The sequence below is a fragment of the Xenopus laevis genome, chromosome 9_10L, assembly GCF_017654675.1.
Source record: "Xenopus laevis strain J_2021 chromosome 9_10L, Xenopus_laevis_v10.1, whole genome shotgun sequence".
NCBI lineage: Eukaryota > Metazoa > Chordata > Amphibia > Anura > Pipidae > Xenopus > Xenopus laevis.
Genome location: NC_054387.1, coordinates 39,176,299 through 39,464,656, shown reverse-complemented (window position 1 = coordinate 39,464,656; position 288,358 = coordinate 39,176,299). Strand labels below are relative to the sequence as shown.

Genomic DNA, 288,358 nt, shown 5'->3' with positions numbered 1-288,358 from the left:
ACAGGCCTGAAGCTGCCTGGCCTATGCAACACTATTCAACACAAGCCCTGTTCATTGCTTATATTGAAAAAAGGCGATATAGAGATAAAGATATCATTGCTGGCGCTCAACATTGCAGCTAGTGCCATGACATTTTCTAAGCTGGCATTAAAAAAAACACTTATCTGCTGCCTATTGTCCTTTTTTAATATACACTGGCAGACACTGCATTTACCTGTTGGGCAGATTTCAATGCAAAATCAGGGTTAAATAAATGGTTCTGCTGAAATGGGCCCTGCAGTCGGAGCTAAGTCATGCAGCGATTTCCATTCTTCTGGATCAAAAGGCAATTGCAGTGGGTGACACAACGCCTGTCTATCATTGAGATTAAGAGGGCAACAGATATTTGCCCATTTTAGCCACCAATGGGCCAAATGGTGCTCTTTCTATTTTTTGGGAAGGGAAATCACGTAACTTTTTTGCCACAAAACAAGGAAGTAAAATAGTTTTTTCCACTTTTTCCCTTCCTGTCCTTAATTTGCATATGCAAATTTGGATTCAGAATTGGTTCAGTATTCAGCTGAATCTTTCATGAAGGATTTGGTCGTATCCCAAATAGTGTATACTGTGCGATCGTAGTCTAAGGGTAGGATCCGTCGCAATGCCAGCATCGCATCCGACAGTGATGTGGCATCGGATCAACGCTGTGACGCCATGCAACAATTCTGTCTCTTACCTTATTTCTGTCGCATGCGTTTTGTCGCAGCGCATCGGATCGTGCGTGCCGAAAACGTCCATGTAGTCCTACCCAAAGTCATTCTGTTGTCCAGGTCCGGACTGAGAATTAAACTAGGCCCTGGCATTTCAGGTACACAGAGGCCCAATCAGCCCCCACCAGCCCACTAAATACTGACTTTCTATGGCATCTTATAGCAGCCCCTCTGGCAGCAACAGATTGCCAGTCCGGGCCTGCTGTTGTCTAATAATGGCTTTTTTTGGATGAATTATATGGTGTTCTGGCAATAGCTAGTAGACAGAGTGAGGATTTTAAGATGTTTTGTCCAAACAAAATATGTCAGGTTTAATAATTCTGTTGGGGAGGAATTGCATTTGCTGACGTAATGCACAAAATATTGCATAAGGCAGTGAACTCTAGCCAAAACCCTCCAGCTGCGAAATTGGAGGTTGCTTGTTGCATTGTGGATATGAATGGTATAGAGCAGGGATCCCCAACCTTTTGAACCCGTGAGCAACATTCGGAAGTAAATGGAGTTGGGGAGCAACGCTAGCATGAAAAATGTTCTAGAGGTGCCATATAAGTGCTGTGATTGGCCATTTGGCAGCCCCTATGTGGATTGTCAACCTACATTGAGGCTCTGTTTGGCAGTGCAACTGGTTTTTATACAACAAAACTTGCCTCCAAGCCTGGAATTCAAAAATAAGCTCCTGGTTTTAGGCCACTGGGAGCAACATCCAAGGGGTTGGTGAGCAACATGTTGCTCACGAGTTACTGGTTGGGGATCACTGGTATACAGAGATAGAGCAGCACTCTATGGGGCAAATTTACTTATCTTCGAAGTTGCGCCAGCGCTGGCTTCGCCACACTTCGCCAGGGCGCCACTAATTCACTACAATCCGAAGTTGCACTCAGGGAGGCGAAAGGTAGCGAAGTTGCACTAGCGTTAATTCGTCAAGCAAATCGAAGTTACGCTAGCGATGCCTAATTTGCATACGGCGCCAAGTTAAAGTACAATGGACTTATATGTAGCAGCAAATACATTATACTACACAAGCCTGGGAAAGCTTCATTAGATAAAATAGAGTTATTATATTGCCCTATACATGTGCCCACTGTATAGTTTTGGTGCCATATGTTAGGAAATGTAGGGGGGGAAGAGGGTACCCCCAAAAAATTTACGATCTTTTTCAGCCTATCACCCTCAAAAAAGTAAAAGACACCACCGTTTTTTGGGACTTAGAAAAAATGTAAACTTTTTTTGAAGCAATCCCTATCTACTCTATTGCACTTCGCCTGGTCTGAGGTGGCGAAGGCAAGTCTGGCAGAAGAGGTAACGTTCACTAAAATGCGCAAGTTAGTGAATTAATGTAGATACGTCCCTTCGTCAGAGCGCAACTTCGCCTGGCGTAAGGGTGCGAAGTAGCGCTAGAGTAAGTCCACTTCGCTAGCGAATTTACGTTAGTAAATCGGCTAAGTAACGAAATGACGTCACGCTGGTGAATTTTGGCTAGCGTTAGCCATTTGGCCCTTTAGTAAATTTGCCCCATTGTTTCCATGAAGTCCACCAAGTTTAGCCATTAGGGGGTTTACTCTTTCGAAGCAACAAGCCTTTGTCGATTAAGTCCTTCACTGTCGATGCCGACTAATATTTTCTTAAACCTACTTATGTCTTTTGTCATTTTCACAATGTGCAAACGTTTACCCATGACCCTTTTTTTAAGACTTGAATTTTGCCACCAAGGCAAATTTTAATCCTAATAACATTCAAATTTTGTAATGGAGGCAAATGTTTAGCCCTTAGGAGTGGCAAATGGTTCTCCTGCTATAAAGTATTTCTAATTTGAATTGTCATTTTTAACCAAACCAAGATATTTGATGTTTTTTGTCTTTCTTATTTGCATCTTTAGTCAGATAACAGGTTCTCTGGAGGCCTCTTAGAGACCCAGCATCCTTATTGTCATAATGACTGTCACATAGCTATTTCCTAAACTGTCAAACATTGTGGTAGAGTCAAGTGAAGGCACGCCAAGTTCAATGCTGCCCAGCAAAGCATAAGTGCTATTTGGCTATCTGTGAAAATAATCGGCAATGTTTTTGCGTTAACAAATGTGTAATTTCTATTTAGGTAAATAATTACCCTCTGGCTCCAACAACCCAAGTCAATAACAAATCAGCTTACCACTGAAGACCCATTATAAATCTCTCTTGTTGCTAGAGGTGAAAGGGTGGTGATAGACATCAGGAACAGCAAGTAACAAGTGAGAACTTTATTGGCTGGGATGATTTATAACACCGGCTTTCCAGATTGCTTCAATTGCATCTAGACCTAGAAAACTCTTAGGGCGTTTTCAATAGTTGACGAAAGGATGTTTTTTCTGCCATCAGCCATGTTATACCACTATGTGAATATTTTCTTAAAGGGAGACTGTCAAAGGAAAAAATTTTTTTTTTCAATATGAATCAGTTAATAGTGCTGCTCCAGCAGAATTCTGCACTGAAATCCATTTCTCAAAACAGATTTTTTTATATTCAATTTTGAAATCTGACATGGGGCTAGACATTTTGTCAATTTCCCAGCTGCCCCTGGTCATGTGACTTGTGCCTGCACTTTAAAAGAGAAATGCTTTCTGGCAGGCTGCTGTTTTTCCTTCTCAATGTAACTGAATGTGTCTCAGGGAGTCATGGGTTTTTACTATTGAGTGTTGTTCTTAGATCTACCAGGCAGCTGTTATCTTGTGTTAGGGAGCTGTTATCTGGCGACCTTCCCATTGTTCTTTTGTTTGGCTGCTGGGGGGAAAAGGGAGGGGGTGATATCACTCCAAATTGCAGTACAGCAGTAAAGAGTGACTGAAGTTTATCAGAGCACAAGTCACATGACTTGGGGCAGCTGGGAAATTGACAATATGTCTAGCCCCATGTCAGATTTCAAAATTGAATATAAAAAAATCTGTTTGCTCTTTTGAGAAATGTATTTCAGTGCAGAATTCTGCTGGAGCAGCACTATTAACTGATTCATTTTGAAAAAATTTTTTTTCCCATGACAGTATCCCTTTAAACAAAGTAGCCAAGGCATTCTGCCCATATTTAGTAGTAACATATGTTTTTGACCATACTGCCTAGCCATCATGGCACGTGTAGTTCCTTGGGGATCCAGTTTTGACAGATAGCCCTGTGATCCTAACACAGTCTGTACTTATTTATCAAAGCAAAGTGAATCCTTGAAGAAGTTGAAGGCTGGCTGGGGAGCATCATCAAGGGAGCCACCAAAACTTCAAAGCCCTCGTCCCAACAAAATTAATTTCAATAATCTGTACCCAAACTATTGTGGTTCATCTGAAAGATCGTCATACATGTAGCAACATTAGCTGCTGACAGCACCACAAGCTGCCAAACAGGTTTCAATCCAATTGGGCAAGGACTGCACTAGGCTGTTGATACAGTCCTCTCCCATCTAATCTGCACAGGCCTGTAATTGATGGGCCACACAATCAAATCAGCCCAAAATGGACCAGCACTTGGCTCTCCGGTTTTGCCCAGCACCCCAGCTAAACATTGGGCTACTGAAAATGACACAAAAAAACAAAGTCTCAGCTTATTGTGCGTTTGTGCATTTATTTGTATGATTTGGAGCTACTGGGCTCAGCTGATGCGTTATGGGCAAATTTATCAAGGGTCGAATTTAGAGTTCATGGGAGTTTTTTTAAACTCCCATGAACTTGAAATTCGACCAACTGCAATATATATATATATATATATATATATATATATATATATATATATATATATATATATATATATATATATAAAAAACGAATTTTGCAAACTCGAATCGACCCGCAAACTCAAATACAATTCAAATTGAATTTGATTCAAGTTTTTGATGTCCTCCATAGGCTAAAACTACAATTCGGCAGGTTTAAGGTAGCAAATAGTGAAATTCAAAGGGCTAGTACATGATAAATTTCAAAAATTGAATTTGATTTTTTTTTTTTAAAAAAACTTGAATCGAATTTGAACTATTCCCTAGGCGGATTTCACTTTAAAAAAAAACTCGAAAATTCGGATTTGAAATTTGAAAATCCGAATTTTCACTTCGACCCTTGATAAATCTGCCCCTAAGTGTTGAACAGCATCATACCTGTGGCAGTCCATCCTGGCAGTGGATGCTGGGAGCAGTAGTCCAATATCTGGTGGTCTGAAAGTTTGGTGGATGCAATAAGATATTCCCTTGTTCTTTACTTTATAAAGAATTAATAGAATATCAACAGAATATAAACCCATTTTACAGCCTGCACACATTCTACTTTGGCTCTACTTTTCTTTATTATTCCTCAACATGGATAATCCTCCCCATCATTCCTCTTCTTAGCAACCTGATATCTCAATCTAAGGCTGGCAACCTGCTTCCCACAAGTGGCATCCAGAGGGGCCTTTATAAAGCGTGCCAGCTACTAGATGAAACATTGCTTTTTTTTTTCTTTATTAATCTCTTTGGTTCAGGTTCCCATTGGTCTAAACTATTTGGCTGTGCTCAGCAGTACGTTGGGCAGCTATTGATGTTCTTCTCGTGTGTTTAATATATTTCCTAATCCGACTGGTTACTGACAAATAAAAGAGTTATCTGTCCCCGATATGCTGAAGAATCTGATTTTCTGCTCCACTTTAATGAACAGCACATCACACATTAAAGGGAAAACTATCACTGAACTGCATGCAGATCCTGTGTGAGTATATTGTGGCATGCTTAAATATATAAACCTTTTTTTCTACTGAACTGAAGATTTATATTTTTGTCTGTGTACTTTTATCGTTTGGAATTAACGTGGCCATATAAAAAGTGATAAGTGTTTGAATTTGTTCAGGTTTTATCAGAGGGACATGGGTGCTCTGTGTGACTGGACAATAAAAGTAGGTCCGTCTCTACCTTTATCCTTACCACTCCTATATGATCAAATGGGGACCACTTCCTACAACATCCTAGAAATCCATCTGGGACAAAGCTAAAAACATGGGGGGGGAATTACAAAAATGTCTGCGATGGAAAATGTTTTATGTGCACTGGCCAATTTACCACCACCTATACCGACTATTTTTTTTTTTTAAAAAAAAAAGTAGTTTAAAAGTGGGCATGGCTATTTTTGTGTCGTTTGTGCAAATTAGTTATACCTATGATATTTTTGCAGACATTTTTTTCCACCATAATGAAAATGTTGGGGAAATGTTGGTTGATTTGACTTAAATTTTCCCAGCGCAATAATGACAGTATTTTACCATATGTACAACATTAAAATTTGGCAGCATTACAACAAATCCATAAGGATAGGACTACAAGAACGATTCCGGCGCGATCCAACGCGCTGCGACATAACGCATGCGAATTGTCGCATGCCACAAAAATGAATTGTTGCATGGTGTTGCTGCGTCTGTATCTGACAGTCGTGTCGCATCGGATCAACGCTGCAACACCATGCGACAATTCTATTACTTACCTTATTATTGTCGCAGCGCGTCGGATTGCGACAAAAACGCTCATGGAGCCATACCCTAAGGGCTAAACTCTGCAAGTGCTTTTCTCCAATGATGTTGGATTAACAATATTCATCTGACAAATCTGGTGTAGTCACATGGGTCAAATTTTAATTGGACTGAAATTTGGGATCTGATGTGTAATCTACATGGAAAATTTTCCATGCGATGCAACACGGCTGTCAGATGAGAACGCTGCATGCTGTGTCTTCATCTAACGAGATAAAATCTGACAGGGTCTGACTGAATTCTTTTTTTTTACATTGAAATACACTGAATATCGCATTTAGATACATAAACAAACAACGCCTTCTGACTTTATATGATCCTACTTTAGCTTATAGCGATAGAGAGAGCAGATCTCATAGGATCCTTCAAAATCTCGTGCTGCTGTGTGGTGTTGCATGGCAAGAACAGATATAATCTTATCCAAATTGTCAATATAGTTTTACCCTAAAAATATAAAATACCTTCTGTGATTTTGTCGTGCTTTCAACATTTCATCACGCTCAGAGCTGTGTACTTACAGACACTTTTGTGAATTCCCACTTTTGTGTTCAGAATATTTTTTCTGTAAAATAAAGCAGCTCAATAACTTAAAGTCTAGTCCATATAGGAGTTACAAATATTCAAAAATAAAACTTCAAGTGACAAAAAAAGTCCCCATGCATGCCTCCCAACATTCTAAAATCAGAAAGAGGAATAAACATTTCTGGCACACATAGAGTGGTGAAATGTGTTGGCCACCCCCATTTTGTGACCACACACATGTCGTGGCCTCGCCCATTTTGTGGCCACATGCCTAAATATCACATCCATTTTACAAAATTTGGCAGGTTATGGAAAACATTTCTGGGGGTTTTAGAGTCCTGTTTTATGTATTACAATTATGCTAATGAAGATGCATTTCCCTTTAAACTGTTACAGTTTCCCTAAGAGACCTGCTTATCTTCAATAGTTACAAATGTATCTTTGCTTGTCTTAAAACAGTTACTAATGAATCTAAGTGCAGGCGCTAAGTATTCTGGGCTCTCTGCCAAATTGCCTCTTGTTAAATTAAGTTTTAGAAACATTGGAGGATCATCAGCTTTGGGCAAATTTGCCCATGGGCAGTTACCTATAGCAACCAATCAGTGATTAGCTTTTTAAAGCCAGCTGCAAGTAGAACAATGAATGCAGCAATCTGATTGGTTGCCTTGAGTTACTGCCCATGGGCAAATCTGCCCATTGTTCATAAATGACCCCCATTGTATTTTTTTTCTGGTATCAGTGCAGACGGGACATTTCACTAACAATCCAAGACTGCAGGCTGAGCTGTCAAAATCGTGACTGTCCCATGAAAAACAGGACAGTTGGGAGGTATGTCCATATGTAATAAAAGGCACTAAGTTTGGCCAGGAGCATTAACCCATAATAACATGTTTGCTTTTAAAATGCTGACCACTAAATGCTAACTTCTAATTGGTGGCTATAGGTTACGACTCCTGGGCAAACGTAATGCCTTTTATTACATAACCCCTCTAGGTCCGCTAATGTCTTGGCTTCCAATGCAGTTGGGGTACAGGCCCGGACTGGCAATCTGTGGGTTCTGGCAAATGCCAGAGGGGCTGCTATAAGTTGCCATAGAAAGTCACTATTTAGTGGGCTTGTAGTGGCTGTTTGGGCCTCTGTGTGGGTTTATTGGGCCTCTGTGTACCTGAAATGCCAGGGCCTATTTTAATTCTCAGTCCGGACCTGGTTGGGATAATTACCTGACACTGGGGTACAAGTGACTGAAAATGCAGCCATTTACTATAAGCTATGGCAAGATTTTTTTTTATCTGTTTTGTCACCCGCAGGGCCGCAGAAGAACGATATCCCCGCGAAGCCCCCACCCATGTGCCATTGCCCTTAGGGGTTTATAGCTTAGTTTTCCAAACTGACATTATAATAGCTTTTTTGAGAAACTTTTCCTCTTTCCCCCGTCCTTTGGTTGCTAAAGTAAAGTTTAGAAGATCATAGTAAGAGAAAGGTCACTGGGTTAATACTACATTGTGATTAACGGCCGCATTGTGAACAGTGATCTTCCTTTTATGGAATACAACCCTGTAATAAAATAATCTACGAATTATCTTCTGCTGCCTGAGTTCTTATCTCCCCTTCCAGTTCTGTATTTGTCTACAGAGTTTATTTGTTTTATGGATATGCCATGAATCTTCGGTGACAAGACAAGCGTATATCCTCTAGATTGATGCATGTTTGCAGCTATATTATCCTCGCAATGTGCGCCTCACAGAGATAGGAACGTAACAAGAAGAAAAGCTAATAACAGACAATCATAATTTGCTGTAAACCGTACCTCATGTTCACTGACAAATATCAGAGCTTTACTCGATTTATCATACTATATGTTTCTCTTGTGTTTGTACGTTAAATTAACTGGATTTCGCATAATGTGATGCTGCCTTCTTAAGTCATATGTGCACTTTGGGCCTGAAATAGACTGAGCTCAATCATACTACTGTTATTTGTATACTTTGGGCCTAGAAGGATCTGTGCTCAACCATACTTCTGCCATTCTGGGCCTGTGAGGATTGAGCCCTCAACCGTACTAAAGCCAATTGAACACTTCTGGGTCTAGAAAGGACTGAGCTCAACCATGTTACTGCCATTAGTACACATTGGGACTGAACCCTCAGCCATACTACTGCTATTTGTACAGTTTGGGCCTATAGGGACTGTGCCCTCAACCATAATACTGCCATTTGTATGCTTTGGGCCTGAGCTCAACTATACTTATGCTGTTTGTACACTTTGGGCCTGAGCCGTCAACCATCCTATGGCCATTATTACACTTTGGTCCTAGGAGGGATTGAGCTTTGTTATACTACTGCCATTTGTAAACTTTGGACCTAGGAGGGTCAGGTCCTATGATGTGGAAGCAGAACCTCTAGAACTTAGGAACGTAGGTTAAGCTGCTCCTTGAAGGGCATATGCAGTTTCAAGGGGCCTATCGGCTCCCAGCAGGAGTAGTCCGGACCAAGGAGGAAGCTTAAGGGTTAAGTCCAAGTTCACAGTACAGACAAGGGTTCAGGAACAAAGCGTAGTCAAATCCAGGCAGAAGTTCAGAAGGCAGGCAGAAAGTAGCAAAGTTGAGGTTCAGGTAGGGTCAGGAATCAGTAAAACAGGAATTATCAAACACCTACAAATCCTACGATCGGGCATTGAACCGGCATCTTGGGAGTCCTTTTATGTTGAATTTGGCGCCGGCTTGCGTGACGTCATCACGTGGTAGCTATAAGCGCTACCATCTTGTCTTCGCCACCGAAGAGGGAAGATGCGCCGTCGGGCCCTTATGACAGGCAGCTGGTTGTAGGAGTGACACAGTACTCTATGGGGCATTTTTATTAAGGGTCGAAGTGAAAATTCGAATATGAATTTTCGAAAAAAGATTTTGGTCAAAACTCTCAAATTCGAATTGTGAATTATCCAAACTCCAAACAAATTCGAATTTCATATTCCAGTCCATATCTCCAAACAGCAGATCCTTCTGAGGAGTCCGGACTTTTACCTTGGAATGTGATGTGCTTTTCATGCTGAACTGTTTGTGAGTAGGCAATTGGCGTTCTGTGATTGCTTTTAAAATATTTATTAAACAGAATTATACTATTATTATTTTGTCTCTTATCTCCACTTTATGCATGGAGTAATGAATCAACTGCGGAACACAAAACAAATATGACATGCAAGCTGAACATTGACGGTTTGCAAGTACATGCCCAAAAGAGAAGCCTGATTCGTGTGTGCACCTTGGGTGGATACAATTAACTTTTTTTTTTCTGAACACCTTTTAACCCTATTGTGGCTGGATTGCCTTTATCAGACAACATAAACCAGTATTGCCCTATGTGCGCTTCCTTCTCTTTTCTCTTTTAGATACTTTGCAGCACTGACCAACTTTGTTTGAGAGTTGGAATTAAGGAAGCAGCGGAGATATTTAGTGAAGTGGAGCGGTATTGATAAAAGCCTCTCCCAGTGCTTTTAATTGCCTTAGTTCGAATTTCATACTCTGGCCATTTAAGATCTCAAATTCAACTATTCTCCTCCTAAAACTTGTCGAATTACTATATAAATCAACGGGAGAGGTCTAGGGATCAATTTGGTGATGTTTGCAGCCTTCCTGACAGTTTTTTTTTTTAATTCGAATTGAGTTTTTGGAATCCAAATAGAATTCGATTCTGGTTTTTTCGTCCAAACTGAGAAAATTCGATTTTATTAATAAATTTGGATTGGTCGAATTTCGAATTTAAGGGAGTTTTGAAAAACTCACATGAATTCAAAATTCGACCCTTGATAAATGTGCCCCTATATGTCACAATGGTAATTGAAGTAAACAGTCAACTGTAGCTACCTAGAACAATTCATTTAGTGAAACCTCAATTTTACATCCACATATTTTAAGTTTTCCCTCATTTTACATTGGTGTTTCGTTGTCCCACCTATATACTGTATTATGCATAATACATTTCCCTGATTTTACATTTTCCTGGATTTTACACCATTTTTTTCTGGTCCCCTGAAAACTTAAAATGGGGGTTATACTATAGTCCTGCGCGGAACCAATTTCTAAGACCCGGACCCGACCCCGCGACCTGAACCGCAATACGCATATTTACCCCCTTTGATCCACTACCCGCAACTGCCTTATCCGCAACCCGCCGACCACCATCAAACAGGAAGTGATGGTGCTGCAAACCAGAAATGACATCAAAAGTGGGCGGGGACAGAAAAACGTTTTGTAAAACTTTAAAAGGAGTAAAATATAGACAATATTACATAAGATAAGAAATTTAGATGAGACCCGCAACCCGACCCGTGACCCGCAAACCTGCGGGTAAACCCGCACCTGAAAGTCCTCCCCTCATTTCGCAGGGTGCCCGCTTTTTTTGTGGGTAACCTGCGGGTACCCGAACCGCTGCAGAACTCTAGGTTATACTGTATATGATCTACAGTAGAGTTGGTAAGTAGTCGATGTGCAAAGTCTAGAGCAACACTTGATCCATGGACCACTTACACAGGCATCAGATTACTACTGAAAATGTGTATTTGTAATAAATCATAAACTGCCTTATTAACATGAACAAACTGCGGCATAACAACAGGTCTTCTCAGCAAGATGCTTTCAGGCACAATTGGAACCGGAAAGACATCCAAGATGAGAATTGCAGCTGAAGCATCAGAAAACAGCATGAAGCAAAACCTTCCTTACAGCATCCAAGTTCCAACAGGAAACCTCTTAATATGTTTCTAGTGTTGTATTAATCACTGAACAGTGGCTGACGGATTACGCTGACAAGGATACTCCGATCATAGAAGTGTTGCTACTTCAGTCCATAAATGGGCAGTCCCAGAAAATGTGAATTAGAGTGCCTTGTACACCACAGTGTCTCCAGCGGGTAGACAAACAATTTGGGAAATGTTTGAGCTTGTAATGGGTATGGGTACCAGAACATGAGTAGTTTATAAATACTTTCCTTTTGTCTTACACGTTGTCCCTGATGGATTCCCAGGCTGTCTCAAAAAGTGGATGTTGTAGGATAGAGTCTCATTGCTGATACAGGAGTGGTGTAAGGATAAAGGTAATTACAAGGTTCTATTAGCAGTTTGTAGATGAACCTAGTTTTTCTGTCGAGTCATACAGAGCACCTATGTGGAGTGAAGATTCTGAAATCTGTCCAAGCCCCGACAAATTCACAATCTTTATCGCTTTTTGTATGGCCATGTCGAGTATACAGCCGAAAAAAAGGTTTATATATTCAAGCATGCTTTAAAATACTCACACAGGAGCTGCATGTAGTTCAGTGATAGTTTTCCCTTTAATGTGTGATGTGCTCATTAAAGTGGAGCTGAAAATCAGAATCTTCAGCATATCGGAAACAGATAACTCTTTTATTTGTCAGTAACCAGTCGGATTAGGAAAAATATTAAACACAAGAAGAACATCAATAGCTGCCCAACATACTGCTGAGTCTGAACCAAGAACATTTTAAGCATAAAGCAAGTATAAACCTGTGGAATCACTCACCAAAATAGAGACGTGGCCCAGGTGCTCCAGCCCCAGGCCCTCAGCTCAGGGGAGCGGACAATCTGTATACATACTGCTGAGCACAGCCAAATAGTTACTTTAAACCAATGCTGCATCCAAGCAAACAAAATGCACACATTAGGGTTATTAAAAAGGCAATGCTTCGACTTGATTTGACTAAGAATTATAATATACCTAACCTAATTCATTGGATTTGTTGTAGGAAAAGTTATAGACTGTTGCCAAACAAAGACCTTCTTGTTTTAGTCACTGCTGAACTCCTGTAATAAAAGGTGCAAAGTATGATATTGGTCTAGTAACCCATAGCAACTAATCAGCAGTAGAGTTTACTAATTAGTTGTTGTTGGAAACATACATTTGGTTTGTTGTTGTGGGCTACTAGACATAACAGAATTTGGTGCCTCTTTTTATACATGATCCTGCAAGAGAGATCAACACTGTCCACTACAAGCCTTGTGTGTCCATGTGCCTGTGGCTATTTTTTCTTAATTTAAAATGGCTCACGAGAGATGAAAAAGGGGTGTGTATGGGAATGGGAGAGGGGGCAGTAGCCACCGCTGCTTTTAACCTGATCGTATGTACCTATTCTGAATGCTTGCATTGAACTTTGCCTGCCTCAGAGCCACCCTTGCCCATTTTGGCTCCTTCATTGGTTTCTATGGTTACCTCTCTTGCCTCTACTGCCTGCAGTCAGGATTACCAATCCAGGTGGTCACCCAGGGCCTATGGTTTCCAGGTGGCCCAGCGATGTGGAGATGAGGCCAAGCTGGGGCAGGCGCTACCCAGTTGTATCTGCCCCTGCCTTTGCTGTTGAATAAAGAGTCTTTTTATCAGTACCAGTTGTATCTGTCTTGCCTATTCCCTAGTACCAGCTTCCTCCCCAGTTTCTGCACCCAGTTATATGGTCAGTGACCTTGACACCAAATTGTTAATTCTTGCATGTGATTTTAACTGCGATTAAAGGTGGCCATACATGGGCAAATTTACACTTCTGATATCGGTCCTTTAGACCGATTTGGCAGCTTATCCTTACATGCCCATGTATGAGGCGATCCAACAGGCCTCCCCGATCAGTATTTGGCCAAAAATCAGCCAAATATTGATTGGGAAAGTTTGATTTTCCCTGGCGATCGAGGACCTCATCAGCTAGTTGATGCAGTCCTCGTCCTGTCGGTGCCCATTGCCATTGTTGTAATCCAATCGTTTGGTCCTAGGGCTGAATGATCAGATTAGCCCAATATCGCCCTGCCTTTGGTGGGTATATATATATATATATATATATATATATATATATATATATATATATATATATATATATATATATATATATATATATCAGGGAAAGATCAGCTTGTTTGGCAACCTTGCCAAACGATAGGATCTTATAGTGTATGGCCACCTTTAGTCTTTGGATGGGTGCTCAGTGGGGCTGATGACTTTTGCTTCACACTAACACCACCAATTGAAAAGCAACATAGTCAATTGTCTTAGAAAAATAATTAGACATACAATCCTTCAGTTGTCCCCAACTTTAGTTGTCCCCAATTTCTTTTTGTGCAAAGAATAGAAAGGGGACCCAGCCAAGCAATTGGAGCATATGAGTGTATGGTGGCAGATTCAATTGGCTATATGTTTGGTGTCATATGGATGCTGTGCCTCCAAGCACAATATGTACAACAGCCCCATGACTTAAAAACAAGTATATTCATCCTCTGGTCTTTAGATGCTCTTTAATTGCGCAGTGCTTCCATCTGATACATATGAATAAAATATGATTATTTTCGCCCTTTTGCACAGATCTTCAGTTCTACAGTTGTGGTTTCTTTTGTATTACATTAAGTAGCACATGAAATGGGGTATAGAATAGCTGAAAATATGGCCTTCCATATCCAGTCCTGATTTAGTTTCATCTTAACCAGCCTTACAGAATACTTATGTTCTGCCCTGGTAGGACACTGGATAGGTGCCAGCCATGGAGAGTAATTGGCACTAATGAATAAATGAGGCATAGCATTTGCATGTAGAGTAAGCTGGGTGCGGAGCAGACTGTGTGATGGGGAAGAATTTATGCCAGGGTTTAAACAATACTATAGTCAGAGTGGGGCACATTTCCTTTTTTAAAGGCAAACGAGGAGGATTGTGTTCTTTGCAGTTGAAGTTAAATGCTTTGCTTTCAGAAGAAAGCGGCTGTTGTTTAGGAAATTGTTGCATCTTTGAGATTATTGTCAGAATGCACAAAATGAATGTTTGATTGGGATAGGGGTGAAAGATCTATAATCTTACTCTAGCTAGCTAGGATTTTTTTAAACATTGCCGATTCCTAAGTCATCCCCTAGTGCTGCAAAAAGGCAGCCTAAATGATCCACTTAAAGCTGCAATCAAAGAGCTTGTTGTGTGTGTTTCACCATTTACCATTCTTTATCTTTCCTGGCAAAAAGGAATATGCACAGCAACATGCTGGGAATATTAGCCCATTAGTTTATTTAGAAGTATAAATACACAATACACCGTACTACTGCCAGCGATATGATGGTACAGAGACAGATGCAAACCAGTCATTCCATGTTCTTTGCTTTCTTGTGAGTCAGTCATAACAGCCAAAATATTGTCTGTTTTAAGTATTCACATTCACATTGCTATAAATTTTCAGTTAAATATATGGTTTTGCTACACACTGAGCTATATTTTACTGCTCATGTTTATATGATGCTACCATGCTGCATGATCTTCCGAGGTAAAATAAAATCTCAGCCAACCTCACACTCCTATTAAAAAGGGATACCAGTGGCCAGTAGCAATGCTTGGCTTTACAGAACAACTGTTGCTTTTATTATCCTTACAATTTAAACTAGTGGGAACATAAACTTCAAATATCCTTATAAATTACAGTAGAGAGCACACCAACCCTTATAATAAATGAGTGATATTCAGAGTTACCTGTATAACTGCACAGAACCCCTCAGTGACTTCTAATATCCTTATAATTTATAGTAGGGGGTACATTATCTCTTATAATACACAAATGATACTCTGAGTTCCCTCTATAACTCAGCCTGCAACCTTTTGCCTTTATATGGTCACATAACTCCTCTTCTTATATCCTTATAATTTACAGTATGGGTTACATTATCCCTTATAATATATGAGTGATACTCCCGAATTCCTTGTATAACTAAGCCTGCAGCCTTGTGCCTTTATATGGTCACAGAACCCCTGTGACTTTTAATATCCTTATTATTTACAGTAGGGGGGTACATTATACCTTATAATACATGAGTTATATTATTCCCTGTATAACTTAGCCTTGATGACACGTTGTGACAGTTCAGCGCAAGTCCGCTGGGCCGGAGAGGGAAATCGTGGATGCGGACACATGCGTACTTCATTACTGCGGGGCTGATGGGATCCCCCCGGGGAGGGGAGCTGGTTCCCGTGGGGGTAATGGGACAGGCAGGGGCTTTGGCCTGCGCGGACCTCATTTATGTCACTGACCTCCAGTATGTGGGCTCCGGAACTGGTCCAGAAGGGAACTCTGCGCAAAGTGAAGGAGATCGCACAACCAGGGCAACGATGTGACATGCTGCGTCTGGCGATATGGTGACCCCACTGGCTGCCGCACACTCGCTACCTACAAACTGCACTAAGAGTTGACTCTGCTCTGGACCTTGCGCCACCCTGGGCATCGTTAAGCTAAGAACCATTGCTGCTGCACTACTGCAAATCTCTGCACCTAGCAACACTAACCCTTTTCGATTATACCCAGCCATGCCAATCATAAGTGTTAGCCTTATAGGACCTTCCTAGTCTGACCTAGACTGAGTGACGTCTAGGCTAGGAGGTGGAGCTACTGCTACTGAGTTAGTTTTAACTCGTCATCTAGGACCTAGTGTAGAGGTGGAGCTGCAGCTAGCCTTATAGGTGCTTCCTAGTCCGACCTAGACTGAGTGACGTCTAGGCTAGGAGTTGGAGTGCGACTGAGTTGGTTTTAACGCGTCATCTAGGACCTAGTCTAGGGGTGGAGCTACTGAGTTGATCAATCAAGGCAGTTCCAGTCTATCTACAAAACAAAATTCAAGAAAAATTTTGCCACAGCGCACTGAAAATGACAACACCAAGAAACGCAAGATAGCAAGTGAGTGTAGAAAATTTCAGACACGGTGGGAAAATGAATACTTCTTTATGGAAGTCAAGGGGAAGTGTGTGTGTTTGATTTGTAATGAGAGTGTCGCAGTGATGAAGGAGTACTATGTAAAACGACACTACGAAACCAAACATCAGACCTACATGTCCTACACTGGTGTGGAACAAGAACAGAAGGTTAAGCATATGACAACTATCTTGCTAGCTCAACAACAGTATTTTTCTTCTGCCCGAAAAACTCAAGAAAATGCCACAATAGCCAGCTATGAGGTGGCTCAACTTATTGCCCAGCATGGGAAGGCATTTTCAGACGGTGAATTCATAAAACAGTGCCTCACTAAAGCTGTAGGAATAATATGCCCAGAAAAAAGTCAAAAATTCGACAACATCAAGAAACACAGTTGTGTGGCGAATTGAAGATTGGTCAGCCAACATAAAACATCAACTGTCAGACAAAACGTGTGCTTTTGATTTCTACTCCATTGCAAGTGATGAGAGCACAGACGCCACAGACACCGTACAGTTATTAATTTTTTTGCGGGGAGTTGACAATAACTTTTGCGTTACAGACAGCGCCGGATTTCAATGTGGGGCGCCTCTAGGCCGCGCGGTCCGACCAGGCGGCCGCGCGGTCCTAGCGCCCACCTCACCTCCCCTTCCCAGCGCGCCAGCAAAAAAACGCCGGCGCAGCTGCTGTAATTGAATGGGGACGCACGCGTCCCCATAGTGCGGCTGGGCGGCATGCCGCCCTAGGCCCGGGCCTATGCGGCCTTGCCGCAAATCCGAGCCTGGTTACAGAGGAGCTGCTTGATCTCAGCAGTCTAAATACCACAACAACGGTAAAAGACAGTTTTGAAGCTGTGTCAAATGCAATTGACAAAATAGGACTTAAATGGGACAAGTTGTGTGGAGTTACAACGGATGGAGCTCCCTCAATGACAGGCAAACGCAAAGGAATGGCCTCTATGGTGTGCACCAAGGTGCAGGAGAGCAGAGATGAGGCAGTTAAAATGCCCTGTATCATCCACCAAGAAGCACTCTGTGCCAAGACAGTACAGCTTAACGATGTGATGAACACTGTTGTGAAAACGGTAAACATAATTCGATTACGCGTACTCTACCACAGAGAGTTTCAAACTTTCTTAACTGACGTTGATGCTGAATATGGGGACCTGCTCTACCATTCAGAATTGCGCTGCCTAAGTTGCGGCTCCGTGCTTCGGCGGTTTTATTCTCTGAGATCAGAGATCGACCAGTTTTTGAAAGAAAAGGACCGACCTCTTCACGAGCTAAGGGACCCTCTATGGTTGGCAGACCTGGCGTTTTTAGTTCACCTCAACATACTCAACAAAAACCTACAAGGCAAAGACCAACTAGTACCGCAGCTTCACGCACACATGAAAGCATTCTGTGTGAAGCTCCGACTGTTTGAGGCACAGTTGCGCAACTTCAATGTCGCTCACTTCCCCACACTGTCCGAAATCAGATCTGCGTTTCCAAAGGCCAATCTCTCTGATAAAAAGGAGAAATATGTGTCTGTGATCACATCTCTCATGACAGAATTTTCTCAGCGCTTCCAAGATTTTTCTACCATTGAGAACGATATCAAGCTTCATGATAAATGCAGAAGAAGTGGAAGAGAGTCTGCAATTGGAACTTATAGAAATGCAGTGTGATGATTCTCTGAAGAATCAACATCAGCTTCTCTCCTTACCGGACTTCTACAGGAGCTTGGAAGAAGCCAAGTTTCCTCTGATGAGACGACACGCAAAAAGAATGACGAGTCTGTTCGGCTCAACATACATATGTGAACAAACATTTTCTCTGATGACGCTGAACAAAAGCAGATTGAGAACCAAAATGACCAATGACCATCTCTGTGAGGTCCTTCGCATCTCAACCACAAAACTGACTCCGGACCTGCCAGCAATCCTGCAGACCAAAGGGCAACTTCATTGTTCGCACTGAGCGCAACAGTGTTCCCCTGAGTTCAAAATATTATTACACGTTCCATGTGTTATTAAGCCCTATTACTTAATAAATGTAATCGTTGATAGCATTTTTAAAACAAATATAGTTGATGTGTTAACAATCCAAACGTATTTGCATAACAAGCTTGAAATATACTCTTTAATACTTGTTTACTAAGTTTACTTCACCTCGAGTGAGTGGCCCGGCTGTTTGTGTATTTTACTGCATATGGCCCTCGGTGAAAAAAGTTTGGACACCCCTGGACTGAAACATTGATGTTACAAATTGTAACAACTTCTCCACAGCTTTCAGACAGCATGCAGGAACTACATAACCCACAATGCATTGCACTGTGACGTTCCGTTCCTTATTGAAATCATGTGTGCAGGGAATTGTGGGGTTTGGAGGATGCAATCTAAGGACAGCTGGCTGTTGATACAAAGTAACAGTAGTCAGCCAGCTCAGCAAAGTAGTCAGCCAGATCAGCAGGAGAGCAGGGGCTAGGTTTAGGGAACTGTCAGTAACAATTAAAAATCATGAAAAGTTTGCATATTTTTCAATTGATGTATATTGCAAAGTTGCTTGAAATAATGTTTACTTGTCAAAAAGCTTAAAGGACCAGTAACATCAAAAAGATTTTTAAAAAAATTCGTTAGTATACATCAAGAAAAAAAAAAAAAACAAGACAAATTAAACTTTAAAATCGCAAAGAAATAACTTACCGAAACTCCGCTTGCGCTCCTCTTAAGAAAACGATCGGATGATCCATTGTGCGGCGCTCAATTTCTCCTCCCTGCCTTCCTTATGGGAGATAGCCAGGGAGGAGAAATTGAGCACCACACGATGGATCGTCGGCGTGTCGCCTTATCTGAAGAGGAGCGGAATCGGCATTTCAGCAATTTTTATTTATTGGTAATAAAGGCTTTGCGATTTTAATGTTTCATTTGTCTTGGTGGGGTTTTTTTCTATGTATACTAATGAATTTTTAATTTTTGATGTTATCATGTTACTGGTGCTTTAAGTTATATTTGTGTGTAGTTCCCCTTTAATAGTTTTGTGTTTACCAAGATATGATTCCCTGATATACTACACAGTAAATTTACAAGCATCCCTCCTCCTTACACAGGTTCAAAAGTTGAAAATGTTAATGAAAATATTTTCCTTTTAGAGTGCCATGCTTTATTATAGACGGATTGTGTGAGAGCAATGCAACCTTTAGAGCTCTGGCCATTGCAGGTTTACATTCCAGACGCAGCTTACATGCTGTTGGAATGCAAAGAGTTGTATCTATGTGACCGCCGCTAAATATCCCACCTTAGGCTATCCAATTACTACTGCTGATAACTTGAGAAAACCATGCCCTATCCAACTTGCTTACGCTTCTACTACTTTGCTGACCCTACTTGGCCAATGGTAGAAACTGGCACTGCCAGGTGAAAATGCCAATCAGCATCTGCTATTGCCAGCATGTTTCCCATACGAATAATTGGGTATAGGTGCCACACTGGATGTTTACTTGGAACAAAGCTTTGCATCTCTTTCATCTCATAATGGCTAATTTCATTACAAATTAATGCAGTTTTGAAAACGCACTGTCCTCTCTACCACCCCCTGCTGACAATGCCAATGTACAAAAGGGCACAGTTACTGAGAGGGACAATAGCAGCCCTGTAAGAGCTGTCAAATATGACACATAAGGGTCTGCCGAGGCCAGGCTTCAGTTAAAGACTTTAATTAAAAATGCATTGCATCTAATTGATTGCTATCAGCACCCCTTCACCTATACAATTTTTTTTTTTGTCTTCTACAGTCAAAGGTTGAGAAGAGTACCTTGAAGAGCTGAGCAGAAGGTGCAGGGCTTTTGTTTTTTGCCTGTAAATGCTCTCACAGAAGAGGGATCAGTCTCACTGATTAAACGAGGATGGATAAGTAGGTGAGAATAATGCCTGTATTATGATTTCCAAATGCTCTCTTTATAACTCCACACACACAAATGGAAAATGCGGGCCTGTGATGGATACAGTTTATAGCAGCTGAAAATTGCTTTTGTAATAGATTTATTTCCCTCACCATCTACCGAAAAAATGTCTCTGCCCACTGATACAATTAGATTGCTGAATATATACAAGCTTTAAAATCTATGGCTTATGGATCTATTAATATTTGTGTCAGCGTATAATGGCTTGGCGCCTGTGTACTAGCTTGTTTATTAGCGAGTGTGCAAAAGAGTGTAAACGTAGGTAGGATGATGCTTTATAAACTGTTACAGTGTACCTTATTTATAAGTGGCGTCTTACATTTAATCTCAGACAGTGAAATGTATTTGGGCGAAACTTATGACCTGTAAAATGTCCATCCATTCACATTGGCTTTCATACCTCTTAGTTAGAGCTCCCACGCTGCTTGCCTTGGCAGAGCTAATGTAATGCTAGTATTGGTAGCTGAAGAGCAGAGATTTTTTTAGAGAATATCAATTTTGTACTGAACTTTAATGGACGGGGTCTCCATTTCTAGACCAAGCTATGGGCTGCAGGTTGGGCATCCTAGGTGCATACATACTTACAGTATATAACAACTGCTTATTTATGTCCTTTGGGGGGTTGGCCAGATGCTCTGACTGCCCTGCATTTAGCTAGCCTTAAAAAATTAGTTCATGGGGCAATATACCTCTAGTTCAACATGAATTCAATGAATAAGGCTTTTGTCGAACATACTTTTGCCTATTGTTTTAATCACAAAAATTTTTTTTTGTAAAAATTCTTAAAGGAGAAGGAAAGACTAAAATTAAGTAAGCTTTATCAGAAAGGTCTATATATAAATACACTAGTAAACCCTCAAAGTAATGCTGCTCTGAGTCCTCTGTCCAAAGAAACACTACATTTCTTTCCTTCTATTGTGTAAACATGGGCTTCTATATCAGACTTCCTGTTTTCATCTTACACCTCCAGGGCTAGGGCTTGAGCATGCTCAGTTTGCTCCTCTCCCCCTCCCTCCTCCCCTCTCTGCTGTAATCTGAGCCGAGAGCTATGACTGAGCAGGGAAACTCAGACCGGATGTGATGTCACACCAAGTGAATATGGCAGCTGCTATCCTAAACAGACAGAGAGCTTCTAGAGCTGTTTACTCAAGTATGGTAAAGCATTCTACAGAATAAATAGTGTTATAGCTTGCACTATTGTGGCTAATCTATTGACAATAAACTGTAGTGGTTTCATGATTTAAACAATAAGCGCAAAGCTTGTTCAGCACAAGCCCTATTCATTGTACTCATGTTGAACGGAGGTATACTCCTCCTTTAAAGTCAAACTTGCATCTGCCTGATTTTAGGTCGAGATTTTGTACAGAATAGTCCACTGGAGTAGAAGATCAGAAAATTTGGAGAAAAGAATAATTGTAATACTAGAGCATAGGACTAGAGGTTTATGATTTTTTAGGTTCATACCTCTACTTTGCACTAAAAAATTGTTACTGGCTTATCATAAGAGGGTTACAAATGCCATATGTTGCTATGCAGCTGGGCTTCAGGGAATATGCAGGGCAGCAAGTAGATATTTATCCCAGACCTCTCTCACTATTACTGGCTTCCTTGCTGCTTACAGCCCCCAGTCTAGGAAAATATGGAACAGAGAGCAAATTATAAGAACTAGTGGAAATGTAAGACAGCAGAGAGAACCAGCGTGAGACAACATGTAAACACATTCACAGTTGGTTAGGTGATGGGTTTAAGTGAGGAAAAATGAATGCGGCTCTATATTAGGGAAAATAATTTATTCCAGTAAAAGCTAAAAGTGAGGAAAAGTGATTTCACCTTTCTTTGGCAGTTATTCAGAGATATTCAAGCATGAAATTGGTACTTTATGTCTCATGGCATCACATTACATTTCTTGCACAAATTAGTTTTACCCATAGTAACTTGTATTATTACCATCTTCACTTTCATAATAGTGAGGAAGGAAAGTTGGAAACTGTAGTAGAGGTTTCCTATTGAATTAAAGCAATGCTAAGCAGCAACCTCCACTATATGCAATGCACAAGGGTTGGGGTGGATTGTGGGTGGAGTTTCGGTATTAGCGGGTAGTGGTTGGGGGGATTTAGGCATGTAGTTGTGCATGCTTTTTTTTCTATTGGAGCCTCCCTGGTAGGAAGGACCTGTTAACTTGGTAGAATGGGGTCCCATGATTACTGTGTAGAGCCAGGGAAATGGAGCCCTGATAAGCCTCTGAGTGATCTTCCAACAAAGCTGGAAATAAAAGCACCCTGAATTTGCAGAATGAATACTGTATTTGACCTTCTCTGACAATAGCTTGGACTGAAGCCTTTGAGTGAGTACACCATCTCCTCATTTTAATGCAGACGGAATCTTGGGGAAGGAAACCCCGTTTGATTCCTAAAAAAATACCATAGCAAGTGAGGTTACCGACAGAATCCTACCATTTACATATTATATTGTAGCTCTTCACTGCAGTGTATAGTTTTCTCATCAGCATCTGCAAAGCCAGGAAAACAGAGCCATATGAAATGGATTTTGAGTGAGGAATTCTTGAAATGAACTGCCCAGTGTGTACCTTTAAGCACAGTGGGTCAACTCTAGCCTATAAGGCACTCCTAAAAATGGAAATTTTCAGAACAAACGTGGCTATCCTTTCCAGGATTCATTCTTTTTTTGCATAGGGGTAGGTCTCGTCTCATAAGCAGTAGAGCTTGAGTACAAACCTTGTAGTGATTGGGTTGATGGAGAGATAGGACTCTGAATTATCACTGTATTACAAGTATGGGACCTGTTATGTTGAATGCACAGGACCTGGGGTTTACCGGATAATGGATCTGTCTGTAATTTGGATTCTCGTACCTTAAGTCTACTTGAAAATCACGTAAACATTAAATAAACTCAATAGGACAATAAGGATTTATTATATCTTAGTTTGGATCAAAGTACAAGGTACCGTTTTAACATTACAGAGAAAAAGGAAATAATTTTTAAACATTTGGATTCTATGGGAGACAGCACTTCCATAATTCAGAGCTTTATGGGTAATGATTTTTCAAAAAAACGTTTCGTATACCTGTATAAGGTTTACCGTTTCTCTGCTCTCTGTACAGCAGGGAATGTTAGTTTTGTCATCAGAAATGACCAATTTACTGTTTCCTATTTATTACTATCAAATGTCTGGTACTCTGCACCATTTGTTAAAAATGTTACATCAGTGGTCCCCCACTTTGAGCTGCAGCATGTTGCCTGGTCCCATTAAGGTTATAGGAATATAAAACAAATATAAATATTTGGTGTTCACCATCACTATTCAATAGCTTCAAGAGTATCCTAGGGCAGTGAATAAGCATTCACCACCAAATCTCTCTGAATGGGCCACTTCTTTGAGACCGGCTGTGAGATGAAACCCCATATTTTGGAACCAGGGACATGCAAAACCAGGCTATGATCTGAAAGGATTATAGCAACTATTAGCTGTGACAGAAAACCCAAATACGTGTAGAACGTTTGGAAAGGATGTGCGTCTTGTAAGCTATAAGAGCATCAGGTGGCCTTGGTAATTAAATAACCTTCTTTGCAAATTGAGAAAGACTGTAAACAGCTCCATTACATCATTTCTGATGCCAGTTCTGAGGACTCCCAAGCCTTGCCCTAGAGAAGCCAAATCCATATCTCTCACTGCCGAGATCTAATAAGAGCCAAACAGTCTAGGAGTTTCAATTGTATAAAGCCTTATGAATATTGACTAGATTGCAGTGGCTCTGGGCTATGCAGCGAAAAAGTATTGTATTTGGGAATGATCCATATTAACAGAGGATATAAAGGGAAATATGAAGCATTGGCAGCTATATGAATATAATATTAGCATTATGCAGCATTTTTACAGAATATTCCGGACAAAGTGAAACCTATAAAGTGCTGCGTTATACAGGGGAATAAGTGGAAGCTTTAGGAAAGCAGTATATAGCAAAGCTGAAGACATTACCCAGAGTAAGGGAAGGTGGGAATGAAGTTGTGGTTTATATTTATACAGTACCTGGAAACACTGGGAGGCCCAGGAGATCTCAAGAAGCATTGTATGAGTTATATGGAAGGGGAATATAGTTTAATAGGAGCATTTATTGTATGAAAAATACAAGGAGTTAAGAGAGATGGTTATTGGAGGCAGTACGAGTTTGTAGAATAACTCCATATGTGTCTAAAATGAGACTTTTTCTGGTAGCTAAAGAGTTATACTTGCAGAACAGCAACACATAATCTGAGCCTGCTCTAAGCAGGTTGATGGATGATGGCTGCACAAGCTGAGGGGACAGAAGTCAGAAGGTGGAGGAGTTAATTAGAGCTATCGGGGGTCACCTTGGAAGGTGAACGTTGGAGTAATGTTTTAATAAGGCACTCGTTTATCTGGAGAAACCGTCTCACTGCATAATTACTGGCCATTTAATGTACTAGGAGGGGGAATGTCCTTTTTGAAATGTCAGCTCTAAACATGACTTGTACAAGCATATGACAGATTATTCTAGTAGGACAACTCTGCATTTTGCCTATTTCTGGCAGGCTTGAAGCACTTTGTTGTTTGTGGGATGATGTGCATTAATTATTGCCGGCATGGCTTTCCATGATTATAGATAAGGTTTATATTTTAGGGATTCTGAGAACTGCTGATGTTTAGAAATCTGTCAAGTAGGTGTAAGTATAAATGGCATTGCTTGATTAGGCCTGTCTATGTGTTTGGTAGATCTTTATGGGGGCAGATTGGCTACATAAACAGCAGAGATCATTGGGAATGGGGTAGTTACATGGACAGTAGATCTTAGGGAGTACCTGGCTGTGTGTATGGCTGAGCTTTGTGAGAGTAGGTTGGCCTCAGCTTATGGGACAGCTCTGGGAGTGATCGCCTGCATGTACAGGTAGTGGCCTATTTATTATGCAGTGTGAAAAATGTGTAAAAAGCTGTGTAAGTGGAGAATTTATCAACGTGCGTTTATTTACATCATGATGTGCCAACATTATTTTACAGTGCTTCAGACATGTGTAAATAAGTTCCGGCGGAAGTTGGTTAAAGAAAAAGCAAGTACAACATTATGCCATTTTTACGATGTTTTTTTACATGGCGATGAATGAGTGTGGTGAATTATTCTGCCATTTTTTACACCACATGATAAATCTGTCCCTAAAGCTCTGGTAGTAAGTGCCTACATGTATGGTGACGGACCTGCATATATGGAAGAGCTCTAGGAATGGCAACCAGCTTGTCTAGTAGGGCTTTCAAAGGCAGGGCAGGCCACAGCATGTATGGTAGAGCTTAATAGGAGCAGACTGAGTGCTTGCATGGTAAAGCTCTATGGGACTGGTTTGGCAAGAACAAAACTGTCTGGTTGACGATCTACATCAGTGCATAGCAATAGAATATACTTTTCTTGGAACACAGTGTTTGGAGGGTCTAAACTAAAGACCGGTTAGGTTTAGGTTGATTTCAATGTAATGATAATCTATGTCTTGACTGATAATTCCTTCAACTATTGTCTCCAGTGCTTAAAAGGGATATTAATGCAAGAGAAATTGTGACTTAGCTGATAAAGGGTATAGCAGGTTTAGTTAAAAGCAAATGTTGTCAAGAGCCGAGGCTATAACACAGACTTGAGCAGACAGAGCTTCCCATTGCTCTGCTCCTGGTGGTTCCCTATGGCGATAAATTGAGCACTTACCTAGACACTTCGACAAAGGAAATCAAGGATCAATTTCCCTGATCATGACCAGAGGTGGCAAGTTGAAAAAATCTGTCTCCAGGGGCAAAGATTCCCCTACACAAACACCGAAACCACACGTGGTCATGGCATCCAAGATGGCCGACGACCTTGCCTCTTCCCTACAGGCTTCCCCTCAGGCAGAATGGGACTCAGAACCAGCCGACTCAGAACCAGAAACTACATTGACATGACACCGGCGATGCAAAACTAATAAGCAGGTTTTAACAACTGCTGCAAACAGAATTATCCTCACAAAAAAACTGCATGTTAACTCACTTCAGACATTTATTAGGGCAAAATCACCCAAATCAATTCAAACAATGTAAATGATTTATTTCTTACATTCAATTTGGCAGTGTCCCATTATCGTCTCCATACCCCATACAGGCCACACCCTCCTGACGCGTTTCGCACCATTGGGTGCTTCATCAGAGGAGGCGTGGCTGTTACCAGATACATCCCTTATATACCTCAGAAATTTCTCTATGCATGTAATCAATACATGTAACAGGGTAACTTCTCTTTCCTCTCCTAAAACAATTATTCTCAACTAGGAATGATCTCAACTAGTAATGATCATTGGTAACTTAAACTGTTCCTATTTCTAAAATTCATATAAATACACACACACACACACATATATATGTACCAATCTGCACCTGTAGTGTTCCCAAATATCATTAACATTATGTAGTAGATATCTAATGTGACCTTTTTTTCAAATGCATCTTTATATGTAAATATAAGTATAAACTTAAAATTAAAAGTTCTCATATTAACATTTATATATCATCTTTGTGCAATATAGCTCCCAAATTAGTGTTGATATACATTTTTTTATTTTTAATATTATTTTTAAAGTGCACTGAGCAGAGGAAAGAGAAGTTACCCTGTTATATGTATTGATTATATTAACAACCAGGGAACATGCATAGAGACATTTCTGAGGTATATAAGGGATGTATCTGGTAACAGCCACGCCTCCTCTGATGAAGCACCCAATGGTGCGAAACACGTTATGAGAGCTCAAAGAACAAAACCTGATAGATTCAACTTTTCTTATGGGACGACCGGTCGGTATCCCTCCCCCCCACCAGTAGGCCCCCCTTATTGCCCAAATTGGTCAACAGGCTGGCCTCACTCATGCCGGTACCTAGTACCAGTTCAAGTACGGTTCATTTACAATTTGTTCTTTGTTTATTGTATGTTGTTTCTTATTTTATTAGAATGGGTAACTGTTAATTTTCTATTTTACCTACATCATCGCACTCATTAGCTTCTTACCAGATGGGTCAATGATACTATTATGTGTAACTCATAATGTAAAAGGACTGAATTCTCCTTCAAAAAGATCAAATTACTTCAGACATTACAACCAGGCGTAGCTATCTGTATCCACAAAAGACTGAACCTATGGTTCAATTCATCTAAAACAGACCCTGAAAGTAGATTTTAATACTGAATGTCTATATACAAGATACTTTCCTTCCCCTGTTGGAAGAATGTAGCAAAGGCCCAACCCTATTGGGAGAGGACTTCAATAAAGTGGTGAACCCCCTCTAAAGCTGGCCATACACTGAGAGATCTGCTTGTTTGTTGATGTTGCCAAATGAGCGGATCTCTCCCCGATATGCCCACCTTGAGGTGGGCGATGACGGACTGATCCGATCGTGGGCCCTAGGGCACCCGTGGCACATGGCAGGGGTGCCCTTTTTCCTCCCTGCTCTTTGCCCTAGCCATTGAACCTCTTGGCATAAAAATTCGGGCACAAACTAAAATAACTGGTGTCAGAGTGGCAGATGTAGATTATAAATATGTGTTATGTGCAGATGATATTCTGCTCCACATATCAAATCCTATGACATATATCCATTTCTTATACGAAGTGTTACAGGACTCTGCAAATGTCTCAGCTCTCACAGTAAATACAAATAAGACTGAAGTTCTCAATATCAACCTGCCTAAGCACATAATCAAACTTTCAGAAATCAACTTTCACTTCACTGGCAAATATACAAACTAAAATATCTGGCAGTGGATATATATTGGGACTATTAAACACTGTCACGAGCTAATTACAATAAAATATCTCAAACGATACTTCAGCTGATAACTTCTTGGAGCAAACTTAAACTGACTTAGATACGAAGAATTACTACCCTAAAAATGTCAGCCTTACCACATCTACTATACTACGGACTCTTCCAGTTTCCCCATCAACAGGCATGCTTGGGTCCTTACAAAAAGCCATCAACAAGTTTGTATGGGACAGTAAAAAAGCCCACCTAAAATTCACAACAGCAGCCAGACACGGGAATAAAAGAGGATTGCGAGTTCCCGACCTAAGAAATTACTTTATAGCAGCCCAAATAAGTCAGCTTATAAATTGGCACAGGAAAGTGGATATACCTATGTGGATACTAATAGAACAGGACACCCTAAAACAAGGGTCCCTACAAAACTTACTATGGACCAAATCATCTGCCGGAAAGGTTGGCTGCAAACCAGTTATATTACACTCACTCAAAGTCTGGAAAATGATTACCCCTATCACACAAACTGATTTCTCAGCATGTACCAACAGTGAACTTTGAGTCAAATACTGATTTCTCTCCAGGGACAATGAAAGGCTCCTTTCAATGGTGGAAACAAAACAATTTACATTCTATCTATGCCCTAACCAAGTCAGACTATTTACTGTCATGGCAACAACTCTGGGAATCTCATAATATCCCACAGAGTGAATTTCTGAGATACCTGCAAATCAGGCATTATATAAGATCCTTATGGAAAGAGAAACAGTTCCCTAATCCAACGTTATTCAAATAAAATGTGCCTACAAATTCTCTCAAAAGCAAGCAATATCAATACTATAAGACCACCTAACCCACTTTACTCCAATAAGAGAGTTGTGATTTATTCGGCTATGGGAGAAAGACTTGCGTATATGCATGGAGGAGGACCAGTACTCCAATATTATAATGTGCACTGTTCTATTTATGTAACAATTCAAGAAACATCCCAAAATGTCTTGCATCGGTGATACTAAGTACCCACAAGACTTGCAAAATGGCACCCCACGTTCCCGTGTATGCTTTAGAATCTGCAGCCAGCATGGAACCTTCACACATATCTGGTGGGAATGTCCAGTTTTAGATTTGTATCCATACACTAATTACAAATGTTACTGACCTAACTCTAAGGAAAGACCCAGCAGAAGCACTAATTCACAAGAGAATTTCGGGAGGCACAGGTTCCTACCACTACTCCTATCCAATACAAACTAGAATACCTGGTGAATAATTTGGACCCACTCTGGCCCTACACCATTGTAATTTGCTGAAAAACGACAGTACCCAAAATACCCAGTTGTAATTGTTTATTTGTTTACTCTTATTTCTTCAAAGTATTGTACTCTGTGTCTTAATATTCCTGCAACTGGGGATTGTCCAGTATTTGCAGCTTCTGAACAATGTTTATGTTAATTAATTTTATTTTACCTTATCTATGCAAAATAAAAACATTATAAAAAAAAAAGCCAATGTCCAAGTTGGTTTATTTTAAGTGCTAAGTAATGCACACTTGGGATAAGGTCCCTGCTCTGTAGTGTTGACAGTCCAGTGCTGGATCTAGGGGCAGGCAGAAGATGTGCATGCATAGGGAGCAACAGTGGGGGACCCTAGGAACGTATCTCTTCTGTCGCCTACCCCTAGTCCAGACAATTGTCCCCGCACTGTTTGATCATCATTTGCCTAGTTTATGTGCACAAGCCATGCTTGTCTGTGGATTTGTATGATTGTTGACGTGCGCACAATCGTTGGCCCATATGGTGCACACCCGGCTTGGCCTCGCATTGCTACCGTCTATTGTGAAGAGGAACTTGAACTCAAATAATAAATACTACGTATATGTATAATATACTTTACATTTTAGCACATCAGTTTGCAAACTAAATGTGGCCATATTCATAAGCCTGCGAATAATCAGGCTTATGACAGAGCTGTCAACTCTTCTTGAAGATTTGCCAGGTGATGTTTGAAAATGTTTCCGGGTTGTGACGTCAACGATTGTCAGCAGAAGTTAACGTCATGCGAAGAGCCTCTCTTAAAGACATCAAAACTGAACTGCGCATGCGCACATAAATCCACTGACATCACTGAAATGTTCTGAGCATGCTCACACTGGATATTTGCCTGCATATTGCTGGAAATTGCCAGCAATTGTCAGAAATCAGGGGAATGCATCAGAGTGACAGGAGATCTGAGGACAGAGCTGAAAATCTGTTAACTCCTGAAAAAATCAGTGTTGACAACTCTGCCATGAGTCAATGGGCCTGTGTTTGTATACATATAGGGATAGTTAGATTATACCAGTGCAGCCAGCAGGTCTTACAGATCCATAGCAGGGGGCCCAACACACATGCAGACCAAAGATAATATAGTTTAACTGAAAAATAACTGTACTTAAAATAAAATTTTGAAAAACTAGTTCTTTCCGCATTCCTTCCCAATCGTACTAGAAAAAATACCGCTGCACCACCTCTTTGTTGCAAAAGATGAAAAGTTGAATTTCAACTTCTCACAACAAAGAGGTGATGCAGCAGTGTTTTTTCTAGTATGTCTACTTAACCCCTAGCAAAGGTTTTACCGGACTGCTTTGCATCCAACTCACAAGGTTATATAAGGTGGTTGAAGCACACACAACTTTTATTATTTTGGATTCCTTCTCAGTCTTAGGCTTTATTGGGAGCAGGCCACACTAATAATATGCAGTAGTCATGCTTGCAAGTTAATCCCAACCGCTTGACAGATGTAAATGAGTGACAGCTAGAGGAATAAAATCTGCACTGGCAAGTTGCTGGGAAAAGTGTGACTCAAATATGGAAGGACTGAGAGATATTAGAGGGAAACTAGGGCTGATGGCACTTTTTTAAAATCACTGCTTACCACTTGCAGTTGTCTTGAATCAGAAATGCCTGAAAGCAGATTTTTGTTTGGTTTATTTTGAAGCTGAAGCACCCCAATGTACCATCTGCAGGAGAGTAAAAGTAGCAAAAGAGAGAAAGGGACATATAATACCAAACTAGGCAGAGAGGTGGGTGGAATGGTGGCACATGATGCAGTCAACCTGTAGCCAAGTCAGTATATTTTAGCTTTCAATACAGGATCACAAGGAATTAAGGTGATATTGAGATAATTAAGTGCAGGAATCAGATAAAATAATAAATGGAATTAGACTTAACTCTCCCTCTAAACAATCTTGCTCAATCCCCCCTCGCACACAGATTTTCCATCAGAGGTTCTCTGATCCAAATCCCAGGCATGAAACCCAATTAATTATGGAATTTAATCACCCTGGCCCCCCGAGGCTGTCCGGGTGAATTTCCGGAGCTCTCCCAGATTCATAGTGACTAACACACCCTCTAAGGGACATAAAGCTTTAGTAATTAAGTTGGGATTGGGAAAATAATTAATGACTATAAAGTTGTAATTGGTAGGATGATTGATTAGTTGTGCGTGTGATGAGATAGCTGTCTATATTCAGATATTGATTTACCAGCCCTGTGCTTGCTGTGTAATTACACAATTCCTTTTCATTAGATTAGCATTAAAGAACATTTTCACATTGAGTAATTCGCAATTAAGATTCTGTGTGAAGACCTCAAACTAAATTTAAAGGGATAGTATAGCCCAGCACACCAGTTAGCACAATCTGTATAGTAGGTTAATGTAACTCTATAGATGATATGACCTTTACAATTCACTCCATTCTATTGCCCCTTGTAGTTTTTCCTGTTATACAATATATCAATGTAATTTTGTCATTCTATATTACATTCTATATTACCAAAGCCGTCTTTCTGCTATATAAAGCTGTCTGCCTGATATAGCTTAATCACTTCTCCATATCACACTCCCTATAGCCTCTCCAATTGGTTCATATAAGCCTACTCTCTAACACTATTTAATTCCCAATATAAACTTCATTCTGGCTCCTTCTATTGCTCCATTTAACCCACAGTGTATATCCTCCTATAGCACCATTCCATACTTTCCTAAATATTGAAATTTAACAACTATTGCTCCATATAACCCTCCCTACAACTCCTGACATTGCTCCATATACCTCTTCATATAACTCCTATTGCTCCATATAACCCTCCCTATAACGCCTGCCATTGCTCCATATAACTCCTCCTATTGCTCCACATAACCCTCCCTATAACTCCTCCTATTGCTCCATATAACCCTCCCTATAACTCCTCCTATTGCTTCATATAACCCTCCCTATAACTCCTCCTATTGCTCCATATAACGCTTCCTATAACTCCTCCTATTGCTCCATATAACCCTCCCTATAACTCCTCTTATTGCTCCATATAACGCTTCCTATAACTCCTACTATTGCTCCCTATAAGCCTCCCTTGAGCTTTATATAATCCTCCTTATCGCTGCAATTTCCCGAGCAGTAGTACAATATTATCCCCCCTTCCCCGGTTTACTGCCTATAAATTACCTATACTTTCATTGCCCCACATTACATATAGATTTATAATGTTGGTGTCATTTATAGGGGAATATCACATCTAAGTACACTGCAGAGGTGCTAATAACTATTTATTCTAGCAATACGATCAGCTAAGGCAGAACAGAGAGGGTTTTAGTACTTATTTAACTCACGCTGCTAAAGCAGTTGCCTAGGTTACTGAAGATATATTCTAAAATTGTGGATAATGTAGTCAGGGTGAGGGAATTATGTTAAAAAGGCCCCTTAATTTTAAAAATAAAGTGAGAAATTGAAGCGATGCGCTCCGGCTGTGTGTTGTTACAAATTCAGAGCATCACTTCAGCCTTTCTGGTCATTACACGCTAAAAGCTTTTCTATTTAACTCTTATGTGGAAGGAAAACCTGCTAATGGGCTGCTAATGGGATATTACAGGTCCCCCTTTGGTCCAGGATTAAGCACCTGAGACATTGTAATGCTGTCGGCCTGCTAAACTAGAGCTCCTCCTAATGCACTATATCAGGTACCCTATTATTGTCTCAATTACTCCACATAATTCCCTCCTCTTATAGTCACATGCAGAGCTGTTTTGGAGGGGGTGGAAGGAGGGATGGCCAACCCCATGCAGAGTAGCTCTGCCATTCTGAGGGAAACATCTCCACTGTTCCCCACTGATTTATCTTATTTATACGAAGGGCTGCAACTGTGGGATATTAAGTATATCACAGCAATATGCTATTGGGAACTTGGAAAAGTGTGTATACTAAGGCAAGATGCTATGAGGCAATAGACTGTTCCACACCTCCCAAATGTCCCGTTTTTCATGGGACAGTGCCGATTTTGACATAAAAAAAATCTTCTAGGAGAAAACCAAATTGGTGCATTTATACAATCCCCATAGACCCACGGTATGATCTGCTTGTTGGCCCCTGATTCAACAGTTGGAACACCCCTTGATTTGGCCCATTTAAAGGAGACTGCTAGTTAGATCATTGGGAGGTGTTTCCAAGTGTCTCCCTGATTTGTGACGAAGCGCAAGCGCAGTTCATTTTGACGACTTGAATGCAGATGTGCCAGACGCAGCACAATTGCGTCTGCTTCAACGCTTACATTGAGCCGGAAATTACTTTGGGAAAAACAGTGAATTGTGGCAATTGCGCTTGAAACACTTTGCTCACTGTGCTAATGTAAGTGAATGTACCCTTTTATGATTTATGTATCCGATGTAAGACTTGCTAATATTCTTGCTACTTTTCTTTTATATTCCATACTGACCACCCCATACAGTATATATAAATATATATATATATATATATATATATATATATATATATATATATATATATATATATATATATATACACACACACACACACACACAGTGCCAGACTGTTCTCATAGAAAGTTATATGGGGCAAACATTTCAATTAGTAATAAAAGTGGGGCTCGGTTCATTTTGCTACTTTAGGGCACACTAAGCTACTTTGCAATATCCTTATAATTATTTTTTCCTACTTTTGTCAGAAACTGCTGCTGCTAAGCCTCATTAGCTAAATAAATCTACAGTGACTTCCACAGAGCGCTTAATATACCCATTTAGTGAGCCGTGCAAAGATTGGATATGCAGCGGTAGATTCAACTTTGACTTTCCTGTCAGCGGATCCCATCCTCGCACAGCTCACTAAATGGGGATATTAAGTTCTCCAAAGATGGAGCTGTAGATATAGTTAACAAGGCTTATTAGCAGCCACACAGGGGTATTAATGCATGCAGACTGAACACTACTTCCCTCAGATTTGGCATTATGTATACGTGCTTATAATTTCAGCACATATCATTGAAGAACCCACCTGAGCCATGGCAAGTGATATGGCAGCTCCCACTATTGTACAAATAATGTAGATACAAATAAAAATGATAAAGTAGAGGTGCTTCAATGTCTGCATTAAGGATTCCAGTGACTTGAAGGAAGGGGGCTTCGTATGATACTTTCAGGCTTTCATATAGGGGTCACTCTACCCTCATCTAAAAACAAAAAAAAAGGCTACAAATGTATTATAATTGCTACTTTTTATAACTCCTCTTTTTATTCAGACCCTCCCCTATTCATACTACAGTCCCCTATCCAATTCAATGCATGGTTTCTAGGGTTATTTGGACACTAGCAACCAGCGTTGGACTGGCCCGGCGGGACACCAGGAAAAAAACCCGGTGGGCCCGACCCTTAATGGGCCCCTGCCGGGCCAGTCCCCTCTCCCCATCAGATTCGGGGGAAAAAATGATATAGGAGCGCAAGCGACGCCGAGGGCAGGCGCGTTCGGAGCATCATATAGGGGGTTGACGGGGGGCCCTGGAAATTAGTCCCGGTGGGCCCCCCAGTCCGACCCTGCTAGCAACCAGATTGCTGAAATTACAAACTGGAGAGCTGCTGAATGAAAAGCTAAATAACTCAAAAACCACAAATAATAAAAAATGAAAACCAACTGCAAATTGTCTCAGAATAACACTTTCTACATCAAACTGAACATTAACTCAAAGGTGAACAGCCCCTTTAACAGGCCAATATTTTATTTTACCAGTGCAAAATGCATAATTGGTTCCATAAAATGTAAACACGGTAAGCTGTGGGTAGTTAAGGAACATGGCCGTATTGGCTAATAGGGTTAAGGGTTGCTCTATGTGCTTCAGTATACAGGTATGGGATCCATTATGCAGAGACCCTTTATCCAGAAAGCTACGAATTACGGAAAGGCTGTCTCCCATAGACTCAATTTTATCCAAATAATCCAATTTTTAAAAATGATTTCCTTTTTCTCTGTAAAAGTAAAACAGTAACTTGTACTTGATCCCAACTAAGATATAATTAATCCTTATTGGAAACAAAACCAGCCTATTGGGTTTATTTAATGTTTTTATGATTTTGCAGTAGACTTGAGGTATGAAGATCCAAATCATGAAAAGATCCGTTATTGGGAAAACACCAGCCCAGTTTTTTGCCCGGGTCAAAATGGACTGCTCGCTTTCCAAACAAGGAAAACTGGGCAAGATTTCCTATGATTGATGCGTCATAGTCCCGCCCCTGACATCACTGCCCGCCCCATCATTGCTCGGCTCACTACATCACAGCCCCGCCCCCTGCCCGGGTTGCTCCGGGTGAAAAGGTGGCAATCCTAGGTCCTGAGCATTCTGGATAAAAAGTCCCATACCTGTAGTTGCACTCAGCACCGCTCAGACCTTCCTGACTCCAATTCCGAATTGTGCGCAGTTGCACCTACTGATGCAGAGAAACCCTGGAGATACGACCACATACGACCAGGTGGTAGCTCCAGGTTCCCTCTGCATCAATAGGGCAACTGGGAAATTGCCCTATTTTGGAAATTGCTCCCCGACTTATGCCGATGTGCAACGATTATTGTGCTCACAACTCCCCCCTTGTGACTGGAAGCAAATACAGCATTATAGCGGATGCAGATGAGTCCTAATGTTATTACCAGATGTGCCCAATGTACAGTGACCCTGGCACACAGGGCAATTGAAAAAGCAGGGTTACCCCTTGCTACTTTTATTTAAGCGGACGTGCGACGTTTCGGGGTTCCTACCCCTTTCTCAAGCATACAAACAGTGACCATCGTGCAGTGTATAAAACAGGTGTGCAATTAACATAATTAGCATATTAATGACATGCTGTGTATATTCTCAAGGAACCTAATCCTTTAGCCAATGTGATTGGATTGTGAACCCATTTGATTTAAAAACCTAATAAAAGGATCCAAACAAGTGCATAACGCATGTATAAATAAATATGCATTAAAATGTCCATACTGTGGTAAATCCAGCTGGTGCTAGTGCTGTAAAAGATACTGAAAAAAAGAAACAATGTAAAAATACAAAAATTACCAAACGGATTACTTACACAATTTGCACAGTAAAACCGATACAAAAGATAAAAGATTTAAAAGATACAATGTATCTAATTACAAACCACAAACTTGCCCTACTGGAATAAATTGATCGTTACCTGTCCCTGGAGTCTACAAGAGTGTTCTCATCTGCAAAAAAATGCGAAAAATTATTAAATTTTAATTCTTCCAATTAAAAGAAGGATCAACTGCTAAGCATAACTCTGCTTCATAAAAAACATGATAAATTATATTCCTCGTTAAGTCCCCTCGGATGTCTAGATTGTAGACACCAAATCCAAAAGCATTCCCTCTGTAATAGCTTACGTTTAATATCCTGTCCAGAAAACGCCGTTACTTTCTCCAAAATTTGCCATCTTAATTGTGCCACTCTATGGCCCTGCTCGTAAAAATGTTTCGCCAATAAAGTTTCTTTTTTTGGTTTACTTGTTTCTTCCCCATTACTTTTCTTTTTTGGAAATGGAGTCGGCAGGGGTTTGTAATTTCTGAGTACGCTTTTGTGTTCATTTAATCTAACCTTCATTGGTCGGGAGGTTTGACCAACGTAGGCTAGTCTACATGGACACTTTAAACAGTAAATAACTTCTTTACTGTCACAAGAAAAACAGCCATGTATAGCATGTTTGGAACCTTTGTGGGGGTGTGTTACATAATTCCCTAGTATAATACTATTACAATGGCCACACTTTCTACACGGAAATGTGCCATTCAAATCAGGTTTAACAGGAAACATCCCACTTTTTCTTTCTTTTTTGTTGGTTTTTACAAAGTCCCCAATGTTTTTCCCACGTTTGTAAGAGAACAGTGGTGGCTGCTGGAACAAGTGTCCATGTTTCGAATCAGAACTTGTCTACTTGACACTTCTGATTTTTTGACCAGATTAAGTAGTATCAAGGTGCCAGAGGGGGATTTTTTGTTATGTTCTCTGGATGTCAAGGATTTATACACCTCAATTCCTCACAGTGAAGGAGTGGAAAGTATTCGACTGTACCTCAGTAAAGGTTCCCTCCCCAACCACATGATTGGGCTGATCTGTAACTTATTGGAAAGTGTTCTTTTGAAAAATTATTTTCAATTTGAGGGCGAGTATTATATACAGATGCAAGGCTGTGCCATGGGTGCCAACATGGCACCAGCCTACGCAAATGTGTTTATGGACCATTTTGAACAGAAACACATTTTCTCTAACATCGATTTTTCTCAACATATCCAGGCATACATGCGCTATGTCGATGACACGTTTTTCTTGTGGACTGGGACAAGGGAGGTTTTGGATGATTTTCTAACTTTCCTTAACTCTGTACATCCCACTATTAAGTTCACTATGGAGGTGAATCGTTCGGAAATACATTTTTTGGACGTAAATGTCACATATATTGATGGGTTGTTTGAAACCACAGTATATACTAAGCCAACTGACCGTAACAACTTGTTAAAATCCACATCCCATCACCCGCCTGGCTTGATTCAAGGCTTACCAAAAAGCCAATTTTTAAGGGTCAAACGAATCACCTCCGATGTGAACTTATATGAGAAAGAGTCCAATAAGGTTTTAAAAAATTTTTTGGATAAAGGATATGATAAAACATTGCTAGAGTCGGCTAGAGAGGAAGTGAAAAGCTTACCTAGGGCAGAGCTATTAGCTAAAAAACCTATTACCTCAAAAAAAAATGCAGAGAATACCATATGTCTCTGTATATGATAATAATTCTAAAATTTGTCGTAGAATCATCATGAAATATTGGGGTATTTTAAGTTCTGATTCGAAACATGGACACTTGTTCCAGCAGCCACCACTGTTCTCTTACAAACGTGGGAAAAACATTGGGGACTTTGTAAAAACCAACAAAAAAGAAAGAAAAAGTGGGATGTTTCCTGTTAAACCTGATTTGAATGGCACATTTCCGTGTAGAAAGTGTGGCCATTGTAATAGTATTATACTAGGGAATTATGTAACACACCCCCACAAAGGTTCCAAACATGCTATACATGGCTGTTTTTCTTGTGACAGTAAAGAAGTTATTTACTGTTTAAAGTGTCCATGTGGACTAGCCTACGTTGGTCAAACCTCCCGACCAATGAAGGTTAGATTAAATGAACACAAAAGCGTACTCAGAAATTACAAACCCCTGCCGACTCCATTTCCAAAAAAGAAAAGTAATGGGGAAGAAACAAGTAAACCAAAAAAAGAAACTTTATTGGCGAAACATTTTTACGAGCAGGGCCATAGAGTGGCACAATTAAGATGGCAAATTTTGGAGAAAGTAACGGCGTTTTCTGGACAGGATATTAAACTTAAGCTATTACAGAGGGAATGCTTTTGGATTTGGTGTCTACAATCTAGACATCCGAGGGGACTTAACGAGGAATATAATTTATCATGTTTTTTATGAAGCAGAGTTATGCTTAGCAGTTGATCCTTCTTTTAATTGGAAGAATTAAAATTTAATAATTTTTCGCATTTTTTTGCAGATGAGAACACTCTTGTAGACTCCAGGGACAGGTAACGATCAATTTATTCCAGTAGGGCAAGTTTGTGGTTTGTAATTAGATACATTGTATCTTTTAAATCTTTTATCTTTTGTATCGGTTTTACTGTGCAAATTGTGTAAGTAATCCGTTTGGTAATTTTTGTATTTTTACATTGTTTCTTTTTTTCAGTATCTTTTACAGCACTAGCACCAGCTGGATTTACCACAGTATGGACATTTTAATGCATATTTATTTATACATGCGTTATGCACTTGTTTGGATCCTTTTATTAGGTTTTTAAATCAAATGGGTTCACAATCCAATCACATTGGCTAAAGGATTAGGTTCCTTGAGAATATACACAGCATGTCATTAATATGCTAATTATGTTAATTGCACACCTGTTTTATACACTGCACGATGGTCACTGTTTGTATGCTTGAGAAAGGGGTAGGAACCCCGAAACGTCGCACGTCCGCTTAAATAAAAGTAGCAAGGGGTAACCCTGCTTTTTCAATTGCCCTGTGTGCCAGTGTACCTTTTTGGAAGCCTTTACCGAGGGGGTTGCCGAGCCCTCTACCCTGAGCACCGGGCGTCATCGTTTACACTTAGGAGTGTGCTCTACTTCACTACCTATTTTTCAATGTACAGTGACACCAGGATTTGGGCATGACTAGGGCATAGCTATCCAGGGCATAACTGGCAAGTGGAAAGGCTATGGGGCAGATTTATCAAGGGTCGAATTGAAAATTCTAACTTCAAATTTGACTTTTTGCGGGGTTTTTTTATGGCCAAAACTGTCAAATTCAAATAGGGTATTGTTAAAATTCGATTCGAGTTTTTTTAAAAAATTCCAATAAAATGTTCAATATCTATCATGCTCTGGCCCTTTAAGCACCCAAATTAGACTTTTCGACACCTGAAACCTGCTGAATTGCTGTTTTAGTCGATGGGAGACATCCTGGGATCAATTTGCAGTTGTTTGCACCCTTCCTGACATTTTTTTCGGAGAATTGAGTTTTTAAAACTCTCCGAATTCAATTAGAGTTTTCGGGTTGATCCTATTCACCAGGGTTTTATAAATTCGATTTTTTTTTTTTAAATAAATTTTGATTGGTCGAATTTCGAGTTCATAGGAGTTTGTAAAAAACTCTAATGAATGTGAAATTCGACCTTTGATAAATGTGCCTCTTTGTGTGGATTTCTCGCCTTCTTGCCAGCTCTTTGGGGAGATTATCTTGTTATGTGGAGCCATATCAGGCCATGTTCTCCAGCTGAAGAAGTGTGTGGGCAGAACATTTAACCTTTAGGCCAGCTCTTCATCCGACACTATAATAGCACTACAGGAAAGATAAAGAACTCGTTTATGAGCATCTCATCCTGGATTTCAGAACCTATTGCCCTGGTTCTGGTTGCTAACAAAACTGCCAATGATAAAGGCATTCAGGGACCATCAGAAAGACTCTTTTTTCTTTTCAGAGCGGCTCGTTGCAGCAATGTACAAGTACCGCTGATGGGACATTAAATTGCAGGGAATGTTCACCTGAAAAATTAATGTTTAATTCTCGGGCAACATGAAAGGGACATTTGCCGTTTTATTTGTAGTGGTTTTGATTTAAGATTTTGTCATGTACTTTTTTTTAGTTTGTTACATAAACTATTAAGGCCTTTTATAAAGATATTTACTGTGTACAATTTTGTTCTACACAACAGATGATGCCTAGTCATGTCAACATCTTTTTTTGCCCTTCTCTACAATCCCTTTATCTTAGTTAATGGATCCTAAGTATACTAAAATCCAAATATATACCTCTTGTCTATTCTATGTATAATACAGATTCACCCCTCCTCTGTGTATAACACATACCAATATGCCCATTTTTGTATAATACAGAAACTCTCTCACTTAGTGTGAGGAAAGACCCCTGCTCTGTGTATAATACAGATACTTTCCCCTGCTCTGTGTATAATACAGATCCTCTCCCCTACTCTGTGTATAATACAGATACTCTCCCCTGCTCTGTGTATAATACAGATACTCTCCCCAGCTCTGTGTATAATACAGATACTCTCCCCTGCTCTGTGTATAATACAGATACTCTCCCCTGCTCTGTGTATAATACAGATACTCTCCCTGCTCTGTGTATAATACAGATACTCTACCCTGCTCTGTGTATAATACAGATACTCTCCCCTGCTCTGTGTATAATACAGATACTCTCTCCTGCTCTGTGTATAATACAGATACTCTCCCCTGCTCTGTGTATAATACAGATCCTCTCCCCTACTCTGTGTATAATACAGATACTCTCCCCAGCTCTGTGTATAATACAGATACTCTCCCCTGCTCTGTGTATAATACAGATACTCTCCCCTGCTCTGTGTATAATACAGATACTCCCCCCTGCTGTTTGTAAAATACAGATACTCTCCCCTGCTCTGTGTATACAGATACTCTCCCCTCTCTGTGTATAATACAGATACTCTCCCCTGCTCTGTGTATAATAAAGATACTCTCCCCTGCGCTGTGTATTATACAGATACTCTCCCCTGCTCCGTATATAATACAGATACTCTCCCCTGCTCTGTGTATAATACAGATACTCTCCCCTGCTCTGTGTATACAGATACTCTCCCCTGCTCTTTGTATAATACAGCCACTCTTCCCTGTTATGCTTATAATATAGGTACTCTCACTTGCTCTGAGTATAATACAGATACTCTCCCCTGCTCTGTGTATAATAAAGATACTCTCCCCTGCTCTGTGTATACAGATACTCTCCCCTGCTCTGTGTATAATACAGATACTCTCCCCTGCTCTGTGTATAATAAAGATACTCTCCCCTGCTCTGTGTATAATACAGATACTCTCCCCTGCTTTGTGTATAATACAGATACTCTCCCCTGCTCTGTGCATAATACAGATACTCTCCCCTGCTCTGTGTATAATACAGATACTCTCCCCTGCTCTGTGTATAATACAGATACTCTCCCCTGCTCTGTGTATAATACAGATACTCTCCCCTGCTCTGTGTATAATACAGATACTCTCCCCTGCTCTGTGTATAATACAGATAGTACCCCTGTTCTTTGTGTAATAGAGAACTAGATATTATCCATCTGTCTACTGCAGCCCATAGACTCTAATGTATAGTAAAAAAAAAAAGAAATGTTGCTCAAAAATATGCCCATTGACTTCAGTGCATTTGTCAAATTTTTTGCCGTTTTGCGAATTTTCTCTTGACACGTCCCATTGCCGGTGTGAATTACTAATGAACATATAATGCTCACATACATTGGGGCGCCTGACAGCTGTACTATTTCTAATTCCGACTGCAATTCATTGTAATAGAATCCTAGAATACAAAGCAAACCTTTTCCTGCCTTGATGTAGGACTTTGCCATGTTATTGCCTGTCATTCATATATATATATATAAGCTATAGAAAAGATTCTTACTGCTATTCCTATACATTGACATGTTCAAATCTGTTGATACTGATCTGTTGTGGAATGAAGGGTAATGACATGTGCCACATTTTGTCTCTGGAGTTTTATCACGGCTACAAAGCACAGGAAAATGCCTGTACGCAATATAGCTTTTGTATGTATTTTCATGAAATAATGGAATTTGAAGGGTTTTTTTTCCCTGCAGCGATTCTTCGCAGCCACCATGGCAAGGAATTTTCTGGTGTTTAGTCACGGCGACAAAATGTCATGTGGTCATTTCGAATCCAAAAAATACAAAACCAAAATGTATATAAACTTACTTTGAGTGCTCTTCTGAGAACTTTAGTAGCATAGAGCAATGACTGTTGCGGCAACAAAACACCTGATAATGTTCTACCATTAGTACAAATCACTGCAGGGAGCACACTTAACTGCATGGAAATGGCTTCTTACACACTTTCCCATGATTGAAGTATTTTACTAGTAGCAATTCCCACTACGCGCAATGGAAGGAGATTTTTAGTTACGAAACGCCCCATCTGTCATTTCCCTTACATTCATTTTCTGTTTCAGTTGACTCTGAGATATTAGCAGCTTTAGACAGCTAATATCAGGCTTTTAGCTCAGTAGTTCTCTTTCAGAACTCCTGATAAGGGATGCTAGGGTTAATTATGCAGCCAGAGTCTGTTAACCCTACGGCCACTGATCCTTTGACCTCTGAAAGAGAGTTGCAAGAAAGTTTGGTATTGGCAGCCTGAAACCTCTAATATTTTAGAAACCAGAAAAAAAATAATAATTAAGTTGCAAAAGTGCTCAAAGAAGCACCCTGAGTAGGTTTAGATTAATTTTATATAAGTTTATACCATCTTAACTTTATTATATAGGAAAAACCACCTGAGCATCTTAGTGCAAGTACAAGTCTGGCGCATACCTCCCAACTGTCCCGTTTTTAGAGGGACAGTCTCTCTTTTGACAAGTCCCTCATTTGTACTGGAAAGTCCCATTTTTCTCTGCACTGAACAGCCAGAAAAAGAAACAAACTTTCTAACTTAATTGGCTTTTGGCAGAGAGCCCAGAACAGCCACAGCAGAAGATAAGATACTTTTGTAAAAATTTCTAGATAAGCAAATAAGTAATTGTAACAATTTCTAGATAAGCAAATAAGTAAGCTGTTAGACTCACAGCTTAAAAGGCAATTCACCTTCATTAGCAAAACTATAATAACTGGGAAAAAAACACAGAAATATGCTCAAACTTTCATAACCTGCCAAATTAACATGGTAATTAGGGGGTCCAAAAATGGGTGTTATCAAAAAAAAAATTTGACGCACTACACGCGCCAACTTTTTTGTCCCTCTTTTTATTTCCAAAATGTTGGCAGATATTGGTTTGGGATCTGTTATCCAGAAACCTTTGAATTAATTCCATTTTATCCAAATAATCAAAATTTTTAAAAATGATTTCCTTTTTCTCTGTTATAATAAAACCGTAGTTTACACTTGATTCAAACTAAGATATAATTATTCCTTAATGGAAGCAAAACCAGCCTATTGGGATTAAGTAATGTTTATATTTTTTTCTAGTAGACTTAAGGTATGAAGATCCAATTTATGGAAAGATCCATTATTCGGAAAGCCCCAGGTCCCAAACAGCTTGGATAACAGGTCCCATACCTGTACCATTTAATTGAAAGGCCATTATAGCTTCCATTTTTATTTTCCCCTTATTTGTTTAATAATGAACATTTGATGAGATGAATGTTTCTCCCTCTCCTTTTGCTGGTTCTATTAACTTGTAAAAGGGTTGTTTTGCAGTTTATCTTTACCTAGACTGGCCACAAGCTTCCTGATGTCCAATGGCCTAATACGGTGTGGCCTTACAGTCCATACGCCATAACATTATAAGACATATTGGAGGCATGGTAAATGGTCGGTACACAGAAATACCATACGTTTTTTCCAACATAGGTATCACCCAGTACTAAGCAAAATACTGCAGGAGTATGTCAGGGCCTTGGCATTATGTTTAAACATTGGTAGTGCCCTCACAAACAGAAAATATATTTCCTAAAGAGATTACCACTGAGCTGTATTTGCAACATGTGAGGCCACTTAGTGCCGCATCCTGAATTGTTGTGGTCCTCCTGGGTATATGATTAGCAATTACAATGCTTTAACCTGTGGGAGACCTCTTTCTGTCCATTAGAATTGGAAATTATCTACCCGTTTACATCAGACTGCCATAGATTTGAGTGATGCTAAAGAATGCGGACTTCTGTTTTATTACATTTTAGCCGCTCATTGGTACAGTGTGAATTAGGCTGCGCAATTGCGATTTTATTGAATGTTTAAATGATGCCAGCAGGAAAGGGCATTTGATAGTCATTATTCTTACTAAGCGGCCATTTGTATTAAAATGCCCCATGTGTCATGGCTATGAGTTGTCTCAGCAGCTCCTCTTCGTGCTAACCAGTAACAGCAGCATTTGGCACGGCTGTGCTCCAGCTGCTCACTCAATGTATCGGGTTTGGCTAGTGATTCATTTCTGTACAGAAGCTCAGACACGCAGTTAGTAGGGACACACCGAATCCACTATTTTAGAATTCCGCCGCATCCTTTGTGAAAGAATTGGCCAAATCCTGAACCCTCATTTAAATATGTCAATTAGGGAAACAAGGGGAAAAGAGAACCATACACTGTGTGCATGGTTAAAAATGTTCATATTTCCTTGTTTGTGTGACGAAAAGTCACTTGATTTTTTGGATTCGGTTCGGCCAGGCACTTGGATTCAAATCCTTCTGAAAAAGGCTGAATCTTGGCCGAATCCCGAACAGTAACCCATAGCAACCAATCAGATCTTTGCTTTCTTGGAGTGGACTACTAAATGCTACGTGTTGCTTAGGTGGTGATTAGGGAAATAGTTTTCTCTTAGCAGGTATATTCCCCTTTCATTTTCTCTTACCTTTTTAGCCATCCTACATTTTGAGATATATATATATACATACATATATATATACACATATACATACATATATATATATATATACATACATATATATATATATAGGAGAAGTAAGGGACGCACACCTTGAAGAGCGAAGATCTGGGTGCCAGTCTGGAGAAAATTTCAATAAGCGATGCAGGATGACGGCACACCAAGTAATCACAGCGACACAAGCGTATTTGAAAATAAAAAAGGAGGTTTATTGGACTGAACCAACGTTTCAGTTCCTCACAGGAACTTTCATCAGGGAGTGCCGTCATCCTGCATCGCATATATATATATATATATATACATACATATATATATATACATACATATATATATACATATATATATATACATATATATATATACATATATATATATATATATATACACACACATATACATGTGTCATCGCATATATATATATATATATACATACATATATATATATACATACATATATATATACATATATATATATATATATATATATATATATATATATATATATATATATATATATACACACACATATACATACTACATACATATATATATATATACATATACATACATATATATATATACATATACATACATATATACATATACAAATATATATATATATATATATATATATATATATATATATATATATATATATATATATATATACATATACACATATATACAAATTTGAATCTCAATTGTGAAGGTGAAGGGCTGTAAAATTGAAGAATGGAAAAATGAGTCAAGAGAAATAGTAAAAAAAAAAAGGGGAAAGTTAGTATTATGATGGATGGTGAGGGAGCATTAGTGAGCCAATAGTACTGTATGTATGGCAGTGAGGGGAGAAATAAGGCGCAAGATTAGAGGTAAAGAAGAGGTAAGGCAGCAGGAGGTTATAGGGAGCCTGCTTAAGTAGAAGACTTGATAGGTACGGTAATAAATAATTCAATTAGGTGCAATGACTACGCCACAGAAAATCTTTGTTAGAAAAATGGATTCAGGTCCCGTCCGTGAGAGGTGGGAGTAAAATGCAATGTCAAAAGTGGCAAAAAGGAGGCAAAAAAGAGTGAGACTTGAGATACTGAATAAGCTAAAGAATATGGGAACAAGCAAATGGTAAAATTGAGAGAGATACAAAACTTGTTGGCTCTATATGAAAAAATACAGAATATCGAATCTTGCACAAATACCAAACCAAATCTGAATCCTTACAAATTTGAGAAAAAGCAAAGTATTAAAAATGTCATTCTCTATAACTAAAAATAGACGCATTGTTATTCACTGAAGCCTAATATGGCTGGAAATGGTGTATTATATATATATAGCCAACTTATTGTACCAGAAGAGAGGTTCAACAGCACTAATAATATACCAGGCCTCCATAATTCTCGACAGAAGCTCACTAACTTGACCAACATTTGAGAAGCTAAGCTTAGGGGTCATCGGAAAACATCAAGCAGAAAATGAGATTTGTCTGTCACAGAATCTGATGCAACAGGACCAATGTTAAATTCTTATACAAAATGCATTGGTTTCTGATCCAGGTAATATCTGAATTAATTACTAGTAAGCCTTGTATCATTATATACTGTACAGCGTGAGTCGGCCTCTAATCTCAGACAGCAGCCCAGAGCATGTGAATCAGAAGAAAAGCAGATGAGAAGCTAATGGTTCATCTTGAGAGGCGCAGATGGTCGCTAATGTTCAGGGCTTTTGTTGCCTTGGGCTAGTAAACAAACTCAAAAAATAACTAAGAATTGCTAGCCTGCTTCTTTTTAAAGCTTTAGTTCTCCTTTAAAGTCATATGATTTTAAGGGAAGACTTCACTTAAGTCAGGAGTCAACCGTCTCCTGCAATAAGTGCTTGGATTTGGTCAAAACCAATTGTAAGGCATACGTAGGCAAGAGTTTCAGTAAAGTATGTTATTGGTGCCTATAAATAGGAGGGCAGGGGCAGCTACTTTTATACACTGTGGTTAATAACATAGCTGCTCTTCCTTGTCTTTCAGCAGCTGCACTGTGTCTGATACATATACAGCTGCCAGGGTCCTTTTAATAAATGTAATTGGAGTAGGGCAAAATATTTGCTGGGGGGGGGCCCTTGGTGTCAAGTTCCATCTTTGCAAGGATTAAATGAGAAAAGAGGGCTTGTTTACTCTTAGGTGTCACATTTCACCTGAACTACCAATCACAACATTGCTTTCATTGTCTAGCTTGCCCTGTACTAATAAGAGCTAATTCCTGAATGGTTTCCGTGGGTTACTCAAATTGGGCAATTTAGTGATGTACACTAATACAGTAAAGGAAAATAAAAAAGAAAATTGGTTGGCTGGCTAAAGCTCCCCATAGACGCGACGATTCTTCTTGCCGAACGACCGATTTTAGGGAAGTCCGACCAATCCTTCGAAATTATCGTGCGGTTACTGGGATTCGAACATCGTACATCTTACTATTTTTCAGCCGACATCAGTCAGGAAATTGATCGGCCAGGTCAAAAAATCTTTGTCGGTCCCAGTGCAATCTATCTATGTTTGCAGGGCCAAGCAGGCAGCTCCCCTTTGTTTTCCTGGCAAATTGGTCTTTTTAGTTGATGGTCAATTCCGAGAAAACGTTACGAGAAAATTGCGGTCTCACGATGAGGATCGGATCTTTTAAAAATCTCAACATCTATGGCCATCTTAAGCCTTTTGGGTATTGAAGATTGCTCTAGATGGAGATACATGATTGCCAAGGCCACATTAAATGTTTGTTTCCAAAGGGGTTAAATATGCAATGCTCTTGTAGTGAGTCTCTAACCAAGGATGCATCTTATTGCACTAATTGCCTCTCTTTTTCTCGCATGGACTGCACGAGGTAATGAACTTAGGGCTGCAGAAATGAGCCCGGAATTGGCGCTGTCTGCTGCTTAAAGGTAATAAATGCTAATTAGTAAGGATCGAGGAGACACGGGCAGGAGGGAGAGACAGAGATTTGTTTTCTGGAGACTTCGGGAAATACCAGATCATTAATTTGCTTTATGATTAGTGTAAAGGGATTGACACACTTACCTCTTTTTTTCGTACTATCCCGTAGAGATTCATGGGTGAGCGTCAGCATTCAATCCTTCATGCTGGAATGTTGGCAGATGTCACATTCACCCAGAGTGAAAAGCAAATTCAGCTCTGCCAGTCTGGCACTTCCATGCCAACCCCTTACTGGCTTGTTTTTACCATGTTAACCCCTACAACATAAATATATATTTATATGGCATGAAGCCTTCTTTAAAAATCTATAAATATGACAGTTGAAACTATCACAAAAATGACAGTTGAAAATTGTATATGTGTTCCATCTCACTGAATGGATTTCTGAGATAATCAAGTTACTCTTCACTATTATCAGATTTGTGTTGGAGATGGTTATAGTGAAAGAGGGTTAGCTCTAATACATTGTCTAGGCAAAGGGAGTACACACCACTGTATCTGACCAAACTGTCAATCAAAATATGACTCCAACTCCTGCCTGACTTCTGCAGGAAGAGAGACAGATTGCTCAAAGGATAAGTAAACCTTAAAGGGGGACAATCTCGGAAACAAACTTTATAAATACAATCAATTAAATATTCTGCATCGGTTCTGAAATAATCATGTTTATCTTCACTGTCCCTCTCTCAGCATCTCTTTTTCTTCATTCTTTCTTAATGCAGCAGTTGGGCGTCAGATCATCATTGACAGTTATATCCAATATATCTTATAGGGGGCTTCCTTTCCTAGCAGATGAATTAGAGCTCACTCAAATAACTGATTCCAGTACAAACAAAATCTAAGAAAAGAGCTAACTTTTGCACAAATCCTGCATGTAGAGAGATATGATGTCTGGTGATTTTAATAGAGCGAGCTCTAATACATCTTCTAGGCAAAAGGAGCATAGACACCCAACTCCTGCATGAAGACAGAATAATGAGAAACAGATGCTGAGAGAGGGATAGTGAACATAAACTTGATTATCTCAGAAAAGATGCAGAATATTTAATTGATTATATTTAGAAGTTTCTCATTTCAATATAATGAAGCTTATATTACATTTTCAGTTTAGTGATAGTTCCCCTTTAAAAATAAGTGAATGTAAAATTGATGAGGGGCTATTCTAAGCACTTTTGCAATGTGCATTCATTATTTCTATTTTTAATTTCAAGATATTAAGGGATACATGAACTGTTAATATGAATGAATTTTGTTACAGCAGCGCCACCTGCTGGTCATTTTCTGACCAGTCTGACCACCAAGTAGTCAAGGACATTGTCAGGAAAAGAAAGAGGCTGCTCTGATGTTCTTCTGCTTAGGAAAAAAATAGAAACCTTTCTCAAATCTTACCTAAGCAGAAAAACATCAGAGCAGCCTCTTTCTTTCTCATGACAACTTCCTTGACTACTTGGTGGTCAGACTGTTTGGAATATGACCAGCAGGTGGGGCTGTTGTAACAAAACTCATTCATGTTAACAGTACATGTATCCTTTAATATCTTGGAATTAAAAAAAATAATGAATGCATATTGCAAAAGTGCTTAGAATAGCCCCCTCATCAATTTTACATTCACTTATTTTTAAGGGTTACTTATCCTTGAAGGGGAATACTGAAGAATGCTTTGATTATTTTGAATTTTGAATTGATTATATTTACAAGGCTTCTGAGATTAAGGGGCAGATGTATCAAGGGTCGAATATCGAGGGTTAATTAACCCTCGATATTTGACTGCCGAATTAAAATCCTTCCGACTTCGAATATCGAAGTCGAAGGATTTTGCGCAATTCGTTCGATCAAACGTTCGATCGAACAATTTGAAGGATTTTAATCCATCGATCAAAGGATTATCCTTCGATCATAAAATTGTTAGCTGCCTATGGGTACCTTCCCCATAGGCTAACATTGGCCTCGGTAGGTTTTAGGTGGCGAACTAGGGGGTCGAAGAAATTTTTAAAAAGACTACTTCGAATAGTCAAACGATTTTTAGTTCGAATCGTTCGATTCGAAGGTCGTAGTCGAAGGTCGAAGTAGCCAATTCGATGGTCGAAGTAGCCAAAAAAAACATTCGAAATTCGAACTATTTTTCCTCTATTCCTTCACTCGAACTTAGTGAATGGGCCCCTAAGTGTCTATTAAATTTTCATTTTCCCTCATTAATGGTTTATAGGAGACCCCAGCCTTACAGGTTGACCCTTGGTAAAATATATTATAGGTATGGAATCTAATACTGTTAAGCTTGGGACCTGTGTTACACTGGATAAAGGATCTTTCTGTAATATGAAGCATGATGCTAATAAAAAACAACCAACAGGATTGTTTTGCCATGAGCAAGGATTTATGCTAGTGCTAAATCTTATTGCTAAATCTAACCAATCTAATTGCTGGTTGTTTGCTATGGGCAACATCACCAGTGATGTTTTTCTCCAGTGTTGTACACAGCATGATAAATAGGCCCCTAATTTATAAAGAATGATGTACTGTGTTATTACAGAGGGGAAAAAAACAAATCTGCCCATTCACCAAATGACAATAGACCAGCTAAATTATTAATATGAACTTGTAGATGTCTGAGTTCTGCTGCACCACTATTCATGGACAAATATTCCTATGCTAATGGAGGATTTAGAGTTAGTGCTGAAATGTACTTCTCTACAGGGAGACAGTAAATGCCAGCTTTTGTCAGCAAAAGCACATACAAATAAACAATGGCAGTCTTCGCTAGCTGAGATCTGTTGATTGTACACATTGTAAGGGACTGTGCCAGCCTCCAAAACATTGCAGTGATGCCCCTTCACTAGTTCAGCCAATGGTGCCAGCCATTCCGGCACGCTCTCTCTCATAAATCTTTTTATTTGTTGATATAAACTGTGCCAAAATCTTCAAGGAATGAACCTATTAAATCTTTATCGGAATGTGTTATATTTATAGATATATCAGGATTGGCTTTGGCATGATTCTCAATGATTTCCTTAACAAACAAGAAAGTGCCAGTTATGCCAGGATCTGTGCTGCGTGGATGGGAAGTGTTAGTTTTGCTTAAAGCACACATCGTGCCAAAGACTTATTTACATTCAGCCGGCATCACAAATCCTGCTTAGATTCAGTCATGCCAGTTCCTTCACTGGCAAGTGGGAGCAGACCCTTGTAGACTGAGCATTTTCTGTTTTTCTGTCCAATCTTAAATTTAAAGGGGATGCAAACCCAAAAATACACTTAAGTCTATAGTTATAATGTCGTTATATACTTATGTATAAAATGCTGGACTGACCCCTTCTCAGTTTTTTGTATATGCTATCTTAAAATGTGATAATTGTACTGAAAAACTGTTATTAAAAATGTTAAGTTAACTGCTGGTTAGTTATGCACAGGTCGAGATGAAACGCGGGAGTCAGTTGGGTTCAGATAAACCAGCTGCCCGCAGAGGTGGGTGGCTGCCATATTCACCAACAGTCCAGCCTCCCTGCACTGTCAGAAACCCACTTGTGAGGGGGCAGCGTTTTTTATTCTTAGGGCTCTTACTGACGAGCTGTTGAAGCTGCGCTCCCCTGGGTTCCGTTTTTATACGTTCAGCCGCAGGGGAGCGCAGGAATAGATGCATTTAGTTTTTTTCAATGGGGCTGTACTCACACAGGCACGTGTAGGCGCTGAACGCAGGTTGAGACCCAACATGCTGCATTTTTCCTGCGTTCGTCGCCTACACGCGCCGGTGTGAGTACAGCCCCATTGAAAAAAGCTAAATGCGCCTATTCCTGGGCTCCCCTGCAGCTGAACGCAGAAAAATGGAACGCAGGGGAGCGCAGCTTCAACCGCTCTTAAATAAGAGCCCTTTATCTTGCATTCACTACACCACCTTTGATTACATAGGAGAAGTGGCAGGGCGTGAGTTTATAAATCTTTTGGCCAGGTTAGTTTAAGGCCTTTTAGGGTTGGATGTGATTTGAAACATCTTCCACCTGGGCATTACTACAGCTGGTTCTGACTATTGAAACAATAGTCTTTTTCTTTTTGTATGTTTATAACTATCCTGGCCAGATCAGCTGCACTTCCTTTGTATTTTTATTTGGAGTGCTCCCACAAATTCCCCTTTTTTTGTATCCCCCCCCTTTTCTGACTATTGAAACAATGTAAGAGCTTGCATGCTGCTTTCATAGGTCTGTTAATCGTCTGGTTTTTGCTAGATTATTTTAAAAGTCAGAACCAGCAATGCAGAGATTAGACAGGGTCAGGAAGGAGCTGCTTTTAGTAGCGGGTTTTACTTACAAATAACCATTGAAAATGTGTAATTGATTTACATTGGAAAGTTTCATTTATTAGATGTTTTATTGTGAATTTAAGATCCCTTTTAAATGCTGAGCAAGATTTATAGTTTTGTTTTATTCTACCTAAAAGGGGCATAATAGTAACATTTAAATATATTTTTTCCAAAAAATTTGCTTTTTCCCCCAAAACTGTGCGCGGTTTTGTGTTGCTCTCTTCTCCCTCGCTGCTCGCAAGGTTCTGGGCAGTTGCAGGTAGCAGGACTTAGAAACATTTAGCAGTGGAATTAGTTCCAAATCTCAAAAAAGCATCATGCATCTGTTTCTTGTAGGAGCCTCCGAAACAGGCACGTATGAGGCTTTTCTGTGATCCGGAACTGGTTCAGTCCTGTAGCTGATGGTCGCCTAGAACTGTTTGAGTTATCTTTATAAAAGTAAAGTATTTTTTTAATAAAAATGGTAGGGATGCACCAAATACGCTATTTTGCGTTTCACCCGAATCCTTCATAAAAGATTTGACCAAGTACTGAACCGTAATTTGCATATGCCCATTAGGGCAAGAAAGGTTTAAAGAAAACAGCACATGGTTAAAAATGTTTTAACTTCCTTGAGTGTGTCACAAAGTCACATGATTTTTAGGATTCCGATTTAGTTCAGCCAGACCCTTGGATTTGACCAAATCCGATTTCTACTGAAAAAGGTCGTATCCTGAACCGAATCCTGGATTAAGTGCATCCTTACAAAATGTTTTTTTAATGTTTTTTTAATTAAAGTACGGTAGGGAGTGGCTTGTTTTTTTTTTCTTAATAAGTAACATGGATTTCATTTATCGTGTATCCTTTAATTTTCAGGTACACTTAACTGTAAATGTACCAGATGGAGACCTATCAGTATAATGTAATGACAATATCTTAAAAGGTTTTGTGTTCTTTCTGATCCATCACATGCCTGTTCCAACTTCTATCTGTTTTAGTGCTTTCTCCATCATCTTCCCCTTTATTGTTCTTCACTCGCCATCATTACAAATATAAAAATAGAATGCTTCTATCTTCTGAAAAGAGCTGAAAACAGCCAAATTACTGGCCTAGAATGACTCTCATCTCTTTGGAAGAAATGCAGACGCAAAGCAAGCAGTAGCTGTTCTGATCAGTGGGGCGTGGCTAATAACCATTTATTTACAGGAAGGAAACATTTGCAGACAACCACAAAAAAATCAAAACATTGCAAAATAATCTGAAATGAATTTCTACTTACATCACAAAAGCATTTTCTCTTGCATACAAATTCCAAAGATGATAATATGCTTTGGTATATAGCTCTTTTAAAGCAGACATACTCCAATCAAGCAGAACAAGGGATGTAGTTGGTTTGGGCTGAAATTTGCTGATTCGTGTTGGGTTTGGGTTGGGTGATGGTCAGACTAGGTTAGGTATGTTGTAGCTTATTATTGCACAGCTCCCAACCGTCCCGTTTTTAGAGGGACAGCTCAACCCGCAGTCCCTCGTTGGTACTGGAAAGTCCTGTTTTCTCTGCACTGAACAGGCAGAAAAAGAAACAAAGTTTCTAACTTAATTAGCTTTTGGCAGAGAGCCCAGAACAGCCACAGCAGAAGATAAGTATACTTTTGTAACAATTCCGAGATAAGCAAATGAGTAATTGTAACAATATAAGATAACAGGTCCCTTGGGAAAAGTTAGACTCACAGCTTAAAGGGAAATTCGCCTTCATTAGCAAAACTGTTATAACTGAAAAAAAAACACAGCAATATGTTCAAACTTTGAAATTTGGTAAATGAACATGGTAATTAGGGGATGTGGCCACTAAATTGGGCGTGGTCAAAAATAAAGCAACTTTTTTGTCCCTCTTTTTATTTCCAAAATATTGGGAGGTATGTTATTGATCTTCGGTGCACTGATAGTCTTGCCCTTTTGATGTAATTAGAGAAAGCTGGTCTGGCATGGGCCCTTAACTCCCTTCTACCCTGTGGCTGGCGTTTATAAAATGCAGGTTATTGAGGGTTCAGGAAATTCATGTCCCATGCATCACCACTAGTATTCCATAGCAACCAGATGTTTGCCTTTAAACAGCTCACAAGTAAATACTGCTGTTGCTCTGGGTGTAGACATCGTACGCCTTATACCTACAGGCCCTACATTATAGTGTCAATGTCAGACTGGAGACCTATCTGTTGCCTAGGGCCCACCAGGATTTCACCTGATATCCCGGTGGGCCAGTCCAACGCTGAGTTTGTCTCTTAATTAAAGGGACAGAATACCCCTTTGTTCAACATGAGTTCAATGGATAGGGTTTGGGCTGAGCATACTTTTTACCTGTTATTTTAAACTCAGTATAAATCTATGGCGTTGGTTATTTCTTGAGCTAAACAGGATAACTGAAGCTACTCCATGTTTGGCTCTTGTGACATAGATAATTAGATTCCCAGTGCACAGCTTATCCCCGTGCATAATGAGCTTTTGTTAACAAAACAGGCACCACAATGGGGTAAGCAAGGGTTAGGGCTGTATAATGGTAATCCAATTATCTACCTTGCAAGGAACAAACATTTTAAAGTTTTAATTTCCTGCTTAGCTCAAGACATAGAAAAAAAACATTGATTTATTTTTCATTAAAACAACAGGAAAAAAAATATGTCAGCAAAAGCTCAATTCATTGAACTTGTGTTGAACAATATTTACTAATTCTCAGGACATTTTCGATCACCCCATGTCTGTGGTTGTTACCGGCAGTCTAATTGGTAATACTGATAAAGTGGACCCAGGTGTTTGTAAATATGGAAGGCAAGAGCGATTCTCAATCCCCTGCCACCCTGAGGCGGCTTCTGTGCCCCCCTCACCCTGCACTCACCTTTCCGGGGGTCATGAGGCAAGTTTTTCAACTTAAGAGTGTAAGCTCCACTGGGGCACTGCTCTGAATGAATAACAGTCTCTGTAAAGGGGCGTGTATCATGCCGGTGATATATAAATAAAGCATTAAAACATTACTTTTAAAGCGTTAAACATTGTAGTCTAACAACATCAGGATGGGATTCTTAAACAAAATCACTGCTCAGTAAAACTTTTCCCTAACTCTCCAGAGCTAGTGGCACTCTAATACTTCTAAGGGCTCTTACTCATGAGCGTTTTTACCTGCGCTCCCCTGCGTTCCGTTTTTCGGCGTTCAGCCGCAGGGGAGCGCAGGAATAGACGCATTTCATTATTTCAAATGGGGTTGTACTCACACAGGCGCGTGTAGGCGCCGAACGCAGGAAAAATGCAGCATGTTGCGTCTCAACCTGCGTGCGGCGCCTACATGCGCCTGTGTGAGTACAGCCCCATTTGAAATAATGAAATGCGTCTATTCCTGCGCTCCACTGCGGCTGAACGCCGAAAAACAGAACGCAGGGGAGCGCAGGTAAAAACGCTCATGAGTAAGAGCCCTTAGGCTAATGCCACACGGGGGCTGATCTTGGCCTACGGACAATTAGCCCCAACATTGACATTACCTCTCTTCTTTGCCTGCACCCAGAACTACTACATGGGCCTGGGTGCAGGTACACACAGCAGATTTCCATGCTGAAACACCTGGGCTGATGCAATGGTTCTGGGTGCAGGTAAAGAAGAAAGATAATGCCAGCGTTGGGGCTGATTCTTGGTCTGCACTTCTCTACAGGGAAAGATCAGCCACGTGTATTATTGACCTTAGTGAGAATCCTGCCTCCTCTCTTCATTCTTTGTTCATGCAATTGAAGGAGATCCCCCAGCACCTAAATACCACTTTATCTGCCTTTCTGATGTTTGATTACAATTAAATAGCAGCAAGCCATAATTGCATGGTAATCTCTCTCTGTCAGATAACAGTGAAATTAATGCTCCTCTTGCCTCTGTAATTAAGTACTAGAGAAGTAATTTAGAGGGCAAATGACTGAAAATAGGAGAGTTTTTGCTTTTCCCCTTAAAACTGTAAACCTTTATAAATGTAAATGGATGGGAAGCACTAAAGAGCATGACCAGCTCATATGGTATTTTACAGTGTGCATATTCCCATTAACTGTTAAAATAAAGCCCATGCGTTGCTTTAGAATCTAAAAGGGTTAATAGCGATAAAAAAAAAAAAAGCAGGCTCCTCTTTAATCTCGCACATTTCCATCTGTATTCTAAGAGAACAAGAAAAATCCTATTGGAAATATTGATGTTGAAGCGACAGTTATTGTGTCAGTAAAGAGAGCGAGGGGAAACTGATTAGCAGTAAATTAGTCTTGAGAGAGGCAAGGAGTGCTGGAAGAGCAAGAACAGAATGAGCCAATTTTTTCTGGGGCCGGAATGGAAAATGTCTTTTCAGAATAGGGTTAAAGGACAAGGGAAAAAAAAATCTAAGATCTGCTGAAATGCATTATTTTATTTCTCTGAACTGCAAGTAGGAACATTCTGTAGAAAATAGTAAAATGATCTCTCTTTTAATTGTTTTCATTATTCATCTCCTTGCAACCGGCACTTGACACTTCTTGTATTCTTTGCTGTTGGTGTGGAATTAAAGCAACACTGTGGTGAGCCCCCTGCCTACTCTCTTACCAAATAAACCCAGGGAACAGGTTTTTAAAGGAAACCTATACCATATATATATATATATATATATATATATATATATATATATATATATATATATATATATATATATATATATATATATATATATATTTTCAAAATGGACCAGCACACCGTTTATCTTCAATCAAAAAAAGTGTTTATTCTTCATACACTGTGCATCCAACGTTTCGGCCTGCATTCAGGCCTTTATCACATTATACACATTGACTAAGCACCCGGCTTAAGACTTTGAGATTGGAGTGCAAGTGTCCATATTGGTATATATATATATATATATATATATATATATATATATATATATATATATATATATATAAATATATCGTCTTTCACAGCCCTGTAAATAGTAAGGGGACAAAAAAAGAAAATATTGGATAATCCCATAATAAAAATGCAGGTAATTTTAAGTACTAAAGTCCATCCCTGTGACTCATAAGCCTCTGTGGTCGCACACAAATCAAGGGCACACATGCTAGGTGACATCAGCCAATGAATGGATAGAGGTGGGACAGAGCCCTGTCAGGTATCCAATGACTGAAGAACATCTAAAATGGGGGCTCACTGTAAAATATGTAATGGAAAAATATTGATGCCAATTTGCAAAGAAAGGTCACGTAATAGACCATAAATGATCTGTTGGTTGAAGGACAAGGCAACTGAGAAAATAAACATTTACCATATGAGATGCCATTGAAAATTATGCATATTTTGCTTGCTTTTGGCTGCTGTTCTGCTCTTCAATTTAATGGAACCTTCAGGGAAGCTTAACTTAAGCTGGCCATAGACCTAAAGATCCGCTGAAACCCGCAAGGCCCTGCTCAATTTAGCTGGTTCCAGTGTTGAACCTTGGGGTAACACTAAGCTGATAAGGGCTGGGGTTAGGGGTGATTTCTGCCAGCATCACTTTTATTCTTTAAAGTCTTAAATTGTTTACAGGTCCTGGGCTCACTGAATTGTGCTTGCTAAGATACTGTGTACAAGGTGCTTTTGCCCAATAGTGCTCATGTGTGCTAGAGCTGTGAGCTAATTTGCATCAGTGAACAATGCTATGTATTCCCATTTACCATATACATACTGTAATTGATGCAAATGTTTGCATTTCTAGCATCTGCTGCAACATTTTGCTACTGATTGCAATCGTGAGAAATGATTCTGCAACTTTTTTGCATATGGGGCAGATTATTAAAATCTGATGCTAATTGCACTGATTTCTGTGCTGACATGTAGTAATTATCTGTATTAATTTAGACCTAGAAAATCCCTAGCTCCCTTAATTCCCCTTCTAGACGCCTTAAAAAGGACATGGGACACCCTATATAAGACTACCAGTACAGATAACTCACTCTCACCGGATATGCCCCTGTGGCATAATGCTCTTATAAGCTGCTTTGTTGTGTTTCGGGGGGGGGGCTTTTGGGCAAGAGTGGGAGTCAAACTACTGTAACACTTAACACAAGCAGGAACTTTCAGAACCCTAGATCAATTTCAACAATGTTCAGGTTTGGCAGGCCTGTCGGTGTTTAGCTATATACAAATGCAGCACCTATACCACTCACAATTTCAAAGGGATCCACCCTAGATACAACATACCACAGTAGAATCTATAATTTAACCTCCAGACAAACTAAAGTTAGTATCCAAAACATATGGGAAGGCAGGGGCATTCATTTAGCTTGTGAGCACCATTTTGCTCTCCAACCCCTTGGATGTAACTCCCAGTGATCTCAAAGCAGGAGCTTATTTTTGAGGCGAGTTTTGGTTGTATAAAAACCAGGTGCACTGCCAAATAGATTGATGTTGCTCACGGGTTCAAAAGGTTGGGGATCCCTGATTTAGAGACTGATGACTGGGAAGAGGTAGAAGAGAGCCTCTGCTCTATCTCCCTCTTATAAGCACAAGAGATAGGCTAATTCACTGTAAAATTATACATCAAACTTACTTGACACCAAAAAAATGCACCTCATGGGTCACCTAGAACACTCCAGATGCCCTCGCTGCAAAGTGCCCGATGTGGACTTTATGCATCTGATGTGGCATTGTCTGGAGGTCCAGAGGTTCTGGAGACAGGTTATGCAGTTCTTATGAGATGAACTTTCTCTACCTAAAGTGCTGGACCCAACTACCTGCCTGCAGGGCCTAATGAACTCTTTTGTACCCAGAACCACCTCTAGACTACTTATGCAACCACCCATTTTTTATGCCAAAAAAACGGTGGCCCTGCATTGGATGGGTCCCTCTCCTCCTACACTTGCCAAGTGGATCAGACTATTTGACTCCCAGCTGGAACTTTACAGGCTAATCTACTTAGCTTGCGGCTACCCGGAAAAGTTTGAAAAAATATGGAACCCCTGGCTTGACTCACCAGCAACCACCGTCCTGTAACACTATCTATGAGCACTTCGCCCTTCTTCTATTCTACATGTTTTATATGCAAAATAATAAAAAAATACTATTAAAAAAATGATCTGTATTAATTACTAATCAGCCTTATAATGTATTATATTCTAGGTGTACTGTATATTTTGAGTCAGTCTCAGTAAGTGACAGCAGCAAAGAGCATGTATAGTGAATCAGCAGAAAAGAAGATGGGGAGCTACTGGGGCATCTTTGGGGGCACATATCTTCCCTGCTAAATGGCCATGGTTGCCTTGGGCTGGTACTGAAACCCAAAACATAATGTACAACATTTCTAGCCTACTTCTTTAGTTAAGCTTTAATTCTCCTTTAAAATGTTTAGATCTTTTTCCCCCCACAGCTACTCTACTTTCAGGTATCAGTGGCAGCAGTACAGCTCTCAGTGTCGTCACTGCACCCCCTGAAGGCTAAATGGTGCTTAGGATGAAGACGTGTTCTGCAATGAGCAATGAGAGTTGACTCATACAACTTGCCTAGCTTTAGTGCCTCCAGACATATAAATAATGCTTTTCCTGTACAATAAGCTTGCCATATTGTTAAATATGTACCTTGCAGGCAACCCAATGTAATAACAAATACAGATGCTAAACCAAGAATGTACTTTTAATGAAATACACATAAAAGGCAAGGAAAGATATCAATCAATAGGACATTGGCAGCAAAGACACATTAAACTTTGTTTAAACTTATGGTGCCTCAGTTCTAGCTCGGATGTGGAAATTAAAAAAAAACTTGGGGAAATTGCAGATAAAAGGGGTAACTCCTGAGAATTGACAGTTATGCCTGAAGCTACACATTGTTTTTATTAAAGGGGTGGTTCACCTTCCAACATTTTCTTCAGTTCAGTTGTTTTCAGATATTTCACCCGAAATAACGACTTTTTCCAGTTACTTTCTATTTTCTATGTGTGATCGTTTTTCTAATATTCAAGTGGAAAGTGTCATGTTTCACCTTCTAAAGCAGCTTTGGGAGGGGGGGTCGCCGACCCTGTAAATTACTGAGCTACCAGAATGAAACACCAGAGACACGAACCTTCAACTTTAAACTTAGATTTTGAAAAAACGGTAAAAAATAAATAATGTTAAGTATTTGAAAAAATTCTGGGGAACAATCTGAAAACAAATGAACTGAAAAAAAAGTGTTTGGAAGGTGAACAACCCCTTTAGGGTCAGGACACACAGGCAGATTCAGGGAGATTAGTCGCCTGGCGACAAATCTCCTCTTCTCTGGGGCGACTAATATCCCCAAACTGCCCCCCGCCAGCTAAAATGTAAATTGCCGGCAGGATGGCACTCGGCGTGATTCATTTTCCGAAGTCGACTAATCTCCCTGAATCTGCCTGTGTGTCCTGTCAGAGACGGTCAGGGACATAACAAGCCGTAGCTGGGTCGGATAAGGACAGTTAAAGGTAGCTATACACAGGCAGATTGAATGAGTCATTAGCAACTTAAAGGACCAGTAACAATTTTTTTTTTTTTTTTTAATTTGTTTCTTTTTGACGAAGGTTTAAAAATCGGGTTGGGGGGAGGACTGCATCCACTTTTACATCTTTTTTTGTGTATTTTTGCTCAATGATGTGATCCCCACCCCAGTGGCCTGCATTTCCCGGATCAACTCATGGTGCCTCGTTAAACGAGCAAATCTTTAAATGTATAACCATGCTCCCTGCCTCATTTATTTTTCTTAGCACATGAGTGGGTCACATACGGCACAAAAAATAAATGAGGCAGGTCTATCAAGGTCCCAGGCAGCAAATATGGGAGTCGTAACCTAACATTTTTGACAAAAATTCTTATATGCGAAAGGGATGGACGAATTTGACCCGTTTCGCCAAAAATTCACCGCTGGCAAAATGTCGCCGACGCCCATTAAAGTCTATGGGCGTCAAAAAAATTTGTTGCGCGATGAAAATTTTTTGACGCGTCTTTTTTTTTGACGCACGATGTCATACAAGTCTATGGGCGTCATTTTTGCGGCTAAACAAGGCTAAAAAATTTGCCCATCCCATATCATGAACAATAAGGGGCACATTTACTGAGGGTAGAATATCGAGAGTTAAATCCTTCGACTTCAAATATCGAAGTCGAAGGATTTACCGCAATTCATTCGATCGAAGAAAAAATCGTTTTAAGGATTTTAATCCATCAAACGATTTTCCTTCAATCAGAAATTGCCTAGAAAGCCTATGGGGACCTTCCCCATAGGCTAACATTGGTGCTCGGTAGGTTTTAGGTGGTGAAGTAGGTGGTCGAAGTTTTTTTAAAGAGACAGTACTTCGTCTATCGAATGGTCGAATAGTTGAACGATTTTTAGTTCGATCGCTTGATTCAAAGTTGTAGTCGAAGGTCGAAGTAGCCAATTCGATGGTCGAAGTAGCCAAAAAATTCGAAATTCGAAGTATTTTTTCTTCTTATCCTTCACTCGAGCTAAGTAAATGTGCCCCTAATATATGGCAGTTTAGAAGACCAGTATGAGACCTATCTATAACTACAGAGACATTCTTCTATCTTGCTTCCCTTCTCCCTTAATTAAATATAAATGTTGATGTGGTAAGAATAAAAATACGACACAATGGGAACCTGTGCATCTGAGTGTACCGTGTAATACACTTTGTGGCATGGCCGTGGCACAGTGTCCATATCCCTCTGTTGATGGTGGCACATCTTACTCACAGCTGCAGTTCTCTGGGCACAGACTATGGAAGAGTAAAAGATGGAGTGTAATGGTCACAGAGGGACTACAAACATGCTGGCTTGTGCAAATGCCATAGCTCTTTATAACAGCAGAACTGCAGTGTGGGGAATAAGTTGCCTTTGTTGTAGTTTAATTTCTATCCTCAGTGCTGACTTTGTATAGAGAGAGAATTGGAGTAGGAGTGTGGCTGGTGCTTGATGGTGAGTTTTAGAAGGCCGTGTCTTGTTTGGTGGTTTTACTGAACTTACTCCCTCCCCTGGGTGTCTTACTTGCAAGTGCTTAGGGCTTCATTAAATGCTTTTACTTTCCAGACTCACAGAGCTGTCGCTGCACCACCACAGATGTATTCTTTCTATGTAACAAATGTCTGCATGGGATTCTGAGCAGGAACATGAAGATAAAGAAAGGGCTAAAATGAACATGACATGACAGAGGTCAGAGTGGTCACCACCGCTTGGTACACTTTGCTAACTTAACATCTTTCACTGCCTGGGCTTTCCATCTAATTGTACTGGATTAGCAGTTTAAAATTGCTAAAATCTCAGAAACCACTAGAAATAGAATATTAGTAAATTTGAGAAAATACCCGAACCTTGGTTAAATGTCAAACCTCGTGTACCCCTCCCGGATGACTGAATTATAGAAGTGCTCCGAAATAAATGATGATAATTGCTAACTATGGTATATGCATGTTTGTGTTGTTTACTTTGTTTTTGTTTAAAATTCAAAATAAAAACCGTAAAAAAAATAGATTTGTGAAACTGCCAAAAGTGCTCAGAGAGAAGAATTTTCATATGTTCAGCCTTAAGACTGGTGTGAGCATCTAAAACTATTAATATCTCACAAACCTCAAAACAGAAAATTAATGTAAATTCAAAAGTGCTCCCAAGATCCCTATGATTAAGTTTACATCAATTAATTTTAATTAATTTTAATTTTCATGTTAAATATATTTTTCCTTTTTTATAAATGATATACCATTCTATATAATCAATAATAATCATTGCTTCATGATGCTTAGTGAGCTGGAGTGTCCACTTATAAACAGTAAAAGGGCACATACAATTATGTACTTTAGGCTTGATCCCAACTAAGATATAATTAATCCTTATTCGAGGCAGAACAATCCTGTTGGGTTTATTTAATGTTTACATTATTTTTAAGTAGACTTAAGGTATGAAGATCCAAATTATGGAAAGATCCCTTATCCGTAAAACCTGTGCATTCTGGATAGCAGGTCCCATACCTGTATTTATTACTCTAATGACCCCTTTGTTCTATCAATGTACTATTCTGCTGTACAGCGCTCGTAAATAAGAAGAGCTATATAAATAAACGTACACCTACATACATACAGACATATGAATATATATATATATATATATATATATATATATATATATATATATATATATATATATATATATATTGTGTGTGTGCATGTATTAGAGTACCATGCTTGTATGTAAAGTTTCAAGGCTTTGGCATTTAATATGTCAGCTGGAGAGGGATGCAGTAATGGAAGCCCACAGAGTGAAATCCAGGTCACGCACACACATTACCTGAACACATTTTAAAAGCCTAAACATCATTAAATGGTTAAATGTGGATCTGGCAACTTGGGCCGGCCTCATATATCGTGCCTGGCAGTGAAGGGCACAGAGATATAAATTAGCGTCCCGGCCAGGGGCAGAGGAACATTTTATGTGTGTGCACGTGTTCAATCAATAAGGTTGAGATGTGCCATAAATCACAACCTGCAACTATCCTCCAATTGCACTGCTCCTGGGGAATGGGAACAGGAGCCGCTAGGAGTTATAGGGAGTGATTTTATGCAGTAATAGGATGAATTAAAGGTAGAGGTTATATAGATCAACAGGAAGGCTTATGGGAAAGCAGTGTAAGGAGCAATAGATGGATTTATGTTGAGGGTTATATGAGCAATAGGAGGGGGCTACAGGGAGCTGAGATATAGAACATTTGAAGGCATAATAGGAGACAATAAAGGGAAGGTTATATGGGGTAATAGGAGGAGTTAAGGTGAGGGTTATCTTGGGTTATAGGGAGTGTCAACGGAACAAGGGCAATTATAGGGAGGGTTTCATGGATCAACTGGAAGAGTTATAGGGTGAACTACAGTTAGCAATAGGAGGGGTGACAGAGATGTTTATATGAAGCAATAGGAAGACTTTTAGGGAGGGTTATATGAGCAATAGATTATGGGGAGGTTTGGTGCAGTAATAGGGATTATTATATTGAGCTGTAGGAGATATAAGGATATTAAAGAGCAAGAACAGGGTTATACTGAACAATAGGAGTTATAGGGAGGGTTATACGGAGCAATAGGAGGAGTTATAAGGAGGGTTATATGGAGCAATAGAAGGAGTTATAGGGAGAGTTATATGGAGCAATAGGAGGAGTTATAGGGAGGGTTATATGGAGCAATAGGGGGAGTTATAGGGAGGGTTATATGGAGCAATAGGAGGTGTTATAGGGAGGGTTATATTGAGCAATAGGAGGAGTTATAGGGAGGGTTATATGGAGCAATAGGAGGAGTTATAGGGAGGGTTATATGGAGCATTAAGAGGAGTTATAGGGAGGGTTATATGGAGCAATAGGAGGAGTTATAGGGAGGGTTATATGGAGCAATAGGAGGAGTTATAGGGAGGGTTATATGGAGCAATAGGAGGTGTTATAGGGAGGGTTATATGGAGCAATAGGGGGAGTTATATGAAGTATTATATGGAACAATAGGAGGAGTTATAGGGAGGGTTATATGGAGCAATAGGAGGCGTTATAGGGAGGGTTATATGGAGCAATAGGAGGAGTTATAGGGAGGGTTATATGGAGTAATAGGGGGAGTTATACGGAGGGTTATATGGAGCAATAGGAGGTGTTATAGGGAGGGTTATATGGAGCAATAGGAGGCATTATAGGGAGGGTTATATGGAGCAATAGGAGGCATTATAGGGAGGGTTATATGGAGCAATAGGAGGTGTTATAGGGAGGGTTATATGGAGCAATAGGAGGAGTTATAGGGAGGGTTATATGGAGCAATAGGAGGAGTTATAGGGAGGGATATATGGAGCAATAAGAGGAGTTATATGGAGCATTATAAGGAACAATGGGAGGGGTATATGGAACAATAGGAAAAGTTATAGGGGGTTATGTGGAAGAGTTGCAGGGATGGTGCATGGGAGTCCTTAAAGGGGGATTATCAGAGCATTGGGGGGGTTTTAGGATTTTCTTGTATGCAGCAAGTAATTTCTAGGACACCCTGATAAGGAGATAAAGGTGTTATAACAAAGAGGATTTTGGTGGGTTTACTAACAGGGGATATGCAACCATTAAGTACTTTAGTCAGCATTAAGAAAATGTATCAGGTTAATGAGAATAGGTGTCCATATCTGATAGATCAGTGTTAATCCTTTGTCTGTGTTGTTGTGAGGTTCTTCTGATGAGGCTGTAGAGCTGTGTGTAAATTTTGCTGGCTCAGACACATTTTAGTGAGTCCCATAAGCCCCTTTATAGCCGTTCAATAGCTTGAATAGAGTGAACGCATTTTTCTCCCTTCACATTAAAGACACATTTGTATCTCTTGGCCGCTGTGAGCACGGGGCCCAGTGGGTGCAGCTTTGCCAGGGTTCCAAGATTAAGCCAAGCCTGACAACCAGACTCCCCCTGGGGGTTAAAAGAACTGTACCCACAGATGGGTGGGGAATCGAACTTCTGGAGCTGCATCTTATAGAAAGAAGCAGCTCTAGTCGTAGGATTTCTGGGCTTTTGTACAGATCAAATGAAGTAGGTGGTAGGAGATTAGAAGATGAAGCCAGACACCTCCTGTCCGGTCGGCTAAGGGATTAGAGGCAGATATACAGCTGCCTCAGCGCCTGGCTAGCAGGATTGCTGTCACTATGACATGATCAGCGTAATGAGAAAAGATGTTATTATGCTGAATTACAAGGCCATCTAATCTTGTTCATTATGTTAATTACCTGCAACAAGGCGCATCAGAAAAAACAACAGGAAAACAGGGGACAGCGTGGTAAGGAAACAGCAGGCGCACTCCGAGTCTTGATGCTGCCCCCCTCCCACTGATGGACACTGACAAAAGGGAGCAATGAATTATACAGTCTGTCCCTCCCGCTGCGGGGCAATACTGAAGCACGCAGATACAAAGAGATATGGAGGTGGTCGACATAAAGATAGGCTTTCTAATGCATGGTATAGAGCAGCCAGAAATAGAATCTCACCCTAATCCTGCAGGGTGATACACCTGTCACTATGAGACATTTAAACTGTTCCCTCCTACTGCAGGGTGATACAATGTTTATTATAGAAGGGATATAATCAGACTATGGAAGGCAGAGGTTGCCCCTGCAGTATGGGGAGGGGGGTGTTAGGGTTGCCACTCTTTCTGGAAAAAAATACCGGCCTTCCTATATATTTAACTTTTTTCCCTATTAATAACATTGGGATCAGCCATCATTTTTACCTGTCAGGTCGGTAAAAAACCAGCCAGGTGGCAATCCTAGGGGGGGCAGAGACACAGACAGAAGGGAGTTGTGGGCTTCAGGGTGACATATTTCATACCTTCCAACTGTCCCATTTTCAGAGGGACAGTCCCTCTTTTGACAGCTCAACCCCCAGTTTGTACTGGAAAGTCCCGATTTTCTCTGCACTGAACAGCCAGAAAAAGAAACAATGTTTCTAACATAAATGACTTTTGGCAGAGAGCCCAGAACAGCCACAGTTGCAGATAAGATACTTTTGTAACAATTTTGAGATAAGCAAATAAGTGATTGTAACAATATAAGATAACAGGTCTCTTGGGAGAAGTTAGACTCACAGCTTAAAGGGCAATTCACCTTCATTAGCAAAACTGTAATAACTGAAAAAAAATAAGTTGAAACTTTCATAACCTGCCAAATTTTGTAAAATCAACATGGCAATTAGGGGGTGTGGTCACAAAAATGGGCGTGGTCAAAAAATTTGCCTCGCACAGCGCACCTCTTGTTATTTCCAAAATGTTGGGAGGTATGATATTTTTATAGATGACGGGCAGGGATAGTGATCCCCCCATCTACAGGGTGATACAAAAGTGAGTCATAGAGGATGTCCCTACTACTAAAGGCTGTTACACAGGCACCCCACAAGGAGCAGATTCACATACACCAAATTAATGCTGCTGTGGTGTGGCCCAGTATTGGTGATGGGAGATATTTGGCAGTACCTAATATGAATCAATACATGGCTACAGCATAAGTTTATTTATTGTTATACTGTCCCTTTAGGCCAGGGCCAGACTGGGCAGAAATCAGCCTGCTGAAATCCGTGAACAGTGGCTTTCGGTTGCATTTCAAGCCAAAATCCGCAGAGTCTGTGACACAATAGCTTCCGGAGGGAGCAGACAAGAAGATTCGGCTAGAAGCCGGGCTGAAATCAGCCTACGGACTTCAGCAGGCTGATTTCTGGCCCTAGCCACCAAGCGGAGAGTTAGTCGCCTGTGATAAATCTTCTTTACTGCAGGCGACTAATCTCCCCGAAATGTCTTCCAACTGCCAAGAATGGGAATCACCAGCAAGATGGCATAAGCATTATTTCGGTTTTCTGAAGTCTTCTGAAAAGATAAAACCAAAGCAACAAGTATGCCCTCCCATCGGTGTGTTGCATTCTTGCTGGTGGGAAGGCATTTCAGGGAGGTCAGTCACCCGCAGTAGCAACCAGTAGTAGTAGTATCACAGGCGACTAAATCTCCACGTGTGCCACCACCCTTAAACACCAGCCTCTGTGTTTTGGAGATTTCCTTAGAGATACGAAACTGAAAATATAAAGTTTACCAGCTGATTGTGAATCAATGATAGACGAGATGGATTTCTTTGTGCACGATGCAAATAAACCTCTAGTGTAAAGACAAAATGTTTGACTTTCCAGCCGCGTCTGCCCCCTCTCTGAGGGCCGCAGCTCTTACATGCTCACGTGGAGGTTATTTCTGTTGAACAATATCCAGGAGATAAAACCCTGGAGAGAGATCCTGATGGGCAAAGAGCAGGCAATTGTCTGTGATATCTCTATGGAGACCAGAGATAGAGGCAATGAAACCATCTGAAACGTATTATGTTCAATGAACATTGGTGTAAGGGGCGTGCTAGGGGACATACAGATACATTCCATGACATGGACTACTCTAATACAGGGTATATGTGATACAGATACTGCATATACAGGGCATTAGGGAACAGACTATCCTAATACAGGGACATATACAGGATACAGAGATTCTAATACATGGCATATATACCCCTGTTTAAGCATATTCTGTTTCCATATGCCCTGTATTAGAATGGACAGTGATTATCTTTATAGGGATAAAGGGTACAATTACACAGAGACCTAATACTCTGATACAGGGGGCATTACAATACTCTAACAGCAGCATGGGGCAAAGGATAATTGCAATCCAGAGCAATAGATACAGGGGTTGTCATAAAACATGGCTCGGGAGCAGGGTGTTGTGGTGCAGGGAAATAAGGACAGGTACTCTAACACAGGAGGCTGGAACTAAATATTGACAGTGGCGTAACTACTGGAGGAGCAGGGTGTGCAATTGGGCTAGGGCCTGCACCCCGCAGGGCCCCCCGGCAGTCACGCTGGCTGGAGTCGGCTGCAGCGCCGCACGGACGAGGGTGGGGGATGGGGCCCAGCTGCACGGCCCGCCCCCACCTAGTTCCGTCACTGAATATTGCAATTAAGAGAATAGGGACAGGAGTACTGCAACTCAGGAGTCTAGGGGCAGAGGGTATAGTGATATAGGGACAGGAGGTACTCTAACACAGGAGCTTGGGATAAAGGATACAGTAATAGAGGTAACAGGGACAGGAGGGACCATAACACAGAGGCCTAGGGCAGAGGATTATCATTTTGGGAGCTTGTATCCCAAGTGCAACGGTAAAAGGGACAGCATATATATCTGCATCTGACATATACTGTAGTGGGTTTCCTGACCCTGACTGACAGGCCAGGAAACCCACACCCAACCCTAATCCGCACCTGACCAGTAACATCATCGTCTTGCCTTGTATGCTACTTCTGTGTGCTCCTCTGGATAAAAGACTGGGAATCTTTGGGAGTAGTGAAGAAGTGTACTTCCCCAGTTTGATCCGCACACAACCCTAATGTGCAATGGTTGGTAAAATTTCCACCCAACCCGCAGTCAACCCACAGGTCATTCGGGTTTCAGGTCAACCCACATATCACTAGTCACTTTCACGCGCAGCTCATTCTTAAATTATTAAAATGTCAGCACTTATACTATTACTACTTGTTTTGCCTCTTTTTCTACCCCCCAACAAATAGACAAATATCAGCTTTCTCTGACACTGCTACACGTTTTGGGATTGAACAAAATATGGAAAGCAATTGCGAAAAAAGATGTTATTCCTGATGCAAATTTACACAGCTGTATACATACCTGGCGAGTATCAGTAGACAATAGGAATAGGTTCCCAAATGGTGGCCCTGCAGACTCTTATCATGAGGACTAGTTGAGGTGAAATTCTTTCATTTATACTGCTTTTTAAAGGGGTAATTCCTCTTAAAGTTAACTTTTCGTATGTTATAGAACAACTGATCTTCATTTTTCATAGTTTTTGAAATTTTCCCCTTCTTCTTCTTCTGACTCTTTCTAGCTTTCAAAAGGGCAGCCCATAAATTATTGCTCTGTGAGAAAACAATGCTGAGGTTCCAAACCGGAGAGGCCCTGAACAAAAAGCTAAATAATTTCAAACCGACAGATAATATAGAATGAATACAAATGGCAAAATGTCTAGAATATCACTGCCTACATGATACTAAAAGTAAATTTAAAGGCAAAGAACTGCTTTAATGAACTTATTCACTGGGTGGGTCATGGTCAAGAGTTTGGGCCAACCTGCAAAAGATATGTTGTGCTGGACTGAACCCACCCAACCTTTGGATCTGCTCACCCATCACTAGTGTGTAAATCAAACATACATATACACACCGGTACTTACTGATACAGGCATAAAGGCTCATTAAAGGGATACTGTCATGGGAAAAAAAAATTCAAAATGAATCAGTTAATAGAGCTGCTCCAGCAGAATTCTGCACTGAAACACATATTGTCAATTTCCCAGCTGCCCCTGGTCATGTGACTGGTGCCTGCACTTTAGGAGAGAAATGCTTTCTGGCAGGCTGCTGTTTTTCCTTCTCAATGTAAATGAATGTGTCTCAGTGGGACATGGGTTTTTACTACTGAGTGTTGTTCTTAGATCTACCAGGCAGCTGTTATCTTGTGTTAGGGAGCTGCTATCTGGTTACCTTCCCATTGTTCTTTTGTTTGGCTGCTGGAGGGGAAAGGGAGGGGGGTGATATCACTCCAACTTGCAGTACAGCAGTAAAGAGTGATCGAAGTTTATCAGAGCACAAGTCACATGACTTGGGGCAGCTGGGAATTTGATATGTCTAGCCCCATGTCAGATTTCAAAATTGAATATAAAAAAATCTGTTTGCTCTTTTGATAAATGGATTTCAGTGCAGAATTCTGCTGGTTCACCTGATTCATTTTGAAAAAATTTTTTTTTCCCATGACAGTATCCCTTTAAAGTTCAAAATCTAAAACTGACCAGTTCTGTATGTTTGGTAATATAATGGGTCCTACGCTGAAATGTTATCGGTTTTATTTTAATGCACTTAAAATGAGATCAGATTATAAAAATATAAGGTTATATAAATAATCTCACCTAAATAGCGTGCAAAGGGATTCATATTGGGAAAACTTATTTTACAGAATGTATTAGTTAACTGCAGAATCCTGCATTGAAATACGTTTTTCAAAAAGCAAACTAATTTTTTATATTTAATTCTGAAATTGACATTGGGTTATGTATGTTGTTGGTTGTTGGGGTGCCCCGCCCCCCAGTCATGTGACTTATGCCCCCCATAGCAGAACAATGTGAGGCTCACCAGAGAACAGCTCCCTGACACCTGCATTGCAAAACAAAATGCTTCCATGCCCCACCTAGGGGTATACAATATATGAAAACGGCACTCAATAGTAAAAATCCAAGTCCGGCTAACCCAAGTCATAACTCCTTCAGTTACATTAAGTAGGTGAAACAACAGCTTATCTGAAAGTAGCTCCACTGTGAAGTGCTGGCTCTTTCTGAAAGCACAGGATATACACCAATATTACAACAAAAAAATTCATTTGTTGGTTCAAGAAAACATTTTTAAATGCTAGAATGAATTATGTGCAATGTACATAGTGTAATTTAAAAAAAAATTAAAACTATAACATAAAATCATGCTAGATTTTATACAGCTTCAATATAATACCTAAAGCTGCAATTGCTATAAAATAGGGCTACAGCAACATATGACGGAATACTATGAATGCACTGGATCCTTCATTTTGCATTAGTCCAACTATCAAATCCTCCATCAAAGGTCTGACCGAATATATCAAACCAAATTATATCCCAATTTGCATATACAGATTTTAACAAAAACTACAATACTCAAAAGAAAAAAAAGTTTATCTTGAATTATAGGGTTCTTTAAAGTCACATAACTTTAGAGTTTGTGTTTAGTTCAGCCAGTGCTGAATTCTGCAAAAAAAAAATTGTCGGATTTATCCAAATGCCGAATTAGGAATATCCATAGAAATTTATGCAAACCGCAAATATCAATCTTACTTTTCCTTAAGATTTCTTCTTACATAATGCCACTTTAATAAATAAAACAATAACATGTCAGTGTAGGATTTGCTTTGCTGAACGTTCATGCAATGTGTTTGTTTATAAGTGTTATATATATACACCCACGCAGAATATGTGTTACCTTCACACTGTACTTTGTATTCTTGCATACAACTTCAACGTACATACTTGTGCCCACTTGTACCTGAGATTCTGATTCTGTAACAGCCCAATCCTTAGGATAAAGGTACAATTACATCATTGGGGGAATAAGAGCAGCAATAAAAAGGGGGTAGAGTAGGTAGAGAGATCAGAAATTCCCATCACTTAGGATACTGCATTGAGTCAGGTAGTTTGATTTTGCTAAGTATCAGTATTTATATAGGGAATAAAGTACAAAATATAAGCATCATTTATAAACAACATTGTAAAATTTAAGTGTATTAGATGTTACCAAAGGGAGTTGGTGATACCATAAGGGCACAAGACCTAAGGTCATGGAACTGAATTCTAAAATCTTTATACAGTTATGGGAACTATTATCCAGAATGCTCGGGACCTGGGGCTTTCCGGATAATGGGTCTCTCTGTAATTTGGATCTTCATACCTTAAGTCTACTAGAAAATCATGAAAATATTAAATAAATCCAATAGACTGGTTGTGCTTCCAATAAGGAATAATTATATCTTAGTTGGGATCAAGTAGAAGGTACTGTTTTATTATTACAAAGAAAAATGAAATTTTTAAAAATGTGGATTATTTAATTATAATGGAGTCTATGGGAGATGGCCTTTCCGTAATTCGGAACTTTCTGGGTAACGGGTTTCCGGATAACAGATCCCATACCTGTATTAGCAACTGTATTTTTTTACTATAAGACACAATTCAGCACAAATGACATCACTAAATAAGTTTAACTGATGACACAACCATTTTACAGGATATTTAAGTCTTTTGTGGTAGTTGTGGATTTATCTTCTCAGATGGTAAAGCTGCCCATTCTTCCTGGCAAAAAGCCTCCAGTTCCTGCAAATTCTTGGGCTGTCTTGCATGAACTGCACATTAGAGGTCTCCCCAGAGTGGCTCAATGATATTGAGGTCAGGAGACTGAGATGGCCACTCCAGAACCTTCAATTTATTTTGCTGTAGCCAATGACAGGTCAACTTGGCCTTGTGTTTTTGGATCATTATCATGTTGGAATGTCCAAGTACATCCCATGTGCAGCTTCCAGGCTGATGAGTGCAAATTTTCCTCTAGTATTTTTTGTATTTCACCTATTTGTGGGTCTTTCTTTGCATCCGAACCATTTTTCTGGCAGTTGTGGCTGAAATTTTAGTTGGTCTACCTGGCCGTGGTTTGGTTTCAACAGAACCCCCAATTTTCCACTTCTTAATTCGAGTTTGAACACTCCTGATTGGCATTCTCAATACCTTTGATATTTTCTTATGTACCTTTTCTGTTGTATAGAGTTCAACTACATTTTCCCGCAGATCCTTTGACAATTCTTTTACTTTCCCCATGACTTAGAATCCAAAAAACATCAGTGCAGCACTGGATGAAAGATGCAAGGGCCAGAAAGTCATTGACCTTTTATACAAACCCACTAATTACAAGCAAACAGATCACAGGTGAGGAAGTTTACCTTTAGGGTAAGTCCACACAGGGCGTTTTGGGGAGATTAGGGTGCCTGTTGACTAATCGCCTCGTTTTTGTGGCGACCAATCTCCCCAAACGCCTTCCCTGTTCCTGCGCCGGCTAAAATGAAAAAAACGCCAGCGCTAATCACACGCGGTGTGTTTCGTTTTCCGAAGTCGCCCTTAGTTGCCTCACGCGGAAACTTCAGGCAACTTCAGAAAACTAAACGCCGCGTGTGATTAGCGCCGGCGTTTTTTTTCATTTTAGGCGGCGCATATTCAGGGAAGGCGTTTGGGGAGATTGGTCGCCGCAAAAACAAGGCGATTAGTCGCCAGGCGACCAAATCTCCCCAAAACGCCCTGTGTGGCCTGACCCGTAATAGCCATTCTAACCCTTTGGTGTCAAGTTGTGTGCATGTTATCAGGTCAAATCACCAGGGTATGTAAACTTTTGATCAGTTTGAAACTGGAGGCTTTTTGCCAGGAAGAATGGGCAGCTTTACCATCTGAGAAGATAAAGAGCCTCATCCACAACTACCACAAAAGACTTCAAGCTGTCATTGATGTTAATGGGGGCAATACACGGTATTAAGAACTGGGGTATGTAAACTTTTTGATCAGGGTCATTTGGGTAGTTTGTGTAGTGATTATGATTTAAAAAGAGTAAACACAGTTGTTTGACAATAAACTGCTTCAGCCAACTGCTAACCATGAGTGAAAGAAAGGTTTTTGTGTTATCATTCATATTCTCTGAAAAATGGTTCATTTATGAAATCAGAAATTCTGCCAGGGTATGTAACTGTATTTATTTATATACTCAGTATTGTTTATAGACAGGATGTCAGAAAGGTGTGATAACGTTAGTCTAATTCTATGTAATAAAGTCAATAATTGTGCCACACTTACACTATCGCTTCTTGAAGCGTTGGGTGCACAGCTGTGTTCCTCTCTGCAAAGGTGTGTTTCCACAATATAACAAGTAAATCCAGCAGCGCGCCGATAGATGTCGGCTGCGCTCGGACCATGGGAAAGGGACGGCTTGGCAGAGTCAGCGCAGGGAGCAGTGTCAGCAGCCAGTCACGGGCAAACAGCGGGAGCAGCAGCCACAGACACACAGCAGCAGGTGGATGAAAGCGATGCCTGTCAGTGACTAGCCAGGGAGAAGAAATTGATCGTTGCAGGATGGATGGTCGCCTTTTCGCCGTTTCTGAAGCAGACAGGAAGTGGACATTCTGTAAGTTATTTTTTAATAAAGGCTTTGCTATTTAAAAGTTTCTTTTGTCTTAGTGTTTATTTTTCGTTGTGCACTAACGAATTTTAAACATTTTTTTTTTATGTTACTGGTCCTTTAAGAAACTATAGGTTTGTTTTTGTATGTAATTGTTATTTGAAGTTCCTAAACCTGACTGTTTTGCTAACCTGACTGTCCCTTCTCAACTTGTCAGTTTCTAATGCTAACAGACTCCTGCAGCACAAATATGGCAGCCCCCTCATAGGTGATCACAGGGAGTCAGATAAGTAATGTAAAAGCATTGGGCAAATACTTTATGGCAAAATAATAAGAAGCCTGCAAAGTCAATTTTATGGCAGATGTAGAAAAGGTTCAATTTCTGGAGTCAGTATCTCTACGTTGACTTGGGACTAATCTGGGAACAATTCTATGTGCACGAATCAGCAGGGACCATTGAAAGGCATTGAATATATCACTCCTCTCTCCAGCCACCGATCTCTACTGATTAATAATTTACTGGGACAGGCAACTGCGGAGGAGGCATAAGAAAAAAAAGGCTTTAGTGGGAAATAATTTGTTTCAGCAGATAAAGGAAATAATATTATTAGGAGATAAAGGTTTGGAATCTGTGCTTGTTGTGGGGGTGAAGGGAAACCATGCAGAAATATTCTTATTATGGTCTTTTTCAGTACCTCTAACTGCATACTTATCATGAAGAATTTAGGCATTACATATTGCATTATGGCCACTCTTATATTAAGAGCCCTAAGGGCAGAGTTGAATTAACCTTCTTTTCTAAAATTAAACTTTAGATTTTTCTTCACAACGTTTAGGTGCATCCACTTCCTTTGTTTGTAACACTAATGGAGGTCAAGGTAGTGGCCAGTAGAGAGGTCACATCTGAGATACTCTTCAGTCATCCAATCAGAGCACAGTCGAAAGTATGAACTACACAGGCACCATCTATACATTCAAATAGAAGCACCATGGGAACTGGAAAACAAGCCTCTGTATCAGATGCAGTTTATTCATCCAGTCAGTAGCAACACAAATAACGCTGCAAAATATGTTGGCGCTATACAAATACATGTTAATAATAATAACACAAGAACCGTGAACAAGCCTCTGTATATGATGTGGTTCCTTCTTTCGGTCGGTATCACTATGAGAATTGTGAAAGAAGCCTCTCTGTGAGATGGAGTACGTTAATCCAGTCAGTTGCACCATTTCATTTAATCAGTAGCACCATGGGAATAGTGAAACAAGCCTCTATATGAGACACAATCCATTCACCCAGCCAATAGGACCATGGAATGTCTAAAACATAATGCAGTCCATTAATCCAGGTAGATGCACCATGAAAATTATAAAGCAAGCTTTTCTATGGAATGCAGTTAATTCATCGAGTGAGTAGCACCACTGGAAGTGTGAGATAAGTCTCTTTATTACATGTGCTGTATTTATCAAATCAGTAGTTCCATGTTGATTTTAGAAGAATATTTTTAGAGGCAATCCACTCACCTAGTCATTGGGCCAAGAAATTATGAAACACCGTGCAGTCCATTCATCCAGCCAATGGCACCACAAGGGTTGTAAGTTGAACCCGCATGCGTGCGCAGGAGAGTGCGCAGATCCAAGAAGCAGGGATTGCTGCCGCAGGTGAGGAAAAAAGGGTCTAAACTAGGGGGAAGGCAGCAGAAGAGGTACCGTGCCTGGCACCCCTCCACCTTTGTGCCCTAGACACGTGACTCTTTTGCCTACCCCTGGTTACCATAGTAACAAGCAGTAACCAATCAGTGACTTGAGTGGGTGGGGGCACATGGGTCATAACTGTTGCTTTTGAATCCGAGCTGAATGCTGAGGATCAATTACAAATTTACTGAACAGTTATGTCCAATGTGGCCCCCATTCAAGTCGCTGACTAACTCAGAGTTAGAGAGCTGAAAAGCAGGAAGTAGCCTTCTGGCTATTATGTTAGACATTTGGTCACTCCAGCCTTCACACATTACATTTATGACTAATTATCTATATTATAAACATTTTTTATTTTGCACAGCCTATTTACCCAGTTTTTATGTTTATACTGAACTGTTCCTTTAAAGGAGAAGGAAAGACTTGGTGCACTTGGGGATGTTAATGTTAGGCACCATCAAGTTTGTATTGACCTACCAGAAACCCCAGGCCGATGCTCCTATCAGCAGAAAACTGCACTGGCCCGGGGTTATTCCAGTGAGCACCACAGAGCGATACACTTCTGTCTTCAAATTTCCTGGGGCAAACACATGCGCAGTTAAATGAAATAGCCAACTTTTTAGTTAAAGTTTGGCTTTTCGCTCTACTGCGCATGTGCAGCCGCGTGAAGACAGATGAAGACGGAAGAAGATCGCTCCGTGGTGCTCACTGGTATAATCCCCGGGCCGGTGCAGTTTTCTGCAGATAGGAGCACCGGCCCAGGGTTTCAGCCTTTCAGGTAAGTCAATACAATCACTTGGGGGTGCCTAACATGTGGCAGCCCCAAGTGCACCAAGCCTTTCCTTCTCCTTTAAGATGCCATAGACAGTCTCTATTTAGTGGGCCTGTGGGGGGCTGTTTGGGTCTCTTGTGTAGTTGAAATGCCAGGGCCTATTTTGAATCGCAGTCCAGAGCTGCATCAGATCAAGGGGAAAGTGAAGCAGTTATGAAATTAAGCTCATTCATGCACTCTGAGACCAAGGAGAGTGTGAAACTATGAGATGTAGTATGTAGGGGCAGAGAATGGAAAGAGTGTTCTGACATGCAGTTGTCATAGACTCCAGGGCCAGGGACTGTGATTTACAATTCATACTTAGACTCTGGGACCAAGGGGAATGTAAAACATTCTGCTGCGAGATGCAGTTCATGTGTACACTGAGACCAAGGGACATGTGAAACATTCTTCCCTGAGATGCTTATATATTTTGGGACCAAGGGAAATGTAAAACATTGGAATGTATAAAACACCCCACTACTCACAGTCACAGCCTTTGGTCTTGTTATTTAGATAGATCAGTATAAATTGGTTGCCACCGGCATTTAGTGCACCTAGAATAATGAGATGATCCTTACATTTTTTTTTAAATTATGTGTGAGTTTCACTATGTTTCGTACACCATGGTTCTGGGAGGATCCATGAATACTGAAGCTTTGCTATTAAGATTGGGCCACCTTGATATTCTTTCATTTCATTTTCCCCGCTATTGACTGTTGATTCAATATCACATTGTTTGTCATGAAGGTGATTCACAGACATAATGGATCATTTACATAACAACCACAAAACCATTTTTTTTTCCATTATTCCAGTCAATTCCAATTATGATGTGAATCAAATTAAATTGTGCTAAAAAGGTCTACATCTGGTTGGTGTCATTTCCAACATTCAGTGTGAGAGTGACGTGTGCCCACAATTCTCTGGGCTGTGCCTATTGATGAGGGAAACTGTGGGAACCATGGACCTGCCACCTTGTTTGGAGGTGGCAGTAGCGTCTGGGCTCCCCTACATTAGTAGGCTCAACTGCAATTGATTTGGAGGAATGCAGCAGCTCTGGGTGCAACTACACACATCCGAGCATGTCTTCATTCAAGTACCTTTTAAGAATGAAATTTAAGACTGACTTGGGCAAATTTATGGGCACACAACTATTTTTGCAGATGATTTTGCAGAACTATAGGTTCCATGCAGGATGCTGCCACTTTGCAGAGTGATTTGAATAAATTGGAAAGCTGGGCAGCAAACTGGAAAATGAGGTTCAATGTTGATAAATGCAAGGTTATGTATGCACTTTGGCAAAAATAATATAAATGCAAGTTATACACTAAATGGCAGTGTGTTGGGAGTTTCCTTAAATGAGAAGGATCTAGGGGTCTTTGTAGATAACACGTTGTCTAATTCTGGGCAGTGTCATTCTGTGGCTACTAAAGCAAGTTCTGTCTTGCATAAAAAAGGGCATTAACTCAAGGGATGAAAACATAATTATGCCTCTTTATAGGTCCCTGGTAAGGCCTCATCTGGAGTATGCAGTTCAGTTTTGGACTCCAGTCCTTAAGAGGGATATAAATGAGCTGGAAAGAGTAACATAGTAACACAGTAAGTTAGGTTGAAAAAAGACACATGTCCATCAAGTTCAACCTTTTAACTTTTTTTTTTAACCTGCCTGAAGCCTCTCCAATTTGCCTCAAGAGGGGCAGAGATGTGCAACTAAACTGGTTGGAGGGATGGAAGACTTAAATTATGAGGGTAGACTGTCAAGGTTGGGGTTGTTGGAAAAAAGGCACTTGCGAGGGGACATGATTACACTTTACAAGTACATTAGAGGACATTATAGACAAATAGCAGGGGACCTTTTTACCCATAAAGTGGATCACCGTACCAGAGGCCTCCCCTTTAGACTAGAAGAAAAGAACTTTCATTTGAAGCAACGTAGGGGGTTCTTCACAGTCAGGACAGTGAGGTTGTGGAATGCACTGCCGGGTGATGTTGTGATGGCTGATTCAGTTAATGACTTTAAGAATGGCTTGGATGATTTATTGGACAGACATAAAATCAAAGGCTATATTACTATAGTTAGTATAGGTATGGATATATATATAATTTATGTGAAGGTAAGGAGGGGTGTGTGTAGGGATGCTGGGTTTTCATTTGGAGGGGTTGAACTTGCTGGACTTTGTCTTTTTTCAACCTGATTTAACTATGTAACTGCGTTGTGGTGATTAAATCTTCATGTCTTTGTCCCATGAAATAGGCCAGATTTAACATAGGGCTACCACCTTTGCTGGGGCCAAAATCCAGGCACAAAGGGGCAAGACAATGATGTCCAGTTGGGCTCAAAAATAATATCAGGATGGGGCTGAAACCCAAACAGGATTCTTTGAACAGGATAACCTGTTAGGTTGAAAAAAGACACACGTCCATCAAGTTCAACTCTATTTTAACCTGCCTAACTGCTAGTGGATTCAGAAAAAAAACCCATCTGAAGCCTCTCCAATTTGCCTTAGAGGGGGAAAAATTCCTTCCTGACTCCAAAATGGCAATCGGACTAGTCCCTGGATCAACTTGTACTATGAGCTATCTTCCATAACCCTGTATTCCCTCGCTTGCTAAAAAGCAATCCAACCCCTTTTTAAAGCTACAACTGATTCAGGGAGAGAATTCCATATCTACACTGCTCTCACTGTAAAAACAAAAACCTTCAGAATACTTAGACGGAACCTGAAAAAACTACTGGTAAATAAAGCATTAGAGAGATTATTCTATGATCCCCTTATATATTTATTCATAGTTATCATATCAGGCCAGTCTTTCCTCATAGATTTTCCATACCTTTTACCAGCTTAGTTGCCCTTCTCTGTACCCTCTCTTATACAATAATATCCTGTTTGAGTGATGGAGACCAAAACTGTACAGCATATTCTAGATGGGGCCTTACAAGTGCTCTATACAGTGGAAGAATGTCCCCTTCCTGCTGTGAATCAATGCCCCTTTTAATACAGCTCAAGACCTTATTTGCCCTTGATGCTGCTGACTGGCATTGCTTGCTACAGCCAAGTTTATCATCTACAAGGACTCCTGGGTCTTTTTCCATTATGGATTTGCCCAGTGCAGTCCCATTAAGGGTATAAGTGGCTTGGATATTTTTACATCCCAGGTGCATGACTTTACATTTATCAACATTGAATCTCATTTGCCACTTAGCTGCCCAGATTGCCAGTTTGTCAAGATCCCACTGCAAGGATGCCACATCCTGGATGGAATTAATTGGGCTGGATAGTTTTGTGTCATCTGCAAACACTGATACATTATTTACAATACCCTCCTCATAGTCATTAATGAACAAGTTAAAAAAAAGTGGACCTAATGCCGAGCCCTGTGGGACCCCACTAAGAACTTTACTCCAAGTAGAGAATGTACCATTAACAACCACCCTCTGTACCCAATCCTGTAGCCAGTTTTCTATCCATGTGCAAACGACTTAATTTAGCCCAACAGATCTTAGTTTAGAAAGCAGTCTTTGTGGGGCATGGTATCAAACGCTTTGGCAAAATCCAAATAGATCACATATATCAAATTTGTCTGACATGACCTATCCTTCATAAAGCCATGCTGATTGCTGCACATAATGCCATTCACTAGGACAACATTTTGAATGTGATCCCTTAACAAGCCTTCAAATAATTTGCCCAGCACAGATGTCAAACTTACTGGTCTATAATTGCCAGGCTGAGATCGTAATCCCTTTTTAAATATTGTAATGACATCAGCTTTTCTCCAATCAATAGGTACCATACCAGATGAAAGTGAATAAGAGAAAATCAGAAACAGGGGTCAGTCTAAGCTCTCTTAGAACACCGGGGTGTATGCCATCTGGCCCTGGCATATCCTGAGTCAGCCACTGACTAGATTGAGCTGAGCCATTAGTGCAGCTATGAAGTGAGCCTGGGAACTCTGACTGACTGACTCTGAACTGATTTAGCACATTTGCCTTTTCTGTATCTATTACGACCATTCTGGTACCTTTATTTAAAGGAGCAACACTCTCAACCCACATCTTTTTACTATTAATATACTTAAAACATTTTTGGGGTTAGTCTTAGCCTCAACCACAATGCGCTCCTCATTTCCTTTCTTTGCCTTCCGGATTGCTGTTTTACAACATTTATTATAGGGTTTATATTCACTGAAGGCAGCTTCTGTCCCAAAAAACTTGTAGTTTTTAAATGCCTCTCTATTTTTTTCTATTAACTTCTTTACCTCTATATTAAGCCACATAGGGTGATTCTTAGTGCTTCTACATCTACTTCTTAAGGAAATAAATTGAGAACAGTAACAATTTAATTTCATTTTAAATGACAACCATTTCTGTTCTGTGTTTTTAATTGAAAACATAAAGCCCCAATCTATGCTCTGAAGGGCAGCCCTCAAGGCACTAAAATTTACTTTTCTGAAATTCATGTTTTTTGTAGCCCCAGTGTATATTTGTTTTTTGCACCAGACATTACTGCTTTTCCTATGATATTATATTTCTAATACATAAAGTCCCCACCCATGTAAATCAGAATAGAAATCATGAAAGGTCCAGCAGATATATTCCTCTACACATACAGAAAACACAGCGCTTAGAAAATATTCCTTGACTTCCAGAAAAACATTCCACATAAAGATGTGCAGTGAACTTTGAGGGGGTTGCGTCTATAGAGAGGGTTCCCAAACAGACTGATGCACCCAGGGCTATAAGCTGAGACTGCGTGTGGGTCTCAGTGTCACACTTGCATCCCCCATAGGAGAGAGGCTTCATTGCAGAACACATCAGTCTCAGAAACACGATAAATAAATAATTGATACATGCTGTTTATTGTCTTGTGGTTTTTTTTAACCACTGAATCGGTGAGTAAAACATGGCTCAAAATGTCATGGAGGCGCGGGTAACACTTTCACTCCGAGGCCCCATCATCAGCAGGATTTAACAGCTTCAGTACCAGTCTCTTGCAGAGCCGGCTGCACTCATTAGGGCTCAGAGGTTCTGTTGAACATTCCTCCCTCTGCAGCAGCAGTGATTACCTTCCTAAAACACAGTTTGGTGCCATGTTGGGTTCTGAATAAGAAGCCTATTTTATAGCGTTTACAGCACTTTGGTAAAACAGCTGTCTTGTTAAGCCAACTCTGCTTTGTTAAAGTCTCCTCTGTAGCACAATACAAAATGAATCTGCAGAAAAGGAATGGCCAGCCGGTGGGCCTCCAGTTGCAGGTAATTTACTTCTACCAGCATGCGCATATAAGGAAATCAGGGTGTTATAGTTCCAGAATACCTGAAAAGCAGTGGGTTGGATGCTCTTCATTCCAAATGCTTTCATAATTTGTATCCCTATGCTTTTATCTCTGTACACATCCATTAAAATACACGGTTCCTGCTTACGGCTGATTAAAGCCTTTACGATTCCTTTGTACTTCTTTATGCTATTATAATGCATTACTAAAGGGAAAGCATCTCTTTTGTTTTAAGTAAACTGCTACATGATAAAAATGATGCTGCATTAAATGCTAAAGCAATCCAATTGTTTGCCCTACAATTAAACAACATATGTTACAATTTGCTGACACGGAATGATGACAGAGTGAGAGTGGCCCCTTTTATTTCACTGATAACTTGGAAAGATTTATGATCAACGTTCTTGGCAGACGGGAAGGCCTAGCTCTGCTCCAATCAGATAATGATCAATGGGAACATTCTCTTATTTTTTGTAGGTGGTATGCACTTAAATTTAATTATCATTTGTGCACAGAGAGGTGAAAGGGTTCCTGCATCCTAAAAGTGTTTTTGAACAGCAAGAGAAAGTGTAATTCAAGACCCAAGAATTACTTAAAAAAATAAAAGACAAAAATTCCTGGCTAAAAATATGTTTTTTTTCAGGTGAATGTTCAGCATCCAAGTATCGCAAAATATTTCTGCACTTAGGGATACATTGTCACTGCAGATGATCAGCATGCGTTAAAGCTAGGAGTTCTCAGAATTTGTTTAGCCAAAATCAGGGTGTTTGAAGCCACACTCCTGCTTTCTCAGCCATATCTAGTCATGCCAAAATGCACCTCCAATGGGCCTTTAACTCTTTTTGGGGTAAGCCTTGAGTTTTTGTTGAGTTAAAGGAACAATTGGCAGGAACACTTATGGTCTTGCATATCTATAGTGTAAAAAAAGTCCTTGTTGCTTAGAGCCCCCTTAGCATACAATAAGGCTATACATATAAAAAACTATCATTGTAGCAGTCATTCAGCTGACAGCAAATAAATGTCCTCCATCAGAATTCACCCTATATGACCTTTAAGATTTAAGTTAGAACTTAAACAAAAAAAAAAAACTTTCCCTTTACATCTCTCCCTAAATAGCCATTAAGCTGCTCCAGGGTGCCAAGCCTCTACCATCACAGTTAATCTTACCAAATTGAGAATTTCATTTTAGGGGAATTACAAATGTACTGCTAAATTTGAATACCTGACATAGCAGGTGATATCCCATGTAAGAGATGGGGGGCAATTTCTGAAATACAATCTGCAGAGTTTACCTCTGAATTGGTAAATTCAATTTATGAACATGGAACACATACAGATATAAATTGAGGTTTTCTTATTTATATTATACAGCATAGTGTTTTTCTTCCTATTTATCTACATATTCCTATCTGAAACCCATAGGCATGCTGTTACTTATCGAATTAACCTCATCTTCCCCGTCTTTCAGGCTGGCAAAAGGTACAGCCCCCTGTAAGGCAGTGTTCTATGCTAGGCGGTACAGACAGCTGGTACACATATTTCTGTACACATTGTATGCAACACATGCCGTGCCAGCTCTGTGGGTGTATCTTCAGATTCCGTCTGCCTGTAATATGCCGGGGTGGAGAGGTGCTTCAGTTTGTGGAAACTCTTGGCTCATTTCTCACAGTTAGAGCTCGTTTCTCCCGGCCAGACATGCTAACGAAGGCCAGGAGTCTCAAACCTTGTAAACACTGCAGCGCATCACCGCTTCTGTGTGTAATAATTAGTGTTTTATTATTTATATGCTGCAGCATATGCTGAATGGCAATGACTTGATTCCCATTACTCCAAATAAGCATGCCCTGGAAATCGCTCGGTGTCTAACATAGTGCTTTTATGTACCTTCCCCAATTACGCTACATTCCCCTGTCACTGACTCTTCACACGGCTGTTTATAGTCCTTGTGTATAGTAATGGTATTATTAAGCCTTTATTCTCACATGCCCCTGTAGCTTCACAGGTATGTGCCTTTCTTTTGTATGTTTTGGGTTCAATAAACCTTAAACTTTTTCAAATCCTCAGTGTGCTGCTGAGATTTTCTCCATTGGATTGTCTGACCCTTGAAGCAGGCGTGGGTCCTTCAGCATAGCACCTGATATCGCAAAAGGTATGTAAAAGCTCTCTGCATCTGGTACTAGGTATGTAAGACCTGTCATATATGTATCCCTTATATAACTGCTCAGGGTTCCTGTTACCCCAAACCTCCACATTTACATGGCAGATGTTCAACTAAATCAACCTTCTTTTACTCCTCCCATTGCTACATATAACCATCCTAAAACTCCTCCCATTGCCCCATATAACCAGCCCCAAAACTCCTCTGGTTGGCACTTATAACTCGCCCCAACAATCGTCCAGTTGTTCCATATAACCCTTTCTATAACTCCTCCTATTACTCCACATACCCCTCCCTATAACTCCTCCTATTGCTCTATATAATCCTCCCTATAACTCCTCCTATTGCTCCATATAACCCTCCCTATAACCCTCCCAATAACTCCTCCTATTGTTCCATATAACCCTCCCTATAACTCCTCCTATTGCTCCATATAACCCTCCCAATAACTCATATTGCTCCATATAACCCTCCCTATAACTCCTCCCATTGCTCCATATAACCCTCACTATTACTCCTCCTATTGCTCCAGATAACCCTCCCTATAACTCCTCCTATTGCTCCATATAACCCTCTCTATAACTCCTCCTATTGCTCCATATAACCCTCCCTATAACTCCTCCTATTGCTCCATATAACCCTCTCTATAACTCCTCCTATTGCTCCATATAACCCTCCCTATAACTCATCCTATTTCTCCATATAACCCTCTCTATAACTCCTCCTATTGTTCCATATAACCCTCCCTATAACTCCTCCTATTGCTCCATATAAACCTCCCTATAACTCCTCCTATTGCTCCATATAACCCTCCCTATAACTCCTCCTATTGCTTCATATAACCCTCTCTATAACTCCTCCTATTTCTCCATATACCCCTCTCTATAACTCCTCCTATTGTTCCATATAACCCTCTCTATAAGAACTAATAGTGCTCCACCCAGAGATTAGACAACATTTGTTAAACTTTTTTTATTAAGTTGGCAAGCATTTTTTTCCATTTCCATATTTTTGATTTAACTTTCTTTAAGAACAAATGCCCTAAGCAATTTTTCTAATAAAAACCTTCTTCTTTATAGATGTCATTTTTCCATGCAGAGGTGGTTTTGGAGATTCTGCTCGTTTGTTGTGCAGCAATAAGCACAAATAGGGGAGATTTCTTCCATTATCCCTTATGGTATGCAACTTCATCTGCTTGAGGATAGTAGTAGTGCTATAGATTTCTTAAGGTGACTGCAGGGGGCCACTCGCAAGATCTTTGCCTTGGACCCATCTGTACCTTAAAGCAGCCCAAGTAGTCACCTTCCAGGTCCTATAATTTTATAATTTTTTTCAACAATATAACATGTATGTTCCTATGTTTACCGTATGAAAGGCTGACAGCTTGTATTTTGCATAACTGCTAACACACAGAAAAGAAGAGCAGCATTTTATTCTAGACACTGGATTCTGTTTTGCCTTATTAGTGATTAGTTACTCAATTAGCCGTTTGTGCCCTGGAAACAACTGCCTGGAATGGCTTGGGATTTACGGGGTTAACACCTTGTGTTCTTGGCTGTTGTCCAGCCCCATCAAAGAACATTATGGGAGGGGGTGTAGCTTTTTAATTGGGGCAGACAAGCCGAGGAGAGAGACTTGGCCGAATGCTAGAATAATTAAGTATCTGTATTTGGAACTGAAGGCAGAAATGAAGCGAAGTCAGGATTACAGAGTCCCATGGAGTCAGGCTGCACTGTCCAGGCCCTGCTGTTACTTTCCTCCTCCTGTGCCATCACCTTTTTGTCTCGACTTTGTAAAGATCTGCTCATTTCCAGCACCTCAACTTTCTTGTCCATTATGAACAGATTATTTTGACTTACAAGAAAGAACCACTTGGCTCATACAACCTCCTATTGTCCTACCGGCTGTTAAACAACAAATATTTTGTCAGGGTATGAAATGGGCTTTGCTGCTTGGATGGCAGGGCCGCCATCAGAAATCACCCACCAGTACAAAGGTCACATGGACACAAGCACTAAAACAGTGAATAAAATCGTTTGGCCAAGGGTTATTAATCCTGCCACCACATCAACGTAGACTCTTTAAAGGGATCCTGTCATCAGAAAACATGTTTTTTTCAAAATGAATCAGTTAATAGTGCTACTCCAGCAGAATTCTGCACTGAAATCCATTTCTCAATAGAGCAAACAGATTTTTTTATATTCAATTTTGAAATCTGACATGGGGCTAGACATTTTGTCAATTTCCCAGCTGCCCCTGGTCATGTGACTTGTGCCTGCACTTTAGGAGAGAAATGCTTTCTGCAAGGCTGCTGTTTTTCCTTCTCAATGTAACTGAATGTGTCTCAGTGGGACATGGGTTTTTACTATTGAGTGTTGTTCTTAGATCTACCAGGCAGCTGTTATCTTGTGTTAGGGAGCTGATATCTGGTTACCTTCACATTGTTCTTTTGTTTGTCTGCTGGGGGGGAAAGGGAGGGGGTGATATCACTCCAACTTGCAGTACAGCAGTAAAGAGTGATTGAAGTTTATCAGAGCACAAGTCACATGACTTGGGGCTGCTGGGAAATTGACAATATGTCTAGCCCCATGTCAGATTTCAAAATTGAATATAAAAAATCTGTTTGCTCTTTTGAGAAATGGATTTCAGTGCAGAATTCTGCTGGAGCAGCACGATAAACCGATTCATTTTGAAAAAATTTTTTTTTCCCATTACAGTATCCCTTTAAGCTATTAAAACAAACATTTATGGATAGTTCAAGAAAAACAGAAAACACTGGAGGCCAGGGCTCCCTTACAAGGTACTAGGGCCCCCTACATGTTTTTAAAAACACTTGTGGCCGGGGCCTATTTACATCACTTGCGGACAGGGCCGGAACTAGGGGTAGGCAGAAGAGGTAGCTGCCTAAGGTGCAACAATTATGGGGCGCTGGGCAGCTACCTCTTCTGCCTACCCCTAGACCAGACTCTACTGCTCGCCAGACTTAACTCTCACTTACGCGAGCGTCGGCTTCACGCAGCGCATACGCTTGTGTAGTCTGTGCGCATGCGCAACACGGCGCACCATAAATACGCTTGCACGTGACGTCACTGTGAAAGCGACGGGGGAAGTGAGGGCGAGCTGGCCGGCTGGGTTGCCTAGGGCGCCTGGCTAGCCTGGCTAGCCTGGCCTGCCTCTGCAGGGCCCAAAATAAAAAAAATGATATATTTGTGGCCAGGTAGCTCCTACAAATTATAGAAAAAAAATGGTTGCCAGGGCCCCCTACTAAAATTTTAAAAACACATTGTTGTTTAGGGGATGCCAAAGAGTTACACTGGTGGCCAGGGGTTACCAAAAAACACTGGTGGCCAAGCCCCATTAAAGAAAAACAAAAAACCTGAGCGGCCCCCTACAAGTTGAAGAAAAAAATCTAAGCGACCAGGGCCCCCTATAAGTTAAAGAAATAAAACCTGAGCAACCAGGGCCCCCTATAAATTACAGAAATAAAACCTGAGTGACCATGGACCCCTACAAGTTAAAGAAAAAAAAAACTTAGAGCCCAAGGCTTCCTATAAGTTAAAGAAAGCAACAATAAATATTTCTTTTATTTGGACCAGCGGTGTTGGAATCCATCTTTACGAGAGGGAATTGGTCATTGGCACAGAACAACTTGGTAAGAGCACTACAGTAATTCTGCAATTACCCCTTTTGTGTGTGTGTGTGTGTGTGTATTTATTATATATATATATATATATTCCCTGAGGAAAACTACAGTGTACTGATATGTTACTGACATGTTTTCAATACTCTGATCCCTGAACTGATATGTTTTCAATACTCTGATCCCTGAACAGGCAGTTTGGAACAAGTCAGTCAATTCTGTCCATGCTGTTGGGTTTCACACCAGACAGGTGACGACCCTAGTGCAACCTCTCTCTTCTTCCTTATAAAGATGCTTATTGTATTCAACTTTATCTGCTTGAGGATAGTACTGGCACTGATTTCTTAAGGTGAATGCAGACAGCTCTGTATTGTGCTCTATTCTTGAGCACAAAACTTGCACCTAAAAGGCCTATTTTTTGCTCTTTGCATCCTGCCCTGTCATTAGTAAATGAGGACCCTTGTCTCTAAATGACCACCTTTTTAAAATATTATCACAGAATTTTAGCTTAAAGCTCTTTACATAACATCTTTATCCAGGCCACAAAGGCCTGGGACTGGGGTGGCATGCTGGCCGCAGCTGCACTGGATATTGGACCAGATTATGACAGACTTTTAAATTTCCCGCTTGCCCAGTCCCCAATGTAGAAGACAGCATAGAAGCGGTTTGGGACAGCTGTGATAGGAGATAGGTGCTGTGATGCTGCAGTACGAGCAGCTGGAGGTGGGTGGAGGTTCGATCATCAAGGAGAGGCCTAGGGGCGCATCATTTTAAAATCTGGCATTGTCTTTAACATATTTATATTAAAAGGTATGCAATACAATACAATATATTGCAATACACGTCTGCTGCTGTGAAGTTCTCCAATATTATGGAATGCTGAACTGGAAGAAGTGAACTTTTTTCAGTTCAGTTGTTTTCCGATAGTTCACCAGAAAAAAAGACTTTTCTGAATTACTTTCTATTTTCCATTTGTGATCGTCTTTATAAACTGGAAGTTCAAAATGTTTAACTTTATGTGTCTTTTTGAAGCAGCTTGGGGGGAGAGGTCACAGACGGTAAACTGTTCTAAATTGATACATTTAGTTAATACATTTCCTATCTTTGTCCCAGCTGAGCAGAAACATTGAATTTCATTAAAGGCAGCTGTTAGAATTGATACAATAGTTGCTAATACTCCAGAGAAGCTGCTGAGAAATGTATCAACTAATAGTGCAAATTATAAATATTGAGGAACATTAAACTTTAAAGGGGAACTCCTGGTTCCAAACCAAAATTTGATAAAGAGGCCCACATAACACAGAAACCCCCAATATCACAGTTACCTGTTTCTTCAGAAAGTATGAATAAATGGCATTTTCTATGCTGAAATCCATGAAAATGAAAAGTCTGCATATTTTTTAAATGATGTATATTGCAAAGTTGCTTGATATTATGTTTAATTTTCAAAAAGTTATGTTTTTGTAGAGTTCCCTTTTAAAGGGGACCCGTCACCCAAAAAAAAAAAACATTCCAAATCCTATTTTATCACATTAGTCAAGCAAAATGAACTTTAATTACACTTTATAAATTATTTGAATCTTTTTTCCTTCAGTCTGGGAATTCATAATTATAGCAAGCAGGCAGGAGCCATTTTGTGGACAGTTTTATTAAGACAAGTCTTGTATCATCTCAGAATCTTGTTTGTGCACCAGAATGGGGGACCTGATGTCCATCCCCATGTACTGGTTACACAATTAAATGGTGAAGATAGCGGGGGAATGTGAGGAGAGCAGTGACATCTAGGAAGTGCTGAATGGAAAGTGAAAGTAATTGTCTGCCACGGGCATAGAGGAGGGGCAGACAATATTTGATTGACAGCTGAGATTTTTAAATAGGTTTACAACAGCTATGAATGCTTTAATAAAAAATAGAAATTGGATTTCATGTTTAATTTGAAAAGGACTTTTATTATACAGATTTTTGTGTCTGGATGACAGGTCCACTTTAAGGGTGGTGGCAGACAAGGCTACTGGGGGATATTAGTCGCCCAGCAACAAATCGCCTCTTTGTGGCGACTAATCTCCCCTAAATGCCTTTGCGCCAGTTATAATGTAAATTGCCTGCGGGATGGCACTCGGGAATGCTTCGTTTTCTGAAGTTGCCTCACACGGAAACTTTGGGCAACTTCGAAAGCCGAAGCGATCCAAGTGCCATCCCCTCTGCGATTAACATTCTAGCCGGCGGGAAGGCATTTAGGGGACATTAGTCGCCTGAACAAGAGGAAATTTGTCTGCCACCACCCTAAGCTTCAATTCTGGAAAAAACTGTAAAAAATTTAAGATGGAAAGCAACTGAAAAAAGTCTATTTCTGGTAAATAACCAGAACACAACTGAATTGAAAAAAGAGTTTGGAAGGTGAGCAATGCCTTTAACCCCTGGAAGGCTATAGGTCTCAGACTGTGGAGGCTGGCCTCTCTAAGGTGAACTCAGACAGTAGATTGGGAGTCCAGACTATTTATGCTACAAAATAAAAAAGCTACAACCTCCTGTATGTTGGACCCCATAGGGGCGAGTGAACACAAAAGCTGTATGTCAACTCCAGGTGCTTTCTTTATTTTCCATGAAACATCAATAATTGGGCATTTCAAGCTTTTTCTGATTGATGGAATTTAAACAAGATTCTTCAGTTTTATGCCAAATTCCCAGGTTCTTATCGACTGTGTTTCATCAAGTCTCTTCTGTCAAGTCTCTGATTTCTGCATGTTCCCCAGAACCCCAGTTTGAATATGCTGATCCTTCCTACACACCAAAACACTGCACAAAATCATTTCTTTCTCTGGAATTCTCTCGCCTTACATGGCATCCCTCTCTGATCTGAAAATATAGCATGGGAATGTGTGCGATAGATAGTATTTGGGTTGCAATATGATAAGGAAAAGAAAACAATTTGTATCATGAATATAGCGCTGATATGTAATAAATGACAATTTAATTTCCTAATATGAGGATTTATTAATCCTTGTGCTGCCAAGAGGCAACCGAAAAGTATGAGTTTCTCTTAGAACAGGCACCGAAAAGGTGCATGCATTATTAATGTGAGAGAACGATGGAGTAAATTCATTACAAGGTAATAAATAATAAGGTAATAGAGGAGGATTTTTTTTTTATAACTCAGCAGTCCAGACAATAAAATAAGATACATTTTAATTAAAGGAAATTTAGTACAGCGTGGCATATTAATAAATAAATTCAATTGCATGGGATTTTGAAATATGATATCCTGTGATCAAAAATATTCCTAGTAGCTGAATGTACTGTATGGATCACCACACTGCAATAGCATGCAAATAGCACGCAGGAAGGCTTGAGTTTTTTCTCTTTACAGTTTCCCATTTCCAACCCATCATTGAGTCTAATGTTTTCAAGATGCGCTCATAGAAGCTAAGCTTCAAATGAGGATTCATACTGGGGGGGCCTGTTTGGATGGATTAGAAAATAGAACCTTTCTTTTTCACACTTAACTGCACTGCACAATGGTTTCATTATCAGGCCTAAAATAATTAATTCAAATTCATTACCTAAGTCAAATGTTAGTATCATTAAACTGGATTTGTGTTTTTTAGGGAGCCTGTTGTATTGTTACTATTAAACTTTACTGTGTAGTTGATAATTCAACCCCCCCATCATATATTTAAAGGGGAACTATTGCGAAAATAAAAAATCTAATATTAGCTTCAGCATGCTGAAATAAGAAACTTTCTAAATACAATCAATTAAAAATGATGTACCGTTTCTGAAATAATCAAGTTTATCTTCATTATTCCTCTCTCAGCATCTATTTCTCCTCATTCTGTCTTCAACCTGGAGTTGGGTGTCAGATGAATGATCCAATATATCTTATAGGGGCTCATTTTGCCTAGAAGATATATAAGAGCTCACCAGAAATCATGTCTATCTACATGCAGAATTTGTGCAAACGGCAGTTATTTTGTTAGATTTTGTTTGTACTGGAATCAGTTATTTGAGTGAGCTCTAATACATCTGATAGGAAAGGGAGCCCCCCTATAAGGTATATTGGATCATTCATCTGACACCCAACTGCTGCATGAAGACATAATGAAGAGAAGTTTCAGAAACAATGCAGAATTTTCTAACTGATTGTATATCGAAAGTTTCTTACTTTAGTATTAGGAAGCTTATATTGAATTTTAATTTTTGCGACCGTTCCCCTTTAAGCCCATTATCGGCAAGAGTATTTATGGCTGGGGGACTAGGGGGACTCTGGCTGGCTACAATATACAGTAGGACTTGGTAGGCTTGGGTTTTTAACCCAGTAGCTTTTAGCTAGAGAAGCACCTTATTATAACAGATGATATCTTGCCAAGGTGTGGTGTGTATAGTTATGTGCTTCCTATTGTCCGTGGTGGGCACCAATGAATATAAGTGATTCTGCATTTACTCTATGACCAGTGAAAATATGTGGTTTAGCATTTACTCAATGACAAATGAAGGTAGATAATTCTGCATTTACTCAATGACCAATGAAGATAGGGTTATCTATATTTACTCAATGACCAATGAACACAGGTATATCTGTATTTACTCAATGACCAATGAAGGTAGGTGACCCGGCATTTACTCAATGACCAATGAAGGTAGGTATATCTGTATTCACTCAATGACCAATGAAGGAAGGTATACAGTATCTGTATTTACTCAATTACCAAATAAGATAGGTGGCTCAGCATTTACTCAATAGCCAATGAGGATAATTGGCTCAGCATTTACTCAATGACGAATGAAGATAGGGTTATCTGTAGTTACTCAATGACCAATGAAGATAGGTATATCTGTATTTACTCAATGACCAATGAAGGTTGGTATATCTGTATTTACTCAATGACCAATGAAGGTTGGTATATCTGTATTTACTCAATGACCAATGAAGATAGGTATATCTGTATTTACTCAATGACCAATGGAAATAGGTATATCTGTATTTACTCAATGACCAATGAAGGTTGGTATATCTGTATTTACTCAATGACCAATGAAGGAAGGTGTATCTGTATTTACTCAATGACCAATGAAGGAAGGTGTATCTGTATTTACTCAATGACCAATGAAGATAGGTTTATCTGTATTTACTCAATGACCAATGGAAATAGGTATATCTGTATTTACTCAATGACCAATGAAGGAAGGTATATCTGTATTTACTCAATGACCAATGAAGATAGGTTTATCTGTATTTACTCAATGACCAATGGAAATAGATATATCTGTATTTACTCAATGACCAATGAAGGTTGGTATATCTGTATTTACTCAATGACCAATGAAGGAAGGTGGATCTGTATTTACTCAATGACCAATGAAGATAGGTTTATCTGTATTTACTCAATGACCAATGAAGGTTGGTATATCTGTATTTACTCAATGACCAATGAAGGAAGGTGTATCTGTATTTACTCAATGACCAATGAAGATAGGTTTATCTGTATTTACTCAATGACCAATGAAGATAGGTATATCTGTATTTACTCAATGACCAATGAAGGTTGGTATATCTGTATTTACTCAATGACCAATGAAGGAAGGTATATCTGTAATTACTCAATGACCAATGAAGGAAGGTATATCTGTATTTACTCAATGACCAATGAAGGAAGGTATATCTGTATTTACTCAATGACAAATGAAGGAAGGTATATCTGTATATACTCAAAGACCAATGAAGGTACAACTGCCTTTACTCAATGACCAAATGGCATATGATTCTGTATTACTCAGTGCCCAATGAAGGTAGATGATTCTGCATTCTCTCAATGCCCAAAGAACAAGGGTGATTGTGAATTTATTCAGTGACCAATGGAAATAGGTGGGTCGGTCTTTTCTCAATGACTTATAGAAAGCCTTCAGCAGAGCTTCTGATCCTTTCATCTTTAAAGCTGTTCAACCTCATGTTAAACTTTTAGTATGATGTAGAGAGTGATATTCTGAGACACTTTGCATATGTTTTTCAATTATTTATTATTTGTGGTTTTTGAGTTATTTAGCTTTTTATTCAGCAACTCTCCAATTTCAGCAATCTGGTAGCTAGGGTCCAAATTACCCTAGCAACCATGCATTGGTTGGAACAAGAGACTGGGATATAAATAGGAGAGTGCCTGAATAGAGAGATGTATCATAAAAATAATACATTTGTAGCCTTACAGGGTATTTGTTTTTTAGATGGATTAATTGACCATTAGAAAGAATCAGAAGAAGAAAGCAAATAATCCAAAAACTATAAAAAAAAAAATATCCATTCTATCACATACTGAAAGTTAACTTAAAGGGATACTGTCATGGGAAAAATTTTTTTTTCAAAATGAATCAGTTAATAGTGCTGCTCCAGCAGAATTCTGCACTGAAATCCATTTCTCAAAAGAGCAAACAGATTTTTTTAGATTTAATTTTGAAATCTGACATGGGGCTAGACATTTTGTCAATTTCCCAGCTGCCCCTGGTCATGTGACTTGTGCCTTCACTTTAGGAGAGAAATGCTTTCTGGCAGGCTGCTGTTTTTCCTTCTCAATGTAACTGAATGTGTCTCAGTGGGACATGAGCTTTTGCTATTGAGTGTTGTTCTTAGATCTACCAGGCAGCTGTTATCTTGTGTTAGGGAGCTGCTATCTGGTTACCTTCCCATTGCTCTGTTGTTTGGCTGCTGGGGGGGGGAAGGGAGGGGGTGATATCACTCCAACTTGCAGTACAGCAGTAAAGAGTGATTGAAGTTTATCAGAGCACAAGTCACATGACTTGGGGCAGTTGGGAAATTGACAAAATGTCTAGCCCCATGTTAGATTTCAAAATTGATTATAAAAAAATCTGTATGTTCTTTTGAGAAATGAATTTCAGTGCAGAATTCTGCTGCAGCAGCACTATTAACTGATTAATTAATTATTAATTCATTTTGAAAAAAACTTTTTTCCCCATGACAGTATCCCTTTAAAGGTGACCCCCCCCTTTAAAGCGTGGAAGTTGCAATCTCCTGGTGTTGGCCATCATTTTAAGGGCCCATCCAGGCCTGGTTTTGCGAGCTGGGAGCCCAAAGGCCAAGACTCACACTCACCTGACACTGCTTGGCATGTGGGACTCTGCAGCAAAGTCTCCTGAGCGCCCAATTCTAAACACTTTAAGAAATATACAGAAGCAGCTGGGAGACATGCTGCCCCTTAATTTGTGCCTCCCTAGACCACGGGCCTTTGTGGCCTTCCCACAAATTTGAGCCTGGGCCCCGATTGCCAATACCAAGCCCCTCCACCGCCCCTACCATGTACTCCCTCTTGCTGCAAACTTATGTCCAATCCTGAACCCGACGACCCGTCCCCTAGTCTGTCCCTGCCCCATAGCTCATAACAGGAAAAGATGAATACAAATCAAACATTACTGAAAAAGTTCTATCAGTCATAGTGCTATTCCAAACAGCCAGTAATCAGCAAGCCAACATTTTATACAATTAGAATTCATGCCCACTTGCATCTATTTCTCCTTGGTGGATTCAGCCACAAAGTTTGGCAACCTCTGCCCTGTCAGATCCCTCCCTATCCCCCCTGCTACTGTCTTTAAAAGTCTATGCCTGTTCCATTAGAGATAGTCAGTGTAAGTCTTCCTAAGGCTCCACTGAAGCATGCCAACAACACCTCCTGTTGCTACACTCAATTTTCCCACTCTCATGTGATCCCAGCATTACATTTCCACATTACAATTTGGGCTGTGGGGGGGCTTTAACCCATTCAGCCAGTGGCTCACACTGAGTGCAGCTGGAGGTTGGCTAGCATGAAGAGGGGAGGGATGAGAGGGAGGCAGGCATTAGGGCTCCGGGGAAATCTTTAAACTGTTCTCTCTTGCTCGCTCGCTCTCAATCCTTCCTCGATCAGTTTAAGCCACTTCAGTTACGAGCGCAGCATCTAAGCAACTGCATCTCTGCCTAACCTGCTGCATCTGCTCAGCCACTCGTCTGCCAAGCCGCTCACCTTTGCCAGCATGCCGAAAAGATGCTAACCCCCAACCCCTCCTGCCAGCCTGGCACTCACTGGATATTCTCCTCCGGTTACAATGCGTGAGCCTATCTGCCTACTCCTCATCTTCCTACAGCTCTTTCCTGCAGCAGGAGGACAAGTGTTTGCAGGTAACGGAACAACAAATACCCCTTTCTGCCTTGAAGTCATTCCATTACACCTTCTTCTATCTTGTCCTCTCAGGGGCAGGTAGCAGGGTACACTCATTCCTTGCAGCTGCCATAACTTTACTATCTGCCACCCTGTGCACTGCAGGGATTAGGACAAACTGTCACTGGCTATTGGATGTAGCATATAGGATCTCTGCAATGCATTTTACCAGGCACAGTGTTTTATTATATTGAGTAACAAAGGTTTTCTCCGTAATGCTGTGCTGGGAGTTGTAGTTCATCAACAGATGTTTCTATTGCATAGTGTCAATTTATTCAGGGCTGTCTCAGAAACTGAGTGACTTAACTGCTGCAGACAACCAGAATTAATAGAATTGTTATATTATAAAGCATAAAGTGACCCACTTTATATACTGCACTTTGTTTTGTATTGCAGAATGACTACAGAATGCCAGCAGTCAGAACTGGCTCCGACAATGCAAGTTCTTATTTTCTGGAATCTCTAGGCTTAGTATATAAACAGTATTGGTTTTCAACCAGACCTCCTTGTTGCACATAATCAGAAGCGATCTCGAAATATAATGCAGAACCTTTTTTGCATAAAAATGATCAGAACTTACTCAGAAACTGACTTGTGTATACAGCATATACAGAATATTGTATGGACTGCTGTCTGCTAAGGACACAAGTAATGGCCTCCCAGTGGCAAGTGGGTTACTAGTTTGTTTCTAATCTTATTGTGGAGTGTTGTTGTTGTTCCTGGATTTTTGTTACAGTGATGTCTCTTTTATAGAAGGGGAATCTGTAACTGTAATCAGCACAGGCTCAAACAGCCTCTGTATGTATGTATGTGTATATATATATATATATATATATATATATATATATATATATATATATATATATATATATATATATATATATATATATGTGACAAGTTACTGTTGACATGCCTTGCTGTTACTGTTGATGGAACAGGAGAGAAGGGTTAAATGGCTCGAGTCTGCTCATTAATTAATGAATTATAGTATCAGTGGTCCCTCGGTGAGAGTTTGTAGGACATGGAGATAAAAAGCTGTCCTCTCTAGGTGCTGGGGAAGGCAGTTTCTCAGTGAATGAATGGCCTTTTGGGATATAAACAGCCTGAGCAGCAAGTGAGGCAGCTTCTTACAAAGAGACTTTATATTCTCGGCAGAAGACAGGGTTTTCTATAGAGGGGGAAGCAGAGGTGCACGGGGCTGAGCCCTGGGAACAGAATAAAAGTAGTAGCACCAGATACCAATGTAAACAGGTCTAAGATAATATTCATTGACTTTATATATTCTGTTTTTATGCAATCATTTTTGCCCCAAAATGTGAATTAACCATTTCGCCCATAAGCTCGAAAAAGGGTGCAACAGGCTCCCATATCTTTATATGTTTCTTTTTTTAATTTTTAAATAGCGTAGTGTTTTTTAAGTGATTCCCTTGAACTTTATATCTTTACTACATCAGCATTTCTCTTAATTCTCTCTGGCTTTGAATTGGTCACTATTGGTCATTATTCAGACCCTCTTACCCCCCCCCCCAGTTTCACGCTAAGGATTGCTGACCAATTTAGCTCCAAAGCTTGTTAACACTCAGCTGATGCGCTTGAGCTGTATTGTGCTCACAGCTGGTGCCGTGTGAGTGTGTGCGTCTGGTGCTGCTATTTCGGTAGCTTTTGGGGGGCGCGGTGGGGGGGGTAAGGCACACTTGTGTTGCATACCCTGCAATCCAGGGAAGTGTGTCAGACGTGCAGCACGTGTGTACGTGTGTGAAACATGAGCTTTACAATTGAGTTGTGCCCTGATACAAACAAATGTACAGGGATGAGCTTTCTGTTCTGTATAATGGTATTAAGTATCATTTTTGATCATGAACGTGCTGCTCTGTATTATAATATGGAGTATGTTTGTACTAGACAGTAATGCACACACTACTCTGTATGATGGTATAGCGTATCTAATGCACCCACTGCTCTGTATGATGGTATGGAGTATCTCTGTAACGTTAGCTTGCACACTACTTTGTATGATATCTTTATATTGTTAATGCACCCACTGCTCTGTATGATGGTATGGAGTTTATCTGTATTGATAGTTTGCACACTACTCTCTATGATGGTATGAAGTATCTCAGTAAAGCTAATGCAACCACTGCTCTGTATGATACTATGGAGTATCTCTGTACTGATAGTTTGCACACTGCTGTGTATGATAGTATGGAGTATCTGATAGTTTGCACACTGCTGTGTATGATGATATGGAGTATATTTGTATTGGTAATGCACATCCTGCTCTGTATGATGGTATGGAGTATCTCTGTACTTGTAATGCTCTGCTCTACATGATATGTAGTTTCTCAGTCGATATTGCTCATGCTTCCCTTCTTTATTATTAAGGGGCAAAAAGCTATATTGTGCTGTTTGATAGCACTGAGCATTATAATAGGACTTAGCATTATTTCCCAGTTCTGCATCAAGGTACTAAGTATCTATACACAGGTCGCAGCACAACCCTGTAAGTACCATTATATAGAGCAGTATCCGTGTCCATAAACTATACTCAGCAGCATTGTATTTAGTTCAGTATCTAACAGAGATGCTATTGTGTGTAATAGTACTGAACATTTAAACTGAGCAAAGCACGGTGCCCTGTATGATGGCATTGAGTATCTCTAATGGAGCGCTGCTCTGTATATAGTGGCCCTGCTTATGAGCAGCGCTGTCTTGTTAATGTCTAATAATACTTAGCAAATTGTCTCTACATTGATAACAAGCGCACAGCTCTGTATAATGATATCCCACATCTCATTGATAGAAATCACTGATGTATATAATGATGCTGAATGGCGCTGCATTGTTAACGAGTGCAACCTGCTTTATAGGATGAGGAGCACCGTATCCCTACCTTCATATCTGCTCTCTGCTTAACATAAGAATGTATTCACTGATCCACTCACACAGTTTTATACTTTATCATCATGAGCACAATGAGTAATGAGCATTGTTATTTACTTGCTATACTGTATGACAGTCCTGAGTATCATCATGAGTACACGTTGCATCGTTAGGGGTGCTGAGTATGGTCATGAGTAAGCTTCACAGTAAACTGGTCGTAGTCTGCTGTGTATAGTCTGAATATCAGCAGGAGCAAGCTGTATTGCTCAGTGGTACTGAGTATCTTCCTTAGAATAAGGGTGCTCTCATTATAACATTATAAGGAGCGATCACTGATATAATTATACTGAGTATCATCATGCACACGCTGTAATGGCCCTCTGATATTTTAAGCTCTGTAAAGCAGGGCATTGACTATTCATGTTTTGTGTGTATACACCCATCTATTGTACAACACTGCAGCATATGATGGCACTTTATTAAAACGCATGAATAATAATGATGATAATAATAACAACGATAGTGTTGAGTATTATGACGTACATGACCCAATGGGGGGCCCAGCTTTGTTGCAGTGTCCAAGTCCCCTATTGCCAGTTTCCAGCCCCAGCTGTACGATAATGCTGAATATTTCCATTACTGATGATTAAGCTGCTGCTCTGTGCAGAAAGAGTCTCTCTCGCCTGGTAATGATCAGTAGGGTTCAGATTCGTGCCGTGTAGTTGGCTGGTATTTTTGGATCCCTCTCCAGAGTACTATCCCAAGGCAGAGAGCCTTATCACAAGCAAGAAGGGCATTGATAAGACCTAATGATAACAGAATTACCCAGATAACAGAGCCTTTCCTTGGTGGCTGATTGTGGGCCCGAGGGCAGAATGATACTCCTGGGGATATTTGCTCGTAGAAATCATTCTGTCTACAGGCGGAGGGGGAATGGCTGTATAAAGAGATAATTTAAATTGGAGACTGGAGGTGTTATGTTCCTGTCTCTTGTACTGATAAAAAGCTTTCCCAAATGGGAAAAGTCTCAGAAGACAGGTGCAGGGATAGACAAGTAGCAGGGAGAGATTGGTCTTATAAAAAAAAAAAAAAAAATCACTAACTGGAAACCTTAATTAGGCTGTCATCCATCCCAAAAATTGTGGTTTCAAAAGCTTACATAGTTTACATATATACCAGTTTCACGTCAATCACTCAACTAATGAACCTGCTAAGGGTGCAGAATCGTGCTCCAATGTGAACATTTGGCTTAGGTTCTGTTATACAGCTATGTGGGATTCCAGCCATAAAGCAAGACAGCTCTGACGCAAAGCAAAAAAAAAAAGGTGCTGTTTCAAGATTTCCATCAATAACTTGTGCTCTAAAAATATGGTTTACTCAATATTTAATTTCAAGCAAAACTTTATCCCATGGGAAAGCCATCCCCACCCACATCCAAATGACTGATATTTGATCATGTGAATGAACCAGTAACCCCCAACCACATCGCTGTGTCTTGCCAAAAGTTAATTTTTTTTGGAAATCTTCCAGAATTCAGGTTCATAAAATGTGTCCTGTAAACACACTAGTGACCCGTCGGTCTTTGATCAGCTTGTACAGACATCACTATGAAAGGGAGAGAGAGTAACAGAAGCAGTAGGGATGGTTGAAGATCTTAACATTCTAAATCAAAGTGCTGGGGTCTCCCAGTGGAACCCAAACACAGCCCAAGGGGGTCCTCGCCAGATGCCGGGAAAGGTTAACCCTTTGAAATCACAGACATGGTCCTTCTTCCTGTACGTTTTAATGCTCTCAGCGCTATGTGCGGGAAAAAAAAAATAGCAAGCCAGACTTGGAGGCAATCAGTGCAGTATTATCAAATATATATGTATCCAGCTTGAGGAGCAAAGCAATGGATTTTTTTAGATAAAAAAGAAAAGTTCATGTTGCAGTAAGATCACCCTGAAAATCTTCAGTAGTTTTCCCATTATCCGTGCTTAACCAGTAACAGCAGCTTAGCATATGGGCCTACAAGATCCTTGCTTGAAAGGCAAATATTAAGGTTGAAATACATGGGTCAGTCCAGACTCCGTCGGCAGCTAATTGGCCCAACCAATATCTGGCTTAGAAAATAATGTCAGATGAGCACATTGATTCGGTCCCCTCTGACCTGGTCTCCACTGGCCAGCTGTATGATCTGTTTATTGGCCTTAGGGGGCAAACAATTAAATGGGTCCAGAGCATGAGGTTTCCAGAGCAGATTTTGCAGTGGATGTCCAGCTTTAGGGCCTCACGATTATGATAAACACCTGTAAATCTTGGTAGAACCATCTTGACTTTCTCTATAAGCTTCGCCTATGGTTGTGTGTCCTCTGTATACCTACTGCTTAATAAATGAATTTAGTCTGTATAACTCCTCTCATTGCTTCATTTACCCTCCCTCTAACTCCTACTATTGTACAATATAACCCCTCTTCTTGCTCAATTCAGTGTCGGACTCGCCCACTGGGATACCAGGAAAACTCCCGGTGGGCCCAGGTGTCAGTGGGCCCTTGTGATGCTAAACATTTGGCCTATTTCATGGCCATTCGCTGTTTCTATGACAACAAAGAGGCTAAATAGATGGAATAATAGGTTATAGTATGTATAACTAAAAGAGACTAAGAGAATAGAGGTTGAGTGAGTAAAGGAAGAATAATAGTACTGAGAGTGGGCCCCTGGTCTAAATTTTCTTGGTGGGCCCCTGGTCTAAGGTTTTTGGGTGGGCCCCTGGTGTCCCAGTCGGACACTGGCTCAATTTAATTATCCCCTTACTTCTTCCTGCTCAATATACTCACCCATTAGTTTCATGTAACCCTGCGTATGGTTCCTCCAGTTTATTACATCTCCCTCTGTCATTTTGACCAGTAGTGGAAAACAAAGTTTTGCTTATTTTTCCTCCAGTAGATTTAAGACATTTATTTATTGCAAAAATAAAGGCACAGCTACACGTTTGCACAACTAAAAGCTACTTTGGTTCAAAATCCAAATTATAATGACAAAGGAAATGCCATTTCTGTAATTCTGAGCTTTCTGTGTAAGGGGGGCTTTCAGTAAGTATATGCCAATCCTGTGTTACACACAGTTTTAGTCTTTTCAAAAAGCTAGATGTGACCTTGGCTTCTTTTTTTGTGCAGTCCCCTATATAACTTTCATACTTGAAGTTCCTCTCTCTGTCCCATATAACCCCTGCTTGCTGCTTTGGGTTTTAGTGCCCCGTGTTTAGGCACAGAGGTGCAGCAATCCGTTCCATGTTTTGCTCTATAAAAAGCTGCATTGCTAACTAAGCATTGTAAAGATGTGCAGCGATGTGCCAGCCTTTCTCTCCTAAACTGTGCTATTGTAATAGAGTAGAAACACATTGGCTCCATCTGTGCCAAGTTTAGCATGCTTTGCCAGACAGAGGGAAGCCTAGCTACCCCCCCCCCCTGCGATTAACCGAATTGCCCATGTATATCAAGCAGAGAGTGATGTGCCAAACTTCCCCACTGCCGACTTTGGTTAGAGTGTGACTGCTGGGCCAGACCCCCTTGCTGCTCTGTTGAACACTTGGCGCGGCTTGGTTATTAATCCCCATTTCTGGCACAAGGGTGTTTTGTAGGTAGTTATGCCAGAGAATGGAGTTAATCCGATTTAATTGTATTTTCAGTACTGACCATGAGGGGGCACTGCCAGCACACAGCTTATCATCCAAATGTCTCTCTTTTTTAAAAGGCACTGCTTTTTAAGTTGATAAAATCTTTCAATTAAGGATCTCATATAACTTGTCTGCTCTCGCCTTGTAAGATTTAACAAACGTTTAGTACGTCACATGTCAGTGCAGTCTGTGACCGTATTGTGGGTAATGGAGAGTAAAAAAATACTGTTCAGGGAAAGGGGGCAAGGGTAGCAATGCCAATATACAGGGATTAAAGCCTGAGGTGGCTTTTCTCTTGATAGGGTCACTTTTATAGTGCCCATTTATGTTTGTGCAAAGCAAAGGTTTATATGAACTACCTGTGACTCAGTAGTCGCCTGTGCTCTATTTCTTAGTGCGCTTACTGCAGTCGCACACTCCTCTTAGACTGTTATAAATCTGCTGCTGGCACAACAGGACTCAGCAGTGACCTTTAAAGCTCCAGCCCTGAGTTTATTCATGATATTGTTGGTGATTTTATTAAGTGTCCGTTGACCAAGGATTTCTTTAAATCAGAGGGAGAAAGGAAAGACTTGGGCTCACCTTGAAGAGATGGGAGCATGCTTGTCAGCCTCGATGATTTCCACTCATGATAGAATACTGTATATCTGGTACATCCTTGGCAGTGCCAGACCACCCAACCCGATATCCATAGATAATATATACTGCATTACAGGAAGTCAAAGAGCATAGGCAGTTCTTCCCTGTAATGTTTACTTTTAATCACAGCATCATACCTCCCAACATTTTGGAAGTAAAAAGAGGGACAACATTTTTTTTTACGCACGTAGCGCAGCAATTTTTTGACCACACCCCTTTCTGTGGTCACACCCCCTAATTACCTTTTTTTTTTACAAAGTTTGGCAGGTTATGAAAGTTTGAAAATATTTCTCCTTATCTAAACTGTGTTTTTGTGTCTCAAAATTGTTACAAAGTATCTTATTTGCACCTGTAAGCTGTTCTGGGCTCTCTGCTAAAAGCCAATTAAGTGAGAAACTTTGTTTCTTTTTCTGTCTGTTCAGTGCAGAGAAAAGGGACTTTCCAGTACAAATGAGGGACTGCGGGTTGAGCTGTCAAAAGAGGGACTGTTCCTCCGAAAAAGGGACAGTTGGGAGGTATGCAGCATGCCATAAACAGTACAGACAGTAATGCCAGCTCGCCCTGAATCACTCTTGCAACAAAACACGTGTAATACAAGACACCAAACTTTGTTGCAAAAAAGCCCTGGGCAAGGTCTCGCTGCCCCTTCCTCTTCCAACTCTCCTGCCAGGCACCTGCCAGAGCAGAACATTTATGTACAAGTTGATATCTGGGGTCCTCAGTGTCACTGCCCATAGAGTCGCTCACACAGAAATAAGCTGGAAATCACTGCTGGAAGGGGTCTGTGACAATAGTTAGTAGTAAGAGCAGCAATGCATTCCAAACAGTGTGTTATTAATAAAGTGTACAACAACGTTTTGGGGGTCTGCAACTCCCTTCATCACTTGGAGTCTGTGAATTTGGATCAAATGGTTGATGGCCTATAAGGGTAGAGACACATGCTGCAATTTGTTGCAAAACGTTGCCGGCAATTTTCATTCTAGCCGGCGGGAACGCAGTTTGGGGAGATTAGTCACCCTGAAGAAGAGGAGATTTGACGCTGAGCTATTAATCTCCCCGAATTGCAGCATGTCTCTGCCCTAATAATACTGTCCTCTCACCTATTTTATACGATAATTGGCTGCACAATATTTAGAGAAGGGGGTATCTGTATTGTACCCAGAGCAGGGGAGAGTATCTGTATTGTACCCAGAGCAGGGGAGAGTATCTGTATTGTACCCAGAGCAGGGAAGGGTATCTGTATAGTACCCAGAGCAGGGGAGAGTATCTGTATTGTACCCAGAGCAGTGAAGAGTATCTGTATTATACACAGAGCAGGGGAGAGTATCTGTATTATACACAGAGCAGGGGAGAGTATCTGTATTATACACAGAGCAGGGGAGAGTATCTGTATTATACACAGAGCAGGGGAGAGTATGTGTATTATACACAGAGCAGGGGAGAGTATGTGTATTATACACAGAGCAGGGGAGAGTATCTGTATTATACACAGAGCAGGGGAGAGTATCTGTATTATACACAGAGCAGGGGAGAGTATGTGTATTATACACAGAGCAGGGGAGAGTATGTGTATTATACACAGAGCAGGGGAGAGTATCTGTATTATACACAGAGCAGGGGAGAGTATCTGTATTATACATAGAGCAGATCTGTTCTGTAGGATTTGGATATTTAGCTACCGCACTTAATCTCCTTTTTACTATGTGCTGCTCCAGCAGATGATGTAACCTGTATTTAAGTAACAAGTGTATTACTGAGAGAATGGAATTATATTAATGCAGGCACATTAATCCCCTTACTCATGTAAATTTTCAAACCATAGGAAGTTCACATTTGACATAACTAAAGCAGGTCTTTTAAAGGGATACTGTCCATGGAAAAAAAATTTTTTTCAAAATGAATCAGTTAATAGCGCTGCTCTAGCAGAATTCTGCACTGAAATCCATTTCTCAAAAGAGCAAACAGATTTTTTTATATTCAATTTTGAAATCTGACATGGGGCTAGACATATTGTCAATTTCCCAGCTGCCCCAAGTCATGTGACTTGTGCTCTGGTAAACTTCAATCACTCTGTACTGCAAGTTGGAGTGATATCACCCCCCCCCTTTCCCCCCCAGCAGCCAAACAAAATAACAATGGGAAGGTAACCAGATAGCAGCTCCCTAACACAAGATAACAGCTGCCTGGTAGATCTAAGAACAACACTCAATAGTAAAAACCCATGTCCCACTGAGACACATTCAGTTACAGTGAGAAGGAAAAACAGCAGCCTGCCAGAAAGCATTTCTCTCCTAAAGTGCAGACAAAAGTCACATGACCAGGGGCAGCTGGGAAATTGACAAAATGTCTAGCCCCGTGTCAGATTTCAAAATTAAATATAAAAAAATCTGTTTGCGCTTTTGAGAAATGGATTTCAGTGCAGAATTCTGCTGGAGCAGCACTATTAACTGATTCATTTTGAAAAAAAAAATTTTTTCCCATGACAGTATCCCTTTAAAGTCTTTCTAAAGCATGAATTTTTCCAGTCTGACGCGAAGGAATATAAATTGAAGTTCATACATACAAGTTATGCTCCATTGGGGCAAGTGTTTGTCTGGTATACTGTCTGGTCACATAGAGACTGAAGATCTGATAGGGGGAATGTGAGCTTCATCACTTCTATAGTTGCTCATAACCCCCCACATACACACATCTTGCCTTTCCCCCTATGTGTAAATGTCACCACTAACATTATACTGCTGATGTAAATGCCATTTCTGCTCAGAATCTCAGGAACATGTGTCCCTATTAACCTTACTGTCATGTGTGATGACATCATTGTACACTGAGATGTATCATGTTGCATCATTCTATACTCTATAAGCACTTTGACTGCCAACTTTCTGCGATTCATTTGCTAGATTTTACATGCGCATTCAAATAGGCTGACGGCGGGAGTTAACAAAAATAGGATCCGAATAGGAAATAGTGTTCTTTAAAGTATTGAAAGCCACGCTGTATATATAGAACTAAAAGCTAATTTAAGACGATATAAAGTTTGTTGGGTATGACAGCCCGTACAAGCCAACAGGCATCACCAGCCTCCCTTTCCCACTAATAATCCATGACATATTCAGAATACAGGTACAGTGTGGGCAGTAGACATGCCAACCTCCCACTCACAGACACTGACAGACCATGACATGTAGACAGCCCCCCACCCTCTGAATGCATAATTACATTGTGTTAATTACTTGCTGAAAAATAAATCTGCCTGAAGCAAATGATAAACAGAAATAAAACATGATTAAAAGATCATTGCGAGAAAAAAAAAGCATGCATAAATAAGAGAATTAGACAGATGCGTTAATAATAAAACATTCACATTTTTATATAATGACATTTACTTTTTGTTACTGCAAGTGAGACACAATTATCCAGAATAGAATTAGATAATTATAAAAATGTATGATACACTAAAATTGTCGCAGAAAACAGTAAACAAGATTTATGCAAGGAATATGTGAAAAATAATATCGGAACACAAAAAAAAAAACAATAGACGTGCAAGCCAGAAATGAGAGAGGGAATGGTTTAATAGTAGACTGTTGTTCTAGGGAATTTGGGAGAGGATAATGCAGAAATTCTGCCGTTTCCAGATGATAAACATTTAGGGTTGACGTTTTGGTCTAAAAATAAAAAATGGGCATTTGGACACTCGGGCACATTTACTAAACTCGAGTGAAGGATTCGAAGTAAAAAAACGTTGAATTTCGAAGGTTTTTTTTGGGTACTTCGACCATCGAATAGGCTACTTTCGACTACGACTCAAACTCGTTCGACTATTCGATAGTCGAAGAACTGTCTCTTTAAAAAAAACTTCGACTACATACTTTTGTAGTTTAAACCTACCGAGGTACAATGTTAGCCTATGGGACTTTCCCCATTACTTTTCTAAGGTTTTTTTGATCAAAGTAAAATCCTTTGATCGATCAATTAAAATCCTTCGATTCGTCCAATTCGAAGGATTTCATTGTTCGATCGAACGATTTTACCTTCAATCATAGGATTTGCGGTAAATCCTACAAATTCGATATTCGTAGGATTTTACCTCGAGGGTCGAATTCGAGGGTTTATTAACCCTTGGTAAATGTGCCCCTCAGTTTTAAGGGTAGCAAGATCAGTATCAATATCCATTGGGGCAGTATAGTAGTAGATATTCTGGAGAGGAAGGGACTAGGTCATGGGTTAGAGAACATGTAAAAAGGTGTGGGGCTTTGTAAGGGTTACAAAGGTTGGAAAGGATTCTCAGAAGATTATGAAAGATGGGAACATATTCATTAGTCTGAATGACCTAGAGGTAGAAACGCATCAGATGGGAAAGACAATATTAGGAAGTAGTCTTTCTAGAAAGCACAAGCTGCCAGGGGAAGTGAGTTTGGAAAGTCTTACTAGTAGACCGTCAGGTTCATGGGTTCCTTCCAAAGAAGAGTAAGAAGTCCAAGGCAGAAGTGTAGACTTTTGAAGACTTTCTGGAGGTCACAAATGTGTATCTGGAGAATGCCAGTGACTGTTCATGGCATTTTGAGATTTAGATGGGGCATCACTGGGATATTTGTTAAGATGACAAGGGTTCAATCTATAAAGACAAGAGATCTAGCTTATGAAGGCAAGAATGTTGGATGAGAATAATGTAACTGTAACTGCAGGGTTTTTATTGAGAAAGTCATGGGGATTTATAAAATAGGCATGCGTGAACGAAGCAACAACTTGTTGAAAAAGTAGTTGGTGGTCTTGGATAATGAATGGGGAAGCTTGAAGGACTTCCAGACTGTGTACTAAAGTGAATTCATAATATCCAGGTCCTGAAACTTTTGAGAAAGTGCTGAAATAGAAATAATTCTGAAGAATATAGGGTTTTAGTGTGGAGGTATAGATATTGTTCCAGAAAACAGTCATTAACATACTGTAGCTAAAAGCATGGAAAATGTGAACTCCTTGCAATTTGCCGTTGGCCTTTAACCTCCATAGTCTTGCAGTTTGATGAGACCTCTGCACCTCTGAACAATTTACCCATGCTGAAATAATATGCGCTTCTAAAGAAATGTAATGTGGACTTCAAGAAATATACTGATGTTGCTGAGCAGTCTGGTGCAATGAGATGCTGGAGACCGATACACTGTCGCCTTGATGTTGCTGATGAGGAAGCGAGTGCTGTGATTTCTCAGACCCATCTAACATATAATCATTCCACTAAGAGTGTAAGGGCAGTGAGGTCTAATTAGCAGACATTCATCACATCTACTGCATTAGTGGGAAAGCCTATTTTACCTTCAAACAAACCTAGCTCAGCAAAGGGCAAAAGTCCTGAAAGGCAGTAACTCAGTTGGAGACATGAAAAAGTAAGGCCAGAGACCTTTAGTCATGGTGTTTTAAGTCTTATGACAAACACAGAGGCACCTAATAGACAAGGCAAATGACCCAGATATCTACTCATAATTTGTACTCCAAACCTGGCAAAGTAATGTAATAAAACATTCAACATAACTACAGGTCTGCAGTGCATTCATACATGGTCTACAAAGCCATATGAGTACCAACATCCTTATGAAAGACCCAGTTATAATCTGCTTGGCAATACTGTTACTTGCTAACTTGTTCAGAGACTTTAGTTAGGCTAAACCACCAGTACTCAGATATTTGGTTTAGTAGGGCCAAAGGCCTAAATACCCAGTGAACAACTCAGAGGTCTGGTTCAGTACGTCCTCTTCCCAGATACCAGGTCTAGTAGGCACTCTACTTGTACACCTGGTCAGCTAATTACCCCAAAATGTATGAAACTGCTCCAAGATCTTTTTTTCATTAAATCGCACTGATCTATGTGCAGAGTGACCGTGTTATTCAAGTAGCTGCATACCCTGCCTAGAGACCTTGCTCATATATTCTCATATGCCCTGTGACCTGCTAAAAGGGATGCACCAAAGCCAAGATTCAGCCTTTTTCAGGAGGATTCAGATTCAACAAAATCCTTGTGCTGGGCCGAACCCGAATTTGCATATGCAAATTAAGAGTGGGAAGAGAAATCATGTGACTTTTTGTCACAAAACAAGGAAGTAAAATAAAAATCCCTCAGTAACTAACATCCTTATAATTTACAGTAGGGGGTACATTATCCTTTATATTATGTGACTGATACTCAAGAGTTCCCTGTAAAACTCAGCCTGCATCCATGTGCCTTTATTTGGTTATATAACTCCTCTTCCTATATTCTTATAATTTACAGTAGGGGTTACATTAACCCTTATAATAGATGAGTGTATAACTCAGCCTGCAGCCTTGTGCTTTTATATGGTCACAGAACCCCACAGTGACTTCTAATATCCTTATAATTTACAGTAGGGGGTACATTACCCCTTATAATATGAGTGATATTCAGAGTTCCCTGTATAACTCAGCCTGCAGCCTTGTGCCTTTATATGGTCACAGAACTCCTCAGTGACTTCTAATATCCTTATAATTTACAGTAGGGTGTACATTATCCCTTATATGAGTGATATTCAGAATTCCATGTATAACTCAGCCTGCAGCCTTGTGCCTTTATATGGTCACAGAACCCCCTCAGTGACTTCTAATATCCTTATAATTTACAGTAGGGGGAATATTATCCCTTATAATACATGAGTGATACTCAGAGTTCCTGTATAACTCAGCCTGTAGCCTTGTGCCAGTATATGATCACATAACTCCTCAGTGTCTTCTAATATCCTTATAATTTACAATAGGGTGTACATTATCCCTTATAATACCTGAGTGACACATAGAAGTCCTTAACCTGCATAACTAAGCCTGTAACCTTGGGGCTCATTATTCCTGAATTTATTTTCTCCGGAACATTTGTCTGCCTCTCTTTATCCCTGACTTAACAGTAAGATTGCATGGAAGAATCTTGGCGATTAGAGAGCTGCAGAATTTAAGTTTTTATTTTATTTTCCTTTTTTTATGCGAGAATGCAATATTAAGAAAGAACAGGAAAACTGTAGCAGATAAAATCGACATTAAAATATTAACAACTACATAAGCAATTTCCCCGGAGAATGAACCGAGTTTGAGTTAAAAAGCCTTGTCCCCGGGGTATGGAGATTTTAGTAAGTAACCGGTTATTTATTCAAAAGTATTTCATTTTTCCTCACTTTTATTTTTCACTATTGTTAATATTTCATAAGATGGTATTTTGAGATAAAAATACTTTGGGTACTGCCACATTGAGCAAATCGAACATTAGAAGAAACGGCAGCCTTTTGTCTCACTCTGTACCCGCAGGTGTATTATAGGAATTTGTACTGCTGCGAATCCTAAGCTCCCTGCTCACAGGCATCTATATCTAGCATGGAAACACCTGCTACGGGTGCTAGGACCACTGCAAGCCAGAGTTTAGTTATATCTACATATTTTGGAAATGTGAGGAGCAAGATAGTTCTTTAGATAAGAGTGCAATTGGATATGACATTTGGCACACACCATTGGTTTGAGAAGGGAAAATGTTATAGCAATCTGTGGCAGAAATAAAGGGTGCCCTATCTGTAGTTATTCCTGCTTTGGAAGGTACAATGGAACATGTGCTGAATACGAATACATACCCTTATGGTTTGTATTGCTTAGATTAAATCAATATCATATCAATTATATTTCAGTTACCATAGCCAGGATACTACAACCCCTGTATTATTGATAGATTGTAAACTGTGTTTTAAATGCTATCTGGTTATTGACGGAAAAAAAAAAAAAAAAAAGACTATTTGAGGTCATATTTTATTCCCTAACTCTTATATGTAATTAACGTGACTACATTTGCCCAGCTGCAGTAACCCACAGCAACCAAATTATTTGCTTTTACACAAGGAGACAGAAATGCTTCCTGCTGATTGGTTAGAAGACCTGTAGCAAACTTTGCACATTTTGGGGGTTATTTACTAAACTCTGAATTGATCTAAGCACAACCAAACTCCCTTGCCCAATTTGACGTTATTTATTATATAAATTAATCGATTCAGGAAAAACCTGAATAATCTTGTGAAAACCCTAATCGTCCGTTTTTTCGCCTTTTTCCCCCAAATCACTAGATTTTTTAAGTTTTTTTGCCCAAAAACCCAGAATTTTGCTGAATTTGGGACTAAACTCAGCGCAAACCACAATATGTTCAAGCTGAGATTGGTGCCTCTCTCATTAATTTATACTGGACCACAATAGGTCTGAGATGACTGATTTTCTGATTTGGCTTTTTTGCAGCATCAGGGTATAATAAATCTCGAAAAATTAAAGTTTTATTTTCCATGGAAAAAAAAATCCAGTTTTTGTCCCAAAAAGCCTGACCAGATAAATTTGAGGTTTATTACATAACCCCCTTATGTTCTACAGGTATGAGATCAGTTATCCGGAAAACCTGCTATTCAGAAAGCTCACATAGACTCCATTCAAATCAAATAATTTACGTTTACATTTTTTTTATAATAAAACAGTACCTTGTACTTGATCCCAACAAAGATATAATAAGTAAACCTTCTTGAAGGGAAAACAATCCTATTGGGTTAATTTAGTGTTTAAATTACATTCTTTAGTAGACAAAATATGGAGATCCATATTACAGAAAGATCTCTTATCCATAAAACCCCAGGTCCTGAGCATTCTAGATAATATGTCCCATACTATAATAATATAGTACGTACCTGTACTAGTTATCTTTCTAGTGACCAATTTATCTTCCATTCTGTCATTAAAACCTCTCCCAAATTCAAGCTCAGTTCAGTTTGGGATTAGGCCAAAATCTAGGAATTATTGCAGAATTTGGATACTTCCAGCTAGTAATTGCTCAACAATACCGAATCCAAACACTTAAATTCATGTGTGCTTAAAGCTCTGGACAAATTGGAATATGAAAATGTGGGTTCTGTTTGGGTTCACTATTAAGTTTAATCTTTTGGGTAATTTTTTAATTTGCCGAAACCAAAAACGATGGATTTGGTGCACCCCTAGTTGTTAGGATAAGCAGACCGATATCAAATTAAATTTTAGACTAGAGTGAGCAGAATATAAGGTTACATAATTAAAAAAAGCATTTAAGAATAAAACATAAATACAAAAGTGTCTATTGTCTTATATTTGGCTTTATAGAGATTGTTCCTCATTTATACCAGTCACTAGCCCCATGGAGCTTACACTCTAAGGTGCACTCTACGTTGACAAACACACACTAGGGTCATTTTATTAACCAGTCTATATATTTTGGAGTATGGGAGCGAACCGGACTACCCAGTTAAAGTCCACACTGATAAAATAGAAATGGATAAAATAGAAACGTCTTGCAATTGGTGCCCAAATCAGAATCAAATATAGCACTGCAAGGTATTCATGATGGCCATAAGATCATGTTTATGAGAGGAAGCTTAACTGATGTAATGTGACTTAAAAGTCTGCTACATATTGTAAAAGTTAGTTTGGCCAGCAATGTGTGACCAATGTGAAAAGACCTCATTGTGTAGAGTTTGTTGGTTCAAGACCTTTCCCCTCTCCCCCTTAGAACATTTGTTAAGGGCTCCTTGGTTTACAAGGTTACAGATATCTGAATATGTTGCTGACTCAGCCAAAAGTATTTATGGCAGAAAATGAGTGTTTAGCCCTAATTTAACCTTGGAGTATTTAGGAAAAAAATGGGCATTGTGCCAAAACATGTCCTTGCAAGGCTCTACCAACACCCAAAGCGACCAGCCCCACAGTTTGGGAAGTTCTAGAGAGAAGGCACAAGCTTTTATAGAAGTGACCTTCAGCCTGTGAGTCTCCAGTCATTCTAGCATCTAAGATCTCTGCTAAACAATATTTTATACATATTTGTCTTTGGGCTTGACTTACGCAAAAGGATTCCTTGTTTTCCAGCAGACAATACCAAGTGACTTACAACAAACCCACAGGGTGCGAAGAGACAGGTAATAACATAAAGTTCAAATAAATTCATATTGGCAAAAAAAAAAAAGAGTAAAAAATGTTCTAAGGTATTTTTTGCCTTTGAGCAACGGAAGTTAATATCATCTCGACACTGAAGCAGCTGTGGTTGCAGATCTTTATTACCGGCACAGAGGAAAGTGATGACACTAAAAGGTTCAGGAACAGAGGTGACAAGCTGAATAAAATTCTCAACTCAGAAAACCTTGTGGCCCTTCTGAGTCACTTTCTGTGATGGCCATAGGAGATAATGTCTCTGACCTTCTCTGCATGATGTGCAGCCTCCTGCCTCTCGTATGACACTTATCACCTACACATAGTCTTCTAGTGTTAGAGCTGCTGACACTTTTACCTAGTCTGGTCTTATCATGCAAGTTCTATTGGCAAGTACCAGTCTTAAGCTGGCCATAGACGCAAAAATCAGATCATACGAATCGAGGATTCGTACGATTTTCGGACCGTGTGTCGAGAGTCCCGACATTTTTCGTCTGGCAGAGATCGGTCGTTTGGTCGACAGGTTAAAAGTTTGGTCGGACCGGTTAAAAGATTTCTGTCGGCTGACGATAATATCTCTGCATGTATTGCCGATCGTACGATTTTCAGAGGGAGACTGTCTCTAGCTTTGGTTGGACATAACTATCGTACGATTGCTGTCAGGGGCAGAACATCGGCTGATCTGTTCTTTTGTACTTTATTTGATCTGAATGGTCAGTGACAGGTCGGGAGATGGGGAAGTCCGATCGTACGATGATTTGTGCGATCGGATCTTTGCGTCTATGGCCAGCTTTAGTGAGTGTTTTGCAGCTGTGAGCTGGATCTTCATATACAGTGGAACCCATGCCATTATTTGGTGACCCTAATAGCAAAGGTTTTGAGACTTTTGGGTTCAGGCTCCCTTGGCAATCTTTATTTCAGAACCCATGTGTCTTACAGATTTATTAAGAGAGAACTGTAACAGTCACTGTTCAATAACAGTATCAAGTTAGTCAATCAGCTCAAATCTTACCCTTTATGTCCCTCTACACGATCCCTTCCTTTTAATATTTGGGTCAACAGTTTTGAAACCACTTCCTAATCACCATTTTCTTGACATATAGGGCATGTTCTACTCTACTTCTCAACAGTGGTTCCCAACTATGGGGCCAACCTTCATGGAGAGGGCACTACAGCAGTGGCTGGGGAGAATGCATTTTTGCTCTCCTAGATGTAGTTGGAAGCTTAGCTTGAAGATTAATTAAAGAATAAGTAAATCCTTTATTTTAAAATTCATAAATCCATATTAACAGCCCCCAAAATAACATACCTCTTCCCCTACCTTGAGTCCGATGTCCTTTCTAAGATAGAAAAGGAAATCTGCTGCAGAAACCAGTAACTTGCTTATTTAGCACTCCAACCTTTAGTATATTGAGCCTCCCTTCTCCTTTGTCAAAGTGCTGCCTACTGCTCCGGTGGAAATCACTTATGTGTGCAGAGTAGACAGTTCATTGACCAGCTTCCTTTTCAAAGAAGATGGACAATTCAGTATACTAAAGGGGAAAAAGCTTCACCATAGACAAGGAAGTGACTAATTTGTTCAGCATGGTTCAGCTTCTATCTTAGAAAGGACATCAGATGTAGGGAGAGAGGAATGGCATTATGGGGCTGTTAACAGTTGTTTTAGTTACATAGTAGTTAGTTAAATTGGGTTGAAAAAAGACAAAGTCCATCAAGTTCAACCCCTCCAAATGAAAACCCAGCATCCATACACACACCCCTCCCTACTTTTAATTAAATTCTATATACCCATACCTATACTAACTATAGAGCTTAGTATCACAATAGCCTTTGATATTATGTCTGTCCAAAAAATCATCCAAGCCATTCTTATAGTCATTAACTGAATCAGCATCACAACATCACCCGGCAGTGCATTCCACAACCTCACTGTCCTGACTGTGAAGAACCCCCTACGTTGCTTCAAATGAAAGTTCTTTTCTTCTAGTCTAAAGGGGTGGCCTCTGGTACGTTGATCCTCTTTATGGGTAAAAAGGTCCCCTGCCATTGGTCTATAATGTCCTCTAATGTACTTTTAAAGTGTAATCATGTCCCCTCGCAAGCACCTTTTTTTTTCAAAGAAAACAACCCCAACCTTGACAGTCTCCCCTTATAATTTAAGTCTTCCGTCCCTCTAACCAGTTTAGTTGCACTTAGTCTCTGCACTCTCTCCAGCTCATTTATATCCCTCTTAAGGACTGGAGTCCAAAACTGAACTGCATACTCCAGATGAGGCCTCACCAGGGACCTATAAAGAGGCATAATTATGTTTTCATCCCTTGAGTTAATGCCCTTTTTATGCAAGACAGAACTTTATTTGCTTTAGTAGCCACAGAATGACACTGCCCAGAATTAGACAACGAGTTATCTACAAAAACCCCTAGATCCTTCTCATTTAAGGAAACTCCCATTTAAAAAACTTTTTTTTCTTTAAGATCACATTTACTTACTGTCCTTAATAATATTAGAACTATGGGCAATACAACCGTATATATATATATATATATGTGTGTGTGTGTGTAGGGTGGACCTGCTCAAATATGAGATCTTTTAAGGGGACCTAGAACCAAAACTATTATCCTGAATGTTTATAGCCGTGAGCTTGAACTTCACATACAGTCGAACCTGTGCCATTAATCAGTGATGGCATAGCAAAGGTCTTGAGATCTTTTGGTTCAGGCTCCCCTTTGCAATCTGATATTATTTCAGAAAACCCAATCAATGCTACAGATTTAGGACTCTTACACACAAGTGGTTTTACCTGTGCTGTACTTTCTTCCATTCAGCTGTAGGGGAGCGCAGAAGAAGACGCACAACAATTATTGTCATGGGGGCTGTACTCACACAGACGCATGTGTAAGCGTCAAACGCAGGTAGGACGCAGCAAGTTGCATTTCACCTGCGTTCGTCGCATACATATGTCTGTGTGAGTACAGCCCCCTTGACAATAATTGAGTGTGTCTACTCCTGCGGCTGAACGGAAGAAAAGCGCAGGTAAAACCGCCCGTGTGTAAGAGCCCTTGTAAAGTGGATTGTATAGCAGTCACTTTTTTTTTGTTAAACTTCTTGCATAACTAGCTTAAAATGTGGTTTTCCCCCCTGGAGAGGGTACTTGAGCAGTGGATAGAGGACTCAGCCTGAAGGACATCCCTGGAAGCCCAGCTTGAAGATCAGTAAAGGTTACATTTATTTACTCTCCTAGATACTATGGCTGATACAACAAGGTTTTCGTATATCTGTAGCCTTGTTTACAGCTAATGTGGTCCTGCTCAGAGGCAAGAGTGTAAAGGGGAGCTTGAACCAATATAATTTGCAAACCATTTCCTTAAATGTTAACAAGTCCTTAGCTAAGCAATCCACCACGGTTAGGGGAATTAACAATGTGCTGCTACCATTTAAAAAATGAAGATAATTTGTTTATAGCCACTGCCAAAACAAAACAAAGAGTGACACTACTAGTAGATAACACCACTTCATTAATTTGCTTGTAGGCCTCTGTGCAAATTAATTCTTCTACTTTGTACAAATGAATTCATATTTACTGCAGTTCCGGCGCCCAGGTTCTGATCTTCGTACTGAATTAGCACATGCATCAGGGACAGCGGAGACAGGTGCAAAGATATTCGGCAGACTAATTAGCCACTCTTCCATTAAGGCTTTTTTAAAGGACCAGTAACATCAAACTTTTGCAATTAATTTTACACTGGCATGCCAGTTATTTTTGTCCTAATTGTTGTAAAATGCTTTCTTTAAAGGAGAAAAACAATAAAGGGGCACATTCACATCTTCCGTACTATCCTGGTTTAGCATTGCAGTTCTCATTACTGGCCTTGCTAAGATAATATGGCATGGATTTAGGAGGCAGTTGGGCATAACTGGGCATAAGTATAACAAACAAGGGAAAGTTGTGCTCACCACTAATTTTTAAAAACATTAGGCGGGGGTGCAATGAGGGTGTGACCACAAAATACATATAGTCAAATACAAGAGTCCTCTGCACTCAACCCATTATCAATATATTTAAGACAGAGACATTTTGTGCATATAGCTACTAAAAAATGCCTTACCCTTTAAACAAAACAGGGATTGTTTGTCCATATATTGCAATATATTTAAGCTGGCCAACTACGTCAAAGTCATCCCATATCTGGCCAGTCCTACACTCAAATTGCATCTGATTCATTAAGAATTCTATTGCTTCATCATACATTTTACAAAGGGACTAAGTTTTACCTGCAACTTACTTGCAGGTAACTGGGCATAAGTAAATAGAATGTTGGGAGGTATGAATATAAAATTTGTACACATTTTTTGCTGTAAATTAGTCAAGTTTATACCAGAATAGGGGAGTGCATATAGCTGTGTTATAGTGATAAGTGGGTTTACCTGCGTGTTGGTTGAGTTTGGGCTGGGGATGGCACCTTTTCTAGAATACCAGCTTTTGTATATTTTTATCTTTCTTTCCTATGAAAAAGATTAGGATCAGGCATCATTTTAACCAGGCGGCAGATAAAATTCCAGCCAGGTATCAACCTTAGTTTGTGCCACCCAATTCTCTACATGGAGGCAGGTTGTGTGCATGTGGCACCCAAGCATTACCTGGTATCTCTATGTGCTGTTCCAAACACCACTGCTCTTTTTTTATATACACTTCTTGCCCTCTCCCCTTCCAATGCATGGACAATACACAAAAGCTTTGAGGCAGGAATTGTAACAACTGTCACCTTTCAGTTTTATAGGCTTACACTGGGCACTAGCAATTATCAAGACTCCTGCTGTGTGTGTTTCTTCTGCAGAGAGTAATCATTGCTTTTCCAATGGGACACTGTAAAATGTGTGCTGTCGGGGATTCTGGGAAAAGGTTTGCAAAATAAATTGGCCTCTATATTACACAGGGAAAACAAAATTGATTTCAATTCAATTAATGCATAAATTGCAGCGGAGCTGCCCTAAAATTGGCACATTTTGTGCTACTGCTCCTTGTAAATATTACATGCATGATCGAATAGCTGAATGGAACAGCGCTGATAAAAATGGGGCCTGCTGTTTAATCAATAAGGGCTCGGAGAAGTATCTTATGAATTGTTGCAGTGTGCCGTCTTCTTGGCTGCAATATTAGAATCAATGAATCACAGACGAACGTGTTTACAAAGTGGCAAATTTTTACACTGGGTGTATTGCTGCCTAGAGTGTATGAGCACGACAAGAGTTGGTTATGGTTTACTGAGGCTACACCCAGTTTAGTATATCTTCTCAAGTTTTTATGTCGGCCACTGCTGCCTCTATTGTAAGGCATTGCCTTTGCCCAAACCCCCCTTCCCCCTTTCCAGCATCAAATACGCCCATAGAGGGTAAATGTTGATATAATATATTATCTGATTTAACAGCCATAGTGGAGGATAGGAGCGACAAAGACATTTCTCACAGGTCATTATGCATTAGTATCCATTTGGGAATGAATCATGTGAGTGTTACAAAATAAAACTGCCCCATTGTAGAGCAAACGAAGCACTGTGCATTCACAAGTCACATTGTGTTGGATCCCTACATTCACACATAGAAAGCAGTAGGCAAAAATTGCTTAATAGTGGTCTTTAAACAGCTCCGTATAATGTGAGGCAAGTGTATGTGAGGATAAATCGGCCATGTCAGAACCTCGCTGGAGACCGTAAATTATATGAGGCAAAGGAAGAACTGCAGCTCTGAATAGGAGAAATTTCATTTAAAAAGACCCAGGGGGCATAGTAAGGGAAATTAGGATGGGTCGGATAACAACACCGCCCCCGTAAAACTACCCAGAGATATATCTTCTTCTGCCTGTTTCACCATTCTTTAGATTAACTTGGAACAAGCTGTTACATGGCATAAATTCACATGTAAACAATCAGTTATTTTAGGTTATAAGAATTGGTAAATAGGCTCATAGAAGGAATGTAATGAGGTTACATAATATGAAACCATATGAGATTTATAGGGAGGGAAATATAAAGCAGTAGGCAGAGATATAGGGAGGGTTATATGGAGCAATAGGAGGCGATATAGGGAGTGTTATATGGAGCAATAGGAGGAGTTATAGGGAGGGTTATATGGAGCAATAGGAGGAGTTATAGGGAGGGTTATATGGAGCAATAGGAGGAGTTATAGGGAGGGTTATATGGAGCAATAGGAGGAGTTATAGGGAGGGTTATATGGAGCAATAGGAGGAGTTATAGGGAGGGTTATATGGAGCAATAGGAGGAGTTATAGGGAGGGTTATATGGAGCAATAGGAGGCGATATAGGGAGTGTTATATGGAGGAATAGGAGGAGTTATAGGGAGGGTTATATGGAGCAATAGGAGGAGTTATAGGGAGGGTTATATGGAGCAATAGGAGGAGTTATAGGGAGGGTTATACGGAGCAATAGGAGGAGTTATAGGGAGGGTTATACGGAGCAATAGGAGGAGTTATAGGGAGGGTTATATGGAGCAATAGGAGGAGTTATAGGGAGGGTTATATGGAGCAATAGGAGGAGTTATAGGGAGGGTTATATGGAGACATAGGAGGAGTTATAGGGAGGGTTATACGGAGCAATAGGAGGAGTTATAGGGAGGGTTATACGGAGCAATAGGAGGAGTTATAGGGAGGGTTATATGGAGCAATAGGAGGAGTTATAGGGAGGGTTATATGGAGTAATAGGAGGAGTTATAGGGAGGGCTATATGGAGCAATAGGAGGAGATATAGGGAGTGTTATATGGAGCAATAGGAGGAGTTATAGGGAGGGTTATATGGAGCAATAGGAGGAGTTATAGGGAGGGTTATATGGAGCAATAGGAGGAGTTATAGGGAGGGTTATATGGAGCAATAGGAGGAGTTATAGGAAAGGTTATATGGAGCAATAGGAGGAGTTATAGGGAGGGTTATATGGAGCAATAGGAGGAGTTATAGGGAGGGTTATATGGAGCAATAGGAGGAGATATAGGGAGTGTTATATGGAGTAATAGGAGGAGTTATAGGGAGGGTTATATGGAGCAAGAGGGTTATACACGAGTCAATAAGAGGAGGTGTAGTTAAAGATATATGGGGCAGTAACGTTGCTTACTAAATATTTTATATGTTCTTCAGTGTAAACAGACGCTTATTGTAACATTTGGTTCTTTAAAGGGACTTCATTTCAACCTTTGTCTTAAATGAGCACTCACTCTTTTCCCCTTCTTCCCCTGAATTGAAAGGTTCTAGAAGGTGGTTTTATAGAAAAGTATAAAATGTTATGGGGAGGGCTAATAAAGCAGAATGGTGAGAGGTTATATGGGGCAATATAAGAATTCTAGTGACAGTAATGAATTTAAAATCAATAGCTCTGAAATTGGATCTGAGAGTATTGTTTTACGATCCCTATAAATAATAGGAAATAAATATGATTTTAAGCAGGAGTAAAATATATTTATTTTCATTTTCAAGGTGGATGTGACCTCTATTAACCCTTTGCTGTTACCATGACATATAGTCTTTAAATAGCTGTTATTCCAAGCTATTTATATAAATATACATATTATATATGCTGCCGTGCCGTCGCAGGAATCAGTTTAGATAACCCGCTCTTATTTAATGTTTGCCAATAAAAAAGAAACATTCCCCGAAGAGTAGAGAAGAGCAAAGGGGAATGCGGAGGTGGATCTCCCAGGGGCGCAGAACATTAAAATTTGCGTTTTCAAAACTAGCTTACTTTTTTTTTTACAAATATGTGCTAGAATTTTGCCATGTGTTTTGTTTCGCTTAATAAAAACACTAGTAGGAAAAAACTGCCATTGACTCCAATGCATTTTGAATTAGAAAAAAAAGGCAGTGAAAACTTTGACTCCAATAGTTTAAAATTGGTTAAAGTTCATCATTTTTATGCTATAAAGATATAATAAGGGATGCTTGAAATTGTTTGGCCTGATACAAATCCACAACCAAATTTGAGGTTTTACAAGTTAAGTTTTGGTCCCTGCTTTGGTGCAAGCGCTTATATATATACAGTAGTTAAACACAGATTTTCATACTTCCATGATCATGCTGAGCAATTGGCTGCTGCGTTTTTTTTTACAGCCAACCATTTACCTGTGTGACAGCCTCACAGCCGGCAAAGCACAGAGATCATTTCCCAGATAGTGGACATTTTCCAGCTATGAAATCTATTATCCGGAATGCTCAGGACCTGGTATTTTCTCTAGAAGGAATCTTTGTGTAAATTGGATCGCCATAACTCAAGTCTGCAAAAATATTATTCAGGAAATCCCATAGGATTGTTTTGCCACCAATATGGATTCATGCAGCTTAGTTATCATCGAGGACAAGGTACTATACTAGGAAATCATTTTTTACATTTGAATTATCTGATTAAAGTAACCCTTATAAATAAGTTAATGTGAAATTGATGAGGGGGCTATTCTAAGCACTTTTGCAATGTACATTCGTTATTTATTTTATTATTAATTCCAAGATATTAAAGGATACATGTACTGTTAACATGAATGAATTTTGTTACAACAGCGCCACCTGCTGCTCATTGTCCAACCAGTCTGACCAAGTAGTCAAGGAAGTTGTCAGGAGAAACAAAGAGGCTGCTCCGATGTTCTTCTGGTTAGGAAAAAAATTAGTAACCTTTCTCAAATCTTTTAATGAATGTATATTGCAAAAGTGCTTAGAAAATAATTGGCCTCAATTGCAGCAGGCACAATTTCTCTGATAATGGCAATTACTAGGGATGCAAGAAATCCTCAAATCCTCTATCACCTCCCAATTTATATCACAATAACAACCCTTTTACATCATCACCAATCATTTTTGAATTCAACTTTTTAATTCAACTTTTTAATTCAACTAGGGTTGCCACCTTTTCTGGAAAAAAATACAGACCTTACTATATTCTTGCTGTATATTCCACTTGATAACATTGGCATCAAGCATCATTTTTACCGGCCATGCCAGTAAAACACTGGCCAGGTGGCAAACCCTATTGGCAACACAATGCAGACAGGGGCATGATTTGCTGAACTTTGATATTATATACTGACAGGGAGAGGCACATTTATCAAGGTTTGAATTTCAAATTCATGTGCGTTTTTTTTTTTTTTTTTAAACTCCCTTAAATTGGAATGAATTCGAAATGGGGACATTTTTGAATAAAATCCAATTATTAAAACTCGAACAACCCGAAAACTCGAATCAAACTCGATTCAAATTCAATCCAATTCGATTGTCGGGACGGCTGCAAACCTCTCCCATTGACTTAAACAGTGATTTGGAAGGTTTTAGTTATAGTCTATATAGTAATAGTCAAATTCATATTCAAATTCTTAAAGGATGATAAATCTTGAAGATCGAATTTGAATTTTTTTTTTAAAAAAAAAAATCAAATAGAGTTTGGATAAATCCATAGTTGTATTTGACAGTTTTGACCATAATTTTTTTTTAAATTTTCAATTAATGAATCTGCCCCTGAGTGTAAGGCTGCTGCTGTTGAACTGTAATGCAAACCTCCAGGAGGCACCAATAGGAGCAGCTCTTGACTTAAAAACACACATTTGATGATTTAAGGATATTTGGACAGGGTATTGCCAGTGATTGAGCCTTTATTATATTACAGTCAATGGGAGGTGGCAGGGGTGGTTATGGGCATTTTTTCATGGGTTGAAAATGACCAGCAGTGAAAGATACTTCATGTGCCTCAAGCTTAGCATAAATAGAACTCCACATGGACACCCTTTATTTGCCCCAGTTATGGTTCCATTGTTATAAGAATAAATGTACCCAAATAGATCCTGTTCTAGCATGTAGAAAAATTGAATTTCTTATCAGCTGCCGTATTGCTCATTTCCACTCCAAAATTTAGTCCAGATTTTATTTATGAACCATATAAATTTTATATAACGTTTTTAAGCTTTTTCAATTAGGCCTCAAATGTCCCCAATTTATTAGGCGGGAAAGAGAGATGGCAGCTCAGCGCTGCAATTCAGTGGCGCAGTCATTCCTGATTTAGCCGAGACAGGGCAAACTGCTGCCTTTTGCATAATCACCGAGTTTAATTGATTGCAAGCTCTTAAGTTAATTTGGAAGGGCCGTTTAAAGGCATCATTAACAGAGGTTAATGAACGATGTGGTAATGAGACTTTAATGAACGGCCCTATGGAGATTGAACATTGCTGCGGAAAGGTACTAATTCTGTGTGGCAACAGACATAGTAATGGCAGTTAGTCCTTTAGCTTTTTTTTAACCCCTTCAGCAACTCAATATGATTTCTTGGACTGTTATTGGTTATTACTGCAGTGGTTTATCTAGGGTATATCGACACATGAAAGCTGGTGAGGTTGTCAAACGGGGGGCTCATCATAGTGAAAACAAATCTTTCTTGACTCTGGAATGAAGCCTTAATGTTCATCCAACCCTTCCTTGCAATTACCTACTGTTTTTGCACAAGAGAACTTCCCCAAATTCACTATTCACTTCTCAATGTACAAAATTAAAAACAGAGAACCCCCTGACAATAAAAGATATCTGGAAATGGGATGTTGCAGTGTTAAGGTCTATCCAACATACAGCCTTCCAGCTTTTGCTGTACTACCCCCAACAGCGAATTATTTGCACTCCAATTCTTCCTAAGGGCCCTATATAATTTTGTGGTTGAGGGTAGTTACCCTAAAACCAGCCCATCCTATCAGTTGTGAAGAATTGATTAATCCTTCCTAAGAATAAGTCTGATTTTATTTCTTGTTGGCCAAGCTGGAGGTCCTCTGGGAAGGCAGGGGTCATAGTAATTCCCTCAGATGTGAGTAATGCATTGATGTGCAAATAATATACTCGGGAAACCATGAGTGTAAGAATGTCACCCCATGAGTTCAGGGGTTATGCTATTTGCAGAGGCTGAGGGGTCTTATTTAATTTAGGCAGTGTGTGATGGCAGAATATATGGCTGAGATCAGCTTCTTATGTATGTGAGCGACAGAAGGCATGAAGGAAGTGAAGGGTCAGGTCAATAAAGGATGGAATGAAATCGAGAGACTTGTTTATGGGGTTGAAGAGAATGTAAGAGAATGTAAGGGACACATGGATAGAAAGGGAGAAGAGGGTGGGAATAAAGTGTTGTAGGGAACAAAAGAGATGAGTAGTAATAGAAAGGAGAGAATAATGGTAGATATTTGTAGAAACAGAGTGAGAAGTATGTAAGGAAAAATTATTAATTTGAGAGAATTATGCTGTTGGGCAAAGAAGAGATTTGTGTTGCCTTAATACACTGGTACAAAGTTACAAGAGCTCACCTTAAGAATTATTTAGGGACTTTGTTCCCAAAATCTTGGAAAAAGATGAGTTGCTGTACTCTGGTGGGTATTTGGGCAGCCAGAAAAGCACCACGATGAATGGCATCACGGTGTGTGACCACAGGCACTTTTCCTCCAGCCAAAATATGCCAAGTGGAAAGGCTCCTGCGTGACCTCAGGAAAGAGTAAGGAAACAGTGAGGGGGCAAAATGGAAACCAGTGGAAATTTCTAGCAGGAGTTCAAAGGCAACCAATTGGAAAGGTAAAAGGCATTATTAAAAGAGAAAAAAGCTAAGAGGAAAAGATGGAAGGGGTTGGTATGAATGAAGGACAGGAAAATTACATGTTATCTCTGATAGCAAAAGAGGGAGAGAGAGACACAGTGGGGGCGAGGGGGAGCTGGAAGGAGAGCAGAGGTGTGTGGTCATAGTGCTTTATTGCCTTTCCACTGATGAATATATCCACTCCCTGAATTCTCTTTCCTGAAGGTTTAATAGCCTTCTGCTCTCCTTAACCCCTGTCCCTCTGTGTCAGGCCATGAACCCATTCTGGGCAAATCTGTATGTCCCTGCAGGTCTCTGTGTATCTGCAGTTTATAAAAAACCTCAAATCATGTTTGTTTCTTTCAGCAGCTTTAGATCATTTGTGTTTTTCAGAAAAAATCCGCAAAACCCTATTTATTTTTCCCTAACACCCTCCCAAACAGGCGATTTTGCTGCAGAAAAATAGTAACGAGCTCTTAATTAACTCTGCCGAGCACAAAGCCCCTTCTAATTTGCAATCCAATTAAGACTAATCTGCTGGCGAGCATAATGAGGAAGCTGCGTACTTCTAAATGGCGGAAGCTGGGTATGGGGGGGTGTATAAGGCTTGGGTACTTGTGCTTTTACAGACAGGGCATGGAAATGTGTATATTAGCAGGCATGGAAACAGTCTATTGTGGGTAGGTGGAGAGTATATGTCACTTACCTCTGCATATTAGGCACTGCTGATCAGTGGTTGATTTTATATGGACATTGGAGAAATGTAAGGGGATATAGCCCTGATTTTCGTTCAGGAATCGAGATGAAGGACATACATACAATGCCTGGTAATGAATAAGAAGGAAATAGGCACCTTGTTGTTTGTTGTGAAAAGAGGATTATACCCAGATGCCTGTGTATTGTGATAGCAGAAGGCAGATGCCCATGTGTATGTTTGTTATAGAGGATTTGGACTGTACGGATTCTGTTCTGCAACTCCCTTATGCCTCTGTCCTTGAGTATGCAGGCCACAGAGAATATTCATTGCTTATGACAAAGGGCACAAGAGGGGATCATTAAACAAGTGTCTCACTGCCTTTATTTTCTTTCCCAGCTCCCATAAATCAATAGTCGCTTTATTGGTGCCTTTTTAGAGGGAAGAGTGGAGTGGAGGGAAGCTTGCAAGGCAGTCGCTGTCTCCTCGCTAGTTTTAGAAATAGAACATATAGCTATTATTCAGGGGCTTTAAACTTCCATGCATACCATTACTCCCAGTAGTGAGTTCAACGTTTATATATTTGTTGCGGAGATGTGTAGATTTGCCTGTGACTGTTTCCTGCTTAATAAAAAAGACAAATACCGACTTGCATATCCCGTTCCCCACTGCATATATATGTTGCGTTGATAGAAATTCAGCATTGCAAGGGATAATTAGCATATTAATAAGGCTGCATTTTTGAGGTTTTATAATTATGTCTGATTTTACATATTTACATTTGATACTGTGTTGGCAATGTACAACCCCCCTCCCTTTTTTTTTAAATGGGAACTAAACCTGCCCACTTTTTCTTTTTGGGCCAGTGCAGAGAACCCAATGACCCCAGCCTCAACTGCATTCCCCTACCTGACCCAATCCAACTGTTTGTGGTTGTCTGTACTGCCCCCCCCAATAGTGGGAAGGTTTCCTTACCCTTTAATATAGATGAATATGGAAAATGTTTAAAGCTTGCTCCAGATCTAATAACCCATAGCTGCTAATCACGTTTGCTTTCACACAGTAGATCTGTAAATAGCTGCTTCTTGATTGCTATGGGCTACTAGAACTAATTCAGACTTTGCACCTGTTGTCACAATGCCCCCAAAGAGTCTAATTAGTTTTAATAGGTCTTATCACATTACCCCTGTCAAAAGGACCCATGTAGAGTATGCCATTTGATCTGGTTTTTGTTGTTGGAAGGATTTACACATGTCAAGGGCTGGATTATTCTAAAATAATGACTTGTACAAAGAGGTCTATGGAAGAGTAGGGCACACTGGGGGTTGTGTAAGAGAACAACATTATACTAGATCATCTTCAGGCTTAGTAGTGTCACTTCTACCTCTGTCAGGTGTTTTCCAGTCAAGTGAATGGGGACTTTAGGTGGTTTTGGGTGCTTCCCCAAACTGTCTTAAGTGTAACTTTGATCACATAAATTGGAACTTGCCATATTGGGCTAGAATATGGGAGATATCGTTCCATTTATTCCTAATAATATGCCGGGAACACCAAGCATTAGTATCGATTCATACAAAGCATTCAGACATTTTAGGGGGTAAATACTCTGTTCATGCAATGAACTGGTCCCCAGTTCTGTCTCTACCGTCAGGGTGACCTCGCTGTGGAATAAATTGCCAGGGGCTGACGGCTGCTGCTTTAGCTGTCAGGACGAGCGATTTCCAAGCAGCCCTTGCAAACAAATGAAGAACAGGGGCTGTGAACTCCATTAGCAGACAAATTGCTGGCGTATGTCATTCCCCCAGGGACTGAGAGGGGCTTCCTGACCTGTAGAGGTGATTATCTATAGCAGGGCCTGTGTGGTTTGTCAAGGTCCCCCAATTTAGGAGATCGTTGTCATATCAGTATTCTTGATGTGGTTCCAGGAATATCAAGGACAGAAAAAAAATATTCACCCCATATCTCATCCTAGCTGGATTTCAGGCTGGGCCCCCTTAGCTCATGAAAAGATTACAGATATAGAAACATTGGGGTAACAGACACCCTGCTATACATAACTACTTCAGGCTGGACCCCCTTAGCTCATAACAATGTTACAGATATATAGCAACATTGGGGTAACAGTCACCCTGCTATAGTTCCAGGGGTACCCAGGACACAAATAAGCATTACCCCAAATCTCACCCTAACTGGCCTTCAGTTAGCTCATAACAAGGTTACAGATATATAGAAACATTGGGGTAACAGTCACCCTGTGTATGGGCCCGTAGGCACAGTTGGAGTGCGGACCAAGGAGGAGGCAGTTCAAACAAAGTTCGAGGTACAAGAGGGTTCGGCAATAGAATGGTCAGAGTTCAGGCAAGGGGTCAATCCAGGCAGAATAGGGTGAAAACGGTAATTCAGGCAAAGGTCGGTACACAGGAATTAATATAACAATATTAGAATCACACCCAGGAATGCTCAAAGTGAAACCTATACTTGGACAATGTTGCAGTGTTCAAGCTCCTTTAAATAGGAGTGTTTTGGCACCAAAAGCTGGGCGGGATGGCGTCATGATGTTCTGATTCTGTTCTGATGCCGGCGTCCATTCCGATGCTGGCGACCAATCGGCGGGCGAGAAGACGCTGGCGTCACAGTGCTGCGGCCAGCAAGATGCACGTGGAGGAGCACCGCCATCTTGGACGCCATCTTGAAGCGAAGCATGGCGAGTAACGGTTTCCTTTACACCCTGCTATAGTTCCAGAGGTACCCAGGGAACAAATAAGCACTCACCCCAAATCTCACCCTAACTGGCCTTCAGACTGGGCCCCCTTAGCTCATAACAAGGTAACAGATATATAGAAACATTGGGGGTAACAGTCACCTGCTATAGTTCCAGGGAAACTCAGGGCAGCAAGTAAGCACTTATTCTAACCCAACACCCTAACTGTCCTTCAGGCTGAGCTTAACTTGAACAGCATGGACTAAAGGGACCAGAATAAAAATATTGCTATTGGTGGCTAGAAGTGTGCCCAGTGGCTAGCAGGAGGTGAAGTTGTGGTTGACTTACATTAGCACAAATTTCCTTTGCTAATCATCTTTTGGTAAATACCCTCTTCTCTGTTCTCACCTCGCCCTGCTTCTGCATTGCCCTCCCTCCTCAGGTAGTTAAATATTCCACTTCATTATTATGGTAATTGCTTCCAGTTTCTTGCTAATTAATTCAGTGGCACAATTTGCCTAGTCCCGTGTTAGCCGAAGCTTCTGGGAATCGGCGCCCTTTGTATAGGCTGCCATACCATGTCACATACAGAGACAGCAATGTGTATGAAACAGCGTGTGCAACTGTAATACACTGTGTATATCCCTATTAGATGCAACGCCCTTTCTATAAACATTGTTATGTATATTTGTATTATACACAGAGCAGGTGGCATATGTGTATTTTGCATGCAATGAGCGTACATATTATTATATTACAGAGTGGTTCAGTCCTTGTTTTTGGCTGCTTCACATATGTGGGCTGATGATATGGCTTCTCAGACCCTGACCTCTACTCTGGCCCGGGCCTCCTGCATGTGCCTGGCTCTGTTAATCTCAAGGAGGCTAATAGGGGGACAGGTCAGATCCTGGCAGACACAGTTCTCTCAATGACATTTAACTGGGCCTTGTGCAAGGAGCCAAATGCTGAAATATTAGTAATGGCAAAGCAGTGTGACAGGATCCGTGTTGGCTTGGACTATAGTTATGATTGGAATTAGGGAGCTGTACTGCCGCAGAGTAAAGGAGCAATAATAAAAGGCTTATAGCTGGCAAGAGAGCAGGAGATGTTCAGCACAGGGAAATTATATTGCCTTTGTACTTCTCTATCATTCCAATCTAAAATCTGCTGTCCTATGTTTGTACCAGTATGTCACAAATTGTGTTCCATCAGGAGGCAGAAATCTCCTCTTGTATATGGCTTTGAGGCAATGCTGTGCTTATAGCATGACCGAATATGCCTGGATTCCAGCTGTTTTAACTATGCTTCCACTTTTATCTTTACACTGTCAATTGTCTTGGGGGCAGGTTGTAGAGCTGAGAATCGAGGGGGAAATTACCTAGAAGAGCAATTAAATAAAAGGAAAAAAACAAAAAACTTCTGTCCGGGGTCTAGCTAAACATTACACCTTAGATTTAAAAAAAAAATGTATAACATAAGACTAGGGCAACCCTGTCCCTGGCAGGCAGTAAGTACGGGCTTGCCTGCCTCCTAAATTGTGCATCATTCTGCTATATATATATATATATATATATATATATATATATATATATATATATATATATATATATATATAACTTGCAGTACAGCAGTTAAGAGTGACTGATGTTTCTCAGAGCACAAGTCACATGACTGGGGCAGCTGGGAAACTGACAATATGTCTAGCCCCATGTCAGATTTCAAAATTAAATATAAAAAAAAAAAATCTGTTTGCTCTTTTGAGACATGTATTTCAGTTCAGAATTCTGCTGGAGCAGCACTATTAACTGATGCATTTTAAAAAAAACAAATACATTTTCCCATGACAGTATCCATTTAACATCACGGTATATCCAAATTTTCAGCCAACACTGGGGCCTTTATCTAGGATATCAAGGGTATTCTAGATAATGGAAAAGCCAATGCAAGACTACTGTACATAGCAATTGATCGATTATTGCTAGACTGTGACCTTTTAGGGGTTAATAATGAAGGAATCAGGTCAGGGAATTGCTGACAATGGGCTGAGAGCATTAAGGAACTCATGCAGCAGGTGTGAAGGGAAGCATATCATGAGCAGTAAGCCTCTTATTGCACGCCTGTCTGTTACTGGGTGTCAGGATTCCAGCAACACTGACAGCAGATTAAAGGAGATCTTCCTTCTCAGCCAAAATTGTCCTTTGTTTGATTCATGCAGGGTATAAGTGTGGCAATTTTTAGGTGCATATGTAAGCTAAGGTTAATCATTTTCCTTTGGTTGCCATTGATACGGAACCAGACTACAGCAACTTAGCTTTCCATCCCAGTCCTCTCCTATTCAGCATACAGTCTATCACCCAAGCCCCTTCCTGCTTGCTAAAATAGCCAACATATTCCAAAATAGGGAGCAGCAGAATAAAGTAGTTAAATCACTGAAAAAACTTAGATTGTCTGAGAACTGGAATTCTTAACTTAGGCCGTGTGCTCTTTAGGTAGGGTCTCCTTGATTCCTTAAAAAGAGGGAGAAGCTAATTGTAAATGTTGCAAACCAGACTGCCCAACAATTTATATAGTGACATAGTAGGTGAGGTTCAAACTTTTGTCCAGAAGGATAAGAAACAAGGTCAGGTTATTACTGTTGTTGCAAACAAGGGAACTTTGTTTTTAACAGAGCCAGCTCAATGTAGCTCCATCTTTCCCAAGTACAGTAGAACCCAGATTTTACATTTTTCAGGGGAACAGAAAAAAATGGTGTAAAATCCAGGAAAATGTAAAATCAGGGAAATGTATCCTGCATAATATATAGGTGGGACCACAAAACAATAATGTAAAATGAGGGGAAACTTAAAGGGATACTGTCTTGGGGAAAAAAAAACATTTTCAAAATGAATCAGTTAATAGTGCTGCTCCAGCAGAATTCTGCACTGAAATCCATTTCTCAAAAGAGCAAACAGATTTTTTTATATTCAATTTTGAAATCTGACATGGGGCTAGACATATTGTCAATTTCCCAGCTGCCCCAAGTCATGTGACTTGTGCTCTGATAAACTTCAATCACTCTTTACTGCTGTACTGCAAGTTGGAGTGATATCCCCCTCCCTCCCCCCCCCCAGCAGCCAAACAAAAGAACAATGGGAAGGTAACCAGATAGCAGCTCCCTAACACAAGATAACAGCTGCCTGGTAGATCTAAGAACAACACTCAATAGTAAAAACCCATGTCTCACTAAAGGTGGCCATACACGGGCCGATAAAAGCTGCCGACAGACCGTGTCGGCAGCTTATTGGCCCGTGTATGGGGGCCCCCGACGGGCTTCCCCGATCGAGATCTGGCCGAAAGTCGGCCAGATCTCGATCGGATGGGTTTAAAAACCCCGTCGGATCGCGGCCGCATCTGTTAGTTGATGCGGTCCCGCGATCCGACCGTCCGTTTGTGAATGCTAGGATCCGATCGTTGGGCCCTAGGGCCCACGATCGGATCTGCCCGATATTGCCCACCTCAAGGTGGGCATATCGGAGGGAGATCCGCTCGTTTGGCGACATCGCCAAACGAGCGGATCTATCCGTGTATGGCCACCTTAAGACACATTCAGTTACATTGAGAAGGAAAAACAGCAGCCTGCCAGAAAGCATTTCTCTCCTAAAGTGCAGGCACAAGTCACATGACCTGGGGCAGCTGGGAAATTGACAAAATGTCTAACCCCATGTCAGATTTCGAAATTGAAAATAAAAAAATCTGTTTGCTCTTTTGAGAAATGGATTTCAGTGCAGAATTCTGCTGGAGCAGCACTATTAACAGATTCATTTTGAAAAAATGTTTTTTTCCCATGACAGTATCCCTTTAAGCCTTTGGTAACTGAAATGTCAGGGTTTTAAATCTCTGGACCTGCTGGGAACCACATAGAAACATCAATGTGCTCTCTCCATTGTGCTGATTTGGGTGCATTTGGAAATGACCCCTAAAATGAGGGGAAACTTAAAGGGATACTGTCATGGGAAAAAAAAAACATTTTCAAAATGAATCAGTTAATAGTGCTGCTCCAGCAGAATTCTGCACTGAAATCCATTTCTCAAAAGAGCAAACAGATTTTTTTATATTCAATTTTGAAATCTGACATGGGGCTAGACATATTGTCAATTTCCCAGCTGCCCCAAGTCATGTGACTTGTGCTCTGATAAACTTCAATCACTCTTTACTGCAAGTTGGAGTGATATCCCCCCTCCCTCCCCCCCCAGCAGTCAAACAAAAGAACAATGGGAAAGTAACCAGATAGCAGCTCCCTAACACAAGATAACAGCTCCCTGGTAGATCTAAGAACAACACTCAATAGTAAAAACCCATGTCCCACTGAGACACATTCAGTTACAATGAAAAAGAAAAACAGCAGCCTGCCAGAAAGCATTTCTCTCCTAAAGTGCAGGCACAAGTCACATGACCAGGGGCAGCTGGGAAATTGACAAAATGTCTAGCCCCATGTCAGATTTCAAAATTGAATATAAAAAAATCTGTTTGCTCTTTTGAGAAATGGATTTCAGTGCAGAATTCTGCTGGAGCAGCACTATTAACTGATGTGTTTTGAAAAAAACATGTTTTCCCATGACAGGATCCCTTTAAAATCAGGGGAGTAAAATTGAGGTTTCACTGTAGTAGCCAAAAAAAGGCCAACTGTTTGGGAGTTTTAACCTTGTTACGTAAGTTGCAGGTAAAAAATAATGTATAATAAATCAGTAGAATTATTTTTTTAACTCTTTATTTTATTATTTTTATCACACAATAATCAGAACAGAGTGGAAAGTAAAAGGAAAACAAAATGAGAAACAAAAACAAGCAAAATCGTGGGAAAGGTTATCTAAGTGCAGTGAAATTTCACAGAATTACATAAGGTGCAGTCAGATTTCACGTCACATCATGGAATGGGGGTACAAGGTGACCTTACCCAGTAAAATCAGTAGAAATCTTAATGAATCAGATAAAAGTGAGTGTAGGACTGGCCAGAGTGGGGATGACAGACATAATTAAATATATTGCAGTATATTGACAAACACTTCCTATAAAGGGGAAGGCATGTTTTAGTAGTTAAATGCTATTTAATATCCTTAGAATATTGATCATGGGTGAGTGCAGATGTCCTCTTGTCTTAAGGTGGCCATAGACACACAGATCCTATCGTACGAAACGAGGATTCGGACGATTTTCGGATAGTGTGTGGCATGTGCAGACATCTTTCGACCGGCGGAGATCGGTCATTTGGTCGATCGGTCAGGGTTGATTTTGACCCGACCGATCCCGTCGGAGCTCAGTGCGCATCGTAATCGGATCGTTCGGCCATACAGCGGAACAATCAGATTACCCCCCGATATAGCCATGCTCGTTAATAGCATATCGGGGAAAGATCCGCTTGTTTGGCGATGTTGCCAAACGAGTGGATCTTACCGTCTATGGCCACCTTTAGTCTGTATAGATTATTATTATTGCCTGCATCATACTAACATAAACAGATATCTGGCCAAAACCCTGAACAGACTGAGGGTCTCCTGTGGGTGCCTAAATTCGGTGGATGGCTGTAATGGAAACAGAGGTTTCTTCCCAAGATGGCGACGGCATCCAAGATGGCGATGGCGTCCAAGATGGCGACTCCCGGCCCCACCATGTGGATCCTGCTGGTCGCAGCTCTATGACGCCTGCGTCCTCCCGCTTGCCGATTGGTCGCCGGCGTAAGAATGGGCGCCGGCGTCAGAATGGGCGCCGGCGTCAGAGCGTCTGCGTCAGGACGCCAGCGTCATGACGCCATTGCGTCCAAACCTTGGCGCCAAACCTGGCCTATATAAAGCCCTCTGGACATTACAGACATTGCCCAATTATAGGTTTATCTTCGTGAATTCCTGGGTGTATTATTGTTGCCTAATTACCTGTGTACCTACCTTGCCTGTTATTCGGATTGACCCTTTGCTGCCTGGACTGAACCTTTGCCTGAACCACGACTACTCTCTTGCCTGATCCTTCTGTACTACGAACTCTGTGACTACCTGCCTCCTCCTTGGTCCGCACTTCTACTGAGCCCTCGGGCCCTTACATTATAATTGGGCCATGGACCCATCTGAGGAGGCCTCGGCTCAACCAGATTTCGTTAGAGCTTTTCGTGGGATTGCCTCACGCATGGAGGCCTATGAGGCTAGGCAGACACATTTTGGCCAAGCCCTTGAGGCCATTCTGGAAAAATTGTCTGCTCTCTCTCCTGCTGTTCAGGTTCCTGCCACTGCTTCGGCCACGATTCCAGTAGCACCGCTTCATGTCTCCGAACCTCGCATTCCAGCACCGCCGCTTCAGTGGTGATTCTGAGGCTTGTAGGGGGTTCATCAATCAATGTGAGATCCAGTTCACTCTGCTTCCTCATCAATATGTGTCTGAACGTGCCAAGGTGGGATACATCATCACCTGCCTGACTGGTAAAGCCTTGGAATGGGCATCCCCGTTGTGGGAGAAAGAGGATCCCCTGATTGACGACTCCAAGGCCTTTATCCGTGATCTGCGCACCGTATTCGACGCTCCCGGCCGGGCAGCGTCGGCTTCCTCCCGCCTGTTCCAGATTCGTCAGGGAACACGTTCGGTGCCTGAGTATGCTATTGAATTCTGCACACTGGTTGCCGAGACCAACTGGAACAACGACAGTTATCATGCTGCCTTCTATAATGGGTTGTCCATGCGCCTCAAAGATGATTTGGTCTTACGAGAATTACCTACACGCTGGGAAGACCTGGTGGCCTTGGCAGTCAAGGTGGATACCCGTCAAAGGGAACACCAGGTGGTGAAAGAACGTGTGAGAAAGTTTCAACCTCCCCTGGCTCCTCGCTTCCAGAGACCGGTTCTTCCCACTGCTTCATCTTCTTCCTCGGCTCCGGTTCCTTCTCCCTCTATGATTGATGAGCCTATGCAGATTGGTCGGGCCCGTCTTTCCAAACAGGAAAAATTGCGGAGAAGGGCTGCTGGACTCTGCTTATATTGTGGGGGCAAATCCCACTTTGCCCATGAGTGTCCTGTGAAGTCGGGAAACGACAATGCCTAGGTAAGTTTGGGGAAACTTACCTGGGCGGAATTGATCATCTTCCCCAATCCTCAGCTCATCGCTTTCTTCTTCCAGTACAGTTCCAGTTTGCTTCCAAGACCATTTCTACGCAAGCCTTCCTTGACTCCGGCGCTGCAGGAAACTTCTTGGACAAAGCCTTTGCAGAAAGTCATGCTATTGCTATCCCTCTTCAAAGTCTGGCTGTACCACTCCGAGTCCTAGCCATTGATGACCGGCCCCTCTCTTCTGCCTTCATCTTCAAGTCTTCTCTGGAGTTATCTTTCAAAGTGGGCACCTTGCATACTGAGAGACTTTCGTTTTTGATTATTGATTGCCCATTGACTCCAGTAGTCCTAGGACTTCCTTGGTTACGTATCCATAATCCAGTCATTGACTGGTCTGCAACCCAAATCTCTCATTGGAGCTTCTTCTGCCAACGGAATTGCCTTCCGGCTCAGTCCCTTGTCAAGGTTTCTTCTGTTGTTCCAAATTCTGCTATTCCTTCTGCCTATCAAGATTTCGCTGATGTCTTCAACAAGAAGTCTGCTGAAACCCTACCCCCTCATCGCTCTTATGATTGTCCTATTGAGCTTCTTCCTGGTACTCTGCCTCCTCGTGGACGTACTTATCCGATTTCACCATCTGAAACTGCAGCGATGAAAGAGTACATCCAGGAAAATCTCCAGAGAGGCTTCATTCGTCCGTCTTCTTCTCCTGCTGGGGCTGGGTTCTTCTTCGTCGAAAAGAAAGATGGCAGCTTACGTCCTTGCATCGATTATCGCGGATTGAATAAGATTACAGTAAAAAACCGCTACCCTCTACCCCTCATCTCCGAATTGTTTGATCAGCTCAAAGGTGCCAGCATTTTTACCAAACTAGATCTTCGTGGGGCCTATAATCTCATCCGGATTAGAGAAGGAGATGAATGGAAAACCGCATTTAATACTCGGGATGGGCATTACGAGTATCTCGTGATGCCCTTTGGACTTTGTAACGCTCCTGCGGTTTTTCAAGAGCTAGTTAATGATGTCTTTCGGGACTTACTTGGCCTGAGTGTGGTCGTGTACTTGGACGACATTCTTATCTTTTCTTCAAATCTCACCGAACATCGAATCTAGGTGCGGGAAGTCCTATCTCGTCTGAGGAAAAATAATCTTTTTGCCAAGCTGGAAAAGTGCTCCATCGAAGTCTCTTCTATTCCCTTTCTAGGGTATATTATCTCCCAGCAAGGCTTCAAGATGGATCCAGCTAAGGTTTCGGCGATCCAAGATTGGCCCCTCCCCACCAGCACTAAAGCTATTCAGAGGTTTATTGGTTTTGCCAATTACTACAGACAGTTCATCAAGGGTTTTTCGTCCAAGATTTCTCCTATCTTGTCCCTCATCCGGAAAGGTGGAAGGCCTCAATGTTGGTCTCCTCAAGCTTTAGAAGCTTTCAGGATCCTCAAAGATTCTTTTTCTTCAGCTCCAATTCTTCGACACCCTGATCCTCTTCTACCATTCTTCATTGAGGTGGATGCCTCTGATGTCGGGGCTGGAGCCGTATTATCCCAAAGATCTTCTAATGACGGGAAATTACATCCTTGTGCATTCTTTTCCAAAAAGTTTTCTTCTCCTGAGCAGAACTATGACGTGGGAAATCGTGAACTGTTGGCTGTTAAACTTGCGCTTGAAGAATGGAGACATCTGTTGGAAGGTTCTTCTGTGCCTGTGTCAATCTTTACTGATCACAAAAACCTTGAATACATCCAGTCTCTTAAACGCCTCAATCCTAGGCAAGCAAGATGGGCACTCTTCTTCTCAAAATTCAACTTCATTATCACGTTTCGTCCTGGCTCCAGAAACAAGAAAGCAGACGCTCTTTTTAGGAGCTTCATTCCCGAGGATACTAGTTCCGAAGACCCTGAACCCGTTGTACCTCCTGTCAAAATTATTGCTGCCTTATTTCCCACCATGGCCTCCCAGTTGTTATCCGCTCAGTCTTCTGCTCCTGTTGATACTCCTTTGGGGGTCGCATTTGTCCCTCCTGACCTTCGACACTCCATCCTTGCCCAGTCCCATAATTCCAGGCAGGCCGGCCATCCTGGAATTAAGAAGACTACTGAACTTCTATCTCGTCTGGTGTGGTGGCCTTCTCTTCGGAAGGATGTCAAAGATTTTGTGTCTTCCTGTTCCATTTGTGCTGCTTCCAAGTCCGGGCACTCTCCTCCTAAGGGTTTGCTTCTACCTTTATCCATTCCCTCCCGTCCATGGACTCATTTGGCGATGGATTTCATTGTAGATTTACCTGTCTCTCTCGGTCATACTGTCACCTGGGTCGTGATTGATAGATTCAGCAAGATGGCTCATTTCATTCCTCTGCGCAAGCTGCCTTCTGCTCAGGAACTTTTGAAGTTTTTTTTTCAACATATCTTTCGCCTCCATGGATTCCCGGCTGAAGTGGTGTCCGACAGAGGTTCTCAATTCATTTCCAAATTTTGGAGATCCTTATGTAAAGCACTGCATATCTCTCTCCAGTTTTCCTCTGCCTACCACCCTCAATCCAATGGAGCGGCAGAGAGAGTCAACCAGGCGTTGGAACAATTTCTTCGTTGCCATGTGTCTTTGTGCCAGGACGACTGGGCAGATCTTCTTCCTTGGGCAGAATTTGCTCACAATAATGCTATGCACGCCTCTTCAGAAAAATCTCCATTCTTTTGTGTCTATGGGCTGAATCCTCTAGCATTTCCTCAAGATCTTCTTCTCACGTTCCTGCTGCCAATGATCAAGCCGCCCACATGCTCGCTATCTGGGTCGCCACCAAGGCCAATTTTGAAAAAAGTTCTCTTTCTCAGAAGAAATTCGCTGACAGGAAAAGAATTTCGTCTCCTCTTTATAATCTCGGGGACAGAGTCTGGCTCTCTACTCGAAACATTCGTCTCAGAGTTCCTACTCCCAAGCTCGGCCCCAAATTCATTGGTCCTTTTCCCATTATTGAGATTGTTAATCCTGTGGCAGTTCGTCTTCAATTTCCTCCGGAGATGCGGGTTCCAAATGTCTTCCATGTGTCCCTCCTCAAGCCTGCAACAAATTCTTCTTCTTCCTCCTCTCCTACTCCTGTTCTTGTTGATGGGCACCAGGAGTTTTAAGTCAAGAGGATTCTAGACTCTCGGATTTCCAGGGGTGTGTTTCAGTATTTGATTGAGTGGAAGGGGTTTGGTCCTGAGGAGTGCTCCTGGGTGAAAAGTTCGGACGTCCATGCTCCCCTTCTTATCCGAAGATTTCACAAACAGTTTCCATCCAGTCCTAGTCATGGCGGTCCTGAGGCCCCCCCTAAGGAAGGGGGTACTGTAATGGAAACAGAGGTTTGTTCCCAAGACGGCGACGGCATCCAAGATCGCGACGGCGTCCAAGATGGCGACGGCGTCCAAGATGGCGATTCCTGGCCCCACCATGTGGATCCTGCTGGTCGCAGCTCTATGACGCCTGTGTCCTCCCGCTTGCCGATTGGTCGCCGGCGTCGGAATGGTCGCCGGCGTCAGAATGGGCGCCGGCGTCAGAGTCAGGACGCCAGCGTCAGCGTCATGACGCCATTGCGTCCAAACCTTGGCGCCAAACCTGGCCTATATAAAGCCCTCTGGACATTACAGACATTGCCCAATTATAGGTTTATCTTCGTGAATTCCTGGGTGTGTTATTGTTGCCTGATTACCTGTGTACCTACCTTTCCTGTTATTCGGATTGACCCTTTGCTGCCTGGACTGAACCTTTGCCTGAACCACGACTACTCTCTTGCCTGATCCTTCTGTACTACGAACTCGGTGACTACCTGCCTCCTCCTTGGTCCGCACTTCTACTGAGCCCTCGGGCCCTTACAATGGCTACTATGAAGTTAAGCGAATAACCAGAAAACCCTGTATATTTTGTACTTGGAGGACACATGCTGGAACTAGTGTTCTACATTGGAGCTGTCCAACTGCTGACTTCTTTGGGTAGTGCTAGGCTGCAACTGTCTGAAGCCAAAGAAGATACGGCTTATTATGAATACAAGTGCAGAGTGAAAAGTGCAATTTCAGGCAAAATCACAATGTTTTTTTTAAATATATAACTCATAGGGGCAAATACTCTAGAGGGCGAATGTTTGCCTGCGAAGGCTTCGCTACACTCCACGCCAGGTGCAAATTCACTACCACTACGCTAATTCACTAAAATGCAAAGCCTCTGCAGCGAACTCTGGTGAAGTTTTGCTAAAGTTAATTCATCAGAGCAAGTATGTCATAGCGAACTTTTGCTAACATTCATTTCTGCCTAGTGAAACTGTTAGTACACCAATGCTTAGGTCAATTTGAATTGGGCGTGTACATATAGGTCGTATAGACGTCTTTATTAGAGATGTTGGTGCAAATGCTTGAAGTGACCACTTATTATTACAAATTTCCAAGGAAGCAAAATAAAGACAAAAGAGACCTTCTAATGCCCTAGACATGAGCCCACCCTAAAACAAATGTGGCATGCCCCTCAAATGGTGTAAAAGAAATTTAAATACATTTTTTTAATAGTTACATCTTTTGAAGACAATCTTGCTTTAAAATATGAAAAAAACGGCATTGTTTTAAAAAAATGTTTATGCCTTTCCAGCATACAGGAAATGATGTCATTGACATAAGATTGAGGAGGATGTAGCTTCATCTTCTCAGTCTAAGGTGGCGAAAGAGACTCTGGTGAAAGAGGTAACTTTATGTAAAATTCGCACTTTAGTGAATTTGGTAACTAAGAGCCGAATTTCCGGTTTTCAAACCGGAAATTCGGCTCTTCTAGTGCAGAGAGCGCAATTGTGATCTCTGAACTAGCGACATGGACCCCACCCCCCTCCCGACGCTGAAGGAGAGTGCCGTGGGGAGGCGGCAAAAACAAAGGCCGCCTCAGGCGGCAAATTGGGCCGGATCGCCCCTGAGTAAAGTCTAGTCCACCTGTAGCTTCTAGCAAATGCCAGAGGGACTGCTGCAAGATGCTTAGTCACTATTTACTGGGACTGTGGGGGACTATTTAAAGGGATACTGTCATGGGAAAAAACATTTTTTTCAAAATGAATCAGTTAATAGTGCTGCTCCAGCAGAATTCTGCACTGAAATCCATTTCTCAAAAGAGCAAACAGATTTTTTTTATATTTAATTTTGAAATCTGACATGGGGCTAGACATATTGTCAATTTCCCAGGTGCTCCAAGTCATGTGACTTGTGCTCTGATAAACTTCAATCACTCTTTACTGCTGTACTGCAAGTTGGAGTGATATCACCCCCCTCCCCCCCCAGCAGCCAAACAATGGGAAGGTAACCAGATAACAGCTCCCTAACACAAGATAACAGCTGCCTGGTAGATCTAAGAACAACATTCAATAGTAAAAACCCATGTCCCACTGAGACTCATTCAGTTACATTGAGAAGGAAAAACAGCAGCCTGCCAGAAAGCATTTGTCTCCTAAAGTGCAGGCACAAGTCACATGACCAGGGGCAGCTGGGAAATTGACAAAATGTCTAGCCCCATGTCAGATTTCGAAATTGAAAATAAAAAAATCTGTTTGCTCTTTTGAGAAATGGATTTCAGTGCAGAATTCTGCTGGAGCAGCACTATTAACAGATTCATTTTGAAAAAATGTTTTTTTTCCCATCACAGTATCCCTTTAAGCCTTTGGTAACTTAAATTTCAGGGTTTTAAATCTCTGGACCTGCTGGGAACCACATAGAAACATCAATGTGCTCTCTCCATTGGGCTGATTTGGGTGCATTTGGAAATGACCCCTGATACATGTTACTGGTCATATTAAGAGGTTGGTGATACTGTCCTGAATAGCTACAAAGCTAAAAGCACTGTGCTTAAAAGACCAGTAAGATAAAAAAAATTAAAAAAAAAACCACCAAGGCAGTTTCAACTTTCAATTCGTAAAGTCTTTATTAAGAAATTACTTACCGATTCTCTGCTTGCGCTCTTCAGAAACGGCGACAGGGCGACGATCCATCGTGCGGCGCTTGATTTCTCTTCCCTATCTTCTATAGGAGATAGCCAGGGAGGTGAAATCTAGTGCCGCGCGATGAATCGTCGCCCTGTCGCCGTTTCTGAAAAGGAGCGCAAGCAGAGAATCGGTAAGTCATTTTTTTTAATAAAGACTTTGCGAATTGAAAGTTAAAACTGCCTTGGTGTTTTTTTTTCCCGTTAAGTAGAAAGGAATCTTTTTACATTTTTTTATTATTTTAATGGTCCTTTAAAGCCCCTGAAACAGCCCAGTGAAGCTTTACACTTTTTAGGACATTGAGTTTTGCACAGGTAGGTAGGTCCCACAATTTGATGCACTCTTTATCAGTCATCTCTTTATCTGTGTCATTTTATGATTGAGGGAGGTTAAACAACAGTATCACGTTCACTAATTCTCCCATAAACCTTCCATTAAACTTGTGTTGTTTGCTGACATCTCGGAGTAATTTATGTCATGTACGGGAGCGATCGACAATAACACAATTAATTATATTGATGCTAAATTGCAAAACATGCGTGAACAGCAAAATGCCTGGGTTTTTTATCCATTGAGTCATTGAATGAATTAGTCACAAATGATAAGAGCCAATTTCTGAGAAGCTGTTTTTTTTTTCCTAATCAAAACTAATTGATAAATGCCCCCCCCCCTTCCGTGTCGGCTCAATAATGGAAATCTCCCGGGATGCCCTCAAGATTGGCGCAGAGCTATTTGCACATAAGCAGCTGGAGCGATAAAGTGTGTTTATAGCAAGAATGAAGAGTCATGCAGCGAGCCTGCATGGAAAATAGGCCTAAAATGGCATGATGGATTTCACTTAGGAAATGCGATCGTCTCCCGCACGTGGTTTGCAAAGTGCACGCTTCCTGCTCTTTGATGTCGGTATAATAAAGAAATTTGTATTTTTCTTTGTAACAGCAGAGCAAATCATGAGTGGCTCACTAATGGAACGGCAGATGAAACAATGTGCACGGATCAGTGTTGGAACAGCCATAGTTTTTGTGTAGGAGGAAGCACAGGTGTCTGTACCTGTCGGAACAGCCAATGCTTTGTTGCAGTAGCTATAGGAACAACAAAGACTGTTGTGGTGTTTAAGTACATACTACCCCAGAGAAAAGGTTGTGTGCAATCGTAGAGAATGTTGTAATCAGTATCTGAAGAGCAGATTATTTTGGAGCAGGGGCAATATATTTGTGCCTAGTGATTCCCATTCCCTCCAAGAACTATAGGACAGGTATATGTTACATCCCCATGTGGTTGGAAATGTTACTGTTAGCAGAACTACATGCATAATACAGACACTCTTGAAAGTTATTGGCAAGCTTGAGACACATTCAAATGTATTCACGTGATTTTTACTGCATCAGACAATGCACAGGTTATCTGTGCCCCACCAGCTACAGCTCTCACTTTCAAAGGGATGCTGAGGTTTTGGAGGTTGTATATTGTGTTTGTGTGTGTTAAGATGGCCATAGATGTTGAGATTTTTAAAAGATCAGATCCTGATCGTGAGACCACGATCTTCTCAGAACGATCGTACGATCGTACGAATTTACCATCAACTAAAAAGACCAATTTGCCAGGAAAACAAAGGAGAGGTGCCTGCTTGGCCCTGCAAACATAGATAGATTGCACTGGGACCGACAAAGATTTTTAGACCTGGCCGATCAATTTCCCTACAGATGTCGGCCGAAAAATCGTAAGATGTTCGATCGTTCGAATACCACTAACCACACGATAATTTCCAAGAATTGGTCGGGCTTCCCTAAAATTGGTCGTTCGGCAAGAAGAATCGTCGCGTCTATGGGGAGCTTTAGAACTGTGCATGGCTCCAAATGCAGGTGCAGATACTTAAATTTAACTCTATGGCGCATCTCTATCTGAGAGGGAAATTTCAACGATCTCTAGTCACTTAAATTGGATTAAGATATGTATATTTATCAAAGCATGCCCTGTTTTCACCTTATAATCAATATGCCTCTCAGAATCCTACAGTTATGGTGGCACTGGCTACTGAAAGGACAAGAGGCTACAATACTTCTGCAGAATTGCACGCTGCACAGGGAAATCACTATACTGTTATAGCTTTATGGCATCAATCTGTACAGGCAATTACAAAACCTAGGAGGCACCCCTGCTAATGGGAATCCCAGCTATAGCCCCAGTCATGTCAGGCCACAATAAAGTGCTAATAACACAATAGGGGCCTGTGGAAAGTATGAGGAAGCTTGTGTCCAGCCGAGAGACACTGGAGTTAATTTATTAACACTGGGCACATCCATCTGGCTCAAAACTGCAAACTAAAACCCTTAAAATCTGCCCTAGAAATCAATTGATTGGTCATGGACTATCCTAGAGCACTTGGGGGAGATGGTGTGGCAATAGCAAGAAAAAAAACTTCACTGTAGAACTGTTCTACTTTGCTTCCTAGTAAGGCACCTTCTATTAGAGTCCTGCAGCGGGTCAGGTACCCGTAAAAACCTGCGGTACCCTGTGGGTTTCGGGTAGAAGTTCTGGGTGCGTGTAAAGAAGTGGGTCGGCGGTTCTGCGGGTTTGTGGGTCGCGGGTCTTCTCAATAGCGATTTTTACCCCTTTTTTCTGATCATGCCTACTTCCGATGATGTCACTGCCGGTTTACAATAAAAGCACTTCCTGATTCTTGATGTTCAGCGGGTTGCGGGTCCGGGTTGCGGATAAGGTACTTATGGGTCGGGTAGGATCGGGTCGCGGGTCCAAGCGGGTAAGACTGCGGGTTGCTGGTCCGGGTTGCAGGTATGGGTCGGGTACGGGTTCCAAAAAATGGACTCGCGCAGGACTCTATATCCCACTATTCTCTGTGTATTTTTCGAGGGGCTTATCTTTCTGGTGTTGGGCAGCTAGGCACTTGTGTACTGCACTGTGTATCCGCCACTTTAAAAGCCATCCAGTTCTCTTTTATGGACATTATCCTGTATCCCGGCGTCTTTCATTTCCATTTCCTGACATGCAGAGTTTGCCATGTACAAAACATCAGGACTAGAGGAAATCAAAGCCTCTGATCTTGTTCCTGTGTGTTCCTCTTTTGTTTTTGCTTCTTTCCTGGAGAAGGCACTCTGATATTGGCTCATTAATATTCCCACAGTCTGCTTGTAACACTTCATCCATTCTCATCTCCTGTAAACATTCCCACTTTGCTAAAATCTATGTGTTTGAAGAGCAAATTACAGCGAAGTTCATTCTACATTGATTTTTTATTACTTTGAGTTTGAAACTGGCACTGTATTATTGTTCCTTCTGCCTCAGTATGATATGTACCATTTCTTTACATTTGCCTTTAGTTCCTATTACCCCATGTGATATGGATTGTGTATTTACATTAAAGGTGACTCCTGGTGCCAGATACTGAAACTCTTCAGGACAAAAAGGCAGTTTAATGACCAAAAGCATCAAATAAATGAAACTAAAAGCAAATCTGTATTAAGATAAAGACTTTCTTGTACTTTCTTTATTTCTGGATATGCCCTCTTGCTATCACTTCTTTCATTGCTCCATAAAATCCCTCCTTGTACTTCTTTGTCTGTAATACCTCCTACTTCACATTGTAAACACTTCCCATAACTTAGATTATTACACCCTAGAAATGATGTTCATTGTATAAAGTCTCCTTGCACGTTCCCTAAAGATCAATGTTGTTTCTCATTTAATTCATGCTATTACCCCCTACAACTTTCCATATTACTACATATAAGTGCTCCTTATTCCTCACTCATTTGTCTATATAACCTTCTTTATTACGCCTTCACGTTACTGTATAACAATTGCATCATAAATCCCCTCCATTTAACGCCTCCTACTGATCATTATAGCCTTCAATAGAATATATCTCCACATTGCTCCATACAACTAACCTATAACTCCTCCTATTGCCCCAATATAACCCTCCCTATAACTCCTCCTATTGCTCCATATAACCCTCCCTATAACTCCTCCTATTGCTCCATATAACCCTCCCTATAACTCCTCCTATTGCTCCATATAACCCTCCCTATAACTCCTCCTATTGCTCCATATAACCCTCCCTATAACTCCTCCTATTGCTCCATATAACCCTCCCTATAACTCCTCCTATTGCTCCATATAACCCTTCCTATAACTCCTCCTATTGCTCCATATAACCCTCCCTATAACTCCTCCTATTGCTCCATATAACCATCCCTATAACTCCTCCTATTGCTCCATATAACCCTCCCTATAACTCCTCCTATTGCTCCATATAACCCTCCCTATAGGTCCTCCTATTGCTCCATATAACCCTCCCTATAATTCCTTCTACTGCTCCATATAGCCCTCCCTATAACTCCTCCTATTGCTCCATATAACCCTCCCTATAACTCCTCCTATTGCTCCATATAACCCTCCCTATAACTCCTCCTATTGCTCCATATAACCCTCCCTATAACTCCTCCTATTGCTCCATATAACCCTCCCTATAGCTCCTCCTATTGCTCCATATAACCCTCCCTATAATTCCTCCTGTTGCTTCATATAACCCTCCCTATAACTCCTCCTATTGCTCCATATAACCCTCCCTATAACTCCTCCTATTGCTCCATATAACCCTCCCTATAACTCCTCCTATTGCTCCATATAACCCTCCCTATAACTCCTCCTATTGCTCCATATAACCCTCCCTTTAACGCCTATGTGAGTGAGGCAACCCTAGTCACATTCCTGCCTCCTTGGCCACTGTCAGCAAACCTGTGCGCATGTCTGGTGCAAGTGATGAGAAGTTTAAAGCTTTACATGTCAATAAAGATTCTGCTGAGTAAAATGTACCTTCAGTGAGTTCTGATGATGTATCCCACAATCCACAGCAGGCCCCAGTAAATCAAGCATGTCTGCTGCTGAATCTAAACTGCTGAACTTGAGATCCAGAAGCATTACTTGTGTTATGGAAAGTTTAATTAAAAACTAGCAAAATGCCTGAAGAAAGAACTTTGTAACATTGTAACTAATTAGGAGTAATTTGTCTCAGCTGTGCCTGCACCAAACAGGTGCAGGCACCCATCTGGTGCAAGAGGTGCCAACCAAAGTGCCATCAATGGAAGAGAAAGAAATAAATCTTTCTTTAATATAATAAACCGGGGGGAGATGCCAACAAATGGAAAAATGCTGTGCGGTTCACCTATACTGGGCCTGAGTCTGACATACCAGACAGAAACTTCATTGGCAAAACTATACTCAAAGACTTTATGGGCTTCTCAGCCGATGATTGTTATGCCTTTATTCACTTCCCTGGCAAAAGGCAGTTTGACATCAGCTTCAAGTTGCCCCAAAATCTGGATATTTTCTGGGAGATTTTTCATAAAACAAAGAAAGACTGTATATGGAAAAACCTAAAGCTGGTTCAGCTAACTAAACAGGGCGCTTTGGTCATAACAATTCTACTTCACTCTGAATGTAATGGAATTATCTGATGTCTTGTTCTGGCTTAAGAGACAATGTCAGGTTCTGGAAGAGCCTCAGAAAATGTTTGATGATGAAGGTTATTGGATTGGCGGCTGGAAAATTAAAGTCAGATTGTCACAAGATGGAGGCAGAACGCAGCATTTGCCCCATAGCTTCTTCATTGGGTCATATAAAGGTGTTTGTTTTTATCCTGGCCAGCCCAGAACCTGCTAAAAGGGTGGGTCCAATAGACCCCTTGCCTACAGCTGTGATAAGATCAGGTGCTCAAAGTGTAACAGCATGAAACACACCAAGGAGGACTGTGAGAAAGACGTTGTATGTAACCTGTGTTCTGCTGTGGGTCACTATTTCAGCAACTGCCCTAAAGCTTTTCATAGGGTGGAAGAAGAGCTGGACATTGACGAGCTTAATGAATGTCTTGAGACAGAATTGACTGAAAGCAGAGATTTGGCACCAACAAAAACTGTTTCCCAGGAAGCTGATACAGCAGATGATTCTTTGATGGAAGTTGTCAAGATGCCACCTAATCAAGAGTCACCTTATACACCAGCAGCCTCCGCAGATAATAGTTTCCAAGTTGTACAGAGGAAAAAGAAAAATTTTAAGACAAATGTTCAGGAGATAAGGAAAAGCACCAGTGATGATTCCGAGCAGTTACTCTATGAAGTTACTTCAGGCAGATTTGAAGTCTTGCAATCTTATACTGAGACTGAAGATCAAACAGAACATGAACAGTCACTTGGGAGATCACAGTCTTTTGAGGGACTTTCAGAGAGAAATGATGAGCCTTTATCATCTTCAGTTAAAAGATGGGGCAAGGTGACGATGTGGGCAAAAAAAAAAATCTACACTAATAGGTTCCAATGACTCTCAGGATCAGCTCACTTAATATGAACAGTGTAAGAGCCACTGCGAGGAGAGAGATGATTTATAATGACTTAAGAACTGTTATTTTTGATATTTGCTTTTTAAAAGAGACCAGGCTTAAGAACAATAATGATGTTTTTTATGCTAAAAGGACTTTGGGGCCCTTATGTTGGCCATTTGGATTAGATGAATATGATGGGATAGGAGTCTTATTTAAAAAAAAAAAAGTTTCGGTTAATAAAATAATTGAGATTCATCCTGGTAGGTGTCTCCTATTAGATCTGACCAAGAATGGTACCAGTTATCATATTATTAATGTTTATGGGCCTCAAAACATATCTGATAGATATTTATATGAAAGAATCTGATACAGTTTTTAATAAAACAAAAAAAAAATCCTCCTATTGCTTCTTATAACCCTCCCTATAAATCTTTAGAATATTCTTTATAACTGTTTCTTAGTTATTATTCCACTTGTACAATTTTAGCCCCCCCCCGCAGCTATATTAGTGTAAGAGTTTAACCAAATAAATGTACAGTAAATAGTTTGATTTTTTTTCCTTTAAATATTGTATTTAAGGATAAATTGCATCTTGTGCATGCAGGAGCTGTGACAGGAGGCTCCTTACGCAGCCTGTAATTACGGCTCTCCTCTCTCATTTGCTTCTCTCTGCAGTCCCTGTGTTGATGGATTTGGATGATTTGGGGAATAAAAGAGATGCTTCTATTCTATGAAAGGGAGAAAAACTCACCGTCTGGATGTAAGATGAATTTGAAAAAAAAAAAAAAAGATATAAAACCTGTAAAGAACATCTCTCTCCCCAAAATAGGTCACCAATTTAGATTTCTGCACTTTGATTGTGGGCCCAGGAGTATGAGAAAAAGCATACGACTAACATCTCTCTCATCTTCTACACTTTCAGCTTCAGCAAAGTAACTATTGAGGAAGAAGTCCCTGTAATCGATGGGTGCCAAGGTGGTATAGGGGCCCATTGAGGACAATAAGTGATAAGCAGTTCAGTACGTTGCTTTTTAGGGGACCCTAGGGCTGGGGGCTGGTAGGTTTTAGGTGCACTGGAGTCTGTATCCTTAGTATACCCTATGATGGGCAGGGAGGTGAGGACTGAAGAACGGACACTTTGGCTCATTTGACATAATACCATTTTATACAGATAAATGCCAGGGTACTAAAGGTTTAATAACATGACCCAGAAGTTAGCTTTGAGGGACGGATGTTTCCTTGAAGTTAAGGCACTTTTGGAAAAGCCCATTGTTACTGTTCAGTAGAGCTGTAATGTCCTGTGTGATCATACACCAGCTCTTTTAGCTGCACTTTCAGGCTGTCTGGGTAATATTCCTCCCTCCCCACTGATCAGTTGCTTCTCATCTTCCTCTCTGAATCCTAGTGTGAAGGGGCTGTGCCAGCCTCTATAATGATGTATGAGTGCACTCACATCTGTCTGATTGCTCACCAGTGAGATGAGAGAGGTGGGTAGAACGACAGACATATAAGAAGTCTCTGTATCACCTCACACAGGCTTCAAACACATCACCAGACTACAAAACCACTGTGCTTAGGAGACAAAAACAAAAGGATTAGCTGTGCAAGCCTCCAGTTTCTTCTGATGAGAAGAGGACATAGAAGAAGCCTCTGCATCACCTCACACAGGCCTCAAACACAGCTCCAGACTACAAAACCACTATGCTTAGGAGACAAATACAAAAGGATCAGCTGTGCAAGCCTCCAGTTTCTTCTGATGAGAAGAGGACACAGAAGAAGCCTCTGCATCACCTCACACAGGCCTCAAACACAGCTCCAGACTACAAAACCACTGTGCTTAGGAGACAAAAACAAAAGGATCAGCTGTGCAAGCCTCCAGTTTCTCCTGATGAAAAGAGGACATCCTTGATACTTTTCGTAGCAGTGACTGAAGAAGGTACAAAAGCTATGCTGCTCAGCTCTCCAACCTGGAATGTATTAAGTATTTATAAAGCACCAACATATTCTGCAGTACTCTACAATGGAGGAGTGTATACTTCAAACATACAAATGATGAACAAAAACAGGAGGTAAAGAAGGCTCTGCTCATTGGAAAGTAGATTACAGAGCTGTCTTGTTATGATCATAAAACTATAATGATATATACAAGTCATTCAGACTTGCTTAGAATACAAGCATGACAAACGTCCTGAGTTACATATAGGAAATGGACAGAACTCACCAGAATTTACTTGATGGAACTGGGAATATTTAATACTTTCTGGCTAAAGAGTACCACTAAAAGACTCTTTTTTATTTATTTAGTACAAGAATATATGCAGCAGTGGAAATATAAGATATAGCTCCTAGCTGATCCTAGTTTGACTTCACAATACTTTACAAACATCACTCTAGCCCAATAAGTGTTCAGACATTTTGGGTTTATGTTTTGATCAACATCCCATGCACCCCTTTCCTGCATAACATAGCTTCACATAGAAGATCCCATTGTTGTATTAGTGACTTTGGTTCTTAGAATATCAAGAAAAGGATACAATGTTCTGTTCAGCTTTAATCTACTACATTAGTGTTAGCCTACATGGTGGTATCTCCTAATTTCTAGGAGAGAAATCTTACTGTAAATACCCATCAAGCTGGACCCCACAGTTCCCTTCTTTGCCTGAAATTTGGGAATTACTTAGCCCCTTAACCCTCATGTCCATCTGCCTCAACAATAGCTCCTCTCTCATAGGCCATAAGATCTCTTCTCTATCAAACAAGGGCAGACAAAATATTAGGCAAGTTGAACTTGTGCTTCTAATAATGCTTCAAAGATACCCACGTATCCTTGTTGGCCTCATTTCTACAGAAGGCCAGTGTCGTCCAATACAACCCAGAACCCTATTTGTTTCCCCTTTATTCTTTACTGATGCAGGGCTTGAGATGAATCAAGAGTAGTGCTTCAGAAACAGCTCAAGAGCTGACCATTGACCATCACTGATGGATATAATAAAATTATCATGATTATTACACCGTATTTGTCCTTTGTACTTTTTCTCTCCCTCTCTCCTGAGATGTTGGGGGCCTGTGTTGCACAAACTTCTTGCGAGAAAGCATCACTGTTAATGTGAGTGTAATGAGGTGTAACAGCTGCGCCTGTATGTGTGATACTAGCTGACCTCAGCAGAACAATGAGTGTGCATCCATGTGTTTGTATAACAATAGCCAGTCCCTGTAGCCGAGGAAAACACTGTAATTAAATTCCTTGAGCTTCTCCCTCTTTGCCCAGTTCATATTATCATGTCCATCCCCTCACATACATAATATGATGGGCCACAGGTGCAGCTTGGCACAGATTGAAGCTCACTGAGGTCTGGAAATGCATTGGTTCCCCATGGGTTCTGTGGGGGTTGGATAAGGGCGCAGGATGCTGCCACTTTCCATTCTAATCAGAAGTTTAGTAATTAGAGCTTAATGACAAAGACCCAGAGAGATCCAGTAGTACCCATGCAACAGATGTTCAGTGTGATGGGGGGGATGTGCTAGGATACACACTGGAGAAGAGAGTGACCATTTTCAGTTATGTGTATTCATTTGTCTGCTATGGGGTTGGTGTCTGAGAAGCCAAAGCTTAGAGAAGTAGCTGGTGTGAGGAAATAATTGATGAGGCTCACCCTATATGAGAAGCCCTCCTAATGCTGATAAGTTGTCTCTGTAAGCAGAAGTGCACTTGCCTTTATCCCCTGACTCTTGAAGGGATTATCTGTAACAAGCAGCAAAGGACACACTCAATTAATACTTCCTATAATACAAAAACAAGGGAAAAAGAAGACAGAAGGGGAAGGGTTTTTGGCTGAAAACAAAAGACACATCAAATATCACAATGTCCCCACCAACACTGGAGAGGGAACATTATCCAGGGCATTTATACTGTGAGGAACTCCTGTGTGGAAGTCTAACATGGCTATAGGGTCACCACCTGAACAGCATTCTAATGGCCTTGCTGGTGAAATTGATGCTTTATGCCAATGTTATTAATAGGACAGAAAGATAAAAATATAGGTAGGCTTGGTTTTTTTTCCCCAGAACGTACCCTACTTGTCTTTACACCATTAAGCAAAGATTCATACTACTGAAACAGATGGAAGATTCTGTTGCCTTAAAGGAACAGTTCAGTGTAAAAATAAAACCTGGGTAAATAGATTTACAGACTGTGCAAAATAAAAAAAATATCTAATACAGTTAGTTAGCCAAAAATTTAATGTATAAAGGCTGGAGTGCCTGGATGTCTAACATAACAGAACACAACTTCCTGCTTTTCAGCTCTCTAACTCTGAGTTAGTCAGCGACTTGAAGGACCACCATGGGACATAACTGTTCAGTGAGTTTGCAATTGATCCTCAGCATTCAGCTCAGATTCAAAAGCAACAATTATGGCCCATGTGCCCCCCCTCAAGTCACTGATTGGTTACTGCCTGGTAACCAATAAGTGGAAACCAAGAAAGCTGAAAAGCAGGAAGTAGTGTTCTGGCTATTATGTTACACATCCAGTCACTCCAGCCTTTAAACATTACATTTTTGCCTAACTACAGTATGTTAGGAACATTTTTTATTTTGCACAGCCTATCTTTTTACCGAGTTTTTATCTTTATACTGAACTATTTATTTAAAATGTATCTACATGTTTGGGTACTTCATAAGGTGAAAAGAAAGCACCAGAAGACTTTCTGCCCAATTAGTGTGTTTATTTCTTGAAAATGCTGCACTGTTTCCTAAGGAATTGGATTATTCTATTTCCCTGCAGAGCTTTCTTGATTCATACCCTGTTCATTGATATTATATAGATGTTTGGATCAGTTGTTTATTTATTAGGGCTGCCTAGACCCTCTATACATGTTCCATGGTAAGGTGTTTTGGCACCCAAGGCAAGGACGGCACTCTTCATCTGCCACATCATCACACTGAAGAATTAGTGGCAGATGCAGACCAGCTTATATATGAAGGGTGAGGCAATGTGCTGGTCTAATGATAAGCTGCTCAGATGGTTCACTATACCATCAGTAGGTTGGCTCCTGTGTGCAGCTAGCCGGCCCACACTGAGTGCACCTTGTCTAATCTCTACTGTTGGAACCTTTGGCACTAAAATTTTTGGGACTACAAGATAAGTTCTATAATTGTGGTGTGTAGGACAGCAGTCCTGGGCACTGGAACATATCAACCAGGCAAAGCTTCCTCTGTGCCATTATTTCCACCTGACTTCTCAGTTGTGAACACAGAATTTGGCAGGGCTGAAACATTTCCTCAAACAACCTTTTGCCATTTCATTGTCCATAGCCAGCTCTTTGCAGCTGGGGTCTTGCTAGGTTCCCAAAAGAACTGGGACAAAAACCAAATTCACTCATTTAATATGGGATCCATCTACACTTCCCCTAGCCAACCTCAGTATTCTGAGACTTGTGGAAATGTTTTTGCTGATATCCAACTAAATGGAAAAACCCAGACCATCAATCTGCTGCCCTGAGAATCTTTAGCTGAGTGGAGCGTCCATGTTAGATGGGCACCTAGCATGGAAACAGATCCAGTTCTCAGCCTTAGAACCTGCAGCCAGGCAAAGCTAAAGTCATAGTAATACCTAAACCTGTCCCAGGATAGGGTCACACAACAGTATGGGGATGGATTGTCCCATGTCTCCCCTAAAAGCACCCCTAATACAACTATATGTGCTGCCGGCACCCATGCAGTATGATTATGAAGATACACAGATATTATATCATGCCAGAATGATGAAGAGCTGATGGGGATGGGTGAAGGCAAAATATTTAAAGCCGCAGACCAGCAAGATCCCAACTCCGTGCCCTGAATCTCCTAACATGCAGTCAGAAAATCACTTTCTAACTGTGCCACGCCGCATCCAAAGGGTTAAGATCTTTAGTCTCTTCTGTTCTAGGCATCCCACGTGTCTGCACATCTGCTAAATTAAATTAGACAATTAGAGAGAGCTTTTAATTTATGCTAGTCTGGCTGCAACCACATCCGCTGGGCAACATCATAAGCAGTTTATCGAGTTTATAATTTACTCTGCCGCAGAAAAAGGGAAAGAATAATGGGTAGCGATGCTGCTTTGTGCACTTGCTGTGTGCCAGGACTAGTTCAACGTATATGCTTTTCTGTATGATACTTGTATATTTGTGTCTGTCTGGGGTTATGCATATGTATGAGTGTATGGGCAATCTGCACAAAGGACTGTGAGCGTGTGTATATGCATTTATTTATAAACAACAAGTCTGACTCATGGCAGTGCCACAGCATTTCTGCATATTGTATGAAAGCAGTGCGCTATACTCCCATTAGACTGGAAGTCAGTACAACCTACTGTTTCCTAATAAACAGGAAAATATACAGGGGCTCATTTATCTATATTGGGCACCCTGGGCAGTAACCCATAGCAACCAATCAGGGATCAGCTTTTTTTTTTTTTCAGCCAGCTGAAATTTGATTATTAAAGGGTTTTCCTTTATTTACTTTCAGTAGGCTGAATGGTATAAGGGCAAATTATAAGCAGATTCTATGTACAGTGAAATGTATGTGGCCAAGAGATTGAGTTTGTTCCTATATTTTCCAGCAGTTTTCTACAATCCTGTTCCCTACCTTAAACACCGATTTCTGGATATTTAATCAGGACTGGTGGATTTATCCTATTCACTTACTGATCTACAGCTGTGAGAATACTTGGGTAAATTGTAGAGGGCACAATTACATGCCCTAGATATATGACAAATACTGACCTGGGCCACAGAGGCAATGGGGTGACTCATCCCAGAGGCAGATGATATAGTACAGGACATGTCACATGAGATGCTTTCTCTGCTGGGGAGGCTGGAGGAGAAGACACCAAGCTGCTTCACACCAACTCAAATTAGTGTGCACTTACGGGCATGCCATTGGTCTGTCAGTGCACAAATGGGGCACAAACATAGAAATCTGCATTTTCATGCTGAAACCTGGCCCGTCTGTGCAGGGCCGTCATCAGAAGTCACGGGGCCCTGTACAACAACATTTCTTGGGACCCTGTCCCAGCCCAGTACACACGCAAAATAATAATAATTGGTGGCCCCCTTCCACAAGTTATAAAAAACTATTGCTGGCCTGAACCCCCCCCCCCAAAAGTTTAATACTATCGGTCGCCACTCGCCAGAGTAACCCATAAAAGCTAAATATAAGACATAGGTGGTCAGGGGTTTAAACAAAAAAAAAAAGGACCATTGGTGTTCAGTGGAACTTAAGGTCTTCTTCATTCTTCTCTTCTACACCTCGATTTGTCAGCTTTGGGTCCTTTCGGTGGCTTTCAGGTCCATTCAGCAGTGGCTTTCTGTGGATTTCACTTCTTCGTGACTTAAGGGGGGCCTGGCAAATCCGGGAAGTATAGCACTGCTGGGCCCCCCATCAAGCTTAAAAATACGCTGGGCCTGGTACAGCTGTGCCCCCCTGATGACATCTGTGCCCTAATAAGCCAATGCCATGTTTGTCAGGGCAGTAGCGGATCTGCGTTTTCTCCCCCAGCATACATACACCAGTGGAGAAAACATGTCATGTGACATCGGCCTAAGCATTTCTCACGAAACTCCAGTATGATGTATAATACCATAGCCAAAGCACAGAACAAGAGGCAGACTAGAATGATTCCAGGTAATTTAATCAGATTTGGAAACACCACTAGATGCTGCCCTACACTATTACAATCAATGCCTCAAGCTGATTGGACATATCCTTCTTATTGACTCTATGGGAAGGTTGGAGCATGCCTTCGAAGCACATGGCCAAATGAATGTCCTGGGCTACATCCTAGTGGCATGGCTGGAGCACATATTAATATCACATTACCTGAGCGTTATTGTACAACTAATGGAAAGCATATCTGAACGCTGGTGATTTGTGCAGAAAATATAAACTATACAAAACTTTTATATTGAGTGTGGGTGGCAGGAAGCAATCGCTCCCCGGTGTAACTCATTTCTAACAACAAGTGGAGTCATCCGGCGTGTGTACAACATCTAAAGGCATGTTGCAAACCATTTTGCATTTATAAAAGACACCATTTCTTTGTGATTAATTCCTTTCAGAAAAATACCTTCAAGTGGATTTTAAGATCTTTTCTTCTTCTATTACTCATTCTATCAGCCGAACACTTTATACCACTGGCACAATGGTGCCTATTCAGTGCAAAGCAGAGAGAGTGTAGAGACACGAAAAAAATTACAGCATTTTTACTACCCGTGTGAAACTTTCATTGTGTGTGCAAAGCAAAAGTCTGCCGTATAATTATCTGGATTTTCGCAAAATGCCTTTATAACTTAATAAAATGAGGCACCTTATTCCAAGAACATGAAATTGAAGGTTGCCTAATAGATGCAAGTGAAAGGGTGTATTTTTACAGCAAGTAACCAATCAGAGGGCAGCTCTCTTTGTCAGTGACATTTCCCCTGGTCTCTCTAACTCCTGTCATTTAACTGCAAAAGGAAAATTGCCAATTTTAAAATAAAAGTCCATTAAGGCTGCAAAATTCTGCTTCTTTAAATTGGAGTAACACAATTTCAACGGGTAAATGCTTCTTTAAAATCTGTGTGTGTTTGAAGAACATTATTATAGATGGCTTGGTTGAAGCTTTACATTTGAATTTTTGATGAAGTAATAAAAGGGGATCTGGGGCCACATATGGAGAAATTACATATCAGGGAGATCCAATTGGCTGCCCTTTAACTGTATTGACTGACAAGTACCAATGCTGCAGCCTTCAGAGTATCATCTGAGCACATTTCGGATAAAATGGATTCTCTTGCGCGTGTATTTGCACAATAAATAAATTTGTATGCAAGTTCCACTGTGTAAAGTACAAAGGTCTTTGTAAGTCTAGATAAAAATCAGCACTGTATACAGAAATCTTTGTGTGTAATGTCCACAATGCATATGTTTCCTTACAGTAAATATTCTTATAAATGAACAAACTTCAGATTAAGCTCAGTCAGATATGGGGAAGAACATTATTTTTAGATCCATACATGGCCCAATAGTGGCCACGTTAGCAACCAATGCCTGCTGCAGCTGTATTGGCACCTTTAATACACATTCTACCGAAACAACACAATACAAAGATAAGATCCAAACATAACAACATGTCTCCTTAAAGGAGGAATAATAGGTGTTTGTACAAATAATTTCTGGAGAATGGGTGGCAACCTCATCCACAATCCGACGCCAGTCAGAGAGAGAGCATGCAGGGGCAGAGACAGTCTGGCAACCATACTACTGCTGCAATTATTTGAGCAGACAACTCACCTGATGCACCAAAAAGGAACCAATTTTATGCATCTACAGGCTCATTGCCAAAAGCAACTGTGGTGCTTAATTGGAAGAAGTCAGAGAGGCCTGGATGTAAGATTCTCTCCCTACTATATCCCACAGCCACAGTCCGTTCCCAGAGGCTATTATCCCACTGCAACAAACAAGGGAAAGTTGTGCTCACCACTATTTTTTAAAACCATTAGGCGGGGGTGCAATGAGGGTGTGACCACAAAATACATATAGTCAACTACAAGAGTCCTCTGCACTCAACCCATTATCAATATATTTAAGACAGAGACATTTTGTGCATACTGCTACTTAAAAATGCCTTACCCTATAAACAACACAGGGATTGTTTGTCCATATATTGCAATATATTTAAGATGGCCAACTACGTCAAAGTCATCCAATATCTGGCCAGTCCTACGCTTAATTTTCATCTGATTCATTAAGAATTCTATTGCTTAATTATACATTTTACAAAGGGACTAAGTTTTACCTGCAACTTACTTGCTGCTTTCAAAGTAAAACTCCCAAACTTGGCTGCCCTTTTATTAGACACCAGCGGGATCACCATCTCTCCCTACTATATCTGCTATCCCACAGTCACACTCCCTTCCCAGAGACTATTTTTCCCACTGTTACTATAGGCACCATCTCTCCCTACTATACCTGCTATCCCACAGTCACAGTCCCTTCCCAGAGACTATTATCCCACTGTTACTATAGGCACCATCTCTCCCTACTATACCTGCTATCCCACAGTCACACTCCCTTCCCAGAGACTATTATCCCACTGTTACTATAGGCACCATCTCTCCCTACTATACCTGCTATCCCACAGCCACAGTCCCTTCCCAGAGACTATTATCCCACTGTTACTATAGGCACCATCTCTCCCTACTATACCTGCTATCCCACAGCCACAGTCCCTTCCCAGAGACTATTATCCCACTGTTACTATAGGCACCATCTCTCCCTACTATACCTGCTATCCCACAGTCGCAGTCCCTTCCCAGAGACTATTATCCCACTGTTACTATAGGCACCATCTCTCCCTACTATACCTGCTATCCCACAGTCCCTTCCCAGAGACTATTATCCCACTGTTACTATAGGCTCCATCTCTCCCTACTTTATCTGCTATCCCACAGTCACACTCCCCTCCCAGAGACTATTATCCCACTGTTACTATAGGCACCATCTCTCCCTACTATACCTGCTATCCCACAGTCACACTCCCTTCCCAGAGACTATTATCCCACTGTTACTATAATCACCATCTCTCCCTACTATACCTGTTATCCCACAGCCCCAGTCCCTTCCCAGAGAATATTATCCCCACTAGTACAATAGGAACCATCCATTCCCACCCTTTTCAGGGGGGCTGGCTTGACCCCCCCCCCCCCACACACACACAAGCTGTGCTTGACGCAAAATATTATACAAAATAGAACATTTAAAAGTGAGAAATAAATAACATTATACCTATGCTCACTGGCTTATAGCTCATTAAATGCCACACTATCAGCTTTTGCATTTTGGCTTTTCATGGCCTTTTGCTGTATGATGATTTACCGCCAAACAAACAATCTACAGTAAAATGGGAGAAATCTGCCATATGGAACAAATGTAAAATAAAACAATAAGTAAACCTGAAAATGTCTTTGAAATGATCCCAGCACTGATGTAATAAATGTGCAGTCTCGGCAAGTGTAGGTGCACTTAAGATTCTGCTGCAGTGAAAACTCATGTAAAGAGCTGTACACTGAAACTCTAGCCATGAGGAGCAGTTCACTTATTATGGATCATAGGATTTTTTGTGACATGCTTGAAAAGATCTTCATTTCTAAACTCATTTTCAGGGCTCATATGCAAATTGTGGTTGTAAACTGGGGAAAGTGCAGAAAGAGATGAAAAATGTTTGTAAAACATCAATTTGTATGTGTTGTACAGAATTAAAGGAGGTGATATTTGTAGGCTGTGCAATTACTTCTAAATCAATAAACCATTTCTGCATAAGATAAGAAGAGCATCAACCAGCTTAAAATTATCCTTGTTGGAGGGGCTCTAGCAGCTTGAACCCTTGTCAGGGGTAATGAATCATATAATAAAAAACACGCTGTGGAAATTCCATTTGTAAAGGTGAAAAAGTGCTTTTATTTTGGTCACAGATCAGACTAATCCATGACCAATAAAAGCACATTTTCACCTTTACACACAGAAGTGCCACAGAGTGTTTCATAATTATATAAATATCAGCTATGGGCATTATTGGTGGGCAGATGTCAGGCTGTTGATTGGCTGGCAGTAATTCTCATGGCATTAAAGGGATCCTGTCATCGGGAAAACATGTTTTTTCCAAAACGCATCAGTTAATAGTGCTACTCCAGCCGAATTCTGTACTGAAATCCATTTCTCAAAAGAGCAAACAGATTTTTTTATATTCAATTTTGAAATCTGACATGGGGCTAGACATTTTGTCAATTTCCCAGCTGCCCGTGGTCATGTCACTTGTGCCTGGTCAAATGCTTTCTTGAAGCCTGCTGTTTTTCCGTCTCAATGTAACTGAAGGAGTCTCAGTGGGACATGGGTTTTTACTATTGAGTGTTGTTCTTAGATCTACCAGGCAGCTGTTATCTTGTGTTAGGGAGCTGTTATCTGGTTACCTTCCCATTGTTCTTTTGTTTGGCTGCTGGGGGGGGAAAAGCGAGGGGGGGGTGATATCACTCCAACTTGCAGTACAGCAGTAAAGAGTGATTGAAGTTTATCAGAGCACAAGTCACATGACTTGGGGCAGCTGGGAAATTGACAATATGTCTAGCCCCATGTCAGATTTCAAAATTGAATATAAAAAAATCTGTTTGTTCTTTTGAGAAATGGATTTCAGCGCAGAATTCTGCTGGAGCAGCACTATTAACTGATTCATTTTGAAAAAAAATGACAGTATCCCTTTAACAAGTCATTATGAGGCTCCTAGGATATGCCTCGTCTTCAGGGACACAGCTCTCTGGCCCGTGGGCTAGTAAAGACTTATCTTTTGGAACACCTCAAGACAGCAGTGCAAATAAGGCCCTAGAGTTGATGTATGATTTTACCCTTATTATTTTTATTACCCTTATTATTCTGCCCTCAACACAGTTTCGATAATACCGGCACAATAAATACACAACCCTTCAAGGCTGATAATACGGTCACCATTTTGCCCCAATGTTACCATCTTGCTATGACACCACTTTCTACCTACAGCTGCCACTCCAAGGCAGTGTATCTCTACCAAACACGTCTTCCTCCATGCCCAGTGTTGTTCACAGTATAGCTGATACATAAAAAATCAATTATGAAAGTATTTAAGCATGATGGATAGTCTGTCAGACTATCTCAGTAACAGAGAAATCAAAGGAGCATGATGCTTTGACCTTCATTATTATTATGATCATTATGATTATTATAGCCTCTTCTTCTCTTCCTACTGCCTTTCTTCATGCCTTGCTTACATTCATCTCAAATTAGGACTCCTGGGTCCCTTTCTTCTGTTGTTGACAATAATAAAATAATCAAACTGGTTTTGGCGTCTCTGAAATCCTAACATTTGTTATAATTAGCGAAAGCGAGATAGAATTAATATCAGATCTGTGCTTGAGTAAGTCCTGATGGCATATTATGCATGTGTTTGCTTAGATTCTATCTTTTTATTATTTTTTGTTGCAAAGCCGTTTCTCCAACATAAAAAGGCAAATAGTTCTATTAATTAGAAATGGGGATTTCATTTTTTTTGCTTCAAAGAACCGCTTTGTTACACAGTAATGTAATACTTCTGTTCTGTATTGTATTTGTATCGATACACTGTATATAGCATTTGCCATGAAACGTATGTGCACCAAACAGGATGACTTGTTAGGAGGTGTTGATGTTTGGTGCTCGCTATTGATCACAAGGTATTGGAGAATGTGATATCAACATAATACCCTTCATTGGCTGCATGTTTTAAAGGGTAAAAGTTCTAGGTATTTAAAAACGGAGCAGCAGTTAAACCATGAACTTTCATGGAAGGCTTAACCTGCAACCTGCTTCTTGTTTGCAGTCACTATCATTGTTTTTGGGTAGTTTTGCAGCTGCCAGGGAAAGCAGGCTGAGATTAATATGTAAGAGGAAATGTACTCACAGTCTTGGTGCCAGTCAGTTCATACTTTATTCTCTATTCCTGACAGCACTTTCTAACCGGCAGGGTGAGACTGGAAATCCTTTGTTGGCAGTGCCAGTCCTGTCTTGTGTTTGTTTAGATTCCACACAGGCCTCCTTCCCCACTTGCTGTGCCCGTGCTTCTCTCCTTGTTCTCCTACCTTATTTTGCCTAAGGCTTATAAGATCTCCCACCGCATTTGCTACAAATCTGCAGTCCTTCTCTGCTCCGCATCTGGGACAGTTCAAAGAATTCTTCCTTTTCCAGCTCAGCTTGGGGTTTATTTCCCCTGAAACAACCAGTCGTCCTTTCTTATGATTTACTAGCAAAAAAATATTACCCACTGAATGAATGAAGAATATGTTAATAAAATATCACCTTGGTTTTTGTTGTTCTCTAGAATTTTTTGTGCTTCCCTGGAGTGTTTTCTATTTTCCATTTCTCTTTGCATTCTGTTCTCCTTTTGAGATTTTTTTTTCCCCTGTTCTATCAGCCCTCCCTTCCATTCTTCATCTTCTTGTTACCCTTTTTTGGCAAAATTTTTTTTAAAGGAGTTGTTCACCTAGAATGATGTAGAGAGTGATATTCTGAGACAATTTGCAATGGGTTTTCATTTTTTATTATTTGTGGTGTTTGAGTTATTTAGTTTTTCATTCAGCAGCTCTCCAGTTTGCAATTTCAGCAATCTGGTTGCTAGGGTCCAGATTACCCCAAGCAACCTTGCATTGATATGAATAAGAGACTGGAATATGGAAAGAGCCTGAATAAAAAAAAAAAGAGAAATACATAGCATCGATAACAATACATTACAGAGCAGTATTTTTTTTAGATCAGTGACCCCCATTTGGAAAGGCTCAGAAGAAGTGAAAATAATAAAACTATACAAAATAAATTATGGAAAATTGCTTAGAATTGGCCATTCCATGACATATTGAAAGTTAATTTAAAGGCGAACCACCCCTTTTAAATGTTCTTCTCTTTTTGTTCACTGTTCTCCCTCTCGCTTGTGCTCCCCTTTGGGCTGTTTTCACGTCTGCTCTCTCAGTTTTTGTGTATTTGCTACCTTTCACTTTTTTATCATCACATGGGGGCAAATTTACTTATGGTCGAATATCGAGGGTTAATTAACCCTCGATATTCAACTGCCGAATTGAAATCCTTCGACTTCGAATATCGAAGGATTTAGCGCAAATAGTTAGATCAAACGAAAAATCTTTGATTCAAAGGATTTTAATTCATCGATTGAACGATTTTTCTTCGACCAAAAAATACTTAGAAAGCCTATGGGGACCTTCCCCATAGGCTAACCTTGACTTCGGTAGGTTTTAGGTGGCGAACTAGGGGGTCTAAGTTTTTTTTTAAAGAGACAGTGCTTCGACTATCGAATGGTCGAATAGTCGAACGATTTTTAGTTCGGTTCGTTCGATTCAAAGTCGTAGTCGAAGGTCAAATTAGCCCATTGGATGGTCGAAGTAGCCAAAAAAATCATTCGAAATTCAAAGTATTTTTTATTCTATTCCTTCACTCGAGCTAAGTAAATGGGCCCCTTAGTGTCTTATTTTCAATTTGGATGAGGTGTATGAGGTAATCATACATTTTGGGGCTTTAACAGTGGCCAAAACAGTCTCCATTGCTCTGTTTTAGCAAAACTACACTGTATGTACTTTAATTCTGCATGGACTTGTATTGCACAGCAAATGACACACTTGCTCTACAATGATGCACATATTTGGAGTATGCCCTCAGTTGTATTATATATACAGTATATCTCAATGGTCATAGGTTGCACTTTTTTTTGTAATTACTGATAATGCCTCTCTGCTTTGGCTATTTGACTTCTGAATGCAGAGTTCTGATTACAATTGTGTTAGCAGCCTGCAATCATTCATGTCCCTGTAATCATGGTGTTGTCAAATAGAAAAGTCTACCCATCTGTTCTTATTCCCATATCTCTTGCCCGCCCTCTGCAGGTGGTTGCACATTTGAAGAGCATTATAATAGCTGTGGATACAGTGTGGCACTGGGCACCAATGGCTTCACATGGGAGCAGGTAAACACGTGGGAGAGACCCCCGCTGGATCCTTCTATACCAACAGGTAAAGCTCTGTAAACCTGCTTTTTCATTGTTTCTAAAAATATCCTTATCTTCTCTAAAATCTGCATTTCATCATACCCTGAACCTCTCAATGTGTGCCCCCCCCAGGTTCTTTCATGGTGGTGAACAGCTCTGGATTTGCTTCTGGACAGAAAGCTCATCTCCTTCTCCCGGTGCTCAAAGAGAACGACACTCACTGCATCGACTTCCATTATTACATGTCTGGCCGCACCAGCCCCGGCACACTCAATGTCTACGTAAAGGTGAATGGGGGGCCCCAGGGGAATCCGGTGTGGAACGTGTCTGGTGTAGTGACTGAAGGCTGGGTCCATGCTGAGTTGGCCATCAGTACCTTCTGGCCTAATTTCTACCAGGTAAGACATAAAGCCTACCAATGGCTAGTTTATGTTTTCTATAATTCTTATTGATACTTGCAAATACAGAGTCTCCTTCTGTGGGTTTCCCATAGATCATATTTGAAGCTGTCTCTGTTAAGGATCACTCTGGATACATTGCTGTGGATGAGGTCCGTGTTCTGGCTCACCCCTGCCGTAAGTTTACTCAATATTATATACAGCTGGTTTTTGTATCTTTTATGTTCCTTTACCATTCTCTTTCCATTTTCAATGTTTTTCTCTCTCTTCTCTCCATCCATTTCTCCTGCTTCTGTTGGTCAAGCATTTCCATTCCATGGCTGATCATTCACCACTTTTACTGTATTTTCTCCCCCTACCTCTGCTCTATGAAGTCTCCAATATCTGCAATTTTGTCCTTCACTCAGTTCTCATCCCCTTTATACCTCTCCACATTCATTTTGTTCTCTCTGCTGAACACAAAACCCCAGTTGGAGTTTACCCTTCTTCACCAATCTTTTTCTATTACACTAAAATTTTCTCTGTCTCCTACCACCTCCTCCTTGCTCCCCCCATCATTTCCCTTCCTTCTAAAGGTCAGAAATGTTTAAGCACCACTTGCTATTATATTAAAGTACAAATCTTACAAAGAGAAGACATGCAGCTATTACATTCCCCCGCCTCAAATTTATTATATATTTTCTGTAATTTAATTTTCTCTGCCGCATTCGACTTTTTGCTTACCTGTCGCTTTTTTTTTTTTTTTAATATTGACACTCGACTTCCGAGCTAATTTATTTGCTGCTCATGTTTAAAAAGGGTCGGGCAGCCGTATATAGCACTAATGTGCACTACCTCCATTACTTGCCAAAGTACGGAGTTGCAATTGCACTTTCAAGAAGTTTTCAACCAGTCAAGCAGCCGTCAGCTCTACAGTGAGATAAACAGGCTGTCAGATACTGGAAAGGTCAGCATATATTTCCAGAAATCTGAAATATTAGAAACCTTAGCAGATTTTTTTTTTTTATACTTAGACATGTGAGTTTTGTATAACTGTTTTAATATCTATGTAGATGTTTTGCTTAAAGTCGGTTCAAAATGAACATTTCTGTATTCACTATTTATGCGCTAGTTATAATGGTGAAGCCGTTCTCTCCTGAGTGGTTCCGACTGTTCTAAAGGGGTTAACTGCATAAGAAGCAAAATCTCATAAACGGTTTCTCCAAGGCGGGGTATCTCATTACGTGCAGGCTGCAGTCACCTTAAGTGGAGCAAGATTCAGTGTCTTAATAATGCAATAGTGATGGTTAGTAGGGCCTTGGGGGATTGGGATTCCAGAGACTGTTTGGAAAACATGTTTGTTGTTTGCCGATAAGGGTTCATTCTGGGAGGAGTCTAGAGCTGATCAGAGAACTATTCTTGAGTGATATATATAAAAAAATCACTGTGGATAAAAGATGGCTGATAACATGAAAGTGGAGAAATATATAATAGAATATATAATATACACGTCTGACCTAATCCTGGTGGGAGTGGGGGTTTTATACCTCATGGGGCAAATTCACTAAGCGACGAAGCGCCTAACGCTAGCGTTAATTCGCCATCGTAGCGCATTTTCGTTAATTCGTCGATTCACTAACGGACACTGGCGTAAATTCGCTAGTGTTACTTCGCACCCTTACGCCTGGCGAATTTGCGCAACGGACGTAACTACGCAAATTCAATGACGCGCGAATTATTCTGAACGCTACCTTTTATGCTAGACTTCCTTCGCCACCTCAGACCAGGCGAAGTGCAATAGAGTAGATAGGGATTGTTTCAAAAAAAGTTAAAAATGTTTCTAAGTCCCAAAAAACGCTGGCGTTTTTTCTTTTTTTTATGGGTGATAGGCTGAAAAAGATTGAAAATTTTTTTGGGCTCCCCTCCTTTCCCACTACATTTCCTAACTCATGGCACCTTAACTATACAGTGGGCACATGTGTAGGGCAAAATAAAAATTTTATTTGCTGTTTTGAAGGTTTCCCAGGCTTGTGAAGTGATGCTACATATACCTCCATTGTAACTTCAATTTGGCACCGTATGCAAATTAAGCATCGCTAGCGTAACTTTGCTTTGCTTGGCGAATTAACGCTAGTGAATTTGCGTAGTGCTGGCGAAAATACGCCTGGCGAAGCGGACGCTGGCGCAACTACGAATCTTAGTGAATTTCCCACAATGTTTCCATTCCTGTATGTTTCATCATTTATATTGTTTGTGTTGTCTCCAATTCATTTTACAGCATCGCTGCATTCCATCCATGTCCCACCAAGATAATAATGGCTCATCTTACAATGGCTCTGTATTTTTCTTCCTTTTTGCTCCAGACACACAAGCACAGACATAACTACTTATATGGAGAAAGAGGCAATCACATTTATAACTGTATTAGGAATAAGTGTTAGTGTGTCTATATAGAATCGGCTAGTAGATGATAGGAGACTTGTGATGGAGAAGTCTGCTCACTGATCGCTCTATTATATATAAATGCAGAATCCAAGTGAATGGGAGAGAGGTTCATTTTTGTTGGTGCCAGTGTTAGGGTGAGGCTGATTCTGAATGAGGCAAAAGGTCACTGATATCATTACAGGGTCATCAAAGCTATAAAGTTGGGATCCTGCACCCCATGAATTTTTTTTTACTTAAAGGAACAGTAACACCAAAAAATTAAAGTGCATCAAAATAATTAAAACATAATGTACCGTTGCCCTACAATGTTACACCTGGTGTGTTTGCTTCAGAAAGACTACAATAGTTTATATAAACAAGCTGCTGTGTAGCCATGGGGGCAGCCATTTAAGCTGAAAAGGAGAAAAGTCTCAGGTTACACTGCAGATAACAGATAAGCTGTAATAGAATATAATGGTCTTCTACAGTGTTTTATCTGCTATGTAACCTGAAATGGCTACATAGCAGATGACACACACACACTGTAGAAGACCATTATATTCTATTACAGTGCATATCTGTTATCTGTTATCAGCAGCTTGTTTATATCAACTATTGTAGGCTTTCTAAAGCAAACACTTAACTCTTACCAATGCAGGGCAACAGTACATAATATTTTAATGACTTTACAACAGTTTTCATTTTTGGTGTTACTGTTCCTTTAAAGGGTTTTCACCTTTAGCATGATGCAGACCGTAACATTCCAAGATAATTTGCAGTTGGTCTTCATTTTTGTATATGTGTCTTTAATTATTTCACTTTTCGTTCAGCAACTGTCCAGTTTGGAATTTTAGCAGTTATTTGGTTGCTAGGGTTCAAAATACTTTAGCAACCAGGGGGTAGTATGAATGAGAACTGGTATATGAATAGTAGAGGGCTGAAAAGAAAAATAAGTCATAAAAAGTGACCATAATAATATTGTAGCCTTGCAGAACAGTAGTTTTTTGGCTGTAAAAAGATGGCAAATAATAATAAAAAAATTGCTTGGAATTGGCCATTCTATACCTTAATGTTAGCTTTAAGGTGAACAACCCCTTTAATGAAAGAAAATGTAATTCTAAGCAACTTTCTACAACACGTTTCAGTGGTTTTGAAGTTCTTTGTAGATGCATTTGCGGTTTAAAGCTGCGTAATTCGTGATGGGTGAATTTCTGTCGCAAAAAAATAGAGAAAATCGATGTCTGAAAAGTCGTCAATTTTGATGCTGGCGTTAAAGTCAATGGGCGTCTGAATAGTGTTGACGTGCAGTGATTTTGACGCAAGCGACTTTTCAGGCGCGTGTTCAAAATTTTTGGACGCTGGAGATTTACAAATTTTTTAGTCGGCTGCGAAACGCGGAAATTTGCATTGAATTCGTGCCAGCCGAATTTATTCGCCCATCACTAGCGTTAATCACTTTCTGTTCTCTGGCTCTGACTCCATGGTGGATTTTAGGACTTAACCTTTTTATTTCATTCGACCGATGCACTGAAATTGACATTTCTTTGGTACCCCAAGGAAACGCCCCCCATTTCCTGCGCCTGCAGAACGTGGAAGTCAATGTCGGACAGAACGCTACTTTCCAATGCATCGCTGGAGGGAAATGGTCTCAACATGACAAACTTTGGCTGCAGGTAAGGTTCCGTGTAGGCTTGGTAAGAGTTGTCTCGGCCATTTAGTGATATATAATAAAAGACTAATTTTGCCCAGAAGCAGTAACTCATAGCGACCAATACAATGTTTGCTTTAAAACAGGGGTCCGGTAAATGCTACCTGCTGATTGGTTGCTATTGGCAACTGCACCTGGGCAAACTTAAATGAGAACTAAAGCCTAAAAATGAATGGTGCTAAAAATGCCATATTTTATTTACAGCAGCAGCCTAAAGTTTCAGCTTCTCAATAGCAGCAACGATCCAGGACTTGTTACAGGGGGTCACCATCTTGGAATGTGTCTGCGACACTCACATGTGGGCTCTGAGCAGCTGTTGAGAAGCTGTTATTTGCACTGGTTTCTGTGCTGCCATGTAGTAATTATCTGTATTAATTACTAATCAGCCTAATATTGCGACATGTATATTCTATGTGTACTGTATATTGTGAGTGGGACCCTAAGCTCAGTAAGTGACAGCAGCACAGAGCATGTGCAGTGAATCAGCAGAAAAGAAGATGGGGAGCTACTGGGGCATCTTTGGAGACACAGATCTTTACTGCTAAAGGGCTGTGGTTGCTTTGGGCTGGTACAGAAGCACAAAACAATGTACAATATCTCTAGCTACTTTTTAGTTAAGCTTTAGTTCTACTTTAATGCCTTTTATTAGATAACCCTATTAGTGACTAGCATACAAACAGGCCTGACTTAACTTGCAACACTGATATAAATATCAATGAGTGTTTGGGCATGAAATACCATTGCGGCTCTCCCCATTGCTTTGCAGTCAGACTAGTGGCGCCCACACACCAATAGCATTACACACAGAATATTACACCAATGGATCAGAGCACTTACAGCTCCATGCTCATGTCTGCAGTCACAACACTCAGGCTATTATCTTACAATCTAATTGCTTGGGCCCTCTTGGCCGCTTAAGCAAATGATCTCTGGGGAAAAAAAATATTCCTGTAAACGGGCAGATTAAAGATACCGATTCGGCAGTTAATCCCCGACAGGGTCCCCCGATAGATATTAGGCCAAAAATCGGGCAGATATCAATCAGGCAAGTTTGATTTTTTGTTTGACCCAGGACCGCATCACAGCCTAGTAATCCAATCGTTCAGCACTAGGGCCGAACGTTCGGTTAACCCGATATCGCCCTGCCATTAGTGGGCATATCGGGTTAAGATCCGCTCGTTTGGCGACCTCGCCAAACGAGCGGATCTAAAAGTGTATGGCCACCTTTACTCATGTGGGGAGACACCGATGCAGGGAAACCATCACTCATTCTCAGGGAAAGTGCAATTCCAACAGCACCTAGAAGAAGTGTCCTAGTCTGTGGGCCGCCACAGCCGGCCTCTTAAATGTGCCTCACATAATTTGTTATAGGCCGTGCATCACAATCACTAGCATCAGCCCACATAGCCTTTGCGCGGCTGACTCACGGGGAGATTTATTACTTTCATTTTGTTTGACCTCCACACATGCATTTATCTTAAACAGAAACATCTTCTTTTAAATAGATTTGTTTCACTGATTTAACGGAGCAAGATCAGGAAATAACAAGATTGTTTTCCCAAAGTTATAAGCCGAATGTCAGCTAGAAATGAGAAGAGCCGTAAACGCCAGGAGCCATGTATTAACATGCACATTAAGTTTGTGTTAGCAGCCTGCGGGTCAATATCTCACATCGCTCCACGTGTTAAATCTTCACCTAGTGGCTGTAAATTAGCCAAAGAGAGCTTTAAACTAGGGGAAACATAATCATCGGGTACAATACAGGGATGGGACCTGTAATCCAGAATGCTCGGGACCTGGGGTCTTCCAGATAAAGGATCTGTCCATAATTGGGATCTTCATACCTTAAGTCTACTAGAAAATCATGTAAACATTAAATAAACCCAATAGGCTGGTTTTGCTTCCAATAAGGATTAATTATATCTTAGTTTGGATCAAGTGCAAGCTACTGTTTTATTATTATAGGGAGAAAGGAAATATTCTTAAAGAATTTGGATTATTTGATTATAATGAAGTCTATGGGAGACAGCCTTTCCATAATTCGGAGCTTTCCAGGTATCGGATTTCCAGATAACAGATGCCATGCCTGTTATTGGGACTAGAATGGCACTAACCACAATTACTTGTGCAAATGCAGTTGTACAGATATAGGAACCGTTATCCGGAAACCCGTTATCCAGAAAGTTACAAATTATGAGAAGGCCATCTTCCATAGACTCTATTTTACCCAAATAATTCAAATTGTTTAAATGATTTCCTTTTTCTCTGTAATAATACAACAGTACCTTGTAGTTGATCCCAACTAAGATAGAATTCATCCTTACTGAAGACAATACACGTCTATTGGGTTTAATTAATGTTTAAATAATTTTTTAGCAGACTTAAGATATGAAGATCCAAATTACGGAAAGTTCTGTTATCTGGAAAACCCCAGGTCCCAATGAATTTTGGATAACAGCTCCCATACCTGTAACACAATCACATTTTGTGTATCAGTTAGCATTATGGTTTGCCCCTAGACAGCCTACACTGCCACTACAGGTATAGGACCCATTATCCAGAACCCGTCTTTGTTATTTGGATCACTATACATTGTCAACTAAAATATAATTTTTAACATTAAATAAACCCACTAGGATTGTTTTGCCTCTGATAAGGGTTAGTTATATCCGTTTGGATCAAGTACAAGGTACGGTTCTATTAGAGAAAACGGAAATCATTTTTAAGGTGTGGATTATTTGTTTAAAATTGAGTCCATGGGAGATGGACTTCCCATATTTTGGAGCTTTCTGGATAACGGATCTCATCCCTTTACCAGAATAAGAATTCCTACTATAGCCCAATGAATGTAGGAATACTGTAAGGAAAAGCTTGTAGATACACATTATCTGGAGATCCAGAGTGTTCCTACATTCAAAAGGAATTCTTGTTCTAGTTCTGCAACATCTGAGGTAGCAAACCCTACTACTTAGATATTGATTTGCTGCAGCAAAACTATAAGGGAATTCAAGAATCTGTTGGTATTTCACAATAGAGTTCATAGGCAGAGAATATTTTTCGAGTTTGTGAGGGTTATAGTAATGTTGTTTGTGTTCTAGCCCTTATATTCCGTATATATTGCCTCAGATTGGTAGATGATTAAATAAACGAGATAAATCCTATCTTGATGTGGTGGCATAAATACAATCCCAACTTTTTAACTAATTAAAGGCCAGCTTGATGTATATTGCCCATGACCCCATGGATGAATTATTGCAGTGCCAGTTTATATTATAACGTCATATTAAATACAATTTTTTCAAAGTATAATACCCTGTGGACTCATGGTATATTAATCGCTAGGCTGTTTTATGTATAATAGCACCCAATACACAGTGGCATTTGTCACATCCCCAGAAAGGACATTTACCATGCTGGTTTGGGGAGGCTTAGTCAACCCAAGTCTTCATTAAAATCCATCCATGATTATATAGGAGAGGTGGGAAGAAGAGCTTGCTCTTCTGAACTGATCTCATCTTGGCTGCTTCAGTGACTAACAATGAACCTTTCCTGCACAGCAATGGAATGGACGTGACACGGCCCTCATGGTGACACGTGTCGTGAACCACAGACGCTTCTCAGCCACCGTCAGTGTTGGGGAGACATCTCAGCGCAGCATCAGCAAATACCGGTGTGTCCTTCGCTCTTCAGGGGGATCAGGAGTCTCCAACTATGCAGAACTCAGTGTGAAAGGTGAGATCTGATTAACCTCACAACCATGGTGCATGTCTTGTGACTCAAGTCCAACTAGTCATGGGACATTTATTCTAGATTCCTCTCTGCATGGGTATAATAAATGAATTGATGGGTTATTGATGGTGGGGCTGTTTGTGGCCCTGCTAGGTTCTTAAATCAGTATCCTTACTTTACTTGAAATGGCAAATGATGAATTCTCAGCTCAATCCATCGAGTTTCGGCATGTGCTGCAACTCAGGAAATCTGTCTTCTGGTCCCACTGGGATTTCTCAGACGCAGAAAGTCTGGCATATGGTCTTTGACAAATGTTTAAATCCCAGCATTCTTAATAAATTGCAGGGAAACAAGTGTATCTCTGAACTCTTAATGCCTGTGGTGGAGCCGGGAGACAAAAATCGCATTCCCAGATATAAACAGAAACAAGCGTGGATGCTGCTTTCTGACCACATGAGAGTTGTAGCCACACACATATCTATATATATCTATATCTATATATATATATATATATATAGCCCCACATAAGTCAGAAAAATTTAAAATATTTCAGACAGACATAGCCAACTGGTTAACATTAAGGGTTTGTTATCTTGGTCCCCAATGTGAGCCACATTCAAAAATAAAAAGATTTGGGGAGCAACACAAGCATGTGAAGAGTTCCTGGGGTGCCAAATAAGGGCTGTAATTGGCCATTTGGTAGCCCCCTATGTGGACTGGCAGACAACAGGAGACTGTTTGGCAGTACACATGCTTTTTATACAACCAAAACTTGCCTTCAAGCCTGGAATTCAAAAATAAGCGCCTGCTTTGAGGCCACTGTGAGCAACATCCAAGGGGTTGGAGAGCAACATGTTACTCACAAGCCACTGGTTGGGGATCACTGCAGTAGACAGAACAAGAGACCTCACATCTGGAAAGGGACAGGCATACATGGCAACTACCCTTCAAGGTACCCTTGTAGACACTCTCATATACAGATATATTTGAAATAATGCAGCGCTGTCATAAACTAGTGCTGTTATAATAATGAGAGTAAGGCTTATAGCACATGGCAGAGAGGTGCCTGAAACTGACTCCCACTCCCAGAAAGTAGCCACCCACTAAAGCGCGTCCACGGTTACAGAAGACTATGGGGGGGCGGAATTGCCCGGCTCTGTTAAACTTACTTGGCTTTGTCTGCTTAAACACTTCTTACTTGTCATCACTGGAATGTATGGCCAAGGCAGTTTACTGAAATAATGGTCCCTACCTGCACATTCACCTCAGCCTGAAAGCTGCTCACTTCACCGGCATAAGCCTATCTACAGAAAAATCCTCTAACCCCCTGGATTACTGATGAGATCCTTTTACCTGGAACAGAACTCGTTGAGATTACAGCATTGTGTTAAAGGGAATCTATTTTATTTGTGATAATTACAAAGCTCAAGGCAACAAGCCAACAACCTATATGAAAGTGCCTTCATTCAACATCATTTCCACTTTGCAGAAAAAGCCTAAGGGCACGCGCTTAGATTAGAGGAGATTAGTCGCCCGGCGACAAATATCTTCTTCTTCGGGGCGACTAATCTCCCCAATCTGCCTCCCGCGGGCTAGAAGGTAAATCACAGGCGGAATGGCACTCAGAGCGATTCGTTTCCATAGTTGCCCGAAGTTGCCTCACAAGGAAAACGAAGCACTCCGAGTGTCATCCCGCTGGCGATTTACATTCTAGCCCGCGGGCAGACTAATCTCCCCCCGAATCTGATTGTGTGCCCTGATGCAAAGATCTGATCGTACGAATCGAGGATTCGTACGATTTTCGAACCGTGTGTGGAGAGTCCCGACATTTTTCGCCCGGCGGAGATCAGTTGTTTGGTTGATCAGACAGGTTAGAAAATTTCTGTCGGCTGCCGATAATATCTCTGCGTGTATTGCCGATCGTACGGTTTTCAGTGGGAGACTGTCACTAGCTTTGGTTGGACATAGATATCGTACGATTGCTGTCAGGGGCAGAACATTGCTGATCTGTTCTTTAACTAATCTGACTGGTAAGACTTTGATCTGAATGGTTAGTGGCGGGTCGGGAGATGGGAAAGTCCGATCGTACGATGAGTCGCACGATCGGATCTTTGCATCTATGGCCAGCTTTAAGCTCAAGAATGGCAGATAACTTGAACTTTTATAGCTTTAAATACCATCCAGATATCAGTGTATCATCAAAAGCAAAGGCCTTTGGGAGGAATGTTCAGCAATCAGTTATAGGTTAAGGCGGAGCTGTACAATGTGGCCAGTATTAAAGAGCAATTCTCCTACCTTCATATTAAGCACTCGAGAATATCCTGCAATTATTATACAGGGGCAAGGAAAAGATAAATGACTTTCTTCGATTGTCAGTGTGCACACAGGACCCAAAAAGTTCACTGGAGCAATTTGACCCCAGCATTTGCTCTGCAGACATTTTTCCGCCAGCAGAGTAAACCCCTGGTGTGACTTTAGCTTAGGGATATTCATGTTGCACTTCCAGAACTGTCTCTTTTAGTTACCATTCAGAGGCGGAATGCATTTAAATGAATAATTATATTTTGTCACTAATTTGTAATTAGCATGCGGAAGAGCAGGGACAGATCCAGTCCTTAAAGAGCCAAACAAAAAAGTACCATAATAATAATCCCTGTTCTTAAGCATAATGGGTTTAATCTCCCAGAACTGCCTTTCCCCTGCTAAAATGAAAAATCACCTGCGGCAATGCACTTGCGGCACTTCGATTTCTGAAGTGGCCCGAAGTATCCTCGCGAGTGCATTGCCGAAGGCGATTTTTCATTTTAGCAGGCGGAAGGCAGTTCAGGGAGATTCTTGCCCCGAAGAAGAGGCGATTAGTCGCCAGCCGACTAAATATCCCCGAATCTGCCCCTGCCCTAAAGGGGTGATTCACCCTTAAATTATCTTTTATTATGTCATAGAATGGCCAATCCTAAGCAACGTCTCCATTGTTCTTCACTATTAATTTTTTTATATAGTTTTTCAATTATTTGCAGGGTTTTTTTTTTACTTTTTCCAGCTTTCAGATAGGAGGCACTGACCCCCTCTAAAAGCAAATGCTGTGTAAGGCTACACATGTATTGTTATTGCTTATTTTTATTACTCCTCTTTCTATTCCATGCCTCTCCTTTTTATATTCCAGTCTCTTATTCAAATAAATGCATGGTTGTTAGGGTAATTTGGACCGTAGCAACTAGAAAATTGGAGAGCTGCTGAATAAAAAGCTAAAATTACTCAAAAACAACAAATAATAAAAAATGAAAACCAATTGTAAAGGTCAATGAAGAGTGGGGGTGACAATTTCTAAGGCACCAAAGCTGGGACCCCAGCTGCCTAGTGCTGCCAGGTGCAACTTTTCTTTAAAAATCTTGCTGGTCTTTTATATATTTTATTATATGCACCATCTTACTTGCTGGCTGGGCTTCCCTGTCTAACCCCCCGAAACCCATATAAAATATGTGCTTGTCTAAATTTATACAATATTTTGTCCCATATGTTATGTAAGTCTCAAAGGTACTTGGGGCAGCCATCTCAAACTATTACTCCCTTCACAGTTCCTAAAGTTGCTGGGCCGCACTGCTACGCATAAATAAACTTTATTTAAGGCAATCTGTTATATATATGGAGATTTAGTCCAGAATGAAACCCCGAAGCTCTCACTGTGGATTTCATTTCAATGGGAGACCTTCAGAATGTAAGATGTAGGCAATTTGTTGTTTATGTGCACTGGATTTCCCAGGTGTGGATATGTTTCCCTTACCCTTTCTTGCCATCAGTACATCATGCCCTAGATTGAGAATGATGGAGAGCCTCTAGCCACCGCTCTGTGCAGCTTAGTTGGACAATAGGAACTCGCACTATCTACTCTGTAACATACACAGGTTGGAATTTTAGCATATATATATATATATATATATATATATATATATATATATATATATATATATATATATATATATATATATATATATATATATATATATATATATAAAAATCCGAAAAAATGAGGTGCACACTGGGAACTTTTGTTTAGTTTAAAAGTTCATTTTATTAAATATAGGTTAAAAAATGTATAGGTCAACGTTTCGGTCTGTTCCTGAGACCTTTATCAAGACCATTAACACACCATAAAACATATTGTCCATAAATAAGTAAAACCAATTAGCACTCACCCAACCCCGTATCGCCCCTTGGGACATGTGATGCGTAGTTCCGCCCCCTCTCAGGGGTTAAACCTGTCACCACCTGAACCACATGAAAAGAAAGAAACAAGATCAATACAAAATTGTCATTATATACATAATAACTAAATCGCAGACTTTTTACTCCCGCACAGGATATATTGCACTTGTAACAAAAAAGAGTAACAGTGTAACCCCTATCTTTGTTGCAAAAAACACAGAAGAGAGCAATACTCATTCAGCCCTGCTGGTGCTAAAGTATTCAGTTTCTTGATCCAAAATGCTTCGCGTTGTAACAGCATTTTAGATCTATCACCCCCTCTCCTGGGAGGGGGGATATGGTCAATCGCTATATATCTGAAGGTAGGTACCCTATGACCAACCTCAAGAAAATGGTTAGCCACCGGTTTATTTGTATGGCCATCTCGAAATGCTGTGCTTATTGCAGAACGATGACCATCCATTCGCAGGCGTAGGGTTTGGTCGGTTTTGCCCACATATGATAACCCACATGGACACGTGATCATGTAGACCACATGGGTTGTGGTACATGTAATGTGATGTCTTATTGCAAATCGTTTGCCTGTTTGTGGATGTAGGAAGCTGCTGCCTGGTGTCATAAATCTACATGAGGTACAGCAAGGGCACTTAAAACAACCTGGTTTGTTGTTACTCAACCATGTAACTTGGCGTGTTTGATAACATTTTACTGGATCACTTTTAACAAGAAGGTCTCTCAGATTTGTGCCTCTCTGGTAACAGTTCATAATGTTCTTTGGAACCACCTTACTCAGAGCATCATCAGCCTGGATAATGGCCCAATGATTTCTAATAGTCCTATTCGTCAAATTGGACCCTGAGGTGAATTTAGTGCTATAGACAAAGTGGGACTTTTTAGTATCACAATAGGGAACTGTCACCCGATGTCTAGCTGATTCTAATGCCCTTTGAAGCACATAATCTGGATAGCCTCGTTCCTTAAATCTATCCCACATCTCGAGTAGCTGATTCTCTGCCACTGATTCATTTGAGTTATTCCTTAAAACTCTACAGAACTGTGAAATGGGTAGTGATTTAATCATGGACTTCGGATGGCAGCTGTTATAGTGGAGTAGTACATTTTTGTCCGTCTTTTTACGGTACAAAGTAAAATCAATATGTTCATCTTTCTTCAAAAGTTCCACATCCAAAAAATGTATACAATCAGTGTGAATTTCATAAGTAAATTTAACAGGGCTCTCAAGTGTATTCAAATCACTGACCATCCAGTGGAACTCTTCCTCCGTCCCACACCAGACGATAAGGATATCGTCGATGTAACGACGGAAGAAAAGTATCTTGCTGCCATATTGAGGTATGATTGCAGTCTGTTCAAACTGGTGCATAAACAGGTTAGCGTATGAGGGTGCCATGGCTGCCCCCATCGCCGTCCCTGAAACCTGTAGAAAATAATTATTTTCGAAACGAAAATAATTCATTGTTAAAGACAGTGTTAGCAGTTCCAATATAAATGCAATAGGGGGTCCTCCATATGAATCGAGCGCTTCCAATGAGCGTTTGACTGCCTCAACCCCCACATCATGTGGGATACATGTATACAAGCTGACTACGTCCAGACTGGCCAACAAGCATTTTTGTTCCTTCGGAATTTTTAAAGATCTTAAACTTTCTAACAGGTGTGGAGTATCTCTCAAATAAGTAGGGGTGCTTTGTACTACAGGTTGAAGTATAGTGTCTAGATATATACAGATAGGGTGAAGCAGAGAGCCCCTACTGGACACTATAGGGCGCCCAGGCGGATTTTTCATATCTTTATGCACTTTAGGCAAAGTATAGAGGATTGGACAAATGGGAAAGTCTTGCTTCAAATAATCTCTTAACGTTATAGTAATAATTTGATCATCAAATGCTTTATCAATCACTGCATCAATTTGGGATTTGAAGCCAACAATAGGGTCCCTTGGCAATCCTCTATACACATTTACGTCTGATAATTGACCCATTATTTCTTTTCTATAGTCAGAATAATTCAAAAGTACTATGCCTCCTCCCTTGTCAGCCGGGCGTATAACCAAATTCGTGTCATCCTGCAGCGATTTAATGGCCGCTCTTTCCATCTGTGTAATATTATGTCTTGAAGATTCCAAAGGAAAATTAGTCATAATGTCCCGCTCAACTGCTTGTTTAAAAAGTTTAATGGTGGGGTGTATAAGTGGAGGAGTAAAGGAACTTTTCAGACGAAGTTTAGACACATCCTGGGTCTGTTCATGCGAATCTTTAAAGTGTTCTTTAAGGCACAAGCCCCTACATAATTTAAAGAAATCAATGTCCCAATCCAAAGAATTAAAGTGACAAGTGGGGACAAAAGACAACCCCTTACGTAATATGCTCACCTCTGCCTCTGTCAGTGAATGGTGGGACAAGTTGAAAATCGGCACTTCTACAGTCTGTATCCCTTTCCTCTTCTGCCCCCGCCGCGTTGGGAACTTCTTGTGCGCCCTTGGCTTATCGGCGGTTTGTCGCTTACAGGATGGCGCTCCTCCCACGTGGATTCCGTATCCGCAACGTACCGACTATTGGCAGATCTAATCCAGAGTTCTGCAAGAAATGGATTGGGGTGTTGAATAAATGTTCCTTGGACTTAATGATCCTGGTGATTGAAGAAGTATCTACCGAGATAGTAAAGACACGTAAGTCCTTGTCTGCACATGAAACGGAACATGTATCCATGTTCAGCGGGGAAGAAGTTAATGCTGCACTCACCAAAGCACGCACAGCAATTGACGGCTACAAACAGGAATTATTGCGATTTAAGAAAGAAAAATTACGTCGGGTCAATGAGGACTACTCTAACTGCCGTGTTTACAGATGGCTAAGCGGGGAGCGAGACCAGCCACAAAGACAGGGGCGCTTTAGACGAGCTCCGAGATACAAACTTACAAAGCCTTTAAATACCGTCGACAGCAGTTCGGGTGATTCAGAGGGAGACGAGCGGCCCATGGAGGTAAGCGGCACTGTCAGTGGAACGACGGAGACGCCGGCAAACAGCGCACATGTCCCTGGACCATCGTCTGCGGTGCCTTTTTTGGAGGAGCGCCATCCTGTAAGCGACAAACCGCCGATAAGCCAAGGGCGCACAAGAAGTTCCCAACGCGGCGGGGGCAGAAGAGGAAAGGGATACAGACTGTAGAAGTGCCGATTTTCAACTTGTCCCACCATTCACTGACAGAGGCAGAGGTGAGCATATTACGTAAGGGGTTGTCTTTTGTCCCCACTTGTCACTTTAATTCTTTGGATTGGGACATTGATTTCTTTAAATTATGTAGGGGCTTGTGCCTTAAAGAACACTTTAAAGATTCGCATGAACAGACCCAGGATGTGTCTAAACTTCGTCTGAAAAGTTCCTTTACTCCTCCACTTATACACCCCACCATTAAACTTTTTAAACAAGCAGTTGAGCGGGACATTATGACTAATTTTCCTTTGGAATCTTCAAGACATAATATTACACAGATGGAAAGAGCGGCCATTAAATCGCTGCAGGATGACACGAATTTGGTTATACGCCCGGCTGACAAGGGAGGAGGCATAGTACTTTTGAATTATTCTGACTATAGAAAAGAAATAATGGGTCAATTATCAGACGTAAATGTGTATAGAGGATTGCCAAGGGACCCTATTGTTGGCTTCAAATCCCAAATTGATGCAGTGATTGATAAAGCATTTGATGATCAAATTATTACTATAACGTTAAGAGATTATTTGAAGCAAGACTTTCCCATTTGTCCAATCCTCTATACTTTGCCTAAAGTGCATAAAGATATGAAAAATCCGCCTGGGCGCCCTATAGTGTCCAGTAGGGGCTCTCTGCTTCACCCTATCTGTATATATCTAGACACTATACTTCAACCTGTAGTACAAAGCACCCCTACTTATTTGAGAGATACTCCACACCTGTTAGAAAGTTTAAGATCTTTAAAAATTCCGAAGGAACAAAAATGCTTGTTGGCCAGTCTGGACGTAGTCAGCTTGTATACATGTATCCCACATGATGTGGGGGTTGAGGCAGTCAAACGCTCATTGGAAGCGCTCGATTCATATGGAGGACCCCCTATTGCATTTATATTGGAACTGCTAACACTGTCTTTAACAATGAATTATTTTCGTTTCGAAAATAATTATTTTCTACAGGTTTCAGGGACGGCGATGGGGGCAGCCATGGCACCCTCATACGCTAACCTGTTTATGCACCAGTTTGAACAGACTGCAATCATACCTCAATATGGCAGCAAGATACTTTTCTTCCGTCGTTACATCGACGATATCCTTATCGTCTGGTGTGGGACGGAGGAAGAGTTCCACTGGATGGTCAGTGATTTGAATACACTTGAGAGCCCTGTTAAATTTACTTATGAAATTCACACTGATTGTATACATTTTTTGGATGTGGAACTTTTGAAGAAAGATGAACATATTGATTTTACTTTGTACCGTAAAAAGACGGACAAAAATGTACTACTCCACTATAACAGCTGCCATCCGAAGTCCATGATTAAATCACTACCCATTTCACAGTTCTGTAGAGTTTTAAGGAATAACTCAAATGAATCAGTGGCAGAGAATCAGCTACTCGAGATGTGGGATAGATTTAAGGAACGAGGCTATCCAGATTATGTGCTTCAAAGGGCATTAGAATCAGCTAGACATCGGGTGACAGTTCCCTATTGTGATACTAAAAAGTCCCACTTTGTCTATAGCACTAAATTCACCTCAGGGTCCAATTTGACGAATAGGACTATTAGAAATCATTGGGCCATTATCCAGGCTGATGATGCTCTGAGTAAGGTGGTTCCAAAGAACATTATGAACTGTTACCAGAGAGGCACAAATCTGAGAGACCTTCTTGTTAAAAGTGATCCAGTAAAATGTTATCAAACACGCCAAGTTACATGGTTGAGTAACAACAAACCAGGTTGTTTTAAGTGCCCTTGCTGTACCTCATGTAGATTTATGACACCAGGCAGCAGCTTCCTACATCCGCAAACAGGCAAACGATTTGCAATAAGACATCACATTACATGTACCACAACCCATGTGGTCTACATGATCACGTGTCCATGTGGGTTATCATATGTGGGCAAAACCGACCAAACCCTACGCCTGCGAATGGATGGTCATCGTTCTGCAATAAGCACAGCATTTCGAGATGGCCATACAAATAAACCGGTGGCTAACCATTTTCTTGAGGTTGGTCATAGGGTACCTACCTTCAGATATATAGCGATTGACCATATCCCCCCTCCCAGGAGAGGGGGTGATAGATCTAAAATGCTGTTACAACGCGAAGCATTTTGGATCAAGAAACTGAATACTTTAGCACCAGCAGGGCTGAATGAGTATTGCTCTCTTCTGTGTTTTTTGCAACAAAGATAGGGGTTACACTGTTACTCTTTTTTGTTACAAGTGCAATATATCCTGTGCGGGAGTAAAAAGTCTGCGATTTAGTTATTATGTATATAATGACAATTTTGTATTGATCTTGTTTCTTTCTTTTCATGTGGTTCAGGTGGTGACAGGTTTAACCCCTGAGAGGGGGCGGAACTACGCATCACATGTCCCAAGGGGCGATACGGGGTTGGGTGAGTGCTAATTGGTTTTACTTATTTATGGACAATATGTTTTATGGTGTGTTAATGGTCTTGATAAAGGTCTCAGGAACAGACCGAAACGTTGACCTATACATTTTTTAACCTATATTTAATAAAATGAACTTTTAAACTAAACAAAAGTTCCCAGTGTGCACCTCATTTTTTCGGATTTTTGGATGCAGCAATGGACGGTAGCACCTGGGTCACTCGCGTGGAGTAGTGGAGTGCTGAACGATTTGGACTATATATATATATATATATATATATATATATATATATATATATATATATATATATATTCACACACGGCCACATTCTTTGCTCCATTCATTCAGGGCACCAGAACAATCTGCAGCAGCACTTGACTTCTTCATGCGCAGATGACCCCCATCAGAAGGTTACAATATCAAACAGAGATTTTCGAGGCAGATCTGTTGAAACTGCACCCCACGTGGCATACAAACCCAGCAAGTAGGGCAGTCTGCTAAATAGCCTGACCACATGTGAGCGTGTATAGCAAAATGCTTGGGTTTTTATAAACACAACAATAATTAGCATTCCCTTTAGTTCAATCACTCTGCTCTTTATTTCTCTCTCTCTGGGTCCCATTAATGAGCTTTAGTGTCTCTCTTGCATTCCTTCATCATCTTCATTCATTTCTTATTCTTATACATACCAGCATTCCCTTCCGCCTCTGTAGTGCTTTATTGCAACCTATAATCCTCCGTCTTCAGTCCCACAGAGATCTCCATTCTCCTCCGTAATCTTCCTCCACACAGCACGAGTCCCAATGTGTCCCCCCCATGCAGCCTTCAAACCCCCCCATCTTTCAATTCTTTTCCATGTTTCATATTTCTTTTTATTGTCCCTGTTTTTGCACGACTCCCCACTGACGCTCGCCTCGTGCTGCTTCACTAGATTTACTATAACCTCCTGCACTCCTGGGGTTTTGAGGAACTGGGGCTATAATAAGCAGCCGTTAAAGAATGGAGCTTAAGCAGATTGTGTTAAAGCAGTTAGGAGGTGAGTTAGAGACATTGACGAGTTTTGCAGCAGATGAGGGAATGGAAATAAAGTCGGTGCAGGACACAGTGATAACAGTCGCTAAGAGGAGAGCTTTAAAAGCACTTAGTGGGGAGGATCATGATTATCGTATATTTATACAGTTACCCAGCGCTTTACAATAATAAACAAGTGACGCTCTCAACGACGAATGAACAAGATTTACAGAAGGAAGCAATAGGATCAGAGAGGCTTGATCAAAAGAGCTTACATTCTGGATAATCAGCAGTTTGATATGGCATTTATATAATACCCTGTGAACAGAACATGCAGCTAGATCAAAACATTGGCACAGGTTATCTGCATGCCAGATATTTACTGATAATGGACCTCACTAGCACTCCAGTGTATAGAGCCAAGCAGAGCTCTAGGGGTAGGCAGAAGAGTCATGAGTTTAGGGTGCAACTGGGGGAGTGCTAGGTCCATAGACACATACCTTTGTAGCCTTCTCTCCAGCCCTATTAGCACTGCACACTCAACGCTTATTGGGGGGAGAAAGTGGTGTTAGTAGTATGGTTTCATGGCTAGTGGGTTGGGTGCAGTGGCAGCAGATTGTTGTTGGCAAGCAAGTTAGGAGTGGGCAAACAGGGACTTGGGACACCTGTACTTTCAGGCTTGGCCCTGGAGTCAAGGGAGGCAGATAATAAAGGCACGGTGCCAGAACTATTATCATTCTGAAACGTCGGTTCCAGGCCTTGACAACCATGTTTTAAAGGGATTCTGTCATGATTTTTACAATGTAGTTTTATTTCTAAATTAAACTGTTTACACTGCAATTAATTCACTCTACAATATGCAATTTTATTCCTGAACCAGCAAGTGTATTTTTTAATATTGGTGTGTAGGCAGCCATCTCAGGTCATTTTGCCTGGTCATGTGCTTTCACAAAGAGCCAGGATGGAACTACTTTCTGGCAGGCTGTTGTTTCTCCTACTCAGTGTAACTGAATGTGTCGCAGTGGGAACTGGATTTTACTATTGAGTGCTGTTCTTAGATCTACCAGGCAGCTGTTATCTTGTGTAAAGCTCCCCATAGACGCGACGATTCTTCTTGCCGAACGACCAATTTTTGAGAAGTCCGACCAATCCTTCGAAATTATCGTACGTTTAGTGGGATTCAAACGATCGTACATCTTACGATTTTTCGGCCGACATCTGTAAGGAAATTGAATGGCCAGGTCAAAAAATCTTTATCGGTCCCAGTGCAATCTATGTTTGCAGGACCAAGCAGGCAGCTCCCCTTTGTTTTCCTGGCAATTGGTCTTTTTAGTTGATGGTCAATTCATACGATCGTTCTGATCGGATCTTTTAAAAATCTCAAAATCTATGGCCAGCTTTTATCTGGTTCATTATTCTTTTGTTAGGCTGCTGGGTGGTGGGGAAGGGAGTGGGTGATATTCCAACTTGCAGTACAAGTCACATCAGAGCACAAGTCACATAACTGGGGGCAGCTGGGAAACTGACAAAATGTCTAGCCCCATGTCAAATTTAAAAATTAAATATAAAATAAATCGGGTTGCTCTTTTGAGAAACGGATTTCAGTGCTGGAGCAACACTATTGACTGATGCGTTTTGAAAAAAAAAAATGTTTTCCCATAATAGTTTACCTTTAAGTAAGGGAGATCACTTGTGCCTCTTCATGCTACATGGCCTTCGTTTCTACATAATTTGACAGTTTATATAATTATACGAAAAATTTAACCCCTGGCAAGGGTTTCCATTCTGCTTTGCACCCAATCCAAAAGATTATACAAGGTGGTTGAAGCACATGCAATTTATACTACTTTAATTCATATAACCCGCTGAGGCACAGTCAATGGCCTGTAATTACTGAAATTAACAGAGGGTGAGAATTTATAGAGGGTTTTGCCCCAGCCTTGTGGCTTATAGCTTTTACTATTCTTACTGCCTTTGACCATTATTATCGTAATCTAACAAACAAGGGTTGCAGACTCAAAACAGGTTCAGAGGGCTCTGCTCACAAGAGCTTGCAATCTAAAGGATTTTCTGTGGTTTACAGGGGTTGGGCTCACTGTTGCCCAGGATACTCTACTTTCTATTTATAAGTGATAGGAAGATAAATCTCTTATTTTATATTCAACATGTCAGGCTGATCCCGAGCTAGCATTATTCAGTATTATGCAAACTGATATCTGTAATTGGTCACATTAATAATAAAATGCATTTTGCAGAACAAAATAAAAACCACCTTAGGTTGCTTGTTCTATATAAGGAGCACAGAGAGGGTTAATTTGCCTTTTCAAGTTACTGGGTCTCATATGTGACACAGCGACAACCCCCCGCAGGGAACACAGCTTCCAGGAAGGTTCTTCCGCTCAGCAGCCCTTTCCCTATAGACATTCCCTGGAGCGTGTTGATGGGAAATGATCTGTGAATTTGCACCCAGTGAAGAAAGACCTTGTGGTGGGGACACAGCTGGGGCAAACATCACATTTCACTCACCAGGCTTGGAAATTGGTCAGGCTGCACCCAGTGACAGGCAGATTTTTGGCACAGATTCTGGCAATAAAACATAGGGTGGTCCTCGTATTGTCATTTTATTTATAAAGCACCATATATTATACATGAAAAGGGGAATGTAATATATATATGGATATAAATAATGAGGCTTAATGGATTGTGGGCATTGCCATAAAACCATGCAGTCCAAGTTATATCCTGGTAACCTTATTAGTCATTCTGACAAATGTCCTCCTAGGTCCCCTGCTATTATCCACTTCTCTTAATTTACCTGTACTCTACAATTTCCTGACCCTGGTTCTGTTAGACAACTAACTCTCTTGTAGCCTTTTTTATTTATTGTTCCTTTGGTGAATAGGAGTTATACACCAGTTATAGCAAAACCATAACTTCCAGTATTTCTGTTTGCTAAAATGCTTTGGAGTAGTTAGCCGTTTTAGTTCTGCAATAGTTGGTGCAATGCCAGTTTGATACCTCCGCTATCTTGCATATCCCCAAGAGAAGCAAAGTAGAGCTTCTAATGCTGGGCATACATCAACCTACAATGGCTATCAATGTCTGACCTGAGCTTAGTAATACAGTACATCAACTGGGAAGAGCAGAAAATCCATCTAGGATTGGATTGTCCTCACTTGGCCACAACCACAGTATGGCTAGTAATAATATAACACTAATTGGGAGCTTTGGCAGTACCAGTAAAACAAAATAATAAAGAAAGGTGGACAACCCTTAGTAGGAAGCTTGTGCTTGGGTAAGGATCATAAGAGAGTGGGTGCTAGGATAAAAATGATGGGAGAGTGGGTGCTAGGATAAGAATGATGGGAGACTGAGTGCTGGAATGTGAGGAATGGGAGAGTGGGTGCTGGGATGAGAATGATGGGAGAGTGGGGGCTAGGATAAGAATGATGGGAGAGTGGGTGCTGGGATGTGAGTGATGGGAAAGTGGTGCTGGGATGAGAATGATGGGAGACTAGGTGCTGGGATTAGAATGATTGGATAATGGGTGCTGGATATGCAGATTATTTAAAGGGGAACTGTTGCGAAAATGAAAATTTAAAACAAGCTTCCGCATACTGAAATACAATCAATTAAAAATTCTGTACTGTTTCCGAAATAATCAAGTTCATATTTACTATCCCTCTTTCAGCATCTGTTTCTCTTCATTTAGTCTTCATGCAGGAGTTGGGTGTCAGATATTCATTGACAGTTAGATACCAATATATCTTATAGGAGCTAGAAGATGTATTAGAGCTCACTCTATTAAATTCACCAGAAAGCCTGTCTCTCTACAAGCAGCATTTGAGCAAAAGGCAGTTATTTTGTTAGATTTTGTTTGTACAGGAATCAGTTATTTGAATGAGCTGTAATAGATCTGCTAGGAAAGGAAGCCCCGCCTATAAAGTATATTAGATATACGAGTCAATGAATATCTGACACCCAACTGCTGCATGAAGACAGAATGAAGAGAAACAGATGCTGAGAGAGGAATAGTGAACATAAACTTGATTGTTTCAGAAACAATGTAAAATATTTAATTTATTGTATTTCCAGTTTCTTATTTCAGTATGATGAAGCTTATATTTAATAGATTTTTCGCGATAGTTCCCCTTTAAGACTGAAGGCCCTCATTTTCTGCTTTCTCCTTTTACCCCTGATTTTTCCAGCATTCACTTCAGGCCACTCATCTCTCTTCCCCCTTCTCTGACCCCTGAGGCTTTGGCCACACAGAAAACTAGTTTACTCAGGGTAGTTCTGTCCTGCACTGACTATGGTGGCGGAGGTGAACCCCTGCAGTCCTTAACCTTAAACCAACCAATAGCCAAATAGTCACAAGTAGGCAGTGTAGTGGCATTATATTACTCAGCAGGCTAAGCCAAATAACCCATTATTTGTTCTATGAATAAAAAGTGAAATAACTCAAAATCCTCTCTACATCATCAAAAGTTTACCGAAAGGTGAACAACCCCTTTGACTCCCACTATCAGCTGCCAGGGAACCCAGAGAGTTGCAGTTCAAAAACAACCCTTCAACTCCTTCCATCACCCCTGTGCTACTGTGCACTGGATATTGGCACTACTAATTGTGCCTTATGATTCACCATCAGCATCAGTTCAGGTGCTGCCCTGTAAATCAATTATTGATTGCCTTATTTCTCCGTGGAGATAATTATCCAGGCATTATTCTGGAGACGCTCGCTATTAACCTGGGAGAGACGAGCATCTAGAATACTCAGAAAAATCAGATATTTTATTTATTAGTAGCATAGTTTGCATTATCCAGTGCGGCATGGCTCATGATCAGAGAGTAAATACTGAACGTTCCGTATCAGTTTGAGCTGCTTCTCATCATTGGACATTATGTTCATTATGTGCGTGTAGATGCCGCGAATCCTAATCTAATAAGCGTATATTGATACTTGGTATGCTTGGAATCATCATACATAGGAGCGCGCTCATTACGAATGTGCAAGCATGTCAAACTCCTAGCCAGAACATCGCTCCGATTCCCAAACCAACTCAGCAACGGAGAAACACATTTGTCCTTGACAATTTATGTCCCAGAACTGTACAATTAGATGTTCCATCTTGACAGTTACACATACATATTCTGTTAAAACAATGAAAGCAGGGAAAGAGATTGGTAACAAAGGATTATTGTTGCATCCCCCGTTACTGCACTGGTGGATGAGAATCAATGATATGCCTCAGGTTTATTTGCTATAAACCACTAAAAACAAGCCGACTTAATGACTTACCAATAACCAGTCTCTTGATCTGCACTATGTGGGCTGCCCCAAGCAGTATCGGACTGGGATACCAGGGGCCCACCAGAAAACCTTAGGCTGAGGGCCCACTTTCCAAACTATCCTCTACTCGCTTAACCTCTTTATTCTCCTAGTCTCTTTTCTCTACATACTATACTCTATTCTTCCATTATTAAGCCTCTGTGTTCCCATAAGGAAAAAGGGAATGACCATGAAATAGGCCAAAAGGTTAAAAGCAAGAGGCCCACTGGGAGTTTTCCTGATTTCCCGGTGGGCCAGTCCGACACTGGCCCCAAGATTGAGGAAATATATGGAACTAGGGCCAGAGTGGTGGAGAACCCACTTCTGCAAGGAGAAAGTGGTTATGGAAGCAGTATGCTGCTCATGATAGACCAAAGCCCATGCAAGTCTAACAAGATAAGAAGTGTATCACATACTGTTTCTTTAGTTTTGCTTATTTTCCATTCACTCTATTTTAAGCTTGCTGCAGAATCCTCCTCTCTCTTTTGCATAGCACAACCATGTTTACAAAGAAGCACCCATAATGCTACCTATACCCTGACACTATGATAAAAGCATTGCAGCATATACTTGGCCCTGGCACCACATCTCAAAGTCAATCTATAACAATCAATCTTGAATATGTAAGAAGAGGTCCCAAGCTAAATGAAAGTTGGTACAAATAATTATTCAGTAGAAGTCAAAGAAAGTCTCGCACTCCTCTTAAAGCACATTATATAGCGAGGGGGTGTGGAGCAAAGACCTCACCAAATATTGGGTGCTTGGCTTGCATCCCCAGTCTGCCTTTTCCAGTGGACCTGGCCCACTAGGGTATCAGGAGTCTGTGGGCCCATTCTATAGAAACAGATAGGGTAGTTACCTGGGACCAGTATGAACACTATCACAATAAATAGGATGTTGAAACAAGTTGAAATATGGGAAGGAGGATATATTCACAGTTCACCCCAGTCCATGTGTGCCTATCCATAAGAAAACCAATAGGTGTGAGTCCCTCCAAAACATCATTCAAAAGTTTATAAAAATACAAAATTGGAACATACTGGCCTGAAACCCTCAGGTCTGGAGGCCCAACGAGTTTCGTGCCTATAGGGGCACTTACTTATATGAGTGCATGTAATGCAGAAGAGGAAAAGGTGAGAGAAAATAGTTTGAACAGTGGGACTGTGGTACAAGGCTTCCTGGTGGGTCCTTGGCACACTGGTCTGACACTGGTCTGTTCTATTTATAAAGGCCCCATATTATTATTATTTTTTTTAATTGAGCATAATGAAGACTTTGGGTAATCTTTACTTTTTACCTTCGCTGTATTTATGTCCTTTCACTAAGAGCACAGGGGATAGGTGAAGCATGGCACGTTGAGGGATCATTATGTTTCTATTGTTTTTTCAATATGTGTTAACTACAGAGTTCAACTAATAAAGTGCCTCTTTCTTTGCCACTGCAGAGCCTCCCACCCCAATTGCACCCCCTGAGCTCCTTGCTGTGGGGGCCACCTACCTGTGGATCAAGCCAAATGCCAACTCTATCATAGGGGATGGCCCTATTGTCCTAAAGGAGGTGGAGTATCGAACTACTTCGGGGAGCTGGGCAGAAACCCACGTTATGGACGGACCCACGTACAAACTCTGGCACCTAGACCCTGATGTGGAGTATGAAATCCGTGTCCTCTTAACCCGGCCAGGGGAAGGAGGAACAGGACCACCAGGCCCCCCTCTTACAACAAGAACAAAATGTGCAGGTAGGGAAATCCTTTTAATGTCAGTGTGCAGATTTATTATATTCATGGTGGAGTTCCTTCAGCCTTGTGCTTTTTATACAGGTCATGGAACGCCAAGGTGACTTCTGATATCCTCATAGTTTACAATAGGGGGTACATTATTTATTATAATATAGGGACATACATTGCGTAACTGATGACATCACTAAGCACTGTTTATAAGGATTAGTGATGTGCGGGTCCAAATTATCTGGACCTGCACCCAACCCGCCCTCACCCAATTTGCACCCGGCCCTGGCTTAGCTTCTCCATTTAAACATCTGCTCCTGCTCCGATGTCATGAAAGGGCAAGGTAGGGGCGAATTTATAAATGGAGGAGCTGGAAGTGTTATGTCACAGGCTGGGAGAGTGGAAGGAACCCCTCAACCCGAACCTGCCCTCAACCTGAAGTCTGGATGCAGCAGCCTGTCCAAACCCGTCTGACCTGAGGGTTTCAGGCCAGTCTGCACATCACTAATAAGGATATAATTAATAGAATAATCATGCTGTGTGTTTATACAGATACTCATAGCCAAAAACTAAGAGTAGGCAGCATGCCTTGGGCACAACTGGTGGTAGGGCACAATTTATGGAGGGAGAAGAGATAGTATGAAAGAGCATCAGCATGGAATGTGCATGGGGGTCATTGTGGACTTAGTGGTGGTGGTGGCATTGCAGAAGCAAGTCAATGGGGGGCAGGCAGGGCATTATGCCAGGTAGTATCATGATGGGTGAAAATACTCTCTGTAGGCAATACAATGCCTCCATATGTTTCTTATTGTAGTACAGATACACTGCACCAATTTGCAGTGCAACTTGTTTGTTATCATTGTATAGAAAGTGTCATCATACAGTGCATGTTCATCTGTGTATATACTCAATATAATCATACAGTGCAGCATGCTCATTACTAGTATACAGATGTACATTTTTATACCATGCAGAATCAGAGTCAACACTGTAGCTATAGAAATAACACCACTTCTAAGGGCTATATGGTAGGAACGTTAGAAGCAGTTACCTGTAGCTGGTTTATATATGCTGTGGGGCACTGTGAAATACTCATCCTATTGCAAACGATGGAACTGGTTTATAGGCAGCTACAAGTAGCAGCTGCAAATCTTTCTGTCATTATTATAAAAGTGCTTTATTATCTGTGGATAGTTACTGAGCAGCTTCATGGAGCAAAGAACCTCCTTTATTATCCTCTTTATAATTATGTTATCAAGTGCTGTTATTTTTATCAACGTAGGAGCTTATGAAGAGTTGAGCATTCATAATTACCGTGTAGATACCCCTTATGAGAGTAGTTTGTGCTTGTTATCAATGGAGAGGCCTTTGATGACATTATACAATCATGTGGATAGTATAAATGTATATATAGTCATATCATATCATTACAGAGGGTCGTGAGCTTATTATCATAAGCCAATTCATTTGTGTCATTATACAGCAATTCACGGCTATCGCTAGAACAGGCCTGGGTTATAATGCTGATTAACTGCATGCAACAAAAATAACAAAAGCATTTCTTACTTTTAATGTTGTTGATGCAGTTAGTCATGGGATCTGGCCTGAATTTACCTTCAATATGATCTGAACGTTGGCTTGTGGGTCCCCAGAGCCTATACTTTGGGTGTCAGTTTTAAAAGGGTGGTAGAAAAAGATATAGATAGGGGAAGCAGGGTGAGACAACTCCTGTGCCCCCTGGCAGTTGTTATTAGAGAATAGCATTTAAAGACTCTAAAGCAGCACCTTTTTTGGTGTGGCCAGATACTCAGCACTGTTCCACAGAGTCGCCTGCTCCTTCTGCGAGTGTCAGACACAATGAGAGGAGCAAAGCATCTGCTTCAGTACAAATCCCCTGCAGCCTGTCAAGTGCTTTATTTGCTGTATGTCAATGAGCTGATGATCGGCCCGGATGGAAAAAGGTTATTTGATAATGACACTAAACTACTTCACACCTCCCAGGCCCTCATCTTATGCTCTCTAAAAGCTTCTCTCTTAATAGACGCTTCCAGCAGGATTCAAGTGGCCTCTTTGGGAATCAATGGGGGCTGACAGGCAGAACCAATATTTAGGGGCTGGAGGTGTGTGACATCCTAATGGTCTTGTGCTACAGATTGGTACTCCCTGTCCATTCCTGCTGAGTAATGAGTATCTCTCACTGTATTTTCCATGAGCTTGCAATAGTATATATCACTCTTTCTCCCCTTCCAACGTCAACCTCCTCTGATGTTTCAGTTTTCCTCTTTCACCCTTACTCTGTGCCAGAAATTCTAACCTGTGCTTGCCACCAGCATAATCAGTTCCAAGCGCCCTCTCCGTTTATTCCTTATGTTTTTCTGTATTTGCCATCATTGCTTGCCTAGGAGCACAGTACAACGCAGCCCTCTCTGTATCTATCTCAGTATGCCAGCAATAGATCTGACCGTTAGCCCAGGGGCCAAGCATATGTCTCCTTTCTCTCTCACCCAGAAACAGAGTCATCTTAAATCCACTAGGTGTTTTGTGGTCCTGGAAAAGTAGCACATTTAGAGCCCCATGTGCCTAAACACTATTGTTTCTCATGGCCCCTGGAACCAAGTGGTTTAAACAGGGCCGCCATCAGGGGGGCACAGGGGGTACAAGTGTACCAGGCCTGAAGGGGGGCCCGGCAGTGCTGAACTTTTCTAAAGAGAAATGCCGCCTCCTTCCAAAGTCCTGAACAGCCGAAATGCGGAAGTGCCGAAAAGCCGAAGACTCGAAGCAGCGGAAAGACCGGAAGTTACGAAAACAGCCGAAATTGAGGTCCTGAATCGGTGAAAACACCCAAAGTCACGAAAGCAGGCAAAGTTGAAGTCCTGAAGCCACGAGTTCAATTCTTCTGAACACCATTGTATTATTTTAATACTCTATAGGCCCCTGCCACCAATGTTTTTTTTAAAAGATATTCTTTGGGGCCTCAATTTTTTTTTTAATTTATAGAGGGACCCTGGTCCCCAATACCTTTTTATAACTTGTGTGTTCTGACGGGGTTACCTTTTTTAGCGTTGATGTCTGTGTGGTCTTTTAACTGTGATGTGGAATGGGCGGGATCTGGTGTGGGGCTCGGGGCCTTGGGTGGGCGGGGCCCCGAAAATGTTGTTGTATGGGGCTCCGTGATTTCTAATGGCGACCCTGGGTTTAAAATGGAAAGGAACTTACTAATTTAGTAATAGTGCTCCAGTGTGAATGGGTACTCAGAGGGGTAGGGTTTACCTTAAAGGGATACTGTCATGGGAAAACATGTTTTTTTCCAAACACATCAGTTAATAGTGCTGCTTCAGCAGACTTCTGCACTAAAATCTGTTTCTCAAAAGAGCAGAGTTTTTTTATATGAAATGTTGAAATCTGACATGGGGCTAGACATATTGTCAGTTTCCCAGCTGCCCCCAGTCGTGTGACTTGTGCGAAGATACTTCAGTCACTCTTTACTGATGTGCTGCAAGGAGTGATATCACCCCCTCCCTTTCCCCCCCAGCAGCCTAACAACAGAACAATGGAAAGGTAACCAAGTAACAACTCCCTAACACAAGATAACCGCTCCCTGGTAGATCTAAGAACAGCACTCAATAGTAAAATCCCGGTCCCGGGAGGGGTAGGCCTACCCCCTAGACCAGACTCTACTACTCACCAGACTTAACTTTCGCTTACGCGAGCGCCTCCGTCATGCAAGCGAATAAGCTTGTGACGTCTGCGCGCATGCGCGTCACAAAGCCCCATCAAAGCACTTGCGCGTAAGGTCACAGTGCAAGCGACGGGGAAGTGAGGGCGAGCTGGCTGGGTCGCCTGGCCCGCTGCAATACATTCAGTTACATTAGGTTGGAAAACCAATAGCATACCAGAAAGCAGTTACATTCTAAAGTGCTGGCGCTTTCTGAAAGCACATGACCAGGCAAAATGCACCGAGATGGCTGCCTACACACCAATATTATAAATAAAAAAACTACACTTTGTGGTTCAGGGATAAAATTTTATATTGTAGAGTGAATTATTTGCAGTATAAAAAATGTAATTTAGAAATATAAACTACACCATAAAAATCATGACAGAATCCCTTTAAGTCTACTAGAATCATTTAAACATTAAATAATCCCAATAGGCTGGTTTTGCTTTCAGTAAGGATTAAGTAAATTGTAGTTAATTGAATTTATACTGTATGTATTAGTTGGGATAGCGTAGTTGGGGTCAAGTACAAGGTACTGTTTTATTACTACAGAGAAAAAGGAAATCATTTTTAAGATTTTGAATTAATTGATTAAAATGAAGTCTATGGGAGACAGCCTTTCCATAATTCAGAGCTTTCTTGATAATGGGTTTCCCATACTTGTACTTAAAACATAGGAAGAGGGCCAAATTGTGTAAAACCTTATACAAGTATGGGACCTGTTTTCCAGAATGCTCGGGACCTGGGGTTTTCTGGATAACGGATCTTTCCGTAATTTGGGTCTTCATGCCTTAAGTCTACTAGAAAATCATTTAAACATTAAATAAACCCAATAGGCTGGTTTTGCTTCCACTAAGGATTAATTATTTATTAGTTTGGATCAAGTACAAGCTACTGTTTTATTATTACAGAGAAAAAGGAAATCATTTTTAAAAATTTGGATTATTTCGATAAAATTGAGTCTATGGGAGACAGCCATTCCATAATTCGGAGCTTTCTGGATATCGGGTTTCCGGATAAGGGATCCTATACCTGTACATATAAAACCTTATATGTTTTAAAAATAAGTATTGCACTAAGGTTCAATGGTGATTTAAGCCCCAAATGTCTACAACCAATATGGAAGGAAACATAGTTAGCATTGTGTTCCCCCTCAATCTCCAGTCCAGGATGTAAGGGATCTAGAGAAGAAGAAGAAATAACTGAAGCATCTCTTAGTTGCAAACGTGAAAAAGTTGTTTTATTGGTCAGTAACCAACAGGCAACGTTTCGGGCTTAATCTTGCTTGAGAGCAAGAGGGCTTGAGAAAGGGCAAGATTAAGCCTGAAACGTTGTCTACTGACCAATAAACACAACTTTTTATGTTTGCAACTAAGAGGTGCTGCAGTTATTTCTTCTTCTCTGGTACATGCTTGACCCCTGGCAAGGGTCTGGACTGCTTTGCACTCTGCCCAAAAATGGTTCCTGTGAGGTGGTTGAAGCACACACATTTCTATACCAGGATGTAAGGAATCCTGATGCATTTCAGAATCTGATGCTTTCAGAAAGAGCCAGCACTTCACAGTGGAACTGCTTTCAGATAAGCTATTGTTTCTCCTGCTCAATGTAACAATTGAGTTGCGACTTGGGTTAACCAGACTTGTATTTTTATTATTGAGTGCTGCTATCATATCTACCACTAGGTGGGGCATGGGAGCAACATTAGCAATCAGGTGTCAGGGAGCCGTTATCTGGTTACTAGTCATGTGCGGGTCAACAGATATTTGACCTACACCACTCAAGTAACTCCATTTATATATTCACCCATCTCTGGCTTTCCAAAAGGGGGCAGGGGCAGGCATGCACCTATAAATGGAAGCTGTCAGAGCTGAAAGTCGGGGAGAGAGGAAGAAGAGCTCAACCGCCAGCCACCAACCCCCCAGAACGTGTGTGGCAATCAGCCTGAACCCACCACCAATAGGTAAACACACGGGTCCCGAAGGGGTCAGGCCGGCCCGCACATTACTACTGGTTACCTTCCCACTGTTCCGCTGGTGGGCTGCTGGTGTAAAAGGGAAAGGAATAGGAATGATATCACTTGCAGTACAGCAGTAAAGAGTCACATGACTGGCGGCACCTAGTAAACTAAACATGTCTAGCCCCATATCAGATTTCAAAGATCCATATAATTATATAATATATAATTCTAATTAAATATATAAAAAAAAAAGTGCACTCCAGTGCAGGATTCTGTTGGAGTAGCAATATTAACTGATGCATTTTGTAAAAATAAATAGACCTGTTTTCCTGCGACAAAATCCCTTTAACTTGTGATGAGCATAAACCCTACAGAGGGTGTCTTGAGTACCTATTCACACTTGAGCACTAAATGTACAAGTAATAGTTCAACAACAGCATTGTTCCTTTCCATCTTAAAGCACTTGGGTATTTAGTTACCCTTCTCTTCCTCTTTTATGTACTTTTGTCCCCACTGAGCTCCCTCATACAGTAAAACACCTGAGACACATTGCACTGTTATAGATTACTACACTATGTTAATAAAATGCTTGTGTAGCTTATGTCCCATAGCTCTTGGTGCTGGAGTTACCAGCTCTGAAGCAGTTAAACCCCTTGATTCCATTCCCCAGTCCCCCACAACTCTTGCTACAGAAGGGGCAGGCGCTGGATCCCCGCAGGTAAAATGAGGTGTATTTATTGTAATGAGAGGAGTGCAGCTCTGACTTGCCATGGAGAGACGCAGCACCATGCTGTGCCATGCACAATGACTTCTTCCCAGGAACCCACTCTTATCTCTCAGCCCCCCATCTCGCTCTGTGATTGTGAATATCATTTCATCCTAATCATCCAGATCTCTGAAAAAAAATGGGTTTGGTGTTTAACTCTGCCATAACCAGAGAGGCGTCTGTTTAACTCTTTTACCACGTGTATAACCATTATGACAGTAAAAGCAGGTTTTAAAAGGCAATTCTAAGGGCTAGTCCACACGAGGAGATTTTGTCGCCTGGTGATTTTGCCGCCTCGTCTTTTGAGCGACTATCTCCCCGAACTGCCTCAGCGTTTTTCCCCATAGGCTACAAAGAAAAGTCGCCTGCGCTAATGCACACGCGGCGATGCATTTTCAATAGTCTCCCAAAGTTGCCTCAGTGAGGCAACTTTGGGCGACTACAGAAAACACATCGCCGCCTCAGTGAGGCAACTTCGGGCGACTATAGAAAACACATCGCCGTGTGTGCATTAGCGCAGGCGACTTTTCTTTGTAGCCTATGGGGAAAAACGCTGAGGCAGTTCGGGGGTCAAAAGACGAGGCGATTAGTCGCCAGGCGACACAATCTCCCCGAATCTCCTCGTGTGGCCTTACCCTAACAGGGGACAAGCCCCTTGTGTTTATTAAGTCACTCAAGAATCAACAACGTTTCGGGGAGTTCCCCTTCGTCAGATCCATACTAAACATGGAGTGTTCAATGTCCAGAACTCATGGGGGCAAATTTACTAAAGGGCGAAGTGAAAATTCGACAACAGGACGTCATTTCGTTACTTTGCCGATTTACTAACGGTAGCCGGCGTAACTTCCCTAGCGCAGGAGCAAAGTACCGCTTAAGTCTAACGCCTGCCGAATTTGCGCTCTGGCGAATGGACGTAACTACGCAGATTCACTAAAATGCAGATTTTACTGAACGTTACCTCTTGCGCCAGACTTGCCTTCGCCACCTCAGACCAGGCGAAGTGCAAAAGATTAGATAGGAGTTCCTCAAAAAATTGTTGAAAATTTTTCTAAGTCCCATAAAATGCTAGCGTCTTTTCATTTTTCAGGCTGATAGGCTGAAAAATAGCATAATTTTTGGGGTTCCTGGCTTCCCCCCTACATTTCCTAACATATGGCACATAAACATAAAAGTGGGCTCATGTCTAGGGCAATATAACAACTTTATTTTATCTTATTAAGGTTTTCCTGGGCATGTGTAGTGTAATGTATTTGCTGCAACATTTAAGTCCATTCAACTTTAACTTCCCGTATGCAAATTAGCGCAACTTCGCTTCGCTTGGCGCAGTAACGACAAAGCCGTCGCTGGCGAATTTTCAGAGGTCAGTAAATATGCCCCATGGTTCCCTACTTCCTTGGTGGGGGTGGTCAATGTAAAGTTGGTTGCCCCCATAGAGAGATCCTGCCCCACCTATAAGAAGGTACATTTTATTCATACCAGCTATACACTTAGATAAGGGCAGCGATTGAATCCTAGTTAATTCTTGCATAGTTGTAGGTCAGAACTCACAGCTCCCTGCAAGGTGATGCACACGAGCCCTTTTACTGCCCAGTGTCCTTTCCATAAATAGTTGATAAAGGCATTGATTGGAGGGTTTCATTGAATGAAGGTTTGAAAGGCTGAGCTCCCTCCCAAATTGAATAAAACATACTTTCACGCCATTTAAATCTGCCTGGGAAAGCCCATTCTTGAAGGGATACTGTCATGGGAAAAAAAAATGTTTTCAAAATGAATCAGACATATTGTCAATTTCCCAGCTGCCCCAAGTCATGTGACTTGTGCTCTGATAAACTTCAATCACTCTTTACTGCTGTACTGCAAGTTGGAGTGATATCAACCCCTCCCTTTCCCCCCCCCCTGCAGCCAAACAAAAGAACAATGGGAAGGTAACCAGATAGCAGCTCCCTAACACAAGATAACAGCTGCCTGGTAGATCTAAGAACAACACTCAATAGTAAAAACCCATGTCCCACTGAGACTCCTTCAGTTACATTGAGAAGGAAAAACAGCAGCCTGCCAGAAAGCATTTCTCTCCTAAAGTGCAGGCACAAGTCACATGACCAGGAGCAGCTGGGAAATTGACAAAATGTCTAGCCCCATGTCAGATTTCAAAACTGAATATAAAAAAATCTGTTTGCTCTTTTGAGAAATGGATTTCAGTGCAGAATTCTGCTGGAGTAGCACTATTAACTGATGCATTTTGGAAAAAACATTTTTTCCAATGACAGGATCCCTTTAAAATAGGTGTCCTTGCATGTGCTTCTGTGTGCACCAGGCCTTGTCTTCTCTGTAAAACTTTTCCCTAGTATTTTGTATATAACACATGTGCATTCAGATGGCATTACAGTCACTTGGACTTAAAGGTTTCATACTGTTGCCCATCACTGGCAATGACTGTGGTACCAGCATGTACAGACTGATACTAAATGTCCCTCGTCTTTTCCCTGTCTCAACTGCTTTCACTATTTACATACCTCCCAACTGTCCCGTTTTGAGCGGGACAGTCTCTCTTTTGACAGCTCAGCCCGCAGTCACGCGATTGTACTGGAAAGTCACGATTTTCTTTGCACTGCCAGAAAAAGATACAAAGTTTCTAACTCAATTGGCTTTTGGCAGAGAGCCCAGAACAGCCTCAAGGAGCAGATAAGATACTTTTGTAACAATTTTGAGATAAGCAAATAAGTAATTGAAACAATAACAGGTCCCTTGGGAAAAGTTAGACTCACAGCTTAAAGGGCAATTCACCTTCATCAGCAAAACTGTAATAACTGAAACAAACCACAGAAATGTGTTCAAACTTCCATAACCTGCCAACTTTTGTAAAATTGACATGGTAATTGTGGCTACGAGCGTCAACTTTTTTTTCACTCTTTTTATTCCCAAAATGTTGGGAGGTATGACTATTATAATCGAAGTTTCACTTCTACTTACCCATCATCTTTTATCTGTTTCCTTTCTTACACCCTTTGGTGCCAGGGATATTTCCATTCTCCGTTCATGTTCTGCTCCTTCACTTTACTTAAAACACCATTGTATTCTTTCCTGGTAATGCCCCCACCTATCACAGCTTACTTCCTATTTGTTGCTATGTTTGATGGCTTGAAGGCCACAGGGCCCTCTACATTCCTGGGACCCCCAGCAGTAGGCATGTCCTGTTATTATGAACCTGACTAGCACTAGGCTGTTGTTGCTGACTTAAAGGAGAACTAAACCCTAAAAATGAATGTGGCTAAAAATGCTATATTTTATTTACTGCACCAGCCTAAAGTTTCAGCTCCTCAATAGCAGCAATGATCCAGGACTTCACACTTGTCACAGGGGGTCACCATCTTGAAAAGACATGACACTCACATGCTCAGTGGGCTCTAGGGTTGCCACCCGACCCGGGGCTGGTATTACAAATTTAACGCCAATGTAGTTGCCGGTAATTTGTAATACCCCTAAAAAAAGCCCTTGGCCTGCCCCCTATTCGCTCTGAACATACCTTTATTTCAGCCTTCTTGCCATTGCGTGTGTTGCTCCGCCACTTTTGCGGCAGGATATGTGGCTCTGTCCCTTTCACGTCACCCCCTTTTGTTCCCGCCCCCCCCAACCAGTTGGTAACATTTTTCCAAAAGGTGGCAACCCTAGTGGGCTCTGAGCAGCTGTTGAGAAGCTAAGCTTAGGGGTTATCCAAATTATTAAGCAGAAAGTTAGGTTGGTCTGTAATAAAAGCCGATGCTTCAAGGCTGATTATTAAATTCTGATGCTAATTGCACTGGTTTCTGTACTGCCATGTAGTAATTATCTGTATTAATTATTAATCAGCCTTATATTGTGACATTTCTATTCTATGTGTACTGTATATTGTGAGTGGGTCCCTAAGCTCAGTAAGTGACAGCAGCACAGAGTATGTGCAGTGAATCAGCAGAAAGGAAGATAGGAAGCTACTGGGGCATCTTCACTGGTTGCCTTGGGCTGGTACAGAAACCCAAAACATAATGTACAACATTTCTAGCTACTTCTCTAGTTAAGCTTTAGTTCTCCTTTAAGGTGCTTGTTTATTAAACATTGGCAAGTTTGCCTCTGGCCAGTAACCCATGACAACCAATCAATTTTTTATTTTCACTGCTCAACCGGCAGATGGCTGAAAAAAGCCAATTGTTGATTGGTTGCTATGGGTTGCTACCCATGTGCAATTTTGCCCAGTCGGCCCCACTAGTCAAGTGCTGAGTAACTAACTGCACCTTAGGGAAGACACAAGATCTTGAGACATATGTTGTCTCACCTATTAAGAGGGGTGCCAAAATGGTTGTTGTTGGGCTTTGGCCATTGAAGAGTCACCTGCACAACTTCAATTCAGCGGCCATCCCAAAGCTTGTGTAGAGGTGACTGCTTTGTGCTGATAACAAATCCATGGCCTGGCAGCATGCAGACAACAAACAAACACATATAAAGGGCAATGGCAGCCTGGCTGTGGTATAATGTATGAGATGGCTTGCTATTGATAAATGGGCATCGGCAGCTGCATCAAGCTTTCCTCTGCTCACTAGCCTTTATACATTAATTCAATATATCAGCATTTTCTATATTTCTATTCCCTCTATCCCCTTTGTGTAGCGTGTGTCCCTCAAACCGTGGGTTTATTTTCTAATTCCATGCACATTCACAGAGTGCTGGAGACTTTTGTTTTGTGTATGGCATTCACATCGAGATATATGAGACTGGGTGCTGCACAACTTCACTACATTACATGTTGTCCTGTCTATATATTGCAAAGCCAATTATTAGGGTTAGTTCACACGAGGAGATTCGGGGAGATTTTGTCACCTGGCGACTAATCGCCTCGACTTCTGGGCGCTGATCTTCCCGAACTGCCTCCTCGTGTCTTCCCATCCGCTATGATGAAAAGTCGCCTGCGCTAAAGCACACGCGGCATTGCGTTTTCAGAAGTTGCCCGAAGTTTCTTCATGAGGCAACTTCGGAAAACGAAGCGCCACGTGTGCTTTAGCGCAGGCGGTTATTCATTTTAGCCGGCGCAAGACAGAGGGAAGGCATTCTGGGACATTGGACGCCGCAAAGACGAGGTGATTAGTCGTCAGGCAACTAAATCTCCCCGAATCGCCCAGTGTACCCCTACCCTTAACTGGAATGAGTGCTGTATTAACCCTACACATGTTATATTGATGACAGCCAGAGCACTACATTAACCCCAGATATGTTGCAGCAGAAAATGGGTTCAGAGCACTACAGTAAGCGCAAGCATGAAGATCACTGCAGAATATGAATACCACTGCAAAATTCTAACACATGGAACGTCCTTCTTTCTTTGATGTCACCGTACACAGAGTGAGCATCAATCTCATTAGACCCTGCCCCAGTGAGCTTACAGTCTATACCATACAACATACCCACAGGCACACAAATGGAACTAAATTCATTTCTCCCTTACTCTTCATCTCTCTCACTCTGTTGTGTTCATGTTTCTACCTCTTCTTGCCTTTAGTAGATCTCTTATATCTCCTCTCTCCCATCTCTTTACCTACTTATTGTCCCCCCTCTAGATGCACCCACCTTTCCACTACTTCTGCCACCTTCATTAAATCTCGCTTTCCTTTATACCCTTCTATATTGTTCCTTCCATCCTCTCTCATTATCCCAATTTTTCTCCTCTTCCTCCCTTGTTTATGCCCCATTCTCAGTCTCCACTTTCCCCTTATTGTTTTTCCCTTTCTCTCCTCCTGCAAGTTTTAACATTCGCAGCACGCTCTGAGCTGGACTGATTTTTTCTCCCCTCTCTTTCTCCCTCTCTCTGCGCTCTCGATAGCTCTCACTTCCATGAGTCAGCTCCGAAAGCCGTGGCCCCATTGTCTGAGGCTGCGAATATGTCATGATGAAAATGTAATCACACTGAAAATAAGACACACAATTTTTCCAGGGACAGAGAAAATAAATGAAGCAGAAAGTGTATGATAATGCGCGGAAATGACTTGGATCCGAATGCATTCGGGTGAGATTTAAATAGGTCTAAGGGAGGGTTTAGCAGTTAACCCTTTCCAAGGACCCCCATTAATGTCACCCTTATCCAACTAACATGATGTGCTGAGAGCTAGATGTTCTGGAGATGAACTAGTGCAGGGGCTTGTGTGTTTTCACACCAATGTATGGAATTCAGACTTGTTGGTCTGCTGCTAGGCATTGCCATCGGCTTTTCAATGCAGGTCACATGTTCAGTGGGTTAAAGAAGGGATGTCAACCTGGCAAATATTGTTGAACTGGAACACCCAACAGCCTTTAGTTCTCTGTTGGATGCGGACTACCATAGAACTTGTAGTAAAGCAAGTGGGCCACAGGTTGGATGATGCTTGATTAAAGGGTCCCTCTCTAGGAAGCAATACAAAGGCAGGGTTAAAGAATAAAGGAGGAATGGATGTTGGGTCATTGGACAGAGTTCTGGGTTTGATCCCTGAATCAGCTGGTTTTAAATATGACCCTGTGGTTGTGAGTGTGCAATAGCGCTGTCACATGACATGATGGAGTGCAGCCTTGCTGTTGACTTGGAACCAAGCCGGCAATCCGTGGGTTCCAGCAAATGCCAAAGGAGCGCCAGAGCCTATTTGGAGCTGCTTAAATGTTTCCACGCTCATTAGCTCTTGGAGCACAGTAATTACTCTGAGCTGCCATTTTTACTCTCTTACTAGGTTACCAGGCAGAGCGGGCAGTTTGTGGGCACAACAGGGCTGCATTACGCATAAGGTGGCAGTCTGCTTAGGCATCTGTTGTATATTAATGGAGATGAAAGATACCCCTAAGTTGTATAAATTGACAGCGGCACATTTGTTTTGAGTTAAAAGGACGGGTGCCACGTGATTGGATTTTCGGGCTGTCATGAAAGGGTTACAGCTCCCAGTAACATCAGTTATTTATCGTTAACCTTGCAAGGACACCCGCCATTCACACCCAACAAAATGTCACCTTCCTGAGGCAGGCCACTTTGTGAAATGAGAAAAGTGAAATAACAATGAAGAGGAGTTCAAGAAAAAGATGTTATCGGTAATAAACCTAATCTAGATTTCCAGCTACGTTTGGCTCTGTTATTGTGTTGGTACAATGTACTTAAAGGACACATTTCAGCATTGGTTTAACCCTAAATAAGAAGTCATCCCGGTTCTTTTGCCACCGTACCCATGATCACATAATTATAGGGGCCTATGTAGACTGGTGGTCTGGATAGACTCACATTAATAATTCATTATGATCCTTGCCTAATTCTTAAGCCTGTCTGATAGCTGGCTAATCCATAAGGGATGCAGTCTTTTTGGCCCCAAATACAAGCCAGTAATCAGCCAGCTTGGTGTGAAAATAGTGTATGATTAGTGTAACATAATTGATCCCATACAATGTAAATGGAGTGATGTTTTGGATCAAAAGACACACGGATCATCAGAAAAAAAAATCCACTGCACAAGCAACAAAAGGGAAATATATTTTTTTCTCATTTCCTATGTATGAATAAGTGCCAGACAATGCTGCTGGGCTTTCTCCGTGAAATACTTCAATTATCTGCATTCCCATACCATTTTCAGGTAATACAAGATAGCCTGGAGGCTTTCCTTTATCCTGATGCTAATATACCTTTTAGGAATATGGCACACTGTTGTTTTGACTGCTGTTGACATCTGGTAAAAAAGGGACAGTCAAACAGCTTGTAATGTTTAGCGATGTAAAGTCCCCAGTGTGCAAAGACAGATGGAACTCCGTGCAAAAATTCTTGCAAATGCTCAGCTGGGAAATTGAGCTCCTCCCTGTTTGGTCCTTGCAAGGTACATAATTGAATTAACAGTCTGCAACACCCTCTCTTCCCCCTTGTAGTAACTGTTTTGTTAGCAGTCGTTCATTATGTAGGGTGGGATATCTGTGCACTTGTAATGTAATTATCAACCTCACAAGGTCCAAGTATGGAGTAGCTTCAATTTCCCTGTTTAGCTCAAGAAATAACAAAAAACATAGAATTGTCTTATCCATGGGGGTATCCTGCCCCTTTTAAGGGGTTGTTCACCTTTAAAGGGATTCAGCCATAATTTTTATGATCTACGTTTTATTTCTAAACTGTTTATATTGCAAATAATTCACTCTCAGTGCAGTGTAACTGATTCTGAGCTTTGAGAAGGAGCCAGCACTTCAGGATGGAACTGCTTTGAGACAGCTATTGTTTCTCCCCTTCCCACTGTAATATACCACAACCCCGATAGGCTGCTGATGGACTGCTAGGGAGGGGGGTGATGTCACTGAAATTTGCACTCCAAGGGGCAGATGTATCAAGGGTCGAATATCGAGGGTTAATTAACCCTCGATATTCGACTGCCGAATTAAAATCCTTTGAATATCGAAGTCGAAGGATTTAGCGCAATTCGTTCGAGCAAACGATCGAAGGAATAATCGCTCGATCGAACAATTGAATCCTTCGAATCGAACGATTCGAAGGACTTTAATCCATCGATCGAAGGATTATCCTTCGATCAAAAAATTGATAGGAAGCCTATGGGGACCTTCCCCATAGGCTAACATTGGCCTCGGTAGGTTTTAGGTGGCGAACTAGGGGGTCGAAGTTTTTTTTAAAGAGAGAGTACTTCGACTATCGAATGGTCGAATAGTCGAACGATTTTTAGTTCGAATCGTTCGATTTGAAGGTCGAAGTCAAAGTAGCCCATTCGATGGTCGAAGTAGCCAAAATTCGAAGTATTTTTCCTCTATTCCTTCACTCGAGCTAAGTGATTGGGCCCCCAAGTGTAGCAGTAAAGAGTGACTGAAGTTTCATGAGGGCTCCTGGGAAACTGACAATATGTCGAGCCCAAATTGCCAAATTTCAAAATTAAATACAAAAAAATCTGAATGGATTTCAGTGCAGAATTCTGCTGGAGAAGCACTCCCAACTGATGCATTTTGAACTCATGTTTTCCAGTGACAGATACCTTTAAGTTAAATTTTAGTATGTTATAGAATGGCCAATTCTAAGCAACTTTTCAGTTGGCCTTCAATATATTTATCTTTTATAGTCTTTTAATTATTTGCCTTTTTCTTCTGAGACTTTCCAGCTTTCAAATGGCAGACACTAATCCCATCTAAAAAAACAAATACTCTGAAAGGCTACAAATTGTTATTGCTACTATTCCTCCTCTTTCTATTCAGCCCCTCTCCTATTCATATTCCAGTCTCTTATTTAACCCAATGCTTGCTTGCTAGGGGAATTTGGACCCTCGCACCTAGATTGCTGAAACGGCAAACTGGAGATCTGCGGAATAAAAAGCTAAATAACTCAAAAACGACAAAAGAATAAAAAATGAAAACTAACTGCAAATTGTCTCGGAATATCACTCTCTAAATCATACAAAAAGTTAATTTAAAGGTGAACAACTCCTTTGAGGACAATGTCACTATGGGGTTTTGACACCTGTATCAGAACGGGGAAAGAAAAGTAGTTTTTTATAGGGATGCACCGAATCCAGGATTTGGTTCGGTATTCGGCCTTTTTCAGCAGGATTCAGATTCGTCCGAACTGGCCGAACCAAATCCTAATTTGCATATGTAAATTAGGGGCGGGTAGGGAAATCACGCGACTTTGCTACAAAAGAAGGATATTTTCCACTTTTTCCTTTTCTTCCCCTAATTTACATAGGCAAATTAGGATTTGGTTCGGTATTTCAGGATTCGTCCGAATCCCAAATAGTGGATTCGGTGCACCCCTAGTCTTTTGATTCGCCTTTTAGAAGGTAATGTATCTTCAGAATGTGTGCACATATTAATGCAACATTATGGCTTATGTTACAGAGAAAAAGGCTGCTCCATGCCATATGTATTGTGCAACCATGAGTGTTTTCTGTCTGAAACTGACCCCATGTGTGCAGTGACTGGTGAATCTCATTCATTCCCATCCCTTCACTTACAAGAGCGCTTCAGGCTGAGTACAAACTGCACAGTGTGGCATAAACTTAAAAGTGGTATAAATGGAATGTTCAGGGCCCTCTGGCAAAATTAACTGGAAGATCCTAATCTGAGTTTACCCCATACTGGGTGCTGCCAAAGTAATCGGTGGGTGGGTAGCAGAGACATGATTATTGGCCCATGCCTAAAAGTTATACAGAAACGACAAGAATGTTGGCAGCAGGGGGTGATTTAGAATGAAGGTGTAAAACAAGCTGCTATCCTGCATCAGTGCATCTCTCTTCCCCCCTTCCCTCTTCTGATTTACATACGTGATAGATATGGTTTCTGCCATAATCAGTCAGATGGCCTGTAACAGTCCCAATGAAGACCCTCAAACAGCCTACGAACTTAAACATTCGATTGTATGTGGCCCCCTGTGTGAGATGGGGCATCAGAAACATTTACACTGACTACTCCTTCTGTAAAATGTTATTGTACCTAAGCTTCAACACAGTATAATGCAAAATAAGGCCACTAAATGTATTAAGCCGTTTTGGTGAAGGTTGCCGGGTACATGGGAGTACCTACAGTCTCTTGCTGCAGTACCAATATTTATTTTATTTATATGATCATTATTCTACATTACATGTGCCATTAGCCTTGTAGGTAAGTGCAGCCATAAATGCCATTTAACATCAGTTTGTTTATGCAGACTAAAGGCTGTAGCAATAAACGAGTTGTATATTAAATATGCTATCAGTTCATTGCCCAGCAGACTATACAGCCAGACTATAAATCTAGAGCACCTTAACAACACTTAATACAACTTTAGGACTCATTTATAAAAGTTTGTTTCTCCCCTTATGTTGTAGCCTGACATTTTTATCATTAAAGAGACCATATACACTTAAACACACCTAAACACCATTGCTAAAAATTAGCATATTAAATAGAACGTGTGTTCAAAATACATTGTCTATTCTTGTCATTTAAATTTTTAATTAAAAATATCCATATTTTCCTGTTTTTTGCCATTATAACATACTGATTAGAAATTAGAGTTTTTGTTTTACTTAATGTCGTACCCCTCTCTGATTATAAACAAGGACATTTTTCAGAGCTCCCTAAACTGCAGCCTTGGAGCAGCTCATTTTTAGAGGTAGGGGTGCACAGAATCCACTATTTTTGATTTGGCCGAACCCCGAATCCTTAGCAAAAGATTCGGCGAATATCGAACCGAATTTGAATCCTAATTTGCATATGCAAATTAGGGGTGGGAAGGGTAAAACATTTTATTTCCTTGTTTTGTGACGTGATTTTCCTCCGAATCCTGCTGAAAACGGCCGAATCCTGGCCAAATCTCGAACCGTATCCTGGAATCGGTGCATCCCTAATTAGAGGGCTTCTCAGCTGACTGGTAATTACTTTTAGCAGATACTCCTCTGCTCTTAAGAACCAGGAAGTGCTAAAGTGAAACTGCTTTCATTATATTCTACTGCCAAAAATAACAAAAACCATAGATACTGTATTTCGAATAGGCAAGACATATGCTCAGCACAAGCCCTATTGACCATTGACCACGTGTTGATTGTGATGTATACTTTACATTTTAGGCTGTAATACAGGTAAGGGTTGACACCCAGCGTTTATTTGACCAACTGAGTTGGTGCAGCACCAGAGCCGATAGTGGTGGTAAATTTGTAATTGCCCGTTTCTAACCCTAACGTGCTTTGCTGCTAAACCCTGCCTTTTAAACCCTCAATCCCCTTGCCAAACGCTTCCATTCTCCCCAATTTGTCTATTTCCCACCCCACATTCTCCACCCCCCAGCACCTCCCCATACAGGCCGATAAAAGAGTCAGAAAAGGTGGTAACCCTAAACACATGCACTTGAGATTCTTGGCCTTTTGGCTAAGATCAGTAACATATTTTTAGGTGGAGATTCTGGTTGCTCCCCCAGTCATAGACAGACTGCCATGATCTTTTGGCAAAAAGGCTGGCACAGCATGAAAGTTTTATTACCATTTTTATATGGTTTTTTTTCGTCTCAAGATGCTGCGGGTGCAGTGGACCCATCAATGCACACACATACAGTGAGTGAAAGGGAGCAAACCAGTTCTCCCCGTTGGCATATACAGTATTCCCCTTGTGCCATTATGCTAAATGGCCAGTTGAGGTTGGGACGGTTAGTTAAGTGTTGTGAAAATGCCTTTTCCCCATACAGCCTACTTTAAAGATTAAACTGAGCACCGTTATCTCTACCCCCCATCCACACACAATCATAGAACAGACTAAAATACATCAGGATTGTCTCAATTAGTTACTATAATGAGCTGCAAATCAGCCCCAGAAAAAGCTTTCTGACAAAACCGTCAAACAATGAAAATTGATTATAGCATAGAAATAGCTTTGTCCTTGATACAAAGTGCTACAGCAAGACGGGGAAGTTTTTCTTCTTTTCAATGGCCATTAAATGTTAGAACAAATATGTATTGTAAACAAATGGAATAATAATCTGTCCTATTTATTATCCGCTTAGCGTTCCAGCTTTCTGATGTCTGTTCGGTTCAAGTATGATGGTTCAGCTATGTGCTAAAGTACATTCCTTCCCTGCTTATTTGGCTGTACACATAGATGTGGGAGCCATACGGTCTTTGGCATATCAACTAAAGCTTTCTCTATAGTACATCACCCCTAGTGGTCATAACTAGATGTTGTTTCTGTTCTGCATTCTGGGGTGTTCCTGCCATAAAGCAAGGAGATACGCTCATCTGGGTAGGTGGCAAAGAGCCTCTTGCAGAAGAACTTACAGGCGCTCAGCATCCTATTATTTGAATGAAAACAAACCTGCCTATGAAATCCTGGTTCCAAGAAGGATTAAAGTGTAGCAGAGTGTGGGAGGTACAAAGCAGACATTTGGACATTTCTTTTTGGGGCACAAAGATAAGCAGCCTTGGAGTAGGTAATCATTATGACAACTGGAATATATCTGTATAACTACAAACACAAATAGAAGGAATGCTGCCTAATGTACTGTCTCAGGGAAACAACAGGGCAGCCTCCACCGTTATGCACAAATAAAAGCTAAGGGGAACTCGATGCACACAAATAAGAAATAACCCTATGCTTTACTGTCCTTTTAAGGGAAGATAAATGCATCTGTTCTTTTAAGCCAGTTGCATGCACGATTGCCCGTTCCTTTTAGATAAATTGGATTTATTTTTATACAGTTTTTCCTAGTGATGAAAAAGTAAGCAAATTGTATTATTTTTATTGCTGCATATCTTTCTATATGCAATTTCCCACTCACGCTTTGTCCCTAGTAGCACAATGGCAGTCCAGGCACAATGAGATGACATTTTGTCTTCCCTTTACCATTAGGACCCACTGACCAGAGGCAATAGCCAGACTGTGTGTGGCTACAGCAATGTAGCTACAGCAAATGTATCTTTAGCAGATAAACCCAAACAAATCAGAGTCACAGGTATATTACTGACACCTAGATATGAATCAGGACATTGCCCGCTGAACTATAGAACATAGAATTGGTTCTACAGAGAACACATAGGGAAGCCCTTAAACAAAGAAGCCTTCTAACATACAATGTGCTTGCACATATTTAACCCCCAAATCATGGAGATAGAGTGGAAAGCTTGTTGCGGCCAATGAGAGGTGGTAGTATGGCAGATGCAAGGTCACTCAATAAATGTTCCATCAGAGGAACCGTATGAACTCTCCTATTGATTGAATACAGTTCACATGCAGCATTTGTCAGACACCAAGCATAAGCCTGTGTGAAGAACTCCCAATAATCATAAATCAGTGTGAGACACCCTCCCATTATCATAAACCAGTAGAAGAGAGGAATGTAAGAAGAAGGCTCTACCTACTCCACGAGTACAGTTGTGGCTGCTATGGTTGGAGAAGAGGGTAGGTTATGTAGCAAACCTTGTAAAACTACATGCCCTTTAACTATTAAATCCTTGATATTGGAAATTCAGCCTGTAACAGTCTTCTCCTTGAGACAATAACAATAAAGTCACTCTGGCTTCTAGGCCCGGACTGGGAATCTGTGCGTTCTGGCAAATGCCAGAGGGGCTGCTGTAAGATGCCATAGACAGTCTCTATTTAGTGGGCTGTTTGGGCCTTCAAATGCCAGGGCCTGTTTTGAATCCTACTCCAGACTTGCTGGTTTCCTTTCCCTTACACACCAACATTGTGCATTTTATGGGGCAGAATGTGTTCTATAGGGAACTTAAAGCACATATAAAAACTTCACTGATAATAGTCTCTTTATTAAGATAACTGGAGCCATTGAAGCTCACTTTAGAATAAATCGTTGGCACTTCTTTGCAAGTTTTTTAATTGTGGCAATGCTCCAGCTGGTTTCTCTATGCTCCACTGGTGTAGGGTTAAAAGGGCTATTAGCAGCCCCCTCTGGGGCAGAGAGTGATCTGCAACTCACAGCTCAGTGATAAGGACAGGCGGTGTGACCTGGAGCGGAAGTGACAGCGCAAGTGGCAGGTTCTGGCAGGGCAGTGAGAAGTAAGCTCATGTGAGTGACATCAGCCGTCTGACATTAGTTGTTTGGAGAGGGGCAGGCAACAACTAACAGCCCCCACTATATCATAACATCCTTCTAGTCTGCCATTCATTCATACTCCACCTGAGTATGGGAAAGGAAAGGCGAAAAAGAGTGGAACGACGGAAGGAGTAAAGAAGTGATAGGTCGTGGGCCACACACTGAAAATGGAATAGAAGCTGAGATGGAAAAGGTGGGGGGAGCGAGAGAGTGTAGGGGACTGCGATAAGAACAGAAAGACAGGCAGAGAGGAATTCAGGTGAAGGCAGAAGATAAGAGTATAGCAGAGAGGATTACAGGGGAAAAGCCGAAGGAGATAGGGAATGCTGGGTGACAATTACAGGAGAGAGAGAAGGAATTACTGAATGCACAGAGAAAGGGAAATTTCAAACGACACAAGAGATGGTCTGAAAAGACAATGTAAGGATGAGGAGAAAGGTCTGCACCAATTTAAAAACAATATCAACTGCTGCAAATGGAAAACTGAGGGATTATGAATAAATCGACGAGGGAAAATATATTATGCACAGAGAAGTCTGTATATGTTTAAAAGTGATCACACATGCAGCCATTTCCAATTCAGTAGGTTGTCTGCATCCTAATGGCAGTGACTATTACAGCCTGGCCACTGTCTATTTACATTGGCCATAAGTTTCCAGCTGTGCTGTCACCATTCAAACATCCATTCAAGGGGCAAAATGGTAGTGATAATTAGCAGCCAACTTCCATATCTAAGTATCATGCACAACATTATACACAAAGCATTAGTAGTAATGCACTATTTCTTGTTTCTCCCACAGACCCTGTGCATGGGCCCCAGAATGTGGAGCTGGTGGACATCCGAGCCAGGCAGCTAACGCTTCAGTGGGAACCTTTTGCCTATTCAGTCACTCGATGCCATAGTTACAACCTGACCCTTCACTACAGTTTCCAGCTTGGGGAAGAGCGAGTAGAAGCAGAGGAGTTGGTGTTGACCTCCAGCCATTACACCCTGCGTGGGTTGCGGCCTCACACCGCTGTCTACTTGCGACTTGCTCTCTGCAACCCTGAGGGGAGGAAGGAAAGTGGAGAAATTGTGGTGCACACGGAAGAAGATGGTGAGTTTGGACCTGTGTTTTGAGTTGTAATATGAAAAATTATCTGGAGATGGTTAACCCAAAGTCAATGGGTTATTAGTGGGTGATGAATGTTTAAAAAACGGATATTTTTATGGTTCACATTCATTTCAAAAGCTTGAGAACACGGTCAGTGTTTTATTACAGGACTACAAGGATTAAGAACCAAGCCAAATATGTATAGCAGCCAGTAGCCAACAAAAAAGCCAGCAAAAAAATAGATGTATAATAAAGGACAGTTGTTGGACTGTGTGGAACACATCATATACTGTCTAAAATCTGCTGCTTTCTCCTTTCTGTCAGTACCTGGACCCATCCCATTGGAGTCAATACAAGGGGGTCCTTTTGAGGAGAAGATATACTTGCAGTGGAAAGCTCCAAATGAGACTAATGGGGTCATCTCCATGTATGAGGTACCAGGCGAGTGGGAAATGCCATTCATTGTCAGACATTGCACAACAAGACCTGTTAGACAACATGGGTCCCACCAACCATCTTTGTACCATAAACAGACATATACTGCAAACACAGTAATTTGTCCTCATGGGGGCAGGTCTAGCTTCCATAAACACTGGTTCCACCAATGACTGTACTATATACCAACACACAATATACTTTATTCACCTGCATACAGCAATTCCACTCATCCTCGCCAAGTGACAACCTACCTCTACACCTCTTTCTCAATCAGGTTTCCTATAAAGCCGTGGGCTCCCTGGATCCAAGTGCTGATCTGTCCAACCAAAAGGGCCGGATAGTCAAGCTGCGCAACGAAACTCACCACCTGTTTGTTGGGTTGTACCCTGGATCAACCTATTCCTTCACCATCAGAGCCAGTACCAGCAAAGGCTTTGGGCCACCGGTCACTGCGCGTATCGCCACCAAGATAGCAGGTCTTCAGCTAATGATTTTATGTGTGGCTACAATGTGATACATCAGAACTATAACTTTACATTCAGAGTTTCCTTTATTAAGTACAGTTTTCTTGCGTTAATCTCATTTGAGCCCCAACATTGCTATATGTCACCCCTAATCTTCCATTAATTTATATGATTTTCCAACTTCCGCCTGCCTTTTCAGACATTCTTTATCCCCTTCAGAGTCTTCCATTTTGAAAGAGTGCGTGATTTAAAGAAAAGTGGAGCTTTTTGTATTTCTGGTCGAAGCTTATTGATCCGTCTTTATAAGAATATACCAGTCAAGAGATTTCTATAGATTTTTCTTTCTCAGAAAAATAAAGCAATTATTTTGTAGCAGAATGAATTATCCTTCCTATGCATACAGTATGGCCAGTGTCTAACCCAGAAGTCTTCTCTTTAACCTGAGAACTTCATTGTAACCATCTACCTTGTTTTGTTTCTCTCTAACAGCCCCATCTCTCACAGACTCTGAAGCTGAAGGCCCCCTCAATGAAACTGAAACCACAATTACAGTTTGGCTGAAGCCAGCACAGTCTCGAGGGGCACCTGTGAGGTAACCACCGTATAGACCCATCATGTAAAGCACTTCATTAGACCCTACTTCAGTATTTATTACGTAACTCCCTAGCACTTCCCCCTTTAATTCCTTCAAATACTGTAAGGAGCTAAAGAGAATCAACGTGCACATGGTGTTACCATTAAAACGCCTTTGGGTTCATTTATAAATTCTGGGCAAAACTGCACCGGGCCAGTAACCCGAGCCAACAAATCAGAAGTTTGCTTTCATTGCTCTACCTGCAACTGGCAAAAAAAAGGTTGCTATGGGTCAATGCCCAGGTGCAAATTTGCCCAGCTTTTATAAATGAAGCCCTCTAGAGTCAAGTGTAATTTAGCATGGCAAGCTTTGTGGCTAGGGTTTGTAATCCTGATATGGCCGAGGCAATGCTCTGTAGTGCTGCTACTCTCAACGTATTGAAAACTTCCTGGCACCCAAATGCTGCAATTTAAGGAAGAATACCATCTTATTTTCCTTGATCCATTTAAGCTTTGGCCTCTTTGATTTTGCCACGCTATGTATTGCCAGTCACTGGAAACACAATATCTGCTGCTCTGAAAGTTAGGTGTGCCAGGTAGTCCTAAAATAGCAGGTTTTGCAAGCCAGTTTGAACCTTCAATTTAAAGCCTTACGTTCAAGGTTCACCTTCTAATTTCCCTCTCTTCCATGGTCTTATCTTTCAACTATATATGTTCCAGTATACAAGTTCTTTTGGCATCATAATATTTGCCTTTCCATTGAAACAGTGCATACCAGCTGGTGGTGAAGGAGGAGAGGGCACAAAGATCAGGGAGGGCAGCAGATGGAGGTGGATGTTTCCCAGTGCCAGTAGGCTACCGAAATGCCTCAAACCTGGAGTCTTCACATTACTTTGCAGCAGAATTAAAGCCATTGCAACTTGCAGTCACTCAGCCATTCACCGTGGGAGACAACAGGACCTATAATGGATACTGGAACCCACCTCTGTCACCCGTGAAAAGTTACAGCATATACTTCCAGGCCCTGAGTACTGCCAATGGGGTAAATCAGCCTATTGTCATTTACTATACTCATATACATTAGTCCGTGCAAGAAATACCCTTAATACACAACATCTGTAAATAATAACAGAAGGCCAAGTTCATCTAGCCAGACTGTATAATGAGTTGTCTGTAAAGGAGTGGTTATTATTGGCATCAGGTAAAGCCAATAATAGATAATTATTGGAATGGACCAACTGGGATTTGAAATCAGCAGACAATTTTTTAATGTATATTTTGACTACAAAACAGGGCAGGATGATAAAAACACATACTATAGGACTTGTAACAGGCTGGTATACACATATTACTGTGCACTGTCATACATAATGTGTACACAGCAGGCTGGCATGCTTACTTGCACAGGGTAGCACACTTGCAGACTGCTATGAAATAAACAGGTATTTGTCACTGACTCTCTCTCTCTCTCTCTCTTGTTACAGGAGACAAAGATTGGCTGTGTCCGTCTGGCCTCCAAAGGTAAATCCCACATGGGAGAAAAAAAAGTGAACATTACATGAGATGTGCAAATATTCCCATTCAAAACAAAATATGAATACAAAGCATTTGGGGCAACAGACAAATTGCAAAGAGATGACTTCTGTGAAATTCCTGCAGACACTAGTTTTATTGCAAGCGGCTGCTCATAAATGAATCACTAGCAACTAATCACATAGTTCGATAAGCCCATGGATTGTGTGGCTGAATCTTACTAGGGAGACCACCAATCAAGTAAGGTTTCAAAGTAAAGGTGGCCATACATGGGCCAATAAAAGTAGCCAACATGTTCCCTCCATGTACGGTTCCAGCCGACCCACCTGCCTGACCAATATCTGGCCGGAAGTGGGGTAGATATCCATCAGGCAGGTTTGATTTTCCGTGAAGAAAACGGCAAGCACTCCTGGAGCCACTCGTAGGTAAAAACAAGTTTTTATTTCAGTCAGTTAAAACATACAATCCTGACGCGTTTCGTATCTCACCGATACGTAGTCATAGGCATAATAAACAAAGTAACATAACGGCTTTTTAAGTTACTAAACCGGAAATGACATGTTAGATGACACTATATCTAATTCTCCCTAAACTTCTTTAACTCTTTAGCGTGCACCTTCTTAAAACATAAATTATAAAATACAATTTTCACAAAATGTTCCAAACTGACTGAAAACGAAACTGGAAAGAAAATGCGGCTTATCTAACTATATGAAGCCACATAACCTAAACCTACATTAAATATCAATCGATGTTTCCAAATGGTATCTTTCTCTCAAAGGTATGTTGCCATTGAAATTTCTAATGCAACTAATTAACGTTGCTATATGCTGAAAATAGCTACATTCTCTTCTTAAATGGAAACATAGTATTAAAAGTTAATACTAAAACTTTTATAAAGGATTGAAGTCACAACAATATTCACTAGATATGATGAAAGGTGCATAACATGAGCAAAGTAAATTGAATAAAGTATAATTTAATAGAGACAAACGTTTCACACATGTTACATGCTAGGTTATAAATATATATATATATATATATATATATATATATATATATATATATATATATATATATATATGTATACACGTAAGTACGGTAAATGCCGTTACTAAACTAAACACCGCACAAGGCTGCAGAAACAGAGGAAAAAGGGGAAAGCAGGAGATGAACCCCCATTAAAACACTTTGTTCAGCTAATATCCCAAGTATCATAAATATAAAATCAGACACAGCAGGAAATGTCCTACACATTGATGTAGTCCTTAAACCAAGGGCCTGCGTTAGTGACAATTATGAACTAATCATTTGTCCAATTGGCTCAATTTTGGGTGGGCATATCACTGCTCATTGGCAACTTAGCCAAGCCAGTGGATCTTTACATGTATGGCCAATTGTAGCTGCCGATTCAGCCCCTTCAGTCCAAGTCAACAGCTTATCTACCCATGTATGGAGCCAGATATTGATCGAGCAGGTTTACAAATCCTTGAGGGGTTACGCACCTCATTGTTAATGCAGCATCCCCATGGACTACATTGGGATCTGATCATCAAGGTCCAATCAGCCGTATATCATCCACTTCAAGGTGAGCATATGGGGGGAAATGCACTCATTTTGTGACCTTCCAAAGAAGTGGATCTTTCAATGTGGGGCCACTGGCTCATAAGGAGCAATTAGTCACATACTGGGAGATAACCAGATGCCACGACAGAAGTGGAGTGCCCCGTGTATGCATCCTACTGTTCACTGATTAAGAAGTAAAAAGGGAGGCGATTCCTTCATCAGAGCAACTGCTATATAATAAATCTCCAAACTGTAAGGAAAGCATTTATATGATGTCAACTACGACTTAATCTTCTTTTATTTTTTATGCGCCTTAAAAGTCAAAAGAAAGAAAAATACATTGCAAATTGTTTTCAGGACTACACTGCTAAATAAAAAATAAGTGAAGGATGCTGGGAATTCTAGTCCACCAGAGAAATGTGCAACCTGCGGCTCTATAGTATTTGCTAGGCATCCCGTTGAGATACATCAATACGTACTGCAGGAGGGTCGGCAGGTTAGACATCCCTGAAAGAATGATCCAAGAGTTATATGTCCCATCCAGCAAATTCCCCAGCAATAACAACCGCATTAAGCACAAAGATGCAGGCCGTGTAAATTAATATTCTTAAATGAGAAAATGCATATCCTCTTATTTACACGTGGAATGGTCAGTTCTGGATGTAATGGCACAAAGTGCTGACACCATTGCTAGTTGCTATTAAGCCTCCCAACAGGAGCTCTTTAAAGGAGGGATTATATTTTGCCTCCAGCCGTGTCTCTAACTCCAGCGAAAGGACCCCCGCAGAGCGAGTTTTGCTCTTTAGATCACTTTGAGCCTCTTCCTTCTATAATGAGGGACTGATCCCGCAGGTGATTCTATATGAGCACACACACTGTGATTGTTGTGTCAGAAAACACCTACATATGCAGCAGAGCTGTACAGTACATTCCACACTATTTGCAAGGGCATGGTTAAAGGGGGTCATGTCAGTGATTGTTTGTTCTTTTTTGTATATAATACTGTATACTGTGTGTTGCGTATTTTGAGCATCAAATTCAAGTGCATACAGAGCAGTTGCAGTATGCAGAACAGAATTTCATGTGTGTGGAGCTGAAGCACATGGGGCTGCTTTATTAAGGCTTGTATGCAGAAACACGGAGCACCACAGGAATGAAATGCTTAAATAAGCTCTGCTGAGAAGTACAAAACAAAACCATAGCCCTTGGCCAACTGCTCACACCCTAAAACATTCATGTTTTTGGTAACGGTTGTGTCCAGAGGCTACGCACAACAGGAATGGGCTGCAAGAAAAAAAAACCCTGTGTTTTGATCAGAAAGCCTCCTGTGTCATTGCTCTTACAAAGCTGACTGGACTCTTCCTCATCCCTTGTAGACTCCTATTGCCAATTGTAGGGACAGAGAAGCCAAACTATAGCCGCGTCCTCCCGTCTCACTCTTTTTTCCTCTCCTGCATGCTTTCTGATGGGATCCCTCCCTTATGCTTCTTAGCGGCAACTGCAGGCCTGCTTCCCATCACCCGCCACCCCCCAAGCCAACCAGTCACAGGTGACTATGCATCCTGCCATTGCACAAGCTTTTTTACCAATTTTAGTTTATGCACCCCCCAATATTCTGCTTTTACTTTCCCATTATAACATAGGGCATGCTTGGTTATCAGATCACTTAGAATTTGACAAAACTGTTTATGTTGTCCTGTATGGTATGGTAATGAAGATGCCCATTGTGGTATCAACATTTAAATCCAGTGTGCACCAGTACTTGGTTATTTGCATTACACTCTGTAATAAGATATTTTTCACTCTTCTGTTAAAGGGGCCTCAACACAGAATAGCAACACAGTGGAACCCGAGAAACCGGCAGACAGTACAGTACAGACGGCTGGAGTGATTGCTGGAATGTTAATGTTTATCATTATCCTCCTTGGAGCAATGATGACTATCAAAAGAAGGTTAGAGGAAGTTACATGATATCAAAGTACCATGAAAGTCAATGAGCTTCCTTAAGGGCTATTCCACACGGGGAGATAGCGACGCGTTTGCGGTCGCGGCGACAAAGCGCCGCGACAGTCGCCGCGACCGGCGCAGGCGACAGTTTTGTATGGGCGCCTATGTAAAAACGCCTGTGCTAACCACACGAGGCGATGCGCTTTTCAACAGTCGCCTGAAAAAGCCTGGCGAGGCATTTTCAGGCGACTGTTGAAAAGCGCATCGCCTCGTGTGGTTAGCACAGGCGTTTTTACATAGGCGCCCATACAAAACTGTCGCCTGCGCCGGTCGCGGCGACTGTCGCGGCGCTTTGTCGCCGCGACCGCAAACGCGTCGCTATCTCCCCGTGTGGACTAGCCCTAAGGTGGTGGCACACACGGCTCCTGGAGGAGATTAGTAGCCCAGCAACAAATCACCTCTTCTTCAGGCGACTAATCTCCTCTAAATACCCTTCCGCCGGCTAGAATGTAAATCACCAGCGGGAAGGCGAGAAGGGGAGATTAGTTGTCCAAAGAAGAGGCGATTTGTTGCTGGGCGACTAATCTCCCACAGTAGTCTTGTGTGCCACCACCCTTAATAAGGGAAGCAATCAATGTGGACTTTAAAATCTGATGCTGTGTGCAGCTAAAAGAGCAATGCTAAAGGGATCCCTAAGTATAATTGGGCTGATTGAAAAAAATGATGATTAGATCACAAAGGGTGGTCTATGCAGCTTGTGAGAGAGTCACACCAAAGGGCAGTATTGGTCGTTATCCAACAGCATTTTACTGCCTGCCAACAATAGCTTGCTGCTTACTTCTGGCCCCATGCACTGGCCAGCTATCGGGCAAGCCAGTCAAATAGGCAATGTTGGCTCATGTATGGGCAGCTTTAGTCTTTGTATTTAGCCGAGAGGTGTTTTAAATTGGCAAATACTTTAGTAGGCAGAGGATCCCTAATGTAAGTGCCTAAGCAACAAGCTATTTACAGCGACATTTAAACACCCATCATATGAAAAATCACAGTCTAACCATTCTTAGAAACTCTATTTTGTATTTAAAGGCCAAGGAAAGACTATGGGGCAGATTCACTAAGCGGTGAATTTAATATAGAGGTATAATAGTGCCCTACACATGAGCCCAGTGTATAGTTTATGTGCCATATGTTAGGAAATGTAGGAGGGAAGTCGGGGTACTATTGAAAAAAATTTTGATCTTTTGCAGCCTGTCACCCTGAAAAATAAAAAGTCACGGCATATTTTGGGACTTAGAAAAATTTTCAATTATTTTTTGAAGAAGTCCTATCTACTCTATTTCACTTCGCCTGGTATGAGGTGGCGAAGGCAATGTTTAGTAAAATCCGCATTTTAGTTAATTTTGCGAAGTTACGTCCCTTCACCAGAGCGCAACTTTGCCAGGCGTAAGGGAGCGAATTACCGCTAGAGTCTAGCTCCTTCGTTAGCGAAGTTACGCCTGCGCCCATTAGTAAATCGACGAAGTAACGAAACGACGTCACGCTGGTGAATTTTCGCTAACGTTAGTCACCTTTACAGACCCCTTGGACAGACCCCCTGTGTGACCACAGTCACTTACTCTTTGTTGGCAGCCTGCAGTTCTCTTTTGCATCAAATTCCCAAAACCCCATAACATTCTAACTGTGGCACTGTGCTCGACTTAATGGGCAGCAGGATTTTAATGTCAATGCGCTACACATTCGAGTCAGTAATAAGCAGGTGCGTAGTCCTATCCTATTCCTGAAAGATGAAAATGTAATTGCAAATGTTAATTGGGTTTCACAGAAATAACCAGATGCAGCAGACATAATTTTCTATATATATCACATGCCGAAGCACGGCTTCTTGTCGTATTTTAAACAATACCCCATTGTGACATCACATCCTGATTCATTGCTACTACCCAGCGGTATAATTGGGCAACATATTGATGAACTGTACGTAGCTCGCTAAATATTTTGAGAAACACTTGTTTCCTGATGGCAATTTGTCTTAAAACATATAAAGCTTCTCTAAAGTATATATAAATATAATATACTGTATATATGGTTTTAAATTTTTTATATTACGCCTTCTCAGTCCAAAAACTGCCTTTTGCTGAAAATGAAGACCCTCTGCTGTGCCCTCTCCCCATGTTTCTTTGTCTTTTCTCTTTCTAATTCACAAGCTGCCCCTCCTCACCTATATTGTGTTGTTTTCTCCGCCGCTCTGCGCTGCTCTCCGCTGCTCTCCCCCCCCTTCATCTCTTCCTTTAGGCAGAACTGTTATACCTTTGTGTTGTAATTCCATTTACCAGTATGTACATGTTTAACATCTGCTCGGTACATGTGTATAATTTATTGGGGACCACCCTGAGCTCAGTTTTCTGCTCACTGCACATCCCTACGGGTGTTAACCCTTCACTAATGGAGCACTACAATACAAAATTCACCCCAGCGGAGAATGAGGATCCTATTGCCTTCTCAAGGATTAGGAGGACATTCAATGCTACTGAATCCTGTGTTTTTGGTATGCGCTTGCCCATATGCTACGGAACAATCCAGGATTACTTTATGACGGTGAATATAGTGAATAGCTTAAACTTGTAGGTCCTGCAGTGATTTCTATTTTTGAACCACGCTGCCTTCTGTCTTGCACAAATACTTGCTGCCACCCAACTCAGAATCAGGGCTGGAACTAGGGTTCGGCAGAAGAGGCAGCTGCCTACGGTGCAACAGGGTGGGTGGCGAAACTTGATGGAGGCAGTGGGCTAGTGACCAGCGGGGATGAGTGGGTGACCAGAGGTAGTAGATGCAAGCTACTGGCAGCAAGGGGTGGGTGCTGGGCCTTGGGTGCCAACAGACCTTGGCTTGGTACTACTCTGCACTACCAGCTTGGTTATGGGGCCTATTGATCATGCTCTGTTAAAAATGGCAAAAAATCACTTATAAAGCCCTGTACCGGTTTTCAGCAACTGGTTTTCAGCAACTTCTTGCCTTACTTTCCCATTGACTTTAATGACTTATATGAGGGCTGAACTGGTTCAAAAATGGCATCAAATCCAGTGTTTTGGCAGAGAAAATTAAACACACACCTCGATAAATTCACAGCTAATTGTACACTACTTTTTACACTATTTTTTTGGGGGGGTTAAAGGAGTTGGTCACCTTTCAGTTTAATGTAAAGGGTGATATTACCCTAGCCATTGATTTGAATAAGAGACTAGAATATGAATAAGAGAGGGGCTGAGTAAGAAAAAGTAGCAATAACTATAAATTTGTAGCCTTACTGAGTGTTTTCTTAGATGGGGGTCAGTGACCCCATTCTGAAAGCTGGAAAGAATCAGAAGGAAAAAGCAAATAATTAAAAAAAACAATCGACAAATACTGAAGACCAACTGAAAAGTGGCTTAGAATTAGTCATTCTATAACATACTAAAAGTTGAACCACCACTTTAATCATTTACTCAGTAAGATAAATGGCCTCCTATATTTCATGTTGGTCAGCTTAGACTTATGGTGCACTGATCATATGCCATTCAAATGCACTTCATTTAAAGCTAATTGCAAGCAGGTTCTGGAGCTTCTTAATAGTGGAAAAGATGAGCCCACGGCTAATGTCACACGTGGCCTTTCTTAACCACTTTTTTTAGAGCACACTGTGGCATAAAAACTTCCAGAACGCGTGTACATTCATTATAAGGAAATCCACAAAGTGTAGAACACATGTTCTACAAAAATAAAAAATGATTTAAAAAATAAAAAATGTAAAATAATTAAATTTAAATTTCCCAGTGTGTGTTTGTATGCAGTGGCGGAAAAACGACAGCAGATTTGCCTAGCAATGTGATTGCAATGACCTAAATTAAAGGCCAAATACAGTGGACGTTTTTGACATTTTAAAAAGGCAAATACACCATGTGTGACATTAAAACCTAAAGTCATACCTGGGATACCAACACAGAGAAATTCTCCTTTTAAAAAAGGAGCAGTCTGAGAGAGTTATGTATCTTATAGAGAGAGTGAGAGATAGCTGTGTATCTTATAGAGAGAGAGAGGAGAGAGAGAGAGGAGAGATAGTTGTGTATCTTATAGAGAGAGAGAGAGAGAGAGAGAGAGAGAGAGAGAGAGAGAGAGATAACTGTATCTTATAGAGAGAGGAGAGTGAGATATAGCTGTGTATCTTATAGAGAGAGGGGAGAGTGAGATATAGCTGTGTATCGTATAGAGAGAGGGGAGAGTGAGAGATAGTTGTGTATCTTATAGAGAGAGAGAGGAGAGTGAGAGATAGTTGTGTATCTTATAGAGAGAGGGGAGAGTGAGAAATAGTTTTGTATCTTATAAGGTAAGGCCACACGAGGAGATTCGGGGAGATTTTGTTGCCTGGCGACTAAACGCCTCGTCTTCTGAGCGACAATCTCCCCGAACTGCCTCAGTGTGTTGAGAGAGAGAGGAGAGTGAGAGATAGTTGTGTATCTTATAGAGAGAGGAGAGTGAGAGATAGTTGTGTATCTTATATAGAGAGAGGAGATAGTGAGAGATAGTTGTGTATCTTATAGAGAGGTGTGAAGTAGTAAATTCTCATTCTTGCACTTTCATTTGGAGATCACATTCACACATCTAATTATTCCTTCTTTTTCTTTTTATTTCATGTTTTTGATCCCCCATGTGACCGCTCTCCATCCTCTAGAAGAAATGTGTACTCCTATTCATACTATCTGTAAGTACCTGCGGGAGATCTCACTCCCCTTATAATGCCATTCATCTGCAAGGAAAGTCCTTCATTTCTATCCATGCTCAATTCATTTTCACTCATATTTACTTACAGTTTCTTTAGTCAAGAGCATTGCAAGGCTCTGTATAAGAGGTTCTATGGAGCAATAGGAGGAGTTATAGGGAGGGTTATAGGGAGGGTTATATGGAGCAATAGGAGGAGTTATAAGGAGGATTATATGGAGCAATAGGAGGAGTTATAGGGAGGCTTATATGGAGCAATAGGATGAGTTATAGGGAGGGTTATATGGAGCAATAGGAGGAGTTATAGGGAGGGTTATATGGAGCAATAGGAGGAGTTATAGGGAGGGTTATATGGAGCAATAGGAGTAGTTATAGGGAGGGTTATATGGAGTAATAGGAGGAGTTATAGGGAGGGTTATATGGAACAATAGGATGAGTTATAGGGAGGGTTATATGGAGCAATAGGAGTTATAGGGATGGTTATATGGAGTAATAGAAGGAGTTATAGGGAGGGTTATATGGAGCAATAGGAGAAGTTATAGGGAGGGTTATTTGGAGCAATAGGAGGAGTTATAGGGAGGGTTATATGGAGCAATAGGAGAAGTTATATGGAGTTATAGGAGTAATAATAGGGAGTGTTATATGGAGCAATATGCGTTATAGGGAGGGTTATATGGAGAAATAGGAGTTATATGGAGCAATAGGAGGAGTTATAGTGAAGGTTATATGGAATAACGAGTAAAATCAGGGAGGGTTATATGGAGCAATAGGAGTAATAATAGAGAGGGTCTATGAAACAATAGGAGACTCTATAGGGAAGATTATATTTAACAACCACATTTTGGCAAGGCAGAAAATGCTTTTTTTCTATAATTACTGAATCCTCTCCTGCTTCTCATCCAGTTTGTTTATTTCCATATTGCTCAGCAGTCTGTCTTGTTTTTAAATCAAACCTTGTTTTGTCTGGTCAGAATCACCCATCCTAATGAGATCCTTCTTTGCCTCCCACATCTGTTTTGCCAACCCCTAGGGAGACATTTGCATTTTAACATTCTTTTAACTGCCTGGCAAACTGCAGAATATAACATCAGCCAATTGACAGTTACAAGAGACAGTAAATCAGCTTATGACATCTTGAAAGGACAGAAGCACATTGTGGGAAGAGTTAGGGTGATACAGGAAATTACAGTAGAAAGAGAAGAACAAGACAAAGGAAATAAGTGAGTGAAATAGTGTAATAGAGCAGAGGAGTGTAGAGAAGTGACTAGGTGGTGCCTAAGTGTGACTGCTCAATTGTGCAACAGAATCCTCTATCAGGACATTAAACTGGTCATTCACAGATTAAATATAGAGATAGCCTCCATGTATATTGGTCTAGACTCAGCAGTAGAAACGTTGTGTTTGGGTGACAAGCCTCAAACCTACAGCCAGAGGGAGCAGATTAAAGCAATACCAAAAATTAAGCAGACACCCCAAAAATCACTTGGATGGCCAAACTGTAGAGAAATGATCTTTGGCTCAAATATGCTGATCTCAAGAGAAATGGAAGGGGTGTGGCTTTTATTACTTTAGTTGGCCAATGACCTTCCATACAGAACAACTCAAAAAGATACATATACCTGATTTTCCATCCATTGGACTTATAACCGGAATATATACTATAGGAAATACTAATACTTACAATTAATGTAGTGGCACAAGCCCCTTTCTCAGGTTTTACACATATGTCCTATGAGATATGTGTTTCATAATTGAAAAGGTTAATGTTTTTAGAGGGGTGTGGTGTCTACTTTTTAAATGTTCACATGGACAGAACCAATATGGCTTTTGAGAAAGTGGCTTTGCCCACGAAACGTGTCAAGCGTGTTGGCTGTTGTGCGCTCTGTTTCAATGTTTTAAAGACTTGTCCGAAAAGTTCCATGTACCTGATTTTCCATCCATTCTACTTGCACCCGGAATATATAGTGGGGCTGCCAAATCTATGGTCTTTCAACTTTTATTGAACTACAACTACCACATGGGAAGGTCACAGGTTGGGCATAAATTCTTACCATCATTATCTTGCCATACAATACTGCTAATTTTGTGCAGCTGCAACTGTAGGCTGAACGTAACTTTTTAGCTACAGCCATACGTCATGTGAACACAAAATAAAATGAACACCCATTTCATTACGTTGCTTTCATTGTTATTTCACCATGGGAATTTCTGGCCACTCAGGCTGGGGGGGGGGCAAGGACAAATGTCCTATTGAGCAAGCAAACTGTAACATCTCTGCTGGCCATTCCTTAGTCTCAATTGGAGGTGGTCAAGGCTTGTTTATCACCTTGTTTCAGAGCCCGATGCCCTTTTGTTAAATTGCTTCCTTCCTGAATGGCCTTCCTGAGGTGCTCTCTATCCATGCCATTGTATCTGATTTGCAGTAGGTTCCCGCTCTCAGCTTTAGTTTTCTATAATATCCTTCTCTCCTCTCTGTGCAGAAAACTGGCCAAAAAACAGAAGGAGACACAGAGCGGGTCCCAAAGAGAAATGGGCTTGGTGGCTTCAGATAAGAGCTCCAGCAAACTCAGCTCCACTCGCAATGAGGACACCTTCTCCAGCTGCCAGGACGTGAATGGATTCAGTGAGAGCCGCATGGGGTGCGGGGAGGGGTGGTCCTAATGATATAGACACACTACACTAACAAACTCTACAACCGGTAGAAACTCTGCACCACTCACAATATGAAAGGCCAGAAACAAGAGAAACAGGTCTGGACTTGCTTTTTCCTCCAATAAACACCAGCATTTTATAGCTAATCTTTTATAGCTAATCATATTTTTTAAAGCGCCCATGTTCCTATATTTTTAGATCGGACAGATTTTTTCTGCCAAAAACTGATAAATGTTGATATTGTTTAAGTCTGTTAGGCTGCAGCATGCCAATAAATGCAGGCAACTATTTTCCTTTAAAAGTTTAAAATGGACAGATACTCCCTGTGTGTTGACTTATAGTTGTCTTTCTGTTTCTCTGCAGGCACATCCTCTCCTTGCTCCTTCTCTGTGCAAAGCAAGAACCTCCAGGGTAAATCCCTGCTCAGCTCCTGTTACTCAGGTGAGGCCTCATTCAACGTTACATGTCCAGAGCAGTGAGTAGTGGGAAAATATAGAGATATACACTACTTGAAAACAGTGTAGGAACCTATAATCAGCCCATGAATGAAGAATTCTCCAGTCAGTGCTGTCCAACTGTTTCTATATATAGTGGGTCTATTATTGGGGTCCAGATAATAATGAAATGTCAATGTGATCCTAATGGTCAGTGGAGCTCTTGAGCAATCGGTGGGGATAAAAAATCTCTTGAAGGGCGACACTTGGCCTGTGGGTCTTTCCGTTGGACTGCTCTGCTCTGAGTAAAAGGGTTTGCATTGGGTCTAACCTCGTTCTGATATTGTGCTTTGTCCCTTTTTTTCTCACATTCTCCATGGACCTCACCTTTTCTGCCAGTCTCCTCAGACACCGTACCATCCTTAACCCTTCTAGGTAACAACATCAATTCATGAAGGCAGTTACCATTTTGCAGTGGTCAGGGTGCTGGAGCTATCTCAGTTCTATAGGATTGTTCCCTAGAATAATGAGATATGAAACCATAACTACCAACACCATGATTCTTACTCCATCTCTTTTCATCCTCCTCCTTATGTTACCTCTGTATCTTATACCATACAAACCAATGCTGTTCAGAACTGCATCTCATCACAAAGCCAATGTCCATGTCCTGACAAAGAGCAGTCCCTCATTTTATGTTCCCTCCTGTGGTATCACATCCGCACAGACATGTTGTGCCTTGTTGCATTTATTTGCATGGATGGACTTCCAGGTGTGCTCTAAGGCATGGGCGTGCAACCTCCAGATCTTGTCCAGCAAAACTCCCTGTACCCCTCACCTGTGGGATTCTGTGTGTTTTATTTCAACATCACCAGGTCGGATTTCCCAATCCCTTGTATTGTCTTATAGACAACAGCCATGTGGATATGAACCAGCCAACATTAACAATCCAGACCCACCCGTACCGCACATGTGAGCCTCTTGAGATGGCATACCCCCGCGGGCAGCTCCAGCCGGCCATTCGAGTGGCAGACCTGCTGCAACATATCACCCAGATGAAGAGAGGACAGGGCTATGGCTTTAAGGAGGAATATGAGGTCAGTGCATTTATTTGTTTATATAGACCTGGCATTATACACAGCATTCAGTTCACAAAGGGCTTTTATCAAATCTTCCTCTGCCCCAATGGAGCTTGCAATCTAATCTCTCTGTGACACTGGAATGAAATGACTCCCCCACAGGTACAACATACAATATAAACATCAGTGCAGGCAGTGTCCTGGCCCCAGCACCCACTGAGTGCTCTGAGACAATACAAGGAATGCACCGAATTGGGATTTTTACTTTTTTTAGCAGGATTCTGATTCACCCAAACTCAAGTGCCTGACCACACCAAATCCGAATCCTTAAAATCACATGATACTTTGTCACACAGATAAGGAAATTGCAATTTTGTTTTCCACGCACAGTTCCTTCTAATGGAAGGCTTTGCATGTGCATTCAGATTTGGCCTAATCCCAAAATAGTTGATTTGGTGCATCCCCTAAGGTGGCCATCGACGTTAACATTTTTCTACCAATTACAATATCGCTAGAAATGGACGTTTTTGTTGATGGCCAAATCGTACATTTAAATGATCCTTTCATGTCCTACGATAACGAAAATATTTTTAAAAAAATCTTAACAACTACGACCACCTTAACAGCTTTCTAGTACTCCGAGTTCCTGCAGCATCCTACTTCCCCACTCTTTATAACTGCATGTTTCAATTGTCTCTTATTTACTGTGATTAACCCCCTATTGCAGTAAACTTTTGTCATTGGCTCCCTAGGGGTCAGTATTCTCTCTAGGGTGTGTCAGTTATAATGCCCTACATGCTAACTGACAACCTTTTAGTTAATCAGGATGTCGAATAAGCGTAAATGACCCCTGAAAATCAATAAGAGACATTCTCCTCCCCATTAGGACCATTGAGAGCATATGGCTGATGCCCCCAGGAGGAAGTCAGGTACAAACACGATTGCAGAGAATTTAACTGCAACTTCATTGGGCCGAGTGCATCTATGGCTTGTCCCTCTATCTTTACCTTTAAGGCCCCATAGACGCAAAGATTTTTCTTTAATGAATGACTGATTTTAGTGCAATCCAACCAATCTGTCAAATTATCATGAGGTTAGTGGGATATTGTGGCCAGTGCCAGTTTTAAAAAGTTGTTTTGGCTTATCCTTCTGCATCTTCCAGCCTCCTTTACTCTTTCGTGTCACCTACATTTAACAAAATAACCTCCCCTCCAATACACCCACATTTTGCTGACAGTACAAAGCCACATTTGTTTCCAAACAAGCCGGCAGCTGCTGTAGATAAACCTGCGCCTCGTCTGTGTGGGGAATATTCGGTAGCAAAAAAAGCCATTAAAAACAGTCTCAGCGCACGCAGGCAGCCCACGAGCCCACGATCTGAGCTTGTTTGTGAAACGGCTGCCTTGATATAAAACGAATGTGAAGGTGTGGAACTTGAGATCCGCCGTGCAGTTATTAAGCATTCAGGCAGCAGTCAGTGAATAGGCCATGAATCAGCCACTGCAAACTGAAATTCTGTGCACTCTGATTATATCATATGTGCAGCCATCAATAAGTGCTTATCAGGCCCGGACTGGCAATCTATGGGTTCTGGCAAATGCCATAGGAGCTGCTGTACAATGCCATAGACAGTCACTATTTAGAGGTCTGTTTTGACTTGAAATGGCAGAGCATATTTTCACTCCCAATCCAGACCTTATGTTTGGTATACAGCAGAGACAAGCACAGGTATACAAAGTATATGTGACATCATATACCATCCTCAGCCTGTTTTTTCCGCCAGATATTTGTCATGGAGGAAATCGGGCAAGGCCCATAAATGAGCAGATATGTTCTTTCTATCATGTCAATACTCCAAACCAAAGACATATGAGCAGAATGAGCCATTGCCAAGAAGGGTGGTAGGTGCAGGTTCAGTTTGGGCAGGCACGTAGTGTACATGATCCGTCAGAGAGTACGGACAAAATCAGCTAAACTGCCCATGCAGATGAGAATTTATGTGCAGCTACCTTTATCAGGTGAGCCTCAGCTACAATGAAACAACTGGCAGTAGAATGGGGGGGGGATAAGATTTGTTTCTCCTCCCATTCATGAAGCCATGCACGTTGTTTCCAGGCTAGTGTGCGTTTCACACCTTTGCTGATTGCGCTATTACCGTCTTTTGCCTTCGTTTATATCTTCCCTAATCATTTCAGATCAGATTTTTCTGTTAAACAGGAGTTTTTATTCAGTCCCGGCCAAACTCTTTATATTGTCATCTTCCTTCTGCTATAAATCTGCACCAATCATTATATGCTTTAGTGTTTTTTAATTTATAATCTTTTCTACTACCCCCCCCCTCTTTGGGTTTCTCTTATATCGCTTGCCTGGCGACGACTGCCCTGCAATTTTCTTCTTACTGCTGTCTCCCTTTATCCTTAAGCAACTTCTTCCCCCCCATCCCACTTCTGTTCTTATCTTCATTTTAAGCAGCTTTCACTTTTTATTTCAGATTCCCTCTCTCAATTTATGACCCGCTTTACCTTTCCTTTTGGTTCAGCCGCCCCCATCTGGCAATCCCTATCATACAATATCAATTTAGTAACCTTGCCACTGTTTGCTTTAGAACTCCGCCACCTTTCTCTCATTTTGCCTCTTTTATCTGCACTTCATATTCCTCTTTTTCCTCAGCCAGCCTCTCCCTGTTATTTTAGCTTTCTTTTACACTATTCTGTGTGCTCTGTCTCTCTCCCCCCTCCAGAATTGCAGAATAACTTTATAAATATGTATCAGTTAGTCCTCTCCCCGGCGCTAGTGTTCGGAGATATTGAGGGAATTAATGGGGAGAAAATTTCAGCACAAACCGTGCATTTCTTTGCTTACAATCAGTGCTGATTCAGAGGCTCCTGCAGCATTTATTCGCTGCCCGAATTACATTTGTTGTCAAGGAAACGGGGCTTAAAAAACCATGATTGCTTATACCGTGTTTGCGGTGATCACACCGTGTGCAGACATCTTTATTACTAGGCACGGATTGCGAGTGGCCGGTGCCAGGAGATATTGTTTTTGTCGTTGCACACATTGCCATCCACACTGTCAGCACCACAATCCCTGTGTATTATTGGCATCACACTTCTCGCAGTACAGCGCCACTGCCCGAATCAACTCACACTGACACGTGGGCTCCGGCTCCTCTTATTAAATATAAATGTTGTTTCTCTCAGGGTGCAGTTTGATTTGTGCAGACGACTTTGCCTCTCCTGTTACAGAAATGCAAAAGGGCAAGTTGTGCTGCTGATAAGATTTGTGGATAGGTTTTTATAATTTAACAGAATGTGCAGTGTGCACTGTTTCCCGGCAGAATGGGAAAAAATCTGGTCTTTGTGGGGGATGTTTATAAAGCAAAGAGTAAAATATAAAAGAGTATAAAAACATAGGAAACATTGGACACTACAATGGACACTACAGGGTATAGCTCTGCTAAAGTTAAGTTAACTTTTATTATGTTATAGAATATCCTGTTCCTAGCAACTTCAACTGGTCTTCATTTTTTATTGTTTATCTGCTTTTCTCTTCTTCTGGTTCCTGGCTTTCAAACAGTAGTCACTGACACAGGCAGCCAAAAAACTCTCTGTGAGGCTACAATTTTATTTATCCTTTATCGATCTATTCAGGCCCTCTCTCCTATTCATCTTCCAGCCTCATTCAAGCCACTACCTGGTTGCTATGGTAAATTGGATGTTGGCAACTAGATAGCTGCTAAAATTCTGTACTCGAGAGCTGCTGAACAAAAAACCACAATTGCAAATTGTCTCTGAATGTAATTGCCTGTAGAAATGTGTCTCAAAATTACCAGGGACAGTTTTTTGCCTGGGCCCAATGCAGCAGTAGCCACAGACTTCTAACTGCTTCCTTTGCATAGGTCCTGCACATGTGCCAATCCCACCTTTTGGCTAAGTGTAGTATCTTGCTTTGGCATTGGGGGAGGCACCTTAGCTAAGGGGGTGCCCACGCAGACTCTTCTCATTGGTAAGGCAGAGAAGTACTTGATCCTTTGACCGAAAGCTTAGCGTTTTGAATTTAGCTTGAGCTATGCGCCCCAGGCCTTGCAAACCTGGGGTGCCAGAGTATCACTAGTGGTCTTGGCACCAAGGAGCACTGGCACTTTAGCGCTTTTCATTTGCACTTTATGCTCATATGCCCGGGCCTTTTGGCTAGGAGCTATGGAATTTTTAAAATCTGTCCGAAAGGTCGAGGCTGCACACAGCCGCACTTTTTATGAATTTTACCCCGCTCCCTATTTATTTTTTAGCACTTACGCACCTTAGCACTTTTTAGGATGGGTGCAATACCTCTGGGTGTTGGGGGAGATGTGTGGCCATCTGATTCCTTCTCCCCCTGAACCTGGCCCAGAGTGGGCACAATCCGTTTTTGGACCTCTTCGGAGGTCATTGGTGTCCTTACCCTTTGGGGATTGGGTAAAAGGGGTCCCCCTAGCCTTGTAGCGAAGAGGACTTGAAGACCCTTGCCCCCTGTCTGTGCCTTTTGGCTGGAGGGGTCGGGGATAAAGGGTTCCACCTTAGCCTTCAGACGAGGGTTGTTCCGAAGAAACCCCGCTTATCAAGGTGCCTTTTGGGCCGGATAACCCAGAGTTTTTATGGGGGTCTTTAGTCTTTTTTAAGACTAAGTCCCATTGCACCTGTGTGTGCACTTTGTGTGACCAATTTGCACTGGGTGGTTCGTTTTGAAGCATGCTTGAGCTTCAAAAAGAAAAAAAAATCCTGCAAGAGAGGGTACCCCTAATAAATCTTCCACCGGATTTGTATAGATAATTGCGGGCTGCCCCCTAAAAGCCCTCAGATGCCTATTTAGAAAATACAGCAATGTATGCATCATGGCAACCATTGAAACCCATTACAAACATTATTATATTTATAAAGGCGTTTTTTTTTTTGTTTTTTTTCGAAAAGCAGAAATGCCTAAAATTACACCAATATTTTTAGGCCACTCTCAAACTAGCAATTAGAACAAATTTAAAATCTTACCCTTATAGATCTTTGTACCTAAGTTTAATTAGGAATTGGGAGTATTTTACTGGCCCCGACTTGACAAAAGTCATTCATATGATAGTAGACATAGGAAGACTGGTATATTTTGTTCCAAAAAAAGGCTGCAACCCCTACGCAAAAGTGCAGGAATATGGATCATTATGATTTTTAGTTGCCAGGGCCAGTGACCCCAGTATTTCCAAACACAACACGTTAGACGTTTAAAATCTTATGGTGTATTGCTGTGTTTATTCAGTGTTTTGTGTCAACTCTGCTGCCTCTACTACAGAATGGCACAACGTAGTTAATAAGTACTTGATGAACCTTTGTTTCCTAACACATAAACCATACAGCTCCTCTCTATTACACACAAACCCCTAGTAAATACACTGGGGGATTTATTCTGTACTAGTTTCCTAGTTGTGCTCTTGCTAAATTGGTCTCTGTGAGCTGGATGTGTGTTTTCCTGCGCTATTTTGTTGTTTAATTTATGATAGTTCCTAAGATACTGAGTCTCTTCTCTAAGCCGCCATCTTGGTAGAACTCCAGGCCTGTTATGTTGCTAAGGCTCCATATTTATAACGGACATTGTGCTTGGCAGCTCAGTAGTAGCTTGTACCCCAGTGACGTTTTATACTGTATTTGTAGCACTGGGAAATAACGGTGGCCTCCAGCTATTTACAGATAAAGCGATTTGCATAATTTTATAGCGATGGGAAGCCGTCTCGCCCGCTAAATAACACACTATATATCCCCTTATCTGATTGGGAGCCACTTTCAAGTCTGTGATTTCATGCCATCGCTTTCAGATTATTCACGGGGCTCTGAGCAGAATGTCTCAGACGAGATTTTGTTAGAAAGGACAGGGCTGCGCAGCGAGCGAGGAGACGTTCCCTAAATCTCATGATTGTTAGGGTCACTACAATTTAGGGGTTAAATGAGCTGGGCCAAATAGAAATGGTAGTACAGTTGTGCCAACCACTCTGTAGACTGTGGGTCCAAAACATTCCTGAACGTGGGAAAATGGGACATTGTGGGATGATCACTTGTACTGAACATCAGCAGCATCATGTGAATCAGTCAGGGTTTGATAGACATTCGGCCACAATTCCATTTGTGTCACCAAACTGGCCAAAGAACCAACCATTGACTGGTCTTTCATAATGATTGAGGTCTGGCCTCCTGGTAGATTTAAGAGGTTCATCTCAGGCCACTTGTTCATAGAGACGTAATTCATTCCTAAAGCTGGACATACACTGCCAAATCTATGCCCAATTTGGTCACCCATATGCCAAATCAGGCTCATTCAATCTGTGACACGGGGGCCAAAATCAGATCATTCAAAGAAGCCTACAGGCTGTTCTGATGAGGACATTCACACAACCTTCAACAGATGGGAAAACTTAAACCTGCCCGACTGACATCTGCACAGACCCATATATCAGGCCCATAAGGCCCCACCCACACATGACCAAGTTGGCACCTTTCATCAGTCAATGTATAGCCACCTTTAGTCAAAGTTATCCGAAGTGGAGTCCAAGATTATAGAGCAAGATGCTAAAGGTAGGACTATCAGTCTAAAATATTGGGGTTGTCTTTGCCTCTGCTCTTAGTTCTCTAAAGATGATGGAAGGAAACTGTAGCTAATGGGCAGCTGTAGGAGTCACAAACTATGTCTCTTGCCTTAAATATAGGGTGGATGAACCATAATGGGGTTGCCACCCAGCCAGTATTACAAATTTACCGGCAATGCAGATGCCGGTAAATTTGTAATGCCCTTAACAAAACAACTTAACAGTCCCCTTAAAACGAAACCTTTCTCCGCCTTCTGGCCATCGGGCAACCCCCTTTTACATCAAGGCCTGCCCTTTTGTTCCCGCCCCCACCACCGGGCGGTAGAAATTTTATGAAAAGGTGGCAACCCTAACCAAAGATAAGGAAAAGGCCCACAGTTTGAGAGAATTCAGATAGATTCCAATGACATATTTATAAAGAAGCAGCTGACATAAGTCTCCCCCCCAGCAACCCCACTGTTTCATAATACTGTCTGTTTTCCCCTCGAACGCTTTGAAGTGGGATGGAAATGAGCTGTTACTGCGCACGGAGTCTCTGCTGGGAGATTAGCTGCTATTAGGATGCTGGATCTTTTAAAGGCAAATAGACCTCTGATCAAAGCAGTGTTCCCAATTAACCGCTCATTACCTGTCTGCCTCCATACTGAGGATTTGTCTGTAGCAAAAAGAAAGCATTAGGCATAGCTGTTTCGCAGATTTTACATGAAAATCTATTAACCTCTGTGTCGCCAATTTGGAATGTGACACACGGGGTAAAGGGAGGGGGGGCACAAGGAATAAAAAATGCAGAAGAAAAGGAAGTAGAGAATGGGGAGTGTAAATTAGACAGGTATGTAAGAGAGGGAGAAGAGTATTAGAGGAACATGCCATTGTTTATTATGGCACCTTTCTGTTTGCCATGTGTATTTGTACAACGTGATGGGTTAGCATAATAGTATCAATTGCATTTAGCAATTGCACCATGGAAATCAGGGAGACCATGAAGGAACAGAACAAAGATTTTATGTCCTAGTGGGACCCCAAAGAACCAATGGGCACCAAGTCAAGTCGTTATTTATTGCCTTTTGTACCCGGAGTACATAGGAATTTCTTTTGCAGCACAGTGAAGTGAGACACATATTGATTTTTACAATATGTTGATATTTACAATGTATATGGGATACAGAGTATAAAATTAATAAATAGTAAACGTAAAGTGCACGGAGTGCAAATTAGACCATATGGTTCGTTGGGACTAGATGATTGGTTGGATTCCAGAAGGTTTCTTCTTTCTTATCTGTAGGACTCATTTGCAGTTAGTCTGACAGCTCTTGGAAAGAAGCTATTAAATAGTCTTTTGCTTCTGGCGTTTATGCTTTCAGGCCTCCTGTGCCTCAATGAGTAATTGGGGTTATGACAAGTGAATATTTCATGTCCTGGGTGACTCTAGTCGCAGGTAATGGCTTTAATTTAGTTCTTACATCTGGCTGTGTCTAGATCGGACAGTGATGGAAGTTTGGTGGAGAGGATTCGTTCAGCGGTTTTTACCACCCGCTTGAGAAAGGTTTTTTTCCTGCTGTATGATGCTACCAAACCACACTGCTATGTTGCCAGTTAGAATACTTTCAATCGCGGCTCTGTTTTCTGAGATGAAGACGAAGAGCTTTCTGGATTATGGCCTTGGTGTTGCCAGTCCATTTTAAAGAATTTGCAATGCGTAGACCTAGAAATGTAATGCTTACAACCTGCTCAATTTTGATATTTCCGATTTGTAAGGGATTGTGTTCATCTGGGCGTTTTCTGAAATCTATGATCATCTCTTTTGTTTTTACCTGTGTTTAGGACCAGGTCATGCTCTTTGCTATATTCAGTGATGTTGTGCACTAGCTGTCTGTATCTGGTTTCATCATAGTCTTGGATGAGGCCGAGCACAGTAGTGTCATCTGCAAACTTATAGACTTTGCAGTTGTTTACGGAAGATGAGCAGTCAAAGGTGTAGAGGGAGAAAATCTTGGGGCTGAGGCAGCATCCTTGTGGTGTACCTGTGCTGGTAAGAATTGTAGTAGACATGCGTTTCCCCATCTTAACAAAATGAGGTCTGTTAGTGAGAAAATCAGAAATCCAGTTACAGAGGTGCTGAGGCAGAGTAAGAGTTGCGAGTTTGTTGATAAGTTTTTGAGGGTTTATGGTTATGGTTTAAAAGCGGAACTGTAATCTAGGAACAGCATGCGTATGTAAGTGTTAGGTTTTTCTAGGTGTAATAAAGCAGAGTGCAGTGCTAGGGCATCTGATCTTCTGTGGATCTGTTTGGACGATATGCAAATTGAAGTGGATCCAGAGAGTTGGGGATGATAGAGTTGATATAGTTAAGAACCATTTTTTCAAGGCACTTCATAGCAACTGATGTTAATGCAATCGGTCTGTAGTAAATTAGGCTTTAGATTTTAGACTTCTTTAGTACCAGTATAATCATGGAGGTTTTAAAACAGCGGGGTATTATAGCCTGTCTGAGGGAAACATTGAAAATGTCAGTGTAGGTTTCAGCCAGGAGATTTGCACATATTTGAAGTACTTTAGGAAAGACACCAGGCAGGAGAACAAGAGGCCTTGTACATAGTCAAGTAGAAAAGCTAAATAACACAACCACTGAATATAAGGATATGTTCACTGGCTGGATATGTATGTATGTATATATGTATATATGTTATGTATCCCTTCCATTATGCTCCACTTTGACTTCTGCTTAAGTTTTGTATCTGTTCTCCCTTCTGCTTCTCCAAATTGCCTCTTCCATCCACCATACCCTTTTCGATGTTCTGCTCCCCTACATCAAGTTTAGTTCCTACATAGCTTCTTATTCCTTTTACTCCAGTATGTTTGCTGCTCTTCTCCCTCTCGACCTCTGCTCCAATTTTCACTGTTTTCTGATCTAAGCCCACACTCCAGCTCTGCTCCACTTCATTTTGTGCTGCAAGCTATCCTCCCTTATAATTACCCAAATTAATTTCCTTTCTCTTTGTCCTGTTTCCTCCACTTTCACACCACACTTCTGTGCTTTTCCCTCCTATCTTCTGAGATAGGCTCCACTCTAGCCTTTCTCAGCTCCTCTGTCTCTCCACAGTTCTGGTCTACTTCATCATCTGCTTCAGTCCATTCTCTCCTCCCGCTTCTGCTTCACTCTATCTGCTTCAGTGTCTCTTCTCAATTTGGTTCCACTCTGTCTTCTCTATCTTCTGTTCTAGTTCATCGTTTCTTCTTGCTTCTGCTCCACTCTCTCCTCTTCCTTTTCTCTCTTTTGCCATTTGCACAGGAGCACTGAGACTTTCCAGTATTGTTTTCATGTACATTACATGTATTCTGTATAATTTCAATATGGAACAGTGCACACAATACAAGCTCCTTTGTAGCCGTGCACTTAATGTCTTTAATACAACAGTACAGTCTGACTAGTTCTGTGTCTAGTCACAGCACAGCCATCTCTGTTATGGGCAAGTTTTCCCCATCTGTGGCCTCAGTATACTGGGTTATGGTGACGTCACATTAGGAAAGCACAAACAGGCAAAGCATTCTGTTAATTCAACAGTAAAGAGGCAAAATGCTCACACAATGGTTTCTAAGCAGTCTCTTTGCCCCGTATGATTCAGCCATAGCATATCCCGAACATTAATGTAGGAAGCTCTGAGTGTCAGACTGGGTGTTCTGAATGTCGATATTTTACAGTGGATGGCAACGCCGGTCAGACACCATTCGTGCCGTTACCCTGAACTTTACTAAATGGGTTTGTGCTGTAGTATAACGGGGATTTATAGGTCTTTCACTGGCTGAAAAACTAGCCCCCTGGGGAACTGGAGAATATGAAATGTCTTAAAACTTCACATCTTGATATAGTTAATGGAAAGAGCCATTTCTGGAAATGTTTTATCGTGGCTTTAAAATGAAAATAGAAATGCAGTAAGGTAAAGCAAAAGGATGAGAATAATTCCGATAGAGACGAGATTTTAAATCACATGAGAACTTTTTAGCAAAAACCCAAGGGGCTGGTTATATGAACGATCCTTTTAAGAATCCAAATATAAAGACATATTTATTATTTTTCATTTCTTTAATATTGCACTTTCTTGTCTGGCAAGATATATTTATGCCCATCTGCTTACATTCTTCCTTTGTATTTAGTAACTAGGGGTGCGAACATTAAAAACCAAGTCCAGTCAGATTAAACTCTCACCTTGTAATTATTTGCTCTCAATAGTAACTCATTTAGAGGGAGGGAGAAGTCTGTGGGCTCATGTATAAACATTGGGCAAATCAGCACCTGGGTAGTAACCCACAGCAACCGATCAGTAAATATTTCCCCCCAGGCCAAATGCAGGTTGAACACTGAAAGAAAACAGCTTGATTTATTGCCCAGGTGCAAATTTGGCAAGTGTTTATAAATGATCCCCAATATGTTAAACTGTGTCTGTCTGGTTCACCCCCACCCCTCAAAATACACCAGCACAGTAAAGGGCTGCCTATGAGTAAAGCTTGCTACATGTTAGGATCAAACTCACCAAATAAGCAAACCTTTACCCAATTTGCACACAAACACATTGGGTCAAGTCACCGGCCAACAATCAGGTTGTAATGGCAGCCTAGGGAGAGGACTGGGGGACTCGCCCCAGAACTGGATTTTCTAACCTGCCCAAAAAACAAGCAGATATCGGTTGGGCAGGACACCCCATGGGTCAGTAAGTTTCCAGCTCAGCATGACCAGCTTAAGTTGACTGGCACACATCACAAGATTCTCATTTTAGGTCTTAATGCTGAAATATCCCATTGATTTGCATTAGAATCTTTGTCATTGTGGGGTGCTGGTAGCAGCGTTGTCTAATCAGGGCCCTGTGCAACTTATGCAGAGGAAGAGTAAAGAGCAGTCTCTAGGGCAATGAGTAGCTCACGAGCAACATGTTGTTCTCCAACCCCTTGGATGTTGCTCCCAGTGGCCTCATAGTAGGTGCTTATTTTTGAATTCCTGTCTTGGAGGCAAGTTTTAGTTGTATAAAAACAAGGTGCACTGCCACACAGAGCCTCAATGTAGGTTGACAATCCACATAGGGGCTACTAAATGGCCAATCACAGCACTAATTTGGCACCCCAGGAACATTTTCCATGCTAGTGTTGCTCCCCAACTCCTGTTACTTGTGAATGTTGCTCACGTGTTCTAAAGGTTGGGGATCCCTGGTCTAGGGAAACACTGTGGCAAGCTTAGCAACTATATGCAACATCTTTGTACTTATTGGTTCATTTGCCCCTGTTCTTAGGCACTTCCTGAAGGACAAACTGCTTCCTGGGACACAGCCAAGGAGGACGAGAACCGCAACAAAAATAGATATGGAAACATCATCTCCTGTGAGTACTTCCACCAGAAACACGGAGGGTGAATGACGAAAACTACCGTTAACTAATAACCATTGACCGTATCTAGTATAAGTAATTCTAAAACAACTGGACTTGTTAAGTAATCATTGAAGACATTTCACTACTCATCGGAGCAGCTTCTTCAGTTCAACTCAAATGTTTTCAATGATTACTTAGCAAGTCCAGTTGATTTCGAATTACTCATACTAGATATAACATGACCTGGATGAATGAAAATCTTCAGTCAACTATTGACAGTATTGCTTCCTCTTTGCAACATAATTCCCCTTGCCTTTCAGCCTGTATCCTTCTTTCTACAGTGTTCTGCACTCAGTCTTACTATCACAAACTCATATGTTCTTTTTTCCCCAATATTGTTACCTCTCACCTTCCCAGTGACCTCCATTGTAGAAGTGACTATAAGGAGCATATCAGTACTTTCCACTTGCCTTTGTTATTGATATTATTTCTGTCTCCAGACTGATCTCAGGGTGGGATGTGGGTGATTCCCCTTTGTTGACATTGTGGTGTGTTTGCCTTTCTCCCCAGATGATCACTCCCGTGTCCGGCTCCAGCAGATAGAGGAGGACCCACACTCTGATTACATTAATGCCAACTATGTTGATGTAAGTCACCATGATAAGCTAATTCATTTGGGCAGACGGTCAATGTGTCTGTCACCTTAACCTGCTCCATTTTACATCGGTGCTTAATATGTTGGCACTCTAAAAATACGTTAATAATAATAATTCTGTAATTGCGTTTTTAGGGTTATCATCGACCACGATATTACATCGCCACACAAGGTAAGAAACAATAGCTAACAAGTGTTATAAAATATATGATCATTATTTGTGGTCAACAAATTATTATTAACATTCTCATTTCAATTTCCAGGTCCCATGCAGGAGACGGTGAAGGATTTCTGGAGGATGATATGGCAGGAGAACTCAATCAGTGTAGTCATGGTGACAAACTTGGTGGAGGTTGGAAGGGTAAGAGGGACCTCCCCTCCTGATACAGGCATCTGTAAATATTGAATAAGTAGGTCACAGCCTTTCCTTGCTTTTGTGTCTGTAGGTTAAATGTGTCAGATATTGGCCTGATGACACTGAAGTCTACGGGGACATAAAGGTGTCGCTAATAGAAACAGAACCTTTAGCTGAATATATCATCCGAACGTTCACTGTACAGAAGGTAAGTACACTGCCCAGCTAAGTGATTGGCTTAAAAGCAAATTAGATAAATGCATTGAGTGTATTGTTGTTTGAAGAGTGAGATTGTGCTCTGTATCCCCCCAGAAAGGTTCCCATGATATTCGAGAGATACGTCAGTTCCACTTCACCAGCTGGCCAGACCATGGAGTGCCTTGTTATGCTACTGGGCTTCTGGGCTTCATCAGGCAGGTCAAATTCCTCAACCCACCAGATGCTGGACCCATCACTGTCCACTGCAGGTACTACATGGTCCCATATACTAGAGTAGTGATCCCCAACAGTGGCTTGTGAGCAACATGTTGCTCACATCCCCTTAGATGTTGCTCCTAGTGACCTCAAAGCAGGTGCTAATTTTTGAATTTCCATTAATTTGTATTCTCATTAGGAATAGTGGCCATGTGAAAAGATGTCTGATATTGCTGCAGAGCATCACTAACTATGAATCTATCCCACAGTGCTGGAGCTGGACGGACCGGCTGTTTTATAGCTATTGATATTATGCTGGATATGGCAGAGAACGAGGGTGTTGTGGACATATTCAACTGTGTGAGAGAGCTCCGAGCACAGAGGGTCAACATGGTGCAGACAGAGGTGAGGAATGGAAATGGTAGATTCAGATGGAGCAAGCAGTACTGGGAATAAGAGCTCTCTAGCAAGCAGCATTTAAGGAAAGTGGCAGCATCTGTGAAAGGCAAATAAGGGCACCCGCTAGTCTGTAGCCTAAAGGAAAGTGGTACCTGTAGCAAGGGCAGTGGTGTATTCACTGTGTGAAAGTCACATAAGGGTGCCCTCTAGTAGGATGTTCAAAACTAATAGCCAAATAATTAAGAAAGGACTTTTACATAAACTAGTTCAGAAACAGGGTCAGGAGTTTTGAGGATTCTGCTCATCTTATTTCTTCCCCCCCCCCAGGAGCAGTATGTGTTTGTGCATGACGCCATCTTGGAAGCCTGTCTATGTGGTAACACAGCCATTCCTGTGTGTGAGTTCCGCTCTGTTTACTACAACATCAGCCGCATGGACCCACAGACCAACTGCAGCCAAATCAAAGATGAATTCCAGGTGTGTAATGGAACCTCCCCCCGTAGTATCAAGGGATTTAGCTCCTTCTTTCCATGTACAATAACTCTGTAAATTCCACTTGTACAGTTTGAATGCTGGGGAGATATAATGACTATCCTAGAGGATTTTGTAAGTGTTGCTTTAAGAATACACCAGTGTACCAACTATGCGCTGTACTATATCACATGATACACGAGGGGTTCTTCACCTATGGACTTGAAGCAAGACTAGGTATCTGGACTTTGTATTTTCTATTCTAAAATAGGAGGAATATTTCTTATAATACACATATTTCAACAAGATATCACTAACCATTGTTCAGAACGGATCAAGCACAAGTAATAATAATATATTCTATAGACAATTCATGGCTCTATGTGTAATATAAAGGTACTGGAATACAGAGGCTGTGTCCAGATCATTGAAATAATCGGAGATAACTTAATATCACCATAAGGTAGGGCTTATAACATGCATGTAATATATTTGTGGCTATGTTTTTGTATATACATTTACATGTGTCAATAAGAGTCGTCATGTATAAGAATAGATGCAATACACTGCAGTTTAACTGATGAATGAAGCTTATTTATCCCTTTTTCAGACCCTAAACATTGTGACCCCAAGGGCCAGACCAGAGGATTGTAGCATTGGACTCTTACCCCGCAATCATGACAAGAACCGGGCTTTGGATGTCCTACCGCTGGACCGCTGCCTGCCTTTCCTTATCTCAATGGATGGAGAGACCAGCAACTATATTAATGCTACACTTATGGATGTATGTATGAGTGGGGAACATATTGTGGGGTGGGCGAGTAGACTAGTAAAGATGTCGATTTTGATGAAGTGAACAAATAAAGCCTATGGCTGGCAGTGATGATAAAGAACATTTGGGGCAGAAGTGGAGTAAGGCTGAACACTACAGGGCCCTTTAGCAATTAACAAGAAATAGTGCTGAAAGCCAATTTTTAACTCTACCAAAGTGTAGTAAGTGCAGTAGTAAAAACAAAAATCCTAAAAGGAAGGATATACTCACAGTCTATAGGTGCATGTATATATAACAACCCGCAAAGAGTTGTGAGTTTTCCTCCAAAAAAGAAAGCAAAGGGAGTCAAATTATAATTACATTTATTAGGACATTACAAGTGACACTTGTAATGCCCTAATAAATGAACTTATAATTTTACTCCCTTTTGGAGGAAAACTCAACTCTTTGCAGTTATTGAAAAGGTTTGATGGTTACTGACCCAACCCTTCTTTCCCCTTCCTTTCTCAGAGACACATTCTGCACCCCACAGTATTGCACCAACAATGAAACACAGTATGATTTATGCTGCTCTGTCAGGTGACAGTTAGCACAGCACTCACAGTATTGATGTGACTTCCTGTCCCATCAGTTTATTTTGGTTCCTGCCAGTCAGAAACCTGATTGGCCAGCTTGAAAAATAATAAATTCCTTGGTCAATCAGGGGGCTGTATGCTGGACTTAAAAACCTACAAAACTGACTGTTCCCCAAGAGTAGTAACATTTTGACCCCCCCCCATGACAGCTCTATATTTGCGGCCATTATTGGGCCCCGTGGAAATGTTCATGCCCTTAAGCTGGAGCTCGGTTCTCAGTTATGATGATAAGATTAGTAAATAAATGTTGGGAAAATAAACACTTTGAGCAGAGTGTTCCAAAGATCTCTTTCGCTGGTGGATGTGCCTCGTCGGAGCGCTTTGCTGTCACAGAACATAGAGCTCTGAGTGTCAGTCTCCCCAGTGCGATGCACAGATCTGTCACACAAAGCTGTGTCCTGCTTGTCACTTTCCCAGGGGGTGGCCCTGATCTCTCGGCTTGTGTCAGAGATCTGACAGTTGCTGGCTGTGCCAGGAATATTTCTACAGATTATCTCACCTCGCACTCAAGGCTGACAAATTGTGTGATCTGATGCAGCCAAATATATGTGTGTGTGCACCAGGCCTCCCTGCAAGTATACGCCGATTTATGTCCCTTTTGTCACAGTCTGCCGTCATGGCTACTGGATGATTGTGTGATAGATGTGAGCAGACATCTTATCGGTGTCAAGTTGCAGTGGAGGAGACAGTCTGCATGAACCACAGGCCCTTTCTGTCCCATAATATACTGTAGCGATCTGCCACATGGTCTCTCTATTACATCACATTTGATGGCCTTGTCTGTGTTTGGTGTCCTAGAGCCATAAGAAACCTGCCGCATTCCTGGTGACACAGCACCCCTTGCCCAACACTGTGCCAGATTTCTGGAGGCTGGTGTTTGACTACAACTGCTCCTCCATTGTGATGCTCAATGAGATGGACTCCAATCAGGTATGTTCCCCAGGGCAAGGTTCTGCCATGGACTGAGATAGGGCTTTCATCTGCCCAGTGAATGCACTTCATGTCCCATGCAACCATTTTCTTTCTGCTGCCTCCTACACAGATGCTACAATTACTTCTCTTTACCTTCTGCTTCATTTATACGACCCATTTTCCTTACAACAACTTTTCAGCACTAAACCAAATACTGCTTAGTAAATAGTGTCCCTTGAACTCTTTGAGCTTTACTTTTGGTGAAATATACACCTTGTACATGAGTAGAAATGACAAATTCAAACTGTTAAGAGGTTATTAAAGAAATACAGACAATGTAGACATTATCCGCTGTGTCCCAATAACCCTCAGGACCAATGTTTTACACTCCTTTTATTACTCATGTGATTGTGTCCCCAGCTATGTCTCCAGTACTGGCCAGAGAAGACGTCATGCTGTTATGGGCCTGTGCAAGTGGAGTTTGTCTCAGCTGACATCGATGAGGATATCATCAGCAGAATATTCCGGATCTGCAATATGGCCAGGGTAAGCCAGTCAGACTCCTGGCTTACTAAAGTCATACTACAAAGAAGATGCCAAAAGGCAATACATATGAAGCTAGAACATTTGGATTTAGGAAATGAGAAATAATGCATTCCATGTTTTTCAGCCGCAAGATGGATACCGCATTGTTCAGCACCTACAGTATATTGGATGGCCAGCATACAGAGACACCCCACCTTCAAAACGTTCCATACTCAAAGTAGTCCAGCGTCTGGAGAAGTGGCAAGAAAAATATGATGGGAGGGAAGGCCGGACAGTCGTACACTGCCTGTAAGTTACTTTACTACTCCAGTCTTCTCCCTACGTGATAAAGTAGGGTACCTGGAATCCTGGGACAACATACTTATATCCAGACAATCCATTGACTTGTGTCTATTCAGATCACAGTGTTGTTTCTCTCTAACCTGCCTCCTACACTGGCCCAGCCCCCACAGCAATTCTCTACATAATATAGAACTGTAGGAGACCATTCAGTAGTAGTTGGGTCCCCTCAGGTAGCATTACACTTACTGTTTAGAAAACAGTGGAACAGAGGTCTGTATTGGTAGGTACAGAACTCAAATGTATTTCCAACTTTCCAAGTGTCTTCATCCCTCAGGCCCACAATCATTGGGGCTTTGGCCAGTGTAATGCAGTTAGACTGCATATATGGACTAATAAAGTGTTTGGACAATGTGATTTTGCATCAGAATCTAAAGAATTTCAGTTTATATAAAACCTTGAATAAAATCTTTGGAGTGAAATAAATCACCACTTTAAAAGGCTTCTGTAACACTTCTGTGTCTCTCCCCCAGGAATGGAGGGGGCCGAAGCGGAACATTCTGTGCTATCTGCAGCGTGTGTGAAATGATCCAACAGCAAAACATCATTGACGTATTTCATACCGTGAAAACCCTGCGAAATAACAAAGCCAATATGGTGGAAACGCTGGTAAGTATGGTCTGGCCAATTTCTGCCGCTGCAACTCTCACACCTTTTGCCCAACTATTCAAATGTCCAGATTATTTCTGATCGACGTTATTTTTGTTCTAGTTCTCTAGTAACATTGGCACTTTGTTAGGCAGCCCCAATGATTATAATATTCACCTGAGACCCGGGCTGATGCTCCAGTCCGCTGAAAACTGCACCACTCCGGGATACTACTGTAGGAGCACCATGTTGTCTTCTTCTTTCTCTTTATGGATTCTGTCTAAGGTCCAGACTGGGCACATGTAAAGTTAAAAGCTTTTTCCTTCAAAGTTTAGCCTTTCATTTTACTGTATGAGGAGGAAGAGGGTCTATTCGCAGACAAAAAAAGTACTTATACACTAGTACCCAAGGCTGGCGCAGTTTATACCAAAAGGGGTCCAGGTTTTTTTAGGGAATCATTTATAGCCTATGGCTAGGGCCTAACAATTTGACACTCATCCAACAGTGATCATACCTTTAATTCTCCTGAACCCCAGAATGTACTAAACCCCAAAAATCAATTAAACCCTCCCTAAATTTACAGAATAAGAAATAAAACAAATTAAGAGTGTTTAATCCAATAAGCTTCCAGTATGCCCGGGCATCCCCAGCAGCTGCAGTGCCCTCTATAGTTATGCCACAGCATTCACACTGACCCACAGTCAACCACCTAGTTTTGTTCTCATTCCTTTTTTCTCTGTTTTCCTCTCCCCAGGAGCAGTATAAATATGTATATGACGTTGCCTTGGAATACTTGAGTTCCTTCTGATACTGTTGCTTTGGGGAGAGCTGAAACCCTGTGGGGTTGAAGGACAAATTACACTGTTGATCTGGACCTTGCCCTGGGGACAAAATAACACAAACACACAATCATTTCAGGCTTCCATGTCACGAGTGAAGAGGTGCTCCTGCAAATGAAAAAAGGGGTGTGGAACAGGTACCCCAATGCCTTTCTGCCACTTGTTACTGTGAAGCTGTTGCCTGACTCCTGACTGGTCTTTAGCACAAACTCTCTCGCTAATTTACTGAACTTAATTACATTCAGGACTCTTTCCCCTTTGTCTGGTTTCATATACTCTGCCCTCTATTTCTATCTACTTCTTTCTAAATATTATGGCACAAAATTCAGAGAGATCCTGAAACCTATTTGAAAAAAACCCCCAAAAAAAAACAACGAATGACTCCTGATTCCAAACTCCAGCACTTAGTGTGAGCATAGCACCCCCACAACCACGAACGAGCACTGCAGATTATTTGCCAAACCGCTGCTCGGATATTCCACTGCAGCTAATAATAGGGTAAGTTATGGGTGCCCAGGGTACCCCAGTCCCCCAGGTTGCAGGCGATGTGGTCTTGTCTTCTTTATAATGAACATGTCTTTATTTATTGCTGTATATGTCCTGGGCTGTTTGTATTTTGGGGGGAAATGTCTTGTAATGAAGCGTCCGATACAATTGTGATGTCTCTTTTCTTAATAAAAGTCTGTAAATGATGCCTGATGTACATTAGGTGATCCTTTAAACTGTACCATTCTTAAATGAACAGCAAACGTTGCCTCAGGAGAAGCAACTGAGCTTATTTTTCGGGATCATTCATTTATTGCTGCAGGAACTGTCACACCCCCTTTTTGTTTCCGTAAAAATAGCTAAAAAAGTGGGTCCTTTCAGTCACTTATATAGTGACAGTGCTGTACAGATGTTCTGGAGAGTTGGAGTACTCCAGATCCCCTTTAAATAGCAGTAACTTAAGAGAGGAAGGTTTGATTCATAGACCGCCACTAGAAGCCTGATGTCCCCGGTCATTGCATCTCTTCCGGGGTCCCAGGAACTGTACTTTTGAAGGTATGGGCAGCACCAACTTGCGTTTAATCAATGTGGCATTACATATTGCTACCAGGTATCCCACACATATCTCTGCTCCTGGCAGGGTTCATTGTAAATGAGCTGATCCAGTTGCATTAATGAAATGCCCAACGACTGAAAGCTAGGAGAGGTGGCAATATGGCGCCACAGTTGCTCCTGCTGGGATGCAAGAAGGCAGTGACCTGGTGAGGAATGGAGCAAAGGGCTTTTGGGGAGCCATCATATAGATCTGAGAATGGAAGAGCAAGTTCCTCACAGTTATTGATGGACTGGAGGGTCAGAATAGGTTATAGATCTCAGTGCTGTGGCAAACGAAAAAATATGATTTCCCAGTTCAAGAGTACTGAGTGTATATCTAAACTCTGGCAAATTTCTGCAAATACTATACTAGCACCGCACATCTGTTTCTCTTGTTGCTGCTGCCTCCTTTCCCAGGCTGCACAGAGGAGCCGGCGGCACTCATTGAACTGCACTTTAGGGTAGAAACCAATCAGCAGCTAGGCTGACCTAATAGGGAAATGAAGCCTGTCTGTGCTTGTGTGACTGCAGGACTGTGATTGGCTACCCCCCCCCCTCAAATTGTGCTTCTGCCAGGGACAGTTAGGCCACCCCTCATTTGAAAGAGGGGCAATAGCAGATCTATAGGGAGCTCCAGTAGGAGACATTTTTAAAGATATTAATTTTTAGCACCATATATCAGCACCATATATTATTCATTATAGCCTACAATATTATGGGGGTTTCACTTATCCTATATCTCTCCTTTAAAAGCAGATGTTATAATTGATACAATAGTTGCTGATATTCCACAGATGCTGCTGAGAAATGTATGAACTAATGGAGCCAATTGTAACAGTTCAGAATCTGCACCTGAATTACTGAGCTGCCAGACTCAGACACCAGAGACACAAACATTAAACTTTAAACTGAGCTTTTGGGAAAAACGGTAAAAAATTATATATGGGACTCACTTGAAATAAGTCTTCATTCCTGTGAACTATCTGAAACCAACCGAACAGAGAAAAAGTGTTTGGAAGGTGAACAACCCCTATAAAGTCAGCAAATGTTTCAGCAGTCATTGGTATGAAGGTTATATGTACTAAGGCTATGATTTCCTTCAGACGACACACTTTTATGCAAATAATGAAGGCATTTGAGAGCTCCGTATGCTATATTTTCATTTTCCTCCCACCACTTTGTCATTACTTGCCAGGTGCAATTTAGAGTGCCTTTCTAGCTTGCAAAGTAAAGTCAGTGCAATCCATAATCCATAATAAGGCAAAGCTTCACATTTCATGGCAGCCACAAGGATATAAATACAAATATAACTGGATGTGGCTAGCTAGCTTTCTTAATAGAAAGCCACTGAAGCTTCTCTGGAGCTGCCTTCAAGCTGGAGCACAATATTCTTCCCATGATGGCTGCCTTGGGTGCAACCCCTGCACTGTTGTAACAATTCACCCTGATGGTCCAGTGGTGCGGCAGGGACGCCCGGCACGTGCTTCCTCTTCCTCCGACATTGCTGTTTCTTAGGTCGCGCGCACCCGCGTCTCATTTCCTATATCGACGCGTTGGCGTGATGACGCCGACGCGCAAAAGGACGCAATGGCGCGAAAAGACTAGGGGGATTCAGTCTTGTCCCGTGATAGGATCTGTTTCCTTTGGTTCCTGAGCTTATTGTAATCTGTTATTCTGTCTGATTCCTGTTTTGACCCATGCCTGGTTAACGACTATTTTGAACTCCTGATTCCTGACCATTGCCTGTTATACGACTACCTCTTCCGCTGAATCCCTTCTGATTGATTACCTTGTTTGACCCTTGCCTGCCTGACTACGCTTGTTCTCTGCCTGCCCCGACTCGGCCTGATCGGACTACGATTCTTCTTTACGCCTTGTACTGTGACCTTCAGCCCAAAGACTCTTGCTTTACAGTTGTGCCCCTCTGCTTATTTAGAACCCCTCACCTTGCACCTCTCGTTTTAAGACCTGGCGGCATCTGAGTAGCTGAGGGCGCCTCCTGAAGCCAAAGGCTGCTGCTACAGGCAGAAGCACAAGCCGAGACCAGGGTGCTTGGCATCGGTTCTAGATTTAGGGTGCCAACCGTTACAACTGTTGGGCTATCCGCCATGGTTCCTTTGGCCAAAGGTCAAGCTCTAAGCACAGAGTGTCCTACAAAGAGCCACTAGTTTGGTGGATTTGGCTGCCGAGTATAGTCTAGTATACTGTATATGTGGCCAGCTTCACCCTATTACTTATTAATCTTTGCAGGATAAATGTTTGGCCAATAAGGACTCTTCCCTCCTGATGTCACAGATACAGACATTCATACACACAGGTAAATATGGCTCAGTGGAGCAACAAATAGAAAGCGTATAACGTATGCAAGTGACTTGGAATATAGTTATTATTTAGTTCATGGCAAAGTTGGTTCTGGGTCTTAGCTAGAAATTGTCCTTGATACAGATAGCAATGGGATTAAGGCTAATGCCTAGAGATGTCGCGAACTGTTCGCCGGCGAACTTGTTCGCGCGAACATCGGGTGTTCGCGCTTGCCGGAAGTTCGCGAACGCCGCGACGTTCGCCATTTTGGGTTCGCCATTGTTGGCGCTTTTTTTTGCCCCCTCACCCCAGACCAGCAGGTACATGGCAGCCAATCAGGAAGCTCTCCCCTGGACCACTCCCCTTCCCTATAAAAACCGAAGCCCTGCAGCGTTTTTTCACTCTGCCTGTGTGTGCTGAAGAGATAGTGTAGGGAGAGAGCTGCTGCCTGTTAGTGATTTCAGGGACAGTTGAAAGTTTGCTGGCTAGTAATCGTTTTGATACTGCTCTGTTATTGGAGGGACAGAAGTCTGCAGGGGTTTGAGGGACATTTAAGCTTAGGTAGCTTTGCTGGCTAGTAATCTACCTTCTACTGCAGTGCTCTGTATGTAGCTGCAGTGGGCAGCTGTCCTGCTTCTGATCTCATCTGCTGACTGCTGCAATAACAGTAGTCCTTGTAAGGACTGCTTTTATTTATTTTTTTGTTGTTTTACTACTACTACTACTACTATAAGAGCCCAGTGCTATTAGTCTAGCAGTGTTGGGGAGTGGGACTGGTGTGCTAATCTGCTGCTCCTAGTAGTTCAGCAGCACCAACTTTAATTTTTTTTTTTTTAATATTCATTTTTTTTTTATTTTACTTTTTTTTATTTTACTACCGCTGTAGTAGTGTATAAGTTGACCTTTTAGGCATTATTTGCCCTGTAGGCATTATTTGCACACTGTTTTCTTCAACCCGCCATCTAGCTGTGTGACCTTGTTCACATTCTGTCTAAATATCCATAATATTACCGTCTCCAGAAAAAACACCGGAGTGACTTTTTTCAAGCAGCCATAATATATTTTACGTAATCCGTATCCACCGCTGTTGTAGTGTATACGTTGACCTTGTAGGCATTATTTGCACACTGTTTTCTTCAACCCGCCATCTAGCTGTGTGACCTTGTTCACATTCTGTCTAAATATCCATAATATTACCGTCTCCAGAAAAAACACCGGAGTGACTTTTTTCAAGCAGCATTCATATATTTTACGTAATCCGTATCCACCGCTGTAGTAGTGTATACGTTGACCTTGTAGGCATTATTTGCACACTGTTTTCTTCAACCCGCCATCTAGCTGTGTGAGCTTGTTCACATTTTGTCTAAATATTGATAATATTATCGTCTCTAGAAAAACCACTTGAGTGACTTTTTTTCAAGCAGCATTCATATATTTTACGTAATCCGTATCCACCGCTGTAGTAGTGTATACGTTGACCTTGTAGGCATTATTTGCACACTGTTTTCTTCAACCCGCCATCTAGCTGTGTGAGCTTGTTCACATTTTGTCTAAATATTGATAATATTATCGTCTCTAGAAAAACCACTTGAGTTACTTTTTTTCAAGCAGCATTCATATATTTTACGTAATCCGTATCCACCGCTGTAGTAGTGTATACGTTGACCTTGTAGGCATTATTTGCACACTGTTTTCTTCAACCCGCCATCTAGCTGTGTGAGCTTGTTCACATTTTGTCTAAATATTGATAATATTATCGTCTCTAGAAAAACCACTTGAGTTACTTTTTTTCAAGCAGCATTCATATATTTTACGTAATCCGTATCCACCGCTGTAGTAGTGTATACGTTGACCTTGTAGGCATTATTTGCACACTGTTTTCTTCAACCCGCCATCTAGCTGTGTGAGCTTGTTCACATTTTGTCTAAATATTGATAATATTATCGTCTCTAGAAAAACCACTTGAGTTACTTTTTTTCAAGCAGCATTCATATATTTTACGTAATCCGTATCCACCGCTGTAGTAGTGTATACGTTGACCTTGTAGGCATTATTTGCACAGTGTTTTCTTCAACCCGCCATCTAGCTGTGTGAGCTTGTTCACATTTTGTCTAAATATTGATAATATTATCGTCTCTAGAAAAACCACTTGAGTTACTTTTTTTCAAGCAGCATTCATATATTTTACGTAATCCGTATCCACCGCTGTAGTAGTGTATACGTTGACCTTGTAGGCATTATTTGCACACTGTTTTCTTCAACCCGCCATCTAGCTGTGTGACCTTGTTCACATTCTGTCTAAATATCCATAATATTACCGTCTCCAGAAAAAACACCGGAGTGACTTTTTTCAAGCAGCCATAATATATTTTACGTAATCCGTATCCACCGCTGTAGTAGTGTATACGTTGACCTTGTAGGCATTATTTGCACACTGTTTTCTTCAACCCGCCATCTAGCTGTGTGACCTTGTTCACATTCTGTCTAAATATCCATAATATTACCGTCTCCAGAAAAAACACCGGAGTGACTTTTTTCAAGCAGCATTCATATATTTTACGTAATCCGTATCCACCGCTGTAGTAGTGTATACGTTGACCTTGTAGGCATTATTTGCACACTGTTTTCTTCAACCCGCCATCTAGCTGTGTGAGCTTGTTCACATTTTGTCTAAATATTGATAATATTATCGTCTCTAGAAAAACCACTTGAGTTACTTTTTTTCAAGCAGCATTCATATATTTTACGTAATCCGTATCCACCGCTGTAGTAGTGTATACGTTGACCTTGTAGGCATTATTTGCACACTGTTTTCTTCAACCCGCCATCTAGCTGTGTGAGCTTGTTCACATTTTGTCTAAATATTGATAATATTATCGTCTCTAGAAAAACCACTTGAGTTACTTTTTTTCAAGCAGCATTCATATATTTTACGTAATCCGTATCCACCGCTGTAGTAGTGTATACGTTGACCTTGTAGGCATTATTTGCACACTGTTTTCTTCAACCCGCCATCTAGCTGTGTGTATTATCGTTTCCAGAAAAACCAACTGAGTTTTTGTTGTTGTTGTTGTTTTTTTAAAAATAATGCCAGGCAAAGGCAGGCCGCCACGCAGAGGCCGTGCTAGGGGCCGTGCTGCTATGCAATCCTGTGGCCCTAGCAAATTGCCCAGTTTTAAAAAGCCAATGACCCTGAACTCCCAAAATGCTGAAGAGGTAGTTGACTGGCTTACACAGCACACCCCATCCTCTACCGTTTCTAACTTTACCACAACATCCTCCTCATCCTCCACTGCTATGGCCACCCCACGTAACACTTCCTCCACCACCGGTGCCCCTTCTTCACTGGGGTCAGAGGAGTTATTTTCCCATGAGTTTCTTGAACTGAGTAATGCGCAACCATTATTGCCAGAAGAAGATGAAGGAGATGAGGACCTTACACCAGATTTAATTCTGGCAGAGAACACGATAGAGATGGACATAATGAGTGATGAGGAGGAGGTCCCCGCTGCTGCTTCCTTCTGTGATGTGTCAGAAGAAATTGATGCATCTGAGGAGAATGATGATGAGGAGATTGATGTTTTGTGGGTGCCTAGTAGAAGAGAGCAAGAGGAGGGTAGTTCAGATGGAGAGACGGAGAGTCAGAGAGGCAGTAGGAGAATAAGACTTAGAAGAAGCAGGGAGGACAGCCCGCAGGGATCAGTAGGGCAACAACATGTATCGGCACCTGTGTTCAGCCGGCCAACGCACCCGCCATTGCCGCCAATGCCGCCAACTTCTACTGTTACCGCCAGATCGCACACTTCCAAAAAGTCAGCAGTGTGGGATTTTTTTAATGTGTGTGCCTCTGACAAAAGCATTGTAATTTGCAATGAGTGCAGTCAGAAACTGAGCCTTGGTAAGCCCAACAGCCACATAGGTACAACTTCTATGCGAAGGCACATGAGCGGCAAGCACAAAGCACTTTGGGAGCAACACCTCAAAGGCAACAGGCAAACTAAAAGCCACACTCCTTCTGGTCCAGCATCTTACTGCTCTACCTCTGCTCTCCTTGACCCGTCTGAACCACCCTCCACTCCGCCTTCCACCTTGACCACCTGTTCCCATTCCCAGTCATCTGTCATCAGCCAAGTTTCTGTGAAGGCCATGTTTGAGCGTAAGAAGCCAATGTCTGACTGTCACCCCCTTGCCCGGCGTCTGACAGCTGGCTTGTCTGCACTCTTAGCCCGCCAGCTTTTACCATACCAGCTGGTGGACTCTGAGGCCTTCCGCAAATTTGTAGCAATTGGGACACCGCAGTGGAAGGTACCCAGCCGCAATTTTTTTTCTAAAAAGGGAATACCACACCTGTACCAACATGTGCAGAGCCAAGTTACCGCATCTCTGTCACTTAGTGTTGGGCCAAAGGTCCATATGACTACTGACGCATGGTCCTCCAAGCATGGTCAGGGCAGGTATGTCACCTACACTGCCCACTGGGTGAACTTGGTAATGGCTGGGAAGCAGGGAATGGGTAGCTCAACAACAACAGTGGAGTTGGTGTCACCGCCACGGATTGCACGCGGTTCTGCCACCACCTCTACTCCTCCATCGCTCTCTACCTCGTCTTCTTCTTCTTCTTACTCTGCTGCTGGGTCCTCCTTCTCCTCCTCCACACCTGTGCACCCCCAGCTCCCCCTAGGCTATTCGACGTGCCAGGTACGCCGTTGTCACGCTGTCTTGGGGATGACGTGCCTGGAAAGCAAAAACCATACCGGATCTGTACTCCTGTCATCTCTGCAGTCACAGGCCGATCGGTGGCTGACCCCACACCAACTGCAGATCGGAAAAGTGGTGTGTGACAATGGAAGCAATCTGTTGGCAGCGTTGAGACTAGGCAATTTAACACATGTGCCCTGCATGGCACATGTGTTAAATTTAATAGTCCAACGTTTTGTCTCCAAGTACCCAGGATTCCAGGACGTTCTCACCCAGTCCAGAAAGGTGTCGGCCCATTTCAGACGTTCCTACACAGCCATGGCACGCCTTGATGACATTCAGCAGCGCTACGACATGCCAGTCAGGCGTTTGATTTCTGACAGCCAGACTCGCTGGAATTCAACGCTCCTTATGTTGGAACGTCTGCTGCAACAACAAAGGGCCGTCAACGAGTACCTTTTTGAACTGGGTGGTAGGACTGGATCTGCACAGCTGGGGATTTTTTCCCCCGTTACTGGGTGCTTATGCGCGATGCCTGCAGGCTCATGCGACCTTTTGAAGAGGTGACAAATATGGTCAGTCGCACCGAAGGCACCATCAGCGACCTAATACCCTTCGCTTTCTTCCTGGAGCGTGCCGTGCGACGAGTGACAGATGAGGCTGTAGACCAGCGTGACGAGGAGCTGGAAGCGCACGATTTCTGGTCGGAATCACCAGAACGAACCCAGGCACCTGCTGCAACGCAGGGAGAGGTGCCAGAAGTGGAGTCAGAGGAGGAAGGTGGCTTTGTGGAGGAGGATGAGGAGGACCAACAGGAGCAGGCTTCCCAGGGGGCTAGTGGTGACCTTTTGGGGACCCCTGGTCTTGTACGTGGCTGGGGGGAGGAGACCGTGGATGATGCAGTCCTTGATAATGAGGAAGCGGAGATGGATAGCTCTGCATCCAACCTTGTGAGAATGGGGTCTTTCATGCTGTCATGCCTGTTGAAGGACCCCCGTATCAAGAGGCTTAAGGAGAAGGACCTGTACTGGGTCGCAACGCTACTAGACCCTCGGTACAAGCATAAAGTGTCAGAAATGTTACCAACATACCACAAGTCCGAAAAGATGCGGCATTTACAAACCAGCCTGCAAAACATGTTGTACAATGCTTTTAAGGGTGATGTCACTTCAGGAACTCATCAACATTCCAGGGGCAGAGGTGCCAGTAATCCTGCCACGAGCACAACTGCAAGGACAAAGCCCTTTGGCCAGTCTGTAACGTCAGACATGCAAATGTTTTTCTGTCCAAGGCAGCGCCACAACCCTTCTGGATCCACCCTCAAAGAACGCCTCGACCGGCAGGTAGCGGACTACCTGGCATTAACTGCAGATATCGACACTCTGAGGAGCGATGAACCCCTGGACTACTGGGTGCGCAGGCTTGATCTGTGGCCAGAGCTGTCACAATTTGCCATGAACCTCTTGTCTTGCCCAGCCTCAAGTGTGCTCTCAGAAAGGACCTTCAGTGCAGCAGGAGGGATTGTAACTGAGAAGAGAACTCGCCTAGGTCACAAAAGTGTCGATTACCTGACCTTTATTAAAATGAATGAGGGGTGGATCTCGGAGGGTTACTGCACGCCGGAAGACTTGTTCTGACTTCTATGCAGCTGTCCTTCTCTTCAAGCCTCATGACTCCACACACAGCTGTCCTTTAGCGTCCTCCTCCTCCCTCCGCCACCGTTACAAACTAGGGTGCAAACCCTACTGGTTTAATTTTTTCTGGCCTCTGTGCTTCAGTGGCTGCAACCAAAAAAACTGGGCAAACAATGTCTACAAGGTCAACGTATGGCAAAAAATGACTATTTTCAGCATTTATATGGCATATTTTTTCTGGCAACTGTGCTTCAGTGGCTGCGTCCAAAAAAATGCATATTTTCTGCATTTATATGGCATAATTTTTCTGGCCTCTGTGCTTCAGTGGCTGCAACCAAAAAAATGCATATTTTCAGCATTTATATGGCATAATTTTTCTGGCAACTGTGCTTCAGTGGCTGCGACCAAAAAAATGCATATTTTCAGCATTTATATGGCATAATTTTTCTGGCCTCTGTGCTTCAGTGGCTGCAACCAAAAAAATTTATATTTTCAGCATTTATATGGCATAATTTTTCTGGCAACTGTGCTTCAGTGGCTGCGACCAAAAAAATGCATATTTTCTGCATTTATATGGCATAATTTTTCTGGCCTCTGTGCTTCAGTGGCTGCAACCAAAAAAATTTATATTTTCAGCATTTATATGGCATAATTTTTCTGGCCTCTGTGCTTCAGTGGCTGCAACCAAAAAAATGCATATTTTCAGCATTTATATGGCATAATTTTTCTGGCAACTGTGCTTCAGTGGCTGCGACCAAAAAAATGACTATTTTCAGCATTTATATGGCATATTTTTTCTGGCCTCTGTGCTTCAGTGGCTGCGGCCAAAAAAACTGGGCAAACAATGCCTACAAGGTCAACGACGTTGACCTTGTAGGCATTGTTTGCCCAGTTTTTTTGGCCGCAGCCACTGAAGCACAGAGGCCAGAAAAAATATGCCATATAAATGCTGAAAATAGTCATTTTTTGCCATACGTTGACTCAACGTATATGGCAAAAAATTACTATTTTCAGCATTTATATGGCATATTTTTTCTGGCAACTGTGCTTCAGTGGCTGCGACCAAAAAAACTGGGCAAACAATGCCTACAAGGTCAACGTATGGCAAAAAATGACTATTTTCAGCATTTATATGGCATATTTTTTCTGGCAACTGTGCTTCAGTGGCTGCAACCAAAAAAACTGGGCAAACAATGTCTACAAGGTCAACGTATGGCGAAAAATTACTATTTTCAGCATTTATATGGCATATTTTTTATGGCAACTGTGCTTCAGTGGCTGCGTCCAAAAAAACTGGGCAAACAATGCCTACAAGGTCAACGTATGGCAGTTGTTTAAAGAGAACAGTAGATTACTAGCCAGCAAAGCTACCTAAGCTAAAATGTCCCTCAAATCCCTGCAGACTTCTGTCCCTCCAATACAGAGCAGTATCAAGCAGATTACTAGCCAGCAAACTTACTATCATCTGTCCCTGAAATCACTAACAGCTCTCCCCCTACACTATCTCTTCCAAGCACACACAGGCAGATTTTTCAGATACATTTTTGCCCTTGATCCCCCTCTGGCATGCCACTGTCCAGGTCGTTGCACCCTTTAAACAACTTTAAAATCATTTTTCTGGCCAGAAATGTCTTTTCTAGATGTTAAAGTTCGCCTTCCCATTGAAGTCTATGGGGTTCGCGAACCGCTCGCATTTTTGCGCAAGTTCGCGAATATGTTCGCGAACTTTTTTTCCGACGTTCGCTACATCCCTACTAATGCCACACGGGGGCTGATCCCGGGCTCAGTGTCGGACTGGCCCACCAGGAACTTTTTCTCTACGAAAACCATACGTGCTATATTCTGTTGTACTAATCTAGCATTCGAGAAGAAAAGTTGCACAAGTTTTGTCGATTGTTATTCTTTTTTTGTCGCTCGTGTTTTTTTCTTGACATAAAAAATTAGTAAAAAGGCCTCAACCTCTTAGAGTGGACACTATAAGATCCATTCGGTTGGCAAGGTCAGCAAACCAGTGGATATTCTACTCCCCAATATGCCCATCAAAGGAGGGTGATATCAGGCTAATTCTATAGTTCAGACAAACAATTGGATTACAATGTCAGGCAGACATCTGACGGGACGAGGGCCGTATCAACTAGCCTGATCGAGATCTGGACAATTTTTGGCCAAATATTGGTCTGGGAGGCCCATGCCATACACTGGCAAATGAGCTGCCAAATCGGTCTAAAGGACCCAAACCAGCATCTTAAATCATTACCATCTTTAGACTCAATTAAATCAGTTAACCTGCCTGTATATTTTTGGAGAATCGGCAGAACCCTGTCCTGTTATTGCATTAAATGGGTCATGGAGTCCCACCCCCAAACAGCATACACAAAATTTTGGGTCCTCACCCATAGGCTCAGAAACCCAATGCTGTGGCAGTTTTACACAAGCAAATAGCATTCTGTGTCTTACAGAGCTTTAAAGTATGTCAACAAGTGTCCCCCAATTTCCCATCCTTCAGTTTCCCCCTCAATTCCATATTTCCCCATTGTTAAATATATTTGTGTTTGGAAAGGTGCTTTTGCCCAGAAATAATGAATTGCGTGCTGTTTTTCTAGCTTGTGCACTTACCACTAAATCTAGCGTTGGTCTTCCATTACTGCCCCACTAACACTAATGTCTCATTAACTCCAATAAATCAGAAAAGAATTGGAGGGGACAGGAGGCTGCAGGGGTTCAAAAGGCTGGAAACTGCCTTACAATATGTACAATTAAAATGTACGCACGATTAGCTCTCCCTCTCTAAACAGCAGTCTAAAGAGGCACTGAAGGTTGAAAAAATGAGTGGCATATGTACTGTAAAATATATAGTAGATAATGTACACCCTGCTTTAAAAAATATAGTGAATTAAGTTACTCCCTCTCCCACGACTAAGACTGAAGGGAGAGTGTTTTAATACAGGTCATGGAACTCCGAGGTGACTTCTAATATCCTCATATTTTGCAGCAGGGGGTACTTTTATATAATACACACGTTTCAGTGAGTCATGTGACAGAAATGACATCACTAAGCTCTGATTATAACTGATGACATCACTAAGCACTGTTTAAGGATATGATTTATAGGATATTCATGGCTCTTGTGTATTTTAAGGATATAAAAGTCACTGAGGGGTTCTGTGACCATATAAATATATACAAAAGACTGCAGGCTGAGTTATACAGAGAACTCGGAGTATCACTCATGTATTATTATGATTAATTTACCCCTACTGTAAATTATAAGGATATTAGAAGTCAGTGAGGGGTTCTGTGATCATATAAAGGCACAAGGCTGCAGGCTGAGTTATACAGGGAACTCTGAGTATCACTCATGTATTATAAGGGATAATGTACCCCTACTGTAAATGATAAGGATATTAGAAGTCACTGAGGGGTTGTTCTGTGACCATATAAAGGCACAAGGCTGCATGCTGAGTTATACAGGAACTATGAGTATCACTCATGTATTATAAGGGATAATGTACCCCCTACTGTAAATTATAAGGAAATTAGAAGTCATCAAGGGGTTATGTGACCATATAAAGGCACAAGGCTGAAGGCCGAGTTATACAGGGTACGGAGTATCACTTTTATTATAAGTAGGGTTGCCACCTTTTCAGAAAATATTCACCAGCCAGTGGGGGGGCATTAACTAAAGTGGCGGGCCGTGATGCAAAAAGTGGTGGAGCCGCAAGGGGGGTTGTGTCGCAAAAGGGGCGGGGCCACATCGTGCTAGGGCAAGGTGAGGAAGAAAAGGTAAATTTCCACCGTAGGCCAAGGACTTTTGTTAAGGGTATTACAAATTACCGGCAGCTACATTGCTGGTAAATTTGTAATACCAGACCCAGCCCTGGCAGGTGTTTTACCGGCTCGGCCTGCAAAATACCGAACGGGTGGCAACCCTAATTATAAGGGATAATGTACCCCCTAACATATAAGGATAATATAAGTCACTGAGGAGTTCTGTGACCATATAAAGGCACAATGCTGCAGGCTGAGTTATACAGGGAACAGTGTATCACTCATTATGTACCCCCTACTGTAAATTATAAGGATATTAGAAGTCACTGAGCTGCAGGCTGAGTTATACAGGAAACTCTGAGTATGACTCACTTACTACAAGTGAAAGTAAATAAAATTAAAAAAAAAAGTGGAGAAAACAGCACATGTGACATGACCCATAGGGTCTGCCTTGCACCACTTATATTTGGGGGCAAATATTTTAGCATTCAGTGGCTAAAGTGGCATTCTGGGTAAAAGCACTTATCTCTAGGAAAATAACAGGGCAGATTGTGCAAATAATCAGTACCAATGTTAAAGCAGTGTGTCCTTGACAAATGAACCCCAGTGCTGGCAGCTGCATTAATACAGACATGAATGGGGCTTGGCCAGAGAGTTTGTCACTAACTCCGCAGGGGGGCTGACACAAACAGAAGGGAGAGCTGCTGGAGTTTGTCCTTCTTGCTACACCATTGCTTCATCACAGCCCATTAGATATTTCTCCCGCTGACGCTGATAATTTGTTTTAATAATTCTCACGAAAGCATCTTCCCGGGGGGCATGGGGTACGGGAGGAGGAGGAAGATGCTTGAATAGGTTTATCTGATGCAATTTGGCAGCTGGCAGGGGGTCCCTGGATCAGAGGAGATACTGAGAGCCAATCAGCTGCAAACAAACACAATCCTGTCGCCAAGAGAATCCGCTGAATCGTTCTATTCTCTGGGAGAGAAAACTGCTCCCCCCCGCGAGCACAACCAGAACCTCAACTGACCTGCCCACCACAGACCCACCATAGTGACCACTTAACCATTATCAGCAACAAACCTCATGTGCAGCTGCATCACAATTGGTTCTGTTCAGAACAAGAAGAGATAATAGATAAAATGAATAGCAGTTTTATGCCGCTTACATCCACATCCCAAACTGTCATGGGACCCAAAGGGCTGTCACCCTAAAGGCTGCCCTGGACAATGCTATGAAAATAATTTGCCCATAAAGCTAAATTTATAAATTTCTGCAATTTAAAAAACTATTTTTATTACGAGTTAGTGATTAGTCTAGTTCAGGATGAGAAACCAGGCAGTGAGCCAAAGAATTGACTCGGGGTGATGATCTACCCACTTCCACTCTGGGCACTAAGCAAAGTGGAGCATAAGCCAACCATCTTTAGCACAATGAATGGATCAGGACCCTGCAGTGAGGATTGTTGGCTTGAGGGCTGACTGTTTGGATGGAACTGGTGGAAGGATTGTGTCCACACCAGTGTCGGACTGGCCCACTGGGACACCTGGAAAAGTCCCGGTGGGCCAAGATGTCAGTGGCCCTTATGCTGCTAGACATGTGGCCTATTTAATGGCCATTCCCTATTTCTATGAGAACAAAGAGGTTAAATAGATGGAATAATATATTATAGTATGTAAAGAAAAGAGACTAGGAGAATAGAGGTTGAGTGAGGAGAGGAATAATAATAGTACTGAGTGGGCCCCTGCTCTAAGATTAATTGGTGGGCCCCTATCAAACTTTTTTGGGTGGGCCCCTAGTGTCCCAGTCCTACACTGGTCCACACCAACAGATCTTTACATTAGTGGACCCTTGCAGCCGACCCCCACAGCCTCAACAAATTGCATTATTTCCAGCTCATGCTGAGTAGACTTCCAACTGATTAAAATATTAGGTCTGCCATCATTAGGTGTGCCCATTATTCTGACCCTTTTTTGAGTGCCGGTTTTGAAGGCAGTCCTGCAGTTGTACAAGTATCAGGGGGCTGATTGGCCGATTGCAGTTTCCTTTGCGCAGCCAATGCTCTGAGCCTTTGCTAGCTGGTGAAACACGACGTAGGTAGAATTTACACCATGGAGACAAACTTCAGGTCCAGGCAATGACTGGCTGGGATTGAAAATCCAGTTAACCAATCAGTGTAACTATCCATTGGACATTTGGGCAGTATATCCTCACACAAGGATGACTTATTTGCTTTAGTTTCACTGTTAAATTAACCAAGTTAACCAATATATGCTGAATGCTGTCTGGAGGATTTTTCAGCGTGGTACCAAACTGTCAGAATTATATGATATATCTGTGTGTGTGTCTATGTTACACTGCATTTTCATTCCTTCTGGTTCAATCTTGGCCCTGTCCTTCAACCCTGAACTCTGCATTGGTCAATTTATGGGGCACAATAATGGTACAAAAATAATTTACAATGGTAACTGTATTAGTAGATTATTAAAGGAGAACTAAACCCTAAACTTGAATATGGCTAACAATGCCATATTTTATTTACGGAATTTATTGCACCAGCCTAAAGTTTCAGCTTGTCAATAGCAGCAATGATCCAGGACTTCAAACTTGTCACAGGGGGTCACCATCTTGGAAAGTGTCTGTGACACTCACATGCTCAGTGGGCTCTGAGCAGCTGTTGAGAAGCTAAGCTTAGGGCTCGTCACTAATTATCCAGCAGAAAATTAAGTTGGCCTGTAATATAAACTGATGCTACAGGGCTAATTATTAAATTCCGATGCTAGTTGCACTGGTTTCTGTGCTGCTGTATTAATTACTAATTAGCCTTATATTGTGACATTTATATTCTATGTGTACTGTATATTGTGAGTGGGTCTCTATGCTCAGTAAGTGACAGCAGCACAGAGCATGTGCAGTAAATCAGCAGAAAAGAAGGTGGGGAGCTACTGGGGCATCTTTGGAGACACAGATCTTTACTGCTAAAAGGATGTGGTTGCCTTGGGCTGGTACAGAAGCCCAAAACACAATGTACAACATTTCTAGCCTACTTCTTTAGTAAGCCTTGAGTTCTCCTTTAAATATACTTAAAGCAGACACAATAGAAACCTCTCTAGCTTTAAGTGTGAAATAAACCATCATCATTATTATTATTATTATTATTATTATTATTAATAGAAAAATGCATGACACACACACACACATATATATATATAAATCAGAAGTCACAATATATAAAAACATAGTAATGTTCACTCAGTAAATGAGCTGATGACAAGAGTTCCACATGCCATGAAGACAGAAAGAGATGCTAAATATCCCCATTGTAATCGAGTTCTTTCATCCCATCAGCAGCGGTTTCATATCTATTTATATTTTCTGCATTACAGAATCAAGCCGTTCCTTTGCCGTCAGTGTTATTGTTATTAAAAGCCTCGAATTACAAACTAGAAACAAACTAGGCATTTTCTGCAGTTAGGACACCCATGATTTCCCTTTTCATTATGCCAAAACCCGACCTACACCCCCATTCAGTCCCCAACAAGCCTTGTCCCTTTCACAACCTACAAACTGCACTTATATCTTTCTTGGGGCCCTTGTCTTGGAGTAACCCTCTGATGGCAGCCTGTGTACATATACCAGGCCACACTACATGAATAAAACTGGCCATAGATGCAAAGATCCGATCATTCAAATCCTCGAATGATCAGACTTCCCCATCTCCCGACCTGCCACTAATCAATCAGATCAAAGAAAGTAGTTAAAAAACAGATCAGCCGATTCTCCACACACGGTCCGAAAATGTACGAATCCTCGATTCGTCTGATCGGATCTTTGTGTCTATGGCCAGCTTTAACATTAGGACGAGTGACTGGTGGGAATTTGGCTGTTTTCTGTCAGACAAGAGCCGTGGCAAAAACACCCCTTGTGCACTAGACATTTGGCTCAGGCTCGATCCATTACAAATCTGTATTACAAATATATGACGTGTGCCAATCCCCCAATTACAAAATAAGGAGGGGCCCCATTATGTAGTGAACACCAAAACATTTTTTTAAAGAGGGGGTTGAATCAGGACTTTGAAGGAGTGAGTTCTGCAGTTTCCATATCTCTGCTCAAGCAGTTGGATACCTAGGAACAGTTTCATTTTTGCAGTTTCAAGATGCGGACACATTACATGAGTCTCTGAATCAGGTGGGTGTGTGAGGCAGGCTGCCTGGGTCCAAGCACAGACTTTATTAGGAATGATCCCAGAAGTATTTGGCCAGAAATGACTATAAATTGATACGGCTGCCAGGTCACACCTTAAGGGCAGAGACACACGGTCAGATTCGGGGAGATAATTTGCCCAGTGACAAATCTCCTCTTCTTCGGGGCGAACAATCTCCCGGAACTGCCTCCCCTGCTTTCTCACCGGCTAGAATGGCCGAAGTAATTTTCCGAAGTCGACCGAAGACTCCTCGTGAGGCAACTTAGGGCGACTTCAGAAAACTAAACTCTCCGAGTGACATCCCGCTGGCGATTTACATTCTAGCCAGCAGGAAGGCAGTTCAGGGAGATTAGCCTCGAAGAAGAGGAGATTTGTCGCTGGGCAAATAATCTCCCCGAATCTGACCGTGTGTCTCTGCCCTTAAGGTGTGACCTGGCAGCCGTATCAATTTATAGTCATTTATGGCCAAATACTGCTGGGATTATTCAGAATGCTCTGTGCTGCTGTCACTTACTGTTCTTAGGGACCCACTCACAATATACAGTACACATAGAATAGAAATGTCACAATATAAGACTGATTAGTAATTAATACAGATAATTGCTACACGGCAGCTCAGAAACCAGTGCAACTAGCATCAGAATTTAAATTACCAGTCCTGTAGTATCACCTTATATTACAGGCCACCCTCATTTTCTGCTGGATAATTTGCGACGACCCCTAAGCTTAACTTCTCAACAGCTGCTCAGAGCCCACTGTGAGTGTCTTAGACACTTTCCAAGATGGTGACCCCCTTTGACAAGTTTGAGAAGGTGGAACATTAGGCTGGTGCAATAAATTCAGTATATAAAATATGGCGTTTTTAACCATGTCCATTTTTAGGGTTTAGTTCTCCTTTAAAAACGGTGTTCCTATTCATACCATATGTCAGCCTATCATTATTCTAGCTTGCTCTGCAGCCAGTGGCACATTGGTCCCATTACACCCACTGAGACACAGTCATAACTGCTGCTCTAATCACATCTCCTTCTCACAGCTTTATAAGTGAATTAAAGGCACGACGAACTGCAGGTCACTAATGAGATGGCAATCCAGGTATTTCATTCCACTCTAGAGCCAAACTCTATGATGCCGACTCATCAAAGCGAGGGTCATACCATTATGTTACTGGCAGACGGTAATGTTGCCGACATCTGTAGAATATCAGCAGAGAGAACTAGGGCCCCTCTAGTTAAGGATCAGCAGCACAATCCGGCACATTAGAGGTTAATGAATCCCCGCTCTCTATTCTTGTAAGCGAAGGTATCATCTGGGGATCCGGGAGCAGATGTGCTGCTCTGTAATTAATTAATTCTGCCTAAAGAGCTAGGAAAATTATCATCTTCAGGATAATGATCTCAATATTTGTGGGGGTGATTGCCAGCTATTTAAAGGGTCTATGGTGTATTAAGGAGGAGGCGGTGGCACTGGGAATATATGTCTACTCTGCCCCAAAACTATTGTAATCTGACCCATAAATATAAGCACTTATGTGTTATGACAACCGCACTTTAACAGAAATGGGTCTCGTTTCCCAGCATTCATTTTACTTCTCTATTTCCCCAGTATGCAGATTTGCCCTTATTCTACACATGAGGCAGGGCATAAATAGAGTATATTTATTTTTGCTTCAGTGCAGTAACTCACAGCAACAAATCAGTTTGTCTTGAATCTCCTGTAGTCAACGTCCCCTTTTGGGTCAGAACTATCACATCTAAACAGGCACAACCAGGCTTGAAGGCTTGTTAAGGGATCACATTCAAAATGTTGTCCTAGTGAATGGCATTATGAGAAGCATGGCTTTATGAAGGATAGGTCATGTCAGACAAATTTGATTGCTTTTTATGATGAGGTAAGTAAGATGCTGGACAGTGGGGGGGGGCAGTAGATTTGAACTACTTGGATTTTGCCAAAGCGTTTGATACTGTGCCCCACAAACGACTGCTTTCTAAACTAAGGTCTGTTGGGCTTAATGAAGTCGTTTGCACATGGATAGGAAACTGGCTACAGGATCGGGTACAGAGGGTGGTTGTTAATGGGACATTCTCTACTTGGAGTAAGGTTCTTAGTGGGGTCCCTCAGGGCTCATATTGGGTCCACTTTTATTTAACTTGTTCATTAATGACTTAGGGGAGGGTATTGTAAGCAATGTATCAGTGTTTGCAGATGACACAAAATTATCCCCAATTAATTCCATCCAAGATGTGGCATCCTTGCAACAGGATCTTGAGAAACTGGCAATCTGGGCAGCTAAGTGGCAAATGAGATTCAATGTTGATAAATGTAAAGTCATGCACCTGGGATGTAAAAATATCCAAGCCACTTATACCCTTAATGGAACTGCACTAGGCAAAACCATTATGGAAAATGACCTTGGAGTCCTTGTAGATGATAAACTTGGCTGTAGCAAACAATGTCAGTCAGCAGCATCAAGGGCAAATAAGGTCTTGAGCTGTATTAAAAGGGGCATAGAGTCACGGGAATCGAGGATTTGTGCGATTTTCGAACCGTGTGTGGAGAGTCCCGACATTTTTCGTCCGGCGGAGATCGGTCGTTTGGTCGATCGGACAGGTTAAAACATTTCTGTCGGCTGCCGATAATATCTCTGCATGTATTGCCGATCGTACGAATTCAGTGGGAGACTGTCACTAGCTTTGGTTGGACATAGATATCGTACGATTGCTGTCAGGGGCAGAACATTGCTGATCTGTTCTTTAACTAATCTGACTGGTAAGACTTTAAACTGAATGGTTAGTGGCGGGTCGGGAGATGGGAAAGTCCGATCGTGCGATAATTCGTACGATCGGATCTTTGCATCTATGGCCAGCTTTACAGTGAGAGCTGTGAAGATGTGGAATTCTCTCCCTGAATCAGTTGTACAGGCTGATACATTAGATAGCTTTAAGAAGGGGTTGGATGGCTTTTTAGCAAGTGAGGGAATACAGGGTTATGGAAGATAGCTCATAGTACAAGTTGATACAGGGACTAGTCCGACTGCCATTTTGGAGTCCGATTGCCATTTTTGGAGAGGCTTCAGATGTTTTTTTGCCTTCCTCTGAATCAACTAGCAGTTAGGCAGATTAAAAAAAAAACTAAAAGGTTGAACTTGATGGACGTGTGCCTTTTTTCAACCCTACTTACTATGTACTTTTTATGTAACCAGAAAGTATAGGAGAAAGGCACAACCAGAAAGTATAGGAGACTCCAGCAATGGGCATTAGGCCATAATCTTGCTGTTTCTGCTCAGCATACCTCGGAGAGGCAGTAGATAATGCTGAGGTTGTTGCTGTGCGGGAAGACGGCAGGTAAAGACACCCTTGTTTTGGGCACCGTAGCTTCTTAGCCCAACAGCTTACTGTTAATGGTGACATTAATTATTATTAGGGATGCACCAGGATACGGTTCAGGATTCGTCCTTTCTCAGCAGGATTCGGCCGAATCCTTCTGCCAGGCCGAACCCGGATCCTAATTTGCATATGTCACAAAACAAGGAAATAAAAAATGTTTTCCCCTTCCTACCCCTAATTTGCATATGCAAATTAGGATTTGTTCAGTATTCTGGGGGAATCTTTCGCGAAGTTTGGCCGAATTCATAATAGTGGATTCGGTGCATCCATAAAAGATATAAAGTAGGGAATGTTAAAGGGGTAGTTCAAATTTAAGTTAACTTTTATTATGTTATAGAATGGCTAATTCTAAGTAACTTTTCAATTGGTCTTGATAATTTATTTTGTTATAATTTTTTAATTAATTGCCTTCTTCTTCTGACTCTTTCCAGCTTTCAAATGGGGGTCAATGAACCCATCTTATAAAAACAAATGCTCTAAAAAAAAGGCTACACATTTATTTTTATTGCTACTTTGTATTACTCATCTTTTTTTCAGGCCTCTCCTATTCATATTCCAGTCACTTATTCCAATCACTGCATGGTTGCTAGGGTCATTTGAACCCTAACAACCAGATTTCTGAAATTGCAAACTGGAGAGCTGCTGAATAAAAAGCTAAAAAAACGAAAAAACACTTAATAAAAAATGAATTTTAATAGTTTGAATAATTTTAAGGTGAACATCCCCTTTCATTTTGGGATTCGGGAACAATGGGTCTCCTATGGGAGCAGACTTTTTTTGATTTTTATATTTAGCCCCTATTTAATGATATGAGACCAAAACCACAGAAACTGGCACAGTAAAAATAAACTGGATCAGTATCTCTAATACAAACAGGGACACAGTCACCTGCCTGAATTGGGACAGTGAATTTTGCTAATATACAACTTGCACAAAATGTCCCAGAATGCAGCGCTGGGGAGTTGAGAAACAGAGCTAATTACTATGTATCCCAGGGTATCCCAATATAAATCAGGCCTGTATTCCCACAGATACGCCTTTATAATACCGCTCCCGCTATGGTTCAGCACCGGTTGCCAGACAGAAGCAGAAATTCTATACACAAGCCACTGTCTGTTTTTACAAAGGAAGTAATGGGCATAACTACAACATGAGGAGCCCATGCTGCCAGGACATGCTGGGAATTGTAGTCCAACAATAGCTTTGCCATATTTCCAAATCTGCCTTCATTTTGTGCCCACAGAAGGTGACAAGATGAAAGCAAGAATGAAAAGCAAGAATTCTGAACTCTGACACATATACAGGAATTATAAAGTGACTCCCTCCCCGACCCTCTTATCTCAGGTGGAAAATAGGGTCTTGCCCTGAGAAGAGCTGTTCTTCCCTGATAAGGAATTCAATTCCTCCCAGCACACGGCCCAGCTCCTGCTCTTACAATTAACCTTGTGTGTCCCCAGTTCCAATGCAATTCCCTCGGTATAAAAGCAGCCATTAAAATGGATGTTTGGCAGAACCTGTAATTCACACACAACCTCATCCTAGTTCTGTTCTGCCCATGTTTCTTTATTAAATCATGTAAAGACTATCCACCATCCAAAGTCATGTATTCCCCTAAACACAAAGGCCTTGATCTCCTATTGGGAATCTTAAGCTGGCCATACATGGAGAGATCCGCTTGTTACGTGATGTCGCCAAACGAGAGGATCTCACCCCGATATTCCCACCTTGAGGTGGATGATATCGGGTTGATCCAATCGTGGGCCCTAGGGCCCAACTATAGGGTCATAATGACAGGTATACCGGTGGTCGGATTGCGGACCACATCAAAGATCAGATGTGTCCGCGATTCAACAGGATTTTGGCCAACTTTCGGCCGGATATCGCTCGTTGGAGGGCCCCACACACTAGGTCTGTCGGCAGCTTTTATCGGCCCGTGTATAGAGGCCTTTATACTCGGGCACCACAGCTCATTGAAAACAGATTTGTCACCATGGTGTGGGCACACAGTTCACTACTAGTAATGAACCAGGAAAATTCCCAGCAAACTCCCAGAATTATTTGGCAGTAGTGATGGGCGAATTTCTCCTGTTTCGCCGGAAAATTTGTGAAAAATTCATGAAACTTGAAAACTGACTCCCGCGTCAATTTTGACGCACACGTAATTTTGATGCATGCGACTTTTCAGACGTGCATTCAGAACATTTTTTACAAATTTTCCATGGCGTTTCGCAAATGTATTAGTTGGCGGCAAAACACGGAAATTTGCAGTGAATTCACGCCAGCCGAATTTAATTGCCCATCACTAGCAGCTTTGCTCTGAAATAGCGCTGGTTTCTGCTGATGCAAATGCATTTCATGGCTGGGAAATAGAGTATAGAGAGAAAAGAGGGAGATCAATAAGCAGTTTCAGTATATGTTTATGAAATACATGGTCAGATCATCTGTGAGGTCACCAAAAAGATCTGATCACAGTCTGAATTTAACTCCTATGTAACTGATCGTATTGTTGGCCCTGAAGCTAATGATTAGATCATACAGTGGGACCTATGGAGACCCATTAGACATGAAATGCATTAACTCAGTCCTCAAACGTATTTTCAGCCAGGTATTTGTCAGGCAAGGTAATTGTTTGTCCCCATACACAGGCCAATAAGATGCAGATTTAGGGGCATATTTATTATGCTGTGTAAAAAGAATTTTCGCCTGAAAAACAGTATAAAAGGCCATGTAAAATAAATGGCAAATTTAGATGTGTTTTATTTTACACCGCTTCAGACCTTTTAGTAAGTTCCGACAGAAGCTGCTCAAAGAATAAGAGCGTAAAAAAATAGATGCCTTTTTTTACACAACAAGGCCTGGCAAATTGTTCCGCCCATGAGTGGCCAAGTTTTATTCCAACAGTTTAAGGTGGAGAATCCCAAAAACAATTTTCCTGGGGCCCTAGAACTTCTAGTTATGCCGCTGGGTGTAAATGTATTGTGTGTATATGGACGGACTAAATGGAAAAGAATAAACATGATCTAATGGTTGTGTAATAAACTAACTACCTAGAACATTTACTTGGGATACTTCGGTTACTGTTTCTTAGGAACAGTAACACCAAAAATTGAAAGTGTTTTAAAGGAATGACAATATAATATACTGTTACCCTGTTTGCTTCACAAACAACTATAGTTTCATACCACGCCCATTTTGGTGGCCACACCCCCTAATTATCATGTTCATTTTACAAAATTTGGCAGGTTATGAAAGTTTGAACAAATTCCTGTGGAGTTTTTTTCAGTTTTTACAGTTTTGCTACTGAAGGTAAATTGCCCTTTAAGCTGTGAGCCCAACTTTCCCAAGGGACCCGTGATCTAAATTGTTACAATTACTTATTTGCTTATCTCAAAATTATTACAAAGTATCTTAGTTGCACCTGGTGGCTGTTCTAGGTTCTCTTCTAATTAAGTTAGAAACTTTGTTTCTTTTTCTGGTTGTTCAGTGCAAGAAAGTCTGGACTTTTCAGTACAAATGCAGGACTGCTGGTTGAGCTGTGAAAAGCGGGACTGTCCCACTGAAAACAGGACAGTTAGGAGGTATGTAGTTTACATAAACCATCTGATGTGTAGCAATGGGGGCAGCCATTCAAGCACAGGATACACAGTAGATAACAGATAAGTGCAGAATTCCATTGTATGTTACAGAGCTTATCTGCTGTGTATCCTGTGCCTTTTCTCCCTTTTCAGCTTTCAATGGCTGCCCTGATGGCTACACAGTAGCTTGTTTATATAAACTATAATAATGCTTCTGAAGCAAACACACCAATTGTATCAGTGCAGCACAACAGTACTTTACTTTAAAACACTTTCATTTTTTGGTGTTACTTTTCCTTTAAGGCGTCTATCCAAAAAGCAATAGTTGGCTTATCTCTAAAACACACACAAGCTCTTCTGCTGCAGAGACAGACTTCCATATTATCCGGGAGGACTTTCCTGATACCCGGCCAGACTCCCACGATATCCACGGAGACTCTCATGAGAACATGTGCAAGTTAGAATATGCGCAAGAAGTAACACATGCAGAATTCATCAGGGTGGTGAAAGATATTTGGTAGAAAACCTCAGGAAGGCAGGAGGGGTATTGAGTGGTTAGGTGCCTTCACCCATGTTGTATTGGGTTAATGGGTGCAGGTGCACATTCCACATTCATTAGTGTCGCAAGAATTGCTGCTGTGCTGCCTCAGAGGCATGGGCATTGGTGCATGCTTTAATTGGCACAGCAGGGCCAAGGCATTTGTTCAAATGGGTGATTTTCACATCTGATTTAAGAATAGAAAGCATGTTGGTTTGGTGGGGGGGGTTATGTTTTAGCTAGGACATCTTAGGTATTGCTCTGACGTTATTTAAAGAGTCATTATTTCAGTTACGGTGTCCGGCCTTTTTAAGACATAATCATAAAATTTCCTGTCCTCCCCCATCACGCCATTTCTGTTCCTTCCTACACCCCTCACCATAAGTATTTCCATTAACCTCCCCCTCCAGATACAAAGTGAAGCATCTTCTAGCTCCAGTCCAGGTTCCACTCACTTCTGCAACAATTATAAATCATTTGTGCCCCTGCACAACCCCCTCTTAAACAATATGCTCAATACCTCTTGTGGATTTGTTTGTGTTTGTTTGAGCAAAGAAAAAGGAACAGGTAGCATTTTGGGAAGTATCAATGAGAAGCAGTTAAATTCTCTTTTAAGGGCGAGAGACACAATCAGATTAGGGGAGATTCGTTGCCCCTCTTCTTCGGGGCAACTAATCTCCTCTAACTGCCTTCCGCCGGTTAGAATAAAAATCGCCAGAGAGATGGCACTCGGAGCACTTTGTTTTCCGAAGTCGCCTCACAAGGAAACTTCAGGCGACTTTGGAAAACAAAGCGCTCCGATTGCAGTTTGGGGAGATTAGTTGCCCTGAAGAAGAGGAGATTTGTCGACGCGCAACTAATTTACTTGAATGTGACTGTGTGTCTCTGTCCTTAAAGAGAATTTAAAAGCTGCTTCTCATTGATACTTCCCAAAATGCCTGACCTGTTCCTTTTTCTTTGTTCAAACAAATCCACAAGAGGTGTGGGAAGGCAGGGGAAGGCAGTTTGGGGAGATAAGTCTCCCCGAAGAAGAGGAGATTTATTGCCGGTCGACTAATCTCCCAAAATCTGACAATGTGTCTCTGCCCTAAAAAGGAACTAACCCTGCTTATTGTTTGTAAACCTTTTATGGCCCTTTACAGCCCCACCTGCCCCATCCCAACCAAAACATTAGCACTCCAGAAAATGACCCAGTTTCCCTGTACATGAAATTATGGCACACACGGTGCTTTGTCACCCGCAGTTAATGTGCTCCCCTTGGGCAAAAAAGAACTAAAAAATATCTCTTCTTTGAGAGGAATGCCAATTTACACTTCTGGAATTGGGCCAAATGACCTCCTCTTTTAAATGTTTCATCCCCAGGAATTGCCATTCTTGTCAATTAAGGGTATTTGTCCCCAGCAGGAAGCACAATTTCCCCTGCAGATGTCAAAAATCAGAAAAGGAGAACCGGGCTGTTTTTGGGAGAGTTTGTGGTGAATTTTAAGAGGGGCAGGTGGACTGTATAGGGCCATGAATGGCTTAAATTTAAACACTGGGGCTCCTTTATCAACTTCCGCACAGTGATGGTATTTTCCGTGTGTATGTTCATATATTAAAGCTGGGTAAGATTGCTGCGTTAAATGTGCAAATGTAATTGTGAATGTCCTTACGAGCTTTTTAAATTTGGCAGAATTGCAAATTGCAATTATGTATGTGTACACTCTGCATTACGACTAGTGGTGGAAAAAAAATATATTTGCAAAACTGTTTTCAATATTGGGAATTTAAATTACTGTCAATGCTATATTAGTGTCCAGCGGCCACACTCATGCAAACAACTTTCTCATTTGCGAAAATTGATGTGCAATGCGAATTTGCAAAATAAGGAAAGATGGGCAGAGCAGTAAAATATTTAAGCATTTAGGAAAAAAACCATGGGCAATACAGGTATAGGATCTGTTATCCGGAAACCCATTATCCAGAGAGTTCCAAATCATGGAAAGGCTGCCTCCCAGAGACTATTTTATCCAAATAATCCAGATTTTTAAAAATGCTTTACTTTTTTCTGTCATAATAAAACAGTACCTTGTACTTGATCCCAACTAAGATATAATTAATCCTTATTGGAAGCAGACCCAGCCTATTAGGTGTATTTAATGTTTACATGATTTTCTAGTAGACTTAAGGTATAAAGATCCAAATTATGGAAAGATACGTTATCCGGAAAGCCCCAGGTCCCGAGCATTCTGGATTAACAGGTCCCATACCGGTACAACCATTTGTGAATAAACATGCACTGGTGTAGATGGGTTAGAGTCTGTACACTGGGTAATGCCAGTAGCTGGTTCCATGAACTGTTTGCTAAAAAGGCAGGGTATAATAACCACTCATACTGAACAGTGTACACAAATGGGCCAAGTCAAATAAATGGCCACAGTCAGGGAAGGCAGCAGGCAAGCACGTAGAGTCTAATAAACTGACTAAGGTCAGGGCAGAAAAGTTAGAAGAATCCAATTAACAGGTCAGGAAAAACAAGAGGGAAGCAGAGTCTTAGGTTTCAACTACATGGACGATTTCCCCACAATTATGCCGGATCCGATGCGCTGCGCCAAAACTCAGGCGTCAAGTCGGATGCAACGGAAAACAAGGTAAGCAACAGCAACGCTGGATGGTGTTGCAGCGTTTGTCCGACGTGACACGACTGTCGGATGAACTCTGCGACACCATCCGACATTTGTATTTCTTACCTTGTTTTTCGTTGCATCGGACTTGACGCCTGCGTTTTGGCGCATCGCACCGCATCTGGCACAATCGCGGGGAAATCGTCCGTGCAGTTGTACCCTAATAAAGTCAGTGTGAGGACAGGTGAACAGATCCCAATAAACAGGTCAGGGCAGGCAGCAGGTGCACAGACTCCAATATAGAGACCAAGGGCAGGACAGGCAGGGTGCAATATAAAGGCCAAAGTCAAACCAGGCAGCAGGCAAGCAAAGCCCAATATAGAGGCAGAGTTCAATATAAAGGCCAAGGAGAGGGCAGACGGGAGAGTGTAATGTAAAGGCCAAAGCCAGGGTAGGCACCAGGCAAGCAAAGTCCAATTAAAAAGGCAAATAGCAGGGCAGGGAAGTAGAGTCCAATAAACAAGCCAAGGTTAGGTAAGACAACAGGCAGCCAGAGTACACTAGTTTAACAAGGAAGACATCAGAAACAAAGCCCAATAAACAGACCAAGGTCAAGGGGGTGCCAAACCAACTGGATCCAAATAACAGGCCTGAGCACCAATAAACCTACTTCGGAATTTGCTGTAAAAAAATTATACATCCCTTTAGCCATCTTTCACTCTTAATTAATTCTGAACTTTTACCAGGCAAGAGAGCAAGTAGCAGTTTCCAATAATAAACAACTTTTTCCAATGCAACAAGCTTTAATTGCCCCCCCCTCCAAAAAAAATAGTTTAAAGCAAAGGAAAGTCTGGAATATGGGGCCTATCCAAGACTGACGCATTCCACACAACAAAGCGTCTGTCAAAGGCAAATTGATTTCCCTAATATAGCGCTTTCCTCCTAATGAAAGACAAAGAGCTTTACAATTCGGCAAATAAAGGAAGTCATTAAAATGACAGAAGAAACGGAACACAGGATAAAAATAAGACATGAATAATTTGACAAGCCGGGAGACAGTGAGTGAGCAGTCAGCATTAACCACTTGGGGGTACACAGCAGCTCAAGCAAATGGCAGCACCACCATCAGCTCGGGGGAGATTGAGTCAACTAGAGACAATAGGCAATAGGAATGACTGCAGAGAAGTCAAATAAGGAAGGTGAAGTGCAAGTATGTGTATTAATAATACTGACCTCAATTTTTCTTATTCAATATAAGAATATAGTAACATAGTAACAAAAACACATCCATCACTTTCAATGATTTTGAAACCTGCCTAACTGCTTGATCCAGAGGAAGGCGAAAAACCCATCGGAACCATGTTCAATTTGTCCCAGAGAGGGAAGACATTCCCTCCTGATTCCAAGAGGGCAATAAAGTGAATTTCAGTAAGCTTGTCTTCCTTAATATAACATTATACAAATCAACTGCCCCACTGCTTAGCCAATAGGCTTCCCTTTTACCTCTGTGAAGAGTACAGGGGGTCTGTAGGTTGGAGGTTAGCGATATTCAGTGTTGGGAAGGATGCATTGTCCCCCAGTAGTCACAGTCAAGTACAGCTCTTAAAGGTGCACAAACTTCAAATACGTGCATGTAAAGTGTCCTGCAGGAGGCTGTTGCAGCTCCTTGTGAAACTGCCTATGGCAAGACTCTCACCTTGCCTTATGGCTAAAAAGAACTTGATTGAATTTGTCCTGCAGCAAACACAGTCAGCAAGTTGTAGCCAGCACAAGGAACCCAGCTACTGCAGGTTCAAATAGACTAGCATATAAACTGTTTAACCTCACTCCATTATCAAATATAATAACAGGACGAGATTGGGCAAAGTGAAACATGTTCACCCCTAATGCATTTCACACTCATTTAACCTTTTCAATGGCCCCAAATATGTGTTTCTTTGACAGAATAGGCAACCTGCAGCACTGGTCAGAGCTTGGAGCTCTTCTACAGCAACGGTCGGGTCAAAACTACACATTTTAAAGTCACTTTGAGGCACTTCTGTCGTCTATAATGCTTTGCATCGCACTGCATAGAAGGAAGGGAGCAAGTGTGTTCCTCCAGTCACAGGTAGCCAGACAGCAAGCAAATAAAAGGACTTACAAGTTATTCCCTCTCACCATGGTGACAGAAGGCAATGGAACTAAAGCGTGCCACCCCCACTCAAGGGTTACTAGTAGAAATGCAACATAGTGGTTATTTATTACAGTAGATACAGTGGCAGCCCTGTAACTAAGGGCAGGGTGTTTATATGCATCTAAAATGCATATAAACTACTGCGTGCCAATCTCAGAAAAGAAAGTACCTTCCCGCAACAGTGCAGTGCACTAACCGAAAGGAATCTGCCCCCCATAGTAGAATGTGCCATTCCTACAGCAGGGTGACACTAATTGAACGAAACTGTCACTCCCACAGCAGGGTGACACTAACAATCAGCAAGGGTGGTATTAACCGAAAGTACAGCCCTCTCCACAGCAGGATTTCAATATGAAAGAAATGACCCCTCACTCTGCAGGGTGGCATTGGCAAAGCCTGAATTTCACGATGCATGTTCCTTCCTTTACAGGCAATACAAACAACTGTTAGAAATAAAGGAAAAGCAAACCTCCCTTGCACTGAATCTGAATACAGATTTTGAACCATTAAAGCCCAACCTAGCGGTTTATAAAGGGCAACTGGGGACTGTGCAGGTGACATTCTAACCCTGACTTCCCGCAGAACATTGTGTGGCCTTTAAAAGAAAAACTAACATTTTGCTTAGTACATGTCCCCCGTGGGGTCGCCTCTTTGCAGTGGGGCTGTTTACCTTGCATTTAACATTTCCTTACGCCTTGCAGGAATCAGAAGTTTGTCAAAGAAATGCTTGCAATGATCCATCACGCTGACAGCAGGCACAGGTTAAAAGAACAGAATTAATTCACTTCTGAGCGATTGTAATACCTTTTTAAACTCACATGAAAGTGAATACACAAAGTGGAAAATAAGTGGATGCAAATTTCATTTCCCGGCAGTTGACAGAAGGAATGGTTATTACAAAAGGTCCAGTGACCAAAGGAACAGGCAGCTCTGATAAGTAATCAGGCAAGGGGTAGGTGCCACAGGCAATCACACCCACTGCTAAATACCCCAGCTTGCTTCTCCTGCCAGGCACAATTGGGGAGCGGGAGTCTGGCAGGTGCGATATTTGGATGCATTAGGCACCTCACATATAATCCAGGTAATTACTAGAGATGCATTCGTGCGTCTGCTGTCAGATCTCTCACACGTCATTAATGATAATTAAGATGCGCAAAGGAGAAGTGGGGGGCTGTCAGGAGCTGTTGGATGCTGCCTATTCCAATACAACCAAGGTGCAGATAGTGAGGGGTAGTAGGGTTTGAATTGAAAGAGGGAGTCCAGGTCTGTAGAGGGTACAAGTATTATCAGGAGAGGTGTTATGTGAGCAAAGGGTGCCAAGTGATGGAAGGCAATAAAGTAACATAATGGGCATAGATAATAATCTGCTATTTCTGTGTCTCTATTGTGATATCCATTGGTCATTCTCTCCCAAATGCAGTATATGATGTGTTTCTTCCAAATATATCAGCTTCAGCCCACTCTCACCCAGTTCATCAACCTCAGCTATCTTAAGTACATCACCATCCTTATCACTGTCTACTGATTACTCCAATGTCTGCATCTCCCGACCCCACCATATACATCAGTCTCTGCGTACTTCTCCCCACCAAATGCATCAGCCTTTGCGTTTCCTACCATGAAATACATCAGCCTCAAATATCTCACCAAACACATCAGCAGCACTCTATTCACCAAACCCATCTGCCTCTGCTTTTTCCCACCAAGTAATTCTGATTTTGTTCCAACCCAGTAGAGGGTATGACACCTACCATATCCCACCCCAAATCAGAGAAAACCTTCTCTCCCCTCAGAGGTCTATTACCCCACTACACTCTGGTCCTTCATCCCATGAAAAATATCAGCCTCTGCTTTTTCCATCTATGGAAATCACTTTTCCCCCACAAATAAACATTCATCCCTCTCTCCAACAAAACCTCAGGTTTTTGCCCTCTCCCAGTCCAACACTAACTCAGAGAATCCCTACTATAATGTGTGCATTCTACTTGCTGTTCTGTCTGCTAAGATGCAGAATGGTTAAGTTATTCCTATCCTAACATATTAGGGATGCACCGAATCCAGGATTCAGTTCAGGATCGGCCATTTTCAGCAGGATTCAGCCGAATCCTTCTGCGAATTTGCATATGCAAATTAGGGGTAGTGTTACAAAACAAGGAAGTAAAATGTAATGTTTTCCCCTTCCCACCCCTAATTTGCATGTGCAAATTAGGATTCGGATTGGTATTCGGCCGACTTTTTCGTAAACGATTCAGGGATTTGGCCAAATACAAAATAGTGGATTCGGTGCATCCCTAGAACATATATAGTGTCACATTCCAAGCCTAACACAATGTAATCTCAAAATAAAGGCAACTAGAGTAGTTCAGAGGAATTAAGTGCAGAGTGCAAGACTTAGAGATACTTTCATTCAGTGTTTGTAATGATTACATATGAAGTGTCACTATATTTGCAAATGCACCCTACAAGTTGCTGTGCCCAAACACGGTACCAAATGGCAGAAGAGGATGACTTTGGATCAGAAGGAGCTAGTTAAGTACTGCATCATCCAGAGAACAGAGGAACTGTATATGCTAAGTGATCCATACGGTTGCGTTTGACTTAGGTAGAAGATGTACAATAGCCAGATAGTAGTTTAAGAGAGTAACAGTCAAGAAATATACAGGCTGAGTAACAAACCCACTATTAATGATAGAAGAGGCGGGTTACTGATCAGACTAAATAAGAAACTGGTCAACAGATAAAAGCTTGCAGATAAAATGCCCCTGTCTGTCTGTCATCATTCCGCATCTTGAGTTCCATCTGCAACCACTCTGTGTACATCCAATATAACATTCAGTAGTATTTGGATTGCACGGTTCTCTGCAGGATAGCAGCGGTGGATGAAATTCTGTGTGTCATTAGTTTTAGCAATGAGTAGTAGAGACCAGTGAACATCACATAATGCAATGGGGTAGGATAAGAATGATGGCAAGGTTACAGAAGTACAGCGGAGGTGTGAGGCAGAACAGACAGTGCGGCTCAATTGTATCATTACTTTTGGGAAGATTATTTACAAAGTGCCATTATATTCAGCAGTGCGTTACAATGAGACAGGGGTTAAAGAGCTTCCACTATGCGAGTTTCTTGAGCAGCTGCTCTGAAAAAGATATTTGGTCCCATCACATGGGGGTTTGAGAGAGTTATAGAGTGGTTAGGATATGAATCATTAGAATATAACCAAATTCCCTTTTAAATCAGAGCATAGGCATGAATCCTGCAGTGTGTTGGGGCTGTCAGGTCAGATACATAATTATTCAACTTTCTTTGTGCACAGGCAGCCACGAGAGATGCACCCAGAAATGGCAACCTGCTCTAACTTCTGCCAGCTAATGTGCGGGACACGTGGTACAGGCCAGTTGGGGTGCTGCCTGCTGTGTGGCTTCAGGGCTTGTATAAGCAACCTTATAGCCAGAGGAAGTTATGGCACTACAACACTACAACTCCCTGCACGTTGTAAAAGTGTCTGGGGTGGAGACAGTTGTTGAGATTTGCATGTGGCAGCTGAAGGGAAACAGCAATAGGAGCCACAGCAATGGCATGTACACACCATTAGGTGCAAGGCATAGAATGAAAAACCCAGGCTTGTTGTTAATGCCAAGGAAGTTTCATTAGCCTCAGGGCATGGGCAACCAATCATTCAGGTGCAAATAAATGTGCAATGAACAAAAGTAACCCTTTTCTTGTGCACCCTGAGGAGTAACACGTGAAAGGTTTACTGACACTAGGTGCAAAGTTACATTTATAAAACAAGTGGGAGCCCTATGTAAATACTTTTTGCACACACATTTTGCACCTACTTCTGGATCCACTAATAGTAAATGAGGCCAGGGATGTAAATGGGGGTATGACTTACAACAGGGGCGCCCAAAAGGTACATCAGGATCTACCAGTAGACCTTTAGCTGGAGATCAATAGATCTCAAGACACGGTCAACAAACAGCTTGTCTAAATCACCCTCCTGTTTCATGCTTTTCTTTCAGATATTTATTATGTTAAGGCTACAGAAGAAATACAGGTATGGGACCCATTATCCAGAATGATTTCGGATCTACTGCGCATGCGACTAAAGTCACAAAGTTTCCGAAAAAGAAATCGTAAACTTTGTAACTTTCGGGTGCATGCGCAGTTGGAGGCATTTGCCGGTAAGGAGCTATTGTGCATGCGCCCGAACGTCACAAAGTTTCCGATTTCTTTTTCGGAAACTTCCTGACTTTCGCCACATGCGCAGTAGTTCCGAACCGGCAAATGCCTCCTACTGCGCATGCGCCACCAAATGCCAATGACTACAGGAAGAAGACCGCTCTGGAGAAGATGGCTGCCATGAACTCAGCTGGAAAGGACCTAGGAGGAGGGGTAAGTAACAAGTTAGGGCCATTTGCCCGGGGGGGAAGGAATTTTTGCGCCTAGGGGGTTGAATTCTCCTTTAAGCAGCACTTAAAGCTTACAGCCTGTATAACTATGCCTCTATTCTAATTGCAGAAAAGGGTAACTGTTAATTGGTTGCTGTGGGTTACCTGGAAGGGTACAAGCTCTGCCCATGTTACTACAAGATACTGCTAGTGTTTCCATTTATCAGGAGTGTGCAGGCAAAGGGCAGGGGCTGGATGCTGGCATGTCTCTTTGGCCCACTATTTACTCGCAGTCTTCACTTTCATCCTCGCTCTCTCGCTCTCCCTCCACGATACCCATCTCGCATATGGCCCACACGATCCTGCTGCAGAGAAAGCCTTGAAGTGGAAATGTGGCATTCGTGTATAAAGCCATAAATACCAATGTGCATTACTTAGAGAAGAAAGAGTCGAGAAAATAAACTGGCGAAGATGGAGCGCAGGGAAAACAGCAGATTAAAGGAAAAGAAGATAAACTTATGCACTGGCGTACACGACAGAATAGGCAGAGAGAACAAAGTGAGGGAGGAATGGAATAAGTTGGAGGGGTGGGGAGTGCGAGGCACAGGAGGAGGAAAGATGGGGAGAGCGTTGTTGTGGGAAAGTTGTCTCCCCCCCCGCACACACACACCATGCACCCACCTCTTCCACCATCCCTACCTTGTCTTTCCTTTCCCCAGGCATAATTAGTCTCTTCTCTGCCTTAACACCTTGACAATTAATTTCTTTTAGTTAATTAGACAAGCGCGTGGCAGAAATGCCGCAGGACAAAGAGCTCAGAACATTTTGTTGTGAAAAACATTCACACAGAGGGTATAATAACCACAGGATGCCAGCGGGATACAAAACCTTCATTTGTTTAAGGAGGGGGCCCGCTCTGTTAGTGCCGTATATACAAACAAGCAGCAAACTCACGCAAGGTAAGCTCCTCTCCATGGATCCTGAATTTACAGTTCTTGGGCAGCCAACATTTTCTGCAATGGGCTCTCCAAAAACAAAGAGTGGATGCTGGGAGTTGTAGTGCAGCAATAGCTGGAGGCAAGAAGCCTGCCTTTTCTCTAGTATACCATCACTTTCACTGTATAAGGGACACAGTATGGTAGCACAAACCAGAAATGTACAGGTCAGCTTGAAACCCACAGGTTTGGAGGGTTCAGTCTGAAACAGTGCACTAAGTGTGTGAAGAGTCTTATAAGGATCGGACTGGGCCGGTGGGACGCCGGGGAAAAACCCGGTGGGCCCTGCCGGCTCAAATCCTTTTCCACCTGCTGCGACCGAAAGAAGTAGGTACACGCCAGGCCAGATTGCAGGTGGCGGCCCTGAAGCTGGCAGGGGGGAGTCGTGGCCCGGAGCAGGTGCCTGCGGGCCCCTAGGGTAACAGCCCCGGTGGGCCTAGACCCCCCCCCAGTCTGACACTAAGGGGTAAATTTACTAAGCGGCAAAAATTCGCTCAGACAACGTTAATTTACTAAAATGCGAAGTTGTATCCAGGGCGACAAACGATGGTGAATTTTCGCTAGCATTACTAATTTGAATACAGCGGGAAATTATAACGTTGAATGGACATATATGTTGCAGTAAATACATTACAAGAAAATAGAGTTGTTATAATGCCCTACACATGAGCCCACTGTATAGTTAATGTTCCACATGTTAGAAAATGTTACCCAAAAAGATTTTGAAGGACTTTTGCAGGCTATCACTCTGAAAAAAGGAAAAGACTTTTTTTGGGACAGAAACTTTTTCCACTAAAAATATCACGCAAGTAACAGAAGATTGAGGGTGATCTATGCACTTCAATGCACTTCGCCTGGACTGAGCTGGCGAAGGCAAGTCTGGCGAAAGAGGTAGCGTTCAGTAAAATCCGCGTCTTAGTGAATTTGCGGAGTAGCGTCCATTCGCCAGAGTGAAAATTCGCCTGGCGATTCTCTTTTGCTAGCGCCCGTTAGTAAATCGGCTAAGTGCCTGAAAGCGGTAACACTGGCGAATCGTCACCAGCGTTAGTCACTTCGCCCTTTAGTAAATATGACCCTAAGTCTTATAGTTCTTATATTTATATACCATGTGGCCTCGGGTATAAATAGTGCTGAACAAATAGTCGGTCAGCTTGGATCTGGGTTAAATACTTGCGTGTTAGGGTCAATATTTCCAAACCCACACATCACTAGCATCTACCCATGTGTGTAACTCCAAGTATACAGAGAAGGAATGCTCTGTGTATCTATACCTATATATATCGATATATCTATATCTATGTACAGAGCCAACATCAGGGGGGTACTACTGTACCGGGCTCGGGGATAAAGGGGGGCCGGGCTGTGCTGCACTCTTTAAAATAGCAGCCCCCCCCTTAACAGCGACAAAACCATGCCACAAGTCCCGAACCACAAAAGTCCTGAAATCTGTGCGGTCCTTTAACTGTGGTGTGGGCGGGATCTGGGTGGGGCTTAGGTGGGCGGGACCTAGAATATTTTGTTGTATGGGCCCCATGATTTCTAATATATATGTACATATTGCACCATTCATTGGAAACAATGTATCAATCTGCCACTTGATACAACAAATATACAGGTAAGGATATATGTATGTGGTCCTTTTCCTGACAGCCTGCGCTGGAAGCAATTAGGATGGAGGTGGGCATATCAGTCTCATCAGAAGACAAAGGATAGAGAAAATCAAGTGCACCCAAAGTAAAGCCATGCAGATAAAGGGGAACTCACCCTGCTGCTGCTATGCAACCCACAAAATCAATTTCATTATTTACAATCTGCGCACGGGTAAGTAAACAAAAGTTAAGCCCTGGCAATAAATAGTGTTTATTTGGGTTGTTACCTGTTTGCGCATCATTTGTGTGTGTATAAATCACTGTATCATAGTCTGACACTGTACAAATAAAGTTAGTATTTAAAGATATTTATGGCCATGGGAGTCACTGAGCAATGCAACTGGTAAAAGCCAAGATCTGGCTGCAATAAAACCCTTAGCAAGGTAGTTTTTATAGCACAGAAGTTGTATACCTTTGGTGCTGGTTAACACACAGCTAGGATAAGGGTTGCCACCTTTTCTGGAAAAAAAAAACCGGCCTTCCTATATATTTATCTTTTTTCCCTTTTAATAACATTGGGATCAACCATCATTTTTATCGGCCAGGCCGGTAAAATACCGGCTAGGTGGCAACCCTAGCTGGGATCAATTTGGGGTTTGCAGGGGTTTATTTGCTTCAGTGGTACCTGAACTAGGAATGTAGGGGAGCCAGTGAGGTCCAAAATGAGTAATTTTAACTTATTGTGGTAGAAAAGGCCAACTTAGAAATATTTTGGGGCCCTAAATTAAATTTGCTGTGGGGCCCAGTGACACCTAGTTACTTCGCTGCCGCTGTCCAAACCAATTAGATCTCTCCTGTTGCTTTAGAAACTCACATTATACAGAGCTGATTGTCGGATGCTTTTTATAGCAGAATAGTATTGTTATTGGTATTGGAATTAATGACTATGTTTTATATATGTATCATGCTCTGGTTTTTTTTCTTTCATTTCATTAAGCTCCCTGCCCCCAGTGAGTGTATGTATTTCTGTTCAAGCAGTGTTTTAAAGGGGAGGTTCACTTTTGATTTAACTTTTGGAATGTTATAGTCTGGTCAATTCTAAGAAAATTTTCAACTGGCCTTCAGCAGCCAAAAAAATATTGCTCTGTGAGGCTACAATTGTACTGTTACTTTTAAGTACTTATTTTTCTATTTTGCCCCTCTCCTATTCACATACCAAACTCTCATTAAAACCACATACTTGTTGTTATTTGAATTCTAGCAACCAGATAAATAGACATTCCAAACTGGAGAGTTTTTGAACCACAAATGAAATAATTAAAAAAAAATAATAACAAATAAAAAAAATGAAGACCAACTGCAAATTGTCTTAGATTCCTCACACTTTAAATGTGGATAACATGATTGTTGCACCAGGCTTGATAAAGGGGCCAGGTGGCCTGAAACGTTGCCTTTTTTTCTGTATGTCTTTGGGGTGAATAAACCTTGCACTTTTTCAAATTTCAGTGTGCCACTGGTATTTTTCCTCTACCCATGTGAAATCATATGCCCTGGAACACTTACTGTCAAGTTCCAAACTCTGGAATTTAATGGTAGCACAAGAACTTTGGGTTTTTAATGTTAAACAGCCATACACAAGCCTTATATCACCATATGCAATGCCAAGTGTCAGCTGATATAAAGGTTGCTACCACCAAAGCAATGAAAACACCTTCCCTATAGTAAACACTAGGCAGTTTGATAGACAAGTCTGGATTTTGCTGATGTTTGGGAAAATGCTGCCTGTCTCATGGTTTAATGCCAACCTTAAGGCTCATTTGGCTGTTTCTCATCCGGCAAATGCAAGTTACACTCTCTACAGACTGCGTTGGCCTGTGTGGAGACACAGTAGATTTTCCATAATTTTTCCATTTCAGGTCTTTCTGGAAACCACTCATCATGGAACCATGTATCCTGCTGAGCCATTTTATTCCTCCAAAACCCTTGCTGCATAAGATACTGGGTTTCTTCACCAGAGCAGAATGGCTGATACCTAGACATTATTCTTGTATGACTGTCATGGCATCGCACTGCCACCACCTGGTCTACGCAGGTACACATGGCTCTTTGGCCGGCATTGTGCTGTTTGTGCCCGGGCACTGGCTATAGTTTGCAAAGTTTCTAAGGGATTGAATAGCACTGCTACAGCCTAATGTACATCTATAGCAGATATATCCAGCCACCGGCCAACAGCACTGTTCTATAGTGTATTAATATGTGTGTGGGCCAAACTGTATTGGCTTCCTGGGGGAACAGCGTCTTTGTATCCCTACCGGTAATGCACATTAGTCTCCTCACCAATGCCTGGATAATTAGTTAGAGTAAATGTGTAAGGCTTTTATCTGCCTCGTTAGTGAAACATCTGCAATTAGTAAGCGGAGGTTTTGATGGCTGACCTTATTTTTCACTCCTAATGAGTATTTTAATTTAACAAACGACATTCGTGTCAGTCGCTGGCCCCCAGGAGAAAGACCCAAGGGGATGCGGGGAGAGGAGCCCTGAAGGGCAAGGGAAGGAGGGGCATGAGGGAATGAAGACAGCAGGTGCGAAGGGGAAAGGAAAGACTATAAATAGCAGGGAAGAACATCTGAAGACAATCTGAGAGCTACCTGTTTGTGCTTAAGAGCAAGTTTCAACTGGATAAGAATGATGGGAGCTGTAGTTTAAACTATTGAGAAGACAAGTCTTCATGAGGTTCTGTTGTGAGCAGTACGCAAGGTATGGGTTCTAGAAACAAAGGCAAGAGTCCATTGCTACATCAATCTATACCTGGCTTAACTATGTATAAGCATAGCTTTCCCGCCCAATCCTGAGGTCAACTAGGTTGCAATATGGAGTGTTTATTTGATGCCCAAAATACCCATGGAAGCATAGTAGGGTAACAGGAACAATCTGAATACCACCTCTACCTATCCCCTCCCAAGTGCATGTTTGCTGCCTTAGATGCCACTTCACATGTTGATGGAATTAAATTCCATTATAAGAATAATAATAATATAACTATAAAATAATAATAATAATATGCCTGCTGGAGGATACTGGGAGATGAAGTCTGCCAATATCTGGAAGCCTAAAGACACATAACATGGGATTTTGTGGGTCATTGGGACATTTTTAAAGACAAAATATTGGGAAATGATGTTGTTTTCTGCAATGTGACCATTGCGGCTTCATGTTAAGTGCCCATCGAAGAGCAGAAATAAAAAAAGCACAGGGAATAGTTGCGGAGAGAGGCCATCAGAGAACAAGACAAAAGGGAGAGGATTGCCTGGGAATGAATTGTAAAATAGAAATAGCTGTTAAGGGAATGAAATGATTGAGAGAGCCGGAATCATGCCAATGATGTATGCGCAGCACAGTCAGAAGCTGTTAGCATTCACTTCGTAATTGAGTAACTTTCCTTTGTATCCCAGCAGTGTGCACAGGTCCAAGAGAAGTGACTCCGAGCAGTGTTTCCTATTACACAAGGATTAGCCGCTTAATGGCTAGCGGTTTTACAGACTCTGTGGGGAGCAGCAGAATCAATAGCTAATCCACTGCACTACTGAGCTCTTATACTGTCTGATACCCGCACATGCCCTGACGGAGAGGCCAGGCAGGAAAGTTCATTTCATTACCCGAGTACCCGGCCCCACTGATAAACAGCAGAGCATCAGATATGCAGGCATGGACTGTATGTATCTAAACAGAGGCAAGATTCATGCACAACTGAATAGGAGATTAGCTAGCAATCTGAATGTCTGAATAAGAGAGGCCGTGATTGTGCATTCATAAACACCAGAGAGGCCAGTTATCTGAATAACACAAAAATCAGACCTCTACATAACTAAATACCATAGAGCCTTAGCATCTGATTACCAGAAAGGCCAGACCTCTGCATAACTAAATACCATAGAGCCCCAGCATCTGATTACCAGGAAGGCTAGACCTCTGTATAACTAAATACCATAGAGCCTCAACATCTGATTACCAGAAAGGCTAGACCTTTGCATAACTAAATACCATAGAGCCTCAGCATCTGATTACCAGAAAGGCTTAAGGGGGTTGTTCACTTTCAAATTCTTAGTATGCTGTAGAGAACGATATTCTTCCAAGAGACAATCTGCAATTGATCTTTACTTTTTATTTTCAGTGCTTTTTGTACTATGTGTAAGGGGCCCGAAGGCTCTGCCAGGAGTAGCGGACCTAGGAGGAAGCACCAGTGACCCCCCCCCCCCTTTTGAAAGATGAAGAGAGTCAGAAGAACATTAAAAAAAAACTGTAAGAAATGAAAATGAAGACTAATTAAAAAGTTACTAAAATTGGTCTAACAAATACTAAAAGTTAACTTAAAGGGGTGGTTCAACTTCAAGTTAACTTGTATGTTATAAAATGGCCAATTCTAAGCAACATTTCAATTGGTCTTCATTATTTTTTTTTTATAGTTTTAGAATTATTTGCCTTTTGCCCATCTAAAAGACAAATGTATAGCTATTGCTACAAATGTATAGCTATTGCTACTTTTTATTACTCCTCTTTCTATTCAGGCCTCTCCTATTCATATTCTAGTCTTTTACTAAAATCAATGCATGGTTTCTAGGGGCATTTGATCCCTAGTAACCAGACTGCTGAAATTGTAAACTGGAGAGCTGCTGAATAAAAAGCTAAATAACCCAGAAACACAAACAATGAAAACCAATTGCAAATTGTCTCAGAAAATCACTCTTTACATCATACTAAAAGTTACTTAAAAAGGTGAACAACCCCATTAAGGTAAACCACCCCTTTAACTAAATACGATGGAGCACTCGCATCTAAAGACCAAAAAAGCCAGGAGTCTGCAATACCTAACTACCATAGAGCACAGAATTCCAGAAAGGCCAGACATTTGCATGTCTAAATGATACTGAGCTCTGCTGATCAGAGCCCTCACCTCCTGTATTCACCAGCATTTGTATTTCTGGTGT

At 41.3% G+C, this 288,358-nt stretch overlaps 1 protein-coding gene across 9 annotated transcripts; it reads left to right on the top strand.

Moving 5' to 3' along the window:
- Positions 1-96,476: 96,476 nt before the first annotated feature.
- On the top strand, positions 96,477-247,130 carry ptprt.L (protein tyrosine phosphatase receptor type T L homeolog). 9 transcript variants are annotated; one of them, XM_041577187.1, is made up of 34 exons: positions 96,477-96,814; positions 163,822-163,947; positions 164,055-164,320; positions 164,416-164,497; positions 168,281-168,396; positions 171,989-172,163; positions 189,782-190,075; positions 211,829-212,125; positions 212,447-212,556; positions 212,835-213,036; positions 213,514-213,616; positions 214,366-214,639; positions 215,082-215,118; positions 218,189-218,245; positions 218,513-218,648; positions 223,349-223,375; positions 225,873-226,015; positions 226,408-226,485; positions 226,878-226,913; positions 227,388-227,575; positions 239,438-239,525; positions 240,084-240,160; positions 240,304-240,340; positions 240,432-240,529; positions 240,615-240,731; positions 240,836-240,990; positions 241,207-241,342; positions 241,664-241,813; positions 242,418-242,591; positions 244,013-244,144; positions 244,547-244,672; positions 244,797-244,960; positions 245,485-245,620; positions 246,354-247,130. In XM_041577187.1, the coding sequence occupies exons 1-34, from the start codon at positions 96,742-96,744 to the stop codon at positions 246,405-246,407; spliced, it is 4,464 nt and encodes a 1,487-aa protein (XP_041433121.1). In that variant the 5' UTR covers positions 96,477-96,741; the 3' UTR covers positions 246,408-247,130. The 9 variants fall into 9 exon arrangements, with proteins under 9 accessions (XP_041433121.1, XP_041433120.1, XP_041433122.1 ...); XM_041577186.1 differs by having other exon boundaries at positions 96,478-96,814; positions 223,346-223,375; XM_041577188.1 differs by lacking the exon at positions 223,349-223,375 and having other exon boundaries at positions 96,478-96,814.
- Positions 247,131-288,358: the final 41,228 nt, after the last annotated feature.

Coding starts and splice junctions, on each gene's coding strand:
- ptprt.L (XM_041577186.1), top strand. CDS start 96,742: ATGCGTGAGCCTATCTGCCTACTCCTCATCTTCCTACAGCTCTTTCCT. Junction 214,640..215,081: donor CCCTGAGTACTGCCAATGGG/GTAAATCAGCCT, acceptor CTCTTGTTACAG/GAGACAAAGATTGGCTGTGT. Junction 226,016..226,407: donor CCAGGACGTGAATGGATTCA/GTGAGAGCCGCA, acceptor GTTTCTCTGCAG/GCACATCCTCTCCTTGCTCC.